The sequence below is a fragment of the Neoarius graeffei genome, chromosome 2, assembly GCF_027579695.1.
Source record: "Neoarius graeffei isolate fNeoGra1 chromosome 2, fNeoGra1.pri, whole genome shotgun sequence".
Taxonomy (NCBI): Eukaryota; Metazoa; Chordata; class Actinopteri; order Siluriformes; family Ariidae; genus Neoarius; species Neoarius graeffei.
The window spans coordinates 15,995,976-16,284,333 of NC_083570.1; the positions used below are offsets into that span (position 1 = coordinate 15,995,976).

The 288,358-nt window shown below is 43.1% G+C and overlaps 6 protein-coding genes across 8 annotated transcripts; 4 read left to right on the forward strand and 2 right to left on the reverse strand.

Moving 5' to 3' along the window:
• Positions 1 to 81,180: 81,180 nt before the first annotated feature.
• On the forward strand, positions 81,181 to 115,588 carry LOC132872157 (uncharacterized). The gene is made up of 5 exons (XM_060906778.1): positions 81,181 to 81,543; positions 113,382 to 113,699; positions 114,472 to 114,537; positions 114,831 to 114,938; positions 115,037 to 115,588. The coding sequence occupies exons 1-5, from the start codon at positions 81,240 to 81,242 to the stop codon at positions 115,090 to 115,092; spliced, it is 852 nt and encodes a 283-aa protein (XP_060762761.1). The 5' UTR covers positions 81,181 to 81,239; the 3' UTR covers positions 115,093 to 115,588.
• Positions 115,589 to 126,129: 10,541 nt separating this feature from the next.
• LOC132869066 (uncharacterized) lies at positions 126,130 to 144,849 on the forward strand. The gene is made up of 8 exons (XM_060902423.1): positions 126,130 to 126,203; positions 140,492 to 140,809; positions 141,950 to 142,015; positions 144,013 to 144,102; positions 144,195 to 144,259; positions 144,370 to 144,435; positions 144,550 to 144,615; positions 144,715 to 144,849. Exons 1-8 carry the CDS (start codon positions 126,158 to 126,160, stop codon positions 144,820 to 144,822), a joined length of 825 nt encoding a protein of 274 aa, XP_060758406.1. The 5' UTR covers positions 126,130 to 126,157; the 3' UTR covers positions 144,823 to 144,849.
• Positions 144,850 to 167,461: 22,612 nt separating this feature from the next.
• On the forward strand, positions 167,462 to 175,984 carry LOC132881449 (cell adhesion molecule DSCAM-like). The gene is made up of 6 exons (XM_060913914.1): positions 167,462 to 167,537; positions 173,778 to 174,095; positions 174,204 to 174,512; positions 174,864 to 174,929; positions 175,223 to 175,330; positions 175,429 to 175,984. Exons 1-6 carry the CDS (start codon positions 167,492 to 167,494, stop codon positions 175,482 to 175,484), a joined length of 903 nt encoding a protein of 300 aa, XP_060769897.1. The 5' UTR covers positions 167,462 to 167,491; the 3' UTR covers positions 175,485 to 175,984.
• A 10,807-nt stretch (positions 175,985 to 186,791) lies between these two features.
• Positions 186,792 to 204,088, forward strand: LOC132872165 (uncharacterized). The gene is made up of 9 exons (XM_060906789.1): positions 186,792 to 186,899; positions 199,852 to 200,169; positions 200,278 to 200,589; positions 200,935 to 200,976; positions 203,106 to 203,195; positions 203,288 to 203,355; positions 203,466 to 203,531; positions 203,635 to 203,700; positions 203,808 to 204,088. The coding sequence occupies exons 1-9, from the start codon at positions 186,860 to 186,862 to the stop codon at positions 203,913 to 203,915; spliced, it is 1,110 nt and encodes a 369-aa protein (XP_060762772.1). The 5' UTR covers positions 186,792 to 186,859; the 3' UTR covers positions 203,916 to 204,088.
• A 2,733-nt stretch (positions 204,089 to 206,821) lies between these two features.
• LOC132872175 (uncharacterized) lies at positions 206,822 to 232,549 on the reverse strand. 3 transcript variants are annotated; one of them, XR_009651392.1, is made up of 6 exons: positions 232,373 to 232,549; positions 231,126 to 231,422; positions 230,401 to 230,493; positions 230,213 to 230,307; positions 207,559 to 207,655; positions 206,822 to 207,449 (listed from the first exon to the last, which is right to left on the reverse strand). XR_009651392.1 is itself a non-coding variant. In XM_060906813.1 (6 exons), exons 1-5 carry the CDS (start codon positions 232,416 to 232,418, stop codon positions 229,678 to 229,680), a joined length of 567 nt encoding a protein of 188 aa, XP_060762796.1. In that variant the 5' UTR covers positions 232,419 to 232,549; the 3' UTR covers positions 225,406 to 227,654. The 3 variants fall into 3 exon arrangements, 2 of the variants coding, with proteins under 2 accessions (XP_060762796.1, XP_060762783.1); XM_060906813.1 differs by lacking the exons at positions 206,822 to 207,449; positions 207,559 to 207,655 and adding exons at positions 225,406 to 227,654; positions 229,678 to 229,713; XM_060906800.1 differs by lacking the exons at positions 206,822 to 207,449; positions 207,559 to 207,655 and adding an exon at positions 225,406 to 227,654.
• On the reverse strand, positions 220,256 to 225,123 carry LOC132881450 (uncharacterized). Its single transcript, XM_060913915.1, has 4 exons — positions 224,392 to 225,123; positions 223,168 to 224,006; positions 222,792 to 222,973; positions 220,256 to 221,484 (listed from the first exon to the last, which is right to left on the reverse strand). Exons 1-4 carry the CDS (start codon positions 224,578 to 224,580, stop codon positions 221,036 to 221,038), a joined length of 1,659 nt encoding a protein of 552 aa, XP_060769898.1. The 5' UTR covers positions 224,581 to 225,123; the 3' UTR covers positions 220,256 to 221,035.
• Positions 232,550 to 288,358: the final 55,809 nt, after the last annotated feature.

Sequence of the window (288,358 nt, forward strand, 5' to 3'; positions counted from 1 at the left end):
TTGAAGGTCTCAGTCTTGGACACTGACCCTCAGGATTTTATTTCAAGACCGGTCAAGACCATAACTTTGGGGATTTTGCTAAATTGCCCGTATATTGTCTGATTTATTTGTTAACATCATTACTGTGATTGGATGTAAAACTTCTTGTTTCAAATGCAACCAGTAACATGACTCATTGCTATTTCGAAATTTTTGTTACTGTTACTGGGCGTCACCCCTCCTCCACCCCTTCACACCACTGGTCTGGTCCTGGTCTTGACTCAGTCTTGCCTTGCCTTGGTCTTGGTCTTGACTTGATCCCAATCCCTCAATGTCTTGGTCTTGTCTTGGTCTCAATACACTTTGGTCTCAGTTTAGGTGGTCTTGATGACAACACTAGTGGTCAGTAGCTGGTAAATTGATTAGGTGTGATGGTCCGTAGCTGGTAAGTTATTCAGGTGTCTAAGTCAGTAGATGGTCTGCCTATTTAGTGTGTGGGTACATTGCTGGTGAATTGATCAGGTGTGCAGGTCTGTAATTAATGAGTTAATCAGAGGTGCCCATCAGTAGCTTGCCAGATGATCAGCTGTATAGGTAGCTGGTCAGTTGATCAGATGTGTAGGCCACTATATAGCCAGAATCAGGTGACTAGGTCAGGGCAGCACGGTGGTGTAGTAGTTAGCACTGTTGTCTCACAGCAAGAAGGTCCTGGGTTCAAGCCCAGTGGTTGGCGAGGGCCTTTCTGTGTGGAGTTTGTGTGGGTTTCCTCTGGGTGCTCCAGTTTCCCACACAGTCCAAAGACATGCAGGTTAAGTTAATTGGTGGCTCTATATTGACCGTGAATGTGAGTGTGAATGGTTGTTTGTCTCTGTGTCAGCCCTGCGATAACCTGGCGACTTGTCCAGGGTGTACCCTGCCTCTAGCCCCTAGTCAGCTGGGATAGGCTCCAGCTTGCCTGTGACCCTGTAGAACAGGATAAGCAGCTACAGATACCGGATGGATGGAAGGTGTCTAGGTCATTAGCTGGTAAGTTGATCAGCTGTAAAAGTCAGTGCAGGTGTACGGGTCAGTAGCCGGTGAGTTAATCAGGTGTCCAGATCTGCTGATCAGGTGCACAGGTCATGAGCTAATAAGGGGTGCAGGAAGTTGATCAGGTGTGAAGGTTAGTAGCTGGTCTAATGAGCAGGAATGTAGGTCATTAGTGGGTGAGTTCTCCATGTATGAAGGAGAGAAGCTGGTGATTTCATGAAGTGTATAGGTCAGTAGCTGGTGAGTTGATCAGGTGTGTCAGTCAGTAGCTGGTGAGTTGATCATGCCTGTAGATCAATAGCTGGTGAGTTGATCAGGTGTGTAGCTCAGTAGCTGGTAAGTTGATCAGGTGTGTAGCTCAGTAGTTGGGCTGTTGATCAGGTGTGAAGTTCATTAGGGGGTATGTTAATCATATAAGAAGGTCAGTAGCTGGTAATTGGATCAGATGTGCAGGTCTCCATCCATCCATTATCTGTAGCTACTTATCCTGTACAGGGTCGCAGGCAAGCTGGAGCCTGTCCCAGCTGACTATGGGTGAAAGGCGGGGTACACCCTGGACAAGTCGCCAGGTTATCGCAGGGCTGACACATACGGACAACCAACCAATGTGCAGATCTCTTCTTCATGAATCTATATTAGTAGCTGTTCATGTTTGTAGATTTTCTTTACTGAAGACTCACTGTTTCATCTCCATCAGTACAGCGATAGTGCACTCTAGTAGGATCTGAAACAGAGGTGGTGAGACAAGAAAAAAAGAGCAAAACTGTTGAGAAAACAGGTGCTCATACAGGGAATAAAGTTACTTATAATAGCTTGATTGAGTTATTCTTACTTTTGTCTTTCTTTGTGACATAGAAAATGATGACAATGTGGAAAATGACTGCAGCAGTCATTTTCAGTTACATGAAGATAGTAACACATTTCAGCTCAGTTTTTCCAGGTAATGATTACCTTTAATTGTGAAACAAATGTATCTATACTGATTACGGTCAAGGAAACACATGTAATCTCCCTCAGCATCTTCAGTCAGATGGAATATAAGCAGTGAGAGATTTCCTGTATAGTGAGTGTTAAGCAGCTGAATTCTGTTCCCGTACCTCTCACTCAAACTGGATATCATGTCCCATATGATTTTGCCTGGATTATTTTTCTTCCACTTGAATGCTGGAGGTTTGGTGTGTATTTCAGTGCATGAGCAAGGCATGCAAACACTGAGTAAGCATATAAAGCAAGCACTGAGCTTCCTTTATATGCAGTGATGAAATCTGTCTTTGTGTTCTCTAGCAGAGTGCAGCCTGCAGATATTTTCAATCAGCATATTTTCAGATCAAATCAGATTTGTGAATGTCAGATTTATGCAATATAATTTACCGTCAGTTGGAGTGATGCTGCTGGTGGCAGACCGAGCTGAGTTATCATCATATTTGCTCTGGACTAAAAAGGGGAAAAAAAGTATTCAAATTGCGGCGGCACAGTGGTGTAGTGGTTAGCATAGTCACCTTCCAGTAAGAAGGTTCTGGGTTCGAACCCAGAGGCCAGCGAGGGCCTTTCGGTGTGGAGTTTGCATGTTCTCCCTGTGTCTGCGTGGGTTTCCTCCAGGTGTTCTGGTTTCCCCCACAGTTCAAAGACATGCAGTTAGGTTAATGTGGGGTGGCCTTGGGCTGAAGTGCCCTTGAGCAAGGTACAACCCCGATTCCAAAAAAAGTTGGGACAAAGTACAAATTGTAAATAAAAACGGAATGCAATAATTTACAAATCTCAAAAACTGATATTGTATTCACAATAGAACATAGACAACATATCAAATGTCGAAAGTGAGACATTTTGAAATTTCATGCCAAATATTGGCTCATTTGAAATTTCATGACAGCAACACATCTCAAAAAAGTTGGGACAGGGGCAATAAGAGGCTGGAAAAGTTAAAGGTACAAAAAAGGAACAGCTGGAGGACCAAACTGCAACTCATTAGGTCGATTGGCAATAGGTCATTAACATGACTGGGTATAAAAAGAGCATTTTGGAGTGGCAGCAGCTCTCAGAAGTAAAGATGGGAAGAGGATCACCAATCCCCCTAATTCTGCGCCGACAAATAGTGGAGCAATATCAGAAAGGAGTTTGACAGTGTAAAATTGCAAAGAGTTTGAACATATCATTATCTACAGTGCATAATATCATCAAAAGATTCAGAGAATCTGGAGGAATCTCTGTGCTTAAGGGTCAAGGCCAGAAAACCATACTGGGTGCCCGTGATCTTCGGGCCCTTAGATGGCACTGCATCACGTACAGGCATGCTTCTGTATTGGAAATCACAAAGTGGGCTCAGGAATATTTCCAGAGAACATTATCTGTGAACACAATTCACCATGCCATCCACCGTTGCCAGCTAAAACTCTATAGTTCAAAGATGAAGCCGTATCTAAACATGATTCAGCAGCGCAGACGTCTTCTCTGGGCCAAGGCTCATTTAAAACGGACTATGCCAAAGTGGAAAACTGTTCTATGGTCAGACAAATCAAAATTTGAAGTTCTTTATAGAAATCAGGGACACCGTGTCATTCAGACTAAAGAGGAGAAGGACGACCCAAGTTGTTATCAGCGCTCAGTTCAGAAGCCTGCATCTCTGATGGTATGGGGTTGCATTAGTGTGTGTGGCATGGGCAGCTTACACATCTGGAAAGACACCATCAATGCTGAAAGGTATATCCAGGTTCTAGAGCAACATATGCTCCCATCCAGATGACGTCTCTTTCAGGGAAGACCTTGCATTTTCCAACATGACGATGCCAAACCACATACTGCATCAATTACAGCATCATGGCTGTGTAGAAGAAGGGTCCGGGTACTGAACTGGCCAGCCTGCAGTCCAGATCTTTCACCCATAGAAAACATTTGGCGCATCATAAAACGGAAGATACGACAAAGACCTAAGACAGTTGAGCAACTAGAATCCTACATTAGACAAGAATGGGTTAACATTCCTATCCCTAAACTTGAGCAACTTGTCTCCTCAGTCCCCAGATGTTTACAGACTGTTGTAAAGAGAAAAGGGGATGTCTCACAGTGGTAAACATGGCCTTGTCCCAACTTTTTTGAGATGTGTTGTTGTCATGAAATTTAAAATCACCTAATTTTTCTCTTTAAATGATGCATTTTCTCAGTTTAAACATTTGATATGTCATCTATGTTCTATTCTGAATAAAATATGGAATTTTGAAACTTCCACATCATTGCATTCCGTTTTTATTTACAATTTGTACTTTGTCCCAACTTTTTTGGAATCTGCTCCCCGGAGACTGCAGATGACTGTTATTACATCATGTACAAGCTCATGTGCAAAATGTAAGACACAATAAAATGCATGTTTTCCAAGAAAAAATGCAAAAATTTGCTTTTGTTTAGTTTGAAGCATGAAAATGAAGAATAGTTAATATTTTATTGGTGTTGGATGATTTATTCAGAACATAGACTCAGTTCTGCTGTGCAACAGATATGAGAGACTTTCTCACCTCTATGTGGTCAGTGGCAAACTGCGAAGTTTGTACTTCCTGTCTTAACTGTGAAGGTCTGCATGTGTTTTTTCCTGTATGTTCATTCTGATGAGACACGGTGTAGCAGTGGGTCAGTGTGTGTTTCGCTCCAGTTGTCTCTTTTGAGTAATGTGTGTTTGGGTCCTCAGTAAGAATGCAGGTGTGTTTTCTTCTCCTCCTGATACAGCTTCATATCACTGAAGGTGAGTCTCCTCTTTTCTCTCTCTCTTTCTCTCACTCTTTCTCTCATTGAATAATATGTCAGGTAATACTACATGTAAGATTTTACGACTTAAAGCCTTTAAAGCATAAAGTCATGCAGTAATCTTACTCGTGATGTGGAAATGTAAAGTGCACACTGAACAACTGAAATTATTTCTGAGTTTTTTTCTGTTTGCCGTCAAACTAAATATAAATATGAGAAAATGATCATCATGTGACTTTCATCAAAGCTGCTTCACACTTATTAAAGAAGAACTTTCTGCCAGAGTTTTATTAATCCCCGTCTCTATCCTGGGTTCATATAGAACGCTGAGTCTCCATCATGATTGAGGTTCTGGTTGTTTCTGCCTCGTCACCCTACAGTTTCCTCTTGCTCTCTCATTGGCTGTTACTCATCGAGATTCTCATAGCGTCATCCATGTGGGTAAAGAGGCTTGAAACACTGTGTTGTGTCCACTGTTCACAGAATGTGTGGATGATGTCAGTAAACTGCTTACCCGTGTAGTGTGATCACACGTCACTTCCTCCACCAGCAGTTGGTCTCTTTGGTGGCGTGTCATTAATATGGAAGGAAGTTTAGCTGTTCAGATTAAAATACATTCAGAGTTTCAGGGCCTCAGTGAAACACAAAATAAAACAGACTTGGTGTGTTGCAGGTTTTAAATCTGATATATCACTAAAATGAGATGCACTTGCAACTGAAACATATATTGTACTGTAATGGAATGAAATTGCATGAAGAGGTGAAAGAGATGGTGGGGGGGGGTGAAGTGGTGATAAGACCTGGGTGTTGTCCTGGTTATGAACCCGAATGGCCTGAAAGATGAAGCTCCTCCTTATTCTCTCCATGTTGGCCTTAAGGGAGCAAAAATGTAATGTTTTCCCTGACCTCAACAGACAGAAGGGTCCATAGGTCAAGTCAAGTCAAGTTAGTTTTTTGTTTCTTTTTTATCAGACATCTAGTTTTTGGGTTTGTTTACCTGACATGTTTCGACGTACGACTGTCGTCTTCCTCAGAGTGTCACCGGATGTTATTGGTGACGCATCTTTTATCAGCTGATGATTCCGAAGGCGTGGCCTTCCTGTCTGGATTGACAGGTCGGTCACGCCTTCTACTGTCAGTTCGTCCCCTGCAAGATGGCACTCCGGGTATGGGAGAGCATGTATGCTCCCTCATCTCGGTTGATGGTCCTCGGGCTTCGCTTACGGATCTCTATGGCCTCCCTGATCCAGCGCTGATGTTTATTATCTTCTGTGCGGATGACTCTGGCATTCCCCCAGTCCATAATATGATTTTCCCTTTTGCAATGATCTGTTATGGCTGACTTATAATTTTCCTGTTGTGCCTTTTCTTTTATTGTTCGGGTTTGTCTTATAGCTGTCTCCTTTTCGCACTCTTTCTTATGTTCATTTTTTCTTGTGTTGAAACTCCTTCCTGTCTCCCCAATGTAAGTTTTATTGCATAATTGACATGGAATCTCATATATGGTGTTGCATCTGTTGCCCGGATGTATTCTGTCTTTGGGATGAACCAGGATCTGACGGAGTGTTGTGTGTGGTTAATGTTGTGTTTCCTCATTGCTCTTTGAATGCGTTCAGTTATTCCCCTAATGTATGGTAATGTAACTACTCCCCTGTGTTCTTGTTTGTTAGTTTGTTTTTTCTCTTTCTTCTGTGTTTTGTTGTTCTTAACCTGTTCCGCCCCTTTGGATATTGCCCATTGTGGATATTGACATGCCTTCAGTGCGTGTTGTATATGTTGTTCCTCCTGTTCTTTGTCCTGTGGATCTGTAATTATTGCTGTGCGTTCATGTAATGTTCTGACTACTGATATTTTGTGCATTATGGGGTGTTCGGAAGTCCAGTTTAAATATTGGTCGGTGTGTGTGGGTTTTCTGTGTACTTTTATTTTGATGTCCCCATCTTCTGTGTGATGTATTTTTAAATCCAAAAATGCTATTGACTGCTCCGTTTCTTCTTCATGTGTGAATTTTATATTACCGGTATTATCTATGGTGTTGAGATGGTCGGTGAGTTGTTGAGTGTGTCCCCTCTTTACTTTTTCTAATATGTCATCCACGTAACGTTTCCAGAGTGTTGGCCTGTATTCTGCTGGTATTGTAGTGAGTGCTTTCTGTTCCAGATCTTCCATGAAAAAGCCGCACATGATGGCTGATAGTGGGTCTCCCATGGCAAAACCTTCCTTTTGTCTGTAAATTGTATTCCTGAACTGAAAGTATGTGGATGTGGCGATGAATTGAAGGAGCTGAGTGATGTCTTGTACAGTGAGGTTTGTGCGTTTCTTGAGCGTCCTGTCTGTTTTTAATTTTTCTTGTACTATCTGTATGGTGGCTTCCGTGGGTGTTCTGGTGAAAAGAGATATGACGTCGTGTGATATGAAAACTTCGTCTTGCTGCATTTTGATGTTTTTTAGTTCTTCTGCCAGTTGTTTTGAGTTTTTGCAGTGTTGGTCTGTGAGTCCTAGTAATGGCTTAATTATTTCGGTGAGTGCTTTTGATAAGTTGTATGTGACTGAACCAATGCTATCTACTATGGGGCGTAATGGTGTTCCTGGTTTGTGTATTTTTGGTGTGCCGTAAATCCTGGTGATGACGTTGGCTGTGGGTACTAAATGATTGTATGCCTGCTTATCTATTTTATTTTCATCGAGTAGTGGTTTGAGTAGTGCTTTAAGTTTCTTTTTCTTGTCTTCTGTTGGGTCTTTTTTTAATATTTCAAATGCGTTGTCACTGAGTAATTCAATCATTTTTCATTCATATTCATCAGTGTCCATAATAACTGTTGTCCTGCCTTTATCTGCTGGGAGGATTGTGATATTTTTATTTTTTGCTAATGTTCTCATGGCTTTGGCTTCCTGTTTGGTGATGTTACTGGGTGGTGGTTTGGCCGTTTTCAATATACCAGCTATTGCGTTTCTTAGTGCTGCTTTTTGTCCCTGATCCTGTATCTTCTCACATGCTAATTCAGTTGCCAGAATGAATTCATCGTGAGGTATATTGTTCGGTGTGACAGCGTAGTTGAGTCCTTTTGCTAATATACTGCGTTCTGCTTGTGAGAGTTTGTACCTTGATATGTTATGAATCCATTTTTCGTTGATGTGTGCGTGCTCCAGTTCTGCCTTCTTTTTCTGTGCGATGAGTTTGTCCAGTTTTTGTATTTGTCGGGTTTTTGTCATGGTGAATTCCTGCTCGTGTATGTCTGCCAAGTGTCCGTGTAATGCTAATTCCATTTCCTTGTTCTGGGGAAACCGGCGTTTGAAAGTTTCCATCTCCCTATGTCGTTCGCTGTTGATATTATTTAGTTTGTCAGTTGTGCACCGTATCCGTTCTTTTACCAGAGTCATCCGCACTTTCCTGATCATCTTTTCCGCGTTTCTGGTTGGAATCGGGTTCTTGATGTTCAGGCTGGCCGGTACGACTTCCTCATCCCGGCAGCGCAGATTGAATCTCAGGTGGTTCCTGTAGCGTGCCCGTTTTCGTGTCAATCTCTCTATGCGGCGAAACTCCTTGATGCTTTCGTCTCCGTAACTTATTCTTAATCTTTCGATTACGTTCATTATGTCTTATATTAAATATAGTTAGTTTTTTGTTTCTTTTTTATCAGACATCTAGTTTTTGGGTTTGTTTACCTGACATGTTTCGACGTACGACTGTCGTCTTCCTCAGAGTGTCACCGGATGTTATTGGTGACGCATCTTTTATCAGCTGATGATTCCGAAGGCGTGGCCTTCCTGTCTGGATTGACAGGTCGGTCACGCCTTCTACTGTCAGTTCGTCCCCTGCAAGATGGCACTCCAGGTATGGGGCAAGTCAAGTCAAGTTTATTGGTGTAGCGCTTTTAACAATATTTTAAAAATTCATGAAATCGTTGCTACTACATACTGCAGGTGTGCATGTGTCTATAGTGGACTTATTCCTAGTTAATTTTGCTACAGAAATAAATAGGAATCTAGGATTATTTTTGTTATCTTCTATTAGGGAGGAGAGATACAGTGCCTTGAAAAAGTATTCATACCCCTTGAACTTTTTCACATTTTTCCACCTTACAACCACAAACTTAAAAGTTTTTGATTGAGATTTTATGTGATAGACCAACACAGAGTAGCACATACCATATTGGTCTGAATAGAAGAGCGCCCCCCCCCCCCCCCCCATTTACGAAAAAATTCCCGCACGATTTTGTAATTTCCCCCAGAGATTTTCCCCGTAGACTATACTTTATCAATTCTTTGTGAACAATTCCATGGAAAAAAAACCTACTTATTTTTTATGCTCACATTTTCATTCATTAACAAACTCGAACACGTGCATGTATTAAAATATTACACTAGTAGCGATACATCAACTTGTAACAAAACATAAAATGGCACTTCAAATGAAAACAAATGTAAACATAATAAGCGTGTGGTGTACCCTGAAACAACATATCTATTGACACTTTGGATAACACCCACATATGAAGACTAGCGTAGCACAATACAGAATATCAAACGGCACTCTGGACAATAATGTAAAATATTAAAATGGCACTTTGGATGAGCTCAATATTATCACAAAATAAGAATACAGTATTCTCTACCCGCAACAAAATATCAACTGACATATGCATGCAAGACTAGTTGAACTATTTCAAACTACAACATTTTTAATATGGAAACATCAATTGTTTACTACCGTACAGGAACTACATGTACCAAGCAACCAAACACTATCAAACTTATCTACGGGTACATCTAGAATTGTGTGCTTAGGGTCGTTGTCTTGCTGCATGACCCACCTTCTCTTGAGATTCAGTTCATGGACAGATATCCTGACATTTTCTTTTAGAATTCGCTGGTATAATTCAGAATTCATTGTTCCATCAATGATGGCAAGCCGTCCTGGCTGCACTCGAACCAGAAATGGTCAACAACAGTGTAGATTGTCAGGTTGAATCGTTCACCTCAACAATTTTGTCAGTTTAATAACATCTCCAGGCACACCAGTCAATGTATACCGCGCAGGAATTTCGAGTCCGACACCTGTATTCCGCCGTTTACCGATGACGGCAACTGTAATCACCCCACCCTGGGCAATGAAATACTGTACCAGCACACTTTCGAGTGTCCTTTGGGGACGTAGCCTACAGTTTTATCCTGGTGAACAACAGTGACAGAGTTTTTATCAAATGTATTTTCTTCTATTCGACACTGCAATGTTTCACCTATTTCTGGTTTCCACACGTGTTGGTAAACATGAAAACCTCGCACACACACATCCAACTCAAACTCAGCAGCCATGGATCTTCTTCATGCGCATACGTGGTCGTTGCTTCTAGGGCTGAACGATATGGACAAAATTTCATATCTTGATATCAATATGATACGATATGACTACGGGTTCGGTGAAAACCAAGCATTTTTCAGAAAAATAAAAACATCATAATACAAAAAAATGTGGAAAGTGCAGTTTTATTTTTAAGAACTCACTGCCAGTCATCAACATTAACATAAATTATGAATAAATAAATTACAAATCAAACACTTTACTGCAGCTCTGCTTTAACAATAAATAACAAATGCAGCAGCTGGTGGAACATTGAAAGTGCATTGAAGTGCAGCATCTTATAGTCTTCAAAAGATCGCATAACTGTATGCAGAAAATGCACTTGCTACTAACAGAACAGAGGTAGTTACAGGCAGCACAACTTCTACAGATTCTTTGCCAGGAACATTAGCTTGTTAACCATGTCTGGCTTCAGACAGGTCCGTGGTTGTGGCGAAATGATCAATTTCACGGAGCTCGGATTCAACATTCATTTTACACTCATTATAGAGTTTCATAATGGCCACTTGATTAAAATGTGTTCGGGATGGTGTTTTATAACGCTTGTCCAGTGTCTGAACCATTTTTTAAAGCCCTCTTTCGAGACTGTACACAGGTACCATGTCTTTTGCAATGTGGTATGTTATAGCGTCTGTAATTTCTTTATGTTTGGTGGACGTCGACTCGTACGGTGTAACGCTACTGAACGCATCAGCAATCAAACTTTGCTTTGGCTTATTTTGGGATGACTGAGAAGTCCCTGGTGTTTCTCTCATTGTCATACACTCTTCGTGCAGCACGCAATGGTGTTGTTTCAGGTGGTGAAACATGTTTGTTGTGCTACCTTGCTTCGTCGCAATTTTTGCTAAGCACGACCTGCACAACACCTCACTCTGGTTAACATCGTCCTTTTTGAATCCAAAATACCTCCAAATAATGGAGGATGATTTATGTTTTGGCACCAAGTCAGATTCTGCACCGCCACCGGCCGCATTATCTTCCGCACTCATATTCTTTCCTTCTTTTTAATTTCCCCGCTGTGTCTGTAGTGTGTGCGCGCATCGGTCTCCATCTCCCTCACTCCTGCCCTCATATGTTTGTCACTGGTTGGCTTTAGCTGTCGATCCACAGCAAGCATGAAATAAGGTTTGTGGTTGGCTGGCCTTAGCGGTGCATTCAAGGGCAATTGTAAAAATGATGTTTGTTTTGACTGCCAGAGCTGTACATACAGGGCGAGCGTGGGGAGGGGAAATCTATATCGTTGCTTTTTCGATATTAATATTTTGAATGTTCATATCTAGATATAGATACGATAATGATATATCGTTCAGCCCTGGTTGCTTCCTATTGGGTGGTGATAAAATTCGGAAACTGTCAAAACCGCTTCAAGCTGATCATAACGTTTTGGAAACGAAAACATGCACATCGACCGATATTCGTTCGGAACCAAGGCGTTTGGTACATAATAGACGCGCATGCAAATGGTCTTGCATTCACGCATTGCGCGTCTATTAGGACCAATACGGTAATTGTGAAGTGAAACGAAAATGATAAATGGTCTTCAAAATTTTAAACAAATAAAAATCTGAAAAATGTGATGTGCATTAGTATTCAGCCCCCCCCGCGTCAATACTTTGTAGAGCCACCTTTTGCTGCAGTTACAGCTGCAAGTCTTTTGTGTCTCTACCAGCTTTGCACATCTAAACACTGAAATTTTTGCCCATTCTTCTTTGCAAAATAGCTCAAGCTCAGCCAGATCGGATGGAGAGCGTCTGTGAACAGCAATTTTCAAGTCTTGCCACAGATGCTCAATGGGATTTAGGTCTGGACTTTGACTGGGCCATTCTAACACATGAATATTCTTTGATCTAAACCATTCCATTGTAGCTCTGGCTGTACGTTTAGGGTCATTGTCTTGCTGGAAGGTGAATCTCCTTCCCAGTCTCAAGTCTTTTGCAGCCTCCAACAGGTTTTCTTCCAGGATTGCCCTGTATTTAGCTCCATCCATCTTCCCATCAACTCTGACCAGCTTCCCTGTCCCTGCTGAAGAAAAGCATCCCCATAGCATGATGCTGCCACCACCATGTTTCACAGTGGGGATGGTGTGTGCAGGGTGATGAGCAGTGTTAGTTTTCCAACACACGTAGCGCTTTGCATTTAAGCCAAAAAGTTCAACTTTGGTCTCATCTGACCAAAGCACCTTCTTCCACATGTTTGCTGTGTCCCCTACATGGCTTCTGGCAAAGTACAAACGGGACTTCTTATGCCTGTCTTTCAACAATGGCTTTCTTCTTGCCACTCTTCCAAAAAGGCCAGATTTGTGGAGTGTACGACTTATAGTTGTCCTGTGCACAGATTCTCCCACCTGAGCTGTGGATTTCTGCAGCTCCTCCAGAGTGATCATGGGCCTCTTGGCTGCTTCTCTGACCAGTGCTCTCCTTGCTTGCTTTGTCAGTTTAGGTGGACAGCCATGTCTTGGTAGATTTGCAGTTGTGCCATACTTTTTCCATTTTTGAATGATGGATTGAACAGTGCTTCTTGAGATGTTCAGAGCTTGGGATTTTTTTTTATAACCTAACCCTGCTTTAAACTTCTCCAGAACTTTATCCCTGACCTATCTGGTGTGTTCTTTGGTCTTCATGATGCTGTTTGTTCTTCAGTGTTCTCTAACAAACCACTGAGGCCTTCACAGAACAAGTGTATTTATGCTGAGAGTAAATTACACACAGTAGGACTCTATTAACTAATTAGATGACTTCTGAAGGCAATTGATTGCACTGGATTGTATTTAGAGGTATCAGGGTACAGGGGGCTGAATACTAATGCACACCACATTTTTCAGATTTTTATTTGTTTAAAATTTTGAAGACCATTTATCATTTTTGTTTCACTTCACAATTATGTGCTACTCTGTGTTGGTCTATCACATAAAATCTCAGTAAAAAACTTTTAAGTTCGTGGTTGTAAAGTGGAAAAATGTGAAAAAGTTCAAGGGGTATGAATACTTTCTCAAGGCACTGTATGTTGATCTAGCAGCACTAAGAGCTTTTTTATTCTTCAGGAAGCTCTCCTTCCATGCTAATTTGAACATTACCTATTCTGTTTGACGCCATTTACGTTCCAACTTTCGAGTGGTCTGTTTTAAAGTGCGGGATGGCTGAGGTCCTTCATTATCTTCCTGGCTTTGGCCCGGCACCGCTTAGTGTAGATAGATTGCAGGTCAGGCAGCTCAATGCAGATGATGCGCTGGACTGATTGCACCACTCCCAAGAGAGCCTGTCTGTCCTGCTCAGTGCTGACAGCTCTTGTGTGATGTAAACACCCAGGTACCCAAAACTATCCACTCTCTCCACTGTGGTCCCACTGATGGAGAAGGGTTTAGTTCTTCACCTGCTTTGTGCAGAAGTCCACAATCAGCTCCTTTGTCTTGCTGATGTTTAGGAGGAGGCAGTATCAGTAATCCTGAAAATAATAAAAGTTTGATTAAAAAAAAAAAAAAAACCACATTTTTGTTTGTCTGTTAGATGAAAATTCCATGTAGACTATTGCGGATACGGCAAAATTGGCCACGTCCTTATTAAAAATGACTAAAAAGTGTATGCTATTCTTTTAGAATATCATTATTTCATATCATATAACAGGCGGCACGGTGGTGTAGTGGTTAGCGCTGTCGCCTCACAGCAAGAAGGTCCTGGGTTCGAGCCCCGGGGCCGGCGAGGGCCTTTCTGTGCGGAGTTTGCATGTTCTCCCCGTGTCCGCGTGGGTTTCCTCCGGGTGCTCCGGTTTCCCCCACAGTCCAAAGACATGCAGGTTAGGTTAACTGGTGACTCTAAATTGAGCGTAGGTGTGAATGTGAGTGTGAATGGTTGTCTGTGTCTATGTGTCAGCCCTGTGATGACCTGGCGACTTGTCCAGGGTGTACCCCGCCTCTCGCCCGTAGTCAGCTGGGATAGGCTCCAGCTTGCCTGCGACCCTGTAGAAGGATAAAGCGGCTAGAGATAATGAATGAATGAATGAATATCATATAACAAGAAGACAGAGTCCTCTATATCCCCCGCCCTATATACCAACTATATACCAAGTTTCAAGATATTATTTGCCACATTTTTAAAGCTCTGCTGCAGGAAACCAACCCTACCTCTTTACACTGACCTCAGCAGCCCATGGCATAACCCCACCGGACCTTTGGTCAAGGTGAGCTAAAACTTAAAATTTCTCACATTTCGGGAGCACTTAGATGTGTGACTGCCCGGTCGGGGGTCACGTGATGCTGTTGGAGTGAGCGGTCGCCCTCAATCGACCTCCCGTTTATCAGTCGACTATTAAGATTTTTTAACGTATCAAACCATTTCTTTTGAAGACATTTCTAAACCAAAGCATGTCCGGACCAGACACTTCGACTTCTCAACACAAAACAACAAGGAGCCGTCGTGTTGAACATAAAACTACGACGGCTAACTCAGGTATGGGTGAAGACGACCATGAGGACGCCATGGCTAACGCTATTGCCCAAAATGTGACTGCGAAGATTAGCGCCCTTATGGACATTAAATTCACTGAACTCCATGCTACTCTGAATACCCTGACAAGCCGAATAGATGACAACAGTAAGAGACTGAGTGAGGCTGAGAACCGTGTCTCAGACAATGAAGATAGGACGTACTCGCTAGAGACCAAGATTTCCCTGCTAGAGAAAAAGGTGGAGGAACTGACTGCCCGTGCTGATGACAGTGAAAATAGAAATCGCAGGGAAAATATTCGATTAATTGGGCTGAAGGAGGGCTCAGAAGGAAAACAAGCTGTTGCATTTTTTGAAAGCTGGCTCCCTGATATACTGGGAATTCAGACCAAACGTGGCATTATTAAAATCGATAGGGCGCACAGAGCTCTTATGGAACGCAAGCCAAATTACAACAGGCCAGTAATCATTAAACTCCACAACGCCAGCGACAAGCGCAGAATCCTCACAGCCGCGAGAGAAAAGGGCGAGGTCATCTACGAGGGCAAGAAGATCCTAATTCGGCAAGATTTTTCTCAGTCGGTAAGGGAAGCAAGACGCGAGTTTAACAATATCTGTGAGGGGCTGCTGGAGAAGAAGATACGATTTCGGATGCTCTACCCTGCCACGCTCACCATCACAGTGCGTGGGAAAGAACACAAATTTGACACACCCACGAAGGCTGAAAAGTTTATAAGCAGGTGTAACTTCACGGTGGATCCATCTGAAGAAACTGCCTGATGTCTGTGTTGATGAGGTATACGTGTTACTGTCTTCTTTCAAGGACATACTACTGTCAAAGGTGATATTTGAATGTCTACAATCGTTTAAGCTTCACTGTCTACTTCACTGACTACGCGCACGCGCGCACACACACATAGTTTGCTGAGAAGTGGTTTGTTTTTGTGAATTTAAATGACTGTCTGAACGGGAGGGATGTGAATGGGTTTTTTTTTTTTTTTTTTTCTTTCTGCTCATGGGTGGACGGTACAGTTGGGATATGCTCCCTGATGTTGGTCACGTCTTACTTTGGATTGGGGGCTTACCGTTTTGCCTCACTTGTCCCATTTTCTCTGAAGTGCTTTTTTGTTATGGGTGGGGTTTGTTCTTCAGGGCATGGCTCAGCGTTTGGGGCTGGTGCCATTATGACAGCTTGAACTACTGTGTTTTTTCTTGTAGGTGCATTACCTTTTCTCCTCTGTTTTACGTTATTTGTCTTAGTGTGATATCATTGTTTCACAGCAATTATCTACCATTATACAGAGCCATTGATCATCTTCCATGTGATATTTCAGCGTTTTCATGTGATATTTAGTTATGAGTGATGTTAAAATAATTACACTCAATGTCAAAGGTATAAATAATGTTGTTAAGCGTCAGAAGTTACTTTCCTTTTTTAAAAAAGAAAAATGCCAATTAGCCTTTATCCAGGAAACCCATCTTTCAGATTTAGAGCATTTAAAATTACGAAGGAGCTGGGTAGGTCAGGTATTTTATTCGTCATACAATTCCAAAAGTAGGGGGGTTGCAGTTTTAATTCACCGCTCTTTACCCTTCACTTTAGTTAAAAGCATATCTGACAAAGAAGGACGGTATGTGTTTGTGTCTGGCTACCTTTATGGTGAACTTGTTGTTATAGGATGTGTTTATGCTCCTAATAACTACGAAGCCACCTTTTTCCCACAACTTCTTGCGGATCTGGCGTCATTCTCCTCCCCATGTATGCTCATTGGTGGTGACTTAAATTGTGTGCTCAACTCAGAGATGGACACATCTTCATCTCGCCTTACCTCTATTTCAAAAACTAATGGCCTGCGAGAGTTTCTAAAAGATTTAGATTTATATGATGTTTGGAGGATTCTTCATCCACTTGATAGGGATTACACATTTTTCTCATTTCCTCATCAGGTTCATTCCAGAATTGATTATTTCTTTTCCTCTAGAGAACTTCTGGGCAGAACAACGGATTGCAAGATTATTAGCCAGTCTTTATCAGACCACTCACCTGTAGTTATAGTTATTTCGCCACCTTATAGAGACCCTGCGTGTTTCCATTGGCGACTATCCCCAGTACTACTTAACAGTAAGCGCTTTGTTGATTTCATTACTGCACAATGCCAGTTCTTTTTTGCTGAAAATAAATCCCCTGATGTCAGCCCCTCAACTTTATGGGAAGCTGCAAAAGCTACCATACCCGGAGCCATTATGTCTTATAGCACTGCACAGAAAAAAGGGGCTTTAAAGCGGCAATTAGAACTAGAAGAGGCTGTCAGAGATATTGAAACTCAATTCAAGCGCTCACCGACTAACTACCTATCTAAAAAATTAGAAGCAGCTCGCTCTTCACTTAATCAACTGTTAACTCAAAAGGCTGAAACCCAAGTGTTTTTTGCTAAACATAGACTGTTTGAATCCGGGAACAAGCCAGGTCGCTTACTTGCCCGTTTGGCTCGTGGAAGGGTGGAATCTAACATTATTTCCTCTCTTCTTGACAAACATGGAAATAGGCATTTTAAGTCAACTGAAGTGAACAAACTAATGAAAACATTTTATGAGGAGCTTTATAGCTCAGATGGCACTACCTCATTGGAAAACAGGAGGAAATTTTTGGATAAGATTACTTTCCCATCTCTATCAGAGGATCAAAGAAATCAGTTATGTAGGCCTATTACGGAGGAGGAGGTATCAGACACTATCAAAACACTCCAAAGTGGAAAGTCACCTGGCCCGGATGGCTTTGGTCCAGATTTCTATAAGATATTTAGGAAAGTATTAGTAGGCCCTCTTACAGACATGTATGTTGACAGTTTTGAGAGGGGTTGTCTTCCTCCTACTCTAAATCTTGCACATATGTCTGTCCTTCTTAAAAAGGACAAACCCCCTGATGCATGTGGTTCGTACAGACCCATTAGCCTTATATCAGTAGACAGCAAACTACTTTCTAAACTCTTGGCAAAACGCCTTGAGAACCTGCTTCCACTTCTTATAAATCCAGACCAAACAGGCTTTATACATGGACGTTACTCTTCTAGTAATGTTAGAAAACTTTTAAATATTATTCATTTCTCATTTCAGAATAAACAGAAAACATTAGCTATATCACTAGATGCCGACAAGGCGTATGACAGAGTAGAATGGCCTTATTTGTTTGACATTATGGAGAGATTTGGTCTGGGTGGGAATTTTTTAAAATGGATCCAAGTTATATATCAAGCACCTAGATCTAGGTCGTCATAACTAATGGTCGCTGCTCTGATCCTTTTCCAGTGGCTAGGGGTGTGCGACAAGGATGTCCTCTTAGTCCTCTTCTTTTTGCCTTAGCCCTGGAACCGCTAGCAGAGGTGATACGTTTGCATACTGAAATAAAAGGAGTGTATTTGGGAGACAAGGAATACAAAATTGCCCTATATGCAGATGACATTCTTTTGTTTGTTTCATCCCCAAAAATATCTGTTCCTGCAATTATGGATACTTTTGATGAGTTTAGTTTAGTTTCAGGTTATAAAATTAACTTCAATAAGTCCATAGCAATGCCACTTGGCTGCTTAGGTAAATTTGATGTCCCAAACAATTTTCCCTTTACATGGTCAAGCTCGGGGTTTACATATCTAGGAGTTAGAGTCTCACCGACTCTGTTAGATCTCTGGAAGCTTAATTTTTTACCGATACTTGTGGCAGTTAAGAAAGACCTTGAACGTTGGCATAATCTTCCCATATCATTGTTTGGCCGAATTAGTCTCATAAAAATGAATGTACTTCCCCGCCTACTCTATCCTTTGCAGATGCTCCCTCTATACTTAACAAAGAGAAGCAATAGAGATTTGGAGAAGGCGGTGTCTAAGTTTATCTGGCAAGGGAAAAAACCCAGGTTACGGCTTACAGTACTTCAACAACCTATAGACATGGGTGGGCGTGCCTTGCCTAACTTGATCTTTTATAACTGGGCTTGCCATGCCCGACACCTCTGGTCATGGTTACATGCCTTTATAGATGGTGAGTCTTGTATTGATTCCTGGGCCTGCGAACCATTCACTCCTTGGAGTCTTGTCATGTGCAAGGCAAGTAATATTAATCTTGATGTCAAGAACAATCCTTTAATTTATAATAGTATCAGAGTTTGGCGTGATATTGCGAAATATTGTGGGATACATGGGAATTCCTTATTGGCACCTATCACTCAGAACCCTGATTTTCCTCCAGGTAACATCTCATCTGTCTTCACTACTTGGCGTGATAAGCGAATCATTCTCCTTGGCCAGTTGTTCAAGGACAATACACTTATGTCCTTTCAGGAATTGCAGGAGACATTTGATATTCCCAGGTCCAATTTCTTTGGCTACTTACAAATAAGACATTTTATTTTTTCTTTGTCATACTCTCCACCTCCGACCCCTCTCTCTCATACTCCAGAAACTTTCTTTCTTAACCGAAAAAAAATCAAAGAGTTTATTTCAGGCTTTTATTCGCTACTCTTTTCATGTGGCACATATGAACTACACAATATTTCCAGAAAATGGGAGGGAGACCTAGGATCTGAATTTATTGAGGATGATTGGTTGGAGGCCATTAGTGTCATCAGGTCAACATCCACTTGTAATAGGCTAAGGGAAACTCAGTATAAAATATTGCATAGATTACACATCACTCCGGTCATATTACATAAAATGGATCGCTCAATTTCTCCTCTCTGCACTAAGTGCAACTCTGAAAGAGGGACCTATTTCCATTATTTTTGGGACTGTAAATTCATAGCAAGATTCTGGACTCTGGTGGCCAAAATAATTAGTGAAGTCATTGAGGTTGAAGTGAAAAAAGACCCAAGTGTCTTTCTGGTTGGGTTACCATCTAAGGTGCTACAACTCCCAGCACCAAGATACATTTTACTTGAGAAGCTGCTCCTCTCTGCGCGAAAATGCATATTACTGAACTGGATTAAAGAGCGCCCACCATCCATTACACAGTGGTATAAGGAGATTTTCTGTACACTGCCACATGAAAGATTGATGGCTCTGGCCAAGGGGAAAGAAGATATGTTTCACAAAATTTGGTCCCCCTTCATAAATTATCTTCCAGAAGATTTGAGTTCTCTTCTCCTGAGAGGGGAGCTGAGTGAGTTTTGGTCACAAACCAGGCCTAGATCTCCCTCATAATCCCAAATGACGCGAAATGTTTATTTTTATTTTAGTGATAACTTAGAGCTGTTATTTTCTTGCTGTGAACATATTGTGTGGTTTTTTTTTTTTTGTAATTCTGTTATTGTTTTATTATTATTTGAATTTATTTTAAATTATGTATTGAATGACAAGTCATTTTGTATTAGTATTGGTTATTCAGTTATGTTACTTGTATTTTCTGTTTGCACCCTGATAGCTGTCGTATGGGCGGGGTGGGTGGGTAGGGGTTGTTCTGTATGTTGTCTGTATATTTTGTGAAAAAACAATAAAAAGTAGGAAAAAAAAAAATTCTCACATTTCTTAGTATCAAAAGGCACATATACATATACCAACTTTCAAGACCATACCACTCATAGTTTTCAAGTTCTGCTCCAGAAACAAAACCTACCCCTTAGGCTAAAATGAAAATGTCTCAAACAACTTAGTATGAAAAGACACATCTACCATACATCACCTTGTCCATTGCCATGCATGGTCTGGTACCGCTAGGCTCAGCCATGTCTCAGTAAAGCAGAGAAGGTTGCAGTCCCAAATGTCCCTCTGGAACTTGACTCTGGCCCTGAGGCCAGATGGATTGTAGTCCCAAATGTCCCTCTGGAACTTGACTCTGGCCCTGAGGCCAGATGGATTGTTCTTGATGGATTGTACATTGGTTAGCAGGACACTGGTCATGGGTGCACAATGTGCATAAGCCCACAGCCTGTTCGTGATGTTGGGTAATTTCCCCTGGGGTCATTGTTTTGGGTCACATCCTTTGTTCTCCTTCAAGAGCTTCCTCTGCCAGGCTGAGTCTGGAGTTAAAAACATCAATTTGTAAGTAGATTGTAGACCAATAGAAATAAGGGTATTTCTATCATATCTAATCATTGTTGCCATCCTGAATAACTAAAAGTAACCAGGTGAATAGTTTAAAAAAGAAAGAAAGAAAGAAATTATGGCCAGAGCAGTTATCACAGCAGCCTCCTCACCGGCACCAGCTTAGGCAAATATCCACCTGCAGCTTGGAAAAATAAAGTGAATAAACAACACCAGCATCTCAAATCCATGCATTATACTTGGGGGAAACCATGGCCTAGCAGCTTTGGACCAAAATATCGCCAGTTCGATTCCCTAGATCAGAAGGAATGTCTGAAGTGCCCTGGAGCAAGGTACCTAACCTCCAAGTGCTCAGAGTATGTTGTACGTCACTCTGGATAAGCGCGTCTGCTAAATGCCAGTAATGTAATGAGATATCCTGTCGATGTCTTGATTTCATATAAAGTGATTTGTCTGCAGTCGCATGCTTTAGCTTTCGTTATGTTTCACTCTTCTGCCTTCTCAGTGACATCCTGATAATTTTGCTCTTCCCGTGTTAGCACTTCCTGTAAGGGTGTAAACGTGCTCAAATACTAAACTTGCAGTGTGGGCTCTATAGAGTGTGTTCATTATGATGAGACACGGTGCAGAAATTAATCAGTGTGTGTGTTTAGGTCTAATTCTCTCTTTGGATTAGTGTGTGTGTTTGGGCCCTCAGTAAGAATGCAGGTGTGTTTTCTTCTCCTGATACAGCTTCATATCACTGAAGGTGATTTAATACTAACATGGGTCACATACAGTAGATGGATGGATGGATAGAGAGAGAGAGAGAGAGAGAGAGAGAGTTGCATGTGCTGCATCATGTGGTGAAACACATGAAAGAGGAAGTAGCAACTGAAAAAAGTTGTGGAAAGTATTACTTTATTCCATGTAATGGGTTTGTGGTTGTGTGTGGTTGTATATGTGGGGAGGGTGTCACTGAAGAACGAAAATTTCTGCATTTCAGCACATTGTGTCTCTGCTTATGGACATTTAGTAAGTTGTGGACACACGTTATTAAAATGCTCTTGTGTTTTTATCTTCTCCTTCTTCTCCACATCACTGAAGGTGAGTCTGCTTCTCTCTCTCTCTCTCTCTCTCACCTACAGTATTTAATAATCTTTCATTAAAAATATGTCAGTATTTACTCTTAAAGCCTTTAAATCTTCAAATCATGGAGTAATCTTACTTATGACATGGAAATGTAAAGCACACACTGAATAACTGAACTTATTTGGGTCAGTTTTTTGGTTTCCTAGTCATTACTTGTGGTGCAACATGATGACACTATCTGTATCTGTTTAGTGCTCACAATATCCAGGAATATCCAGGTGCAGAAATAGCATCAGTTTGCAGTAAAATAAGAGAAAATGTAATGTGTAGTGGGATATCTAATGCTTTAGACAGGAGCTAGAATGATCAAGAGTCTCTTTATGTCTCGTCTCGTCTCTCGTCTCGTCTTCTTCCGCTTATCCAGGACCGGGTCGCGGAGGCAGCAGTCTAAGCATGGAAGCCCAAACTTCCCTTTCCCCAGACACCTCGGCCAGCTCCTCGGGAAGAACACCGAGGCGTTCCCAGGCCAGCCGAGAGACATAGTCCCTCCAGCGTGTCCTGGGTCTTCCCCGGGGCCTCCTCCCGGGGGGACATGCCTGGAACACCTCCCCAGGGAGGCGTCCAGGAGGCATCCGAAAAAGATGCCCGAGCCACCTCAGCTGGTTCCTCTCGATGTGGAGGAGCAGCGGCTCTACTCCGAGCTCCTCCCGAGTGACTGTGCTTCTCACCCTATCTCTAAGGGAGCGCCCAGCCACCCTGCAAAGGAAACTCATTTCAGCCGCTTGTATCCGCGATCTTGTTCTTTCTGTCATTACCCAAAGCTCATGACCATAGGTGAGAGTCGGAACGTAGATCGACCGGTAAATTGAGAGCTTCGCCTTTTGGCTCAGCTCCTTCTTCACCACGACGGACCGGTAAAGCGACCGCATCACTGCGGAGGCTGCACCGATCCGCCTGTCGATCTCACGCTCCATCCTTCCCTCACTCGTGAACAAGATCCCGAGATACTTAAACTCCTCCACTTGAGGCAGGACTTCTCCACCAACCTGGAGAGGGCAAGCCACCCTTTTCCGGTCGAGAACCATGGCCTCGGACTTGGAGGTGCTGATTCTCATCCCAGCCGCTTCACACTCGACTGCAAACCACCCCAGTGCATGCTGAAGGTCCTGGTTTGAAGAAGCCAACAGGACAACATCATCCGCAAAAAGCAGAGATGAAATCCTGTGGTTCCCAAACAGGATTCCTTCCGGCCCCTGGCTGCGCCTAGAAATTCTGTCCATAAAAATTATGAACAGAACCGGTGACAAAGGGCAGCCCTGACGGAGTCCAACATGCACTGGGAACAGGTCTGACTTACTGCCGGCAATGCGAACCAGACTCCTGCTCCGTTCGTACAGGGACCGGACAGCCCTTAGCAAAGAGCCCCGAACCCCATACTCCCGAAGCACCCCCCACAGAATACCACGGGGGACACAGTCGAATGCCTTCTCCAGATCCACAAAGCACATGTGGACTGGTTGGGCAAACTCCCATGAACCCTCGAGCACCCTATGAAGGGTATAGAGCTGGTCCAGTGTTCCGCGACCAGGACGAAAACCGCATTGTTCCTCCTGGATCCGAGGTTCGACCATTGGTCGAATTCTCCTCTCCAGTACCCTGGAGTAAACTTTCCCTGGGAGGCTGAGAAGTGTGATTCCCCTATAATTGGAGCACACTCTCCGGTCCCCTTTCTTAAAAAGAGGGACCACCACCCCAGTCTGCCACTCCAGAGGCACTGTCCCCGACCGCCACGCGATGTTGTAGAGGCGTGTCAACCAAGACAGCCCCACAACATCCAGAGACTTGAGATACTCAGGGCGGATCTCATCCACCCCCGGTGCCTTGCCACCGAGGAGCTTGCAAACCACCTCAGTGACTTCGGCTTGGGTAATGGACGAGTCCACCTCTGAGTCATCAGCCTCAGTCTCCTCAGTGGAAGACATGACGGTGGGATTGAGGAGATCCTCAAAGTATTCCTTCCACCGCCCGACAATGTCCCCAGTCGAGGTCAACAGCTCCCCACCCGCACTGTAAACAGTGTTGGCAGAGTACTGCTTCCCCCTCCTGAGGCGCCGGACGGTTTGCCAGAATTTCTTCGAGGCCGACCGATAGTCCTTCTCCATGGCCTCCCCGAACTCCTCCCAGTTCCGAGTTTTTGCCTCCGCAACTGCCCGAGCTGCAGCACGCCTGGCCTGCCGATACCCGTCGGCTGCCTCAGGAGTCCCGGAGGTCAACATGGCCCGATAGGACTCCTTCTTCAGCTTGACGGCATCCCTTACTTCCGGTGTCCACCACCGGGTTCGGGGATTGCCGCCACGACAGGCACCGGAGACCTTGCGGCCACAGCTCCGAACAGCTGCATCCACAATGGAGGTAGAGAACATGGTCCACTCAGACTCAATGTCCCCCGCCTCCCTCGGAAGCTGGGAAAAGCTCTCCCGGAGGTGGGAGTTAAAGACCTCCCCAACAGAGTGCTCGGCCAGACGTTCCCAGCAGACCCTCACCATACGTTTGGGCCTGCCAGGTCTGTCCAGCTTCCTCCTCCGCCAGTGGATCCAACTCACCACCAGGTGGTGATCAGTTGACAACTCAGCCCCTCTCTTCACCCGAGTGTCCAAGACATAGGGTCGGAGATCAGATGACACGACTACAAAGTCGATCATTGACCTCCGACCTAAGGTGTCCTGGTGCCACGTGCACTTATGGACACCCCTATGCTCGAACATGGTGTTCGTTATGGACAAACTGTGACTAGCACAGAAGTCCAATAACAAAACACCACTCGGGTTCAGATCGGGGAGGCCGTTCCTCCCAACCACGCCCCTCCAGGTGTCACTGTCATCGCCCACGTGAGCATTGAAGTCCCCCAGTAGCACAATGGAGTCCCCAGTCTGAGCACCTCTCAGTACCTCTCCCAGGGACTCCAAGAAGGCCGGATACTCTATACTGCTATTTGGCCCGTAGGCACAAACAACAGCAAGAGCCCTCTCCCCAATCCGAAGGCGCAGAGAGGCGACCCTCTCGTTCACTGGGGTAAACTCCAACACATGGCGGCTGAGCTGGGGAGCTATAAGGAAGCCCACACCAGCCCGCCGCCGCTCACCACGGGCGACTCCAGAGAAGTGGAAAGTCCAGCCCCTCTCGAGGAGCTGGGTTCCAGAGCCCAAGCTGTGCGTGGAGGTGAGCCAGACTATCTCTAGCCGGTACCTCTCAACCTCCCGCACAAGCTCAGGCTCCTTCCCCCCCCAGCGAAGTGACATTCCATGTCCCAACAGCCAGCCGCTGTGTCCGGGGATCAGGTCGTCGAGGCCCCTGCCTTCGACTGCCACCCAATCCACACTGCACCAAACCCCTACTGCTACCTCTGTGGGTGGTGAACCCACAGGAGGTCGGGCCCACGTCACCTCTTCGGGCTGAGCCCGGCCGGGCCCCATGGGCAAAGGCCCGGCCACCAAGCGCTTGCATACGAGCCCCAACCCCGGGCCTGGCTCCAGGGTGGGGCCCCGGCTGCGTCCTACCGGGCGACGTCACGGTCCTGGATTTTTTCTCCATAGGGGTTTTTTGGTGAACTGCTCTTGGTCTGGCCTGTCACCTAGGACCTGTCTGCCTTGGGAAACCCTAACAGGGGCATAATGCCCCCGACAACATAGCTCCTAGGATCATTCAAGCACACAAACCCCTCCACCACAATAAGGTGGCAGTTCTAGGAGGGGGTCTCTTTATGTAACATTTTAAAATAACAGTTTCTGTGCCCTTTATTATTGTGAGCATATAAGATGAACACAAACCCATAGACATGTAAGTTTATATGCTTTGCTTTTGTCATGTAAGTGGTGGAGGCGGATGTAAGTGCAGAAAAGGGCTTATTGTGAATATAACAATATACAGGTATATAATCCAAGTCAGCAGGCAAAATCAGCAATGGTGGACAGGCAAAGGTCGAGCGAGGCAGAAACAGACAATCTGAGGCACAGACAAAAGGCAAAGTCCAAAATACAGAATCTGAGTCGAGAACCAGAATAACAACAAACATACGGCTCAGTAAGGGTCACTGGGAACGCCATAGTCCGCAATGTTGTTGAGTTAACAGTGTCCTTTTATGCATGCGCTATTCTGGGACACGTGTATGTAATTAGTCTTTAAGGTGTGTGCTGCTCAGAGTGCGTATGTGTGTGATGGGATTTTCAAAGCGTGCCAGGCGTTAACATACATGGATGCATGCAAATGTGATACCCCCCCCCCAAAAAAAAAAAAAAATCTCCCTCCAGAGCTAAAACCCCTCTTGAATGTCCCTGGGGATGAGGACCTGGTGCTGGGTGCAGTGCTATTGGTGCTCTGCTCTGGCTTGAGAGGGACATGGCACCAGAACATGGACGTGGGTGGAAGTTTGGGTTCTGGTTGGACCTTAAATGGTGGTGAGGACACTGGTGGAGTTTTAGGCGTGGGCTTAGATCAGGGGTGGGCAATTATTTTTTACATGGGGCCACATGAGAAATAAAAAATTTTGTGGAGGGCCGGACCAAAAGGCTGAACTAAATTCTGCATAATATTAATTGTATTTCTTTATATAAAGCAGTAAATAACATTGTTTTTACAAGCTGCTAAGACTGGTAAGATTATGGAAAAAACGAGGTTGCCTTACAAAAAATGTCATTTATTCAATCAAATTTCCCAAAACAATGGTTAACAAAATGTGAACGTTTGTACCATTTTTTTTCAGTCACATTCACCCCAAAAGACAATGAAGACATCACAATATTGTCTTTCTACTCCAAATATCAAGCAAGATACATCATATTATAATAATGATGCCCACGTTTGTAGTCTAATCACCTCATTTGGTGTTTTTCGCCAGAGATTGGCTCGGGCTCCGGCACCTGCTGGTGACGTCATGCTATGTGATTGGCTGGACCGTTTGGAGGATGATGTACAAGTTTGTGGTTGGTCTGGAGAAATTACGGAAGTAGTTATTGCGGGATTAAGTTTCGTGGGATTTCATGTCATGTTCATGTCGCGCGCACTGCGTTTTAGTTGAACACAATTTCAAAATAAAAGCAATGCACATTCAGTCCATGCATGGGGTAAAATTAGAAAATATGTTTATTTTGTAATTTCTAATTAACCTTACACGGGCCGGTCAGAATGAACCAAAGGGCCGGATGCGGCCCATGGGCCGTAAAATGACCAGGTCTGGCTTAGATGTAAACATGGATCTGGACCTGGGTTCGGGCATGGGTTCATGCATGGGTATGGATTCAGGTCTCGGCTCCACAGGAGGTCTGGACTTAGCTTCTGTGACAGTCTCGTCCTTGGTGAAGCCTGGCAGTGGAGTGATGACGTCCTCAAAGCCTGATGGTGGAGTAAAGAGCTCATTCATTCTGAAGCCAGGCAACAGAGTGACAAACTTCTCGAAACCAGGTGGTGGGGCGACGACGTCCTTGAAGCCCAGTGGGGAAGTGAATAGCTTGTCTAAGCTGAAACCTGGCAGTGGAGTGACGAACTCCTTGCAACCAGGAGGTGATATGATATATTTATAGCCAGGCAGCATGGCAAAGAGATTGTTCCCACTGAAAGCTGGAGCAGAGACTGCCCTGTCAGCCCCTGGCACTGGCTCTGGAGTGGGGGCCACTGCTCCAGCATCTGGAGGGAGCTCTGGAGTGAAGGCCTCTTCCTCCTCTGCATCAGCTTCTGGAGTCTCAGCCCCCCCCAAAAAAAAAAAAAAATTGGTGGGCCTCCTTCCTGGAAGTCTGGGACCAGGAGTTAAGTTCCTCGGTGAAAGACTGGGAGCCCCGGTGTCCTAGGTGCTGCATCTTCACTAGGTGTTCAACCCAGTGTGCCGGTGAGCCAGTAGATCATGCAGCTGACCCATAAGCGCACTGGAGATTTGGGTTCCAATTGGGGCGGAGCTATGGGGTGGCCACCCCAGGGCACGCCTTGGCCCCGCCCTGGCCACCCCAGGGCTGGACAATACAATTTATAAAACTGATATGTCCCACGAAATGTTAGTTCCGCCCGCTGGATTTTTGTTCCGCCTATTTGGTTTCTGCGGGGATGCATATTAGCGTAGCACATAAACATTTCACGTGTTCAAGCAGCAGATGGTATCAAATAGTCATGCTCTAGTCCGACAACACAACAACCTATGAACTACATGAACGTGCGATTAATTTGGGATGTAAGTTATTCATCTCTTATACTCTCTTCAAGTTCTCACTTTGTAGACATACAGTTACAATTCTGTCCTCAGTCAATTCAGAGTTTCCAGAAATCTCCAGAGTTTCCAGAAATCTCCACTTTGCCCAGGGTTTTCGAAAATATCCGTTTTCAGTGTCTGAAACCTTCATTTACATGTAAATGAAACCATATAGATAAATATGCGTCTTTATAGATATCCCGCTACAGTGGGATTTGTGCTGTGTGCACACATAGATAGATACTAGATTGATAGAAAGCAAAACGTCGGTGGTTTTCGATTGTATGACTCAAAAGAGAAAATTACGTCGGCAAGTTAGCTGTCTGTGAGTCACTTTGCTCACTCAAACAGCAGAATACAACTTTTAAAATTAATGTTTGCCTGTTACATGAAAATATAGAGATGTTGTGTGTTACTGGTGGGAGTACACATTGATTAATAATTGTCACACTCATACATCCACAACACTCATGCATTCTCTCAACACACACTCTCCCCTTACCCCTCTCATGCACCACATTTCTATATTTACATGTAACACACTCAGTCATACACAACACTTATGCACTCTCTTAATACACTGTCTATCTCACTCTCACACACAATTTGTGCACTACATTTCTATATTTGCATGTAACATTCATACACTCTCAACCAGTGGCGGCTGGTAGTCTTTGAAACAGGGGAGGCTGGTCGGTTACGATATTTCCAGATTTTAAAAGAAAAAAGAAAAAAAACATCAATTTTGCCCATACTCTTGCCTCTGATCTGGTTGATTGTTGGCAGGGTCACAAACTGTGAAATAACAGGTTCTTTTGGCCCATTAGCCTACTGTCCAATATACATGATGGTGGTGTTGGGGGGGGGTATATTTTAACATTTTATATTTTAAAATTGTGGCATGTTTAAAAATGGATCATTATTGAAAGCAGCTCTTTGTCAGGAACCTCAGCAATAACAGCAGAGTGTTCTGGAATAGGCACAAGCACTGACCTTGGGGAGCCAAACATAGAGCTAGGTGCCACACATTTCATTCAATGACACTTTCCCTATATTTTACTTATTTTGACTGAGGCCCACTTTACACGGGGACGGTATAAAACAAAAACGCAAAAGTCCGTTTTCGTTCTCACTTTTTTCCGCGTCTATACGACTGTTTTCAAGGAGGAAATCTGCGTCTATACGGTGACGCATAAATGTCTCCGCTATGTCTGCACGCATGCGCAACGTCTTCTGTCTTGTCTGATCTGCACATCTGCGCTGCTGTTCTGTCAAGTTATCCTACCAAGCCTACTACGCATGCGCGAAATCCAGGAGGGTAGGAAAATTCAACAGTAGTTTTGTCCCACTGATCAGCTGGGCTGATAGAAAATCGGTGAGAATTTCACACATTTGCCGATTTTTATGTTTTGTGCGTATTGGTCGAGTCTTTGGCCGAGTCAAATAATTTGTAATGACTTGTTTTGAATAATAAAACGGTCTGTATGAGAACTTGCTAGGATAACTTTACAGAACACCGGTCCGGCTGAGGTACTGTAGTGCTCGAGGGAGGAGCAGGAGCAAACCGAAACTCTTTTAATCTGCCTTTATTAAGTAACACTCACTCTTGTTTCGGTGAAGAAGAGAAAAGGCAGTGTCCATCTCAGCAAAATAAACCCGTTCGGGTGCTAGTTTTGTTTTCAGTCTCGGGTTTATTTTTATTTTTTATTTTTTTTGTTTATTTAGTAAACCAATGTATATACATGATATAATAAATACAATATGGAAAATATACACTAGTTGTACATGGATAACGCAAGAAAGTTTAAAACTTATTTCCATTGCGGTCCATATGAATGATGACATGATGGCGGGTAAATACTAATTATACATTAATCACATATAATTATCACATACATATTAAATTAATTAATAATGAGTATGTATGAAAATTTATTTTTAAAAAAATGGTTTCACGAGCGGCTTGAATAGGCGGCACGCGCGTGCACGCACACGCGTGTGCGCGCGTGCGTGTGTGTGTGTAACTTGGCGACACCAAACTGAGGGGAGCTCCAGCCGGGCGGGTGAGCAGGAAAACACATCTACTGCATTAAAACACAGAGCAGCTTGAAGGTCCGTTGGATCGATGTAATCAGACATGCTCTTACTTTTTTACTTACTTTCTTACTTCCCGGGCTGGCATGTGCAGTATATGACATATGTATGACGTAAACGCGTACCCGACATGAGCAGATCCGAGCGGAGTTTTGCGTATTGGGTAGTTTAGACGGATATGCAACGGGGGCCGTTTTTAACTTATCCACTCTGGAAGGCGTTTTCAATTTTATCCGTTTTTCAGCCTCGGAAACGCCGTCCCCGTGTAAACGAAAGGCACTTCTGATAAAATATTTAGTCGTTTTTACCCGACAGCGTCCTCGTGTAAACGGGCCCTGAGAAATGTTTTATTGACAATTTTGATAACCCTTCACTTTTAATCCAGGTCTGTAGTATGAAATGTTCTTGGCTGTGTTTTTGTTTAAAAATGTTTTCCAAATTGTAGCTGTGTTTAATTCATAGCCAGAGGAATATATATTCCAATATAATATACTCAGCATAAACATTTTAAATAGATTCTATATTTTTGGCCCATCCATGACATATTACTAAAGTAGCCTATTTACTGTTGTTGATGTGGGTCACTTGCTGTTAGCCAATTCACTTTCTCGTACCAGGAGAGCTGAAAGGAACGAGTATTATTCCCTACCTTTTTCACCAAGTCAATTTGAGGCGTTGGTCTACCCTGCTCTTTAATTTTAATTTTTTCCTCGAAAGGAAGACTGGCAAATGGCTTCGCCAAAATTAAATCAGCAATGCTTGGCATCCGTGCGCAGCTTTCTTGCTAGCTGACTAGCCCCCTCAAGTTCAAGTTCAGTCACTCAAATAAACGAAATTTCTGGAACTAAGATAGCAAACTTGACAACACTATATTTACACTTTATTTACAATGAAAATATATACAAACTAAAAAAGCTGGTAGAAACCGTATGTAATGAATGAAATCGAAATGTAAGCTGATCTCTTACAATACACCACAGCACTTGCGAATCCGCATGGGACTGAACTGAAATTCACTGCTGCCTGTCTATAGTTGAAACGAGCTGTCAATCAAAGAAAATATCTGGCCGCTTTCACCAATCACCAGTCTCCTCGCGGAAACTGCTATGTCCCTCCCACTGTGAGGCTGGGAGTCCATGGGGCAGGCATTTTCGCAGTATTTGTCCAATAACCGTCTTGCATTTTGATATTGAAAAGCGCATAGCTCCCAAATGCCACTGAAGTCCACTGAGGCTGGGCTGCATCGCGCTGTCACGAGGGGGAAAAACTCACGCACACATTAGGTGAATTGGGGAAAGTTATAACGGAATGATTTCGCACTGTAGTTGGGTTGAGCACATATATTTCTATGATTCTGGATCTGAAATAGCAATGTTATAAGGTCGGCTATAACATAAGCCTAGCGCAATTCATCCTACACGATGTTCGTCATTTTTAGAGGAGGCTGAGCCTCCCTCGTTGTCTTAGAGCAATCGCCCGTGCTCTCAGCACAGACACACAACCCATGCACGACATTTTTATATTTAAATGTAACACTCATGCACTGTCTTAACACTCTCTCTCACTCATATATGAACACATACTTCACTCTCTTAACACACACTATGTCTTTCTCTCACTCACTATAAGGTACAACTCATGCACTCTCAACACACACCCTCTCTTACACACACACACACACACACACACACACCACTCATGCATGATGCACTCCATTTCTATATTTACATGTAACACACTCACTGATGTACACACCACTCATGCACTCTGAACACACACACACTCACCCACACACCACCCATGCAGTACATTTCTATATTCACATATAACACACACAACACTCGTGCACTCTGAACATACACTCTCTCGCTCACACACAACTTATGCACTTCATTTTTGTATTTACAGTACATGTAACTATCTTCACACACACACAAAATTCGTATACTACAGCTCATCTATATCTACATGCAGTGCACATACTTTCCCCCCTCTCTCTCTCTCTCTCTCTCTCTCACACACACACACCACTCATGCACTACACCTCATCTATGTCATGTGTTACATCAGTGTAACACTTTCATTCACTCACACACACACACACACACACACACACACACACACACACACACACACATTTTGTAACTCAACACATTTAGTTTGTACAGTACGTATAATGGACAATATCACAACATGTTGTAAGTGTTTACATATGTTGTATGCATGAGTTAAGTATACAAGTATTTTCCTTTTCCTGAGCAAAGCACTCTTTATTCAAGCCTGACTAATATCCTTCCTACTTCCCAGGTGCCTGGGACAGGTGATCTTTTAGTTTTTACTTTTGCATTTTAGTAGTGATCGTTAAAATCCTGATGCTTAACTAGAGTAAACAAGTTTCATGGTTTCTTTGTTTTGCAGATGCTTTGTTCCATAAATTAATACATTAATTTCTGACCTCTTGGCTCACATGGGTTTTGTTCATGAGTTAGGCACCAGATATGCCACCAGATACATCAGAATACAGGAAATCAAATCTAGCTAATTCAGAATTTCCCGGGGGAGGACCCCCGGAACCCCCCCCCCTTATTTAGTCACAGCATGGCCACCCCTTGTATATCCTTGGCCCCCCTTTGGCCACCCCATGTAAAAAATCCTGGCTACGCCACTGGCTCCAATAAGTCCTAGTCGAAAAAGCTGCACTGTGGCAAAAATCCATTTGGATTTGGTGCTGGTATTTTTAGCCCCAGCCATTGACGAAAAATCACAGATCCTGGGTTCAGCAACCTGACCTCAGCATGGAACAGTAGCCTTTTCTCCTCCATGACATGCGTGCATTAGGTTAAATATTCTGTCATGTAAGTGTCGGAGGCAGATGTAAGTTAAGAAGAGTGTTTATTGTGAAAATAATAATACGCGGGCATCTAATCCAAGTCAGCAGGCAAAATCAGCAATGGTGGACAGGCAAAGGTCGAGCAAGGCACAAACGGAAAATTGGAGGCACAGACAAAAGCCAAAGTCCAAATACAGAATCAGAGTCGAGACCCAGAATAACAACATAAACATACAGCTCAGTAAGGGTCACTGGGAACGCAGTACTTCATAATGCTGTAGAGTGAACAGTGTCCTTTTGCAACCCCAATTCCAAAAAAGTTGTGACAAAGTACAAATTGTAAATGAAAACGGAATGCAATAATTTACAAATCTCAAAAACTGATATTGTATTCACAATAGAACATAGACAACATATCAAATGCCGAAAGTGAGACATTTTGAAATTTCATGCCAAATATTGGCTCATTTGAAATTTCATGACAGCAAGACATCTCAAAAAAGTTGGGACAGGGGCAATAAGAGGCTGGAAAAGTTAAAGGTACAAAAAAGGGACAGCTGGAGGACCAAATTGCAACTCATTAGGTCAATTGGCAATAGGTCATTAACATGACTGGGTATAAAAAGTATGACTGGCTCTCAGAAGTAAAGATGGGAAGAGGATCACCAATCCCCCAATTCTGCACTGACAAATAGTGCAGCAATATCAGAAAGGAGTTCGACAGTGTAAAATTGCAAAGAGTTTGAACATATCATCATCTACAGTGCATAATATCATCAAAAGATTCAGAGAATCTGGAAGAATCTCTGTGCATAGGGGTCAAGGCCGGAAAACCATACTGGGTGCCCGTGATCTTCGGGCCCTTAGACGGCACTGCATCACATACAGGCATGCGTCTGTATTGGAAATCACAAGATGGGCTCAGGAATATTTCCAGAGAACATTATCTGTGAACACAATTCACCGTGCCATCCGCCGTTGCCAGCTAAAACTCTATAGTTCAAAGAAGAAGCCGTATCTAAACATGATCCAGAAGCGCAGACGTCTTCTCTGGGCCAAGGCTCATTTAAAATGGACTGTGGCAAAGTGGAAAACTGGTCTGTGGTCAGACGAATCAAAATTTGAAGTTCTTTATGGAAATCAGGGACGCCGTGTCATTCGGACTAAAGAGGAGAAGGACGACCCAAGTTGTTCTCAGCGCTCAGTTCAGAAGCCTGCATCTCTGATGGTATGGGGTTGCATTAGTGCGTGTGGCATGGGCAGCTTACACATCTGGAAAGACACCATCAATTCTGAAAGGTATATCCAGGTTCTAGAGCAACATATGCTCCCATCCAGACGACGTCTCTTTCAGGGAAGACCTTGCATTTTCCAACATGACGATGCCAAACCACATACTGCATCAATTACAGCATCATGGCTGTGTAGAAGAAGGGTCCGGGTACTGAACTGGCCAGCCTGCAGTCCAGATCTTTCACCCATAAAAAACATTTGGCGCATCATAAAACGAAAGATACGACAAAAAAGACCTAAGACAGTTGAGCAACTAGAATCCTACATTAGACAAGAATGGGTTAACATTCCTATCCCTAAACTTGAGCAACTTGTCTCCTCAGTCCCCAGACGTTTACAGACTGTTGTAAAGAGAAAAGGGGATGTCTCACAGTGGTAAACATGGCCTTGTCCCAACTTTTGAGATGTGTTGTTGTCATGAAATTTAAAATCACCTAATTTTTCTCTTTAAATGATACATTTTCTCAGTTTAAACATTTGATATGTCATCTATGTTCTATTCTGAATAAAATATGGAATTTTGAAACTTCCATATCATTGCATTCCGTTTTTATTTACAATTTTACTTTGTCCCAACTTTTTTGGAATCGGGGTTGTATGCATGCGCTAATTATGCTCTAATCTTGGACAGGCGTGTGTAATTAGTCTTTGAGGTGTTCGCTGCTCAGAGTGTGAATACATGCGTGTGGAAGTTCGATGTGCCCCGGCACGATCGTGCGTGGATCTGACAGCTTTTTTTTTTTTGTAAGCTTGATGCTTTGGTTAAGTAAAGCACTGGAGTTTAAGTCTCAGTTAATTTATTGGTAAATGTGGTTAAATCAGTGTAAGCTAGAAGAAAGAAGTGGTGCATCAGTGGTTAAAGATTTGAGCATACAAAGGTTATGAGTTCAAATCCCAGCACTATGAAGCTGCTCTGGTGCCGGGAGTAACCTTCACCTGCTCAGGTGTGTCCTGCTCCAGTTTTATAAGATGCTTTGGATAAAAGCATCAGCCAAATGGAGTGGATTAGATTTTATTTTCAAATTTACAGTAGATTAGAAAAAGCATACAGCACAGTGACATATTGTTCATAAAATTACTTGTAAATAGTGTTTTATAATTATTTGTGAACTATCTGTGACTCTTTCAGGCAAGCTTTCAAAACAAGAGTAAATGAATATTGCACTTCAGATACTGACTTTATCTGTATTTGTATCCATTTAAATCTGTTTATACAGTTTATCTGTTCATGTTTTCATATTCAGTTACATCCCGACTGTGGACTTCAGTGAGTGGTAGATGTGAGTGAGTTGTAGAGTTCCAGGTTGTCTGTAGTTCTGTAGAGTTGCTGCAGATGGTGAACTGCTCATTAACACATCATTACCTGCTGTGTTCCTACAGGCTGCAGGCTGGAAGGAAATGAAGGCTTAATAGAAATCACTGCATACACAGGAGACTCAGTACTGCTGCCCTGCTCCTGCACTGACCTCCAAACCACACCTGAGACATTCACATGGCAGAAATACATAAGAAATGAAAATGATTGGGTAAAGATATCTCCTGAGAGTGAGCAGTACAAAGAGAGATTTCAGCTGGTTAATGATCGCTCTTCAGGAAATCTCTCTCTGCTCATATCACACCTGACTGAAGAGGATGGAGAAGATTACAGGTGTAGTGTTAATAGCAGTCAATACACAGACATCAGACTCACTGTTAAAGGTAAAGGACTCATTTTTATTCACAATGCTACTTCAGTGATAATCTCATGACAGATTAATCTGATGTTGTCACAGCGATGCAGTATGTTGATGTTTGTTCATTCTCCAGGTTGCACACTGAATCTACAGACAGTGACTGTGACTGGATACATGGGACAGTCTGTCCTTCTGCCCTGCTCCTGCTCTGAACTACAAGCCAAACCACAAGCTTTCACATGGATGTTTTTAAATGGTTCTGATTCCAAAGAAATCTTCCCAAAGGACCAGACAAATCTCTACACAGACAGAGTTCAGCTCTTTAATGATCATCTTCCAGGAAATCTCTCTCTACTCATATCACACCTGACTGTAGAGGATGGAGGAGATTACAGGTGTAAGATCGGAGACAACATCGACAGAGATGTCTGTCTCACAGTAAGAGGTAAAATTACCTTCTGTATATAAACCATGTGTGAAGTTGACTACAGTATGTAGCTAAAGTAAAGAAATGTAAAGAAATGGAGGAAAAATGCAACATAAAATCAGAAATAAAATGTAAGAATCCGATGTGAAAAGTTTCTGTTGCATGTTCTGCTCCTCGTCTGGGTTTGTGTTGACGATGATGATGAGGGATTATCTGAGTTTGTGTTCTGACCCACTTTCACTTCTCACTACGATTCCTGGATTGTCTTTAATAAAGAACATACTGAGTTTACACACTTGTGTCCTGCCTTCACTCACTGCATCTCACACTCTTTATTTCTAACTTGTTAAAAACCTTTCTCTCCTTGCAGACGCACCGACAAAACCTTCAACAGCCGCACCAGTGACCACAACAACTTCACCTCATTCCAAACCAGATACCACACACCACTGATACACACTGGAATGAAAAGGGTTTATTAGTGTGTTAGTACATCAGCTCTCAGCAAGAATCACACACTCACTTTATCTGATCTCAATGACAAAGCATCTGCACCCTCTGAAACATCTAAAAGAGGTCCTGATCAGTACTCTACATGAACTTCTTTTCAATTCAGATGCACTTAGTGTGTTCTCCTGGGCTGCTAACATCTTTAAGGAAAGAACAGTCTTGTGATAATCTTCAGTGTAAATTATATAACCTCAAATAAAAAAATAAATGTTCTTACAGATATTGAAGTCTCTCCAGAGCATCTTCCCTACATCCCCTTTGGCGTAGTGACTGTGTTCTTTCTGCACATTATCGTGGCTGTGGTCTATTACACCACCAGAAAGAAAGGTACAAACACTTTCCGTCTCTTTGTGGAAATTTATCATCCATGTCCCCAGCATTTTAGCTGCATGAACTGAGCTTTCCTTGTGTATTTTACTCTCCAGGTCCTGTTACAGTTCATTACAGCAGGGCTGATGGAGATGGAACAGTGAGTCTGTCGTTGGGAAGAACATCAACAGAAGATACACACGTTTGACAGCAGCAACAATTCTACACACGATTAAAAGACCATATAGTCACCAACACACCTGCATACACATTCACTGCCATTGCTCTAAACCACATTTTTTTAAGCAAAATAGTTCACATGTCAACTTTTTAGCATGCTCATAAAGAATTAAATCATTCTCACATGATGTCAGTGGTTGAGTTTATTGCCATGGGGTTTATTGCTCTATTTTGCCCCCTAGTGGAATAACAGAGCCATGTTTTCCTCATCTTTCAATTCAATTCAAGTTGACAAGATGATTTTAATTCAGAACACTGATTATCAATACATTCATTTGACCAGATTTTACACTTATCCAGGACCGGTCTCAGGATTGATTTTATATGTATGATAGCTAATCTTTCCGGATTGTATCTTTGTATTTCATTCACAAATTATTCTTTTCCACACTTTTACATTTTCAGGATTCTACAGTGTCTTGCAAAAGTATTCATCCCCCTTAGTGTTTGTCCTGTTTTGTCGCATTACAAGCTGGAATTAAAATGGATTTTTGGAGGGTTAGCACCATTTGCTTTACACACCATGTCTACCACTTTAAAGGTGAAAATTGTTGTTTTATTGTAACACAAACAATAGTTAAGATGAAGGAACAGAAATCTGGAGTATGATTGGTATTCCTCCCCCCCCAAAAAAAAAAGTTTATACTTTGTAGAGCCACCTTTAGCTGCAAGTACAGCTGCAAGTCTCTTGGGGTATGTCTCTATTAGCTTAGCACATCTCGCCATTGGGGTTTTTGCCCATTCCTCAAGGCAAAACTCTTCCAACTCCTTCAAGTTAGATGGGTTGCGTTGGTGTACAGCAATCTTCAAGTGATGCCACAGATTCTCAACTGGATTGAGGTCTGGGCTTTGACTCGGCCATTCCAAGACATTTGAATGTTTCCCTTTAAACCACTCCAGTGTAGCTTTAGCAGTACGTTTAGGGTCATTGTCCTGCTGGACCATGAACCTTCATCCCAGTCTCAAACTTCTGGCTGACTCAAACAGGTTTTCCTCCAGAACTGCTCTGGATTTAGTGCCATCCATCTTTCCTTCAGTCCTGACCAGCTTTCCTGTCCCTGCAGATGAAAAACATTCCTACAGCATGATGCTGCCACCACCATGCTTCACTGTAGGAATGGTGCTCTCAGGGTGTTGGGTGTCTCAGGGCATTTCCCATGATGGCCAAAAAGATCAATTTTAATCTCATTTGACCAGAGAATCTTCTTCCATGTGTTTGGGGAGTCTGCCACATACTGTTGGGCAAACTCCAAACGTGTTCTCTTAAGCAATTACTTTTTTCTGGCCACTCTTCCATAAAGCCCCACTCTGTGGAGCGTATGGCTGAAAGTGGTCCTATGGACAGATACTCCCGTCTCTGCTGTGGATCTTTGCAGCTCCTTCAGTGTTATCTTTGGTGTCTTTGTTGCATCTTGATTAATGCCCTCCTTGCCCGGTCTGTGTTTTGGTGGGCGGGGCCTTCTCTTGTCAGGTTTGTAGTGGTGCCATATTATTTCTATTTTGCTATAGTGGATTTAATAGATCTCCCTGGGATATTCAACGTTTGGGATCTTTTTTATGACCCATCCCTGATCTATACTTCTCCACAACTTTGCCTCTGACCTGTTTGGAGGCTCCTTTATTTTCATGCTGCTTGCTTAGTTGCGTCGCAGAGTCAGGGTCCTTCCAGAACAGGTTGATTTATACAGACATCATGTGACAGATCATGTGACACTTTGATTGCACACAGGTGGATTTTAATCAATTAATTATGTGACTTATGAATTGTATTGGTTGGACCACCTCATATTTAGAGGTTTCATACGAAAGGGGGTGAAAACATATGAACACACCAGATTTCTGTTTTTTTCATCTGAATTATTGTTTGTGTCACAACAGCATAACAATTTTCACCTTTAAAGTGGTTGGCATGTTGTGTAAATCAAATGGTGCTCACCCTCCAAAAATCCATTTTATTTCCAGCTTATAATGCAACACAACAGGACAAATACAAAGGGGGTGAATACTTTTGCAAGACACTGTATTTCATACTGAATTGTACAACATGTTAACAGTCATGCAAAATCTACTGGATATGATTAGATTTAAAAGTTTATATTTTATAGTTTGAATGCCATTTCGTTTTTTAAATGCAATTTTATTTCTGATATTCACCCATTTTTAGGCCTGTTTCAGATTCACAATATTTATATTATTCTTATTGACTAGATAGACTTTTTAAAATTAATTTCTGTGTATTTTGAGTCTTGCTTTTTTTCCCCTTAAAATACATTTTTCTGTATTTTTGTTTGTAATCTTTTGTCTTCAAGATAAAATGAAACATATCGCAATTATTTATTATTCTTCAATAAAAACATGTTTAAAATGTGATTATTATTTGCCTGAAGTTTTGTGGAGTGGAAAATTTGCTGACTCACAATTTCAGGGTCCCATCTGGTGAGTGTGACCCCTGCTGGCAAGAAGGAGAAATGTCTTGAGTTCTCCATCCATCCTTTATCTGTAGCCGCTTATCCTGTTCTACAGGGTCACAGGCAAGCTGTAGCCTATCCCAGCTGACTATGGGCGAAAGGCGGCGTACACCCTGGACAAGTCGCCAGATCATTATAGGGCTGATACAGAGACAAACAACCATTCACACTCACACCTTTGGTCAATTTAGAGCCACCAATTAACCTAACCTGCATGTCTTTGGACTGTGGGGGAAACCAGAGCAACCGGAGGAAACCCATGCAGACACGGGGAAAACATGCAAAGTCCACACAGAAAGGCTCTGGGCTCGAACCTAGGACCTTCTTGCTGTGAGGCGACAGTGCTAACCACTACACCACCATGTCACCCTGTCCTGAGTTCTCATTCCAGGAATTTACTGTGGAATGCCGATTGGACCATAATGTCAAGTTCAGCGTCCACATTAACACATCAAATTTATATGTCTTAAGACATTTGAACCATTATGGCTTCCATACTATCGGTTGGCGTCAACATACACACCCCTTTTGGATGTCCGGGCTGCGTTGGGCTGTATGTATGCCCACATTGTGGTCATGTGGGCTTTTCCTAGTGACTATGTTTGGGCTATGTACTTATAACATGTCCTATATGCAGCTGTGATGTAATATTTGGGACAGTCCATTTGTGTGGATAGTTTTAAACTCTTGTGGCCGAAGAGAGCACAAAATGGCCTCCATAAACTTTTTGAACAACTGCGTTTGTACATGTTCAGTATGTACCCTTGTTTTATCATTGAATGACCAACAGCTGGATTCAGGCAGGGAGCGATATTTGTTTCCTAGGATGGCAAAGGCATGACCTTTGGGCTGACTCTGCCTCTGGTTGGCTTTCTCTGATATTTGAACCTGAAGCCCAACCCTATCTCATTTTTTTAACATAATAATCCCTATGTAAAATATAACCCACAATACTATGACATTAAACATAGCTCTTGGCTGCACTAAAAATGTTGCCATTAATCGGAAAGGATCTCAATCTCTTTACAACAAAATCAATGGCCTTCAGGACACCAAATTCTTTCCTTCCTCCAGATGAACTCAAAACTCAAAAGGATTCTAATTTTGTGCTCAAATAGACCCATCTAGTGGCCATTTATGCAAACACACCACATTTAATAAGTATGGTCCTGTACACAACCTACATTTTTTTTTTCTTAATAAGTAACCAGGAGCCTGCAAAAATGCAGGTATTGATAATGCCACTGTAAATCAATATAATTTCTTAACCTCAAGGTAAATTGAGTGGGAAATTGATTTCTCTCTTGCAGTGATTGTAGGTTGGGTTTTCTTTCAGAAACTGATGAAGTTGGAGCAACCAGTTTTAAAAGCCTGAAGGCATTCAAATCAGATGTGTAAACCACGGCTGGATTAACCGTATATAGGATCGGGTGAGTGCCCTGGGGCACCAACCAATGCAGTGGCACCAAATGATGAAAACAAAGTTGAAAATATTTTAATATTTGCAATATTTTGACATTATTTGGAAGAGTTTTGCCATGAGGAATGAACAAAAACCCCAATGGCGAGATGTGCTAAGCTAATAGAGATCAAAGACCATGAGCCCTCAATGATGCAGTGCTGCGGGCACGAAATGGATCGTTTGAATAGCTTCAAAATGGACAGCCATCAGTTAAGTGGATTTGCAAAAAGGAAAATTAAGAAAGAAAAAGAATTGCGGCACATAGCCACCGTGAAAAATGTGCCAGCAATCGAAAGTTTTTTTGTTCACAAAGAAAACTTATTTGGATCCTGCACAATGATTGCTCGAGTCTCTGCATTTGTTTGTGGCATTCTCAGTTTGAAAAGGCATCTCAGGATACGAAGGGCGTTGCACACATCTATCGCCACGAGACACAACGGGTGAAGAAAAGAAAAAGTTTCGCTGATGAGTCCATGGAGAATGATGCCGTGTTAAATGGGAGTGAACGGTTCAAGGTGGAAACCTCCTACGTGATCATTGGCAAGTTGCTGTCTTGTCTTTCTAAACGAATTGATGCATACAGGGACTTGAATGGACTATTTGGTGTTTTGTTTGATACCGACGCAGACTGTGATAGTGTACGCATACATGCTGCTGCGCTCTCCTCTACATATCCAGATGACCTGGACAAAGATTTTGGGGATGAACTTCTTCAGTTCAAGAATTTTGTGCAGGAAGAGAAAAGCCGTTCACCTGAGGAGATGCTGCAAATTATATGAAAAAATGGCTAGCAGACTACTTTCCAGAGTTTGTTTGTGGCCCTCGGACTGTTGTTAACCCTGCCAGTTACAAACAGCGAGGGCGAGAGATCCTTTTCTCAACTTAAAAAAGTGAAGAATTAACTCAGGGTGAGAGTGAGACAGAAGCGGCTGTCTGCACTCTCCCTGCTGGCCATTGAATCTGAATTGGTCAACGACATGGACTTTGAGGATTTAATTCACGACTTTGCTTCCACAAAGTTAAGAAAGATGTTGTTCTGATAAAGCTAAGGCTTTTTCACAAATATTGCTGGGCAAATATGTGACTGGGATCAATATGATATTTGTGTATGTTCCCTTTTATCTGGTCGCTCAGTTCGCGATGCTTGTAAAGGGCCAGTAGCCTGTTTTCCTCCCATGTTTTTGTTGCATCACAGCTTGTGGCAGTGACTGTGTGTGGCACTGAAATGTCTGTCTGCAGTAGTAGTTATTGGGTGTACAGGCTTTATCTGCAATGATTTGCATACAACTTTATGGTTTTGTAGTCATCATATAGGCAATTTAGGATTTAAATGATGTTTAGGATGACTTGTATTGCGTTGCATTGACGTGTTGCCTGCGTTCCAACTTCAGGTTGTGGGTGGGGCACTTGAAGTGTCGTCACCCTAGGGCACCGTGTTGTGTTAATCTGGCCCTGGATGTTAACAATGTATTTTCTGTCATCTTACGACATCCAAACACCTTAAAAGGATAGTTCGGGATTTTTGACATGAATCTGTATGGCATCCTCATCAATAGTGTCGTGCAAACACACTGACTTACCCCTGACAGCATCCTGTGAGTCCAGTTCTTGTCCAGTTTTGGTCCAGACGAAAGTAGTCCGGCAAGTTTGTTGGGGTCACGAAAGTAAAACGTTTTTCGTCTCAAAACAGTATGTGTTCAAAAGAGTGATATATTTGCATCATAAAACCGTTGCCAAATAAAAAGTCAGACCTCGAAATCGCTTGGCACTATTTTCTCTCCCTTCTTATCACTGCGCGCTGCCGCCAGGTGACAGCCACGGCTGTTTCATTCATTGTTTTAGTGATGGGAATTTCGGCTCTTTTTCGGGAGCCGGCTCTTTTGACTCTTCTTACTATAAGGAGCCGACTCTTTCGGCTCCCAACCGGCTCCTGAGATTTTATTTTTGATTTAATTGCTGCAATTAACTCGTTAATTAATTACATTATTATTTATATTTTATCAATAGGATGTTTTCCATTTTATTTTTTAGTTTTTGTAGCCATTGTAAAGCTTTGTAAAGTATAGCAGTGTAACAATGTTCTAGCTATAGAAATAAAACTTACTTACCAATTAATAAATTATTTTCTCACAAACATAATGCAAAACTGTGTTATATTACCAATATAAAATACACAGAAGACATCAACTGTTTATCCTTTATGGCTTTATTTCACACTCGACCTTGAACAAAATGCCACAAAATAAATTATGAAGTATAAATCAGGCCTAAGAAACTATGAAGCAAAGTTGGAAATTATTTTAACAAACACAGAACAATGTGCAACAAAATATGTGGCACCTTGAGCGCATGTAAAAAGAGAAAAAAGTGCCGCACTCTGCTCCACCAGTAATGAGAAGCCGCTGGAACAGCAAATATGCTCCTGTTATAATGACTGCTGTCTCGTTGTATACCGCAGATTAATCTGGCCATGCCAAGGCGGTTGCCGACTGAACCTGTCAATTTATGAGCGACAATTTATATCATGAGCTTTAGGAATTCACGGCAACAAAACAATGATCATGGTTGTCAAATAGACAATCATCCTTCAGCTGAGCTGAACTCTGTCTCTCTCTCTCTCTCTCTCTGAGGCACCTAAGGACAAAAAACTGATTCGGTTCCCCAACTCGGCTCCCACCGAAGAGCCGGCTCCCGTCGTTCACTTCAAAGAGCCGGCTCTTTGAACCGGATCGTTCGCGACCGACACATCACTACATTGTTTACTGCTAGCAAAGTTAGCAACAACATGTCTGACTATGACGTAAAATGTGTGCGGAGATTCAGCCACATCTTTGTTGCTACAGCCTGGATAGTTGCAAGTGCGCACCATTTTCACAAATATATTATTGTATAGGTTATAGAAGGTGATAAATTTGTCGCTGTTCTTGCTCTCAAATTAGCTTGTTAGTGCCGCTGATCTGAACTCCTAATCACTGCCAAACAATGGGAAAGGTGTTGATTCCTGCGCAGATGTCAGCATGACAGCGCCCAGTGATACCGAGGGAGAGAAAATAGTGCCAAGCGATTTCGAGGTCTGACTTTTTATTTGGCAACGGTTTTGTGATGCAAATATATCACTCTTTTGAACACATACTGTTTTGAGACGAAAAACGTTTTACTTTCATGACCCCAACAAACTTGCCGGACTACTTTCGTCTGGACCAAAACTGGACAAGAACTGGACTCTCAGGATGCTGTCAGGGGTAAGTCAGTGTGTTTGCACGACACTATTGATGGGGATGCCATACAGATTCATGTCAAAAATCCCGAACTATCCCTTTAAGATGGACAAAATTGACGTGTTAATGTGAACGCTGAACTAGACGTTATGGTCCAATTGGCATTCCATAAATTTTAACCCTCATTTCCAATTTAAATTTTATTTGTCACATCCACAACCATACATATATATATACACACGAGAGAGAGAGAGAGAGAGAGAGAGAGAGAGAGAGCACTAAAATGAGATGCATTTGCCTGTGAAATTAGATATTTTACTGTAATGAAATGAAATTGCACAATGTGGTGAAAGAGAATACTGGGATACTGAAATGTACGGAATACTGCCATGTATGGAATATTGAAGTTTACGGAATACTGGAGTGTATGTTCTCCCACAGTGTACTGAATACTGAAGTGTTCTGAATGGTGCTGTATATCAGTGGCGGCTCCTGAATTTTTTTTCAGGGGGGGGCAATTTTCCCCCGTTATGTCTACACGGACCGTAAATGTCCACAGGACTGAAGTAAATTGACCTAGGTAGCAAGTCAATTGGCCGAACTTGTTTTTGCCTGGTAAATTCAGATATCAATATAGACAATATCTCTTCTCTCCACTAGGTGGAAACACTAAACAAGTTAAAGGTGGCAAACTAAGGTAGCCTAGTAAACTAGACCCACCCGCCTAGCGGCCAAAAATATTTTTGCCTACGAGTGGCAAATATTCACATTTAGTCTGGCTTGCCAGGCTAAAACTAAGGAAGATTCATTGTGAAGCCTTCAAAGCAAAACATTTGGCATCACAATCAATTAATATTACATTACTCATTTATTTTCTCATATTATTCCAGTATTCTATAATAAGTAGACACAAATTCTTAATTATAAACATATTCTAATTTCTTCAATTCTAAAGAATGCAATTAAAGTGGCAGGATATAAATCCAAAACAAGTGTTTAAGTTTTGAAAAAGATGAAGAAAAGCATAACCATCAAACAAACATGTGCAGCTTAATTATGTGGTTTTTTTTAAATGTGGAATTGCACAATTTTAACAACAAATAATTCTAAATAAATTCTGCAGTTTTTTTTCCCAAGAATTCCTCCAGAAAGCCATGCCTTAAAAGGAAATTTAAAGTATTACAAGTTGTCAATGAACACAAAAGGCTTTAGTTATTTAGCTAAATACACACAAGGTTACACAAGGTTTTGTAGTCAGTGCAACTTGGCTTAACAAGTTGGAAAAAAGGTAAGGTGCTGCTGGCTCCAATGAACACATATACTGAACAATATATAAAAACTGAAAATATGCTTAATTTACACCAAGTCAGAGAGAACTTGAGGCTACTGAAATATTCCAAGCATGGCAATGTTAAACTGCCATTGGTAAAACAACTGCCATTGGTAAAACACCACACACACACAAAAACAACTTTTGCCTAGTAAATTCAAATATCAGATATCACTGTACCGTCTGCTGTGCTACTTCCAGGGTGGAAGAGAACGCAAGGGTAGCAAAAAAGAGCATTGACTACATCACAGCCAGCTAGCCAAGTTTTCCGGTGGTACCAGTTCTTGTTAAAACCTCTTGAGCAGGTCTTCTCCCCCTTCATAGACACTTGCTTGATGTTTAAATACGGTCTAGGAGGTCTTAGCTGTTTGATTGCCGTTTTCTCCGCATTGGTACGATGACTAAAGGGAACTTCTTTCAGAGACGCTATCGTATTGTTGCACTCAACACTCGCCGCCATCTTCATAGAATGTTCACACATTTCCCGCGCAAGTTGCGTTTTCCAGCCCAAAATTATGTTCAAAACCCGCCAAAATGCACTTAAAACCGCCCAATCTGGCAACACTTGCGCGGCGCAACAGGCGTATGACGTAAGCACGCTGCTTGTGCGAGCACATAAAACCTAATAGAAAATGCATTGGGAGCATGATTTTCGAAAAAAACATACGTACCATTACTGTCAATGGGAGATTTCGGGGCAAATCTGAACCTGACAGAAATTGCCCCAAAAGGGCATGGCTACACCAGGTGCGACCTTAGCCTGATTGGACAATGACATTACTGTTGGTAGTAGGAGTAGATAAAAAAAAAAAAATCTCCCTCCCTGTTTGGGAGTGCGTCTCCCAAATCGCCCCTATTAACGAGCCACCAGTGCTGTATATAGAATACTGGAGTGTACAGATTACTGAAATGTATGGAGTACTGAAGTACATGAAATACTTCAGTTGAGATATTGCAGTGTAGAGAATCATGAAGCGTACTGAATACTGAAGCATACTGAATAGAGAAATGTCCGGACTAGTGCTCTACTACTTTACTTCAGTTTTGTCCAGTTCTTTGTAATGGACACTCTCTGCATTTAATCAGACACTGTTTTAAGGTGTAACATTAAAATAACATTTGTAAATTTGTAATTTATTGAAAGTGAAATGTTCATGAGGAAATGATCTCATCTCGTCTCATTATCTCTAGCCGCTTTATCCTGTTCTACAGGGTCGCAGGCAAGCTGGAGCCTATCCCAGCTGACTACGGGCGAAAGACGGGGTACACCCTGGACAAGTCGTCAGGTCATCACAGGGCTGACACATAGACACAGATAACCATTCACACTCACATTCACACCTACGGTCAATTTAGAGTCACCAGTTAACCTAACCTGCATGTCTTTGGACTGTGGGGGAAACCGGAGCACTCGGAGGAAACCCAGGCGGACACGGGGAGAACATGCAAACTCCACACAGAAAGGCCCTCGCTGGCCACAGGGCTCGAACCCAGACCTTCTTGCTGTGAGGCGACAGCGCTAACCACTACACCACTGTGCCGCCCGTGAGGAAATGATTTTTAAATTAAATTAAAAGTCAAATTAAAAAAAGACAAATATAAAATGGAGATTTATTGTAGTGCAGTAACCCTGAAAGGCCAGTAGACGGCGGTCAGATCAGTAATGCAGGAGACTGCAGATGACTGTCATTCCGTCATGTACAAACTCATGTGCAAAATGTAAGTCACAATAAAATACATGTTTTCCAAGACCAAGAAGAAATGAAGAATGCAAAAAAAAGCTTTTGTTTAGTTTGAAGCATGAAAATGAAGAATAGTTAATATTTTATTGGTGTTGGATGATTTATTCAGAACATAGACTCAGTTCTGCTGTGCAACAGATATGAGAGACTTTCTCACCTCTATGTGGTCAGTGGCAAACTGCTAAGTTTGTACTTCCTGTCTTAACTGTGAAGGTCTGCATGTGGCTTTTACTGTGTGTTCATTCTGATGAGACACGGTGTATGAGTAGGTCAGTGTGTGTTTCACTCCAATTCTCTCTTTGGATGAATGTGTGTGTTTGGGTCCTCAGTAAGAATGCAGGTGTGTTTTCTTCTCCTCCTGCTACAGCTTCACATCACTGAAGGTGAGTCTCCTCTTCTCTTTTCTCTCTCTCTTTCTCTCACTCTTTCTGTCTCTCATTGAATGTCAGGTAATACTACATGTAAGATTTTACGATTTAAAGCCTTTAAAGCAGGGGTGCCCAAATTGATCCATAAAGGGCCATGTGGCTGCAGGTTTTCATTCCAGCCATGCAGCAGCACACCTGATTTGGCTCATTCAATCAACTGAACTGTCTTCACACAGTCAAATACTTGCAGCCACACCCACCCTTGATTAAAGGGTGGGTGTGTCAGTTGATTGAATAAGCCAAATCAGGGTGCTGCTGCATGGCTGGAATGAAAACCTGCAGCCACATGGCCCTTTATGGATCAATTTGGGCACCCCTGCTTTAAAGCATAAAGTCATGCAGTAATCTTAATCGTGATGTGGAAATGTAAAGTGCACACTGAACAACTGAAATTATTTCTGTTTGCCGTCAAACTAAATATAAATATGAGAAAATGATCATCATGTGACTTTCATCAGAGCTGTAAACACTTATTAAAGAAGAACTTTCTGCCAGAGTTTTATTAATCGCCGTCTCTATCCTGGGTTCATGTGGAACACTGAGCCTCCGCCATCATGATTGAGGTTCTGGTTGTTTCTGCCTCGTCACCCTACAGTTTCCTCTTGCTCTCTCATTGGCTGTTACTCATCGAGGTTCTCACAGCGTCATCCATGTGGCCAAAGAGGCTTGAAACACTGTGTTGTGTCCACTGTTCACAGAATGTGTGGATGATGTCAGTAAACTGCTTACCCGTGTAGTGTGATCACACGTCACTTCCTCCACCAGCAGTTGGTCTCTTTGGTGGCGTCACTCATACAGAAGGAAGTTTAGCTGTTCAGATTAAAATACAGTCAGAGTTTCAGGGCCTCAGTGTAACACAAAATACAACAGAGTTGGTGTGTTGCAGGTTTTAAATCTGATATATAGATCACTAAAATGAGATGCACTTGCAACTGAAATATATATTGTACTGTAATGGAATGAAATTGCATGAAGAGGTGAAAGAGATGGGGGGGGGGGGGGGGGTGAAGTGGTGATAAGGTCTTGCCCTGGTTCTGAACCCGAATGGCCTGAGAGATAATTGGACAGCTGACAGGGATCAAGGTCAGGTTTTTTTAATCAGGGGTTTGATAAATGCTAGTTTAAAGGATTTGGGTACATAGACAATCGTAAGAGAAGATTTTTAGAAGCGGTTCAATTACTTCAGGTATTATCTGTTTGAATAGACGTGCAGGTAAGGGATCTAGTACACAAGTTGAGGCTTTTGATGCCGAGATTAATGAAAGTAATTCAGTTTCTCTAAGGGGAGTAAAACATTCTAATTGCTGATCTGATACAGTTATATTGTTAACTCCAGGGTCACTTACATTGTCTGACCTTAAATTAGTAGTTTGAATTTTTTGTCGGATATTCTCAATTTTGTCATTTAAAAAATTCATGAAGTCATTGCTACTACATACTGCAGGTGTGCATGTGTCTATAGTGGTCTTATTCCTGGTTAATTTTGCTACAGAATTAAATAGGAATCTAGGATTATTTTTGTTATCTTCTATTAGGGAGGAGAGATATGTTGATCTAGCAGCACTAAGAGCTTTTCTATACTTCAGGAAGCTCTCCTTCCATGCTAATTTGAACACTACCTATTTTGTTTGACGCCATTTACGTTCCAACTTTCCAGTGGTCTGTTTTAAAGTGTGGGATGGCTGAGGTCCTTCATTATCTTCCTGGCATCTATGGGTGGCAGATCATTTAGTGTTGCTGCTCCTAAACTTTGGAACTTCGTGACTGTTCCACTCTCTCTTCCTTCAAAGCTAACTTGAAAACTTTTCTCTTTACCTCATGCTATTCTTCCTAGTTTTTTTTTTTTTGGTGGTAACTCTTATGTAAAGCGTCCTTGGGTTTGTGAAAGGCGCTATATAAATTGAACATCTCATCTCATTATCTCTAGCTGCTTTATCCTGTTCTACAGGGTCGCAGGCAAGCTGGAGCCTATCCCAGCTGACTATGGGCGAAAGGCGGGGTACACCCTGGACAAGTCGCCAGGTCATCACAGGGCTGACACATAGACACAGACAACCATTCACACTCACATTCACACCTACGGTCAATTTAGAGTCACCAGTTAACCTAACCTGCATGTCTTTGGACTGTGGGGGAAACCAGAGCACGCGGAGGAAACCCACGCTGACACGGGGAGAACATGCAAACTCCGCACAGAAAGGCCCTCGCCGACCACAGGGCTCGAACCCGGACCTTCTTGCTGTGAGGCGACAGCGCTAACCACTACACCACCGTGCCACCCCCTAAATTGAACTTATTATTATTTATTATTATTATTTGGTCCGGCACCACTTAGTGTAGCTAGATTGCAGGTCAGGCAGCTCAATGCAGATGATGCACTGGACTGATTGCACCACTCCCATGAGAGCCTGTCTGTCCTGCTCAGTACTGACAGCTCTTGTGTGATGTAAACACCCAGGTACCCAAAACTATCCACTCTCTCCACTGTGGTCCCACTGATGGAGAAGGGCTTAGTTCTTCACCTGCTTTGTGCAGAAGTCCACAATCAGCTCCTTTGTCTTGCTGATGTTTAGGAGGAGGCAGCAGTTCTCCAGGTTTCCGACCTCCTCCATGTAGGCCTTCTTACTGTTATCGGAAATCAGGCCTACCACAACACTGGCTGTCAGCAAACTTGACAATGGTGATGGAGTCTGATGAGGCGATGCAGTCATATGTGTACAGAGAGTACAGCAGGTGGCTCAGAATACAGCCCCGGGGGGCTCCAGTGCTGAGGGTGATTGGAGGGAAACATATTTCGACTGCTTGTGGTCTATCTGAAAGGAAGCTGAAGATCCATTGACACAGTAATGGGATGAGTCCCAGATCCTTCAGCTTCATGAAGAGCTTTGAGAGAAGTATTGTGTTGAACGCTGAATTATAGTCGGGTCATTCTGTGAAACGGTTGCCTTTTCCACTTTGCAATTTTCAAAATTTTCATCAAGGGTATATAATCCTTTTCATTAAGACCTGGGAGTCATTTTTTTACCACCTCATAATGGACAAGATACACACCATTTGAAATGTAATACATAAAATAATTTTTAAAAATGTAGTGTTTTCCTACAAATAAAATGCCATTTTTTGATACTAAAATAATTAAACGTGTTAATTAATTAGAAGTTTTTTTATTTTAGATTTTTAACTTTGAAATATGATTTTCACGTCATCGGCCTCATTATTTCAACAATAAATGCTATTTTAATTAACATTGTCAAATTAAAAGTTACATGTATTGGAATAGTCCACTAAATAAGAACATTATTCCACATTCATTTGTGGGGCATTTTATTCCCTTTCCATCATTTAAGAAAAAAAAAAAAAAGACGACACTGTATCTGGTGGTAACTCGTGTGATGGGGTGGCAAATCATGTGACTCTGGTGGTAAATCATTTGAATTTGACTGTCTCTATAATTTCTTGGTTTTTGCCTTAATTTAACATTAACTTTATTCATTCTGGATATAAATGTGGACATGACATGAATTAATGATGCAAGATCCGATGTATATATCAATGTATTCATTAATACAACCGCATGAACAAGTGCAAATATGCTGGAATTAAATTAGGAAACACTGGCCGTTCAAAATGTTCCAAATCTTTTCGCTCATTTTCTCTCCTTTTCTAGCAATTTCGTTAGTTTCTCAACTTCTTTCTGTGGTCTCTCTCTGTTCCTCCTGGACATACGCTTTGCCTAAAACACAGCAAAAAAACATTTATAACTTCGGGGGTCGGTCATCATATAACATCAACAGTAGGCTGGCTTCTTATTCTCAACTAGGCCACTGTCCATTTATTTTCAGTCCTTAATGGATACTACCCTGACCTTGAAGGTCCTGCCTGCTGCACTGGCTGTTGGACATCATCTGGACTCCGAGGAGGGGTGTCAAGAGCCTTCATCCTAGCCTTCGACTCCTTTCTCCTTTTGTTCTGTTCACTCCACTTTTTTCGGAGCTGACGTTTGCCTCTCTCACTAAGATCATTCATCAACTTCTTCCTCCCTTCTTCTACATCATGTCTCCATCTCTGCTGCTCACTCTCTAAGTGCTTTTGCCTCCTCTCGGGATCAGCGTCTCGGCGGGCACGGTATCGCTGTTGTCTTTCGGCAGCACTTAGTGAAGCCATGATCTGCCGATTATGAAATGTGTCATTATTCTTGATTTACTGACTGAGTGAGTATGGGACAGAGTGAGAGAGTGAAAGAGACAGTGAGTGAGTGACTGACTGAGTAAATGATTCAGTGAGTGAATTGGTGGACGAGAGAGATAGTGAGTGAATGACTCACTGCCTGACAGACCAAGTAAATGATTCAGTGAGTGAATGGGTGGATGAGAGAGATTGGGAGTGAGTGAGTGAATGAGTGACAGAGTAAATTATTTTGGGTGAGTGGGTGGGTGGATTAGAGAGATAATATGAGTGTGACTGAGTGGGTGACTGAATGAAAAGCACAGAGAGTGGGTGGATGGGTGACTGAATGAGTGAGAAGGATAGAAAGTGGGTAGGTGAAAGAGAGAAACATAAGTGAGTGACATAGTTAGTGGGTGGATGAGAGGATGGAGAGCGCGTGAGAGGTACAAAGTGGTGAGAGGGTGAGTGAGTGAGGGAATGAGTGAGTGAAAGAGAGTGCACGCATGAGGATGAGTGAGAGACGAACCGAGGGTAAACAGAAAACAAAGTGATTATCCTACATCAAAAACATTAATAACACATGTCCTTGACCTTTCCTACTCCAGGCAGACATTATACCTTCTACATTTAGCCTCCAGTTTCATCAATTTTCAAATTTAAATGGCAACAAGAACCCCCCTATCACACCCATTACCACCCTGTCACAATACAAAGTGTTACGGGATGGTAAATTTTACCTTAAAATTGCTACAGCTCACCATGTGGTCAACTAGCTGAGCTAGTATATCGCCTATTCAGTCAAAAGTATATATATTTTTTTTAATTAAAAGTTAAAAAAGAATTAAATTAAAACAGTTTCCGTGTCTATTATGCATGACGGGGTGGTAAGGTGAAGCTTGACAGACCCTGTCTAACATACAATAACAACAAATAAATAGTGTGGGAAATTGTCTGCTTTTGAATTTGGCTCCTGTGAGGGTTCAGATGATGTCACTTCCTCTTTTTGATGTCATTTAAAGCAACAGTGCATTTTTATAGGCAGAAAATGTAAACATGATGGGGTGGTAAGTCAAACTGAGGGACACACACAAATCATACATTTTTGTCCAAAAGTTATGTGTTTATTTTGAATAAATATAGTTTATAGTACAAGGGACATAACGTTAATCCTAAAAATAATAAAAGTTTGATTTAAAAAAAACCCCACATTTTTATGTTTGTCTGTTAGATGAAAATTCCATGTAGACTATTGCAGACATGGCAAAATTGGCCAAGTCCTTATTAAAAATGACTAAAAAGTGTATGCTATTCTTTTAGAATATCATTATCTCATATCATATAACAAGAAGACAGAGTCCTCTATATCCCCTGCCCTATATACCAACTATATACCAAGTTTCAAGATATTATTTGTCACATTTTTCAAGTGCTGCTGCAGGAAACCAACCCTACCTCTTTACACTGACCACAGCAGCCCATGGCATAAACCCACCGGACCTTTGGTCAAGGTGAGCTAAAAATTAAAATTTCTCACATTTCTTAGTATCAAAAGGTACATATACATTACTTAATCAACACATATACCAACTTTCAAGACCATACCACTCATAGTTTTCAAGTTCTGCTCCAAAAACAAAACCTACCCCTAAGACTAAAATGAAAATTTCTCAAACTTCTTAGTATGAAAAGACACATCTACATCACCATGTCCATTGCCATGCGTGGTCTGGTACCGCCAGGCTCAGCCATGTCTCAGTGAAGCAGAGAAGGTTGCAGTCCCAAATGTCCCTCTGGAACTTGACTCTGGCCCTGAGGAAATCAAACTTGTTCTTGATTGATTGCACATTGGTTATCAGGACACTGGGCATGGGTGCACAATGAGCCTGCAGCCTGGTCGTGACGTTGGATAATTTCCCCTGGGCTCATTGTTTTGGGTCACATCCTTTGTTGTCCTTCAAGATCTTTCTCTGCCACGCTGAGTCTGGAGTTAAAAGCATCAATATGTAAGTAGATTGTAGACCAATAGAAATAAAGGTATTTCTATCATATCTTATCATTGTTGCCATCCTGAATAACTAAAAGTAACCAGCTGAATAATTTAAAATAGCAAGAAAGAAAGTGTGGCCAGAGCAGTTATCACAGCAGCCTCCTCACTGGCGCCATCTTAGGCAACTATCCACCTGCAGTTTGGAAGAATAAAGTGAATAAACAACACCAGCCTCTCAAATCCATGCATTATGCATGGGGGAAACCATGGCCTAGCAGCTTTGGGACCAAAATGTCGCCAGTTCGATTCCCTAGATCAGAAGGAATGTCTGAAGTGCCCTGGAGCAAGTTACCTAACCTCCAAGTGCTCCAATTATGTTGTACATCACTCTGGATAAGAGCGTCTGCTAAATGCCAGTAATGTAATGAGATATCCTGTCGATGTCTTGATTTCATATGAAGTGAGTTTGTCTGCAGTAGCGTGCTTTGGCTTTTGTTATGTTTCACTCTTCTGCCTTCTCAGTGACATCCTGATAATTTTACTCTTCCTGTGTTAGCACTTCCTGTAAGGGTGTAAATGTGCTCAAGTGCTAAACGTGCAGTGTGGGATCTATAGAGTGTGTTCATTATGATGAGACACGGTGCAGAAATTAATCAGTGTGTGTGTTTAGCTCTAATTCTCTCTTTGGATTAGTGTGTGTGTGTTTGGGCCCTCAGTAAGAATGCAGGTGTGTTTTCTTCTCTTGATACAGCTTCATATCACTGAAGGTGATTAATACTAACATGGGTCACATACATAGATAGATAGATAGATAGATAGATAGATAGATAGATAGAGTTGCATGTGCTGCATCATGTGGTGAAACACATGAAAGAGGAAGTAGCAACTGAAAAAAGTTGTGGAAAGTATTACTTCATTACATGTAATGTGTGTGTTGTTGTGTGTAGTTGTATATGTGGGGAGGGTGTCACTGAAGAGCGAACATTTCTGCATTTCAGCACATTGTGTCTCTGCTTATGGACATTTAGTAAGTTGTGGACATACGTTATTAAAATGCTCTTGTGTTTTTATCTTCTCCTTCTTCTCCACATCACTGAAGGTGAGTCTGCTTCTTTCTCTCTCTCTCACCTATTTAATAATGTCATTAAAAATATGTCAGCATTTACTCTTAAAGCCTTTAAATCTTCTCATCATGGAGTAATCTTACTTATGGCATGGAAATGTAAAGCACACACTGAATAACTGAACTTATTTGGGTCAGTTTTTTGGTTTTCTACAGTCATTACTTGTGGTGCAACATGATGACACTATCTGTATCTGTTTAGTGCTCGCAATATCCAGGAATATCCAGGATACAGAAATAGCATCAGTTTGCAGTAAAATAAGAGAAAATGTAATGTATAGTGGGATATCTAATGCTTTAGACAGGAGCTAGAATGATCAAGAGTCTCTTTATGTAACATTTTAAAATAACAGTTTCTGTGCCCTTTATTATTGTGAGCATATAAGATGAATACAAACCCATAGACATGTAAGTTTATATGCTTTGCTTTTGTCATGTAAGTGGTGGATATAAAAATGGGTGTCCGGTGATGGACAGGGTAAAGGACTGTATAAGAGGGACACTGGATCAGGTATACAGCAAGCTACACAGGCTGTCCGGTTAGAACAGGAATTAATGGATGTCCACTCATGAGCAACAGTGTAAACCGTGGTTTTAATTCAAGGACGCACGGAATGCACACACGGCACGAATGATGGACGTTGGATCCTGACACGTCCGCGATAGAAAGCAAGAAAGAAATGAAACAGAGAGAGAAAGAGAGAAACGGATCCAAATATTCACTGATGAGAAGCAGGTGTTGCATGGAGTCCCCGTCTGATGTGTGCTGTGTTTTCTTCGATGTTTGTGCGCATCTTATATAGTCCACGCAGCACAGTGTGATGGACAGTGGCGCCAGGGTGTCTGAAGTTGGCGTGTGATGGACAGTGGCGCCAGGGTGTCTGAAGTTGGCGTGTTGTAACATGCCCTGACAACTAACGAGTTGGGAGCCACTATGTCTGACAAGGGTGCCTGTTTACTACTTTTAAAGGTCAAAATAATTAAGACCTGGCACCGCAATTCTGAACAGCCGCCCCCAACTTTGTGGAACAAAGTTGTGTCCATGATGTCAGGCAGAGGGGCCCTGAGGGAGTGAAGGGAGTCTCACCAGGCGTGAGACTGGGCGTGTGTAGGTCCGGTCCTTGACCTGCACCTGTGCAGTACGTACCCTGCCATCTGCTCCAGGGGTGACAGCAGTGACCTTGCCCACAGGGCACGTGGGAGCTGAGGGTCGACAATCATCACGATGCTGTCAACGATGAGGTCCTCCCGGTCTCGTTGCCACTTGGAGCGGGTTTGAAGAGAGGGCATGTAGTTCCTGATGAACTTAGCCCAGAATTGGTCCGCAAGGGCCTGGCACTGTCTCCACCTGCGCCTGCTCAGGATGTCGGAGTCGGTCTAGACCACTTGTGGTATGGAGGGGTCGTGCCGCCCCATCAGCAGCATGTTTGGAGTGATGGGATCTGGATCTGCGATGTCTGACGAGGTGTAACCCAAGGGCTTGGAGTTGATGATGCCTTCCACCTCGATCAGCACTGTCCTCAACACCTCCTCAGTGACTGTCTGTGCATCGAGTGTAGTGTGTAGGGCAGCTTTGATGGAACGGATCTCCCGTTCCCAGGAACCACCGAAGTGCGGAGCATGTGGAGGATTGAACTTGAAGTCAATCTGTTGACTGGCTAAGCGGGACTGTAGCTCTGGGCTGAGGGCTTTGAACGTCTCCTGCAGTTCAGACTGACCCCCTCTGAAATTGGTGCCTTGGTCGGAGAGCAGCTCATGTGGCTTCCCTCGGCGTGCGATGAAGCGCCGCAGGGCCATCAAGAAAGCATCAGTGTCCATGCTGGTGAGGAGGTCTAGATGCACTGCATGGGTTGTCAGGCACTTGAAAACGATGCCCCACCGTTTCTCAGTGCGTCGGCCGATCTTGATGAGGTACGGCCCGAAACAATCCATTCCAGTGGAATAGAAGGCTGGCTTGTGCAAGCGCAAACTTGATGGTGGCAAGTCAGCCATTCTGGGGATCACTGGTGCGCCTCGCCACTTCTGACACTCTGGACAGCTGTGCTGATGTTTCTTGACAGCCGCTCTCCCACGCACGATCCAGTACTGCCGGCGCAGCTCAGCAAACACTCGCTCTGGTCCTGGGTGCGCCAGGTGGCTGTCGAAGTCTCGGATGATGAGCTGGGTGATGGGGTGCTGAGGGTCAAGCAGGATGGGGTGCAGAGTCTCCTCCTCAACCGTGTCACACCTGCGCAGACGACCTCCGACCCGGATCAGCTGTGTCTCAGCGTCGTACTCCGGGGACAATGTGAGGATCCTGCTGTCAGTGGAGACTGGCTTCCCCGCTGAGAGCAGGGTGAGGTCTTCGGGGAAGGAGTCACTCTGTGCCTTCCTGAGGAGTGCCAGTTCCGCTTGCCTGTAGTCCTCAGCTGTGATGGCGGATGTGGCCGCCCCGTGACACGCTCTGACTGTGGCCTCCAGCAGCTCTGGATATTGACTGAAGTTCCCTGCATCAGGCAACGCAGGGTCAGAGGTCACGGTGATGTGGCCGCAGAACTGGGACTTCCGCAGCTCGGTGGCGTCCTGCAGCAGCTCCACTGATGGTGACGGTGCACTGATGAACAGGCACGCTGGGGTGGAAGACCGCTGCTTGACAGCCTTGGCGGGGCCTTGAAGTGTCCACCCAAGGCGTGTCTTCAGGGCAATGGGTCCACCTGGTGGGCCTATGTGCACAGGCTCGATGGGGATGAGGAGGTCTGGGTAGTCAGACCCAATGAGGAGCAGCGGACGGGCCTGAGTAAAGGAGTGAAGAGGCAGCCCTCTGAGGTGGCGGTAGGTCCTTTGGAGAGCCTCGACTGGGTGTGAATGAGGGGACAGTCCCAGTTCGGGTGATGTGAAGGCCCGCTGTATCTTGTACTGCTGCTGCGGTTGACTGAGGGATGACACAGAGAAGGACACTGACCTCCCCGGCACCGTTCTGATGTCATGACGGATGGTGCGGAGGGCCAGATTCTCACTCTGTCCTTTGAGGCCAAGCTGCTGCGCTGCTTGGGGGAGGAGCATGGTGCGCTCTGACCCGTCATCGAGGATGGCGTAGGTCTCCATCTTCTTGCCCCCGTGATGAAGGAGCACCTTCACCATCTTCAGCAGCACACAACTACCTTTCCGTGCTGGGTCGAGGTAGTAGGTGGATGGCTGGCTGGGTGAAGACAGTGTCGCAGTCTCCGGCCTGCTTTGTGCATTCACCTCATGCAGTACCTCGAGGTGCAGGCGATTGCACTTCGGGCACCGTGCCTTGAGGTAGCACTGAGCTGCTTGATGGTCGCGTCCACACCTCCAGCACTTCTTCCTGGTCTTGATCCACTGGAGCCTCGGTTCCAGTGACATACTCTTGAACGCAGTGCACTGGTTGAAGTAGTGCTCCGTGCTGTTGCAGAAGGGGCAGTACTTCTTTGGAGGCTCCACCTTGGCGGGTGTGCGTGGAGCTGACTTTGATGGCTGCTGAGCTGACTTGGTTGGGGGGTCTACCAGCAGGACCGTGGTGGAGCGTGTGGCTGCCGGCTGCTTGCCTCTGGTGCTCCGCTGCCGCTCTGCCTGGCTCGCTGTTGCCTTTGGCAGGTCGTTGGTCTCGTCCAGCTGCACACCAACCTCGTGCTGTAACCATGCGGCGAAGTCCAGGAGTGTGGGGACAGGCACACGGTCTGGGTCGATGTACCGCCTGAAGGCAGTACGCAGCTCGTGAGGCAGCTTGGGCAGCAACCGAGACACATGCGAACCACACCGTAGCTCAAGCTGTTCCTGGGTCCCCATCTTATCCAGCATCCCCACCAAGGACTGCACCTTCAGGGCGAAGTTCCTGAAGCCTCTCTGGTCACCGCTCCTGACAGGGGGCTCAGCCAAGACCTGGTTGATCTGCCTGAGTGCCAGTTTGCGGGGCTGCCCAAAGAGCTTCGTGAGGGCTGCCATCGTATCACTGTAGGGATAGCTGCTGTGGCAGTAAGCATCCGCTACCAGGACAGCATCCTCTAGCTTCAGGTGGTCCAGCAGGATCTGATATTTGAAGCGCTCTGTCGCGTCGGGTGGTAGGATGTTGTCGAGCGCCAGCTGCATCCTGTTGAACTGCCGTGGGTCGTCCTCGGTGAACGCTGGGATTCTCATCTTGGGCCCGCGGTAGGTCAGCTCCTGAGGGGGAAGAGATGTCAGTCGCTGTGGGACAGGTGACAGCCTGTGATAATCTGGTGCCACTGCCCTCTGACCGGCCGACACCGGTGATGACGTCCGCTGTCTCTGAGCAGACGAAGGGCGCCGTGGGCTGAATGGCGCTGAGTACTGTGGGGTGGCAGGAAAGGGTGAGGATGACGTGAATGAGTGACCCCGTGGCAGATTCATGCTCCTCAGGTGCTCTGTCAGCTCTGCCATCAGTGGTGTTGGCAGATGGGGAGCTCCTCCGTGTGGCGGTGTGGACGTCGCTGCCTCAGCTCCTGCGATGTATGGCCGAGGTAGAGGTGACGACTGCTCTGCCACCGGGGCGCGGTGATGTCCACTGGTTGAGTCAGCAGGGCTGTATGTTCTGTCATGCTGCAGTGGTGATGATAGGACTGCTGGGGGGGTTCCAGGCGTGACGGCTGGAACCTGGATGTCCCTCGCTGGAGTGCGTGGAGGTGATGCATAGTGCTGTTGCAACAGGTACTGCACATCCCGCTGCAGCTGCCGATTGTCCTCCTGCATCTGCCGATTATCCCGCTGCAGTTGCTGATAGTCCTCCCGTATCTGCTGAAGGGCGAGGAGGATAGCTGCTGACGTGTCCAGGGGAGTCTGCTCAGCAGGGGGAGTGTGTGATGGCTCCCGGGGCCTGCTGTCTCCCACGTGGGAAGAATCATCCTGGGTGTGTGCGCCGTCCTGTGGCAGCCGTCGCTGAGCCTGGGTCACCACGTAGTCATCCAGGTGCCTGGGGTGGTGGGGCTCACGGCGAGGACGGCCACTGCCATCATGAGTGGACATCCTGACTGTGTAGAATGCTGTATCCGGCTCGAAGGACCATATAAAAATGGGTGTCCGGTGATGGACAGGGTAAAGGACTGTATAAGAGGGACACTGGATCAGGTATACAGCAAGCTACACAGGCTGTCCGGTTAGAACAGGAATTAATGGATGTCCACTCATGAGCAACAGTGTAAACCGTGGTTTTAATTCAAGGACGCACGGAATGCACACACGGCACGAATGATGGACGTTGGATCCTGACACGTCCGCGATAGAAAGAAAGATAGAAAGCAAGAAAGAAATGAAACAGAGAGAGAAAGAGAGAAACGGATCCAAATATTCACTGATGAGAAGCAGGTGTTGCATGGAGTCCCCGTCTGATGTGTGCTGTGTTTTCTTCGATGTTTGTGCGCATCTTATATAGTCCACGTAGCACAGTGTGATGGACAGTGGCGCCAGGGTGTCTGAAGTTGGCGTGTGATGGACAGTGGCGCCAGGGTGTCTGAAGTTGGCGTGTGATGGACAGTGGCGCCAGGGTGTCTGAAGTTGGCGTGTTGTAACATGCCCTGACAACTAACGAGTTGGGAGCCACTATGTCTGACAAGGGTGCCTGTTTACTACTTTTAAAGGTCAAAATAATTAAGACCTGGCACTGCAATTCTGAACAGTGGAGGTGGATGTAAGTGCAGAAAAGTGCTTATTGTGAATGTAACAATACAGGTATATAATCCAAGTCAGCAGGCAAAATCAGCAAGGGTGGACAGGCAAAGGTCGAGCGAGGCAGAAACAGACAATCTGAGGCACAGACAAAAGGCAAAGTCCAAAATACAGAATCTGAGTCAAGAATCAGAATAACAACAAACATACGGCTCAGTAAGGGTCACTGGGAATGCCATAGTCCGCAATGTTGTTGAGTTAACAATGTCCTTTTATGCATGTGCTATTCTGGGACACGTGTGTGTAATTAGTCTTTAAGGTGTGTGCTGCTCAGAGTGTGAATGTGTGTGATGGGACTTTCAAAGCATGCTAGGCATTAACATACATGGATGCATGCAAATGTGACAGACCCCCCACAACAAAAAAAAAAATCTCCCTCCAGAGCTAAAACCCCTCTTGAATGTCCCTGGGGATGAGGACCTGGTGCTGGGTGCAGTGCCATTGGTGCTCTGCTCTGGCTTGAGAGGGACATGGCACCAGAACATGGATGTGGGTGGAAGTTTGGGTTCTGGTTGGACCTTAAATGGTGGTGAGGACACTGGTGGAGTTTTAGGCGTGGGCTTAGATCAGGGGTGGGCAATTATTTTTTCCATGGGGCCACATGAGAAACAGAAATTTTTGTGGAGGGCCGGACCAAAAGGCTGAACTAAATTCTGCATAATATTAATTGTATTTCTTTATATAAAGCAGTAAATAACATTGTTTTTACAAGCTGCTAAGACTGGTAAGAGTATGGAAAAAACGAGGTTGCCTTACAAAAAATGTCATTTATTCAATCAAATTTCCCAAAACAATGGTTAACAAAATGTGAACGTTTGTGCCATTTTTTTTCAGTCACATTCACCCCAAAAGACAATAAAGACATCACAATATTGTCTTTCTACTCCAAATATCAAGCAAGATACATCATATTATAATAATGATGCCCACATTTGTAGTCTAATCACCTCATTTGGTGTTTTTCGCCAGAGATTGGCTCGGGCTCCGGCGCCTGCTGCTGACGTCACACTATGTGATTGGCTGGACCGTTTGAAGGATGACGTACAAGTTTGTGGTTGGTCTGGACAAATTACAGAAGTAGTTATCACGGGATTAGGTTTCGTGGGATTTCATGTCATGTTCATGTCGCGCGCATTGCGTTTTTGTTGAACACAATTTCAAAATAAAAGCAATGCACATTCAGTCCATGCATGAGGTAAAATTAGAAAATACGTTTATTTTGTAATTTCTAATTAACCTTACGCGGGCCGGTCAGAATGAACCAAATGGCCGGATGCGGCCCGTGGGCCGTAAAATGCCCAGGTCTGGCTTACATGTAAACATGGATCTAGACCCGGACCTGGGTTCGGGCATGGGTTCAGGCATGGGTATGGATTCAGGTCTCGGCTCCACAGGAGGTCTGGACTTAGCTTCTGTGACAGTCTCGTCTTTGGTGAAGCCTGGCAGTGGAGTGATGACGTCCTCAAAGCCTGATGGTGGAGTAAAGAGCTCATTCATTCTGAAGCCAGGCAACAGAGTGACAAACTTCTCGAAACCAGGTGGTGGGGCGATGACGTCCTTGAAGCCCAGTGGGGAAGTGAATAGCTCGTCTAAGCTGAAACCTGGCAGTGGAGTGACGAACTCCTTGAGACCAGGAGGTGAGATGATATATTTATAGCCAGGCAGCATGGCAAAGAGATTGTTCCCACTGAAAGCTGGAGCAGAGGCTGCCCTGTCGGCCCCTGGCACTGGCTCTGAAGTGGGGGCCACTGCTCCAGCATCTGGAGGGAGCTCTGGAGTGAAGGCCTCTTCCTCCTCTGCATCAGCTTCTGGAGTATCAGCCCCCCCCCAAAAAAAAATTTGATGGGCCTCCTTCCTGGAAGTCTGGGACCAGGAGTTGAGTTCCTCGGTGAAAGACTGGGAGCCCCGGTGTCCTAGGTGCTGCATCTTCACTAGGTGTTCAACCCAGTGTGCCGGTGAGCCAGTAGATCATGCAGCTGACCCATAAGCACTCTGGAGATTTGGGCTCCAATCAGGGGCGGAGCTAAGAGGTGGCCGGGGGGGGCGTGGCCACCCCAGGGCACGCCTTGGCCCCGCCCTGGCCACCCCAGGGCCGGACAATAAAATTTATAAAACCGATATGTCCCACAAAATGTTAGTTCCGCCCACTGGATTTTTGTTCCGCCTATTTGGTTTCTGCGGGGATGCATATTACCATAGCACATAAACATTTCACGTGTTCAAGCAGCAGGTGGTATCAGATAGTCATGCTCTACTCTCAGAGGTGGAAAGTAACGAATTACATTACTCGCGTTACTGTACTTGAGTAGCTTTTTTGTGTACTTATACTTTTTCAAGTAATTTTTCAAGAGTGTACTTTTACTTTTACTTAAGTATGTTTTTTTTAAGTAGTGTATTTCGGTACATTTTACATCACAACCGTTACTGAGTAAAAAAAATAAATAAAAAAAAGGCTAAAACGGAGAAGGGGAAATGCGTTCTGGAAATGAATCACGGGAAGGACAGTTGTCGCGCGCGCGAGTCTCACACAGACGATGGCGGACATGCACCGGCGCTTTGGGGGGGGGGCTTTGGGGGGCTCAAGCCCCTGGGCCACAGCCAATCAGGGGCCTTGTAATATTAATAAAATAATAAACTGTCGGAATCATGGGCCTACATTAATGTATGGATAGAAATAAGGTTAGAAATAAATGAGCGCACAGTAGCCTGCTGTAAGAGACATGGTGGATGTGGTTCACGAAACGAACACCCACAACTGTACCAGAATAAAATGGAACAAAATGTAACGTCATGCACGAAAGCGCGCCAAAGACTGCAGACTACAGAGACACAAATTTAGAGGCTTTGAAAGATGAAGCGTTCACATGTTAGCGGGGCGCATAAAAGGAAAAAAGAGAGAGATGCAGGTAATGATAGAATCGTTGCCTAAAGTCACAGACTTTTTTAAGGTAAGGATCACCAATTTGTTCAGAATATCAGCTACTTATCAGTTATCAGCCTACCAGCCATACCTGTCAACTTTGAGGTTTGAAAAAAATGGATATTTCCCAGATTTTTAACTCAAAATAAGGGAAAATTTCGGAAAGTCATACCCTTCACCAAAAGTGGGTGTGTAGTTGAATGGGGGGCAATTTTCTATCTAGTATTTGTGATTTCCTGTACTCTGGTGCATGTTGGTGATAGCCAAGACCCAAACTCAATATGCTTATGGTTTATAGAGTGCATTTGTGAATAAACTATACATTTATTTTTATTTGCTTTTAGTGGTACCAGTTATTTCCCAAATTAAGGGCTAAAATACGTATCTTATGTTAAAATAAGAAAGATCATTATATAACCAGTCAATAAATTCAATTCCATTGCAATTTATTATGGTTTTACCATAGTCATGGCCTCGGAACACTAGATAGATAGATAGATAGATAGATAGATAGATAGATAGATAGATAGAGTAATAAAGAGATAAAGAGTAATATAAGATATTAAACCACGAGTGATTTAAAATGGGTAAGTTTCAGATAGAAAATAAAATAGACAATGAGTGGATAAAACAGTTAATACACCAATTAGTTTACACTAGGCTATTTATGAGGTCTTAGCCAGGACATACTTAATGTAAACATGTGTAGCTTACCTTTGATTATTTGGGACGCTTTCATTTTCCCCATGGAAAATTTCTTTGCGATGGAAGAGTCTGGGAACATTCCAGCCACGCACTTGTTGAAATCATCAAAGAAAGAGAGGCTAATGTTTTTCTTAGCTATTAGCATCGCCATCTTCACCTCAGACCTAATCAGTGTTGCCAGATACTGCTGACGTTTTCCAGCCCAAAATATGTTCAAAACCCGCCAAAATGCACTTGAAACCGCCCAACTTGGGTGGGAAACCGCCCAATCTGGCAACACTGGACCTAATCACTTGTTCAGCCTCGCCTCCGGACGTAGGTATGCAATTACTGATGCCTGAGAGGGCGGGGACGTGAATTCATGGCCCGACTTCCTGCTGTAAACTCCTGTCAGAGGCGCGTCATGAATTCTGGACCTACCGACTTTTTTATATTGTGAAAATACGGGACTTTTATATAATGTGAAAATACGGGATATTTTCGGGAAAATAAAAAAACGGGAAGACAGCGGGAAATAAGTCAAAATAAGGGATTTCCCGGGAAAAACGGGAGGGTTGACAGGTATGCTACCAGCAGCTAGGCTATGTGCAGCTAGGCTAGATATGCTATGATCTATCCAACAGTAAAATAAATCAGTTGTGATTTGAATACGTGTCGTGTGATTTGAGTTATAATCCTGTTAGTATAATAGCATATTTCCATGGGGATAATAAAATGTCTAAAATGGCACCTACTGAAGAAATTGATGAAAAGATTGTAGGCTATAATTTTCACAGTTCGGGCAGCAGACAGACTAAGCATACTGAGGGGAATAGCAATACAAAGCTAGCGCAGATCCACATTTCTCGCTAGCTGTGTTGGGTGTGTTGTTAACCCGTGTGGATTTAAGTGAAATACTTGAAGTTCTGTGGTCAAGACAACGTTTTAAGGTAAGGACGCTTGATTATTAATGTTTGCCCACCGTGGCTTGTTGTTGACGAAAGGCCCACATGATTTTGCCTTATGCAGCTACTGCTAGCGTCATGCTTTGAACTAGGTTAAGCTCATTTGCGCTAAAGGATGGGTTTATTGAAGGACTTTGATGTAGCTAGTTTCTTTTAAAAAAATCGTATGCTCAAAACAGTATGCCCGTGTTCATCATGTTTAACTTTTTTCTTGATGGAGTGCGTGAAATATTGTTGCAAGTGGTATTTCGATGCAGTCATGTCAAAAAGGCAGTTGAATGCACGGTCTTATTCAAGGAGAAGGAAGACTTGCATGATGCTTGAACATAGATCGGTAAAATAGACCCTAGTAGGACTTGGTTTCGTGTATTTCGGTCTGTAGAGTTATGAGTTTGGCCGCTGTCCATGGTGTTTACGTTTCATGTGGCCGCCGAGCTAAGTACCTTCATCATCATCATGTTCCCCTGTCAAAAGTTAAACTCTCTAGGGGTGCTTCTGCTGTAGCAGTTGCAGCAGTTGCTCAAAGTTTGATTTGTCCATCATCATACATCTTATCTGTTGGGTGCCTATGCCCAGCAGATTTTCCCATTTCGTCCATTTGTAACCATTTTTGTCAAACAGGAGCTGCTTTTGCACTTGGTTATTGCCCATCCGGCAAACGTAAGCAATATATTTTAGTTGTTGTACGTAGCAGGATAGTTTTATATCCTGGGTTCCTGTCAGTTTCCGGAGGTCAGCATTGGACATCTTGTAGCTCCAGTCTATATCTTCATTTGTAGTGTTCTTTTGGTCAGGGGCATTCTTTCGTTTATATCCACCTTTAATCATTTTCCTTAGGAAGCCGTGCCACACTACCTCAATTTTGTGAATTTCACTGGATGATAGTTGCCATGCCTGTGTGCTGTACAGGAGACGAGATCGAACGCATGCCACTAGGAACTTTATACGGGTTTTTAGTAGTATTCGGTGGTCGGTTAGAACGTGTTTCAGTTCATTCCATTTCATGAATGCAGCACTTATTCTAGCATGCAGGAAATGTGAGGATTCATCACAGTTGCTGACATTATAACCAAGATATTTAAAGGTGCGGACGTTTTTAATATTAGTGCCGCCAAGGGAAATGATACTTGGTTTACATTTGATATCCTCATTGACGTTAAAAGCCATTGTTTCTGTTTTGACATATGATATTTGTAAACCAAAGCGGGTGTAGGTCTTATCATACAACTGAAGAATATTCTGAAGCTCCTCGATGGATCCAGCGAGTATGGCCTGATCATCTGCGTATAGAATCTCTGTTATGCAACCCTCTCCTGATGCTCGTGCTTTCGTACGCATTTCTCTTGTGGATACCTCATTTGGAATGCAATATCTGAACTTGAAGCCTGTATCTGGGTACAGTTTTGATATCTCATGCTGTGCAATCCTGACAACAAAGTCCATATAGATATTAAAAACTGATGGCGATTCTAGGGCACCTTGTCTTGCAGTGAATGTTTGTTTTCATGCCGCCGAGCTATTTTTATGTATTTTATTTTTTAAAAGGACTTGTCTGTAGGTGTGTGTGTTTTATGTTTACAACACATAGGTCTACATTAGCGCATGCGCGCTTGTGTGGTTATCTCTGGCCACGCCCCTGCGTGAAAGTTACGCAGTATCACTGTCCTGTCTGTGGTAATAATCAGAACCGGCTCTGTAATGATAATGCGCGTGTTCTTCTCTCCCTCTGTGGTCGGATGTGTTGAGCGATGTGAGCGTGGGCCTTGCGCAGCTACGCTGAGCCAAACGTAACCTATCATAGGCTTCTAGGCTAATTACGCGCTTACACTGTAAATGCTTGACACGTATTGCAAATAAAATAAGAGTGTTTTCCTGGCCAACGGTAAGGGTAGGGTTGACAGGTAGCCGATGAGGGGCCTAGCCCCTGGGCCACGGGTGTTGATAAAGCACCCCTGCGGACATGGAGGAGACCGAGGAACCTGTGGTGGACGACCCTGCAGAAAACGCAATTTCTTCCAGTAATGAAGTGCACCCCTGGCCCTACATACGTGATCACTTCAGCTTCGTAGAGAAAAGGGGTGACAGTTTCATTATGCAATGCAGATTATGTGTGCCCAAGAAGACAACCATTGCGGCATACAAAAATTCGACGTCTAATCTGCGCAAGCATGTTGAGGTAAGTATTGTCATTGGCATCATAATCACGGGCGCAGATAGAGGGTGGGACGGGTAGGATTCGTCCCACCCAGATTTAAATTCACCTCGTTCGGTCCCCCCCACTTATAGGGAGGAAAAAACGTCTATGCTGTCTTTCTTTGCATAAGGCAAACCTCACGGAAAAATCAAAAGACTAATTACCATTCGGTTTATTGAGGTGCACAGCAGTGTATACATAGTTGCAACAACTCACATAAAACAAAACAAAGACTGATATTCGGTTGGTTGAGCTGCTCAGACTGCACAGGTTGCGTGCTCGAGCTTGGTTGCTATGGTTACCCACAACAAGTTTGACAGGCATATCGGGGTTGGGGTTGGTTTGCTGGCAGCTTTGTTCCCCCCAGTTTTTTGTCCCCCCCAGTTCAAAAAACGTATCTGCGCCCCTGATCATAATGTTTCCTTTCCATAGTAAAACCGACAATAGGCTGGTTATATTCCAAAAATAGTGGATGGCATTGCTGATGTTGAAGTAGCAACCTGTTGGTACTGTAACATAATGGTAACTAGTCTGTTATTCGGTTGGCTAATCATGCAAGCAAGTTAGCTCGCCAACCTGACGTGATCAGTCCTCCTACCATTCTACATCCAACAGGCCAGAAAGGAATACTAAGCAAAATAAATAATGTTTGAATTGAATTGTTCAATAACACACAGTGCACACAGGCAAGCTACGAGATTTCGGTGCAACATTTCACTTTCATATTTCGTGTACAATGCTTTGTGTGTGGTCAGGGCGATGTAAACGACATGACTGTGTGTATTGACCTTTTTTGTTTGTCTCAGTTTTAATGCAGCATTATCCTAAGTATTCAATTTGATACACTTCCTTTAAATAAAACATCTGGGTTGAGATGTACATATATCCTTGTTTCCTCTTCTTTTTCATTTTTGCACAACACAATGGAGGCAGAAAACACCCATTGTTAAAAGTAACGTTTTACTTTTACTCAAAGTACATTTTAAATGATCTACTTTTTACTTTTACTTGAGTAGATTTTTTGTCTGGTAACTTTACTTGTACTTAAGTAAAATTTCATCAGAGTAACAGTACTTGTACTTGAGTATAATATTTTAGTACTCTTTCCACCTCTGTCTACTCTGACAACACAACAACCTACGAACTACGTGAACGTGCGATTAATTTGGGATGTAAGTTATTCATCTCTTATACTCTCCAAGTTTTCTCACTTTGTAGACATACAGTTACAATTCTGTCCTCAGACAATTCAGTTTTTCCAGAAATCTCCAGAGTTTCCAGAAATCTCCACTTTGCCCGGGGTTTTCGAAAATATCCGTTTTCAGTGACTGAAACCTTCGTTTACATGTAAATGCAACCGTATAGATACATATGTGTCTTTATAGATATCCGGCTACAGTGGGATTTGTGCTGTGTGCACACATAGATAGATACTAGATAGATAGAAAACAGAACGTCGGTGGTTTTCGATTGTACGACTCAAAAGCGAAAATTACGTCGGCAAGTTAGCTGTCTGTGAATCACTTTGCTCACTCCAACCGCAGAATACAACTTTTAAAGTTAATGTTTGTCTGTTACATGAAAATATAGAGATGTTGTGTGTTACTGGTGGGAGTACACAGTGATTAATAATAGTCACACTCATACATACACAACACTCCTGCATTCTCTCAACACACACTCTCCCCCTACCCCTCTCTCTCTCACACACACACTCTCCCCCTACCCCTCTCTCTCTCACACACACACTCTCCCCCTACCCCTCTCTCTCTCACACACTCTCCCCCTACCCCTCTCTCTCTCACACACACACTCTCCCCCTACCCCTCTCTCTCTCACACACACACACTCTCCCCCTACCCCTCTCTCTCTCTCACACACACTCTCCCCCTACCCCTCTCTCTCTCTCACACACACACTCTCCCTACCCCTCTCTCTCTCACACACACACACTCTCCCCCTACCCCTCTCTCTCTCTCACACACACTCTCCCCCTACCCCTCTCTCTCTCTCACACACACTCTCCCCCTACCCCTCTCTCTCTCTCACACACACTCTCCCCCTACCCCTCTCTCTCTCACACACACACACTCTCCCCCTACCCCTCTCTCTCTCACACACACACTCTCCCCCTACCCCTCTCTCTCTCTCACACACACTCTCCCCCTACCCCTCTCTCTCTCACACACACACTCTCCCCCTACCCCTCTCTCTCTCACACACACACTCTCCCCCTACCCCTCTCTCTCTCTCACACACACTCTCCCCCTACCCCTCTCTCTCTCTCACACACACTCTCCCCCTACCCCTCTCTCTCTCACACACACACACTCTCCCCCTACCCCTCTCTCTCTCACACACACACTCTCCCCCTACCCCTCTCTCTCTCTCACACACACTCTCCCCCTACCCCTCTCTCTCTCACACACACACTCTCCCCCTACCCCTCTCTCTCTCACACACACACTCTCCCCCTACCCCTCTCTCTCTCACACACACACACTCTCCCCCACCCCTCTCTCTCTCACACACACACTCTCCCCCTACCCCTCTCTCTCTCACACACACACACTCTCCCCCACCCCTCTCTCTCTCACACACACACTCTCCTCCTACCCCTCTCTCTCTCTCACACACACTCTCCCCCTACCCCTCTCTCTCTCACACACACACTCTCCCCCTACCCCTCTCTCTCTCTCACACACACTCTCCCCCTACCCCTCTCTCTCTCACACACACACTCTCCCCCTACCCCTCTCTCTCTCACACACACACTCTCCCCTACCCCTCTCTCTCTCACACACACACTCTCCCCCTACCCCTCTCTCTCTCACACACACACGCTCTCCCCCTACCCCTCTCTCTCTCACACACACACTCTCCCCCTACCCCTCTCTCTCTCACACACACACTCTCCCCCTACCCCTCTCTCTCTCACACACACACTCTCCCCCTACCCCTCTTATGCACCACATTTCTATATTTACATGTAACACACTCACTCATACACAACACTTACGCACTCTCTCAACACACTGTCTATCTCACTCTCACACACAATTTGTGCACTACATTTCTATATTTACATGTAACATTCATACACTCTCAACACAGACACACAACTCATGCACGACATTTTTATATTTAAATGTAACACTCATGCACTGTCTTAACACTCTCTCTCTCTCACTCACTCATATATGAACACACTTCACTCTCTTAACACACACTGTCTTTCTCTCACTCACTATAAGATACAACTCATGCACTCTCAACACACACACACACACACACACACACACACACACACACACACCACTCATGCATGATGCACTACATTTCTATATTTACCGTACATGTAACACACTCACTGGTATACACAACACTCATGCACTCTGAACACACACACACTCACCCACACACCACCCATGCACTACATTTCTATATTCACATATCACACACACAACACTCATGCACTCTGAACATACACTCTGTCTCTCACACACACAACTTATGCACTTCATTTTTGTATTTACATGTAACATATCTTCACACACACACACACACACACACACACACACACACACACACACACACACAATTCGTATACTACAGCTCATCTATATCTACATGCAGTGCGCGTACTTTCCCCCCTCCCTCTCTCTCTCTCTCTCTCACACCCCACTCATGCACTACACCTCATCTATGTCGTGTTACATAACTCACTCACTCACTCACTCACTCACTCACTCACTCACTCACATACACACACGCACACATTTTGTAACTTAACACATTTAGTTTGTACAGTACTTGCAATGGACAATATCACAACATGTTGTAAGTGTTTACATATGTTGTATGTATGAGTTAAGTATACAAGCATTTTCCTTTTCCTGAGCAAAGCACTCTTTATTCAAGCCTGACTAATATCCTTACTACTTCCCAGGTGCCTGGGACAGGTGATCTCATAGTTTTTACTTTTGCATTTTAGTAGTCTCATCTCATTATCTCTAGCCGCTTTATCCTTCTGCAGGGTCGCAGGCAAGCTGGAGCCTATCCCAGCTGACTACGGGCGAAAGGCGGGGTACACCCTGGACAAGTTGCCAGGTCATCACAGGGCTGACACATAGACACAGACAACCATTCACACTCACATTCACACCTACGGTCAATTTAGAGTCACCAGTTAACCTAACCTGCATGTCTTTGGACTGTGGGGGAAACCGGAGCACCCGGAGGAAACCCACGCGGACACGGGGAGAACATGCAAACTCCACACAGAAAGGCCCTCGCCGGCCCCGGGGCTCGAACCCAGGACCTTCTTGCTGTGAGGCGACAGCGCTAACCACTACACCACCGTGCCGCCCGCATTTTAGTAGTGATCGTTAAAATCCTGATGCTTAACTAGAGTAAACAAGTTGGATGGTTTCTTTGTTTTGCAGATGCTTTATGTTACATGAATAAATTAATACATTAATTTCTGACCTCTTGGCTCACATGCATTTTGTTCATGAGTTAGGCACTAGATATGCCACAGATACATCAGAATACAGGAAATCAAATCTAGCTAATTCAAAATTCCCCAGGGGAGGACCCCCGGAACACCCCCCCCCCTTTATTTAGTCACAGCATGGCCACCCCTTGTATATCCTTGGCCCCCCTTTGGCCACCCCATGTAAAAAATCCTGGCTACGCCACTGGCTCCAATAAGTCCTAGTCAAAAAAGCTGCACTGTGGCAAAAATACATTTGGATTTGGTGCTGGTATTTTTAGCCCCAGCCATTGAAGAAAAATCACAGATCCTGGGTTCAGCAACCTGACCTCAGCATGGAACAGTACAGCCTTTTCTCCTCCATGACATGCGTGTATTAGGTTAAATATTCTGTCATGTAAATGTCGGAGGCAGATGTAAGTTAAGAAGAGTGTTTATTGTGAAAATAACAGTACGCGGGCATCTAATCCAAGTCAGCAGGCAAAATCAGCAGTGGTGGACAGGCAAAGGTCAAGCGAGGCACAAATGGAAAATTGGAGGCACAGACAAAAGCCAAAGTCCAAATACAGAATCAGAGCCGAGAACCAGAATAACAACATAAACATACAGCTCAGTAAGGGTCACTGGGAATGCAATACTTCATAATGTTGTAGAGTGAACAGCGTCCTTTTACAACCCCGATTCCAAAAAAGTTGGGACAAAGTACAAATTGTAAATAAAAACGGAATGCAATAATTTACAAATCTCAAAAACTGATATTGTATTCACAATAGAACATAGACAACATATCAAATGCCGAAAGTGAGACATTTTGAAATTTCATGACAGCAACACATCTCAAAAAAGTTGGGACAGGGCCAATAAGAGGCTGGAAAAGTTAAAGGTACAAGAAAGGAACAGCTGGAGGACCAAACTGCAACTCATTAGGTCAATTGGCAATAGGTCATTAACATGACTGGGTATAAAAAGAGCATCTTGGAGTGGCAGCGGCTCTCAGAAGTAAAGATGGGAAGAGGATCACCAATCCCCCTAATTCTGCGCCGACAAATAGTGGAGCAATATCAGAAAGGAGTTCGACAGTGTAAAATTGCAAAGAGTTTGAACATATCATCATTTACAGTGCATAATATCATCAAAAGATTCAGAGAATCTGGAAGAATCTCTGTGCGTAAGGGTCAAGGCCGGAAAACCATACTGGGTGCCCGTGATTTTCGGGCCCTTAGACAGCACTGCATCACATACAGGCATGCTTCTGTATTGGAAATCACAAAATGGGCTCAGGAATATTTCCAGAGAACATTATCTGTGAATACAATTCACCGTGCCATCCGCCGTTGCCAGCTAAAACTCTATAGTTCAAAGAAGAAGCCGTATCTAAACATGATCCAGAAGCGCAGACGTCTTCTCTGGGCCAAGGCTCATTTAAAATGGACTGTGGCAAAGTGGAAAACTGTTCTGTGGTCAGACGAATCAAAATTTGAAGTTCTTTATGGAAATCAGGGACGCCGTGTCATTCGGACTAAAGAGGAGAAGGACGACCCAAGTTGTTATCAGCGCTCAGTTCAGAAGCCTGCATCTCTGATGGTATGGGGTTGCATTAGTGCGTGTGGCATGGGCAGCTTACACATCTGGAAAGACACCATCATTGCTGAAAGGTATATCCAGGTTCTAGAGCAACATATGCTCCCATCCAGATGACGTCTCTTTCAGGGAAGACCTTGCATTTTCCAACATGATGATGCCAAACCACATACTGCATCAATTACAGCATCATGGCTGCGTAGAAGAAGGGTCCGGGTACTGAACTGGCCAGCCTGCAGTCCAGATCTTTCACCCATAGAAAACATTTGGCGCATCATAAAATGGAAGATATGACAAAAAAGACCCAAGACAGTTGAGCAACTGGAATCCAACATTAGACAAGAATGGGTTAACATTCCTATCCCTAAACTTGAGCAACTTGTCTCCTCAGTCCCCAGACGTTTACAGACTGTTGTAAAGAGAAAAGGGGATGTCTCACAGTGGCAAACATGGCCTTGTCCCAACTTTTTTGAGATGTGTTGTTGTCATGAAATTTAAAATCACCTAATTTTTCTCTTTACATGATGCATTTTCTCAGTTTAAACATTTGATATGTCATCTATGTTCTATTCTGAATAAAATATGGAATTTTGAAACTTCCACATCATTGCATTCCGTTTTTATTTACAATTTGTACTTTGTCCCAACTCCCCGGAGACTGCAGATGACTGTTATTACATCATGTACAAGCTCATGTGCAAAATGTAAGACACAATAAAACGCATGTTTTCCAAGAAAAAATGCAAAAAATTGCTTTTGTTTAGTTTGAAGCATGAAAATGAAGAATAGTTAATATTTCATTGGTGTTGGATGATTCATTCAGAACATAGACTCAGTTCTGCTGTGCAACAGATATGGGAGACTTTCTCACCTCTATGTGGTCAGTGGCAAACTGCGAAGTTTGTACTTCCTGTCTTAACTGTGAAGGTCTGCATGTGTTTTTTCCTGTGTGTTCATTCTGATGAGACACGGTGTAGCAGTGGGTCAGTGTGTGTTTCGCTCCAGTTGTCTCTTTGGATTAATGTGTGTTTGGGTCCTCAGTAAGAATGCAGGTGTGTTTTCTTCTCCTCCTGATACAGCTTCATATCACTGAAGGTGAGTCTCCTCTTTTCTCTCTCTCTTTCTCTCACTCTTTCTGTCTCTCATTGAATAATATGTCAGGTAATACTACATGTAAGATTTTACGATTTAAAGCCTTTAAAGCATAAAGTCATGCAGTAATCTTACTCGTGATGTGGAAATGTAAAGTGCACACTGAACAACTGAAATTATTTCTGAGTTTTTTTCTGTTTGCCGTCAAACTAAATATAAATATGAGAAAATGATCATCATGTGACTTTCATCAAAGCTGCTTCACACTTATTAAAGAAGAACTTTCTGCCAGAGTTTTATTAATCCCCGTCTCTATCCTGGGTTCATATAGAACGCTGAGTCTCCATCATGATTGAGGTTCTGGTTGTTTCTGCCTCGTCACCCTACAGTTTCCTCTTGCTCTCTCATTGGCTGTTACTCATCGAGATTCTCATAGCGTCATCCATGTGGGTAAAGAGGCTTTAAACACTGCGTTGTGTCCACTGTTCACAGAATGTGTGGATGATGTCAGTAAACTGCTTACCCGTGTAGTGTTATCACACGTCACTTCCTCCACCAGCAGTTGGTCTTTTTGGTGGCGTGTCATTAATATGGAAGGAAGTTTAGCTGTTCAGATTAAAATACATTCAGAGTTTCAGGGCCTCAGTGAAACACAAAATAAAACAGACTTGGTGTGTTGCAGGTTTTAAATCTGATATATAGATCACTAAAATGAGATGCACTTGCAACTGAAATATATATTGTACTGTAATGGAATGAAATTGCATGAAGAGGTGAAAGAGATGGTGGGGGGGGGGGTGAAGTGGTGATAAGACCTGGGTGTTGTCCTGGTTATGAACCCGAATGGCCTGAAAGATGAAGCTCCTCCTTATTCTCTCCATGTTGGCCTTAAGGGAGCAAAAATGTAGTGTTTTCCCTGACCTCAACAGAGAGAAGGGTCCATAGGTCAAGTCAAGTCAAGTTTATTTGTGTAGCGCTTTTAACAATATTTTAAAAATTCATGAAATCGTTGCTACTACATACTGCAGGTGTGCATGTGTCTATAGTGGACTTATTCCTGGTTAATTTTGCTACAGAAATAAATAGGAATCTAGGATTATTTTTGTTATCTTCTATTAGGGAGGAGAGATACAGTGCCTTGAAAAAGTATTCATACCCCTTGAACTTTTTCACATTTTTCCACCTTACAACCACAAACTTAAAAGTTTTTGATTGAGATTTTATGTGATAGACCAACACAGAGTAGCACATACCGTATTGGTCTGAATAGAAGAGCGCCCCCCCCCCCCCCCCCCCCCATTTACGAAAAAATTCCCGCGCGATTTTGTAATTTCCCCCAGAGATTTTCCCCGTAGACTATACTTTATCAATTCTTTGTGAACAATTCCATGGAAAAAAAAACTACTTATTTTTTATGCTCACATTTTCATTCATTAACAAACTCGAACACGTGCATGTATTAAAATATTACACTAGTAGCGATACATCAACTTGTAACAAAACATAAAATGGCACTTCAAATGAAAACAAATGTAAACATAATAAGCGTGTGGTGTACCCTGAAACAACATATCTATTGACACTTTGGATAACACCCACATATGAAGACTAGCGTAGCACAATACAGAATATCAAACGGCACTCTGGACAATAATGTAAAATATTAAAATGGCACTTTGGATGAACTCAATATTATCACAAAATAAGAATACAGTATTCTCTACCCGCAACAAAATATCAACTGACATATGCATGCAAGACTAGTTGAAGTATTTCAAACTACAACATTTTTAATATGGAAACATCAATTGTTTACTACCGTACAGGAACTACATGTACCAAGCAACCAAACACTATCAAACTTATCTACAGGTACATCTAGACTTGTGTGCTTAGGGTCGTTGTCTTGCTGCATGACCCACCTTCTCTTGAGATTCAGTTCATGGACAGATGTCCTGATATTTTCTTTTAGAATTCGCTGGTATAATTCAGAATTCATTATTCCATCAATGATGGCAAGCCGTCCCGGCTGCACTCGAACCAGAAATAGTCAACAACAGTGAAGATTGTCAGGTTGAATCGTTCACCTCAACAATTTTGTCAGTTTAATAACATCTCCAGGCACACCAGTCAATGTATACCGCGCAGGAATTTCGAGTCCGACACCTGTATTCCGCCGTTTACCGATGACGGCAACTGTAATCACCCCACCCTGGACAATGAAATACCGGCACACTTTCGAGTGTCTTTTGGGGACGTGGCCTACAGTTTTATCCTGGTGAACAACAGCGACAGCGTTTTTATCAAATGGATTTTCTTCTATTCGACACTCCAATGATTCACCTATTTCTGGTTTCCACACGTGTTGGTAAACATGAAAACCTCACACACACAAATCCAACTCAAACTCAGCAGCCATGGATCTTCTTCATGCGCATACGCGGTCGTTGCTTCTAGGGCTGAACGATATGGACAAAATTTCATATCTTGATATCAATATGATACAATATGACTACGGGTTCGGTGAAAACCAAGCATTTTTCAGAAAAATAAAAACATCATAATGCAAAAAAATGTGGAAAGTGCAGTTTTATTTTTAAGAACTCACTGCCAGTCATCAACATTAACATAAATTATGAATAAATAAATTACAAATCAAACACTTTACTGCAGCTCTGCTTTAACAATAAATAACAAATGCAGAAGCTGGTGGAACATTGAAAGTGCATTGAAGTGCAGCATCTTATATTCTTCAAAAGATCACTTAACTGTATGCAGAAAATGCATTTGCTACTAACAGAACAGAGGTAGTTACAGGCAGCACAACTTCTACAGATTCTTTGCCAGGAACATTAGCTTGTTAACCATGTCTGGCTTCAGACAGGTCCGTGGTTGTGGCGAAATGATCGATTTCACGGAGCTCGGATTCAACATTCATTTTACACTCATTATAGAGTTTCGGAATGGCCACTTGATTAAAATGTGTTCGGGATGGTGTTTTATAACGCTTGTCCAGCGTCCGAACCATTTTTTTAAAGCCCTCTTTTGAGACTGTGTACACAGGTACCATGTCTTTTGCAATGTGGTATGTTATAGCGTCTGTAATTTCTTTGTCTGGTGGACGTCGACTCATACAGTGTAACGCTACTGAATGCATCAGCAATCAAACTTTGCTTTGGCTTATTTTGGGATGACTGAGAAGTCCCTGGTGTTTCTCTCATTGTCATACACTCTTCGTGCAGCACACGATGGTGTTGTTTCAGGTGGTGAAACATGTTTGTTGTGCTACCTTGCTTCGTCGCAATTTTTGCTAAGCACGACCTGCACAACACCTCACTCTGGTTAACATCGTCCTTTCTGAATCAAAAATACCTCCAAATAATGGAGGATGATTTATGTTTTGGCACCAAGTCAGATTCTGCACCGCCACCGGCCGCATTATCTTCTGCACTAATTTTCTTTCCTTCTTTTTAATTTCCCCGCTATGTCTGTAGTGTGTGCGCGCATCGGTCTCCATCTCCCTCACTCCTGCCCTCATATGTTTGTCATTGGTTGGCTTCAGCTGTCGATCCACAGCAAGCATGAAATAAGGTTTGTGGTTGGCTGGCCTTAGCGGTGCATTCAAGGGCAATCGTAAAAATGATGTTTGTTTTGACTGCCAGAGCTGTACATACAGGGCAAGCGCGGGGAGGGGAAATCTATATCGTCGCTTTTTCAATATTAATATCTTGAATGTTCATATCTAGATATAGATACGATAATGATATATCATTCAGCCCTGGTTGCTTCCTATTGGGTGGTGATAAAATTCGGAAACTGTGAAAACCGCTTCAAGCTGATCATAACGTTTTGGAAACGAAAACATGCACATCGACCGATATTCGTTCGGAACCTAGGCGTTTGGTACATAATAGACGCGCATGCAAATGGTCTTGCATTCACGCATTGCGCGTCTATTAGGACCAATATGGTAATTGTGAAGTGAAACGAAAATGATAAATGGTCTTCAAAATTTTAAACACATAAAAATCTGAAAAAATGTGATGTGCATTAGTATTCAGCCCCCCCCCCCCCGCGTCAATACTTTGTAGAGCCACCTTTTGCTGCAGTTACAGCTGCAAGTCTTTTGTGTCTCTACCAGCTTTGCACATCTAGACACTGAAATGTTTGCCCATTCTTCTTTGCAAAATAGCTCAAGCTCAGCCAGATTGGATGGAGAGTGTCTGTGAACAGCAATTTTCAAGTCTTGCCACAGATGCTCAATGGGATTTAGATCTGGACTTTGACTGGGCCATTCTAACACATGAATATTCTTTGATCTAAACCATTCCATTGTAGCTCTGGCTGTATGTTTAGGGTCATTGTCTTGCTGGAAGGTGAATCTCCTTCCCAGTCTCAAGTCTTTTGCAGCCTCCAACAGGTTTTCTTCCAGGATTGCCCTGTATTTAGCTCCATCCATCTTCCCATCAACTCTGACCAGCTTCCCTGTCCCTGCTGAAGAAAAGCATCCCCATAGCATGATGCTGCCACCACCATGTTTCACAGTGGGGATGGTGTGTGCAGGGTGATGAGCAGTGTTAGTTTTCCGACACACATAGCGCTTTGCATTTAGGCCAAAAAGTTCAACTTTGGTCTCATCTGACCAAAGCACCTTCTTCCACATGTTTGCTGTGTCCCCTACATTTCTTATGCCTGTCTTTCAACAATGGCTTTCTTCTTGCCACTCTTCCAAAAAGGCCAGATTTGTGGAGTGTACGACTTATAGTTGTCCTGTGCACAGATTCTCCCACCTGATCTGTGGATTTCTGCAGCTCCTCCAGAGTGATCATGGGCCTCTCCTTGCTTGCTTTGTCAGTTTAGGTGGACAGCCATGTCTTGGTAGATTTGCAGTTGTGCCATACTTTTTCCATTTTTGAATGATGGACTGAACAGTGCTTCTTGAGATGTTCAGAGCTTGGGATTTTTTTTTAATAACCTAACCCTGCTTTAAACTTCTCCAGAACTTTATCCCTGACCTGTCTGGTGAGTTCTTTGGTCTTCATGATGCTGTTTGTTCTTCAGTGTTCTCTAACAAACCACTGAGGCCTTCACAGAACAAGTGTATTTATGCTGAGAGTAAATTACACACAGTAGGACTCTATTAACTAATTAGATGACTTCTGAAGTCAATTGATTGCACTGGATTGTATTTAGAGGTATCAGAGTACAGGGGGCTGAATACTAATGCACACCACATTTTTCAGATTTTTATTTGTTTAAAATTTTGAAGACCATTTATCATTTTTGTTTCACTTCACAATTATGTGCTACTCTGTGTTGGTCTATCACATAAAATCTCAGTAAAAAAACTTTTAAGTTCGTGGTTGTAAGGTGGAAAAATGTGAAAAAGTTCAAGGGGTAAGAATACTTTCTCAAGGCACTGTATGTTGATCTAGCAGCACTAAGAGCTTTTTTATACTTCAGGACAAGGGCGCAGATAGCACGGGGGATGGGGGGGACATGTCCCCCCCAGATTTATAGTGACCCCCATCTGTTCCCCCCACCCACCGTCCCTACGTAAGGTGCCACACATAGGTAGAAAAAGTGAGGATTAATGTTCCGTTAGTTAGACTAACTTACACTGCAGCACAAAGTTGAAATGGCAGCAGCAGCAGCAGCCTTGTCAGTGATCAATCCACATTTTCCCCTTCTTGAATCGGTGTAGGCTGGAGCAGATCCTTGCAGAGTTGGGAAAGCAAGGTGTTCATTTTCCACGTAATTCTTGGTTAATAACACTGCACAGCTCATCCATTTGATAGCAGCGGTGTTTCTGCTGCGACTAATGGTGCGTTCAGTTGTACTCGTAAGTTGGAAGTTTGAAGTCAGAAAAGCATTGAAATCCAGCATCTCCCAGCATAAACGTTGTGGTTTTTGTTTCATTTCATTAACTGGCCATTTTTTTCGAATTCCATGTTCCATGATGTCCCAGTTTTTAAACTGGGAAGCGCTCAGTTCTGAGGTTATGTTGCTCGGAGCTCCAAGTTCCGACTTCCAATGTAAATGTAACGCACCATCTCGACCCCGGGGCCCTAAGGGGAGCTGGGGACTTTGCCTGTCGCGGTAACCATAGTGATCATAAACAACTGTCTAATGACCGAGCTGGTGATCTTTCTGCCACATTAAGCCAGAGAAGAGGGGGGGAAAAATCACAGCGTTTGTTTCAAGAACCAAAAGATGTAAATATCCTATGCCTGTTGCCTTTCCCAGATGTGACAAATACTTGTTTTGTAATGTTGAGTAGCTAGTCTGATAATAAGAAGAAGGAATTTGGACTTACCTGAAGTAGGCTAAATGTAAAATCAAATCAAATCAAGTTTATTTGTATCGTGCTTTTAACAATAAACATTGTCGCAAAGCAGCTTTACAGAATTTGAACGACTTAAAACATGAGCTAATTTTATCCCTAATCTATCCCCAATGAGCAAGCCTGTGGCGACGGTGGCAAGGAAAAACTCCCTCAGACGACATGAGGAAGAAACCTCGAGAGGAACCAGACTCAAAAGGGAACCCATCCTCATTTGGGCAACAACAGACAGCCTGACTATAATATTAACAGTTTTAACAGGTATAAACCTCAACTGTCCTCATGGGGCCGTCCTTCACAGGAGCGGTGCGATAAAACTCCGACCAGACACAGGGCACCAGGATGGATCAAGCAGGTCCGAGGGGCAGAAGAGGCCAGCATCTCAATCCCAGGATGAACATGACAGCATTCTACGCTGTAGGTGAATATCTTTTAATGTTGTTATTTTTATGTATAATGTTATTTTAGTAAGCAGCAACTGTTAACTGAAATTATGAGATTCAAGATATTAACATTGTCCTCCTGGCCTGCAGGCAATCCCTGGTGGGGTCAACAATGAAAAAACAAAAAACAATTAGCTACAGCGTTTTTTCAAAAACCGAGCAATGTTGACCAGGTAGGCCTTTGTCTACCAATGTTCATTCAGTTAGAAAACTCACAATTTGAATGTATATTGAAGCTTCAGTACAAACACACATTATATCTCATCTCATCTCATTATCTCTAGCCGCTTTATCCTTCTACAGGGTCGCAGGCAAGCTGGAGCCTATCCCAGCTGACTACGGGCGAAAGGCGGGGTACACCCTGGACAAGTTGCCAGGTCATCACAGGGCTGACACATAGACACAGACAACCATTCACACTCACATTCACACCTACAGTCAATTTAGAGTCACCAGTTAACCTAACCTGCATGTCTTTGGACTGTGGGGGAAACCGGAGCACCCGGAGGAAACCCACACGGACACGGGGAGAACATGCAAACTCCGCACAGAAAGGCCCTCGCCGGCCCCGGGGCTCGAACCCAGGACCTTCTTGCTGTGAGGCGACAGCGCTAACCACTACACCACCGTGCCGCCTCCACACATTATATATATATATATATATATATATATATATATATATATATATATATATATGCATGCATTTACACAAAATGGAATCATTTGCTGACAGCTCAGTCCCCCCCAGTTCAAAAATCCTATCTGCGCCCCTGCTTCAGGAAGCTCTCCTTCCATGCTAACTTGAACATTACCTATTCTGTTTGATGCCATTTACGTTCCAACTTTCGAGTGGTCTGTTTTAAAGTGCGGGATGGCTGAGGTCCTTCATTATCTTCCTGGCTTTGGCCCGGCACCGCTTAGTGTAGATAGATTGCAGGTCAGGCAGCTCAATGCAGATGATGCGTTGGACTGATTGCACCACTCCCAAGAGAGCCTGTCTGTCCTGCTCAGTGCTGACAGCTCTTGTGTGATGTAAACACCCAGGTACCCAAAACTATCCACTCTCTCCACTGTGGTCCCACTGATGGAGAAGGGCTTAGTTCTTCACCTGCTTTGTGCAGAAGTCCACAATCAGCTCCTTTGTCTTGCTGATGTTTAGGAGGAGGCAGTATCAGTAATCCTGAAAATAATAAAAGTTTGATTAAAAAAAACCAAAACCACATTTTTGTTTGTCTGTTAGATGAAAATTCCATGTAGACTATTGCGGATACGGCAAAATTGGCCACATCCTTATTAAAAATGACTAAAAAGTGTATGCTATTCTTTTAGAATATCATTATTTCATATCATGTAACAAGAAGACAGAGTCCTCTATGTCCCCTGCCCTATATACCAACTACCGTATTGGCCCGAATATAAGACGACCCTGAATGTAAGACGACCCCCCCTTTTCCAAGTTCATCTTTGGGGAAAAAGTTTTTTGAAGACCAAATGTTCATTCATATAAAGCGTATTTATTTCAAAATTCTGTTTAAAATTAGAGGCTTTTGTTTTTCACATTTAAATAGAGGTCATTTCAGTCTCATTTCCGTGAACACTTTTCATAGAAGTAAAAAAAAGAGGCTAAACTGCAGGCTACTAGACAAGCCAAATTAAAACATTTAAATTGCATTAATTCAACAAATTTGTCAGGTTTAGATTGAAAGTTCATAAACTTCAGAATATCACTGCATAACTTCCAATAGCCTACGGGTATATGGAATAAATTTGCAGAACAGTGCAAATGCTTTTAAACAATGGATTAAACAATACATTAAGGTTTACAATAATAAACAACTGAAACAATGGAAAGGGTAGTTTGCTAAATTACAGCTACTCAGCACAGAGATCCTCAGCCTCACTTTGCTCACTCTCACTGTTCTCACTTTCACTTTCGTTTTTGGCGGCATTTTGTCTAGTCCGCGAATTTAAGACGACCCCCCCCTTTTTAAGAGCTATTTTTTACAACAAAAACACCGTCTTATATTCGAGCCAATACCAAGTTTCAAGATATTATTTGTCACATTTTTAAAGCTCTGCTGCAGGAAACCAACCCTACCTCTTTACACTGACCTCAGCAGCCCATGGCATAACCCCACCGGACCTTTGGTCAAGGTGAGCTAAAAATTAAAATTTCTCACATTTCTTAGTATCAAAAGGCACATATACATACCAACTTTCAAGACCATACCACTCATAGTTTTCAAGTTCTGCTCCAGAAACAAAACCTACCCCTAAGGCTAAAATGAAAATGTCTCAAACAACTTAGTATGAAAAGACACATCTACCGTACATCACCTTGTCCATTGCCATGCGTGGTCTGGTACCGCCAGGCTCAGCCATGTCTCAGTGAAGCAGAGAAGGTTGCAGTCCCAAATGTCCCTCTGGAATTTGACTCTGGCCCTGAGGCCAGATGGATTGTTCTTGATGGATTGTACATTGGTTAGCAGGACACTGGTCATGGGTGCACAATGTGCATAAGCCCGCAGCCTGTTTGTGACGTTGGATAATTTCCCCTGGGGTCATTGTTTTGGGTCGTATCCTTTGTTCTCCTTCAAGAGCTTCCTCTGCCAGGCTGAGTCTGGAGTTAAAAACATCAATTTGTAAGTAGATTGTAGACCAATAGAAATAAGGGTATTTCTATCATATCTAATCATTGTTGCCATCCTGAATAACTAAAAGTAACCAGGTGAATAGTTTAAAAAAGAAAGAAAGAAAGAAAGAAAGAAAGAAAGAAATTGTGGCCAGAGCAGTTATCACAGCAGCCTCCTCACCGGCGCCAGCTTAGGCAAATATCCACCTGCAACTTGGAAAAATAAAGTGAATAAACAACACCAGCATCTCAAATCCATGCATTATGCATGGGGGAAACCATGGCCTAGCAGCTTTGGACCAAAATATCGCCAGTTTGATTCCCTGGATCAGAAGGAATGTCTGAAGTGCCCTGGAGCAAGGTACCTAACCTCCAAGTGCTCCGAGTATGTTCTACGTCACTCTGGATAAGAGCGTCTGCTAAATGCCAGTAATGTAATGAGATATCCTGTCGATGTCTTGATTTCATATAAAGTGATTTGTCTGCAGTAGCATGCTTTAGCTTTCGTTATGTTTCACTCTTCTGCCTTCTCAGTGACATCCTGATAATTTTGCTCTTCCCGTGTTAGCACTTCCTGTAAGGGTGTAAATGTGCTCAAGTGCTAAACTTGCAGTGTGGGATCTATAGTGTGTGTTCATTATGATGAGACACGGTGCAGAAATTAATCAGTGTGTGTGTTTAGCTCTAATTCTCTCTTTGGATTAGTGTGTGTGTTTGGGCCCTCAGTAAGAATGCAGGTGTGTTTTCTTCTCCTGATACAGCTTCATATCACTGAAGGTCATTAATACTAACATGGGTCACATACAGTAGACAGATAGATAGATAGATAGATAGATAGATAGATAGATAGATAGATAGATAGATAGATAGATAGATAGATAGAGTTGCATGTGCTGCATCATGTGGTGAAACACATGAAAGAGGAAGTAGCAACTGAAAAAAGTTGTGGAAAGTATTACTTCATTACATGTAATGGGTTTGTGGTTGTGTGTAGTTGTATATGTGGGGAGGGTGTCACTGAAGAACGAACATTTCTGCATTTCAGCACATTGTGTCTCTGCTTATGGACATTTAGTAAGTTGTGGACACACGTTATTAAAATGCTCTTGTGTTTTTATCTTCTCCTTCTTCTCCACATCACTGAAGGTGAGTCTGCTTCTCTCTCTCTCTCACCTACAGTATTTAATAATCTTTCATTAAAAATATGTCAATATTTACTCTTAACGCCTATAAATCTTCAAATCATGGAGTAATCTTACTTATGACATGGAAATGTAAAGCACACACTGAATAACTTTGGGTCAGTTTTTTGGTTTTCTACATTCATAACTTGTGGTGCAACATGATGACACTATCTGTATCTGTTTAGTGCTCGTAATATCCAGAAATATCCAGGATACAGAAATAGCATCAGTTTGCAGTAAAATAAGAGAAAATGTAATGTATAGTGGGATATCTAATGCTTTAGACAGGAGCTAGGATGATCAAGAGTCTCTTTATGTAACATTTTTTTTTTTTTTGAAATTGTATCTTTATTTGGAATGGACAGAAGAATACATCCGCATGGCATCATTAATAGGAATACAAGCAAAAACCAATCCAGTTTTTTGTGTTTAAACCAGGAAGGGCGTAGCACTCGCCGACATGGTCAATAAGTCCACAGAATGAAAAGTCGTGAAGCCTGGGTCAGACTTCGTTTGTCTCTTGCATGACCCTTATTCCTTTAACCCAAGATTGGGCAAGATTTGAGTCACAGTTGCCTGTTGGGAACATGGTTAACTTCTTAAGGCCCAGTCTGACGAAGTGTGTGGGGCCAGTGGAGTACACACGTTCTCCTGGATAGCATCCTGGAACATCTCAGTTAACAGTAAACAGTTAGTACAGAACTATATACAGAAACAGTTGGTGGGGGGGTCCCCGCTGCTGCCGACATAAAAATAAACATTCCTTATCAAGCAGATCAAATGATTAGGGTACAACATAATATTGCCAGTGAGATCAGGTAAAGTCTGCTCTCGTGGGGGTAATGAAGGAAATCCATTTGTTTCAAATTTGGTAAAATTCGTTCTTTTGGATTCTTATTTGGTAGGTCAATTTTTCCATTCTAAATATCTCCAAAGTAATTCCAATCCAGTCGTCTAGGGTGGGCTGAGTCGGACTTAACCATCTCCTTGTAATTGTCTTTTTACTTGCCACCAAGAGTAATTGCAGCAGCTTTATCTCTCTCTTACTTTTCAAAAAAGGAACATAACCCAAGTACAGTGCAACAAAACTCAGGGGTATTTGAGTGTTAAAGACAGTGCTTAATGTAGACTGGACATCCCTCCAGAAAACTACTAACTTGGGACAGTCCCAGAAGATATGGTAGTGGTTGACAGCAAACGAGCCACAATTCCTCCAGCATGGCGTAGTTGCACCTTTGTACCTCTCCTGATGCGGTGTCTTGAAATATCTTATAATATTCTTCCAGCAATGCTCTCTCCAGACCATAGAGTTAGATGTTGACCATTGAAAGGACCAGATATTACTCCAGGCCTCCTCGGAAATCTTGATCCCTGATTCCTTTTCCCATTTATCTTTAATGTATAGGGTGTTATTATTGCTGGAGTAGGAAAGAGCTTTATACAGTTTTGAAATAGATTTAGAGGGGATCATGGTCAAGGCATTTTTCATAATGTGGGAGAATGCTAATTCAACATCTGAAAGGTCAGTTAGTTTACATTCATGATCGATATAAGAACGTAGTTGCAGGTATCTATGAAATTCGTTCCGTGCCAAGCCGTGTTCGTCTCTCAGGGTAGCAAAGCTGCACACAGTGTTTCTTTGCGTAAGTGATATGAATGCTGTGAGGCCATAAAATGTCCACAATTTGAACCCGGAGTCGTGTCTATTGGGAAGGAAATCTGAGTCATAAGCGAACCACCTAAATATCCTCAACATTTTATCTATCCCGCTGATATTGATCACCCTCTGCCAAACCTGTAATGTATGGGTCAACCAAGGGTTACCCAACTTAACCACCCTGTCTATTAAGCCCTTATCCGCTATTACTGCTTGAATTGGGAACTGTATCAGTAATTTGGACTCTAGCTCCTTCCATTTGGCTGTATATGTTGCATTACTCCATAATAGAAGGGGAGCAATTTGTGCAGCATAATAGTAATTCCTTAGGCAGGGGAGGCCCAGCCCTCCCCTCTCCTTGGGAAGTTGAAGAGTGGCAAATTTAATTCTTGGTTTCCGACCCAGCCAGATAAATCTGGAGATCCATTTATCCCACTCCCTGAATTGGTTTTCACTCACTTCAACAGGCAAATTCCTAAAAAGATAAAGTAGACGTGGTAACACATTCATTTTGATTGCACTAATTCTAGCACTAAGGCCCAGGAAAGGGATCAGGCTCCATCTATGTAAATCGTTCTTTACAATAGAGGATATTGGCTCATAGTTTGCCCGGAAGTCCCGAGAGGTCCCTGGTCAGAATTATCCCTAGATATTTGATTTTCTCGTTTTCCCAATTTAGCTTAAATTTGTCACTAAGAGCCGCAGGGGCTGTATAATTAAGTGTCATCACCTGGGTTTTTGAGATGTTGACTTTATAGCCCGAAAGCTTACCAAATTCACTCAGAGACGACATCAGTTCCCTGAAAGATCTCTCTGGATCCCCCAGGCACACCAGTACGTCATCAGCAAACATCGCTACCTTGTGTTCAACTCCTGAAAGAGCAATACCCTTGATATTTTTATTTTGTCTTATTAATTGACCTAGAGCTTCTATAAATAAGTTAAAGAGGAGAGGTGAGACTGGACAGCCCTGTCTGCAGCCACGCTGCAGGGTAAAGGCACTTGAAAGATCACCATTGATCTTGATACGGGCTGAGGGACTATCATATAAGGCCTGAATTGTTCTGATAAACTTGTCATGAAGTCCAAACTTCCCCATCACCTTGTACAGGAAAGCCCATCTGACTGAGTCGAAAGCCTTCTCAGCATCCAGGCTTCCGACAATTGCTTGAGTTTTGTCGTTTTGTATTTGTCCTAGGATATGTAGTATTCTTCTGATGTTATCTGTTGTTTGTCTGTGATGAATAAAACCACTCTGGTCTAAATTAATGAGGTTAGGCAGCAACTTCTCCAATCTGCGGGCAAGAATAGAAGTGAATAGTTTATAATCTAAATTTAAGACGCTAATTGGTTGATAATTCCCACATTCTTGTCTATCTTTCCCTTCTTTTAGGATAACTGAGATAGTAGCCTCCCTCCAGGAGGGTGGAACTACTCCGTTCAGTAGGATGTAATTGAATGTCTTAAGCAATATAGGGACTAGTTCCGTCCTTAGGATGCGAAACCATTGGGAATTGTACCCATCCGGTCCAACTGCCTTTCCTGATTTTAGTCTGGAGATAGCTGCGTTAATTTCCTGTGTTGAGATTGGCTTTATCAAATGCTCATTTTCAGATTCTGAAATTAAAGGTAAGTCTAGACTGCCGAGAAAGGAATCAATGCAATGCTCCTCAGAAGCATCAGATTGTGAATATAGATCCCTGTAGAAGACCTCAAAGCATTCCTGAATCCTCTCCAGTTTGGATTCTATTGCATTAGTTTTAGGGTTCTTAATTTTATAGATAGTGCTTTCCTCCTGTTGTTTCCGTAGTTTGTACGCCAAATACTTAGTTGATTTCCCTCCGATCTCATAATATTTCTGCCTTAGGAAAGTTAGATTCCTCTGAGCCTCCTGTGTGTATATATAATTGATTTCTCCTTGTAGTTTCCTGATTTCCTGCTTTACAGTGGGGTTAGGGTGGTTAATATCTTCCTGTTGTTTCGACTTTAGCCTTGCCAGTAAAATTGTTAGCTTTTGATCTTTGGTTTTTTTCAGGTGAGAAGTGATGGAAATTAATTTGCCTCTCATTACTGCTTTCAACGCGTCCCACAGAATGATTGCAGACACCTCTCCTGTGTCGTTAATTTCTAGAAATTCTTTAATGTCTTCTTTTATTTTAGAAACGATGGTAGGATCGTTGAGTATATTTGAGTTAAATTTCCACAGGGTATTTCGTTTTTTCCTAGCCATCCGCAGAGACATAGAAATAGGACTATGATCAGATAAATCCCTTGTTAATATTTCACAGTCTCTAATCTTGAATCTGTCCACATTAAACATAAAGAAGTAATCTAGCCTAGCATAGACTTTGAATGGACCAGAGTAGTGTGTGTAGTCTCGGCTAGATGGATAGAGCTCTCTCCACACATCCATGATTCCCATTTCTATCAGATAAGACTTAACTTTCCTAATGAGTGTATTAGCGTGCTTAGTCGGATTGGAGGAGTCTAGTGTGGGATCAAGTCTGAAGTTGAAATCCCCCCCACAGACGACTGTGCCCTGTGAGCCCACCATTAAATCAAAAATTTTCCTGTAAAAAGCCCAGTCGCTCCCAGGGGGGGCGTACACATTTAGAATAGTAATTTCAGATCCCTCTATACTTCCTGTTACCCTGACAAATCTGCCCTCCTCTTCACTTATTTCAGAAATGTGTTCATAGTTAAGGGTGCCAGAAATTAGTATCGCCACCCCCCTTTTGTGTTTTGATTTATCCGATGAGGAAAATACATGTTTAAAGCCCCTTCTCCTCAGCCTCAGATGATCTGCTTGGTTCATGTGGGTCTCCTGAAGTAAGGCAATTTGGGCTCTTTCTTTCTTTAATTTAGATAATATTTTGTTCATCTTAATTATATTCAGAACCCCATTTACATTGAAGGACATAATTTTCACTGGCTCAATTTGCATGTAAATATATTAGATACACAAACAACGTACCCCAACAGCAGCGGACAACCCATCCCCCCATGAAACAAACCAGAAACAAACAGATATGTGTGGTGTTTAACTGAAACACAAATGCGTCAAGCCAAACTTCCAGCAGTGAATCACTTCCACTGCTTCCCTTAGTCTTTGAAGGAAAACCCCTATTTACTCTCTGAGTTAGGGGGCCTTCCAATGTGATGGCGCCCTCTGAAAAGAGAATCCCACCCCATTTTGACTCGACCCTAGTTGTACATTACCCTGTCGTCCATGTCACAAGCACATTATAATATTAGTTCTCTTCCCGTCTGTATACTTGCAGCCTCTCCTTGTATCCTGCAGTTCCCCGGTTCTGCCGCGAGCGCCGTCCCCCGGCATCCCGCCACGCCGACCATCTCTGTATTTTCTCTCTAGGGGTTGTCGACGGTTTAATCACTTTCACCGGAAACCCCCGGCTCGCCAGGTCCGCCGTCGCTTCCTCCACCGTGTTGTAGACTCTTGCACCTTCCTCATAAAACACTTTAAGGCGGGCTGGGTAGAGGGTTCGGAATCGTAGGTTCTTGTCCTTCAGGACCCTCCGCGCCTCTGCGTACTCCTTCCTCATAGCCATGATCTCCGGGGGATAGTCGTGGTCGAGGTTTATCTTACTGTTGTTCCACATAAAGCCCTTCTTCTGCCATGCCAGCCTAAGCACTTCTTCTTTAGTAGTGAAACACAAAAACTTTACCAGGGTCGATCTAGGCTGGGAACCGCCGGGAGGGAGGGAGGGAGACGCTCTGTGTGCCCTCTGGATTTGGAGGGCTATTGACGAGGGGATGTTTAAATTCTCCCGAAGTAGCTTCTCCACAAAATTAACCATGGATTGTGATCCAACCTCCGCTCCCTCTGGGATCCCGTATATCCTGATGGTCTCCCTCCGCGAGTATGCCTCCAGTGATGTCAGCTTAGGCCCTGTCCACACGGCAACGGATTCAGGTGACTCCGATACAATTGCTTATCGTTTAGGCCTGGCGTCCACACGGCACCGGCGTTTTGGGTGCCCAAAACGCAATCTTTTTGAGAACGGGTTCCAGAGTGGAAAGATCTGGCAACGTTGCCGTTGTGAAGTCGTCTGGATGAGTAAAACGGATTTGTTTACGATGACGTCACAACCACATGACTGTGAGTGCTTCACGCCGGGTAGAAGTGTAACGAATATCACCAGGAAAAAGCCTTACAGAGCACTAGTGAGAGTGAAACACGAGCTTAGATATTATTATTATTATTATGTTCAGTGTTAGTTCACAGTAGTAATGCAAGAAGCAGAATAGTGACAGTAATAGTGAAGCAAAAACATGCAATTGTACAAACACTGCAGCTCTACAGCAAAATATTCATTTATGAAATGGTCTGATTCTTAACACCAGTAGTGCCAATGATCTTCTCATTGCGATGCGAGTTGTCAACAAATCCTATAACTTGGTTCATGAAACGCGCTTACAAAATATTTTCACTGTGAATATTTATTGTGTAATGGTGCAAAGTGAGAGAGAGAGAGTCAATCCCGCCAGCAAAAATAGAGAAAAAAAGAGCAATCTCACCTCTTCAGATGTGGGTTTAAGTCCTACAATACATTCCTCAAAAAGGGCGTAGAGGAGCAAATTAATCATTATTTAATTAGCATTCAATTTATTCCGGACCATTAAAGACACCGCCTTCCGCGTAGAATCATAGGTCATCCTCGCCGCCATTTTGGAGAGGTCAAAGCGGAGAATAAAGATTAGCTGCGTTTAACTTTACCAACAGGTTTGCCATCCAAACGAGATCACATGGGATTACCTTTCACAGGTGAGACTGGAAAAATACTTTTCATTGTATTTGGTCATTATAATGTAATTTTACAAACAGATTTTCCTGACTTTGTGGCTAATATGCATCCTTACTTCTTCTATTGTTCTGGTGTCTCCGAAGGGACCGTCTTACAGCGCCCCTAGAGGTGTGGCATGTGTATTGCATCGTTTTCAGCAAGCGTTGCATTGCCATATGGACCTGATATTTTACTGATTGTTGCCCATTTGGACGCGATATATTTTTAAATAACATCTCGTTGCCGTTGTCGTGTGGATGTAGCCTTAGGCCCTGTCCACACGGCAACGGATTCAGGTGACTCCGATACAATTGCTTATCGTTTAGGCCTGGCGTCCACACGGCACCGGCGTTTTGGGTGCCCAAAACGCAATCTTTTTGAGAACAGGTTCCAGAGTGGAAAGATCTGGCAACGTTGCCGTTGTGAAGTCGTCTGGATGAGTAGAACGGATTTGTTTACGATGACGTCACAACCACATGACTGTGAGTGCTTCACGCCGGGTAGAAGTGTAACGAATATCACCAGGAAAAAGCCTTACAGAGCACTAGTGAGAGTGAAACACGAGCTTGGATATTATTATTATTATTATTATTATTATGTTCAGTGTTAGTTCACAGTAGTAATGCAAGAAGCAGAATAGTGACAGTAATAGTGAAGCAAAAACATGCAATTGTACAAACACTGCAGCTCTACAGCAAAATATTCATTTATGAAATGGTCTGATTCTTAACACCAGTAGTGCCAATGATCTCATTGCGATGCGATGCGAGTTGTCAACAAATCCTATAACTTGGTTCATGAAACGCGCTTACAAAATATTTTCACTGTGAATATTTATTGTGTAATGGTGCAAAGTGAGAGAGAGAGAGAGAGACAATAGCCCTTAGGGCAGAGTCAATCCCACCAGCAAAACTAGGGGGAAAAAAGAGCGATCTCACCTCTTCAGATGATGGTTTAAGTCCTAGAATACATTCCTCAAAAAAGCAAATTAATCCATCAACGTGTATATCATTCAATTTATTCCGGACCATTAAAGACGCCGCCTTCCGCGTATGTCATCCTCGCCGCCATATTGGAAAGGTCAAAGTGGAGAATAAAGATTAGCTGCGTTTAACTATACCAACAGGTTTACCGTCCAAACGAGATCACATGGGATTACCTTTCACAGGTGAGAAACAACAAATTAATCCATCAACGTGTAGTATTCAATTTATTCCGGACCATTAAAGACGCCGCCTTCCGCGTACGTCATCCTCGCCGCCATATTGGAAAGGTCAAAGCGGAGAATAAAGATTAGCTGCGTTTAACTGTACCAACAGGTTTACCGTCCAAACGAGATCACATGGGATTACCTTACAGGTGAGACTGGAAAAATACTTTTCATTGTATTTGGTCATTATAATGTAATTTTCCGAACAGATTTTCCTGACTTTGTGGCTAATATGAAGTCTCGCGCATAATAGTTTATGCGCATGCGTCCTTACTTCTTCTATTCCCATACGAAAAAGAACAGTAAAAAACTTATAAGAGTTTACCACTGTCTTAGTAGTAAATCCTTATAAATATAAGGATAAATCCTTATAAGGATTTATAAATAAATATATATGCCATGTATGATTTACTCCTGAAAGTGGCCCATTTTGCATTTTCCTCATACTAGATTTTCATAAAAAATTTGTATGTATGAAGTGAACATTGTGCATGGTTTTTACAGATAATGTGTATGATGAATTACACCGTCTTTGTATGCTTCACGTAATGTTTGTAGTTTTAAATTATATTTTACAGTTTAAAATGTATATGCCTTTTATATGTGGATTTACATATAAAAGGCATATACATTTTAAACTGTAAAATATAATTTAAAACTACAAACATTACGTGCCCCTCCTAGAACTGCCACCTTATTGTGGTGGAGGGGTTTGTGTGCTTGAATGATCCTAGGAGCTATGTTGTCGGGGGCATTATGCCCCTGTTAGGGTTTCCCAAGGCAGACAGGTCCTAGGTGACAGGCCAGACCAAGAGCAGTTCACCAAAAAACCCCTATGGAGAAAAAATCCAGGACCGTGACGTCGCCCGGTAGGACGCAGCCGGGGCCCCACCCTGGAGCCAGGCCCGGGGTTGGGGCTCGTATGCAAGCGCTTGGTGGCCGGGCCTTTGCCCATGGGGCCCGGCCGGGCTCAGCCCGAAGAGGCGACGTGGGCCCGACCTCCTGTGGGTTCACCACCCACAGAGGTAGCAGTAGGGGTTTGGTGCAGTGTGGATTGGGTGGCAGTCGAAGGCAGGGGCCTCGACGACCTGATCCCCGGACACAGCGGCTGGCTGTTGGGACATGGAATGTCACTTCGCTGGGGGGGAAGGAGCCTGAGCTTGTGCGGGAGGTTGAGAGGTACCGGCTAGAGATAGTCGGGCTCACCTCCACGCACAGCTTGGGCTCTGGAACCCAGCTCCTCGAGAGGGGCTGGACTTTCCACTTCTCTGGAGTCGCCCGTGGTGAGCGGCGGCGGGCTGGTGTGGGCTTGCTTATAGCTCCCCAGCTCAGCCGTCATGTGTTGGAGTTTACCCCAGTGAACGAGAGGGTCGCCTCTCTGCGCCTTCGGATTGGGGAGAGGGCTCTTGCTGTTGTTTGTGCCTACGGGCCAAATAGCAGTATAGAGTATCCGGCCTTCTTGGAGTCCCTGGGGGAGGTACTGAGGGGTGCTCAGACTGGGGACTCCATTGTGCTACTGGGGGACTTCAATGCTCACGTGGGCGATGACAGTGACACCTGGAGGGGCGTGGTTGGGAGGAACGGCCTCCCCGATCTGAACCCGAGTGGTGTTTTGTTATTGGACTTCTGTGCTAGTCACAGTTTGTCCATAACGAACACCATGTTCGAGCATAGGGGTGTCCATAAGTGCACGTGGCACCAGGACACCTTAGGTCGGAGGTCGATGATCGACTTTGTAGTCGTGTCATCTGATCTCCGACCCTATGTCTTGGACACTCGGGTGAAGAGAGGGGCTGAGTTGTCAACTGATCACCACCTGGTGGTGAGTTGGATCCGCTGGCGGAGGAGGAAGCTGGACAGACCTGGCAGGCCCAAACGTATGGTGAGGGTCTGCTGGGAACATCTGGCCGAGCACTCTGTTGGGGAGGTCTTTAACTCCCACCTCCGGGAGAGCTTTTCCCAGCTTCCGAGGGAGGCGGGGGACATTGAGTCTGAGTGGACCATGTTCTCTACCTCCATTGTGGACACAGCTGTTCGGAGCTGTGGCCGCAAGGTCTCCGGTGCCTGTCGTGGCGGCAATCCCCGAACCCGGTGGTGGACACCGGAAGTAAGGGATGCCGTCAAGCTGAAGAAGGAGTCCTATCGGGCCATGTTGACCTCCGGGACTCCTGAGGCAGCCGACGGGTATCGGCAGGCCAGGCATGCTGCAGCTCGGGCAGTTGCAGAGGCAAAAACTCGGAACTGGGAGGAGTTCGGGGAGGCCATGGAGAAGGACTATCGGTCGGCCTCGACGAAATTCTGGCAAACCGTCCGGCGCCTCAGGAGGGGGAAGCAGTACTCTGCCAACACTGTTTACAGTGCGGGTGGGGAGCTGTTGACCTCGACTGGGGACATTGTCGGGCGGTGGAAGGAATACTTTGAGGATCTCCTCAATCCCACCGTCATGTCTTCCACTGAGGAGACTGAGGCTGATGACTCAGAGGTGGACTCGTCCATTACCCAAGCCGAAGTCACTGAGGTGGTTTGCAAGCTCCTCGGTGGCAAGGCACCGGGGGTGGATGAGATCCGCCCTGAGTATCTCAAGTCTCTGGATGTTGTGGGGCTGTCTTGGTTGACACGCCTTTGCAACATCGCGTGGCGGTCGGGGACAGTGCCTCTGGAGTGGCAGACTGGGGTGGTGGTCCCTCTTTTTAAGAAAGGGGATCAGAGAGTGTGCTCCAATTATAGGGGAATCACACTTCTCAGCCTCCCAGGGAAAGTTTACTCCAGGGTACTGGAGAGGAGAATTCGACCAATAGTCGAACCTCGGATCCAGGAGGAACAATGCGGTTTTCGTCCTGGTCGCGGAACACTGGACCAGCTCTATACCCTTCATAGGGTGCTCGAGGGTTCATGGGAGTTTGCCCAACCAGTCCACATGTGCTTTGTGGATCTGGAGAAGGCATTCGACCGTGTCCCCCGTGGTATTCTGTGGGGGGTGCTTCGGGAGTATGGGGTTCGGGGCTCTTTGCTAAGGGCTGTCCGGTCCCTGTACGAACGGAGCAGGAGTCTGGTTCGCATTGCCGGCAGTAAGTCAGACCTGTTCCCGGTGCATGTTGGACTCCGTCAGGGCTGCCCTTTGTCACCGGTTCTGTTCATAATTTTTATGGACAGAATTTCTAGGCGCAGCCAGGGGCCGAAAGGAATCCTGTTTGGGAACCACAGGATTTCATCTCTGCTTTTTGCGGATGATGTTGTCCTGTTGGCTTCTTCAAACCAGGACCTTCAGCATGCACTGGGGCGGTTTGCAGTCGAGTGTGAAGCGGCTGGGATGAGAATCAGCACCTCCAAGTCCGAGGCCATGGTTCTCGACCGGAAAAGGGTGGCTTGCCCTCTCCAGGTTGGTGGAGAAGTCCTGCCTCAAGTGGAGGAGTTTAAGTATCTCGGGATCTTGTTCACGAGTGAGGGAAGGATGGAGCGTGAGATCGACAGGCGGATCGGTGCAGCCTCCGCAGTGATGCGGTCGCTTTACCGGTCCGTCGTGGTGAAGAAGGAGCTGAGCCAAAAGGCGAAGCTCTCAATTTACCGGTCGATCTACGTTCCGACTCTCACCTATGGTCATGAGCTTTGGGTAATGACAGAAAGAACAAGATCGCGGATACAAGCGGCTGAAATGAGTTTCCTTCGCAGGGTGGCTGGGCGCTCCCTTAGAGATAGGGTGAGAAGCACAGTCACTCGGGAGGAGCTCGGAGTAGAGCCGCTGCTCCTCCACATCGAGAGGAACCAGCTGAGGTGGCTCGGGCATCTTTTTCGGATGCCTCCTGGACGCCTCCCTGGGGAGGTGTTCCAGGCATGTCCCCCCGGGAGGAGGCCCCGGGGAAGACCCAGGACACGCTGGAGGGACTATGTCTCTCGGCTGGCCTGGGAACGCCTCGGTGTTCTTCCCGAGGAGCTGGCCGAGGTGTCTGGGGAGAGGGAAGTTTGGGCTTCCATGCTTAGACTGCTGCCTCCACGACCCGGTCCTGGATAAGCGGAAGAAGACGAGACGAGACGAGAAACATTACGTGAAGCATACAAAGACGGTGTAATTCATCATACACATTATCTGTAAAAACCATGCACAATGTTCACTTCATACATACTAGATTTTCATAAAAAATTTGTATGAGGAAAATGCAAAATGGGCCACTTTCAGGAGTAAATCATACATGGCATATATATTTATTTATAAATCCTTATAAGGATTTACTACTAAGACAGTGGTAAACTCTTATAAGTTCTTTACTGTTATTTTTCGTATGGGTTGTTCTGGTGTCTCCGAAGGGACCGTCTTACAGCGCCCCTAGAGGTGTGGCATGTGTATTGCATCGTTTTCAGCAAGCGTTGCGTTGCCATATGGACCCGATATTTTACTGATTGTTGCCCATTTGGACGCGATATATTTTTAAATAACATCTCGTTGCCGTTGTCGTGTGGATGTAGCCTTAGGCCCTGTCCACACGGCAACGGATTCAGGTGACTCCGATACAATTGCTTATCGTTTAGGCCTGGCGTCCACACGGCGCCGGCGTTTTGGGTGCCCAAAACGCAATCTTTTTGAGAACAGGTTCCAGAGTGGAAAGATCTGGCAACGTTGCCGTTGTGAAGTCGTCTGGATGAGTAAAACGGATTTGTTTACGATGACGTCACAACCACATGACTGTGAATGCTTCACGCCGGGTAGAAGTGTAACGAATATCACCAGGAAAAAGCCTTACAGAGCACTAGTGAGAGTGAAACACGAGCTTGGATATTATATTATTATTATTATTATTATGTTCAGTGTTAGTTCACAGTAGTAATGCAAGAAGCAGAATAGTGACAGTAATAGTAAAGCAAAAACATGCAATTGTACAAACACTGCAGCTCTACAGCAAAATATTCATTTATAAAATGGTCTGATTCTTAACACCAGTAGTGCCAATGATCTCATTGCGATGCGATGCGAGTTGTCAAGAAATCCTATAACTTGGTTCATGAAACGCGCTTACAAAATATTTTCACTGTGAATATTTATTGTGTAATGCCTGGTGCAAAGTGAGAGAGAGAGAGAATAGCCCTTAGGGCAGAGTCAATCCCGCCAGCAAAAATAAGGGGAAAAAAGGAGCGATCTCACCTCTTCAGATGATGGTTTAAGTCCTACAATACATTCCTCAAAAAAGGGCGTAGAAAAGCAAATTAATCCATCAACGTGTATCATTCAATTTATTCCGGACAATTAAAGACGCCGCCTTCCGCGTACGTCATCCTCGTCGCCATTTTGGAAAGGTCAAAGCGGAGAATAAAGATTAGCTGCGTTTAACTGTACCAACAGGTTTACCGTCCAAAGGAGATCACATGGGATTACCTTTCACAGGTGAGAAACAGCAAATTAATCCATCAACGTGTAGTATTCAATTTATTCCGGACCATTAAAGACGCCGCCTTCCGCGTACGTCATCCTCGCTGCCATATTGGAAAGGTCAAAGCGGAGAATAAAGATTAGCTGCGTTTAACTGTACCAACAGGTTTACCGTCCAAACGAGATCACATGGGATTACCTTTCACAGGGAGACTGGAAAAATACTTTTCATTGTATTTGGTCATTATAATGTAATTTTACGAACAGATTTTCCTGACTTTGTGGCTAATATGAAGTCTCGCGCATAATAGTTTATGCGCATGCGTCCTTACTTCTATTCCCATACGAAAAAGAACAGTAAAGAACTTATAAGAGTTTACCACTGTCTTAGTAGTAAATCCTTATAAATATAAGGATAAATCCTTATAAGGATTTATAAATAAATATATATGCCATGTATGATTTACTCCTGAAAGTGGCCCATTTTGCATTTTCCTCATACAAATTTTTTATGAAAATCTAGTATGTATGAAGTGAACATTGTGCATGGTTTTTACAGATAATGTGTATGATGAATTACACTGTCTTTGTATGCTTCATGTAATGTTTGTAGTTTTAAATTATATTTTACAGTTTAAAATGTATATGCCTTTTATATGTAAATCCACATATGTTTGTGTTGGATTTACATATAAAAGGCATGTACATTTTAAACTGTAAAATATAATTTAAAACTACAAACATTACATGAAGCATACAAAGACAGTGTAATTCATCATACACATTATCTGTAAAAACCATGCACAATGTTCACTTCATACATACTAGATTTTCATAAAAAATTTGTATGAGGAAAATGCAAAATGGGCCACTTTCAGGAGTAAATCATACATGGAATATATATTTATTTATATTTATAAGGATTTACTACTAAGACAGTGGTAAACTCTTATAAGTTCTTTACTGTTCTTTTTCGTATGGGTTGTTCTGGTGTGTCCGAAGGGACCGTCTTACAGCGCCCCTAGAGGTGTGGCATGTGTATTGCATCGTTTTCAGCAAGCGTTGCGTTGCCATATGGACCTGATTTCTACTGATCGTTGCCCATTTGGAGGCGATATTTTTTTTAAATAACATCACGTTGCCGTTGTCGTGTGGATGTGGCCCTGTCCACACGGCAACGGATTCAGGTGACTCCGATACAATTGCTTATCGTTTAGGCCTGGCGTCCACACGGCACCGGCGTTTTGGGTGCCCAAAACGCAATCTTTTTGAGAACAGGTTCCAGAGTGGAAAGATCTGGCAACGTTGCCGTTGTGAAGTCGTCTGGATGAGTAGAACGGATTTGTTTACGATGACGTCACAACCACATGACTGTGAGTGCTTCACGCCGGGTAGAAGTGTAACGAATATCACCAGGAAAAAGCCTTACAGAGCACTAGTGAGAGTGAAACACGAGCTTGGATATTATTATTATTATTATTATTATTATTATTATTATTATTATTATGTTCAGTGTTAGTTCACAGTAGTAATGCAAGAAGCAGAATAGTGACAGTAATAGTGAAGCAAAAACATGCAATTGTACAAACACTGCAGCTCTACAGCAAAATATTCATTTATGAAATGGTCTGATTCTTAACACCAGTAGTGCCAATGATCTCATTGCGATGCGATGCGAGTTGTCAACAAATCCTATAACTTGGTTCATGAAACGCGCTTACAAAATATTTTCACTGTGAATATTTATTGTGTAATGGTGCAAAGTGAGAGAGAGAGAGAGAGAGAGAGAGAGAATAGCCCTTAGGGCAGAGTCAATCCCACCAGCAAAACTAGGGGGAAAAAAGAGCGATCTCACCTCTTCAGATGATGGTTTAAGTCCTAGAATACATTCCTCAAAAAAGCAAATTAATCCATCAACGTGTATATCATTCAATTTATTCCGGACCATTAAAGACGCCGCCTTCCGCGTACGTCATCCTCGCCGCCATATTGGAAAGGTCAAAGTGGAGAATAAAGATTAGCTGCGTTTAACTATACCAACAGGTTTACCGTCCAAACGAGATCACATGGGATTACCTTTCACAGGTGAGAAACAACAAATTAATCCATCAACGTGTAGTATTCAATTTATTCCGGACCATTAAAGACGCCGCCTTCCGCGTACGTCATCCTCGCCGCCATATTGGAAAGGTCAAAGCGGAGAATAAAGATTAGCTGCGTTTAACTGTACCAACAGGTTTACCGTCCAAACGAGATCACATGGGATTACCTTACAGGTGAGACTGGAAAAATACTTTTCATTGTATTTGGTCATTATAATGTAATTTTCCGAACAGATTTTCCTGACTTTGTGGCTAATATGAAGTCTCGCGCATAATAGTTTATGCGCATGCGTCCTTACTTCTTCTATTCCCATACGAAAAAGAACAGTAAAAAACTTATAAGAGTTTACCACTGTCTTAGTAGTAAATCCTTATAAATATAAGGATAAATCCTTATAAGGATTTATAAATAAATATATATGCCATGTATGATTTACTCCTGAAAGTGGCCCATTTTGCATTTTCCTCATACAAATTTTTTATGAAAATCTAGTATGTATGAAGTGAACATTGTGCATGGTTTTTACAGATAATGTGTATGATGAATTACACCGTCTTTGTATGCTTCACGTAATGTTTGTAGTTTTAAATTATATTTTACAGTTTAAAATGTATATGCCTTTTATATGTGGATTTACATATAAAAGGCATATACATTTTAAACTGTAAAATATAATTTAAAACTACAAACATTACGTGCCCCTCCTAGAACTGCCACCTTATTGTGGTGGAGGGGTTTGTGTGCTTGAATGATCCTAGGAGCTATGTTGTCGGGGGCATTATGCCCCTGTTAGGGTTTCCCAAGGCAGACAGGTCCTAGGTGACAGGCCAGACCAAGAGCAGTTCACCAAAAAACCCCTATGGAGAAAAAATCCAGGACCGTGACGTCGCCCGGTAGGACGCAGCCGGGGCCCCACCCTGGAGCCAGGCCCGGGGTTGGGGCTCGTATGTGAGCGCTTGGTGGCCGGGCCTTTGCCCATGGGGCCCGGCCGGGCTCAGCCCGAAGAGGCGACGTGGGCCCGACCTCCTGTGGGTTCACCACCCACAGAGGTAGCAGTAGGGGTTTGGTGCAGTGTGGATTGGGTGGCAGTCGAAGGCAGGGGCCTCGACGACCTGATCCCCGGACACAGCGGCTGGCTGTTGGGACATGGAATGTCACTTCGCTGGGGGGGAAGGAGCCTGAGCTTGTGCGGGAGGTTGAGAGGTACCGGCTAGAGATAGTCGGGCTCACCTCCACGCACAGCTTGGGCTCTGGAACCCAGCTCCTCGAGAGGGGCTGGACTTTCCACTTCTCTGGAGTCGCCCGTGGTGAGCGGCGGCGGGCTGGTGTGGGCTTGCTTATAGCTCCCCAGCTCAGCCGTCATGTGTTGGAGTTTACCCCAGTGAACGAGAGGGTCGCCTCTCTGCGCCTTCGGATTGGGGAGAGGGCTCTTGCTGTTGTTTGTGCCTACGGGCCAAATAGCAGTATAGAGTATCCGGCCTTCTTGGAGTCCCTGGGGGAGGTACTGAGGGGTGCTCAGACTGGGGACTCCATTGTGCTACTGGGGGACTTCAATGCTCACGTGGGCGATGACAGTGACACCTGGAGGGGCGTGGTTGGGAGGAACGGCCTCCCCGATCTGAACCCGAGTGGTGTTTTGTTATTGGACTTCTGTGCTAGTCACAGTTTGTCCATAACGAACACCATGTTTGAGCATAGGGGTGTCCATAAGTGCACGTGGCACCAGGACACCTTAGGTCAGAGGTCGATGATCGACTTTGTAGTCGTGTCATCTGATCTCCGACCCTATGTCTTGGACACTCGGGTGAAGAGAGGGGCTGAGTTGTCAACTGATCACCACCTGGTGGTGAGTTGGATCCGCTGGCGGAGGAGGAAGCTGGACAGACCTGGCAGGCCCAAACGTATGGTGAGGGTCTGCTGGGAACGTCTGGCCGAGCACTCTGTTGGGGAGGTCTTTAACTCCCACCTCCGGGAGAGCTTTTCCCAGCTTCCGAGGGAGGCGGGGGACATTGAGTCTGAGTGGACCATGTTCTCTACCTCCATTGTGGACACAGCTGTTCGGAGCTGTGGCCGCAAGGTCTCCGGTGCCTGTCGTGGCGGCAATCCCCGAACCCGGTGGTGGACACCGGAAGTAAGGGATGCCGTCAAGCTGAAGAAGGAGTCCTATCGGGCCATGTTGACCTCCGGGACTCCTGAGGCAGCCGACGGGTATCGGCAGGCCAGGCATGCTGCAGCTCGGGCAGTTGCAGAGGCAAAAACTCGGAACTGGGAGGAGTTCGGGGAGGCCATGGAGAAGGACTATCGGTCGGCCTCGAAGAAATTCTGGCAAACCGTCCGGCGCCTCAGGAGGGGGAAGCAGTACTCTGCCAACACTGTTTACAGTGCGGGTGGGGAGCTGTTGACCTCGACTGGGGACATTGTCGGGCGGTGGAAGGAATACTTTGAGGATCTCCTCAATCCCACCGTCATGTCTTCCACTGAGGAGACTGAGGCTGATGACTCAGAGGTGGACTCGTCCATTACCCAAGCCGAAGTCACTGAGGTGGTTTGCAAGCTCCTCGGTGGCAAGGCACCGGGGGTGGATGAGATCCGCCCTGAGTATCTCAAGTCTCTGGATGTTGTGGGGCTGTCTTGGTTGACACGCCTCTGCAACATCGCGTGGCGGTCGGGGACAGTGCCTCTGGAGTGGCAGACTGGGGTGGTGGTCCCTCTTTTTAAGAAAGGGGATCAGAGAGTGTGCTCCAATTATAGGGGAATCACACTTCTCAGCCTCCCAGGGAAAGTTTACTCCAGGGTACTGGAGAGGAGAATTCGACCAATAGTCGAACCTCGGATCCAGGAGGAACAATGCGGTTTTCGTCCTGGTCGCGGAACACTGGACCAGCTCTATACCCTTCATAGGGTGCTCGAGGGTTCATGGGAGTTTGCCCAACCAGTCCACATGTGCTTTGTGGATCTGGAGAAGGCATTCGACCGTGTCCCCCGTGGTATTCTGTGGGGGGTGCTTCGGGAGTATGGGGTTCGGGGCTCTTTGCTAAGGGCTGTCCGGTCCCTGTACGAACGGAGCAGGAGTCTGGTTCGCATTGCCGGCAGTAAGTCAGACCTGTTCCCGGTGCATGTTGGACTCCGTCAGGGCTGCCCTTTGTCACCGGTTCTGTTCATAATTTTTATGGACAGAATTTCTAGGCGCAGCCAGGGGCCGAAAGGAATCCTGTTTGGGAACCACAGGATTTCATCTCTGCTTTTTGCGGATGATGTTGTCCTGTTGGCTTCTTCAAACCAGGACCTTCAGCATGCACTGGGGCGGTTTGCAGTCGAGTGTGAAGCGGCTGGGATGAGAATCAGCACCTCCAAGTCCGAGGCCATGGTTCTCGACCGGAAAAGGGTGGCTTGCCCTCTCCAGGTTGGTGGAGAAGTCCTGCCTCAAGTGGAGGAGTTTAAGTATCTCGGGATCTTGTTCACGAGTGAGGGAAGGATGGAGCGTGAGATCGACAGGCGGATCGGTGCAGCCTCCGCAGTGATGCGGTCGCTTTACCGGTCCGTCGTGGTGAAGAAGGAGCTGAGCCAAAAGGCGAAGCTCTCAATTTACCGGTCGATCTACGTTCCGACTCTCACCTATGGTCATGAGCTTTGGGTAATGACAGAAAGAACAAGATCGCGGATACAAGCGGCTGAAATGAGTTTCCTTCGCAGGGTGGCTGGGCGCTCCCTTAGAGATAGGGTGAGAAGCACAGTCACTCGGGAGGAGCTCGGAGTAGAGCCGCTGCTCCTCCACATCGAGAGGAACCAGCTGAGGTGGCTCGGGCATCTTTTTCGGATGCCTCCTGGACGCCTCCCTGGGGAGGTGTTCCAGGCATGTCCCCCCGGGAGGAGGCCCCGGGGAAGACCCAGGACACGCTGGAGGGACTATGTCTCTCGGCTGGCCTGGGAACGCCTCGGTGTTCTTCCCGAGGAGCTGGCCGAGGTGTCTGGGGAGAGGGAAGTTTGGGCTTCCATGCTTAGACTGCTGCCTCCGCGACCCGGTCCTGGATAAGCAGAAGAAGACGAGACGAGACGAGAAACATTACGTGAAGCATACAAAGACGGTGTAATTCATCATACACATTATCTGTAAAAACCATGCACAATGTTCACTTCATACATACTAGATTTTCATAAAAAATTTGTATGAGGAAAATGCAAAATGGGCCACTTTCAGGAGTAAATCATACATGGCATATATATTTATTTATAAATCCTTATAAGGATTTACTACTAAGACAGTGGTAAACTCTTATAAGTTCTTTACTGTTATTTTTCGTATGGGTTGTTCTGGTGTCTCCGAAGGGACCGTCTTACAGCGCCCCTAGAGGTGTGGCATGTGTATTGCATCGTTTTCAGCAAGCGTTGCGTTGCCATATGGACCCGATATTTTACTGATTGTTGCCCATTTGGACGCGATATATTTTTAAATAACATCTCGTTGCCGTTGTCGTGTGGATGTAGCCTTAGACTGAAGTTTTTCCTGCATTATTAGCATTTCGGCTAATATCTCGTTTGTGCCTTGGATCTTATCTTCATGCTCGGCGACCCTGGATTCCACGTCGTTGATCCTCGCATTTGTTTTATCCAGCTCCCCTCTGATATCTTGTAATTGTGTTTTCGTGTCTTTTCAGAACTCTTTCACCTCTTTCCCGACGGCTCTTAACTCTTCCAGTATCAACATCAAGTTTACCGGCTCGTCCTCTTTCTCTGTCCCAGCGCCGTCATAGCTGGGGGCGGGGGAGGTGTCCCGGCTAGCCCCGGGAGAGCTAGCATTAGCTTCACCTGTTAGCTGCGTTTCGTCATCTTCGGCAGTAAACTTTTTACCCTTTTTGTTCCTCTTGGACGTCATCTGTGCCCCTTATCCTTTGTTTTCGTGCACTTCGTAAGGTAATAATTTCGCTTCGGGGCAGTTTTATTTAACTCTTGTCGAGAGCTCTCTCTCTAAGCCGCCATCCTCTCCGACCCCCACCGGAAATCGCACTACACTTATGTAACATTTTAAAATAAGTTTCTGTGCCCTTTATTATTGTGAGCATATAAGATGAACACAAACCCATAGACATGTAAGTTTATATGCTTTGCTTTTTTCATGTAAGTGGTGGAGGCGGATGTAAGTGCAGAAAAGTGCTTATTGTGAATATAACAATATACAGGTATATAATCCAAGTCAGCAGGCAAAATCAGCAATGTTGGACAGGCAAAGGTCGAGCGAGGCAGAAACAGACAATCTGAGGCACAGACAAAAGGCAAAGTCCAAAATACAGAATCTGAGTCGAGAACCAGAATAACAACAAACATATGGCTCAGTAAGGGTCACTGGGAACGCCATAGTCCGCAATGTTGTTGAGTTAACAGTGTCCTTTTATGCATGTGCTATTCTGGGACAGGTGTGTGTAATTATTCTTTAAGGTGTGTGCTGCTCAGAGTGCGTATGTGTGTGATGGGATTTTCAAAGCGTGCCAGGCGATAACATACATGGATGCATGCAAATGTGACACCACCCCCCCCCCCCCAAAAAAAAAAAAATCTCCCTCCAGAGCTAAAACCCCTCTTGAATGTCCCTGGGGATGAGGACCTGGTGCTGGGTGCAGTGCTATTGGTGCTCTGCTCTGGCTTGAGAGGGACATGGCACCAAAACATGGACATGGGTGGAAGTTTGGGTTCTGGTTGGACCTTAAATGGTGGTGAGGACACTGGTGGAGTTTTAGGCAGGGGCTTAGATCAGTGGTGGGCAATTATTTTTTACATGGGGCCACATGAGAAACAGAAAATTTTGTGGAGGACCGGACCAAAAGGCTGAACTAAATTCTGCATAATATTAATTGTATTTCTTTATATAAAGCAGTAAATAGCATTGTTTTTACAAGCTGCTAAGACTGGTAAGAGTATGGAAAAAAACAAGGTTGCCTTACAAAAAATGTCATTTATTCAATCAAATTTCCCAAAACAATGGTTAACAAAATGTGAACGTTTGTACCATTTTTTTTTCAGTCACATTCACCCCAAAACACAATGAAGACATCACAATATTGTCTTTCTACTCCAAATATCAAGCAAGATACATCATATTATAATAATGATGCCCACGTTTGTAGTCTAATCACCTCATTTGGTGTTTTTCGCCGGAGATCGGCTCGGGCTCCGGCGCCTGCTGGTGACGTCATGCTATGTGATTGGCTGGACCGTTTGGAGGATGACGTACAAGTTTGTGGTTGGTCTGGACAAATTACAGAAGTAGTTATCACGGGATTAGGTTTCGTGGGATTTCATGTCATGTTCATGTCGCGCGTGTTGCGTTTTTATTGAACACAATTTCAAAATAAAAGCAATGCACATTCAGTCCATGCATGAGGTAAAATTAGAAAATACATTTATTTTGTAATTTCTAATTAACCTTACGCGGGCCGGTCAGAATGAACCAAAGGGCCGGATGCGGCCCGTGGGGCATAAAATGCCCAGGTCTGGCTTAGATGTAAACATGGATCTAGACCTGGACCTGGGTTCGGGCATGGGTTCAGGTCTCGGCTTCACAGGAGGTCTGGACTTAGCTTCTGTGACAGTCTCGTCCTTGGTAAAGCCTGGCAGTGGAGTGATGATGTCCTCAAAGCCTGATAGTGGAGTAAAGAGCTCATTCATTCTGAAGACAGGCAACAGAGTGACAAACTCCTCGAAACCAGGTGGTGGGGCGACGACGTCCTTGAAGCCCAGTGGGGAAGTGAATAGCTCGTCTAAGCTGAAACCTGGCAGTGGAGTGACGAACTCCTTGAGACCAGGAGGTGAGATGATATATTTATAGCCAGGCAGCATGGCAAAGAGATTGTTCCCACTGAAAGCTGGAGCAGAGGCTGCCCTGTCGGCCCCTGGCACTGGCTCTGGAGTGGGGGCCACTGCTCCAGCATCTGGAGGGAGCTCTGGAGTGAAGGCCTCTTCCTCCTCTGCATCAGCTTCTGGAGTCTCAGCCCCCCCCAAAAAAAAAAAAACTGGTGGGCCTCCTTCCTGGAGGTCTGGGACCAGGAGTTGAGTTCCTCAGTGAAAGACTGGGAGCCCCGGTGTCCTAGGTGCTGCATCTTCACTAGGTGTTCAACCCAGTGTGCCAGTGAGCCAGTAGATCATGCAGCTGACCCATAAGCACTCTGGAGATTTGGGCTCCAATCAGGGGCGGAGCTAAGGGGTGACCAGGGGGGCCGTGGCCACCCCAGGGCACACCTTGGCCCCACCCTGGTCACCCCAGGGCCGGACAATAAAATTTATAAAACCGATATGTCCCACGAAATGTTAGTTCTGCCCACTGGATTTTTGTTTCGCCTATTTGGTTTCTGCGGGGATGCATATTACCGTAGCACATAAACATTTCGTGTGTTCAAGCAGCAGGTGGTATCAGATAGTCATGCTCTACTCTGACAACACAACAACCTACGAACTACGTGAACGTGTGATTAATTTGGGATGTAAGTTATTCATCTCTTAAACTCTCTTCAAGTTCTCACTTTGTAGACATACAGTTACAATTCTGTCGTCAGACAATTCAGAGTTTCCAGAAATCTCCACTTTGCCCGGGGTTTTCGAAAGTATCCGTTTTCAGTGACTGAAACCTTCGTTTACATGTAAATGCAACCGTATAGATAAATCTGCGTCTTTATAGATATCCGGCTACAGTGGGATTTGTGCTGTGTGCACACATAGATAGATACTAGATAGATAGAAAGCAAAACGTCGGTGGTTTTCAATTGTACGACTCAAAAGAGAAAATTACGTCGGCAAGTTAGCTGTCTGTAAATCACTTTGCTCACTCTAACCGCAGAATGCAACTTTTAAAGTTAATGTTTGCCTGTTACATGAAAATATAGAGATGTTGTGTGTTACTGGTGGGAGTACACATTGATTAATAATTGTCACACTCATACATCCACAACACTCCTGCATTCTCACACACACACACACTCTCCCCCTACCCCTCTCTCTCTCACACACACACTCTCCCCCTACCCCTCTCTCTCTCTCACACACACACTCTCCCCCGACCCCTCTCTCTCTCTCACACACACACTCTCCCCCTACCCCTCTCTCTCTCACACACACACACTCTCCCCCTACCCCTCTCTCTCTCACACACACACTCTCCCCCTACCCCTCTCTCTCTCACTCACACACTCTCCCCCTACCCCTCTCATGCACCACATTTCTATATTTACATGTAACACACTCACTCATACACAACACTTATGCACTCTCTTAACACACTGTCTATCTCACACACACACACACACACACACACACACACACACACACACACACACACACACACACACACAATTTGTGCACTACATTTCTATATTTACATGTAACATTCATACACTCTCAACACAGACACACAACTCATGCACGACTTTTTTATATTTAAATGTAACACTCATGCACTGTCTTAACACTCTGTCTCTCTCTCTCTCTCTCTCTCTCTCTCTCTCTCTCTCTCTCTCTCACTCACTCATATATGAACACATACTTCACTCTCTTAACACACACTGTCTTTCTCTCACTCACTATAAGATACAACTCATGCACTCTCAACACACACACACACACACACACACACACACACACACACACACACACACCACTCATGCATGATGCACTACATTTCTATATTTACATGTAACACACTCACTGGTATACACAACACTCATGCACTCTGAACACACACTCACCCACACACCACCCATGCACTACATGTCTATATTCACATATAACACACACACAACACTCATGCACTCTGAACATACACTCTGTCTCTCACACACACAACTTATGCACTTCATTTTTGTATTTACATGTAACATATCTTTACACACACACACACACACACACACACACACACACACACACACACTTCGTATACTACAGCTCATCTATATCTACATGCAGTGCACATACTTTCCCCCTCTCTCTTTCTCTCTCACACACCACTCATGCACTACACCTCATCTATGTCGTGTTACATCAGTGTAACACTTTCACTCACTCACTCACTCACACACACACACACACACACACACACACATTTTGTAACTTAACACATTTAGTTTGTACAGTACTTGCAATGGACAATATCACAACATGTTGTAAATGTTTAGATATGTTGTATGTATGAGTTAAGTATACAAGTATTTTCCTTTTCCTGAGCAAAGCACTCTTTATTCAAGCCTGACTAATATCCTTACTACTTCCCAGGTGCCTGGGACAGGTGATCTTTTAGTTTTTACTTTTGCATTTTAGTAGTGGGCGGCACGGTGGTGTAGTGGTTAGCGCTGTCGCCTCACAGCAAGAAGGTCCTGGGTTCGAGCCCCGGGGCCGGCGAGGGCCTTTCTGTGCGGAGTTTGCATGTTCTCCCCGTGTCTGCGTGGGTTTCCTCCGGGTGCTCCGGTTTCCCCCACAGTCCAAAGACATGCAGGTTAGGTTAACTGGTGACTCTAAATTGACCGTAGGTGTGAATGTGAGTGTGAATGGTTGTCTGTGTCTATGTGTCAGCCCTGTGATGACCTGGCGACTTGTCCAGGGTGTACCCCGCCTTTCGCCCGTAGTCAGCTGGGATAGGCTCCAGCTTGCCTGCGACCCTGTAGAAGGATAAAGCGGCTAGAGATAATGAGATGAGATGAGATTTTAGTAGTGATCGTTAAAATCCTGATGCTTAACTAGAGTAAACAAGTTGGATGGTTTCTTTGTTTTGCAGATGCTTTATGTTACATAAATTAATACATTAATTTCTGACCTCTTGGCTCACATGGGTTTTGTTCATGAGTTAGGCACTAGATATGCCACCAGATACATCAGAATACAGGAAATCAAATCTAGCTAATTCAAAATTCCCCAGGGGAGGACCCCCGGAACCCCCCCCCCACCCCTTTATTTAGTCACAGCATGGCCACCCCTTGTATATCCTTGGCCCCCCTTTGGCCACCCCATGTAAAAAAATCCTGGCTACGCCACTGGCTCCAATAAGTCCTAGGCGAAAAAGCTGCACTGTGGCAAAAATCCATTTGGATTTGGTGCTGGTATTTTTAGCCCCAGCCATTGAAGAAAAATCACAGATCCTGGGTTCAGCAACTTGACCTCAGCATGGAACAGTACAGCCTTTTCTCCTCCATGACATGCGTGTATTAGGTTAAATATTCTGTCATGTAAGTGTCGGAGGCAGATGTAAGTTAAGAAGAGTGTTTATTGTGAAAATAACAATACGCGGGCATCTAATCCAAGTCAGCAGGCAAAATCAGCAATGGTGGACAGGCAAAGGTCGAGCGAGGCACAAATGGAAAATTGGAGGCACAGACAAAAGCCAAAGTCCAAATACAGAATCAGAGTCGAGAACCAGAATAACAACATAAACATACAGCTCAGTAAGGGTCACTGGGAATGCAATACTTCATAATGCTGTAGAGTGAACAGCGTCCTTTTACAACCCTGATTCCAAAAAAGTTGGGACAAAGTACAAATTGTAAATAAAAACAGAATGCAATAATTTACAAATCTCAAAAACTGATATTGTATTCACAATAGAACATAGACAACATATCAAATGCCGAAAGTGAGACATTTTGAAATTTCATGCCAAATATTGGCTCATTTGAAATTTCATGACAGCAACACATCTCAAAAAAGTTGGGACAGGGGCAATAAGAGGTTGGAAAAGTTAAAGGTACAAGAAAGGAACAGCTGGAGGACCAAATTGCAACTCATTAGGTCAATTGGCAATAGGTCATTAACATGACTGGGTATAAAAAGAGCCTCTTGGAGTGGCAGCGGCTCTCAGAAGTAAAGATGGGAAGAGGATCACCAATCCCCCTAATTCTGCGCCGACAAATAGTGGAGCAATATCAGAAAGGAGTTCGACAGTGTAAAATTGCAAAGAGTTTGAACATATCATCATCTACAGTGCATAATATCATCAAAAGATTCAGAGAATCTGGAAGAATCTCTGTGCTTAAGGGTCAAGGCCGGAAAACCATACTGGGTGCCCGTGATTTTCGGGCCCTTAGATGGCACTGCATCACATCCAGGCATGCTTCTGTATTTGAAATCACAAAATGGGCTCAGGAATATTTCCAGAGAACATTATCTGTGAACACAATTCACCGTGCCAGCCGCCATTGCCAGCTAAAACTCTATAGTTCAAAGAAGAAGCCGTATCTAAACATGATCCAGAAGCGCAGACGTCTTCTCTGGGCCAAGGCTCATTTAAAATGGACTGTGGCAAAGTGGAAAACTGTTCTGTGGTCAGACAAATCAAAATTTGAAGTTCTTTATGGAAATCAGGGACGCCGTGTCATTCGGACTAAAGAGGAGAAGGACGACCCAAGTTGTTATCAGCGCTCAGTTCAGAAGTCTGCATCTCTGATTGTATGGGGTTGCATTAGTGCGTGTGGCATGGGCAGCTTACACATCTGGAAAGACACCATCAATTCTGAAAGGTATATCCAGGTTCTAGAGCAACATATGCTCCCATCCAGACGACGTCTCTTTCAGGGAAGACCTTGCATTTTCCAACATGACAATGCCAAACCACATACTGCATCAATTACAGCATCATGGCTGTATAGAAGAAGGGTCCGGGTACTGAACTGGCCAGCCTGCAGTCCAGATCTTTCACCCATAGAAAACATTTGGCGCATCATAAAACGGAAGATACGACAAAAAAGACCTAAGACAGTTGAGCAACTAGAATCCTACATTAGACAAGAATGGGTTAACATTCCTATCCCTAAACTTGAGCAACTTGTCTCCTCAGTCCCCAGACGTTTACAGACTGTTGTAAAGAGAAAAGGGGATGTCTCACAGTGGTAAACATGGCCTTGTCGCAACTTTTTTGAGATGTGTTGTTGTCATGAAATTTATAATCACCTAATTTTTCTCTTTAAATGATACATTTTCCAAGTTTAAACATTTGATATGTCATCTATGTTCTATTCTGAATGAAATATGGAATTTTGAAACTTCAACATCATTGCATTCCGTTATTATTTACAATTTGTACTTTGTCCCAACTTTTTTGGAATCGGGGTTGTATGCATGCGCTGATTATGCTCTAATCTTGGACAGGTGTGTGTAATTAGTCTTTGAGGTGTTCGCTGCTCAGAGCGTGAATACATGCGTGTGGAAGTTCGATGTGCCCCGGCACGATCGTGCGTGGATCTGACAGCTTTTTTTTTTTGTAAACTTGATACTTTTGTTAAGTAAAGCACTGGAGTTTAAGTCTCAGTTAATTTATTGGTAAATGTGGTTAAATCAGTGTAAGCTAGAAGAAAGAAGTGGTGCATCAGTGGTTAAAGATTTGAGCATACAAAGGTTATGAGTTCAAATCCCAGCACTATGAAGCTGCTCTGGTGCCGGGAGTAACCTTCACCTGCTCAGGTGTGTCCTGCTCCAGTTTTATAAGATGCTTTGGATAAAAGCATCAGCCAAATGGAGTGGATTAGATTTTATTTTCAAATTTACAGTAGATTAGAAAAAGCATACAGCACAGTGACATATTGTTCATAAAATTACTTGTAAATAGTGTTTTATAATTATTTGTGACCTATCTGTGACTCTTTCAGGCAATCTTTCGAAACAAGAGTAAATGAATATTGCACTTCAGATACTGACTTTATCTGTATTTGTATCCATTTAAATCTGTTTATACAATTTATCTGTTCATGTTTTCATATTCAGTTACATCCCGACTGTGGACTTCAGTGAGTGGTAGATGTTAGTGAGTTGTAGAGTTCCAGGTTGTCTGTAGTTCTGTAGAGTTGCTGCAGATGGTGAACTGCTCATTAACACATCATTACCTGCTGTGTTCCTACAGGCTGCAGGCTGGAAGGAAATGGAGGCTTAATAAGAATCACTGCTTACACAGGAGACTCAGTACTGCTGCCCTGCTCCTGCACTGACCTCCAAACCACACCTGAGACATTCAAATGGGAGAAACTCACAACAAATGAAATGAAATGGGTAAAGATATCTCCTGGGAGTGATCAGTACAAAGAGAGATTTCAGCTGGTTAATGATCGCTCTTCAGGAAATCTCTCTCTGCTCATATCAACCCTGACTGAAGAGGATGGAGGAGATTACTGGTGTATTGTTAAAGGGATTCAATACACAGATATCAGACTCACTGTTAAAGGTAAAGGACTCATTTTTATTCACAATGCTACTTCAGTGATAATCTCATGACAGATTAATCTGATGTTGTAACAGCGATGCAATATGTTGATGTTTGTTCATTCTCCGGGTTGCACACTGAATCAACCGACAGTGACTGTGACTGGATACGTGGGACAGTCTGTCCTTCTGCCCTGCTCCTGCTCTGAACTACAAGCCAAACCACACGCTTTCACATGGACGTTTTTAAATGGTTCTGATCACAAAGAAATCTTCCCAAAGGACCAGACAAATCTCTACACAGACAGAGTTCAGCTCTTTAATGATCATCTTCCAGGAAATCTCTCTCTACTCGTATCACACCTGACTGTAGGGGATGGAGGAGATTACAGGTGTAAGATCAGAGACAACATCGAAAGAGATGTCTGTCTCACAGTAAGAGGCAAAATGACCTTCTGTAAATAAACCATGTGTGAAGTTGACTACAGTATGTAGCTAAAGTAAAGAAATATAAAGAAATGAAGGAAAAATGCAACATAAAATCAGAAATAAAATGTAAGAATCCGATGTGAAAAGTTTCTGTTGCATGTTCTGCTCCTCATCTGGGTTTGTGTTGACGATGATGATGAGGGATTATCTGAGTTTGTGTTCTGACCCACTTTCACTTCTCACTACGATTCCTGGATTGTCTTTAATAAAGAACATACTGAGTTTACACACTTGTGTCCTGCCTTCACTCACTGCATCTCACACTCTTTATTTCTAACTTATTAAAAACCTTTCTCTCCTTGCAGACGCACCGACAAAACCTTCAACATCCGCACCAGTGACCACAACAACTTCACCTCATTCCAAACCAGGTACCACACACCACTGATACACACTGGAATGAAAAGGGTTTATTAGTGTGTTAGTACATCAGCTCTCAGCAAGAATCACACACTCACTTTATCTGATCTCAATGACAAAGCATCTGCACCCTCTGAAACATCTAAAAGAGGTCCTGATCAGTACTCTACATGAACTTCTTTTCATTTCAGATGCACTTAGTGTGTTCTCCTGGGCTGCTAACATCTTTAAGGAAAGAACAGTCTTGTGATAATCTTCAGTGTAAATTATATAACCTCAAATAAAAAAATAAATGTTCTTACAGATATTGAAGTCTCTCCAGAGCATCTTCCCTACATCCCCTTTGGCGTAGTGACTGTGTTCTTTCTGCACATTATCGTGGCTGTGGTCTATTACACCACCAGAAAGAAAGGTACAAACACTTTCCGGCTTTTTGTGGAAATTTATCATCCATGTCCCCAACATTTTAGCTGCATGAACTGAGCTTTCCTTGTGTATTTTACTCTCCAGGTCCTGTTACAGTTCATTACAGCAGAGCTGATGGAGATGGAACAGTGAGTCTGTAGTTGGGAACAACATCAACAGAAGATACACATGTTTGACAGCAGCAACAATTCTACACACGATTAAAAGACCATATAGTCACCAACACACCTGCATACACATTCACTGCCATTGCTCTAAACCACATTTTTTTAAGCAAAATAGTTCACATGCCAACTTTTTAGCATGCTCATAAAGAATTAAATCATGCTCACATGATGTCAGTGGTTGAGTTTATTGCCATGGGGTTTATTGCTCTATTTTGCCCCCTAGTGGAATAACAGCCATGTTTTCCTCATCTTTCAATTCAATTCGACAAGATGATTTTAATTCAGAACACTGATTATCAATTCATTCATTTGACCAGATTTTACATTTATCCAGGACCGGCCTTAGGATTTTATTGTATGTATTATAGCTAATCTTTCTTTTTTCATTCACAAATTATTCTTCCCCACACTTTTCCATGTTCAGGTTGATACATTGTCTTGCAAAAAAGTATTCATCCCCCTTAGTGTTTGTCCTGTTTTGTCACATTACAAGCTGGAATTAAAATGGAATTTTGGAGGGTGAGCACCATTTGCTTTACACACCATCGCTACCACTTTACAGGTGAAAATTGTTGTTTTACTGTGACACAAACAATAATTAAGATGAAAGAACAGAAATCTGGAGTGTGATTGGTATCCCCCCCAAAGTCAATACTTTGTCGAGCTACCTTTTGCTGCAATTACAGCTGCAAATCTCTTGGGGTATGTCTCTATTAGCTTAGTGCATCTAGCCACTGGGATTTTTGCCCATTCCTCAAGGCAAAACTCTTCCAACTCCTTCAAGTTAGATGGGTTGCGTTGGTGTACAGCAATCTTCAAGTTATGCCACAGATTCTCAACTGGATTGAGGTCTGGGCTTTGACTCGGCCATTCCAAGACGTTTGAATGTTTCCCTTTAAACCACTCCAGTGTAGCTTTAGCAGTATGTTTAGGGTCATTGTCCTGCTGGAACGTGAACCTTCACCCCAGTCTCAAACTTCTGGCTGACTCAAACAGGTTTTCCTCCAGAACTGCTCTGGATTTAGTGCCATCCATCTTTCCTTCAGTCCTGACCAGCTTTCCTGTCCCTGGAGATGAAAAACACTCCTACAGCATGATGCTGCCACCACCATGCTTCACTGTAGGAATGGTGTTCTCAGGGTGTTGGGTGTCTCAGGGCATTTCCCATGATGGCCAAAAAGATCAATTTTTTTTAGTCTCATTTGACCAGAGAATCTTTTTCCATGTGTTTGGGGAGTCTGCCACATACTGTTGGGCAAACTCGAAACGTGTTCTCTTAAGCAATGACTTTTTTCTGGCCACTCTTCCATAAAGCCCCAGTCTGTGGAGCATACGGCTGAAAGTGGTCCTATGGACAGATACTCCCGTCTCTGCTGTGGATCTTTGCAGCTCCTTCAGTGTTATCTTTGGTGTCTTTGTTTCATCTTGATTAATGCCCTCCTTGCCCGGTCTGTGTTTTGTTGGGCGGGGCCTTCTCTTGTCAGGTTTGTAGTGGTGCCATATTATTTCTATTTTGCTATAGTGGATTTAATAGATCTCCCTGGGATATTCAATGTTTGGGATCTTTTTTATGACCCAACCCTGATCTATACTTCTCCACAACTTTGTCTCTGACCTGTTTGGAGGCTCCTTTATTTTCATTGCTTAGTTGCGTCGCAGAGTCAGAGTCCTTCCAGAACAGATTGATTTATACAGACATCACGTGACAGATCATGTGACACTTTGATTGCACACAGGTGGATTTTAATCAATTAATTATGTGACTTATGAATTGTATTGGTTGGACCACCTCATATTTAGAGGTTTCATACGAAAGGGGGTGAAAACATATGAACACACCAGATTTCTGTTTTTTCATCTGAATTATTGTTTTTGTCCCAACAGCACAACAATTTTCACCTTTAAAGTGGGTGGCATGTTGTGTAAATCAAATGGTGCTCACCCTCCAAAAATCCATTTTATTTCCAGCTTGTAATGCGACAAAACAGGACAAATACAAAGGGGGTGAATACTTTTGCAAGACACTGTATTTCATACTGAATTGTACAGCATGTTAACAGTCATGCAGAATCTCCTGGATATGATTTGATTTAAAAGTTTATATTTTATAGTTTGAATGCCATTTCCTTTTTAAATGCAATTTTATTTCTGATATTCACCCATTTTTAGGCCTGTTTCAGATTCACAACATTTATATTATTCTTCTTGACTAGATGAACTTTTTAAAATTCATTTCTGTGTATTTTGAGTCTTGCTTTTTTCCCCTTAAAATACATTTTTCTGTAGTTTTGTTTGTAATCTTTTGTCTTCAAGATAAAATGAAAAATCTCACAATTATGTATTATTCTTCAATAAAAACATGTTTAAAATGTGATTATTATTTGCCTGAAGTTTTGTGGAGTGGAAGACTTGCTGACTCACAATTTCAGGGTCCCATCTGGTGAGTGTGACCCCTGCTGGCAAGAAGGAGAAATGTCTTGAGTTCTCCATCCATCCTTTATCTGTAGCCGCTTATCCTGTTCTACAGGGTCACAGGCAAGCTGTAGCCTATCCCAGCTGACTATGGGCGAAAGGCGGGGTACACCCTGGACAAGTCGCCAGGTCATCACAGGGCTGACACATAGACACAGACAACCATTCACACTCACATTCACACCTACGGTCAATTTAGAGCCACCAATTAACCTAACCTGCATGTCTTTGGACTGTGGGGGAAACCGGAGCACCCGGAGGAAACCCACGCAGACACGGAGAGAACATGCAAACTCCACACAGAACGCCCCTGGGCTCGAACCTAGGACCTTCTTGCTGTGAGGCGACAGTGCTAACCACTACACCACCATGTCACCCTGTCCTGAGTTCTCATTCCAGGAATTTACTGTGGAATGCCGATTGGACCATAATGTCAAGTTCAGCGTCCGCATTAACACATCAAATTTATATGTCTTAAGACATTTGAACCATTAAGGCTTCCATACTATCAGTTGGCATCAACATACACACCCCTTTTGGACGTCCGGGCTGCGTTGGGCTGTATGTATGCCCACATTGTGGTCATGTGGGCTTTTCCTAGTAACTATGTTTGGGCTATGTACTTATAACCTGTCCTATATGCGACTGTGATGTAATATTTGGGACAGTCCATTTGTGTGGATAGTTTTAAACTCTTGTGGCCGAAGAGAGCACAAAATGGCCTCCATAAACTTTTTGATCAACTGCGCTTGTACATGTTCAGGATGTACCCTTGTTTTATCATCGTATGACCAACAGCTGGATTCAGGCAGGGAGCGATATTTTTTTCCTCGGATGGCAAAGGCATGACCCGCCCTACTCTGCCTCTGATTGGCTTTCTCTGATATTCGAACCCGAAGCCCAACCCTATCTCATTTTTTGAACATAATAATCCCAATGTAAAATATAACCCACAACACCTTGACATTAAACATAGCTCTTGGCTGCACTAAAAATGTTGCCATTAATCAGAAAGGATCTCAATCTGTTTACAACAAAATCAATGGCCTTCAGGACACCAAATTCTTTCCTTCCTCCAGATGAACTCAAATCTCAAAAGGTTTCTAATTTTGTGCTCAAATAGACCCATCTAGTGGCCACTTATGCAAACACACCACATTTAATAAATATCAAGTATGGTCCTGTACACAACCTACATTTCATCTCATCTCATTATCTCTAGCCGCTTTATCCTTCTACAGGGTCGCAGGCAAGCTGGAGCCTATCCCAGCTGACTACGGGCGAAAGGCGGGGTACACCCTGGACAAGTCGCCAGGTCATCACAGGGCTGACACATAGACACAGACAACCATTCACACTCACACCTACGGTCAATTTAGAGTCACCAGTTAACCTAACCTGCATGTCTTTGGACTGTGGGGGAAACCGGAGCACCCGGAGGAAACCCACGCGGACACGGGGAGAACATGCAAACTCCACACAGAAAGGCCCTCGCTGGCCACGGGGCTCGAACCCAGACCTTCTTGCTGTGAGGCGACAGCGCTAACCACTACACCACCGTGCCGCCCGTGAGGAAATGATTATTAAATTAAATTAAAAGTTAAATAAAAAAAAGACAAATATAAAATGGAGTTTTATTGTGGTGCAGTAACCCTGAAAGGCCAGTAGACGGCGGTCAGATCAGTAATGCAGGAGACTGCAGATGACTGTCATTCCGTCATGTACAAACTCATGTGCAAAATGTAAGTCACAATAAAATGCATGTTTTCCAAGAAGAAATGAAGAATGCAAAAAAAAAAGCTTTTGTTTAGTTTGAAGCATGAAAATGAAGAATAGTTAATATTTTATTGGTGTTGGATGATTTATTCAGAACATAGACTCAGTTCTGCTGTGCAACAGATATGAGAGACTTTCTCACCTCTATGTGGTCAGTGGCAAACTGCTCAGTTTGTACTTCCTGTCTTAACTGTGAAGGTCTGCATGTGGCTTTTACTGTATGTTCATTCTGATGAGACACAGTGTACGAGTAGGTCAGTGTGTGTTTCACTCCAATTCTCTCTTTGGATGAATGTGTGTGTTTGGGTCCTCAGTAAGAATGCAGGTGTGTTTTCTTCTCCTCCTGATACAGCTTCATATCACTGAAGGTGAGTCTCCTCTTCTCTTTTCTCTCTCTCTTTCTCTCACTCTTTCTGTCTCTCATTGAATAATATGTCAGGTAATACTACATGTAAGATTTTACGATTTAAAGCCTTTAAAGCATAAAGTCATGCAGTAATCTTACTCGTGATGTGGAAATGTAAAGTGCACACTGAACAACTGAAATTATTTCTGAGTTTTTTTCTGTTTGCCGTCAAACTAAATATAAATATGAGAAAATGATCATCATCTGACTTTCATCAGAGCTGTAAACACATTAAAGAAGAACTTTCTGCCAGAGTTTTATTAATCGCCGTCTCTATCCTGGGTTCATGTGGAACACTGAGCCTCCGCCATCATGATTGAGGTTCTGGTTGTTTCTGCCTCGTCACCCTACAGTTTCCTCTTGCTCTCTCATTGGCTGTTACTCATCGAGGTTCTCACAGCGTCATCCATGTGGCCAAAGAGGCTTGAAACACTGTGTTGTGTCCACTGTTCACAGAATGTGTGGATGATGTCAGTAAACTGCTTACCCGTGTAGTGTGATCACACGTCACTTCCTCCACCAGCAGTTGGTCTCTTTGGTGGCGTGTCACTCATACAGAAGGAAGTTTAGCTATTCAGATTAAAATACATTCAGAGTTTCAGGGCCTCAGTGTAACACAAAATACAACAGACTTGGTGTGTTGCAGGTTTTAAATCTGATATATAGATCACTAAAATGAGATGCACTTGCAACTGAAATATATATTGTACTGTAATGGAATGAAATTGCATGAAGAGGTGAAAGAGATGGGGGGGTGAAGTGGTGATAAGGTCTTGTCCTGGTTCTGAACCCGAATGGCCTGAGATATAATTGGATAGCTGACAGGGATCAAGGTCAGGTTTTTTTAATCAGGGGTTTGATAACTGCTAGTTTAAAGGATTTGGGTACATAGACAATCGTAAGAGAAGATTTTTAGAAGCGGTTCAATTACTTCAGGTATTATCTGTTTGAATAGACGTGTAGGTAAGGGATCTAGTACACAAGTTGAGGCTTTTGATGCCGAGATTAATGAAAGTAATTCAGTTTCTCTAAGGGGAGTAAAACATTCTAATTGCTGATCTGATACAGTTATATTGTTAACTCCAGGGTCACTTACATTGTCTGACCTTAAATTAGTAGTTTGAATTTTTTGTCGGATATTCTCAATTTTGTCATTTAAAAAATTCATGAAGTCGTTGCTACTACATACTGCAGGTGTGCATGTGTCTATTGTGGTCTTATTCCTGGTTAATTTTGCTACAGAATTAAATAGGAATCTAGGATTATTTTTGTTATCTTCTATTAGGGAGGAGAGATATGTTGATCTAGCAGCACTAAGAGCTTTTCTATACTTCAGGAAGCTCTCCTTCCATGCTAATTTGAACACTACCTATTTTGTTTGACGCCATTTACGTTCCAACTTTCCAGTGGTCTGTTTTAAAGTGCGGGATGGCTGAGGTCTTTCATTATCTTCCTGGCTTTGGTCCGGCACCGCTTAGTGTAGATAGATTGCAGGTCAGGCAGCTCAATGCAGATGATGCACTGGACTGATTGCACCACTCCCAAGAGAGCCTGTCTGTCCTGCTCAGTACTGACAGCTCTTGTGTGATGTAAACACCCAGGTACCCAAAACTATCCACTCTCTCCACTGTGGTCCCACTGATGGAGAAGGGCTTAGTTCTTCACCTGGTTTGTGCAGAAGTCCACAATCAGCTCCTTTGTCTTGCTGATGTTTAGGAGGAGGCAGCAGTTCTCCAGGTTTCCTACCTCCTCCATGTAGGCCTTCTTATTGTTATCGGAAATCAGGCCGACCACAACACTGGCTGTTGTCAGCAAACTTGACAATGGTGATGGAGTCTGATGAGGCGATGCAGTCATATGTGTACAGAGAGTACAGCAGGTGGCTCAGAATACAGCCCTGGGGGGCTCCAGTGCTGAGGGTGATTGGAGGGAAAAACATATTTCGACTGCTTGTGGTCTATCTGAAAGGAAGCTGAAGATCCATTGACACAGTAATGGGATGAGTCCCAGATCCTTCAGCTTCATGAAGAGCTTTGAGAGAAGTATTGTGTTGAACGCTGAATTATAGTCGGGTCATTCTGTGAAACGGTTGCCTTTTCCACTTTGCAATTTTCAAAATTTTCATCAAGGGTATATTATCCTTTTCATTAAGACCTGGGAGTCATTTTTGTACCACCCCATAATGGACAAGATACACACCATTTGAAATGTAATACATAAAATAATTTTTAAAAATGTAGTGTTTTCCTACAAATAAAATGCCATTTTTTGATACTAAAATAATTAAACGTGTTAATTAATTAGAAGTTTTTTTATTTTAGATTTTTAACTTTGAAATATGATTTTCACATGTCATCGGCCTCATTATTTCAACAATAAATGCTATTTTACTTCACATTGTCAAATAAAAGTTACATATATTGGAATAGTCCACTAAATAAGAACATTATTCCACATTCATTTGTGGGGCATTTTATTCCCTTTCCATCATTTAAGAAAAAAAAAAAGACGACACCGTACCTGGTGGTAACTTGTGTGATGGGGTGGCAAATCATGTGACTCTGGTGGTAAATCATTTGAATTTGACTGTCTCTATAATTTCTTGGTTTTTGCCTTAATTTAACATTAACTTTATTCATTCTGGATATAAATGTGGACATGACATGAATTAATGATGCAAGATCCAATGTATATATCAATGTATTTATTAATACAACCGCATGAACAAGGGCAAATATGCTGGAATTAAATTAGGAAACACTGGCCGTTCAAAATGTTCCAAATTTTTTTCGTTCATTTTCTCTCCTTTTCTAGCAATTTTGTTAGTTTCTCAACTTCTTTCTGTGGTCTCTCTCTGTTCCTCCTGGACATACGCTTTGCCTAAAACACAGCAAAAAAAAACATTTATAACTTCGGGGGTCAGTCATCATATAACATCAACAACAGGCTGGCTTCTTATTCTCAACTAGGCCACTGTCCATTTATTTTCAGTCCTTAATGGATACTACCCTGACCTTGAAGGTCCTGCCTGCTGCACTGGCTGTTGGACATCATCTGGACTCCGAGGAGGGGTCTCAAGAGCCTTCATCCTAGCCTTCGACTCCTTTCTCCTTTTGTTCTGTTCACTCCACTTTTTTCGGAGCTGACGTTTGCCTCTCTCACTAAGATCATTCATCAACTTCTTCCTCCCTTCTTCTACATCATGTCTCCATCTCTGCTGCTCACTCTCTAAGTGCTTTTGCCTCCTCTCGGGATCAGCGTCTCGGCGGGCACGGTATCGCTGTTGTCTTTCGGCAGCACTTAGTGGAGCCATGATCTGCCGATTATGAAATGTGTCATTATTCTTGATTTACTGACTGAGTGAGTATGGGACAGAGTGAGAGAGTGAAAGAGACAGTGAGTGAGTGACTGACTGAGTAAATGATTCAGTGAGTGAATTGGTGGACGAGAGAGATAGTGAGTGAATGACTCACTGCCTGACAGACCAAGTAAATGATTCAGTGAGTGAATGGGTGGATGAGAGAGATTGGGAGTGAGTGAGTGAATGAGTGACAGAGTAAATTATTGTGGGTGAGTGGGTGGATTAGAGAGATAATATGAGCATGACTGAGTGGGTGACTGAATAAAAAGCACAGAGAGTGGGTGGGTGGGTGACTGAATGAGTGAGAAGGATAGAAAGTGGGTGGGTGAAAGAGAGAAACATAAGTGAGTGACAGTTAGTGGGTGGATGAGAGGATGGAGAGCACGTGAGAGGTACAAAGTGGTGAGAGGGTGAGTGAGTGAGGGAATGAGTGAGTGAAAGAGAGTGCATGCATGAGGATGAGTGAGAGACGAACCGAGGGTAAACAGAAAACAAAGTGATTATCCTACATCAAAAACATTAATAACACATGCCCTTGACCTTTCCTACTCCAGGCAGACATTATACCTTCTACATTTAGGCTCCAGTTTCATCAATTTTCAAATTTAAATGGCAACAAGAATCCCCCATCACAGCCATTACCACCCTGTCACAATACAAAGTGTTACAGGATGGTAAATTTTACCTTAAAATTGCTACAGCTCACCATGTGGTCAACTAGCTGAGCTAGTATATCGCCTATTCAGTCAAAAGTATATATTTTTTTTAATTAAAAGTTAAAAAAGAATTAAATTAAAACAGTTTCCGTGTCTATTATGCATGACGGGGTGGTAAGGTGAAGCTTGACAGACCCTGTCTAACATACAATAACAACAAATAAATAATGTGGGAAATTGTCTGCTTTTGAATTTGGCTCCTGTGAGGGTTCAGATGATGTCACTTCCTCTTTTTGATGTCATTTAAAGCAACAGTGCATTTTTATAGGCAGAAAATGTAAACATGATGGGGTGGTAAGTCAAACTGAGGGACACACACAAATCATACATTTTTGTCCAAAAGTTATGTGTTTATTTTGAATAAATATAGTTTATAGTACAAGGGACATAACGTTAATCCTAAAAATAATAAAAGTTTGATTTAAAAAACCCCCACATTTTTATGTTTGTCTGTTAGATGAAAATTCCACGTAGACTATTGCAGACATGGCAAAATTGGCCAAGTCCTTATTAAAAATGACTAAAAAGTGTATGCTATTCTTTTAGAATATCAATATCTCATATCATATAACAAGAAGACAGAGTCCTCTATATCCCCCGCCCTATATACCAACTTTATACCAAGTTTCAAGATATTATTTGTCACATTTTTCAAGTGCTGCTGCAGGAAACCAACCCTACCTCTTTACACTGACCACAGCAGCCCATGGCATAAACCCACTGGACCTTTGGTCAGGGTGAGTTAAAAATTAAAATTTCTCACATTTCTTAGTATCAAAAGGTACATATACATTACTTAATCAACACATATACCAACTTTCAAGACCATACCACTCAGAGGTTTCAAGTTCTGCTCCAAAAACAAAACCTACCCCTAAGACTAAAATGAAAATTTCTCAAACTTCTTAGTATGAAAAGACACATCTACATCACCATGTCCATTGCCATGCGTGGTCTGGTACCGCCAGGCTCAGCCATGTCTCAGTGAAGCAGAGCAGGTTGCAGTCCCAAATGTCCCTCTGGAACTTGACTCTGGCCCTGAGGAAATCAAACTTGTTCTTGATGGATTGCACATTGGTTATCAGGACACTGGGCATGGGTGCACAATGAGCCTGCAGCCTGGTCGTGACGTTGGATAATTTCCCCTGGGGTCATTGTTTTGGGTCACATCCTTTGTTGTCCTTCAAGATCTTTCTCTGCCAGGCTGAGTCTGGAGTTAAAAGCATCAATATGTAAGTAGATTGTAGACCAATAGAAATAAAGGTATTTCTATCATATCTAATCATTGTTGCCATCCTGAATAACTAAAAGTAACCAGCTGAATAATTTAAAATAGCAAGAAAGAAAGAAAGAAAGTGTGGCCAGAGCAGTTATCACAGCAGCCTCCTCACCGGCGCCATCTTAGGCAACTATCCACCTGCAGTTTGGAAGAATAAAGTGAATAAACAACACCAGCCTCTCAAATCCATGCATTATGCATGGGGGAAACCATGGCCTAGCAGCTTTGGGACCAAAATGTCGCCAGTTCGATTCCCTAGATCAGAAGGAATGTCTGAAGTGCCCTGGAGCAAGGTACCTAACCTCCAAGTGCTCCAATTATGTTGTACGTCACTCTGGATAAGAGCGTCTGCTAAATGCCAGTAATGTAATGAGATATCCTGTCGATGTCTTGATTTCATATGAAGTGAGTTTGTCTGCAGTCGCATGCTTTAGCTTTCGTTATGTTTCACTCTTCTGCCTTCTCAGTGACATCCTGATAATTTTGCTCTTCCCGTGTTAGCACTTCCTGTGAGGGTGTAAATGTGCTCAAGTGCTAAACGTGCAGTGTGGGATCTATAGAGTGTGTTCATTATGATGAGACACGGTGCAGAAATTAATCAGTGTGTGTGTTTAGCTCTAATTCTCTCTTTGGATTAGTGTGTGTGTGTGTTTGGGCCCTCAGTAAGAATGCAGGTGTGTTTTCTTCTCTTGAGACAGCTTCATATCACTGAAGGTGATTAATACTAACATGGGTCACATAGATAGATAGATAGATAGATAGATAGATAGATAGATAGATAGATAGATAGATAGATAGATAGATAGATAGAGTTGCATGTGCTGCATCATGTGGTGAAACACATGAAAGAGGAAGTAGCAACTGAAAAAAGTTGTGGAAAGTATTACTTCATTACATGTAATGTGTGTGTTGTTGTGTGTAGTTGTATATGTGGGGAGGGTGTCACTGAAGAACGAACATTTCTGCATTTCAGCACATTGTGTCTCTGCTTATGGACATTTAGTAAGTTGTGGACATACGTTATTAAAATGCTCTTGTGTTTTTATCTTCTCCTTCTTCACCACATCACTGAAGGTGAGTCTGCTTCTTTCTGTCTCTCTCACCTATTTAATAATGTCATTAAAAATATGTCAGCATTTACTCTTAAAGCCTTTAAATCTTCTCATCATGGAGTAATCTTACTTATGGCATGGAAATGTAAAGCACACACTGAATAACTGAACTTATTTGGGTCAGTTTTTTGGTTTTCTACAGTCATTACTTGTGGTGCAACATGATGACACTATCTGTATCTGTTTAGTGCTCGCAATATCCAGGAACATCCAGGATACAGAAATAGCATCAGATTGCAGTAAAATAAGAGAAAATGTAATGTATAGTGGGATATCTAATGCTTTAGACAGGAGCTAGAATGATCAAGAGTCTCTTTATGTAACATTTTAAAATAACAGTTTCTGTGCCCTTTATTATTGTGAGCATATAAGATGAATACAAACCCATAGACATGTAAGTTTATATGCTTTGCTTTTGTCATGTAAGTGGTGGAGGTGGATGTAAGTGCAGAAAAGTGCTTATTGTGAATGTAACAATACAGGTATATAATCCAAGTCAGCAGGCAAAATCAGCAAGGGTGGACAGGCAAAGGTCGAGCGAGGCAGAAACAGACAATCTGAGGCACAGACAAAAGGCAAAGTCCAAAATACAGAATCTGAGTCGAGAAACAGAATAACAACAAACATAAGGCTCAGTAAGGGTCACTGGGAATGCCATAGTCCGCAATGTTGTTAACAGTGTCCTTTTATGCATGCGCTATTCTGGGACACGTGTGTGTAATTAGTCTTTAAGGTGTGTGCTGCTCAGAGTGTGAATGTGTGCGATGGGACTTTCAAAGCATGCTAGGCGTTAACATACATGGATGCATGCAAATGTGACAGACCCTCTACAACAACAAAAAAATCTCCCTCCGGAGCTAAAACCCCTCTTGAATGTCCCTGGGGATGAGGACCTGGTGCTGGGTGCAGTGCCATTGGTGCTCTGCTCTGGCTTGAGAGGGACATGGCACCAGAACATGGATGTGGGTGGAAGTTTGGGTTCTGGTTGGACCTTAAATGGTGGTGAGGACACTGGTGGAGTTTTAGGCATGGGCTTAGATCAGGGGTGGGCAATTATTTTTTCCATGGGGCCACATGAGAAACAGAAATTTTTGTGGAGGGCCGGACCAAAAGGCTGAACTAAATTCTGCATAATATTAATTGTATTTCTTTATATAAAGCAGTAAATAACATTGTTTTTACAAGCTGCTAAGACTGGTAAGAGTATGGAAAAAATGAGGTTGCCTTACAAAAAATGTCATTTATTCAATCAAATTTCCCAAAACAATGGTTAACAAAATGTGAACGTTTGTGCCATTTTTTTTTCAGTCACATTAAACCCCAAAAGACAATAAAGACATCACAATATTGTCTTTCTACTCCAAATATCAAGCAAGATACATCATATTATAATAATGATGCCCACATTTGTAGTCTAATCACCTCATTTGGTGTTTTTCGCCAGAGATTGGCTCGGGCTCCGGCGCCTGCTGGTGACGTCACACTATGTGATTGGCTGGACCGTTTGAAGGATGACGTACAAGTTTGTGGTTGGTCTGGACAAATTACAAAAGTAGTTATCACGGAATTAGGTTTCGTGGGATTTCATGTCATGTTCATGTCGCGTGCATTGCGTTTTTGTTGAACACAATTTCAAAATAAAAGCAATGCACATTCAGTCCATGCATGAGGTAAAATTAGAAAATACATTTATTTTGTAATTTCTAATTAACCTTACGCGGGCCGGTCAGCATGAACCAAAGGGCCGGATGCGGCCCGTGGGCCGTAAAATGCCCAGGTCTGGCTTATATGTAAACATGGATCTAGACCTGGACCTGGGTTCGGGCATGGGTTTGGGCATGGGTTCAGGCATGGGTATGGATTCAGGTCTCGGCTCCACAGGAGGTCTGGACTTAGCTTCTGTGACAGTCTCGTCCTTGGTGAAGCCTGGCAGTGGAGTGATGTTGTCCTCAAAGCCTGATGGTGGAGTAAAGAGCTCATTCATTCTGAAGCCAGGCAACAGAGTGACAAACTTCTCGAAACCAGGTGGTGGGGTGACGACGTCCTTGAAGCCCAGTGGGGAAGTGAATAGCTCGTCTAAGCTGAAACCTGGCAGTGGAGTGACGAACTCCTTGAGACTAGGAGGTGAGATGATATATTTATAGCCAGGCAGCATGGCAAAGAGATTGTTCCCACTGAAAGCTGGAGCAGAGGCTGCCCTGTCGGCCCCTGGCACTGGCTCTGGAGTGGGGGCCACTGCTCCAGCATCTGGAGGGAGCTCTGGAGTGAAGGCCTCTTCCTCCTCTGCATCAGCTTCTGGAGTATCAGCCCCCCCCCCAAAAAAAAAAAATTTGATGGGCCTCCTTCCTGGAAGTCTGGGACCAGGAGTTGAGTTCCTCGGTGAAAGACTGGGAGCCCCGGTGTCCTAGGTGCTGCATCTTCACTAGGTGTTCAACCCAGTGTGCCGGTGAGCCAGTAGATCATGCAGCTGACCCATAAGCACAATGGAGATTTGGGCTCCAATCAGGGGCGGAGCTAAGAGGTGGCCAGGGGGGGCCATGGCCACCCCAGGGCACGCCTTGGCCCCGCCCTGGCCACCCCAGGGCCGGACAATAAAATTTATAAAACCGATATGTCCCACGAAATGTTAGTTCCGCCCACTGGATTTTTGTTCCGCCTATTTGGTTTCTGCGGGGATGCATATTACCATAGCACATAAACATTTCGCGTGTTCAAGCAGCAGGTGGTATCAGATAGTCATGCTCTACTCTCAGAGGTGGAAAGTAACGAATTACATTACTCGCGTTACTGTACTTGAGTAGCTTTTTTGTGTACTTATACTTTTTCAAGTAATTTTTAAAGAGTGTACTTTTACTTTTACTTAAGTATGTTTTCTTTTAAGTAGTGTACTTCGGTACATTTTACATCACAACCGTTACTGAGTAAAAAAATAAATAAATAAAAAATAAAAAAAGGCTAAAACGGAGAAGGGGAAATGCGTTCTGGAAATGAATCACGGGAAGGACAGTTGTCGCGTGCGCGAGTCTCACACAGACGATGGCGGACATGCACCGGCGCTTTAAGGGGGGGGGCTTCGGGGGGCTCAAGCCCCTGGGCCACAGCCAATCAGGGGCCTTGTAATATTAATAAAATAATAAACTGTCAGAATCGTGGGCCTACATTAATGTACGGATAGAAATAAGGTTAGAAATAAATGAGCACACAGTAGCCTGCTGTAAGAGACATGGTGGATGTGGTTCGCGAAACGAACACCCACAACTGTACCAGAATAAAATGGAACAAAATGTAACGTCACGCACGAAAGCGCGCCAAAGACTGCAGACTACTGAGACACAAATTTAGAGGCTTTGAAAGATGAAGCGTTCACATGTTAGCGGGGCGCATAAAAGGAAAAAAGAGAGAGATGCAGGTAATGATAGAATCGTTGCCTAAAGTCACAGACTTTTTTAAGGTAAGGATCACCAACCTGTTCAGAATATCAGCTACTTATCAGTTATCAGCCTACCAGCCATACCTGTCAACTTTGAGGTTTGAAAAAAAGGGATATTTCCCAGATTTTTAACTCAAAATAAGGGAAAATTTCGGAAAGTCATACCCTTCACCAAAAGTGGGTGTGTAGTTGAATGGGGGGCAATTTTCTATCTAGTATTTGTGATTTCCTGTACTCTGGTGCATGTTGGTGATAGCCAAGACCCAAACTCAATATGCTTATGGTTTATAGAGTGCATTTGTGAATAAACTATACATTTATTTTTATTTGCTTTTAGTGGTACCAGTTATTTCCCAAATTAAGGGCTAAAATACGTATCTTATGTTAAAATAAGAAAGATCATTATATAACCAGTCAATAAATTCAATTCCATTGCAATTTATTATGGTTTTACCATAGTCATGGCCTCGGAACGATAGATAGATAGATAGATAGATAGATAGATAGATAGATAGATAGATAGATAGATAGATAGATAGATAGATAGATAGAGTAATAAAGAGATAAAGAGTAATATAAGATATTAAACCACGAGTGATTTAAAATGGGTAAGTTTCAGATAGAAAATAAAATAGACAATGAGTGGATAAAACAGTTAATACACCAATTAGTTTACACTAGGCTATTTATGAGGTCTTAGCCAGGACATACTTAATGTAAACATGTGTAGCTTACCTTTGATTATTTGGGACGCTTTCGTTTTCCCCATGGAAAATTTCTTTGTGATGGAAGAGTCTGGGAACATTCCAGCCACGCACTTGTTGAAATCATCAAAGAAAGAGAGGCTAATGTTTTTCTTAGCTATTAGCATCGACATCTTCACCTCCGACCTAATCAGTGTTGCCAGATACTGCTGACGTTTTCCAGCCCAAAATATGTTCAAAACCCGCCAAAATGCACTTGAAACCGCCCAACTTGGGTGGGAAACCGCCCAATCTGGCAACACTGGACCTAATCACTTGTTCAGCCTCGCCTCCGGACGTAGTTATGCAATTACTGATGCCTGAGAGGGCGGGGACGTGAATTCATGGCCCGACTTCCTGCTGTAAACTCCTGTCAGAGGCACGTCATGAATTCTGGACCTACCGACTTTTTTATATTGTGAAAATACGGGACTTTTATATAATGTGAAAATACGGGATATTTTCGGGAAAATAAAAAAACAGGAAGACAGAGGGAAATAAGTCAAAATAAGGGATTTCCCGGGAAAAACGGGAGGGTTGACAGGTATGCTACCAGCAGCTAGGCTATGTGCAGCTAGGCTAGATATGCTATGATCTGTCCAACAGTAAAATAAATCAGTTGTGATTTGAATACGTGTCGTGTGATTTGAGTTATAATCCTGTTAGTATAATAGCATATTTCCATGGGGATAATAAAATGTCTAAAATGGCACCTACTGAAGAAATTGATGAAAAAGATTGTAGGCTATAATTTTCACAGTTCGGGCAGCAGACAGAGTAAGCATACTGAGGGGAATAGCAATACAAAGCTAGCGCAGATCCACATTTCTCACTAGCTGTGTTGGGTGTGTTGTTAACGCGTGTGGATTTAAGTGAAATACTTGAGAAGTTCTGTGGTCAAGACAACGTTTTAAGGTAAGGACGCTTGATTATTAATGTTTGCCCACCGTGGCTTGTTGTTGACGAAAGGCCCACATGATTTTGCCTTATGCAGCTACTGCTAGCGTCATGCTTTGAACTAGGTTAAGCTCATTTGCGCTAAAGGATGGGTTTATTGAAGGACTTTGATGTAGCTAGTTTCTTTTAAAAAAATCGTATGCTCAAAACAGTATGCCCATGTTCATCATGTTTAACTTTTTTCTTGATGGAGTGCGTGAAATATTGTTGCAAGTGGTATTTCGATGCAGTCATGTCAAAAAGGCAGTTGAATGCACGGTCTTATTCAAGGAGAAGGAAGACTTGCATGATGCTTGAACATAGATCAGTAAAATAGACCCTAGTAGGACTTGGTTTCGTGTATTTCGGTCTGTAGAGTTATGAGTTTGGCCGCTGTCCATGGTGTTTACGTTTCATGTGGCCGCCGAGCCAAGTCCCTTGATCATCATCATCATCATGTTCCCCTGTCAAAAGTTAAACTCTCTAGGGGTGCTTCTGCTTTAGAAGTTGCAGCAGTTGCTCAAAGTTTGATTTGTCCATCATCATACGTCTTATCTGTTGGATGCCTATGCCCAGCAGATTTTCCCATTTCGTCCATTTGTAACCATTTTTGTCAAACAGGAGCTGCTTTTGCACTTGGTTATTGCCCATCCGGCAAACGTGAGCAATATATTTTAGTTGTTGTACGTAGCAGGATAGTTTTATATCCTGGGTTCCTGTCAGTTTCCGGAGGTCAGCATTGGACATCTTGTAGCTCCAGTCTATATCTTCATTTGTAGTGTTCTTTTGGTCAGGGGCATTCTTTCGTTTATATCCACCTTTAATCATTTTCCTTAGGAAGCCGTGCCACACTACCTCAATTTTGTGAATTTCACTGGATGATAGTTGCCATGCCTGTGTGCTGTACAGGAGACGAGATCGAACGCATGCCACTAGGAACTTTATATGGGTTTTTAGTAGTATTCGGTGGTCGGTTAGAACGTGTTTCAGTTCATTCCATTTCATGAATGCAGCACTTATCCTAGCATGCAGGAAATGTGAGGATTCATCACAGTTGCTGACATTATAACCAAGATATTTAAAGGTGCGGACGTTTTTAATATTAGTGCCGCCAAGGGAAATGATACTTGGTTTACATTTGATATCCTCACTGACGTTAAAAGCCATTGTTTCTGTTTTGACATATGATATTTGTAAACCAAAGCGGGTGTAGGTCTTATCATACAACTGAAGAATATTCTGAAGCTGCTCGATGGATCCAGCGAGTATGGCCTGATCATCTGCGTATAGAATCTCTGTTATGCAACCCTCTCCTGATGCTCGTGCTTTCGTACGCATTTCTCTTGTGGATACCTTATTTGGAATGCAATATCTGAACTTGAAGCCTGTATCTGGGTACAGTTTTGATATCTCATGCTGTGCAATCCTGACAACAAAGTCCATATAGATATTAAAACTGATGGCGATTCTAGGGCACCTTGTCTTGCAGTGAATGTTTGTTTTCATGCCGCCGAGCTATTTTTATGTATTTTATTTTTTAAAAGGACTTGTCTGTAGGTGTGTGGGTTTTATGTTTACAACACTTAGGTCTACATTAGCGCATGCGCGCTTGTGTGGTTATCTCTGGCCACGCCCCTGCGTGAAAGTTACGCAGTATCACTGTCCTGTCCGTGGTAATAATCAGAACCGGCTCTGTAATGATAATGCGCGTGTTCTTCTCTCCCTCTGTGGTCGGATGTGTTGAGCGATGTGAGCGTGGGCCTTGCGCAGCTACGCTGAGCCAAACGTAACCTATCATAGGCTTCTAGGCTAATTACGTGCTTACACTGTAAATGCTTGACACGTATTGCAAATAAAATAAGAGTGTTTTCCTGGCCAACGGTAAGGGTAGGGTTGACAGGTAGCCTATGAGGGGCCTAGCCCCTGGGCCACGGGTGTTGATAAAGCACTCCTGCGGACATGGAGGAGACCGAGGAACCTGTGGTGGACGACCCTGCAGAAAATGCAATTTCTTCCAGTAATGAAGTGCACCCCTGGCCCTACATACGTGATCAGCTTCGTAGAGAAAAGGGGTGACAGTTTCATTATGCAATGCAGATTATGTGTGCCCAAGAAGACAACCATTGCGGCATACAAAAATTCGACGTCTAATCTGCGCAAGCATGTTGAGGTAAGTATTGTCATTGGCATCATAATCACGGGCGCAGATAGAGGGTGGGACGGGTGGGATTCGTCCCACCCAGATTTAAATTCACCTCGTTTGGTCCCCCCCACTTATAGGGAGGAAAAAACGTCTATGCTGTCTTTCTTTGCATAAGGCAAACCTCACGGAAAAATCAAAAGACTAATTACCATTCGGTTTATTGAGGTGCACAGAAGTGTATACATAGTTGCAACAACTCACATAAAACAAAACAAAGACTGATATTCGGTTGGTTGAGCTGCGCAGACTGCACAGGTTGCGTGCTCGAGCTTGGTTGCTATGGTTACCCACAACAAGTTTGACAGGCATATCGGGGTTGGGGTTGGTTTGCTGGCAGCTTTGTCCCCCCCAGTTCAAAAAACGTATCTGCGCCCCTGATCATGATGTTTCCTTTCCATAGTAAAACCGACAATAGGCTGGTTATATTCCAAAAATAGTGGATGGCATTGCTAATGTTGAAGTAGCAACCTGTTGGTACTGTAACATAACGGTAACTAGTCTGTTATTCGGTTGGCTAATCATGCAAGCAAGTTAGCTCGCCAACCTGACGTGATCAGTCCTCCTACCATTCTACATCCAACAGGCCAGAAAGGAATACTAAGCAAAATAAATAATGTTTGAATTGAATTGTTCAATAACACACAGTGCACACAGGCAAGCTACGAGATTTCGGTGCAACATTTCACTTTCATATTTCGTGTACAATGCTTTGTGTGTGGTCAGGGCGATGTAAACGACATGACTGTGTGTATTGACCTTTTTTGTTTGTCTCAGTTTTAATGCAGCATTATCCTAAGCATTCAATTTGATACACTTCCTTTAAATAAAACATCTGGGTTGAGATGTACATATATCCTTGTTTCCTCTTCTTTTTCATTTTTGCACAACACAATGGAGGCAGAAAACACCCATTGTTAAAAGTAACGTTTTACTTTTACTCAAAGTACATTTTAAATGATCTACTTTTTACTTTTACTTGAGTAGATTTTTTGTCTGGTAACTTTACTTGTACTTAAGTAAAATTTCATCAGAGTAACAGTACTTGTACTTGAGTATAATATTTTAGTACTCTTTCCACCTCTGTCTACTCTGACAACACAACAACCTACGAACTACGTGAACGTGCGATTAATTTGGGATGTAAGTTATTCATCTCTTATACTCTCTTCAAGTTTTCTCACTTTGTAGACATACAGTTACAATTCTGTCCTCAGACAATTCAGTTTTTCCAGAAATCTCCAGAGTTTCCAGAAATCTCCACTTTGCCCGGGGTTTTCGAAAATATCCGTTTTCAGTGACTGAAACCTTCGTTTACATGTAAATGCAACCGTATAGATACATATGTGTCTTTATAGATCTCCGGCTACAGTGGCATTTGTGCTGTGTGCACACATAGATAGATACTAGATAGATAGAAAACAGAACGTCGGTGGTTTTTGATTGTACGACTCAAAAGCGAAAATTACGTCGGCAAGTTAGCTGTCTGTGAATCACTTTGCTCACTCCAACCGCAGAATACAACTTTTAAAGTTAATGTTTGTCTGTTACATGAAAATATAGAGATGTTGTGTGTTACTGGTGGGAGTACACAGTGATTAATAATTGTCACACTCATACATACACAACACTCCTGCATTCTCTCAACACACACACACTCTCCCCCTACCCCTCTCTCTCTCACACACACACTTTCCCCCTACCCCTCTCTCTCTCTCACACACACACTCTCCCCCTACCCCTCTCTCTCTCACACACACACTCTCCCCCTACCCCTCTCTCTCTCACACACACACTCTCCCCTACCCCTCTCTCTCTCACACACACACTCTCCCCCTACCCCTCTCTCTCTCACACACACACTCTCCCCCTACCCCTCTCTCTCTCACACACACACTCTCCCCCTACCCCTCTCTCTCTCACACACACACTCTCCCCCTACCCCTCTCTCTCTCACACACACACTCTCCCCCTACCCCTCTCTCTCTCACACACACACTCTCCCCCTACCCCTCTCTCTCTCACACACACACTCTCCCCTACCCCTCTCTCTCTCACACACACACTCTCCCCCTACCCCTCTCTCTCTCACACACACACTCTCCCCCTACCCCTCTCTCTCTCACACACACACTCTCCCCCTACCCCTCTCTCTCTCACACACACACTCTCCCCCTACCCCTCTCTCTCTCACACACACACTCTCCCCCTACCCCTCTCTCTCTCACACACACACTCTCCCCCTACCCCTCTCTCTCTCACACACACACTCTCCCCCTACCCCTCTCTCTCTCACACACACACTCTCCCCCTACCCCTCTCATGCACCACATTTCTATATTTACATGTAACACACTCACTCATACACAACACTTACGCACTCTCTCAACACACTGTCTATCTCACTCTCACACAATTTGTGCACTACATTTCTATATTTACATGTAACATTCATACACTCTCAACACAGACACACAACTCATGCACGACATTTTTATATTTAAATGTAACACTCATGCACTGTCTTAACACTCTCTCTCTCTCACTCACTCATATATGAACACACTTCACTCTCTTAACACACACTGTCTTTCTCTCACTCACTATAAGATACAACTCATGCACTCTCAACACACACACACACACACACACACACACACACACACACACACACACACACACACCACTCATGCATGATGCACTACATTTCTATATTTACATGTAACACACTCACTGGTGGGTGGCACGGTGGTGTAGTGGTTAGCGCTGTCGCCTCACAGCAAGAAGGTCCTGGGTTCGAGCCCCGGGGCTGGCGAGGGCCTTTCTGTGTGGAGTTTGCATGTTCTCCCCGTGTCCGCGTGGGTTTCCTCCGGGTGCTCCGGTTTCCCCCACAGTCCAAAGACATGCAGGTTAGGTTAACTGGTGACTCTAAATTGACCGTAGGTGTGAATGTGAGTGTGAATGGTTGTCTGTGTCTATGTGTCAGCCCTGTGATGACCTGGCGACTTGTCCAGGGTGTACCCCGCCTTTCGCCCGTAGTCAGCTGGGATAGGCTCCAGCCTGCCTGCGACCCTGTGGAAGGATAAAGCGGCTAGAGATAATGAGATGAGATGAGACACTCACTGGTATACACAACACTCATGCACTCTGAACACACACACTCACCCACACACCACCCATGCACTACATTTCTATATTCACATATAACACACACAACACTCATGCACTCTGAACATACACTCTGTCTCTCACACACACAACTTATGCACTTCATTTTTGTATTTACATGTAACATATCTTCACACACACACACACACACACACACACACACACACACACACACACACACAATTCGTATACTACAGCTCATATATATCTACATGCAGTGCGCATACTCTCTCTCTCTCTCTCTCTCTCTCTCTCTCACACACACCACTCATGCACTACACCTCATCTATGTCGTGTTACATCAGTGTAACTCACTCACTCACTCACTCACTCACTCACTCACTCACTCACTCACTCACACACACGCATACACACGCACACATTTTGTAACTTAACACATTTAGTTTGTACAGTACTTGCAATGGACAATATCACAACATGTTGTAAGTGTTTACATATGTTGTATGTATGAGTTAAGTATACAAGCATTTTCCTTTTCCTGAGCAAAGCACTCTTTATTCAAGCCTGACTAATATCCTTCCTACTTCCCAGGTGCCTGGGACAGGTGATCTTTTAGTTTTTACTTTTGCATTTTAGTAGTGATTGTTAAAATCCTGATGCTTAACTAGAGTAAACAAGTTGGATGGTTTCTTTGTTTTGCAGATGCTTTATGTTACATGAATAAATTAATACATTAATTTCTGACCTCTTGGCTCACATGCATTTTGTTCATGAGTTAGGCACTAGATATGCCACCAGATACATCAGAATACAGGAAATCAAATCTAGCTAATTCAAAATTCCCCAGGGGAGGACCCCCAGAACACCCCCCCCCCCCTTTATTTAGTCACAGCATGGCCACCCCTTGTATATCCTTGGCCCCCCTTTGGCCACCCCATGTAAAAAATCCTGGCTACGCCACTGGCTCCAATAAGTCCTAGTCGAAAAAGCTGCACTGTGGCAAAAATCCATTTGGATTTGGTGCTGGTATTTTTAGCCCCAGCCATTGAAAAAAAATCACAGATCCTGGGTTCAGCAACCTGACCTCAGCATGGAACAGTACAGCCTTTTCTCCTCCATGACATGCGTGTATTAGGTTAAATATTCTGTCATGTAAGTGTCGGAGGCAGATGTAAGTTAAGAAGAGTGTTTATTGTGAAAATAACAGTACGCGGGCATCTAATCCAAGTCAGCAGGCAAAATCAGCAATGGTGGACAGGCAAAGGTCAAGCGAGGCACAAATGGAAAATTGGAGGCACAGACAAAAGCCAAAGTCCAAATACAGAATCAGAGCCGAGAACCAGAATAACAACATAAACATACAGCTCAGTAAGGGTCACTGGGAATGCAATACTTCATAATGTTGTAGAGTGAACAGCGTCCTTTTACAACCCCGATTCCAAAAAAGTTGGGACAAAGTACAAATTGTAAATAAAAACGGAATGCAATAATTTACAAATCTCAAAAACTGATATTGTATTCACAATAGAACATAGACAACATATCAAATGCTGAAAGTGAGACATTTTGAAATTTCATGCCAAATATTGGCTCATTTGAAATTTCATGACAGCAACACATCTCAAAAAAGTTGGGACAGGGGCCATAAGAGGCTGGAAAAGTTAAAGGTACAAGAAAGGAACAGCTGGAGGACCAAATTGCAACTCATTAGGTCAATTGGCAATAGGTCATTAACATGACTGGGTATAAAAAGAGCATCTTGGAGTGGCAGCGGCTCTCAGAAGTAAAGATGGGAAGAGGATCACCAATCCCCCTAATTCTGCGCCGACAAATAGTGGAGCAATATCAGAAAGGAGTTCGACAGTGTAAAATTGCAAAGAGTTTGAACATATCATCATCTACAGTGCATAATATCATCAAAAGATTCAGAGAATCTGGAGGAATCTCCGTGCGTAAGGGTCAAGGCCGGAAAACCATACTGGGTGCCCGTGACTTTCGAGCCCTTAGATGGCACTGCATCACATCCAGGCATGCTTCTGAATTGGAAATCACAAAATGGGCTCAGGAATATTTCCAGAGAACATTATCTGTGAACACAATTCACCGTACCATCCGCTGTTGCCAGCTAAAACTCTATAGTTCAAAGAAGAAGCCGTATCTAAACATGATCCAGAAGCGCAGACGTCTTCTCTGGGCCAAGGCTCATTTAAAATGGACTGTGGCAAAGTGGAAAACTGTTCTGTGGTCAGACGAATCAAAATTTGAAGTTCTTTATGGAAATCAGGGACCCTGTGTCATTCGGACTAAAGAGGAGAAGGACGACCCAAGTTGTTATCAGCGCTCAGTTCAGAAGCCTGCATCTCTGATGGTATGGGGTTGCATTAGTGTGTGTGGCATGGGCAGCTTACACATCTGGAAAGACACCATCAATGCTGAAAGGTATATCCAGGTTTTAGAGCAACATATGCTCCCATCCAGACGACGTCTCTTTCAGGGAAGACCTTGCATTTTCCAACATGATGATGCCAAACCACATACTGCATCAATTACAGCATCATGGCTGTGTAGAAGAAGGGTCCGGGTACTGAACTGGCCAGCCTGCAGTCCAGATCTTTCACCCATAGAAAACATTTGGCGCATCATAAAACGAAAGATGCGACAAAAAGACCTAAGACAGTTGAGCAACTAGAATCCTACATTAGACAAGAATGGGTTAACATTCCTATCCCTAAACTTGAGCAACTTGTCTCCTCAGTCCCCAGATGTTTACAGACTGTTGTAAAGAGAAAAGGGGATGTCTCACAGTGGTAAACATGGCCTTGTCCCAACTTTTTTGAGATGTGGTGTTGTCATGAAATTTAAAATCACCTAATTTTTCTCTTTAAATGATACATTTTCTCAGTTTAAACATTTGATATGTCATCTATGTTCTATTCTGAATAAAATATGGATTTTTGAAACTTCCACATCATTGCATTCCATTTTTATTTACAATTTTACTTTGTCCCAACTTTTTTGGAATCGGGGTTGTATGCATGCGCTGATTATGCTCTAATCTTGGACAGGTGTGTGTAATTAGTCTTTGAGGTGTTCGCTGCTCAGAGCATGAATACATGCGTGTGGAAGTTCGATGTGCCCCGGCACGATCGTGCGTGGATCTGACAGCCTTTTTTTTTGTAAACTTGATACTTTGGTTAAGTAAAGCACTGGAGTTTAAGTCTCAGTTAATTTATTGGTAAATGTGGTTAAATCAGTGTAAGCTAGAAGAAAGAAGTGGTGCATCAGTGATTAAAGATTTGAGCATACAAAGGTTATGAGTTCAAATCCCAGCACTATGAAGCTGCTCTGGTGCCGGGAGTAACCTTCACCTACTCAGGTGTGTCCTGCTCCAGTTTTATAAGATGCTTTGGGTAAAAGCATCAGCCAAATGGAGTGGATTAGATTTTATTTTCAAATTTACAGTAGATTAGAAAAAGCATACAGCACAGTGACATATTGTTCATAAAATTACTTGTAAATAATGTTTTATAATTATTTGTGACCTATCTGTGACTCTTTCAGGCAAGCTTTCGAAACAAGAGTAAATGAATATTGCACTTCAGATACTGACTTTATCTGTATTTGTATCCATTTAAATCTGTTTATACAGTTTATCTGTTCATGTTTTCATATTCAGTTACATCCCGACTGTGGACTTCAGTGAGTGGTAGATGTGAGTGAGTTGTAGAGTTCCAGGTTGTCTGTAGTTCTGTAGAGTTGCTGCAGATGGTGAACTGCTCATTAACACATCATTACCTGCTGTGTTCCTACAGGCTGCTGGCTGGAAGGAAATGGAGGCTTAATAAAAATCACTGCTTACACAGGAGACTCAGTACTGCTGCCCTGCTCCTGCACTGACCTCCAAACCACACCTGAGACATTCAAATGGGAGAAACTCACAACAAATGAAAAGAATTGGGTAAAGATATCTCCTGAGAGTGATCAGTACAAAGAGAGATTTCAGCTGGTTAATGATCGCTCTTCAGGAAATCTCTCTCTGCTCATATCAACCCTGACTGAAGAGGATGGAGGAGATTACAGGTGTAGTGTTAAAGGGAGTCAATACAGAGACATCAGACTCACTGTTAAAGGTAAAGGACTAATTTTTATTCACAATGCTACTTCAGTGATAATCTCATCTCATCTCATCTCATTATCTCTAGCCGCTTTATCCTTCTACAGGGTCGCAGGCAAGCTGGAGCCTATCCCAGCTGACTACGGGCGGAAGGCGGGGTACACCCTGGACAAGTCGCCAGGTCATCACAGGGCTGACACATAGACAACCATTCACATTCACACCTACGGTCAATTTAGAGTCACCAGTTAACCTAACCTGCATGTCTTTGGACTGTGGGGGAAACCGGAGCACCCGGAGGAAACCCACGCGGACACGGGGAGAACATGTAAACTCCACACAGAAAGGCCCTCGCCGGCCCCGGGGCTCGAACCCAGGACCTTCTTGCTGTGAGGCGACAGCGCTAACCACTACACCACCGTGCCGCCCAGTGATAATCTCATGACAGATTAATCTGATGTTGTAACAGCGATGCAATATGTTGATGTTTGTTCATTCTCCGGGTTGCACACTGAATCAACCGACAGTGACTCTGACTGGATACGTGGGACAGTCTGTCCTTCTGCCCTGCTCCTGCTCTGAACTACAAGCCAAACCACACACTGTCACATGGACGTTTTTAAATGGTTCTGATTTCAAAGAAATCTTCCCAAGTGACCAGACAAATCTCTACACAGACAGAGTTCAGCTCTTTAATGATCATCTTCCAGGAAATCTCTCTCTACTCATATCACACCTGACTGTAGAGGATGGAGGATATTACAGGTGTGAGATCAGAGACAACATCGAAAGAGATGTCTGTCTCACAGTAAGAGGCAAAATGACCTTCTGTAAATAAACCATGTGTGAAGTTGACTACAGGATGTAGCTAAAGTAAGAAAATATAAAGAAATAGAGGAAAAGTGCAAGATAAAATCAGAAATAAAATGTAACAATCAGATGTGAAAAGTTTCTGTTCTGTGTTCTGCCCCTCGTCTGTGTTTGTGTTGGTGATGGATTATCTGAGTTTGTGTTCTGACCCACTTTCACTTCTCACTACGATTCCTGGATTGTCTTTAATAAAGAACACGTTGAGTTTACACACTTGTGTCCTGCCTTCACTCACTGCATCTCACACTCTTTATTTCTAACTTATTAAACCTTTATCTCCTTGCAGACGCACCGACAAAACCATCAACATCCGCACCAGTGACCAGAACAACTTCACCTCATTCCAAACCAGGTACCACACACCACTGATACACACTGGAATGAAAAGGGTTTGTTAGTGTGTTAGTACATCAGCTCACAGCAAGAATCACACACTCACTTTATCTGGTACACTTTATCCTGTACATGTCACAACAGCAACAAAATTAACCCCAGTGGTTAATGACAAAACATATGCACCCTTTGAAACAGGTACTGATCAATACACTACATTAACTTCTGTTCATTTCAGATGAAGTTTCATGATGTTCTCCTGTTCTCGCAACATCTCCAGGAACAGAATTCTCTCTTAAAACTACTCTTTATAAATACAGAACTTTTATAAGCTCTAAAACTGATCCAGATGGTTAGTTAGTGACGCAGATAAATCTTAAAATTAGTCTTAGATTATCTGAAGTGTCCACCAGACTACAATCTGTGAATGAGCCATTGCTATATGTAGGTACAATAATGTATTAGAACGAGCGCATTGATATAAACCTGTGATATTCAGCTGCAGATTTGTTAGTACAGCAAAACCAATTCTTGTGATCAATGATAAAGTGAATCCACAATCATCTGAACCATCCAAAAAATGTAACGATGAATTGACTGCATTAACTTCATTTACAGTTTTTGTGCTTCATGCTTGTTTGACATTTACGGGAACGCAAAGATTTTTTTTTTCTGTGAAAGGACCAAAGTACTCATTTCTAATCATACATACATACTCTAAAAGTAGATTAAAATGTTTAATGAGTACAATTAGGGGCGGCACGGTGGTGTCGTGGTTAGCACTGTCGCCTCACAGCAAGAAGGTCCGGGTTCGAGCCCCGTGGCCGGCGAGGGTCTTTCTGTGTGGAGTTTGCATATTCTCCCTGTGTCCGCGTGGGTTTTCTCCGGGTGCTCCGGTTTCCCCCACAGTCCAAAGACATGCAGGTTAGGTTAACTGGTGACTCTAAATTGACCGTAAGTGTGAATGTGAGTGTGAATGGTTGTCTGTGTCTATGTGTCAGCCCTGTGATGACCTGGCGACTTGTCCAGGGTGTACCCCGCCTTTCGTCCGTAGTCAGCTGGGATAGGCTCCAGCTTGCCTGCGACCCTGTAGAACAGGATAAAGCGGCTAGAGATAATGAGATGAGATGTTATATTTAATTTCCTTCATTCCTTAATTTCTTTCATAATTTCATGATAATTATTCTCTTCTAATTCTGCCTCATTTTCTGTAAAATTTGCTTCACAAATGAAAGGGTTACTGTCCTGAAAACATGAAAATCGAGTTATCCAATGAGATTTGTTTGTTTGTTGTCTCTAGGCTGAGAAGAGTTTCGAGCTGGCTCACTTATTGGTTAGGACTTCATTGCCAGGACAGAAGGCCATGGCAGTGTGTGTTTATGCAGGAAATGACAAATGACTAATTAACCAATCAGATTTTGATTTATAGTGGGAGGGACCAAAAATTTATCACCCTAGGCCTTCTCGAAGGCCAACACGGGCTTAACCGTGAGTCGGCACCGTCTGCACAGTAGTGAAGTCACCTTCCAGTCAGTGTAGCGTTCATCAGTCATGTTAACGGATGCTAATAAAGCAGTCAAGCCAGTGCTATCAAGAGCTACAGGCTAACGACTGAGAAACTAAGATTTCTGTCTCCAGACTCTTCTTCCACGCTGCACGCTTGCCACAGTATTTTTCACTCAGACTTAAAGATTCATTTCCCTGTATCCCTGTACTTAGTTACTTTTAAAATCAGCATTGACAGCTACATACGACGGAGCTACCTGCAGCCTGCCGCTGATCCCTTACAAAATCCTTTGCCCTGTTGCCTTTTTGATATCTGACTAAGTTTTGGCTGAGCTCAAGTCCCAACTCTAATAGGAACGGTTCTCCACTGGTGGTGTGCACTACTGAACATTTAAACCTGTAATTTGCAGCAGCGCGATAATCTGAGCAGCTCTTATAGAATATTAATCAACTCCGTTTGACCAATCAGAATGTTTTTATTGCTTTTCACTGTGAACTCTTCAAACACAGATCCTCAACACATCTACATCAGTGTTGGTGTTGTGATGGCTCTGTTGCTGCTGCTGATCTTCGGAGGAGTCATGTACTGGAAACACATTGGTACACACACCCACATATGCGTATGCGCACACACGCATGCATGCACATTGAGTGATTTTTACAGTCTCACTCTGTCTTGTTTCATTCTGTAGAACAGAGACGTAGACAGACTGAGATCAGTGATGGACAAACAGGACAGCAGACACAGCAGAAGAAGGTGAATGCACACATCCACGTTGTTTCACTAGTGGGATGTTCTTTAGTAACAAGTCTTACATTCGGTGTGTGTGTGTGTGTGTGTGTGTGTGTGTACACCCGGGTGTGTAGAACTTTACCGAACCTATGAACTTGATCGCAACATCAGAACCCACTTATGAATCAGTACACACACAGGTGAGTGTGTTTAAGTGTTCAGGACAATCTGTGTTACTGATTTGTTGCTGATTTGTGCATTTGGTTCTGCGTGCATGTGTGTGTGATGTTCTAATATAACTTGTTTTTCTCCAGAATGATTCTGTTGTGCCGTACACAGCTATAAACCCACAATCTCAACGCAACAATGTGGAAGAAAAGGTGTGTATTGTTCTAGAAATGTGTATCTCGTGTGTGTGTGTGTGTGTGTGCACGCACGCATATGTTTAATCACATGTTATTGATCTTCTATCTCATCAGGATGATGTGACGTACTCGACTGTAGTCCACGGCAACACTGTGAGAGCAGCACACACTCAACAAGCATCAGGAGATACGACAGTATATGCCAGCATCAAAACTAATTAAGTAACACACACACACACGAGTATATCTGTGAGGCATTTCCATTGACTTGTTCGTTGTTGTAGCAAAATGATTCAACACTTACACAATTTTTTTATTTTATGTTTTTATGAAATATTGTTTAAAATAATTATTTTGAACTAATATTAATTTATTGTGATTAACAACAACAATAATACAACGTTTTTATGTACATATGCTTCTTAAAATGTATACTCTCATTTTTTTGTATTTTATGCTTTTGCATATTAAGGTTTAAGATCTTTTTGTAATATTTTGCATTATACTTACATCTTTAAAGCAGCACTTTGTCATTGTTAAAACCCTCTTTGAGCTCTTGTTTGCTATCAAAAACACGCTTTCCATGAATGTATAAACCGCACATTTTTGTGTATCTGTGTCCTTTTTTTTTTTTTTTGTCTTAGCTGTTTATAAATATATAATTATTGTCCAAGAGCAGTTTTCAGTTCCTTTCAGCATGTGGATTCTCATTTGCCCAAATTTCTGTTACTTAGAGATCGGCTGAGCTGAGAGTTACAGGAAATGCACTCTTTCTTCCTGGAATGTCCAGTATCAAAGAATAAAGTACTCAGAGCTTGTTGAGGGCCGCCATGACCTAATGATAAGAGAAGCAACCTTGGGATCAAAAGGTCACTGGTTCGATGCCCTGGACCAGCTGAAATGGCTGAAGTGCCCTTGAGCAAGGCACCTAACCCCCAACTGCTCCCCAGGCTGCTCTGGGTACACTGTATGCTGCTCTGGATAAGAGTGTCTGCTAAATGCCTGGAATGTAATGCAACTACATTTCCCAGAATGCACTGCAGCCGAGAAGTATGTTTCTGAGGTTTTATTTCTCATAGATTTGTGACTTTTTATTGTCAGAAAATCTGAGTTTTATTCTCAGAATATTACCCCCTCTCTCAGCTTTTTTTTAAACCTACGATGGCCTTATTAAGCCGTCGTAAAATCTGGACCCAAGTCCTCTAAGACAAGCTTTTGAACTGCATGCTGGCTCTCTACAATGTGTCAAAGCTTGTTTTACTTTCTATCACTGGCAGTTTTGCAATCCCGAGCAATAACTCGTCATAACTGGTGTGAAATAACCATTTAATGACATTTATTTCTTCAAATTTATAGCACATAATGTGATACAATATGGAACTGAAAAGCCCATAAATTAGCACAATGAATATATACTTTTAATATAATCAAAGCAATTCAACACACATTGTTAGTTTATTCTCTTTCCCTTACCCCCTCCCCTCCCCCACCTTTTATCTTCATTTCAAATACTTCTACAGAAAGCAGAACTACGGTACATAATTTCATGTTAACTGCAAGCCTGGAAGTTGCATCATCGATGACGTTCTTTGTTGCTTAGCAACATAAAAAAGAAAAACTCTGAAACCTAAATCTCACATGACGCAATGCTGTAAAATAACAATGCAAATTAAGAGTGGGATACGTGTCCATTTTTGTGTCCTTATTGTCACAAATATAATCAATAGGCACATTTGTATTTTTCTGAATTTCTGCATGAATTCCAGGAGTTGATCTGTTGACCAAGGGTGTTGCCAGATAATGTAATAGAGTTGTGTAAGCTCTGTGTTGAACAGGCATGTACGGTAGGTGTACAGATTTACACCACATATATAGGGTGGTAACTACCGTAGCCTGCTGAGTAAGTGTGCCAGTTAGGAGCTGCTCTGCTGATCAAGTGTTTAGATCAGAAGATGGTGAGTTGATTGTGTGTCAGTCAGTTGCTGGTAAATTGATTAGGTGTGTAGATCAGTAGCTTTGGAGTTGATTCGGTGTGGTGGTCAACAGTGTTGTGGTGCTCGAGCCCAGTCTCAAGATCACTTTTTGAAGGTCTCAGTCTTGGACACTGACCCTCAGGATTTTATTTCAAGACCGGTCAAGACCACAACTTTGGGGATTTTGCTAAATTGCCCGTATATTGTCTGATTTATTTGTTAACATCATTACTGTGATTGGATGTAAAACTTCTTGTTTCAAATGCAGCCAGTAACGTGACTCATTGCTATTTCAAAATTTTTGTTACTGTTACTGGGCGTCACCCCTCCTCCACCCTTTCACACCACTGGTCTGGTCCTGGTCTTGACTCAGTCTTGCCTTGCCTTGGTCTTGGTCTTGACTTGATCCCAATCCCTCAATGTCTTGGTCTTGTCTTGGTCTCAATACACTTTGGTCTCAGTTTAGGTGGTCTTGATGACAAAACTAGTGGTCAGTAGCTGGTAAATTGATTAGGTGTGATGGTCCGTAGCTGGTAAGTTATTCAGGTGTCTAAGGCCCAATCCCAATTCTAATTTCTACCCCTACCCCTCCGCCTTCCCCTCCGCCTTCCCCTTGGCCCTTCCCCTTGAAACTGAGCTACAAGGGATAGGGCTTGAAATTCAACCCTTACGTATTGGGATAGCCCTTCAACGATCGCATACGTCATCGCGTACCTCCGTCAGCGTTTACGTTAGCAAAACGCGACGCATCATTGGCTGCGACCAGCCGCTACAGTCAGAGCCAGAGGCAGAAATCTCTGCTGGCAGGGTGTGATTTGTTAACTAACACCACTGAATGGGATCTCTTTGGCGCTTCGTGCACCACATCCGACAGAATGAGGTGTCAGAACACTCATGTAAACAATAAAAGCGAGAATAATAGAACAAAACGTACGCAGTCAAGCAACCGAAAACAATACTCACTCCCAAAGCTTTTTAGCAGCAGCTTGGATTTCAGAAATCGCTGCTCATTCTCAGCTCGAAAGCGAATCAAGCGGCGTGTTTCCTCTGGATAACAACTTAAAACACGTAAATAATGGAGAAAATACATTTATGACAATCTTTCGCCGCGGGAAGCGCCATCTTTCTGAAATCCGCATGAAATCTCGCTGAAATCCGCATGGCATTGTGGGAAATCACTCAAACCCCTTCGTTCGGAGTCTGCTCCAGGAAAATCTCCATTTGGAGGGGTACAGAAGCCCTACCCCTTCCCCTCCCCCTCCGCGTTAACTGGGATTGGGATACCCCTACCCCTTCACGTGAACGCGCAAAATGGAGGGGAAGGGCCAAGGGGTTGGTCCAAGGGGTGAAATGGGATTCGGCCTAAGTCAGTAGATGGTCTGCCTATTTAGTGTGTGGGTCCATTGCTGGTGAATTGATCAGGTGTGTAAATCATTAGTTGGTGAGATGATCAAGTGTGCAGGTCTGTAATTAATGAGTTAATCAGAGGTGCCCATCAGTAGCTTGCCAGATGATCAGCTGCATAGGTAGCTGGTCAGTTGATCAGATGTGTAGGCCACTATATAGCCAGAATCAGGTGACTAGGTCAGGGCAGCACGGTGGTGTAGTAGTTAGCACTGTTGCCTCACAGCAAGAAGGTCCTGGGTTCAAGCCCAGTGGTTGGCGAGGGCCTTTCTGTGTGGAGTTTGTGTGGGTTTCCTCTGGGTGCTCCAGTTTCCCACACAGTCCAAAGACATGCAGGTTAAGTTAATTGGTGGCTCTAAATTGACCGTGAATGTGAGTGTGAATGGTTGTTTGTCTCTGTGTCAGCTCTGCGATAACCTGGCGACTTGTCCAGGGTGTACCCTGCCTCTTGCCCCTAGTCAGCTGGGATAGGCTCCAGCTTGCCTGTGACCCTGTAGAACAGGATAAGCGGCTACAGATAACGGATGGATGGAAGGTGTCTAGGTCATTAGCTGGTAAGTTGATCAGCTGTAAAAGTCAGTGCAGGTGTACGGGTCAGTAGCCGGTGAATTAATCAGGTGTCCAGATCTGCTGATCAGGTGCATAGGTCATGAGCTAATAAGGGGTGCAGGAAGTTGATCAGGTGTGAAGGTTAGTAGCTGGTCTAATGAGCAGGAATGTAGGTCATTAGTGGGTGAGTTCTCCATGTGTGAAGGAGAGAAGCTGGTGATTTCATGAAGTGTATAGGTCAGTAGCTGGTGAGTTGATCAGGTGTGTCAGTCAGTAGCTGGTGAGTTGATCATGCCTGTAGATCAATAGCTGGTGAGTTGATCAGGTGTGTAGCTCAGTAGCTGGTAAGTTGATCAGGTGTGTAGCTCAGTAGTTGGGCTGTTGATCAGGTGTGAAGTTCATTAGGGGGTATGTTAATCATGTAAGAAGGTCAGTAGCTGGTAATTGGATCAGATGTGCAGGTCTCCATCCATCCATTATCTGTAGCCACTTATCCTGTACAGGGTCGCAGGCAAGCTGGAGCCTGTCCCAGCTGACTATGGGTGAAAGGCGGGGTACACCCTGGACAAGTCGCCAGGTTATCGCAGGGCTGACACATACGGACAACCAACCAATGTGCAGATCTCTTCTTCATGAATCTATATTAGTAGCTGTTCTGTTCATGTTTGTAGATTTTCTTTACTGAAGACTCACTGTTTCATCTCCATCAGTACAGCGATAGTGCACTCTAGTAGGATCTGAAACAGAGGTGGGGAGACAAGAAAAAAAGAGCAAAACTGTTGATACAGGGAATAAAGTTACTTATAATAGCTTGATTGAGTTATTCTTACTTTTGTCTTTCTTTGTGACATAGAAAATGATGACAATGTGGAAAATGACTGCAGCAGTCATTTTCAGTTACATGAAGATAGTAACACATTTCAGCTCAGTTTTTCCAGGTAATGATTACCTTTAATTGTGAACCAAATGTATCTATACTGATTACGGTCAAGGAAGCACATGTAATCTCCCTCAACATCTTCAGTCAGATGGAATATAAGCAGTGAGAGATTTCCTGTATAGTGAGTGTTAAGCAGCTGAATTCTGTTCCCGTACCTCTCACTCAAACTGGATATCATGTCCCATATGATTTTGCCTGGATTATTTTTCTTCCACTTGAATGCTGGAGGTTTGGTGTGTATTTCAGTGCATGAGCAAGGCATGCAAGCACTGAGTAAGCATATAAAGCAAGCACTGAGCTTCCTTTATATGCAGTGATGAAATCTGTCTTTGTGTTCTCTAGCAGATTGCAGCCTGCAGACATTTTCAATCAGCATATTTTCAGATCAAATCAGATTTGTGAATGTCAGATTTATGCAATATAATTTACCGTCAGTTGGAGTGTTGCTGCTGGTGCCAGACCGAGCTGAGTTATCATCATATTTGCTCTGGACTAAAAAGGGGAAAAAAAAGTATTCAAATTGCGGTGGCACAGTGGTGTAGTGGTTAGCATAGTCACCTTCCAGTAAGAAGGTTCTGGGTTCAAACCCAGAGGCCAGCGAGGGCCTTTCGGTGTGGAGTTTGCATGTTCTCCCTGTGTCTGCGTGGGTTTACTCCAGGTGTTCTGGTTTCCCCCACAGTTCAAAGACATGCAGTTAGGTTAATGTGGGGTGGCCTTGGGCTGAAGTGCCCTTGAGCAAGGTACAACCCCGATTCCAAAAAAAAGTTAGGACAAAGTACAAATTGTAAATAAAAACGGAATGCAATAATTTACAAATCTCAAAAACTGATATTGTATTCACAATAGAACATAGACAACATATCAAATGTCGAAAGTGAGACATTTTGAAATTTCATGCCAAATATTGGCTCATTTGAAATTTCATGACAGCAACACATCTCAAAAAAGTTGGGACAGGGGCAATAAGAGGCTGGAAAAGTTAAAGGTACAAAAAAGGAACAGCTGGAGGACCAAACTGCAACTCATTAGGTCAATTGGCAATAGGTCATTAACATGACTGGGTATAAAAAGAGCGTCTTGGAGTGGCAGCAGCTCTCAGAAGTAAAGATGGGAAGAGGATCACCAATCCCCCTAATTCTGCGCCGACAAATAGTGGAGCAATATCAGAAAGGAGTTTGACAGTGTAAAATTGCAAAGAGTTTGAACATATCATCATCTACAGTGCATAATATCATCAAAAGATTCAGAGAATCTGGAGGAATCTCTGTGCGTAAGGGTCAAGGCCGGAAAACCATACTGGGTGCCCGTGATCTTCGGGCCCTTAGACGGCACTGCATCACATACAGGCATGCTTCTGTATTGGAAATCACAAAATGGGCTCAGGAATATTTCCAGAGAACATTATCTGTGAACACAATTCACCGTGCCATCCGCCATTGCCAGCTAAAACTCTATAGTTCAAAGAAGAAGCCATATCTAAACATGATTCAGCAGCGCAGATGTCTTCTCTGGGCCAAGGCTCATTTAAAACGGACTATGGCAAAGTGGAAAACTGTTCTGTGGTCAGACAAATCAAAATTTGAAGATCTTTATGGAAATCAGGGACGCCGTGTCATTCGGACTAAAGAGGAGAAGGACGACCCAAGTTGTTATCAGCGCTCAGTTCAGAAGCCTGCATCTCTGATGGTATGGGGTTGCATTAGTGCGTGTGGCATGGGCACCTTACACATCTGGAAAGACACCATCAATGCTGAAAGGTATATCCAGGTTCTAGAGCAACATATGCTCCCATCCAGATGACGTCTCTTTCAGGGAAGATCTTGCATTTTCCAACAAGACAATGCCAAACCACATACTGCATCAATTACAGCATCATGGCTGCATAGAAGAAGAGTCCGGGTACTGAACTGGCCAGCCTGCAGTCCAGATCTTTCACCCATAGAAAACATTTGAAGCATCATAAAACGGAAGATACGACAAAAAAGACCCAAGACAGTTGAGCAACTAGAATCCTACATTAGACAAGAATGGGTTAACATTCCTATCCCTAAACTTGAGCAACTTGTCTCCTCAGTCCCCAGACGTTTACAGACTGTTGTAAAGAGAAAAGGGGATGTCTCACAGTGGTAAACATGGCCTTGTCCCAACTTTTTTGAGATGTGTTGTTGTCATGAAATTTAAAATCACCTATTTTTTCTCTTTAAATGATGCATTTTCTCAGTTTAAACATTTGATATGTCATCTATGTTCTATTCTGAATAAAATATGGAATTTTGAAACTTCCACATCATTGCATTCCGTTTTTATTTACAATTTGTACTTTGTCCCAACGGCGGCACGGTGGTGTAGTGGTTAGCGCTGTCGCCTCACAGCAAGAAGGTCCTGGGTTCGAGCCCCATGGCCGGCGAGGGCCTTTCTGTGCGGAGTTTGCATGTTCTCCCCGTGTCCACGTGGGTTTCCTCCGGGTGCTCCGGTTTCCCCCACAGTCCAAAGACATGCAGGTTAGGTTAACTGGTGACTCTAAATTGACTGTAGGTGTGAATGTGAGTGTGAATGGTTGTCTGTGTCTATGTGTCAGCCCTGTGATGACCTGGCGACTTGTCCAGGGTGTACCCCGCCTTTCGCCCGTAGTCAGCTGGGATAGGCTCCAGCTTGCCTGCGACCCTGTAGAAGGATAAAGCGGCTAGAGATAATGAGATGAGATGAGACTTTGTCCCAACTTTTTTGGAATCTGCTCCCCGGAGACTGCAGATGACTGTTATTACATCATGTACAAGCTCATGTGCAAAATGTAAGACACAATAAAATGCATGTTTTCCAAGAAAAAATGCAAAAATTTGCTTTTGTTTAGTTTGAAGCATGAAAATGAAGAATAGTTAATATTTTATTGGTGTTGGATGATTCATTCAGAACATAGACTCAGTTCTGCTGTGCAACAGATATGAGAGACTTTCTCACCTCTATGTGGTCAGTGGCAAACTGCGAAGTTTGTACTTCCTGTCTTAACTGTGAAGGTCTGCATGTGGCTTTTCCTGTGTGTTCATTCTGATGAGACACGGTGTAGCAGTGGGTCAGTGTGTGTTTCGTTCCAGTTGTCTCTTTGGATGAATGTGTGTGTTTGGGTCCTCAGTAAGAATGCAGGTGTGTTTTCTTCTCCTCCTGATACAGCTTCATAACACTGAAGGTGAGTCTCCTCTTCTCTTTTCTCTCACTCTTTCTGTCTCTCATTGAATAATATGTCAGGTAATACTACATGTAAGATTTTACGACTTAAAGCCTTTAAAGCATAAAGTCATGCAGTAATCTTACTCGTGATGTGGAAATGTAAAGTGCACACTGAACAACTGAAATTATTTCTGAGTTTTTTTCTGTTTGCCGTCAAACTAAATATAAATATGAGAATATGATCATCATGTGACTTTCATCAAAGCTGCTTCACACTTATTAAAGAAGAACTTTCTGCCAGAGTTTTATTAATCCCCGTCTCTATCCTGGGTTCATGTAGAACGCTGAGTCTCCATCATGATTGAGGTTCTGGTTGTTTCTGCCTCGTCACCCTACAGTTTCCTCTTGCTCTCTCATTGGCTGTTACTCATCGAGATTCTCATAGCGTCATCCATGTGGGTAAAGAGGCTTGAAACACTGTGTTGTGTCCACTGTTCACAGAATGTGTGGATGATGTCAGTAAACTGCTTACCCGTGTAGTGTGATCACACGTCACTTCCTCCACCAGCAGTTGGTCTTTTTGGTGGCGTGTCATTAATATGGAAGGAAGTTTAGCTGTTCAGATTAAAATACATTCAGAGTTTCAGGGCCTCGGTGAAACACAAAATAAAACAGACTTGGTGTGTTGCAGTTTTAAATCTGATATATCACTAAAATGAGATGCACTTGCAACTGAAACATATATTGTACTGTAATGGAATGAAATTGCATGAAGAGGTGAAAGAGATGGTGGGGGGGGTGAAGTGGTGATAAGACCTGGGTGTTGTCCTGGTTATGAACCCGAATGGCCTGAAAGATGAAGCTCCTCCTTATTCTCTCCATGTTGGCCTTAAGGGAGCAAAAATGTAGTGTTTTCCCTGACCTCAACAGACAGAAGGGTCCATAGGTCAAGTCAAGTCAAGTTAGTTTTTTGTTTCTTTTTTATCAGACATCTAGTTTTTGGGTTTGTTTACCTGACATGTTTCGACGTCCGACTGTCGTCTTCCTCAGAGTGTCACCGGATGTTATTGGTGACGCATCTTTTATCAGCTGATGATTCCGAAGGCGTGGCCTTCCTGTCTGGATTGACAGGTCGGTCACGCCTTCTACTGTCAGTTCGTCCCCTGCAAGATGGCACTCCGGGTATGGGAGAGCATGTATGCTCCCTCATCTCGGTTGATGGTCCTCGGGCTTCGCTTACGGATCTCTATGGCCTCCCTGATCCAGCGCTGATGTTTGTTATCTTCTGTGCGGATGACTCTGGCATTCCCCCAGTCCATAATATGATTTTCCCTTTTGCAATGATCTGTTATGGCTGACTTATAATTTTCCTGTTGTGCCTTTTCTTTTATTGTTCGGGTTTGTCTTATAGCTGTCTCCTTTTCGCACTCTTTCTTATGTTCATTTTTTCTTGTGTTGAAACTCCTTCCTGTCTCCCCAATGTAAGTTTTATTGCATAATTGACATGGAATCTCATATATGGTGTTGCATCTGTTGTCCGGATGTATTCTGTCTTTGGGATGAACCAGGATCTGACGGAGTGTTGTGTGTGGTTAATGTTGTGTTTCCTCATTACTCTTTGAATGCGTTCAGTTATTCCCCTAATGTATGGTAATGTAACTACTCCCCTGTGTTCTTGTTTGTTAGTTTGTTAGTTTGTTTTTTCTCTTTCTTCTGTGTTTTGTTGTTCTTAACCTGTTCCGCCCCTTTGGATATTGCCCATTGTGGATATTGACATGCCTTCAGTGCGTGTTGTATATGTTGTTCCTCCTGTTCTTTGTCCTGTGGATCTGTAATTATTGCTGTGCGTTCATGTAATGTTCTGACTACTGATATTTTGTGCATTATGGGGTGTTCGGAAGTCCAGTTTAAATATTGGTCGGTGTGTGTGGGTTTTCTGTGTACTTTTATTTTGATGTCCCCATCTTCTGTGTGATGTATTTTTAAATCCAAAAATGCTATTGACTGCTCCGTTTCTTCTTCATGTGTGAATTTTATATTACCGGTATTATCTATGGTGTTGAGATGGTCGGTGAGTTGTTGAGTGTGTCCCCTCTTTACTTTTTCTAATATGTCATCCACGTAACGTTTCCAGAGTGTTGGCCTGTATTCTGCTGGTATTGTAGTGAGTGCTTTCTGTTCCAGATCTTCCATGAAAAAGCCGCACATGATGGCTGATAGTGGGTCTCCCATGGCAAAACCTTCCTTTTGTCTGTAAATTGTATTCCTGAACTGAAAGTATGTGGATGTGGCGATGAATTGAAGGAGCTGAGTGATGTCTTGTACAGTGAGGTTTGTGCGTTTCTTGAGCGTCCTGTCTGTTTTTAATTTTTCTTGTACTATCTGTATGGTGGCTTCCGTGGGTGTTCTGGTGAAAAAAGATATGACGTCGTGTGATATGAAAACTTCGTCTTGCTGCATTTTGATGTTTTTTAGTTCTTCTGCCAGTTGTTTTGAGTTTTTGCAGTGTTGGTCTGTGAGTCCTAGTAATGGCTTAATTATTTCGGTGAGTGCTTTTGATAAGTTGTATGTGACTGAACCAATGCTATCTACTATGGGGCGTAATGGTGTTCCTGGTTTGTGTATTTTTGGTGTGCCGTAAATCCTGGTGATGACGTTGGCTGTGGGTACTAAATGATTGTATGCCTGCTTATCTATTTTATTTTCATCGAGTAGTGGTTTGAGTAGTGCTTTAAGTTTCTTTTTCTTGTCTTCTGTTGGGTCTTTTTTTAATATTTCAAATGCGTTGTCACTGAGTAATTCCATCATTTTTCGTTCATATTCATCAGTGTCCATAATAACTGTTGTCCTGCCTTTATCTGCTGGGAGGATTGTGATATCTTTATTTTTAGCTAATGTTCTCATGGCTTTGGCTTCCTGTTTGGTGACGTTACTGGGTGGTGGTTTGGCCGTTTTCAATATACCAGCTATTGCGTTTCTTAGTGCTGCTTTTTGTCCCTGATCCTGTATCTTCTCACATGCTAATTCAGTTGCCAGAATGAATTCATCGTGAGGTATATTGTTCGGTGTGACAGCGTAGTTGAGTCCTTTTGCTAATATACTGCGTTCTGCTTGTGAGAGTTTGTACCTTGATATGTTATGAATCCATTTTTCGTTGATGTGTGCGTGCTCCGGTTCTGCCTTCTTTTTCTGTGCGATGAGTTTGTCCAGTTTTCGTATTTGTCGGGTTTTTGTCATGGTGAATTCCTGCTCGTGTATGTCTGCCAAGTGTCCGTGTAATGCTAATTCCATTTCCTTGTTCTGGGGAAACCGGCGTTTGAAAGTTTCCATCTCCCTATGTAGTTCGCTGTTGATATTAATTAGTTTGTCAGTTGTGCACCGTATCCGTTCTTTTACCAGAGTCATCCGCACTTTCCTGATCATCTTTTCCGCGTTTCTGGTTGGAATCGGGTTCTTGATGTTCAGGCTGGCCGGTACGACTTCCTCATCCCGGCAGCGCAGATTGAATCTCAGGTGGTTCCTGTAGCGTGCCCGTTTTCGTGTCGATCTCTCTATGCGGCGAAACTCCTTGATGCTTTCGTCTCCGTAACTTATTCTTAATCTTTCGATTACGTTCATTATGTCTTATATTAAATATAGTTAGTTTTTTGTTTCTTTTTTATCAGACATCTAGTTTTTGGGTTTGTTTACCTGACATGTTTCGACGTACGACTGTCGTCTTCCTCAGAGTGTCACCGGATGTTATTGGTGACGCATCTTTTATCAGCTGATGATTCCGAAGGCGTGGCCTTCCTGTCTGGATTGACAGGTCGGTCACGCCTTCTACTGTCAGTTCGTCCCCTGCAAGATGGCACTCCAGGTATGGCGCAAGTCAAGTCAAGTTTATTTGTGTAGCGCTTTTAACAATATTTTAAAAATTCATGAAATCGTTGCTACTACATACTGCAGGTGTGCATGTGTCTATAGTGGACTTATTCCTAGTTAATTTTGCTACAGAAATAAATAGGAATCTAGGATTATTTTTGTTATCTTCTATTAGGGAGGAGAGATACAGTGCCTTGAAAAAGTATTCATACCCCTTGAACATTTTCACATTTTTCCACCTTACAACCACAAACTTAAAAGTTTTTGATTGAGATTTTATGTGATAGACCAACACAGAGTAGCACATACCGTATTGGTCTGAATAGAAGAGCGCCCCCCCCCCCCCCCCATTTACGAAAAAATTCCCGCGCGATTTTGGAATTTCCCCCAGAGATTTTCCCCGTAGACTATACTTTATCAATTCTTTGTGAACAATTCCATGGAAAAAAAAACTACTTACTTTTTATGCTCACATTTTCATTCATTAACAAACTCGAACACGTGCATGTATTAAAATATTACACTAGTAGCGATACATCAACTTGTAACAAAACATAAAATGGCACTTCAAATGAAAACAAATGTAAACATAATAAGCGTGTGGTGTACCCTGAAACAACATATCTATTGACACTTTGGATAACACCCACATATGAAGACTAGCGTAGCACAATACAGAATATCAAACGGCACTCTGGACAATAATGTAAAATATTAAAATGGCACTTTGGATGAGCTCAATATTATCACAAAATAAGAATACAGTATTCTCTACCCGCAACAAAATATCAACTGACATATGCATGCAAGACTAGTTGAAGTATTTCAAACTACAACATTTTTAATATGGAAACATCAATTGTTTACTACCGTACAGGAACTACATGTACCAAGCAACCAAACACTATCAAACTTATCTACGGGTACATCTAGACTTGTGTGCTTAGGGTCGTTGTCTTGCTGCATGACCCACCTTCTCTTGAGATTCAGTTCATGGACAGATGTCCTGACATTTTCTTTTAGAATTCGCTGGTATAATTCAGAATTCATTGTTCCATCAATGATGGCAAGCCGTCCCGGCTGCACTCGAACCAGAAATAGTCAACAACAGTGTAGATTGTCAGATTGAATCGTTCACCTCAACAAGTTTGTCAGTTTAATAACATCTCCAGGCACACCAGTCAATGTATACCGCGCAGGAATTTCGAGTCCGACACCTGTATTCCGCCGTTTACCGATGACGGCAACTGTAATCACCCCACCCTGGGCAATGAAATACTGTACCAGCACACTTTCGAGTGTCTTTTGGGGACGTGGCCTACAGTTTTATCCTGGTGAACAACAGTGACAGAGTTTTTATCAAATGCATTTTCTTCTATTCGACACTGCAATGTTTCACCTATTTCTGGTTTCCACACGTGTTGGTAAACATGAAAACCTCGCACACACAAATCCAACTCAAACTCAGCAGCCATGGATCTTCTTCATGCGCATACGTGGTCGTTGCTTCTAGGGCTGAATGATATGGACAAAATTTCAAATCTCGATATCGATACAATACGATATGACTACGGGTTCGGTGAAAACCAAGCATTTTTCAGAAAAATAAAAACATCATAATACAAAAAAATGTGGAAAGTGCAGTTTTATTTTTAAGAACTCACTGCCAGTCATCAACATTAACATAAATTATGAATAAATAAATTACAAATCAAACACTTTACTGCAGCTCTGCTTTAACAATAAATAACAAATGCAGCAGCTGGTGGAACATTGAAAGTGCATTGAAGTGCAGCATCTTATATTCTTCAAAAGTTCGCATAACTGTATGCAGAAAATGCACTTGCTACTAACAGAACAGAGGTAGTTACAGGCAGCACAACTTCTACAGATTCTTTGCCAGGAACATTAGCTTGTTAACCATGTCTGGCTTCAGACAGGTCCGTGGTTGTGGCGAAATGATCGATTTCATGGAGCTCGGATTCAACATTCATTTTACACTCATTATAGAGTTTCATAATGGCCACTTGATTAAAATGTGTTCGGGATGGTGTTTTATAACGCTTGTCCAGTGTCTGAACCATTTTTTAAAGCCCTCTTTCGAGACTGTCCACAGGTACCATGTCTTTTGCAATGTGGTATGTTATAGCGTCTGTAATTTCTTTATGTTTGGTGGACGTCGACTCGTACGGTGTAACGCTACTGAACGCATCAGCAATCAAACTTTGCTTTGGCTTATTTTGGGATGACTGAGAAGTCCCTGGTGTTTCTCTCATTGTCATACACTCTTCGTGCAGCACGCGATGGTGTTGTTTCAGGTGGTGAAACATGTTTGTTGTGCTACCTTGCTTCGTCGCAATTTTTGCTAAGCACGACCTGCACAACACCTCACTCTGGTTAACATCGTCCTTTTTGAATCCAAAATACCTCCAAATAATGGAGGATGATTTATGTTTTGGCACCAAGTCAGATTCTGCACCGCCACCGGCCGCATTATCTTCCGCACTCATTTTCTTTCCTTCTTTTTAATTTCCCCGCTGTGTCTGTAGTGTGTGCGCGCATCGGTCTCCATCTCCCTCACTCCTGCCCTCATATGTTTGTCACTGGTTGGCTTTAGCTGTCGATCCACAGCAAGCATGAAATAAGGTTTGTGGTTGGCTGGCCTTAGCGGTGCATTCAAGGGCAATCGTAAAAATGATGTTTGTTTTGACTGCCAGAGCTGTACATACAGGGCGAGCGTGGGGAGGGGAAATCTATATCGTTGCTTTTTCGATATTAATATTTTGAATGTTCATATCTAGATATAGATACGATAATGATATATCGTTCAGCCCTGGTTGCTTCCTATTGGGTGGTGATAAAATTCGGAAACTGTCAAAACCGCTTCAAGCTGATCATAACGTTTTGGAAACGAAAACATGCACATCGACCGATATTCGTTCGGAACCAAGGCGTTTGGTGCATAATAGACGCGCATGCAAATGGTCTTGCATTCACGCATTGCGCGTCTATTAGGACTAATACGGTAATTGTGAAGTGAAACGAAAATGATAAATGGTCTTCAAAATTTTAAACAAATAAAAATCTGAAAAATGTGATGTGCATTAGTATTCAGCCCCCCCCCGCGTCAATACTTTGTAGAGCCACCTTTTGCTGTAGTTACAGCTGCAAGTCTTTTGTGTCTCTACCAGCTTTGCACATCTAGACAGTGACATTTTTGCCCATTCTTCTTTGCAAAATAGCTCAAGCTCAGCCAGATTGGATAGAGAGCGTCTGTGAACAGCAATTTTCAAGTCTTGCCACAGATGCTCAATGAGATTTAGGTCTGGACTTTGACTGGGCCATTCTAACACATGAATATTCTTTGATCTAAACCATTCCATTGTAGCTCTGGCTGTATGTTTAGGGTCATTGTCTTGCTGGAAGGTGAATCTCCTTCCCAGTCTCAAGTCTTTTGCAGCCTCCAACAGGTTTTCTTCCAGGATTGCCCTGTATTTAGCTCCATCCATTTTCCCATCAACTCTGACCAGCTTCCCTGTCCCTGCTGAAGAAAAGCATCCCCATAGCATGATGCTGCCACCACCATGTTTCACAGTGGGGATGGTGTGTGCAGGGTGATGAGCAGTGTTAGTTTTCCGACACACATAGCGCTTTGCATTTAAGCCAAAAAGTTCAACTTTGGTCTCATCTGACCAAAGCACTTTCTTCCACATGTTTGCTGTGTCCCCTTCATGGCTTCTGGCAAACTGCAAACGGGACTTCTTATGCCTGTCTTTCAACAATGGCTTTCTTCTTGCCACTCTTCCAAAAAGGCCAGATTTGTGGAGTGTACGACTTATAGTTGTCCTGTGCACAGATTCTCCCACCTGAGCTGTGGATTTCTGCAGCTCCTCTAGAGTGATCATGGGGCTCTTGGCTGCTTCTCTGACCAGTGCTCTCCTTGCTTGCTTTGTCAGTTTAGGTGGACGGCCATGTCTTGGTAGGTTTGCAGTTGTGCCATACTTTTTCCATTTTTGAATGATTGATTGAACAGTGCTTCTTGGGATATTTTTTTTATAACCTAACCCTGGTTTAAACTTCTCCAGAACTTTATCCCTGACCTGTCTGGTGAGTTCTTTGGTCTTCATGATGCTGTTTGTTCTTCAGTGTTCTCTAACAAACCACTGAGGCCTTCACAGAACAAGTGTATTTATGCTGAGAGTAAATTACACACAGTAGGACTCTATTAACTAATTAGATGACTTCTGAAGTCAATTGATTGCACTGGATTGTATTTAGAGGTATCAGAGTACAGGGGGCTGAATACTAATGCACACCACATTTTTCAGATTTTTATTTGTTTAAAATTTTGAAGACCATTTTTGTTTCACTTCACAATTATGTGCTACTCTGTGTTGGTCTATCCCATAAAATCTCAGTAAAAAACTTTTAAGTTCGTGGTTGTAAAGTGGAAAAATGTGAAAAAGTTCAAGGGGTATGAATACTTTTTCAAGGCACTGTATGTTGATCTAGCAGCACTAAGAGCTTTTTTATACTTCAGGAAGCTCTCCTTCCATGCTAATTTGAACATTACCTATTCTGTTTGACGCCATTTACGTTCCAACTTTCGAGTGGTCTGTTTTAAAGTGCGGGATGGCTGAGGTCCTTCATTATCTTCCTGGCTTTGGTCCAGCACCGCTTAGTGTAGATAGATTGCAGGTCAGGCAGCTCAATGCAGATCATGCGCTGGACTGATTGCACCACTCCCAAGAGAGCCTGTCTGTCCTGCTCAGTGCTGACAGCTCTTGTGTGATGTAAACACCCAGGTACCCAAAACTATCCACTCTCTCCACTGTGGTCCCACTGATGGAGAAGGGCTTAGTTCTTCACCTGCTTTGTGCAGAAGTCCACAATCAGCTCCTTTGTCTTGCTGATGTTTAGGAGGAGGCAGCAGTTCTCCAGGTTTCCGACCTCCTCCATGTAGGCCTTCTTGTTGTTATCGGAGATCAGGCCTACCACAACACTGGCTGTTGTCAGCAAACTTGACAATGGTGATGGAGTCTGATGAAGCGATGCAGTCATATGTAACAGAGAGTACAGCAGGTGTCTCAGAATACAGCCCTGGGGGGCTCCAGTGCTGAGGGTGATTGGAGGGAAAAACATATTTCGACTGTTTGTGGTCTATCTGAAAGGAAGTTGAGGATCCATTGACACAGTAATGGGATGAGTCCCAGATCCTTCAGCTTCATGAAGAGCTTTGAGAGAAGTATTGTGTTGAACGCTGAATTATAGTCGGGTCATTCTGTGAAACGGTTGCCTTTTCCACTTTGCAGTTTTCAAAATTTTCATCAAGGGTATATTATGCTTTTCATTAAGACCTGGGAGTCATTTTTGTACCACCCCATAATGGACAAGATGCACACCATTTGAAATGTAATGCATAAAATAATTTTTCAAAAAATGTAGTATTTTCCTACAAATAGAATGTCCTTTTTTGATACTAAAATTAAACATGTTAATTAATTAGAGGGTTTTTTTTATTTTAGATTTTTAACTTTGAAATATGATTTTCACATGTCAACATCCTCATTATTTCAACAGTAAATGCTATTTTACTTCACATTGTCAAAAGTTACATGTATTGGAATAGTCCACTAAATAAGAACATTATTCCACATTCATTTGTGGGGCATTTTATTCCCTTTCCATCATTTAAGAAAAAAAAAGACGACACTGTACCTGGTGGTAACTCGTGTGATGGGGTGGCAAATCATGTGACTCTGGTGGTAAATCATTTGAATTTGACTGTCTCTATAATTTCTTGGTTTTTGCCTTAATTTAACATTAACTTTATTCATTCTGGATATAAATGTGGACATGACATGAATTAATGATGCAAGATCCAATGTATATATCAATGTATTTATTAATGCAACAGCATGAAAAAGGGCAAATAAGCTGGAATTAAATTAGGAAACACTGGCCGTTCAAAATGTTCCAAATCTTTTGGCTTGTTTTCTCTCCTTTTCTAGCAATTTTGTTAGTTTCTCAACTTCTTTCTGTGGTCTCTCTCTGTTCCTCCTGGACATACGCTTTCCTGCTTCATGTTGCCTAAAACACAGCAAAAAAACATTTATAACTTCGGGGGTCAGTCATCATATAACATCAACAACAGGCTGGCTTCTTATTCTCAACTAGGCCACTGTCCATTTATTTTCAGTCCTTACTGGATACTACCCCGACCTTGAAGGTCCTGCCTGCTGCACTGGCTGTTGGACATTATCTGGACTCTGAGGAGGGGTGTCAAGAGCCTTCATCCTAGCCTTCGACTCCTTTCTCCTTTTGCTCTGTTCACTCCACTTTTTTCGTAGCTAACGTTTGCCTCTCTCACTAAGATCATTCATCAACTTCTTCCTCCCTTCTTCTACATCATGTCTCCATCTCTGCTGCTCACTCTCTAAGTGCTTTTGCCTCCTCTCGGGATCAGCGTCCCGGTGGGCACGGTATCACTGTTGTCTTTCGGCAGCACTTAGTGGAGCCATGATCTGCCGATTATGAAATGTGTCATTATTCTTGATTTACTGACTGAGTGAGTATGGGACAAAGTGAGAGAGTGAAAGAGACAGTGAGTGTGTGAATGAGTGAGTGAGTGACTGACTGAGTAAATGATTCAGTGAGTGAATGGGTGGATGAGAGAGATAGGGAGTGAGTGAGTCACTGCCTGACAGACTAAGTAAATGATTCAGTGAGTGAATGGGTGGACGAGAGAGATAGGGAGTGAGTGAGTCACTGCCTGACAGACTTAGTTAATGATTCAGTGAGCGAATGGGTGGATGAGAGAGATAAGGAGTGAGTGAGTCACTGCCTGACAGACCAAGTAAATGATTCAGTGAGTGAATGGGTGGACGAGAGAGATAGGGAGTGAGTGAGTGAGTGGATGAGTGACAGAGTAAATTATTGTGAATGAGTGGCTGGATTAGAGAGATAATATGAGAGTGACTGAGTGGGTGACTGAATGAAAAGCACAGAGAGTGGGTGGGTGACTGAATGAGTGAGTGAGAAAGATAGAAAGTGGGTGGGTGGCTGAGAGAGAGAGAGAGAGAGAGAGACATAAGTGAGTGACAGTTCATGGGTGGATGAGAAGATGGAGAGCGCATGAGAGGTAGGAAGTGGTGAGAGGGTGAGCGAGTGAGTGAGGGAATGAGTGAGTGAAAGAGAGTGCATGCATGAGGATGAGTGAGAGACGAACCGAGGGTAAACAGAAAATAAAGTGATTATCCTACATCAAAAACATTAATAACACATGCCCTTGACCTTTCCTACTCCAGGCAGACATTATACCTTCTACATTTAGGCTCCAGTTTAAACAATTTTCAAATTTACATGGCAACAAGAACCCCCCTATCACAGCCATTACCACCCTGTCACAATACAAAGTGTTACGGGATGGTAAATTTTACCTTAAAATTGCTCCAGCTCACCATGTGGTCAACTAGCTGAGCTAGTATATCGCCTATTCAGTCAAAAAAATCTTTTTTTTTCATTAAAAGTTAAAAAAAGAATGAAATTAAAACAGTTTCCGTGTCTATTATACATAATGGGGTGGTAAGGTGAAGCTTGACAGACCCTGTCTAACATACAATAACAGCAAATAAATAATGTGGGAAATTGTCTGCTTTTGAATTTGGCTCCTATGAGGGTTCAGATGATGTCACTTCCTCTTTGTGATGTCATTTAAAGCAACAGTGCATTTTTTATAGGCAGAAAATGTAAACATGATGGGGTGGTAAGGCAAACTGAGGGACACACACAAATCATAACTTTTGGACAAAAATGTATGTGACCCCCTTGTGCAGCAATAACTGCACCTAAACGTTTCTGGTAACTGTTGATCAGTCCTGCACACCGGGTTGGAGGAATTTTAGCCCATTCCCCCGTACAGAACAGCTTCAGCTCTGGGATGTTGGTGGGTTTCCTCACATGAACTGCTCGCTTCAGGTCCTTCCACAACATTTCAATTGGATTAAGCTCAGGACTTTGACTTGGCCATTCCAAAACATTCACTTTATTCATCTTTAACCATTCTTTGGTAGAATGACTTGTGTGCTTAGGGTCGTTGTCTTACTGCATGACCCACCTTCTCTTGAGATTCAGTTCATGGACAGATGTCCTGACATTTTCCTTTAGAATTCGCTGGTATAATTCAGAATTCATTGTTCCATCAATGATGGTAAGCCGTCCTGGCCCAGATGCAGCAAAACAGGCCCAAACCATGATATTACCACCACCATGTTTCACAGATGGGATAAGGTTCTTATGCTGCAATTCAGTGTTTTTCTTTCTCCAAACATAACGCTTCTCATTTAAACCAAAAAGTTCTATTTTGGTCTCATCCGTCCACAAAATATTTTTCCAATAGCCTTCTGGCTTGTCCACATGATCTTTAGTAAACTGCAGATGAGCAGCAATGTTCTTTTTGGACACCAGTGGCTTTCTTCTTGTGACCCTGCCATGCACACCATTGTTGTTCAGTGTTCTCCTGATGGTGGACTCATGAACATTAACATTAGCCAATATGAGAGAGGCCTTCAGTTGTTTAGAAGTTACCCTGGGGTTCTTTGTGACCTCGCCAACTATTACACGCCTTGCTCTTGGAGTGATCTTTGTTGGTCGGCCACTCCTGGGGAGGGTAACAATGGTCTTGAATTTCCTCCATTTGTACAGAATCTGTCTGACTGTGGATTGGTGGAGTCCAAACTCTTTAGAGATGGTTTTGTAACCTTTTCCAGCCTGATGAGCATCAACAACGCTTTTTCTGAGGTCCTCAGAAATCTCCTTTGTTCGTACCATGATACACTTCCACAAACATGTTGTGAAGATCTGACTTTGATAGATCCCTGTTCTTTAAATAAAACAGGGTGCCCACTCACAACCTGATTGTCATCCCATTGATTGAAAACACCTGACTCTAATTTCACCTTCAAATTAACTGCTAATCCTAGAGGTTCACATACTTTTGCCACTCACAGATATGTAATATTGGATCATTTTCCTCAATAAATAAATGACCAAGTATAATATTTTTGTCTCATTTGTTTAACTGGGTTCTCTTTATCTACTTTTAGGACTTGTGTGAAAATCTGATGATGTTTTAGGTCATATTTATGCAGAAATATAGACAATTCTAAAGGGTTCACAAACTTTCAAGCACCACTGTAACAAGAAGACAGAGTCCTCTATGTCCCCTGCCCTATATACCAACTATATACCAAGTTTCAAGATATTATTTGTCACATTTTTCAAGCTCTGCTGCAGGAAACCAACCCTACCTCTTTACACTGACCACAGCAGCCCATGGCATAAACCCACCGGACCTTTGGTCAAGGTGAGCTAAAAATTAAAATTTCTCACATTTCTTAGTATCACAAGGCACATATACATATACCAACTTTCAAGACCATACCACTCATAGTTTTCAAGTTCTGCTCCAGAAACAAAACCTACCCCTAAGGCTAAAATGAAAATTTCTCAAACAACTTAGTATGAAAAGACACATCTACCGTACATCACCTTGTCCATTGCCATGTGTGGTCTGGTACCGCCAGGCTCAGCCATGTCTCAGTGAAGCAGAGAAGGTTGCAGTCCCAAATGTCCCTCTGGAACTTGACTCTGGCCCTGAGGCCAGATGGATTGTAGTCCCAAATGTCCCTCTGGAACTTGACTCTGGCCCTGAGGCCAGATAGATTGTTCTTGATGGATTGTACATTGGTTAGCAGGACACTGGTCATGGGTGCACAATGTGCATAAGCCCGCAGCCTATTCGTGACATTGGATAATTTCCCCTGGGGTCATTGTTTTGGGTCGTATCCTTTGTTCTCCTTCAAGAGCTTCCTCTGCTAGGCTGAGTCTGGAGTTAAAAACATCAATTTGTAAGTAGATTGTAGACCAATAGAAATAAGGGTATTTCTATCATATCTAATCATTGTTGCCATCCTGAATAACTAAAAGTAACCAGGTGAATAGTTTAAAAAAGAAAGAAAGAAAGAAAGAAAGAAAGAAAGAAAGTGTGGCCAGAGCAGTTATCACAGCAGCCTCCTCACCGGCGCCAGCTTAGGCAAATATCCACCTGCAGCTTGGAAAAATAAAGTGAATAAACAACACCAGCATCTCAAATCCATGCATTATGCATGGGGGAAACTATGGCCTAGCAGCTTTGGACCAAAATATTGCCAGTTCGATTCCCTAGATCAGAAGGAATGTCTGAAGTGCCCTGGCGCAAGGTACCTAACCTCCAAGTGCTCAGAGTATGTTGTACGTCACTCTGAATAAGAGCGTCTGCTAAATGCCAGTAATGTAATGAGATATCCTGTCGATGTCTTGATTTCATATAAAGTGAGTTTGTCTGCAGTAGCGTGCTTTAGCTTTCGTTATGTTTCACTCTTCTGCCTTCTCAGTGACATCCTGATAATTTTGCTCTTCCCGTGTTAGCACTTCCTGTAAGGGTGTAAATGTGCTCAAGTGCTAAACTTGCAGTGTGGGATCTATAGAGTGTGTTCATTATGATGAGACACGGTGCAGAAATTAATCAGTGTGTGTGTTTAGCTCTAATTCTCTCTTTGGATTAGTGTGTGTGTTTGGGTCCTCAGTAAGAATGCAGGTGTTTTTTCTACTCCTGATACAGCTTCATATCACTGAAGGTGATTTAATACTAACATGGGTCACATACAGTAGATAGATAGATAGATAGATAGATAGATAGATAGATAGATAGATAGATAGATAGATAGATAGATAGATAGAGTTGCATGTGCTGCATCATGTGGTGAAACACATGAAAGAGGAAGTAGCAACTGAAAAAAGTTGTGGAAAGTATTACTTTATTCCATGTAATGGGTTTGTGGTTGTGTGTAGTTGTATATGTGGGTAGGTTGTCACTGAAGAGCGAAAATTTCTGCATTTCAGCACATTGTGTCTCTGCTTATGGACATTTAGTAAGTTGTGGACATGCGTTATTAAAATGCTCTTGTGTTTTTATCTTCTCCTTCTTCTCCACATCACTGAAGGTGAGTCTGCTTCTTTCTCTCTCTCTCACCTACAGTATTTATAATCTTTCATTAAAAATATGTCAGTATTTACTCTTAAAGCCTTTAAATCTTCAAATCATGGAGTAATCTTACTTATGACATGGAAATGTATCTGTATCTGTTTAGTGCTCACAATATCCAGGAACATCCAGGATACAGAAATAGCATCAGTTTGCAGTAAAATAAGAGAAAATGTAATGTATAGTGGGATATCTAATGCTTTAGACAGGAGCTAGGATGATCAAGAGTCTCTTTATGTAACGTTTTAAAATAACAGTTTCTGTGCCCTTTATTATTGTGAGCATATAAGATGAACACAAACCCATAGACATGTAAGTTTATATGCTTTGCTTTTGTCATGTAAGTGGTGGAGGTAGATGTAAGTGCAGAAAAGTGCTTATTGTGAATATAACAATACAGGTATATAATCCAAGTCAGCAGGCAAAATCAGCAATGGTGGACAGGCAAAGGTCGAGCGAGGCAGAAACAGACAATCTGAGGCACAGACAAAAGGCAAAGTCCAAAATACAGAATCTGAGTCGAGAACCAGAATAACAACAAACATACGGCTCAGTAAGGGTCACTGGGAACGCCATAGTCCGCAATGTTGTTGAGTTAACAGTGTCCTTTTATGCATGCGCTATTCTGGGACACGTGTGTGTAATTAGTCTTTAAGGTGTGTGCTGCTCAGAGTGCGTATGTGTGTGATGGGACTTTCAAAGCGTGCCAGGCGTTAACATACATGGATGCATGCAAATGTGACACCCCCCCCCCCCCCCCCAAAAAAAAAAAAAAAAATCTCCCTCCAGAGCTAAAACTTCTCTTGAATGTCCCTGGGGATGAGGACCTGTTGCTGGGTGCAGTGCCATTGGTGCTCTGCTCTGGCTTGAGAGGGACATGGCACCAGAACATGGACGTGGGTGGAAGTTTGGGTTCAGGTTGGACCTTAAATGGTGGTGAGGACACTGGTGGAGTTTTAGGCATGGGCTTATTTTTTATAATATTTTTTCCATGGGGCCACATGAGAAACAGAAAATTTTGTGGAGGACCGGACCAAAAGGCTGAACTAAATTCTGCATAATATTAATTGTATTTCTTTATATAAAGCAGTAAATAACATTGTTTTAACAAGCTGCTAAGACTGGTAAGAGTATGGAAAAAAACAAGGTTGCCTTACAAAAAATGTCATTTATTCAATCAAATTTCCCAAAACAATGGCTAACAAGATGTGAACGTTTGTGCCATTTTTTTTTCAGTCGCATTCACCCCAAAACACAATGAAGACATCACAATATTGTCTTTCTACTCCAAATATCAAGCAAGATACATCATATTATAATAATGATGCCCACATTTGTAGTCTAATCACCTCATTTGGCGTTTTTCGCCGGAGATCGGCTTGGGCTCCGGCGCCTGCTGGTGACGTCACACTATGTGATTGGCTGGACCGTTTGAAGGATGACGTACAAGTTTGTGGTTGGTCTGGACAAATTACAGAAGTAGTTATCGCGGGATTAGGTTTCGTGGGATTTCATGTCATGTTCATGTCGCGCGTGTTGCGTTTTTGTTGAACACAATTTCAAAATAAAAGCAATGCACATTCAGTCCATGCATGAGGAAAAATTAGAAAATACGTTTATTTTGTAATTTCTAATTAACCTTACGCGGGCCGGTCAGAATGAACCAAAGGGCCGGATGCGGCCCGTGGGCCGTAAAATGCCCAGGTCTGGCTTAGATGTAAACATGGATCTAGACCTGGACCTGGGTTCGGGCATGGGTTCATGCATGGGTATGGATTCAGGTCTCGGCTCCACAGGAGGTCTGGACTTAGCTTCTGTGACAGTCTCGTCCTTGCTGAAGCCTAGCAGTGGAGTGATGACGTCCTCAAAGCCTGATGGTGGAGTAAAGAGCTCATTCATTCTGAAGCCAGGCAACAGAGTGACAAACTCCTCGAAACCAGGTGGTGGGGCGATGACGTCCTTGAAGCCCAGTGGGGAAGTGAATAGCTCGTCTAAGCTGAAACCTGGCAGTGGAGTGACGAACTCCTCGAAACCAGGAGGTGGGATGATATATTTATAGCCAGGCAGCATGGCAAAGAGATTGTTCCCACTGAAAGCTGGAGCAGAGGCTGCCCTGTCGGACCCTGGCACTGGCTCTGGAGTGGGGGCCACTGCTCCAGCATCTGGAGGGAGCTCTGGAGTGAAGGCCTCTTCCTCCTCTGCATCAGCTTCTGGAGTCTCAGCCCCCCCCCCCAAAAAAAAAAAAAAAAAATTGGTGGGCCTCCTTCCTGGAGGTCTGGGACCAGGAGTTGCGTTCCTCGGTGAAAGACTGGGAGCCCCGGTGTCCTAGGTGCTGCATCTTCACTAGGTGTTCAACCCAGTGTGCCGGTGAGCCAGTAGATCATGCAGCTGACCCATAAGCACTCTGGAGATTTGGGCTCCAATCAGAGGCGGAGCTAAGGGGTGGCCAGAGGGGGCCGTGGCCACCCCAGGTCATGCCTTGGCCCAGCCCTGGTCAGCCCAGGGCTGGTCAATAAAATTTATAAAACCGATATGTCCCACGAAATGTTAGTTTCGCTCGCTGGATTTTTGTTTTGCCTATTTGGTTTCTGCGGGGATGCATATTACCGTAGCACATAAACATTTCGCGTGTTCAAGCAGCAGGTGGTATCAGATAGTCATGCTCTACTCTGACAACACAACAACCTACGAACTACGTGAACGTGCGATTAATTTGGGATGCAAGTTATTCATCTCTTATACTCTCTTCAAGTTTTCTCACTTTGTAGACATACAGTTACAATTCTGTCCTCAGACAATTCAGAGTTTCCAGAAATCTCCACTTTGCCCGGGGTTTTCGAAAGTATCCGTTTTCAGTGACTGAATCCTTTGTTTACATGTAAATGCAACCGTATAGATAAATATGCGTCTTTATAGATATCCGGCTACAGTGCGATTTGTGCTGTGTGCACACACAGAGAGATACTAGATAGAAAGCAAAACGTCGGTGGTTTTCGATTGTACAACTCAAAAGAGAAAATTACGTCGGCAAGTTAGCTGTCTGTGAATCACTTTGCTCACTCTAACCGCAAAATACAACTTTTAAAGTTAATGTTTGTCTGTTACATGAAAATATAGAAATGTTGTGTGTTACTGGTGAGAGTACACATTGATTAATAATTGTCACACTCATACATACACAACACTCCTGCATTCTCTCAACACACACTCTCCCCCTACCCCTCTCTCTCTCACACACACACTCTCCCCCTACCCCTCTCTCTCTCACACACACACTCTCCCCCTACCCCTCTCTCTCTCACACACACACACACACATTTTGTAACTCAACACATTTAGTTTGTACAGTACTTATAATGGACAATATCACAACATGTTGTAAGTGTTTACATATGTTGTATGTATGAGTTAAGTATACAAGTATTTTCCTTTTCCTGAGCAAAGCACTCTTTATTCAAGCCTGACTAATATCCTTCCTACTTCCCAGGTGCCTGGGACAGGTGATCTTTTAGTTTTTACTTTTGCATTTTAGTAGTGATCGTTAAAATCCTGATGCTTAACTAGAGTAAACAAGTTGGATGGTTTCTTTGTTTTGCAGATGCTTTGTTACATAAATTAATACATTAATTTCTGACCTCTTGGCTCACATGGGTTTTGTTCATGAGTTAGGCACCAGATATGCCACCAGATACATCAGAATACAGGAAATCAAATCTAGCTAATTCAGATTTTCCCGGGGGAGGACCCCCGGAACACCCCCCCCCCCCCCCCCCCAATTTAGTCACAGCATGGCCACCCCTTGTACAACCCCGATTCCAAAAAAGTTGGGACAAAGTACAAATTGTAAATAAAAACGGAATGCAATAATTTACAAATCTCAAAAACTGATATTGTATTCATAATAGAACATAGAGAACATATCAAATGTCGAAAGTGAGACATTTTGAAATTTCATGCCAAATATTGGCTCATTTGAAATTTCATGACAGCAACACATCTCAAAAAAGTTGGGACAGGGCCAATAAGAGGCTGGAAAAGTTAAAGGTACAAAAAAGGAACAGCTGGAGGACCAAATTGCAACTCATTAGGTCAATTGGCAATAGGTCATTAACATGACTGGGTATAAAAAGAGCATCTTGGAGTGGCAGCGGCTCTCAGAAGTAAAGATGGGAAGAGGATCACCAATCCCCCTAATTCTGCGCCGACAAATAGTGGAGCAATATCAGAAAGGAGTTTGACAGTGTAAAATTGCAAAGAGTTTGAACATATCATCATCATCTACAGTGCATAATATCATCAAAAGATTCAGAGAATCTGGAAGAATCTCTGTGTGTAAGGGTCAAGGCCGGAAAACCATACTGGGTGCCCGTGATCTTCGGGCCCTTAGACGGCACTGCATCCCATACAGGCATGCTTCTGTATTGGAAATCACAAAATGGGCTCAGGAATATTTCAAGAGAGCATTATCTGTGAACACAATTCACCGTGCCATCCGCCGTTGCCATCTAAATCTCTATAGTTCAAAGAAGAAGCTGTATCTAAACATGATCCAGAAGCGCAGACGTCTTCTCTGGGCCAAGGCTCATTTAAAATGGACTGTGGCAAAGTGGAAAACTGTTCTGTGGTCAGACGAATCAAAATTTGAAGTTCTTTATGAAAATCAGGGACGCCGTGTCATTTGGACTAAAGAGGAGAAGGACGACCCGAGTTGTTATGAGCGCTCAGTTCAGAAGCCTGCATCTCTGATGGTATGGGGTTTCATTCGTGCGTGTGGAATGGGCAGCTTACACATCTGGAAAGACACCATCAATGCTGAAAGGTATATCCAGGTTCTAGAGCAACATATGCTCCCATCCAGACGACGTCTCTTTCAGGGAAGACCTTGCATTTTCCAACATGACAATGCCAAACCACATACTGCATCAATTACAGCATCATGGCTGTGTAGAAGAAGGGTCCGGGTACTGAACTGGCCAGCCTGCAGTCCAGATCTTTCACCCATAGAAAACATTTGGCGCATCATAAAACGGAAGATACGACAAAAAAGACCTAAGACAGTTGAGCAACTAGAATCCTACATTAGACAAGAATGGGTTAACATTCCTATCCCTAAACTTGAGCAACTTGTCTCCTCAGTCCCCAGACGTTTACAGACTGTTGTAAAGAGAAAAGGGGATGTCTCACAGTGGGAAACATGGCCTTGTCCCAACTTTTTTGAGATGTGTTGTCATGAAATTTAAAATCACCTAATTTTTCTCTTTAAATGATACATTTTCTCAGTTTAAACATTTGATATGTCATCTATGTTCTATTCTGAATAAAATATGGAATTTTGAAACTTCCACATCATTGCATTCCGTTTTTATTTACAATTTGTACTTTGTCCCAACTTTTTTGGAATCGGGGTTGTATGCATGCGCTGATTATGCTCTGATCTTGGACAGGTGTGTGTAATTAGTCTTTGAGGTGTGCGCTGCTCAGAGCGTGAATACTGTACATGCGTGTGGAAGTTCGATGTGCCCCGGCACGATCGTGCGTGGATCTGACAGTTTTTCTTTTTTTTGTAAGCTTGATACTTTGGTTAAGTAAAGCACTGGAGTTTAAGTCTCAGTTAATTTAATGGTAAATGTGGTTAAATCAGTGTAAGCTAGAAGAAAGAAGTGGTGCATCAGTGGTTAAAGATTTGAGCATACAAAGGTTATGAGTTCAAATCCCAGCACTATGAAGCTGCTCTGGTGCCGGGAGTAACCTTCACCTGCTCAGGTGTGTCCTGCTCCAGTTTTATAAGATGCTTTGGGTAAAAGCATCAGCCAAATGGAGTGGATTAGATTTTATTTTCAAATTTACAGTAGATTAGAAAAAGCATACAGCACAGTGACATATTGTTCATAAAATTACTTGTAAATAATGTTTTATAATTATTTGTGACCTATCTGTGACTCTTTCAGGCAAGCTTTCGAAACAAGAGTAAATGAATATTGCACTTCAGATACTGACTTTATCTGTATTTGTATCCATTTAAATCTGTTTATACAGTTTATCTGTTCATGTTTTCATATTCAGTTACATCCCAACTGTGGACTTCAGTGAGTGGTAGATGTTAGTGAGTTGTAGAGTTCCAGGTTGTCTGTAGTTCTGTAGAGTTGCTGCAGATGGTGAACTGCTCATTAACACATCATTACCTGCTGTGTTCCTACAGGCTGCAGGCTGGAAGGAAATGAAGTCTTAATAGAAATCACTGCATCCACAGGAGACTCAGTACTGCTGCCCTGCTCCTGCACTGACCTCCAAACCACACCTGAGACATTCACATGGCAGAAATACATAAGAAATGAAAAGTATTGGGTAAAGATATCTCCTGAGAGTGAGCAGGACAAAGAGAGATTTCAGCTGGTTAATGATCGCTCTTCAGGAAATCTTTCTCTGCTCATATCACACCTGACTGAAGAGGATGGAGGAGATTACATGTGTAGTGTTAAAGGGAGTCAATACAGAGACATCAAACTCACTGTTAAAGGTAAACGACTCATTTTTATTCACAATGCTACTTCATTGATAATCTCATGACAGATTAATCTGATGTTGTAACAGCGATGCAATTTGTTGATGTTTGTTCATTCTCCAGGTTGCACACTGAATCTACAGAGAGTGTATATGACTGGATACGTGGGACAGTCTGTCCTTCTGCCCTGCTCCTGCTCTGAACTACAAGCCAAACCACAAGCTTTCACATGGATGTTTTTAAATGGTTCTGATTCCAAAGAAATCTTCCCAAAGGACCAGACAAGTCTCTACACAGACAGAGTTCAGCTCTTTAATGATCATCTTCCAGGAAATCTCTCTCTGCTCATATCACACCTGACTGTAGAGGATGGAGGATGGTACAGGTGTTGGATCAGGAACAGAATCTCATTCGTCTATCTCACAGTAAGAGGTAAAATGACCTTCTGTATATAAACCATGTGTGAGGTTGACTACAGTATGTAGCTAATGTAAAGAAATGGAGGAAAAATGCAACATAAAATCAGAAATAAAATGTAAGAATCAGATGTGAAAAGTTTCTGTTGCATGTTCTGCTCCTCGTCTGTGTTTGTGTTGATGATGATGATGATGATGATGATGGATTATCTGAGTTTGTGTTCTGACCCATTTTCACTTCTCACTACGATTCCTGGATTGTCTTTAATAAAGAACATACTGAGTTTACACACTTGTGTCCTGCCTTCACTCACTGCATCTCACACTCTTTATTTCTAACTTATTAAAAACCTTTCTCTCCTTGCAGACGCACCGACAAAACCTTCAACATCCGCACCAGTGACCACAACAACTTCACCTCATTCCAAACCAGGTACCACACACCACTGATACACACTGGAATGAAAAGGGTTTATTAGTGTGTTAGTACATCAGCTCACAGCAAGAATCACACACTAACTTTATCTGATCTCAATGACAAAGCATCTGCACCCTCTGAAACATCTGAAAGAGGTCCTGATCAGTACTCTACATGAACTTCTTTTCATTTCAGATGCACTTAGTGTGTTCTCCTGGGCTGCTAACATCTTTAAGGAAAGAACAGTCTTGTGATAATCTTCAGTGTAAATTATATAACCTCAAATAAAAAAATAAATGTTCTTACAGATATTGAAGTCTCTCCAGAGCATCTTCCCTACATCCCCTTTGGCGTAGTGACTGTGTTCTTTCTGCACATTATCGTGGCTGTGGTCTATTACATCACCAGAAAGAAAGGTACAAACACTTTCCAGCTCTTTGTGGAAATTTATCATCCATGTCCCCAACATTTTAGCTGCATGAACTGAGCTTTCCTTGTGTATTTTACTTTCCAGGTCCTGTTACAGTTCATTACAGCAGGGCTGATGGAGATGGAACAGTGAGTCTGTAGTTGGGAAGAACATCAACAGAAGATACACGTTTAACAGCAGCAACAATCCAACACACGATTAAAAGACCATATAGTTACCAACACACCTGCATACACATTCACTGCCATTGCTCTAAACCACATTTTTTTAAGCAAAATAGTTCACATGTCAACTTTTTAGCATGCTCATAAAGAATTAAATCATGCTCACATGATGTCAGTGGTTGAGTTGATTGCCATGGGGTTTATTGCTCTATTTTGCCCCCTAGTGGAATAACAGCCATGTTTTCCTCATCTTTCAATTCAATTCGACAAGATGATTTTAATTCAGAACACTGATTATCAATTCATTCATTTGACCAGATTTTACACTTATCCAGGACCGGCCTTAGGATTTTATTGTATGTATTATAGCTAATCTTTCGTTTTTCATTCACAAATTATTCTTCCCCACACTTTTCCATGTTCAGGTTGATACATTGTCTTGCAAAAAAGTATTCATCCCCCTTAGTGTTTGTCCTGTTTTGTCGCATTACAAGCTGGAATTAAAATGGAATTTTGGAGGGTGAGCACCATTTGCTTTACACACCATGCCTACCACTTTACAGGTGAAAATTGTTGTTTTACTGTGACACAAACAATAATTAAGATGAAAGAACAGAAATCTGGAGTGTGATTGGTATCCCCCCCCCCAGTCAATACTTTGTCGAGCTACCTTTTGCTGCAATTACAGCTGCAAATCTCTTGGGGTATGTCTCTATTAGCTTAGTGCATCTAGCCACTGGGATTTTTGCCCATTCCTCAAGGCAAAACTCTTCCAACTCCTTCAAGTTAGATGGGTTGCGTTGGTGTACAGCAATCTTCAAGTTATGCCACAGATTCTCAACTGGATTGAGGTCTGAGCTTTGACTTGGCCATTCCAAGACGTTTGAATGTTTCCCTTTAAACCACTCCAGTGTAGCTTTAGCAGTATGTTTAGGGTCATTGTCCTGCTGGAACGTGAACCTTCACCCCAGTCTCAAACTTCTGGCTGACTCAAACAGGTTTTCTTCCAGAACTGCTCTGGATTTCGTGCCATCCATCTTTCCTTCAGTCCTGACCAGCTTTCCTGTCCCTGGAGATGAAAAACACTCCTACAGCATGATGCTGCCACCACCATGCTTCACTGTAGGAATGGTGTTCTCAGGGTGCTGGGTGTCTCAGGGCATTTCCCATGATGGCCAAAAAGATCAATTTTTTTTAGTCTCATTTGACCAGAGAATCTTTTTCCATGTGTTTGGGGAGTCTGCCACATACTGTTGGGCAAACTCGAAACGTGTTCGCTTAAGCAATTACTTTTTTCTGGCCACTCTTCCATAAAGCCCCAGTCTGTGGAGCATATGGCTGAAAGTGGTCCTATGGACAGATACTCTCATCTCTGCTGTGGATCTTTGCAGCTCCTTCAGTGTTATCTTTGGTGTCTTTGTTGCATCTTGATTAATGCCCTCCTTGCCCGGTCTGTGTTTTGTTGGGCAGGGCCTTCTCTTGTCAGGTTTGTAGTGGTGCCATATTATTTCTATTTTGCTATAGTGGATTTAATAGATCTCCCTGGGATAGTCAATGTTTGGGATCTTTTTTATGACCCAACCCTGATCTATACTTCTCCACAACTTTGTCTCTGACCTGTTTGGAGGCTCCTTTATTTTCATGCTGCTTGCTTAGTTGCGTCGCAGAGTCAGAGTCCTTCCAGAACAGATTGATTTATACAGACATCATGTGACAGATCATGTGACACTTTGATTGCACACAGGTGGATTTTAATCAATTAATTATGTGACTTATGAATTATATTGGTTGGACCACCTCATATTTAGAGGTTTCATATGAAAGGGGGTGAGAACATATGAACACACCAGATTTCTGTTTTTTCATCTGAATTATTGTTTTTGTCACAACAGCACAACAATTTTCACCTTTAAAGTGGGTGGCATGTTGTGTAAATCAAATGGTGCTCACCCTCCAAAAATCCATTTTATTTCCAGCTTGTAATGCGACAAAACAGGACAAATACAAAGGGGGTGAATACTTTTGCAAGACACTGTATTTCATACTGAATTGTACAGCATGTTAACAGTCATGCAGAATCTCCTGGATATTATTTGATTTAAAAGTTTATATTTTATAGTTTGAATGCCATTTCCTTTTTAAATGCAATTTTATTTCTGATATTCACCCATTTTTAGGCCTGTTTCAGATTCACAACATTTATATTATTCTTATTGACTAGATGGACTTTTTAAAATTCATTTCTGTGTATTTTGAGTCTTGCTTTTTTCCCCTTAAAATACATTTTTCTGTAGTTTTGTTTGTAATCTTTTGTCTTCAAGATAAAATGAAACATCTCACAATTATGTATTATTCTTCAATAAAAACATGTTTAAAATGTGATTATTATTTGCCTGAAGTTTTGTGGCGTGGATGACTTGCTGACTCACAATTTCAGGGTCCCATCTGGTGAGTGTGACCCCTGCTGGCAAGAAGGAGAAATGTCTTGAGTTCTCCATCCATCCTTTATCTGTCGCCGCTTATCCTGTTCTACAGGGTCACAGGCAAGCTGTAGCCTATCCCAGCTGACTATGGGCGAAAGGCGGGGTACACCCTGGACAAGTCGCCAGGTCATCACAGGGCTGACACATAGACACAGACAACCATTCACACTCACATTCACACCTACGGTCAATTTAGAGCCACCAGTTAACCTAACCTGCATGTCTTTGGACTGTGGGGGAAACCGGAGCACCCGGAGGAAACCCACGCAGACACGGAGAGAACATGCAAACTCCACACAGAACGCCCCTGGGCTCGAACCTAGGACCTTCTTGCTGTGAGGCGACAGTGCTAACCACTACACCACCATGTCACCCTGTCCTGAGTTCTCATTCCAGGAATTTACTGTGGAATGCCGATTATAATGTCAAGTTCAGCGTCCGCATTAACACATCAAATTTATATGTCTTAAGACATTTGAACCGTTAAGGCTTCCATACTATCGGTTGGCATCAACATACACACCCCTTTTGGACGGCCGGGCTGCGTTGGGCTGTATGTATGCCCACATTGTGGTCATGTGGGCTTTTCCTCGTAACTATGTTTGGGCTATGTACTTATAACCGGTCCTATATGCGACTGTGATGTAATATTTGGGACGGTCCATTTGTGTGGATAGTTTTAAACTCTTGTGGCCGAAGAGAGCACAAAATGGCCTCCATAAACTTTTTGATCAACTGCGCTTGTACATGTTCAGGATGTACCCTTGTTTTATCATCGTATGACCAACAGCTGGATTCAGGCAGGGAGCGATATTTGTTTCCTAGGATGGCAAAGGCATGACCCGCCCTACTCTGCCTCTGATTGGCTTTCTCTGATATTCGAACCCGAAGCCCAACCCTATCTCATTTTTTGAACATAATAATCCCAATGTAAAATATAACCCACAACACCTTGACATTAAACATAGCTCTTGGCTGCACTAAAAATGTTGCCATTAATCAGAAAGGATCTCAATCTGTTTACAACAAAATCAATGGCCTTCAGGACACCAAATTCTTTCCTTCCTCCAGATGAACTCAAATCTCAAAAGGTTTCTAATTTTGTGCTCAAATAGACCCATCTAGTGGCCATTTATGCAAACACGCCACATTTAATAAATATCAAGTATGGTCCTGTACACAACCTACATTTTTTTTTCTGAATAAGTAACCAGGAGCCTGCAAAAATGCAGGTGTTAATAATGTCACTGTGAATCAATATTATTTCTTAACCTTAAGGTAAATTGAGTGGGAAATTGATTTCTCTCTTGCAGTGATTGTAGGTTGGGTTTTCTTTCAGAAACTGATGCAGTTGGAGCAACCAGTTTTAAGGGCCTGAAGGCGTTCAAATCGGATGTGTAAACCACATCTGGATTAACCGTATACAGGATCGAGTGAGTGCCCTGGGGCACCAACCAATGCGGTGGCACCAAATGATGAAAACAAAGTTGAAAATATTTTAATATTTGTAATATTTTTGACATTATTGACTATAAGACACACAAAAAAGGTACATAATTAACAGTTATATAGAACATAAATATATAAAATGTATAAAAATAATAGTGATTTGGGTGCCCCTCCCCCCCAATCAAAGACCATGAGCCCTCAATGATGCAGTGCTGCGGGCACAAAATGGATCATTTGAACAGCTTCAAAATGGACAGCCATCAGTTAAGTGGATTTGCAAAAAGGAAAATTAAGAAAGAAAAAGAATTGCGGCACATAGCCACCGTGAAAAATGTGCCAGCAATCGAAAGTTTTTTTGTTCACAAAGAAAACTTATTTGGATCCTGCACAACGATTGCTCGAGTCTCTGCATTTGTTTGTGGCATTCTCAGTTTGAAAAGGCATCTCAGGATACGAAGGGCGTTGCACACATCTATCGCCACGAGACACAACGGGTGAAGAAAAGAAAAAGTTTCGCTGATGAGTCCATGGAGAATGACACTGTGTTAAATGGGAGTGAACGGTTCAAGGTGGAAACCTACTACGTGATCATTGACAAGTTGCTGTCTTGTCTTTCTGAACAAATTGATGCATACAGGGACCTGAATGGACTATTTGGTGTTTTGTTTGATACCGACACAGACTGTGATGGTGTACGCATACATGCTGCTGCGCTCTCCTCTACATATCCAGATGACCTGGACAAAGATTTTGGGGTGAACTTCTTCAGTTCAAGAATTTTGTGCAGGAAGAGAAAAGCCGTTCACCTGAGGAGATGCTGCAAATTGTATGAAAAAATGGCTAGCAGACTACTTTCCAGAGTTTGTTTGTGGCCCTCGGACTGTTGTTAACCCTGCCAGTTACAAACAGCGAGGGCGAGAGATCCCTTTCTCAACTTAAAAAAGTGAAGAATGAACTCAGGGTGAGAGTGAGACAGAAGCGGCTGTCTGCACTCTCCCTGCTGGCCATTGAATCTGAATTGGTCAACGACATGGACTTTGAGGATTTAATTCACGACTTTGCTTCCACAAAGTTAAGAAAGAAGATGTTCTGATAAAGCTAAGGCTTTTTCACAAATATTGCTGGGCAAATATGTGACACTGGGATCAATATGATATTTGTGTATGTTCCCTTTTATCTGGTCGCTCAGTTCGCGATGCTTGTAAAGGGCCAGTAGCCTGTTTTCCTCCCATGAAAAGAAAAGAAAACTTTTCTCTTTACCTCACACTATTCTTCCTAGTTTTTTTTTTTTGGTGGTAACTCTTGTGTAAAGCGTCCTTGGGTTTGTGAAAGGCGCTATATAAATTGAACTTCTCATCTCATCTCATTATCTCTAGCCGCTTTATCCTGTTCTACAGGGTCGCAGGCAAGCTGGAGCCTATCCCAGCTGACTACGGGCGAAAGGCGGGGTACACCCTGGACAAGTCGCCAGGTCATCACAGGGCTGACACATAGACACAGACAACCATTCACACTCACATTCACACCTATGGTCAATTTCGAGTCACCAGTTAACCTAAACTGCATGTCTTTGGACTGTGGGGAAAACCGGAGCACCCAGAGGAAACCCACGCGGACACGGGGAGAACATGTAAACTCCGCACAGAAAGGCCCTCGCTGGCCACAGGGCTCGAACCCGGACCTTCTTGCTGTGAGGCGACAGCGCTAACCACTACACCACCGTGCCACCCCCTAAATTGAACTTATTATTATTTATTATTATTATTTGGTCCGGCACCGCTTAGTGTAGATAGATTGCAGGTCAGGCAGCTCAATGCAGATGATGTGCTGGACTGATTGCACCACTCTCAAGAGAGCCTGTCTGTCCTGCTCAGTGCTGACAGCTCTTGTGTGATGTAAACACCCAGGTACCCAAAACTATCCACTCTCTCCACTGTGGTCCCACTGATGTAGAAGGGCTTAGTTCTTCACCTGCTTGGTGCAGAAGTCCACAATCAGCTCCTTTGTCTTGCTGATGTTTAGGAGGAGGCAGCAGTTCTCCAGGTTTCCGACCTCCTCCATGTAGGCCTTCTTGTTGTTATCGGAGATCAGGCCTACCACAACACTGGCTGTTGTCAGCAAACTTGACAATGGTGATGGAGTCTGATGAGGCGATGCAGTCATATGTGTACAGAGAGTACAGCAGTTGTCTCAGAATACAGCCCTGGGGGGCCCCAGTGCTGAGGGTGATTGGGGGGAAACATATTTCGACTGCTTGTGGTCTATCTGAAAGGAAGTTGAGGATCCATTGACACAGTAATGGGATGAGTCCCAGATCCTTCAGCTTCATGAAGAGCTTTGAGAGAAGTATTGTGCTGAACTATAGTCGGGTCATTCTGTGAAACGGTTGCCTTTTCCACTTTGCAATTTTCAAAATTTTCATCAAGGGTATATTATCCTTTTCATTAAGACCTGGGAGTCATTTTTGTACCACCTCATAATGGACAAGATACACACCATTTGAAATGTAATACATAAAATAATTTTAAAAAATGTAGTGTTTTCCTACAAATAAAATGTCCATTTTTGATACTAAAATTAAACGTGTTAATTAATTAGAGGGTGTTTTTTTTTATTTTAGATTTTTAACTTCGAAATATGATTTTCACATGTCAACGGCCTCATTATTTCAACAATAAATGCTATTTTACTTCACATTGTCAAATAAAAGTTACATGTATTGGAATAGTCCAATAAATAAGAACTTTATTCCACATTCATTTGTGGGGCATTTTATTCCCTTTCCATCATTTAAGAAAAAAAAAAGACGACACTGTACCTGGTGGTAACTCGTGTGATGGGGTGGCAAATCATGTGACTCTGGTGGTAAATCATTTGAATTTGACTGTCTCTATAATTTCTTGGTTTTTGCCTTAATTTAACATTAACTTTATTCATTCTGGATATAAATGTGGACATGACATGAATTAATGATGCAAGATCCAATGTATATATCAATGTATTTATTAATGCAACAGCATGAACAATGGCAAAAAGCAAAGGGGGGGTCCCATATATGTTTTCGTACATTGGGGGAGTGCCTGTTAGAGAGCGCACTTGTCCTGGGCCATCGGCATAGTGAGGTAGGGTGGCCAGTTCCTTTCCTCGCCACCTTTAACTTCCCCAGTGTTTCCACCAGGTCCCCATTCACTGCTGGGTGGACAGGGAGCGAGCCCCAGATCCCCGTCGAGCCGAGGCTCGAACCAGGGACCGTTCACTTAGCGGTCAAGCGCTCTAACCACTTGGCCACCTGCGCTCCGAACAACGGCAAATATGCTGGAATTAAATTAGGAAACACTGGCCGTTCAAAAGGTTCCAAATTTTTTGGCTCGTTTTCTCTCCTTTTCTAGCAATTTTGTTAGTTTCTCAACTTCTTTCTGTGGTCTCTCTCTGTTCCTCCTGGACATACACTTTCCTGCTTCATGTTGCCTAAAACACAGCAAAAAAACATTTATAACTTCGGGGGTCAGTCATCATATAACATCAACAATAGGCTGGCTTCTTATTCTCAACTAGGCCACTGTCCATTTATTTTCAGTCCTTACTGGATACTACCCTGACCTTGAAGGTCCTGCCTGCTGCACTAGCTGTTGGACATTATCTGGACTCCGAGGAGGGGTGTCAAGAGCCTTCATCCTAGCCTTCGACTCCTTTAGGCCAATTTATGCTGACAACCCAGTCCTCGCAGACGGCGTCGCAGATAGCGTCTGCGTAGCCCCCCCCCTTCGCAGACGCTCTGTGCGCACCTCCCAAAAATTGCGACCACCGCAGAAGCCTCGCAGACAGCGTCGCAGACAAGAGAGCTCTGATTGGTCCACTCTACATCCGCTGTACATGCACTTCCGCTTCCCTACTTTCCCGGTTTGGTTTGTTTTCACGACCGCCATTTTTAAAAACACGAGCGAAGATGGAGCAGCACGAAGAGCGGTTGATCGAGGAAGTGAGGAAGTACGTACATCTATACGACTCCAGTTCTAGTCATTATAAGTAAGCGGAGGATAAACACTCCACTAACCACACCCACCAACTACTCCTAGCGATTTCGCGACATCGCGCCCCCTTGCGTTGTGGCGGTGAATAACATCACGCACGCCTATTACTCCCCGCTCAACGATAAATTACAACTGTCTGCGAAAAGCTGTCTGCGAAAGCCTTGTCGCAAGAGCATGCAGAGGCCTTTTCTCCTTTTGTTCTGTTCGCTCCACTTTTTTCGTAGCTGACGTTTGCCTCTCTCACGAAGATCATTCATCAACTTCTTCCTCCCTTCTTCTACATCATGTCTCCATCTCTGCCTCTCACTCTCTAAGTACTTTTGCCTCCTCTCGGGATCAGCGTCCCAGCGGGCACGGTATCGCTGTTGTCTTTCGGCAGCACTTAGTGTAGCCATGATCTGCCGATTATGAAATGTGTCATTATTCTTGATTTACTGACTGAGTGAGTATGGGACAAAGTGAGAGAGTGAAAGATACAGTGAGTGTGTGAATGAGTGAGTGAGTGACTGACTGAGTAAATGATTCAGTGAGTGAATGGGTGGATGAGAGGGATAGTGAGTGAGTGAGTAAGTGAGTGAGTGAGCGAGTGAGTGAGTGACAGAGTAAATTATTGTGAGTGAGGGTGGATTAGAGAGATAATATGAGAGTGATTGAGTGGGTGACTGAATGAAAAGCACAGAGAGTGGGTGGGTGGGTGACTGAATGAGTGAGAAGGATAGAAAGTGGGTGTGTGAGAGAGAGACAGACATAAGTGAGTGACATAGTTAGTGGGTGGATGAGAGGATGGAGAGCACGTGAGAGGTAGGAAGTGGTGAGAGGGTGAGCGAGCGAGTGAGGGAATGAGTGAGTGAAAGAGAGTGCATGCATTAGGATGAGCAAGAGACGAACCGAGGGTAAACAGAAAACAAAGTGATTATCCTACATCAAAAACATTAATAACACATGCCCTTGACCTTTCCTACTCCAGGCAGACATTATACCTTCTACATTTAGGCTCCAGTTTAATCAATTTTCAAATTTAAATGGCAACAAGAACCCCCCCCCCCCCATCACACCCATTACCACCCTGTCACAATACAAAGTGTTACGGGATGGTAAATTTTACCTTAAAATTGCTACAGCTCACCATGTGGTCAACTAGCTGAGCTAGTATATCGCCTATTCAGTCAAAAATATCTTTTTTTCATTAAAAGTTAAAAAAGAATGAAATTAAAACAGTTTCCGTGTCTATTATGCATGATGGGGTGGTAAGGTGAAGCTTGACAGACCCTGTCTAACATACAATAACAACAAATAAATAATGTGGGAAATTGTCTGCTTTTGAATTTGGCTCCTGTGAGGGTTCAGATGATGTCACTTCCTCTTTTTGATGTCATTTAAAGCAACAGTGCATTTTTATAGGCAGAAAATATAAACATAATGGGGTGGTAAGTCAAACTGAGGGACACACACAAATCATACATTTTTGTCCAAAAGTTATGTGTTTATTTTGAATAAATATAGTTTATAGTACAAGGGACATAACGTTAATCCTAAAAATAATAAAAGTTTGATTTAAAAAAACCCCACATTTTTATGTTTGTCTGTTAAATGAAAATTCCATGTAGACTATTGCAGACATGGCAAAATTGGCCAAGTCCTTATTAAAAATGACTAAAAAAGTGTATGCTATTCTTTTAGAATATCATTATCTCATATCATATAACAAGAAGACAGAGTCCTCTATATCCCCCGCCCTATATACCAACTATCTACCAAGTTTCAAGATATTATTTGTCACATTTTTCAAGTGCTGCTGCAGGAAACCAACCCTACCTCTTTACACTGACCACAGCAGCCCATGGCATAAACCCACCGGACCTTTGGTCAAGGTGAGCTAAAAATTAAAATTTATCACATTTCTTAGTATCAAAAGGTACATATACATTACTTAATCAACACATATACCAACTTTCAAGACCATACCACTCAGAGTTTTCAAGTTCTGCTCCAAAAACAAAACCTACCCCTAAGACTAAAATGAAAATTTCTCAATCTTCTTAGTATGAAAAGACACATCTACATCACCATGTCCATTGCCATGCGTGGTCTGGTACCGCCAGGCTCAGCCATGTCTCAGTGAAGCAGAGAAGGTTGCAGTCCCAAATGTCCCTCTGGAACTTGACTCTGGCCCTGAGGAAATCAAACTTGTTCTTGATGGATTGCACATTGGTTATCAGGACACTGGGCATGGGTGCACAATGTGCATGAGCCTGCAGCCTGGTCGTGACGTTGGATAATTTCCCCTGGGGTCATTGTTTTGGGTCACATCCTTTGTTGTCCTTCAAGATCTTTCTCTGCCAGGCTGAGTCTGGAGTTAAAAGCATCAATATGTAAGTAGATTGTAGACCAATAGAAATAAAGGTATTTCTATCATATCTAATCATTGTTGCCATCCTGAATAACTAAAAGTAACCAGCTGAATAATTTAAAATAGCAAGAAAGAAAGAAAGTGTGGCCAGAGCAGTTATCACAGCAGCCTCCTCACCGGCGCCATCTTAGGCAACTATCCACCTGCAGTTTGGAAGAATAAAGTGAATAAACAACACCAGCCTCTCAAATCCATGCATTATGCATGGGGGAAACCATGGCCTAGCAGCTTTGGGACCAAAATGTCGCCAGTTCGATTCCCTAGATCAGAAGGAATGTCTGAAGTGTCCTGGAGCAAGGTACCTAACCTCCAAGTGCTCCAATTATGTTGTACGTCACTCTGGATAAGAGCGTCTGCTAAATGCCAGTAATGTAATGAGATATCCTGTCGATGTCTTGATTTCATATAAAGTGAGTTTGTCTGCGTTAGCGTGCTTTGGCTTTCGTTATGTTTCACTCTTCTGCCTTCTCAGTGACATCCTGATAATTTTGCTCTTCCTGTGTTAGCACTTCCTGTAAGGGTGTAAATGTGTTCAAGTGCTAAACGTGCAGTGTGGGATCTATAGAGTGTGTTCATTATGATGAGACACGGTGCAGAAATTAATCAGTGTGTGTGTTTAGCTCTAATTCTCTCTTTGGATTAGCTTCATATCACTGAAGGTGATTAATACTAACATGGGCCACATACAGTAGATAGATAGATAGATAGATAGATAGATAGATAGATAGATAGATAGATAGATAGATAGATAGATAGATAGATAGTTGCATGTGCTGCATCATGTGGTGAAACACGAAAGAGGAAGTAGCAACTGAAAAAAGTTGTGGAAAGTATTACTTCATTGCATGTAATGGGTTTGTGGTTGTGTGTAGTTGTATATGTGGGGAGGCTGTCACTGAAGAGCGAATGTTTCTGCATTTCAGCACATTGTGTCTCTGCTTATGGACATTTAGTAAGTTGTGGACATACGTTATTAAAATGCTCTTGTGTTTTTATCTTCTTCTCCACATCACTGAAGGTGAGTCTGCTTCTCTCTCTCTCACCTACAGTATTTAATAATCTTTCATTAAAAATATGTCAGTATTTACTCTTAAAGCCTTTAAATCTTCAAATCATGGAGTAATCTTACTTATGACATGGAAATGTAAAGCACACACTGAATAACTGAACTTATTTGGGTCAGTTTTTTGGTTTTCTACAGTCATTACTTGTGGTGCAACATGATGACACTATCTGTATCTGTTTAGTGCTCGCAATATCCAGGATACAGAAATAGCATCAGTTTGCAGTAAAATAAGAGAAAATGTAATGTATAGTGGGATATCTAATGTTTTAGACAGGAGCTAGAATGATCAAGAGTCTCTTTATGTAACATTTTAAAATAAGTTTCTGTGCCCTTTATTATTGTGAGTATATAAGATGAACACAAACCCATAGACATGTAAGTTGCTTTGCTTTTGTCATGTAAGTGGTGGAGGTGGATGTAAGTGCAGAAAAGTGCTTATTGTGAATATAACAATATACAGGTATATAATCCAAGTCAGCAGGCAAAATCAGCAAGGGTGGACAGGCAAAGGTCGAGCGAGGCAGAAACAGACAATCTGAGGCACAGACAAAAGGCAAAGTCCAAAATACAGAATCTGAGTCGAGAACCAGAATAACAACAAACATACGGCTCAGTAAGGGTCACTGGGAACGCCATAGTCCGCAATGTTCTTAACAGTGTCCTTTTATGCATGCGCTATTCTGGGACACGTGTGTGTAATTAGTCTTTAAGGTGTGTGCTGCTCAGAGTGTGAATGTGTGCAATGGGACTTTCAAAGCATGCTAGGTGTTAACATACATGGATGCATGCAAATGTGACAGACCCCCCACAACAACAAAAAAATCTCCCTCCAGAGCTAAAACCCCTCTTGAATGTCCCTGGGGATGAGGACCTGGTGCTGGGTGCAGTGCCATTGGTGCTCTGCTCTGGCTTGAGAGGGACATGGCACCAGAACATGGATGTGGGTGGAAGTTTGGGTTCTGGTTGGACCTTAAATGGTGGTGAGGACACTGGTGGAGTTTTAGGCATGGGCTTAGATCAGGGGTGGGCAATTATTTTTTCCATGGGGCCACATGAGAAACAGAAATTTTTGTGGAGGGCCGGACCAAAAGGCTGAACTAAATTCTGCATAATATTAATTGTATTTCTTTATATAAAGCAGTAAATAACATTGTTTTTACAAGCTGCTAAGACTGGTAAGAGTATGGAAAAAACGAGGTTGCCTTACAAAAAATGTCATTTATTCAATCAAATTTCCCAAAACAATGGTTAACAAAATGTGAACGTTTGTGCCATTTTTTTTTCAGTCACATTCACCCCAAAACACAATGAAGACATCACAATATTGTCTTTCTACTCCAAATATCAAGCAAGATACATCATGTTATAATAATGATGCCCACGTTTGTAGTCGAATCACCTCATTTGGTGTTTTTCGCCGGAGATCGGCTCGGGCTCCAGCGCCTGCTGGTGACGTCATGCTATGTGATTGGCTGGACCGTTTGGAGGATGACATACAAGTTTGTGGTTGGTCTGGACAAATTACAGAAGTAGTTATCGCGGGATTAGGTTTCGTGGGATTTCATGTCATGTTCATGTCGTGCGTGTTGCGTTTTTGTTGAACACAATTTCAAAATAAAAGCAATGCACATTCAGTCCATGCATGAGGTAAAATTAGAAAATAAATTTATTTTGTAATTTCTAATTAACCTTACGCGGGCCGGTCAGAATGAACCAAAGGGCCGGATGCGGCCCGTGGGGCATAAAATGTCCAGGTCTGGCTTAGATGTAAACATGGATCTAGACCTGGACCTGGGTTCATGCATGGGTTCAGGTCTCGGCTTCACAGGAGGTCTGGACTTAGCTTCTGTGACAGTCTCGTCCTTGGTGAAGCCTGGCAGTGGAGTGATGATGTCCTCAAAGCCTGATGGTGGAGTAAAGAGCTCATTCATTCTGAAGCCAGGCAACAGAGTGACAAACTCCTCGAAACCAGGTGGTGGGGCGACGACGTCCTTGAAGCCCAGTGGGGAAGTGAATAGCTCGTCTAAGCTGAAACCTGACAGTGGAGTGACAAACTCCTCGAAACTAGGAGGTGAGATTATATATTTATAGCCAGGCAGCATGGCAAAGAGATTGTTCCCACTGAAAGCTGGAGCAGAGGCTGCCCTGTCGGCCCCTGGCACTGGCTCTGGAGTGGGGGCCACTGCTCCAGCATCTGGAGGGAGCTCTGGAGTGAAGGCCTCTTCCTCCTCTGCATCAGCTTCTGGAGTCTCAGCCCCCCCCCAAAAAAAAAAAAATTGGTGGGCCTCCTTCCTGGAGGTCTGGGACCAGGAGTTGAGTTCCTCGGTGAAAGACTGGGAGCCCCAGTGTCCTAGGTGCTGCATCTTCACTAGGTGTTCAACCCAGTGTGCCAGTGAGCCAGTAGATCATGCAGCTGACCCATAAGCACTCTGGAGATATGGGCTCCAATCAGGGGCGGAGCTAAGGGGTGGCCAGAGGGGGCCGTGGCCACCCCAGGGCACACCTTTGCCCCGCCCTGGTCACCCCAGGGCCGAACAATAAAATTTATAAAACCGATATGTCCCACGAAATGTTAGTTCCGCCCGCTGGATTTTTGTTTCGCCTATTTGGTTTCTGCGGGGATGCATTTTACCGTAGCACACAAACATTTCGTGTGTTCAAGCAGCAGGTGGTATCAGATAGTCATGCTCTACTCTGACAACACAACAACCTACGAACTACGTGAACGTGCGATTAATTTGGGATGTAAGTTATTCATCTCTTATACTCTCTTCAAGTTCTCACTTTGTAGACATACAGTTACAATTCTGTCGTCAGACAATTCAGAGTTTCCAGAAATCTCCAGAGTTTCCAGAAATCTCCACTTTGCCCGGAGTTTTCGAAAGTATCCGTTTTCAGTGACTGAAACCTTCATTTACATGTAAATGCAACCGTATAGATAAATGTGCGTCTTTATAGATATCCGGCTACAGTGCGATTTGTGCTGTGTGCACACACAGATAGATACTAGATAGATAGAAAGCAAAACATCGGTGGTTTTCAATTGTATGACTCAAAAGAGAAAATTACGTCGGCAAGTTAGCTGTCTGTGAATCACTTTGCTCACTCTAACCGCAGAATGCAACTTTTAAAGTTAATGTTTGAGGGCCATTCCATGTCAATTCACACACCCTCCCCAGTGACACCTCTTCAATTTGCCTGATATTTATTTTATTAGTGCCTTATGATGTCAAAAGAAAGAATCCAAAATTTTAGCTTCCTAGCTGGAACGGTTTTTGAATTTTGGCCCTTCAAAGTTTGGGTGCCACGCCCACTTTTGGGGTCTGGGAATTGTACACTTAATTTGCAAGCATTTTTGGAGGCCCATATCTTTTGTTCTAAGGGGAATATAGACCTGTAAATTGCTATATCCTATGTATTCTGGCCCTGTCTATCTGATTCTGCACCTAAAAATAGCACAAGTTTACTAACATTAGAGATATTAACCCCTTAAAAGTGGATTTTTTTAATGACAATTTTTTTTGACATTTCAGGGGTCCATATCTTGGAAAGTTTTTGTGTTGATAGGGTTTAAACTGATTTATCATCATATTTGGGAACTCTACTGTGTACTTAGAGAGTTTCAGGGCACTCAGAGGTTTGGTGGGGGTACAGGAGGGCCCCAAATATGGCTTCGGGACAAAATTACCGTTTGGTGCGTCCTACTTCAGGCCATTAGTTGGCCATGTGGGCACATGATGACTGGAATGAGCCTTTAACCCTATCAGCAGACACCTTTTATCAAACTTTTAAGCCAATAAAAACTTTGATTATCCAACTCCTTCAATATAAAATAAGCATTTGTATATGGTACTATTTTTGCATATTTTCTGAAAAATCCTAAGTCGGGAAAGTAGGTCAACTGTTGTTTTGACTGCCTGTTCATGTTTAAGGTAGTAAAAGCACACCCATATAGTGATTTTAATCTATGGGAAGATTATTTATACCCAATACCCCATTAGTTATATTGACAATTACAAGGGATAAACCCTTTCCCGGCTGTTTCACGATGCCGTTTTTTTTTTTTTTTTTACATTTGACACCTTTCCCTGTATCCAACCAAACTCTGACCACTATACACTTAATAGTTAAATGCATCTTTCAAACAGGAAAGGGAAAGATGCAAACAAGGGGATGATCCCAAGAAAAACATCCTGGTTGCTTTACTACATTTGTTCTGACATCCGATCTGGAAGTTAAACCTAGACTCATCAGGTTTTTTTTTTTTTTCAAGAAAAGGGGAAGGGGCCCCTAGCCACTCATGTGGGGAACATTAGCATATCAATTAGTATTCCCCCTTTTTATTAATTGATATGCTAATTTTCCCCACATGAGTGGCTAGGGGCCCCTTCCCCTTTTCTTGAAAAAAAAAAAAAACCCTGATGAGTCTAGGTTTAACTTCCAGATCGGATGTCAGAACAAATGTAGTAAAGCAACCAGGATGTTTTTCTTGGGATGATCCCCTTGTTTGCATCTTTCCCTTTCCTGTTTGAAAGATGCATTTAACTATTAAGTGTATAGTGGTCAGAGTTTGGTTGGATACAGGGAAAGGTGTCAAATGTAAAAAAAAAAAAAAACCGGCATCGTGAAACAGCCGGGAAAGGGTTTATCCCTTGTAATTGTCAATATAACTAATGGGGTATTGGGTATAAATAATCTTCCCATAGATTAAAATCACTATATGGGTGTGCTTTTACTACCTTAAGCATGAACAGGCAGTCAAAACAACAGTTGACCTACTTTCCGGATTTAAGATTTTTCAGAAAATATGCAAAAATAGTACCATATACAAATGCTTATTTTATATTGAAGGAGTTGGATAATCAAAGTTTTTATTGGCTTAAAAGTTTGATAAAAGGTGTCTGTTGATAGGGTTAAAGGCTCATTCCAGTCATCATGTGCCCACATGGCCAACTAATGGCCTGACGTAGGACGTACCAAATGGTAATTTTGTCCCGAAGCCATATTTGTGGCCCTCCTGTACCCCCACCAAACCTCTGAGTGCCCTGAAACTCTCTAAGTACACAGTAGAGTTCCCAAATATGATGATAAATCAGTTTAAACCCTATCAACACAAAAACTTTCCAAGATATGGACCCCTGAAATGTCAAAAAAAAATTGTCATTAAAAAAAATCCACTTTTAAGGGGTTAATATCTCTAAAGTTAGTAAACTTGTGCTATTTTTAGGTGCAGAATCAGATAGACAGGGCCAGAATACATAGATATAGCAATTTACAGGTCTATATTCCCCTTAGAACAAAAGATATGGGCCTCCAAAAATGCTTGCAAATTAAGTGTACAATTCCCGGACCCCAAAAGTGGGCGCGGCACCCAAACTTTGAAGGGCCATAACTCAAAAAACGTTCGAGCTAGGAAGCTAAAATTTTGGATTCTTTCATTTGACATCATAAGGCACTAAGAAAATTAAAATAAGGCAAATTGAAGAGGTGTCACTGGGGAGGTTTTGGGCATTTGTGTGAATTGACATGGAATGACCCTTGTCTGTTAAATGAAAATATAGAGATGTTGTGTGTTACTGGTGAGAGTACACATTGATTAATAATTGTCACACTCATACATCCACAACACTCCTGCATTCTCTCAACACACACTCTCCCCTTACCCCTCTCTCTCTCACACACACACTCTCCCCCTACCCCTCTCTCTCTCACACACACACTCTCCCCCTACCCCTCTCTCTCTCACACACACACTCTCCCCCTACCCCTCTCTCTCTCACACACACACTCTCCCCCTACCCCTCTCTCTCTCACACACACACTCTCCCCCTACCCCTCTCTCTCTCACACACACACTCTCCCCCTACCCCTCTCTCTCTCACACACACTCTCCCCCTACCCCTCTCTCTCTCACACACACACTCTCCCCCTACCCCTCTCTCTCTCACACACACACTCTCCCCCTACCCCTCTCTCTCTCACACACACACTCTCCCCCTACCCCTCTCTCTCTCTCTCACACACACTCTCCCCCTACCCCTCTCTCTCTCACACACACACTCTCCCCCTACCCCTCTCTCTCTCTCACACACACACTCTCCCCTTACCCCTCTCTCTCTCACACACACACTCTCCCCCCTACCCCTCTCTCTCTCACACACACTCTCCCCCTACCCCTCTCTCTCTCACACACACACTCTCCCCCTACCCCTCTCTCTCTCACACACACACTCTCCCCCTACCCCTCTCTCTCTCACACACACACTCTCCCCCTACCCCTCTCTCTCTCTCACACACACACTCTCCCCCTACCCCTCTCTCTCTCACACACACACACTCTCCCCTTACCCCTCTCTCTCTCACACACACACTCTCCCCCTACCCCTCTCTCTCTCACACACACTCTCCCCCTACCCCTCTCTCTCTCTCACACACACTCTCCCCCTACCCCTCTCTCTCTCACACACACACTCTCCCCCTACCCCTCTCTCTCTCACACACACACTCTCCCCCTACCCCTCTCTCTCTCTCACACACACTCTCCCCCTACCCCTCTCTCTCACACACACACACTCTCCCCCTACCCCTCTCTCTCTCTCACACACACTCTCCCCCTACCCCTCTCTCTCACACACACACACACTCTCCCCCTACCCCCTCTCTCTCACACACACACACTCTCCCCCTACCCCTCTCTCTCTCACACACACACTCTCCCCCTACCCCTCTCTCTCTCACACACACTCTCCCCCTACCCCTCTCTCTCTCACACACACACTCTCCCCTACCCCTCTCTCTCTCTCACACACTCTCCCCCTACCCCTCTCTCTCTCACACACACACTCTCCCCCTACCCCTCTCTCTCTCACACACACACTCTCCCCCTACCCCTCTCTCTCTCACACACACACTCTCCCCCTACCCCTCTCTCTCTCACACACACACTCTCCCCCTACCCCTCTCTCTCTCACACACACTCTCCCCCTACCCCTCTCTCTCTCACACACACACTCTCCCCCTACCCCTCTCTCTCTCACACACACACTCTCCCCCTACCCCTCTCTCTCTCACACACACACACTCTCCCCCTACCCCTCTCTCTCTCTCACACACACACTCTCCCCCTACCCCTCTCTCTCTCACACACACACACTCTCCCCTTACCCCTCTCTCTCTCACACACACACTCTCCCCTACCCCTCTCTCTCTCACACACACACTCTCCCCCTACCCCTCTCTCTCTCACACACACACTCTCCCCCTACCCCTCTCTCTCTCACACACACACACTCTCCCCCTACCCCTCTCTCTCTCACACACACACTCTCCCCCTTACCCCTCTCTCTCTCACACACACACTCTCCCCCTACCCCTCTCTCTCTCACACACACTCTCCCCCTACCCCTCTCTCTCTCTCACACACACTCTCCCCCTACCCCTCTCTCTCTCACACACACACTCTCCCTCTACCCCTCTCTCTCTCACACACACACACTCTCCCCCTACCCCTCTCTCTCTCACACACACACACTCTCCCCCTACCCCTCTCTCTCTCACACACACACACTCTCCCCCTACCCCTCTCTCTCTCACACACACTCTCCCCCTACCCCTCTCTCTCACACACACACACACTCTCCCCCTACCCCTCTCTCTCTCACACACACACTCTCCCCCTACCCCTCTCTCTCTCACACACACTCTCCCCCTACCCCTCTCTCTCTCACACACACACTCTCCCCCTACCCCTCTCTCTCACACACACTCTCCCCCTACCCCTCTCTCTCTCACACACACACACTCTCCCCCTACCCCTCTCTCTCTCTCACACACACACTCTCCCCCTACCCCTCTCTCTCTCACACACACACACACTCTCCCCTTACCCCTCTCTCTCTCACACACACACTCTCCCCCTACCCCTCTCTCTCTCACACACACACTCTCCCCCTACCCCTCTCTCTCTCTCACACACACTCTCCCCCTACCCCTCTCTCTCACACACACACACTCTCCCCCTACCCCTCTCTCTCTCTCACACACACTCTCCCCCTACCCCTCTCTCTCTCACACACACACACTCTCCCCCTACCCCTCTCTCTCTCACACACACACTCTCCCCTTACCCCTCTCTCTCTCACACACACACTCTCCCCCTACCCCTCTCTCTCTCACACACACACACTCTCCCCCTACCCCTCTCTCTCTCTCTCACACACTCTCCCCCTACCCCTCTCTCTCTCACACACACACTCTCCCCCTACCCCTCTCTCTCACACACACACTCTCCCCCTACCCCTCTCTCTCTCTCACACACACACTCTCCCCCTACCCCTCTCATGCACCACATTTCTATATTTACATGTAACACACTCACTCATACACAACACTTATGCACTCTCTTAACACACTATCTATCTCTCTCTCTCTCACACACACACACACACACACACACACACAATTTGTGCACTACATTTCTATATTTACATGTAACATTCATACACTCTCAACACAGACACACAACTCATGCACGACTTTTTTATATTTAAATGTAACACTCATGCACTGTCAACTCTCTCTCTCTCTCTCATATATGAACACATACTTCACTCTCAACACACACTATGTCTTTCTCTCACTCACTATAAGATACAACTCATGCACTCTCAACACACACACACACACACACACACACACACACACACACACACACACACACACACCACTCATGCATGATGCACTACATTTCTATATTTACATGTAATACACTCACTGGTATACACAACACTCATGCACTCTGAACACACACACACTCACCCACACACCACCCATGCACTACATTTCTATATTCACATATAACACACACAACACTCATGCACTCTGAACATACACTCTGTCTCTCACACACACAACTTATTGCACTTCATTTTTGTATTTACATGTAATATATCTACACACACACACACACACACACACACACACAATTCGTATACTACAGCTCATCTATATCTACATGCAGTGCACATACTTTCTCTCTCTCTCTCTCTGTCTCTCTCACACACCACTCATGCACTACACCTCATCTATGTCATGTTACATCAGTGTAACACTTTCACTCACTCACTCACTCACTCACACACGTGCATACACACGCACACATTTTGTAACTTAACACATTTAGTTTGTACAGTACTTGCAATGGACAATATCACAACATGTTGTAAGTGTTTACATATGTTGTATGTATGAGTTAAGTATACAAGTATTTTCCTTTTCCTGAGCAAAGCACTCTTTATTCAAGCCTGACTAATATCTTTCCTACTTCCCAGGTGCCTGGGACAGGTGATCTCTTAGTTTTTACTTTTGCATTTTAGTAGTGATCGTTAAAATCCTGATGCTTAACTAGAGTAAACAAGTTGGATGGTTTCTTTGTTTTGCAGATGCTTTATATTACATAAATAAATTAATACATTAATTTCTGACCTCTTGGCTCACATGCGTTTTGTTCATGAGTTAGGCACCAGATATGCCACCAGATACATCAGAATACAGGAAATCAAATCTAGCTAATTCAGAATTTCCCAGGGGAGGACCCCCGGAACCCCCCCCCCTTTATTTAGTCACAGCATGGCCACCCCTTGTATATCCTTGGCCCCCATTTGGCCACCCCATGTAAAAAATCCTGGCTACGCCACTGGCTCCAATAAGTCCTAGTCGAAAAAGCTGCACTGTGGCAAAAATCCATTTGGATTTGGTGCTGGTATTTTTAGCCCCAGCCATTGAAAAAAAATCACAGATCCTGGGTTCAGCAACCTGACCTCAGCATGGAACAGTACAGCCTTTTCTCCTCCATGACATGCGTGTATTAGGTTAAATATTCTGTCATGTAAGTGTCAGAGGCCGATGTAAGTTAAGAAGAGTGTTTATTGTGAAAATAACAATACGCGGGCATCTAATCCAAGTCAGCAGGCAAAATCAGCAATGGTGGACAGGCAAAGGTCGAGCGAGGCACAAATGGAAAATTGGAGGCACAGACAAAGGCCAAAGTCCAAATACAGAATCAGAGTCCAGAACCAGAATAACAACATAAACATACGGCTCAGTAAGGGTCACTGGGAATGCAATACTTCATAATGTTGTAGAGTGAACAGCGTCCTTTTACAATGCTGATTCCAAAACAGTTGTGACAAAGTATAAATTGTAAATAAAAATGGAATGCAATAATTTACAAATCTCAAAAACTGATATTGTATTCACAAAAGAACATAGACAACATATCAAATGCCGAAAGTGAGACATTTTGAAATTTCATGACAGCAACACATCTCAAAAACGTTGGGACAGGGGCAATAAGAGGCTGGAAAAGTTAAAGGTACAAGAAAGGAACAGATGGAGGACCAAATTGCAACTCATTAGGTCAATTGGCAATAGGTCATTAACATGACTGGGTATAAAAAGAGCATCTTGGAGTGGCAGCGGCTCTCAGAAGTAAAGATGGGAAGAGGATCACCAATCCCCCTAATTCTGCGCCGACAAATAGTGGAGCAATATCAGAAAGGAGTTCGACAGTGTAAAATTGCAAAGAGTTTGAACATATCATCATCGACAGTGCATAATATCATCAAAAGATTCAGAGAATCTGGAAGAATCTCTGTGCGTAAGGGTCAAGGCCGGAAAACCATACTGGGTGCCCATGATTTTCGGGCCCTTAGACGGCACTGCATCACATACAGGCATGCTTCTGTATTGGTCACAAAATGGGCTCAGGAATATTTCCAGAGAACATTATCTGTGAACACAATTCACCGTGCCATCCGCCATTGCCAGATAAAACTCTAGTTGAAAGAAGAAGCCATATCTAAACATGATCCAGAAGCGCAGACGTCTTCTCTGGGCCAAGGCTCATTTAAAATGGACTGTGGCAAAGTGGAAAACTGTTCTGTGGTCAGACGAATCAAAATTTGAAGTTCTTTATGGAAATCAGGGACGCCGTGTCATTCGGACTAAAGAGGAGAAGGACGACCCAAGTTGTTATCAGCGCTCAGTTCAGAAGTCTGCATCTCTGATGGTATGGGGTTACATTAGTGCGTGTGGCATGGGCAGCTTACACATCTGGAAAGACACCATCAATTCTGAAAGGTATATCCAGGTTCTAGAGCAACATATGCTCCCATCCAGACGACGTCTCTTTCAGGGAAGACCTTGCATTTTCCAACATGACGATGCCAAACCACATACTGCATCAATTACAGCATCATGGCTGCGTAGAAGAAGGGTCCGGGTACTGAACTGGCCAGCCTGCAGTCCAGATCTTTCACCCATAGAAAACATTTGGCGCATGATAAAACGAAAGATACGACAAAAAAGACCTAAGAAAGTTGAGCAACTGGAATCCTACATTAGACAAGAATGGGTTAACATTCCTATCCCTAAACTTGAGCAACTTGTCTCCTCAGTCCCCAGACGTTTACAGACTGTTGTAAAGAGTAAAGGGGATGTCTCACAGTGGGAAACATGGCCTTGTCCCAACTTTTTTGAGATGTGTTGTTGTCATGAAATTTAAAATCACCTAATTTTTCTCTTTAAATGATACATTTTCTCAGTTTAAACATTTGATATGTCATCTATGAGGGGCGGCACGGTGGTGTAGTGGTTTGCGCTGTCGCCTCACAGCAAGAAGGTCCTGGGTTCGAGCCCCGGGGCCGGCGAGGGCCTTTCTGTGTGGAGTTTGCATGTTCTCCCCGTGTCCGCGTGGGTTTCCTCCGGGTGCTCCGGTTTCCCCCACAGTCCAAAGACATGCAGGTTAGGTTAACTGGTGACTCTAAAAATTGACCGTAGGTATGAATGTGAGTGTGAATGGTTGTCTGTGTCTATGTGTCAGCCCTGTGATGACCTGGCGACTTGTCCAGGGTGTACCCCGCCTTTCGCCCGTAGTCAGCTGGGATAGGCTCCAGCTTGCCTGCGACCCTGTAGAAGGATAAAGCGGCTAGAGATAATGAGATGAGATGTCATCTATGTTCTATTCTGAATAAAATATGGATTTTTGAAACTTCCACATCATTGCATTCCGTTTTTATTTACAATTTTACTTTGTCCCAACTTTTTTGGAATCGGGGTTGTATGCATGCGCTGATTATGCTCTAATCTTGGACAGGCATGTGTAATTAGTCTTTGAGGTGTGCGCTGCTCAGAGCGTGAATACATGCGTGTGGAAGTTCGATGTGCCCCGGCACGATCGTGCGTGGATCTGACAGCTTTTTTTTTTTTGGTAAGCTTGATACTTTGGTTAAGTAAAGCACTGGAGTTTAAGTCTCAGTTAATTTATTGGTAAATGTGGTTAAATCAGTGTAAGCTAGAAGAAAGAAGTGGTGCATCAGTGATTAAAGATTTGAGCATACAAAGGTTATGAGTTCAAATCCCAGCACTATGAAGCTGCTCTGGTGCCGGGAGTAACCTTCACCTGCTCAGGTGTGTCCTGCTCCAGTTTTATAAGATGCTTTGGGTAAAAGCATCAGCCAAATGGAGTGGATTAGATTTTATCTTCAAATTTACAGTAGATTAGAAAAAGCATACAGCACAGTGACATATTGTTCATAAAATTACTTGTAAATAATGTTTTATAATTATTTGTGACCTATCTGTGACTCTTTCAGGCAAGCTTTCGAAACAAGAGTAAATGAATATTGCACTTCAGATACTGACTTTATTTGTATTTGTATCCATTTCAATCTGTTTATACAGTTTATCTGTTTATGTTTTCATATTCAGTTACATCCCGACTGTGGACTTCAGTGAGTGGTAGATGTTAGTGAGTTGTAGAGTTCCAGGTTGTCTGTAGTTGTGTAGAGTTGCTGCAGATGGTGAACTGCTCATTAACACATCATTACCTGCTGTGTTCCTACAGGCTGCTGGCTGGAAGGAAATGAAGGCTTAATAAGAATCACTGCATACACAGGAGACTCAGTACTGCTGCCCTGCTCCTGCACTGACCTCCAAACCACACCTGAGACATTCACATGGGAGAGATACACAACATATGCATATAAATGGGTAAAGATATCTCCTGAGAGTGAGCAGTACAAAGAGAGATTTCAGCTGGTTAATGATCGCTCTTCAGGAAATCTCTCTCTGCTCATATCACACCTGACTGAAGAGGATGGAGGAGATTACAGGTGTAGTGTTAAAGGGAGTCAATACAGAGACATCAAACTCACTGTTAAAGGTAAAGGACTCATTTTTATTCACAATGCTACTTCAGTGATAATCTCATGACAGATTAATCTGATGTTGTAACAGCGATGCAATTTGTTGATGTTTGTTCATTCTCCAGGTTGCACACTGAATCAACCGACAGAGACTGTGACTGGATACGTGGGACAGTCTGTCCTTCTGCCCTGCTCCTGCTCTGAACTACAAGCCAAACCACAAGCTTTCACATGGAGATTTTCTAAAGAATCTGGTTACAAAGAAATCTTCCCAAAGGACCAGACAAATCTCTACACAGACAGAGTTCAGCTCTTTAATGATCATCTTCCAGGAAATCTCTCTCTACTGGTATCACACCTGACTGTAGAGGATGGAGGAGATTACAGGTGTAGGATCAGGTACAGAATCTACAGAGACATCCGTCTCACAGTAAGAGGTAAAATGACCTTCTGTAAATAAACCATGTGTGAAGTTGACTACAGTATGTAGCTAAAGTAAAGAAATATAAAGAAATAGAGGAAAAGTGCAACATAAAATCAGAAATAAAATGTAAGAATCAGATGTGAAAAGTTTCTGTTCTGTGTTCTGCCCCTCGTCTGTGTTTGTGTTGATGATGATGATGGATTATCTGAGTTTGTGTTCTGACCCGCTTTCACTTCTCACTACGATTCCTGGATTGTCTTTAATAAAGAACATACTGAGTTTACACACTTGTGTCTTGCCTTCACTCACTGCATCTCACACTCCATTTCTAACTTATTAAACCTTTCTCTCCTTGCAGATGCACCAGTGACCAGAACAACTTCACCTCATTCCAAACCAGGTACCACACACCACTGATACACACTGGAATGAAAAGGGTTTATTAGTGTGTTAGTACATCAGCTCACAGCAAGAATCACACACTAACTTTATCTGGTACACTTTATCCTGTACATGTCACAATAACAACAAAATCAACCCCAGTGGTTAATGACAAAACATCTGCACCCTCTGAAACATCTGAAACAGGTACTGATCAATACACTCCATTAATTTCTGTTCATTTCAGATGAAGTTTCATGATGTTCTCGTAACATCTCCAGGAACATAATTATCTCTTAAAACTACTCTTTATAAATACAGAACTTTTATAAGCTCTAAAAATGATCCAGATGGTTAGTTAGTGAAGCAAATAAATCTTAAAATTAGTCTTAGATTATCTGAAGTGTCCACCAGACTACAATCTGTGAATGAGCCATTGCTATACGTAGGTACAATAATGTATTAGAACGAGCGCATTGATATAAACCTGTGACATTCAGCTGCAGATTTGTTAGTACAGCAAAACCAATTCTTGTGATCAATGATAAAGTGAATCCACAATCATCTGAACCATCTGAAAAATGTAACGATGAATTGACTGCATTAACTTCATTTACAGTTTTTGTGCTTCATGCTTGTTTGACATTTACAGGAATGCAAAGATTTATTTTCTCTGGGAAAGGACCAAAGTACTCATTTCTAATCATATATACATGCTCTAAAAGTAGATTAAAATGTTTAATGATTACAATTGGGGCGGCACGGTGGTGTTGTGGTTAGCGCTGTCACCTCACAGCAAGAAGGTCCGGGTTCGAGCCCCGTGGCCGGCGAGGGCCTTTCTGTGCGGAGTTTGCATGTTCTCCCCGTGTCCGCGTGGGTTTCCTCCGGGTGCTCCGGTTTCCCCCACAGTCCAAAGACATGCAGGTTAGGTTAACTGGTGACTCTAAATTGACCGTAGGTGTGAATGTGAGTGTGAATGGTTGTCTGTGTCTATGTGTCAGCCCTGTGATGACCTGGCGACTTGTCCAGAGTGTACCCCACCTTTTGCCCGTAGTCGGCTGGGATAGTCTCCGGCTTGCCTGCGACCCTGTAGAACAGGATAAAGAGGCTAGAGATAATGAGATGAGATGATTTTCCACCAGTTGAATACACAATGATATCATTTGCTCATAAGGAATTAAACATGACGTGGTGTGCAGAGGGTAACCATCAGGGCCTTCTAGACCTCCAGAGAAGGCTCAAACATATTAGCATTTCAAAGGTTATATTTAATTTCCTTCATTCTTTAATTTCTTTCATAATTTCATGATAATTATTCTTTTCTAATTCTGCCTCATTTTCTGTCAAATTTGCTTCACAAATGAAAGGGTTACTGTCCTGAAAACATTAAAATCCAGTTATCCAATGAGATTTGTTTGTTTGTTGTCTCTAGGCTGAGAAGAGTTTCGAGCTGGCTCACTCATTGGTTAGGACTTCCTTGCCAGGACAGAAGGCCATGGCAGTGTGTGTTTATGCAGGAAATGACAAATGACTGATTGGTTAATCAGATTTTGATTTATAGTGGGAGGGAACAAAAATTTATCACCCTAGGCCTTCTCAAAGGCCAACACGGGCTTAACCGCGAGTCGGCACCGTCTGCGCAGTAGTGAAGTCACCTTCCAGTCAGTGTAGCGTTCATTAGTCATGTTAACGGATGCTAATAAAGTGGTCAAGCCAGTGTTATCGAGAGCTACAGGCTAACGACTGAGAAACTAAGATTTCTGTCTCCAGACTCTTCTTCCACGCTGCACGCTTGCCACGGTATTTTTCACTCAGACTTAAAGATTCATTTCCCTGTATCCCTGTACTTAGTTACTTTTAAAATCAGCATTGACAGCTACATACGACGGAGCTACCTGCAGCCTGCCGCTGATCCCTTACAAAATCCTTTGCCCTGTTGCCTTTTTGATATCTGAGTAAGTTTTGGCTGAGCTCAAGTCCCAACTCTAATAGGAACGGTTCTCCACTGGTGGTGTGCATTACTGAACATTTAAACCTGTAATTTGCAGCAGCGCGATAATCTGAGCAGCTCTTATAGAATATTAATCAACTCCGTTTGACCAATCAGAATGTTTTTATTGCTTTTCACTGTGAACTCTTCAAACACAGATCCTCAACACATCTACATCAGCGTTGGTGTTGTGATGGCTCTGTTGCTGCTGCTGATCTTCGGAGGAGTCATGTACTGGAAACACATTGGTACACACACCCACATATGCGTATGCGCACACACGCACGCATGCACAGTGAGTGATTTTTACAGTCTCACTCTGTCTTGTTTCATTCTGTAGAACAGAGACGTAGACAGACTGAGATCAGTGATGGACAAACAGGACAGCAGACACAGCAGAAGAAGAAGGTGAATGCACACATCCATGTTGTTTCACTAGTGGGATGTTCTTTAGTAACAAGTCTTACATTCGATGTGTGTGTGTGTGTGTGTGTGTGTGTGTGCACCCGGGTGTGTAGAACTTTACCGAACCTATGAACTTGATCACAACATCAGAACCCACTTATGAATCAGTACACACACAGGTGAGTGTGTTTAAGTGCTCAGGACAATCTGTGTTGCTGATTTGTGCATTTGTTTCTGCGTGCATGTGTGTGGGATGTTCTAATATAACTTGTTTTTCTACAGAATGATTCTGTTGTGCCGTACACAGCTATAAACCCACAATCTCAACGCAACAATGTGGAAGAAAAGGTGTGTATTGTTCTAGAAATGTGTATCTCGTGTGTGTGTGTGTGTGTGTGTGTGTGTGTGTGCACGCATGTGTGTAATCACATGTTATTGATCTTCTATCTCATCAGGATGATGTGACGTACTTGACTGTAGTCCACGGCAACACTGTGAGAGCAGCACACACTCAACAGGCATCAGGAGATACGACAGTATATGCCAGCATCAAAACTAATTAAGTAACACACACACACACACACGAGTATATCTGTGAGGCATTTCCATTGACTTGTTCGTTGTTGTAGCAAAATGATTCAACACTTACACAATTTTTTTATTTTATGTTTTTATGAAATATTGTTTAAAATTATTTTGAACTAATATTAATTTATTGTGATTAACAACAACAATAATACAGCGTTTATGTACATATGCTTCTTAAAATGTATACTCATTTTTTTGTATTTTATGCTTTTGCATATTAAGGTTTAAGATCTTTTTGTAATATTTTGCATTATACTTACATCTTTAAAGCAGCACTTTGTCATTGTTAAAACCCTCTTTGAGCTCTTGTTTGCTATCAAAAAATTAACACGCTTTCAATGAATGTATAAACCGCACATTTTTGTGTATCTGTGTCCTTTTTTTTTTTTGTCTTAGCTGTTTATAAATATATAATTATTGTCCAAGAGCAGTTTTCAGTTCCTTTCAGCCTGTAGATTCTCGTTTGCCCAAATTTCTGTTACTTAGAAATCGGCTGAGCTGAGAGTTACAGGAAATGCACTCTTTCTTCCTGGAATGTCCAATATCAAAGAATAAAGTACTAAGAGCTTGTTGAGGGACGCCATGACCTAATGATAAGAGAAGCAACCTTGGGACCAAAAGGTCACTGGTTCAATGCCCTGGACCAGCTGAAATGGCTGAAGTGCCCTCGAGCAAGGCACCTAACCCCCAACTGCTCCCCAGGCTGCTCTGGGTACACTGTATGCTGCTCTGGATGAGTGTGTCTGCTAAATGTCTGGAATGTAATGCAACTACATTTCCCAGAATGCACTGCAGCCGAGAAGTATGTTTCTGAGGTTTTATTTCTCATAGATTTGTGACTTTTTATTGTCAGAAAATCTGAGTTTTATTCTCGGAATATTACCCCCTCTCTCAGCTTTTTTTTAAACCTATGATGGCCTTATTAAGCCGTCGTAAAATCTGGACCCAAGTCCTCTAAGACAAGCTTTTGAACTGCATGCTGGCTCTCTACAATGTGTCAAAGCTTGTTTTACTTTCTATCACTGGCAGTTTTGCAATCCCGAGCAATAACTCATCATATCTCATGTGAAATAACCATTTAATGACATTTATTTCTTCAAATTTATAGCACATGATGTGATACAATATGGAACTGAAAAGCCCATAAATTAGCACAATGAATATATACTTTTAATATAATCAAAGCAATTCAACACACATTGTTAGTTTATTCTCTTTCCCTTACCCCCTCCCCTCCCCCACCTTTTCTCTTCATTTCAAATACTTCTACAGAAAGCAGAACTACATACTTTCGTGTTAACTGCAAGCCTGGAAGTTGCATCATCGATGACATTCTTTGTTGCTTAACAACATAAAAAAACCCTCTGAAACCTAAGTCTCACATGACGCAACACTCTAAAATAACAATGCAAATTAAGAGTGGGATAAGTGTCCGTTTTTGTGTCCTTATTGTCACAAATATAATCAATAGGCACATTTGTATTTTTCTGAATTTCTGCATGAATTCCAGGAGTTGGTCTGTTGATCAAGGGTGTTGCCAGATAATGTAATAAAGTTGTGTAAGCTCTGTGTTGAACAGGCATGTAGGTGTACAGATTTACACCACATATATAGGTTGGTAACTAGCCTGCTGAGTAAGTGTGCCAGTTAGGAGCTGCTCTGCTGATCAAGTGTTTAGATCAGAAGATGGTGAGTTGATTGTGTGTCAGTCAGTCGCTGGTAAATTGATTAGGTGTGTAGATCAGTAGCTTTGGGGTTGATTCGGTGTGGTGGTCAACAGTGTTGTGGTGCTTGAGCTCAGTCTCAAGATCACTTTTTGAAGGTCTTGGTCTCAGACACTGACCCTCAGGATTTTATTTCAAGACCGGTCAAGACCACAACTTTGGGGATTTTGCTAAATTGCCCGTATATTGTCTGATTTATTTGTTAACATCATTACTGTGATTGGATGTAAAACTTCTTGTTTCAAATGCAACCAGTAACGTGACTCATTGCTAATTCGAAATTTTTGTTACTGTTACTGGGCATCACCCCTCCTCCACCCCTTCACACCACTGGTCTGGTCCTGGTCTTGACTCAGTCTTGCCTTGTCTTGGTCTTGACTTGATCCCAATCCCTCAATGTCTTGGTCTTGTCTTGGTCTCAATACACTTTGGTCTCAGTTTAGGTGGTCTTGATGACAACACTAGTGGTCAGTAGCTGGTAAATTGATTAGGTGTGATGGTCCGTAGCTGGTAAGTTATTCAGGTGTCTAAGTCAGTAGATGGTCTGCCTATTTAGTGTGTGGGTCCATTGCTGGTGAATTGATCAGGTGTGTAAATCATTAGTTGGTGAGATGATCAAGTGTGCAGGTCTGTAATTAATGAGGTAATCAGAGGTACCCATCAGTAGCTGGCCAGATGATCAGCTGCATAGGTAGCTGGTCAGTTGATCAGATGTGTAGGCCACTATATAGCCAGAATCAGGTGACTAGGTCAGGGCAGCACGGTGGTGTAGTGGTTAGCACTGTTGCCTCACAGCAAGAAGGTCCTGGGTTCAAGCCCAGTGGTTGGCGAGGGCCTTTCTGTGTGGAGTTTGTGTGGGTTTCCCCTGAGTGCTCCAGTTTCCCACACAGTCCAAAGACATGCAGGTTAGGTTAATTGGTGGCTCTAAAGTGAATGTGAGTGTGAATGGTTGTTTGTCTCTGTGTCAGCCCTGTGATAACCTGGCGACTTGTCCAGGGTGTACCCTGCCTCTTGCCCCTAGTCAGCTGGGATAGGCTCCAGCTTGCCTGTGACCCTGTAGAACAGGATAAGCGGCTACAGATAACAGATGGATGGAAGGTGTCTAGGTCATTAGCTGGTAAGTTGATCAGCTGTAAAAGTTAGTTCAGGTGTACGGGTCAGTAGCTGGTGAATTAATCAGGTGTCCAGATCTGCTGATCAGGTGCATAAGTCATGAGCTAATAAGGGGTGCAGGAAGTTGATCAGGTGTGAAGGTTAGTCGCTGGTCTAATGAGCAGGAGTGTAGGTCATTAGTGGATGAGTTCTCCATGTGTGAAGGAGAGAAGCTGGTGATTTCATGAAGTGTATAGGTCAGTAGCTGGTGAGTTGATCATGTCTGTAGATCAGTAGCTGGTAAGTTAATTAGGTGTGTAGCTCAGTAGCTGGGCTGTTGATCAGGTGTGAAGTTCATTAGGGGGTATGTTAATCATGTGAGAAGGTCAGTAGCTGGTAATTTGATCAGATGTGCAGGTCTCCATCCATCCATTATCTGTAGCCACCTATCCTGTACAGGGTCGCAGGCAAGCTGGAGCCTATCCCAACTGACTATGGGTGAAAGGCGGGGTACACCCTGGACAAGTCGCCAGGTCATCGCAGGGCTGACACATACGGACAACCAACCAATGTGCAGGCTTCTTCTTCATGAATCTATATTAGTAGCTGTTCTGTTCCTGTTTGTAGATTTTCTTTACTGAAGACTCACCGTTTCATCTCCATCAGTACAGCGATAGTGCACTATAGTAGGATCTGAAACAGAGGTGGGGAGACAAGAAAAAAAGAGCAAAACTGTTGAGAAAACAGGTGCTCATACAGGGATTAAAGTTACTTATAATAGCTTGATTTGAGTTCTTCTTACTTTTGTCTTTCTTTGTGACATAGAAAATGATGACTGTGGAAAATGACTGCAGCTAATGTGGCAATGGGGAAGTACACCATGCTCTTTCTGGGCACTGCTGCAAAAAACCACCAGATTACAAAAGCAATGAGTTACATGAAGACAGTAGCATATTTCAGCTCAGTTTTTCCAGGTAATGATTACCTTTAATTGTGAGCCAAATGTCTCTATACTGATTACGGTCAAGGAAACACATGTAATCTCCCTCATCATCTTCAGTGAGATGGAAGCAGTAAGAGATTTCCTGTATAGTGCGCGTTAAGCAGCTGAATTCTCTTCCCGTACCTCTCACTCAAACTGGATATCATGTCCCATATGATTTTGCCTGGATTATTTTTCTTCCACTTGAATGCTGGAGGTTTAGTGTGTGTTTCAGTGCATGAGCAAGGCATGCAAGCACTGAGTAAGCATATAAAGCAAGCACTGAGCTTCCTTTATATGCAGTGATGAAATCTGTCTTTGTGTTCTCTAGCAGAGTGCAGCCTGCAGACACTTTCAATCAGCATATTTTCAGATCAAATCAGATTTGTGAATGTCAGATTTATGCAATATAATTTAGCATCAGTTGGAGTGATGCTGCTGGTGGCAGACCGAGCTGAGTTATTATCATATTTGCTCTGGAGTAAAAAGGGGGGGAAAAAAAAAAGTGTTCAAATTGCGGCGGCACGGTGGTGTAATGGTGTAGTGGTTTGCATGGTCGCCTTACAGCAAGAAGATTCTGGGTTCGAACCCAGTGGCTAGCGAGGGCCTTTCGGTGCGGAGTTTGCATGTTCTCCCTGTGTCTGTGTGGGTTTCCTCCAGGTGCTCTGGTTTCCCCCACAGTCCAAAGACATGCAGTTAGGTTAATGTGGGGTGGCCTTGGGCTGAAGTGCCCTTGAGCAAGGTACTCAACCCCTGCCTGCTCCCCGGGCGGTCTAGTGTGGCTGCCCACTGCTCTGGGGTTGTGCATATGTTCACTGCTTCAGATGGGTTAAAGGCAGAGGATGAATTTCACTGTGCTTGAAGTGTTCATGTGACAAATAAATGTTTTTTCTTCTTAAATTGAGGTTTTCATTGAGGGTGCAAGTGCAGTCAGATCAGCCACTACATAGCAGAGCTCCCAGTTTTTGCTTTTGCATACTGTAAGTATTTCTGTATTAAAGCTATAATTACAGTAAAGAAGACTAGTACAACAATATAAATAAGGCTTACCCACAGGAAGGTACAACAGAAGAAAAAGAAGAAATTGTTTGAGAAGAAAACAAATGTTCATCTTTGCCATGTCTGATACACTCCTATATGAGTTGAGTGACATACTAAAATGCTGTTTGTTCTGCACTGGACTGGAAAGCACCACGTTCACTATCCCTGCCCACTTCACTGAGCTAAGGAAGAACTCAAGTTTTTCCCTTCTCCATACTAAATAGAAACCATGTCTGCTTCACACAAATGCTTTGTGATCTACATCATTTTAAAATGAGCTGTGCAGATTAACACTCGACTTCCGGAGAGCGATGGGAATTTTTGTACAACACCAAAGGGGGTGCCCCTCCTCTTTCTACACAAACAAGCTCACCCTTCCCTTTTTAGCGCAATAGCTGGGTTGCAGCCGACATCACATCTACCTCATTAGACATGCAAGATATGAAGTGGTGGCCAGCTGAGCTCACTGTTCACAAAGAGTTACAATCGCTGCGGCGCCTTGATAGTTGTTAAAAATGCCCTATGCTTGTGTTGTTTTGGGCTGTTCGAATCAAACAAAATGTGAAACTGATAAAAGTTTCTTCCGAGTTCCCTGTAAAGTGATAAAGCATGAAAGGGCAAATGATTTTACCACAAGACAGGGAGAAAAGGTGGCTCTTGACCCTTCCACTGTGATGGAGTCAAAGAATGCTCGAGTTTGCAGTGATCACTTCGTGAAAGTTTTGTAAATTCCTCCAATTTATTTCATTTGGATTTGCAAATCACCGACTTTTCTCACCATTTTCCATTATTTCGTGATGTTTTGAAGTTCAGGAGACACTTCAGTCCTCAGATGCGTTTTCTTTACTGTTTGATCGTGATCACCATATTGTAAACTATGTGATATCACGAGAGGTTGACTGGCTCTCAGCGGGACCCTTCAATTAGTGCAAGGACACAAAGGTTAAAATAAATCAAGATTTTTAATGTTATGCCAGGAGATTAAACAGAAAAAGGTATCTCAAAGTCCAATGTTCAAACAAGGATGGATTCCCAAAAGTCAAACTCAAACAATGTCTCTGGCTTTAGAATAACAAAATTATAGGCAGGTTTCCTTCAGTCCAATATCCTTTTCACAGAACAAACAAAGTCTTCTGCCTTACTTTGAGTCCAGTCAACAATCCCTGTAGTCTTCAGCCCAGTAGCAGGCATTCATAACACAGGTAAGTGCTTCAGTGCAAAATCCTTCAGGTAAGACTTCCAGATAAGCATTTCCATGAAGACTCCGCCCAGCAGGATCCACTCAGCAGAAAGAGTCCATGAACCTCTCTCCTCCACATTCACACAGAGTTTTGAGCTCTCACAAAGCCCTCTTGCTCATTAGCCCCTCATTGGCCACAGGTGTGTTGCCGTGTTGTGTGATGAGGGGTGAAGTTCCCAACCCCACCACCAGAGGGGGTTATAGCTGCTTGTTGTTGGAGCCATCTACGTGGAACATAGCGCCCCTCCAAGACGCAGCCTCTCGGGATGTCACAAGTAACACATATGTTTTCACTTTATTTATCAGGATGTCATAGCAGTCTTTCTAAGGATGATGATGTAGATTGGGCTCCTACACTGAATAGAGAGATAAGATAATCGATATGATCTATGTAAACACAAAAGCAGAGCTCATGAGTTAACAGCACAAAACTGCTGCCTTGGCCATGCAGTTACAATAAGTCATGATAACTTCTCCATCCTGTTTCATCAATACCCAGGTGTTTAAAGGGCTTTCTGTGGATCTTTGTGAATGATTTTCCTGGAGAGAAGAGCAGGGAGGATTGGGAATCGAGTGGCTGTGGTTTGTTTACACCCGATACTAAAACTTGTAGTGTCCTAGCAACCACCACAAAGACGTGTCCAAAAAGCCCAAAAATTCCTCCTTACCTGGGCATAAATGACACAGGATGTCTTGTAGTGTCTTGATCCCCAGAGCTATAACCCAGCCACATATCAAATGTTGTATGCCATGCTCTTCCAGGTTTTCATCTGTTTGTCCAAGTAGAATGACTTCTGCAGCACCAGGTAGTTTGAGATATCGGGGAACTCAATGGATGGATCATTTTCCAACTCATAGGAAAAATCCTTCTTTGTTAATGTGTAAGGATCCATCCCATCGCAAAGACCAACTTTCTGAAGGTATCTTGACTGTGTGTTGGCCTCTAAACTGCGAAAATATTCAGAGACGGTTTCACTAACTCTTTACATAACGGCAGCCAAATTGGTTTGCCTGACCACCACTTTATTCACCGGAAGTAAACTTGAAAGCAAAACTCACGTGAGTGTTCAATGGTAATGAAAAACAAATGCTAATTTGTATAGATTGAAAAATATGTTAATGTTACATTCATGAAAGAATCAATTTTGCAACTAATGAATGTGAGCGTCATTCACTCTGGTGAGAGGGAACGATGCTCAATAGAAGCAGGGATAATAGGCAAAAATGTAACATTACACATTCTGGACTAATGCATATATTGCACTTATGTCAAGCATGCCCACACACACGTGGGTTTTTCTCTTTGTCAGGTGCTGCTTTGCTCAAACTGATTCACACAACATTTGCACAACAATGTAAAGTTGCATACTTGAGAATTGCACTGAAAATGGAGGGGTGAGCTTGTGTGGTGAGAAAGAGTCAGGGTACACTTTTGGTTTGGGATGAATTCTAGTGTTAACCACAGACACAAAGACACGTGCTACACCATACCACTTCCTCTATGATAAATCTCCTAGATTTTTAAAAATATTTTGTTTCTGGAGTCCATTATGCATACTTGCACATATTTTCTCATATGACTTCATGAGGCTGGTTGTGCAATGTCAGCTACTCACGGTCTGGTTAAATCTCAAATTCAGCCTACAAACAATTGACAGTTTTGCTGCTTGGCTTGGCTGAACTCAGTTCAGCGAAAAAAAGCAGTGACATAAGGTCTGTGGTTAACAATACATGTGTACACAATCATTCATTACCTGCTTGTTTTCACTGTGATTTCAAATATACCAGCTAATCTTTTGTGGCCCTTGTTGTACTAGTAATAACAGTTTTCTTATGCTTGTAAGCATTTTCACTCTTATACACCAATACACCACAAGCTGGCCTAGTGGTTGTGTGTCCACATCTTGACCAGGAGTTCTACTCATGGTTTTGAGAGAATTTTGTCTCAAGGTTTGGTTTAGAGCTCAGAAAGTGTTGGGATTCCCATAGACTTTCTGTCTCTGGAGGCACCAAAAGGTGTGAAGATCTCTGTCTCTAGCACAGTTATCTGTTTGATCCAAGGGCGGGTGGTGCATAAGGGCAATTGGGCGACGCACTGCCAAAACGAAAAAAAAAGGGTTTTTTTAAACAAACTTTCACCAGTGCTGCTCTAGGCTGTTTTAATCTGTCTCTGGGTATCATTATCCAATCAGGGTGGTCTTGCTTCTAGAGTACCGCCCCTTTTGGGGCGATTTCGGTTATGTTGAAAATCGCCCAAGAGTTCACTGATAGAGTCCCATGTTAATATATTTTTTTTCTCCTAACTGACACTTCAATGCAATCTCTATGGGTTCCAGGGGGGCTTGCCCTAACGTGCTTTCGTCACTGCGAAGCGCGGCAAAGTTGCATTCGATCCGCTCAGTTTCTGAGGTGAGATGGATGTGGAAAGCAATTCAGTGCGGTCCTTAAAAGAGGTTCCATTTAGTCAGCGATCAAATCGAGCTAAATTGGCAACAAAACAAGCTGGACCCCCTCGACCAAATCTAAACATAAAACAAATTTTGACAAAGGGGGGGAAATCATATACTCGAGGTTTTACTTCAACATGGTATCAGCGCAAATCCTGGCGAGCTGGCTGCGAGGACACCTCAGTGGTTTTCTGCTACCCCTGCTTACTTTTCCACCCTGGAGGTGGCTCCACGGACAACACTGCTTGGACGGTCACTGGAGTTTCAGACATGCATCATTTGTCGGAGAAAATAAAACAAAACATGAGTCATCAAAGATTCACATGGGCAGCTGCCTGAAATTTTCGGCTTTTGGGAGAGTGAACATCGCTACACAACTGGATGAGGGCTACAGGCTAGCAGTTCGCTGCCACAACGATGAGGTGAGCAAGAACAGGCACATATTAAACAGGCTCATCCAATGCGTGAAATTTTGTGGAGTGTTCGAGTTAGCTCTACGAGGCAAAGACGAAACTGAGGGCTCCAGTCACCATGGTGTTTTTCTGGGTTTGCTTGACTTTGTGACTCTCACACGCACACAGTCACAGAATCCGTTCACTTTTGATGTTTTCAATGTGCATTTTTATATTTGCCACACTTTGCTCTGAGAGTTAGAACTTTGGTAATATCCTTGGTAAATACCAGTAATTGCAAGATCTAAAGAGCCACTCATCTATTTATTCAACTGTTATTGTTATGTTAGCCAACTATTTACAATGTTTTGTTACAGTAATGGCCCTTTTCCACTACCCTTTTTCAGCTCGCTTCAGCTCACTTCAGCCCGACACGGCTCGCGTTTCGACTACCAAAAACCGGCACGACTCAGCTCGTTTCAGCCCTGCTTAGCCCCTAAAACTCGCACCGTTTTGGAGTGGGGCTGAAGCGAGCCAAGCCGTGCCGAGTGAGGTTGGGGGCGTGAGCGGACACTCCCCTGTGCACTGATTGGTGAGGAGGAGTGTCCTCACATGCCCACACACGCCCCGCGAGCGCGCTGGGATCTGTAAACACCGCAAACCCGGAAGGAGAAGAATTACGAATTACGAGAATTTCTGAAGCCTTATGCGCCTCGCCTCATCTATACGCTCTTGCTAGTATCTGTTGGCGTTGTCGGTGACAACAAGCCACAGCACCAAGACCAGCAACACTAACGACTCCATGTCCTCCATGTTTATTGTTTACTATTCGGGTCGTGAGACTACCGCTTAAAAGCTCACTGAATCAGTGACATACAGAGCATCGTGGACAAGTTCGCGGAGCGCAAGGCTCGTCGTATGCCCTTCAAATAATGCGCGCAGTAGGCTATTGATGTTTTATTATGAGCCATGTACAGTATGTCACCTAATGTTTTTTTGTTTCTGAGTTACATGTTCGTTTGAAGGACTTAATGTACAAAATAACATAGTTGCACCCCGTAGTGTTGAAATTGGTAAACACAGTGCATTCAGTGAGGTTTGCACCGCCCTCCTTTTATTTCTGACTCTTCCTGTCACCGTTGCAGCCTCTGAGCGCTCATTCGTATGCCCTTCAAATAATGTGCGCAGTATAGGCTATTGATGTTTTATTATGAGCCATGTACAGTATCCTAATGTTTTTTGTTTCTGAGTTACATGTTCGTTTGAAGGACTTGATGTACTAAATAACATAGTTGCACCCGGTAGTGTTGAAATTGGTAAACACCGCAGTTGCGGACATTTTGTAGCCTAAAATGATGTTATGATAAGCTTTAATAAAGTGCCCGGTCATTTGCCCCGCCCCCGGCCCGGCTCTGACTTGTTCCGCCACTGTCACTGATGTCACTGTTTGCGCTGCTTAACGACATCACGTGACGTCCACCCACTTTCGCTAACTCCACCCAATGTGTCCACCCACTTCCAGCCAGCACGGTTCAGCGCGGTTGTAGTCGAAATGCAACTCCAACAGCCCCGCTCAGCTCGACTCAGCTCGACTCGGCACGGCACGGCTCAGCCGCGTTTGTAGTGGAAAAGCGGCATAAGTGCACTTTCCTGTTGTCCTTAAGTTGCAGTCTGTAAAATTCTTGCTGGTCATGGAGTTTGAAGTACAAAATCTATTTACAGAACATTCTGTAGAACAGTACTTTCAAGATTGGCAAATAAATATGTATTATTTTTTAAAAATATGGTTTCCTTTCTTATTTAGTTGTTGGACATATCTTTTATAAAGATATCATTCACATCATACAATATTGAAATAATGTGAATAGGGCGTAATTAGAATTGGTCATTGTGGAGCCAAACTATTCTTTGATTGTGAATGTTTTTTGCAACTTTACACCACAGCCTATAGCTTAGGTAGCTACAGGGAAAAGATTTCTGTAATATGCTGCCATCTAGTGGACAGAAGTGGCATGGAACTGTGATATGCAGAGAGAAAACAAAAAAAAGAGTCAATAATGTCTGGCTACCTATAATGTACCTGTTGAATGTCACCTTATGACATTATTGGATAATTTGCCCCTCCTGAGAAAATTTTCAGGACCCGCCACTGGTTTGATCCATTGTTGACTAGATTAGAAAGACTGTTCTCCCGTTTCAATATTTTATGGGCCTCACACCTCCAGTCACACACTGAACATGAACACACGGTTTTAGCTTGCTATAATTAATTTTTGAGAGCATGGTGAAATTGTATTATTTAGTATGAATTTATGATTGATATACATGGGAGGTATTTTAACATTAAGCTCCATTTTCGTGCTATTTTTCAAAAGAAATGTTTGAGCCAATCAGAAGTCTGTGTTTCAAACAAAGTCAGTCTTTTCACAATGATTTTAAAATGAGTCACCATTTTGGTTGGGACAGTCCAGGGACGGTCCTAGGGCGGGTCTCCCAAAAAGGGACTGGACTTGAAACCAAATGGAAAAATTCAAACTTCAGTGTTCTCCTGGGATTTCAATTATGGTTGTATTGGTTCTGTACAATAAAAAGCATTTAAGGCAACTTCTTTTGTGTAAGTATATTTTTTGGCTACTTTTGAGTTACAGACTTACACAACACAATCGGGCCATACCAAAAACCATCATAAAAATGGTACCTTCTGGCGAGGTATGCCACAATACAGATTTGAGTAGGGAGTCAAACTCTTGTGGTTACCAGAGGACTAGCGCCCCACTATAACCCCAGCTATGTAATAGGTGAGAGCCCGAGGGCTATAGAAATGGAAATTGGCACCACTCAATCTAACTTGGTTAGTACAAGGATGAGAGACTGCCTAGGAAGACCAGGCCCTATCAGGGGAGTGACTTTGACTAATCCTGTAGGGGAGAGCGGGGTAAGATGAGCCAGAGGGTAAGATGAGCCACCCCCTGTTTCTAAGAAACAGTAAACAAATGTGATCATGTGACCACATTCAAAGGGGGGCGGGACCATTTACTTACACTTGTGGAGAGGAGCACCACATGTCAAACTAGGTGAGGGAGATATTTATAAAAATGTGTTTTTGTGCTTTCTAAGTCAATTCCATGTTTGTCCACAGTGAAGATGATTTAGAGAAGACAAAAGTAGAATAATATTTAGACACATTAGGGTTAAGTTAGTGGCTTTCTAAGTTATGATATGAATGCTAATAAAAATAATTTTGATTAGCCTAATCCCCTTTATTAGCATTTTTCTACAAAATGGTGGCCACGGGGTAAGACGAGCCATTAGATGTGGGGCAAGTTGAGCCACTGGCTCAACTTACCCCATTGGTGGCTGAGCTTACCCAATATGGATGACACTTAAGTTTTCACATTTACTGGTCATATATGACAACAACATATATATATATATATATATGACATCAGATGAGGAAGACCAGTTGTTAGATGTGGGGGATTATGTTGTGGCAAAATTCACGGGGAAGAAGAAAGTGCATTTCTTCATTGGCCAGATAATCAAATTGGATGTCTTCGAAATAGAGGCAAGATTTGTCAAAAGAAGCCGGTCATGCCATGGCTCTGCAAGAAAGCCGACCTTTGTCTTCAAAGAGAAAGATAAGGCTGTCCTGTCAAGACAGGATATTGTGAAAAAATTGCCCCACCCCTTTACTGTTGGGGGGACAGCACGGCAGGAGAGGCAAATGGTGTTCCCTTGCAATTTGAACGCTTGGAACATTGAATAATGATGAAATGATTGATGGAATGATTGCTGCATGTTTTAGCAATGTTTTAACCTACTGAAAGAAATAAGATTTTTTGGCACTGTTCTACTGTTTTAGTAATTTCTATAATATAGTATATCTCTCATTCCCTCTCTAACCATCCCTCTTTCTATCTATCTATGCATATCTCTCTCTCTCTATCCATCTATCTATCCCTCCCTATCCCATCTCGTTCTATCACCTCTCTCTTCATCTCCCCTTCTCTATGCAACGGCCCTATCCCCCACTTGATTGACTTGACTTGATTCACTGATTGCATTTCTAATAATAAAAGTTGTTTACTTTGTTAACCTAACATGTTTTGTGTTGGCTCAATTTACCCCACACAGTGGCTCATCTTACCCCGTGCATGGGGTAAGTTGAGCCACTTGACATTTTTTTTCAAGAGGTAATATCACTCTAACCATAAGAGCTTATCAATTATTTTTTGCTCAGATAGTAACAGTACACTTTGAAATTTGGTATGGTGTGTAGACTGGAAGCAAAAATGGCTTTAACATGTAGTTATGATGAAAAATGTAAAAAGTGGCTCATCTTACCCCGCTCTCCCCTATACTATGAATAAACAATGTCCTTTTGTCAGTGTTTTTTTTTTTTTTGCTGAATCTGTAACAGTGGCTCAAATATGAGAAGTGAAACCATGAGAATTAACACTACAGTCATGCGCCTCATTTCTCTCCTGATGTCAGAATATCCACATGGCTTAGAATCTAAAAATATCATTTTTATTCTGTGGTTAACTCAGATGATATGTACACATGAATGCTGAAGCAGTATTGTGTATGTGTTTACCTAATTTCCTCCCACCTTAACTTTACTATAAATGTATGTAATGCTAATGTTCAATGTAATTCATGACATACACCTACCTTTATTACATTACATTCATTTTTATTACTTTGATATAGTGCATAACAGGAACATAGTATGATAGTATGTACACATGCTAGCCAAGCTGAGGAAAAATAAAGCTGGAGCATACAGTGGATATAAAAAAAAAAGTGTACACACCCCATTAAAATGATAGGTTTTTCTGATGTAAAAAAAATGAGACCACGATAAATAACTTCAAACCTTTTCCCACCTTTAATGTGACCTATAGCCTGTACAATTCAAGTGAAAAACAAACAAATATGTTAGGAGGAAAAACATAAAAAATGTAAAATAAGCTGGTTGCATAAGTGTGCACACCCTTAAAGGTCTGATGACACAAGCATGACTATGCAATTTCTTAAATAAACTATACAACATGGCAAACATGTTATATTTCTGTTATAATTACGTGAAAGGAAGCTGTTGTTACGCGAATATCCAACTTTTAATTGCACAGCACAAGAAAACTGGGTCCGTGGCTCGCGGCCATGCTGTGACGTCAGCAGAAGAACACGCTGCGGTTCACTGGCTGTTCTACTCAATGGAAATGGCGCATGAAAACGCCGGTCTACTTGGCAGCTGGCATCACAGTTCTGAACAAAAGAACAACCAAATACTGGTACTTTAAGCAGTGATCATGATGGCATGATTTTATCTGATTTTAAATAAATTAGATTGATAATGTGAATGTTCACAACTAGTACATACAAACTCTGCAGCTTCTGATTCAGCAGCTGCGTCATACTCCACAAAAACATCAGCAAGAACCTACAATATAAATGGAAATGCAATACACTAAGCTCAAATGACTTTTGGAAAGTATAATTTCTACATATTCTTGAAGTCGGTCATCGGGGTACTTGCTACCGTTCCCCAACAACGCATGGCAAAGGGTAAAGTGTAGTGTTGCTACGAGTACTTGCTAAAGCCTCCGGTGGAAGATCCTCGATGTGCTGATAAGACATACAGTTCTATATAACACACAAGTGTCACGATAATCACAAAACAGATGCAAATTGTTAAAATACCTAATTTTTAAGCAATCATGTGTTGATCTCTTCCGAATAGAATCTATGATAGCCTACCCTCTTTACCCTTTGCCTCTCATTGCTAGGCGGCAGTTACATGAAAGCCGCAAGCTTTCACAAGCAAATACATGACTGATATCACGCCGACTTTATGATTACATTTATGATTATCATGAATGTGTACTCTATGATGTGTACTCTATGAGCGCTCTGGAGCGAGTGGCTTCCAAGATGGCCGCGCAGACCGCAGTGTTACTATTTTTAGCATCATGTCGTAGCACTCTATAGCTCTACGTACCTTTATCTTATGTCGTTTCTCAACACATGTTCTGACAGGACTGTCTTTGGAGGAGTCGCCTTGTCCCAGGCGAGTGCTGGATCCGGCATAGTTACTAGTAGACCCCCTCCGGAATACTGTAGGCACTGCTGATGGTAGTAACACATGTTTGTGCTGAACTGCACACCCAAGAGATTCTTTTAAGCTGGGAAGGGTGTCAAAACAATCCAAATTGAAGTGTTCAGAGCACAGGACGGATGTTGGTGAGGGCTCCCACTTGTCACGAGTGCGCCTGACTTGCTTCACCCACTTCGCATGCAGCTTGGGATCTCTGGGAAACTTGAATAAACTTACCCCATCCTTGTGGGTTGGCAACACAACGCGAAGGAATAATAACTATATATATAATGTATAATAATACTAATAATGCAGGGATTAAAGCAAAAAAAAAAGTCATCTGACTGAACTTTTTACCGATTAGACATCCGATCGAGTATCCCGCCTGTACCCCTTCGAAAACCAATGGCTCTGCCCTCAATACGGAACATACATTGGTTCTATGCAAGGAATGGAGGGATAATGGAGATACTTGATCAGATGCCTCACCGGACTGTACGATTCTATGGCCTAACACCGACAGCTGGCCCTTTGAAGGCTTTTACTCTTTATATTAATATTTAATAACATTGCCTCGTTAAGTCTGAATTATATTACCTTCGTTGTTCACTTGGTTTGTTTCTTTAGGCTACAGCCTCAGCCTCAACCCAAATAATAATGGGCAGATCTTGAATTTTTGAGTATGGATCAGAATCTGACAGAGATAGGACTTTTGAGAGGTGTAGGTGTAATTACAAGGAGGAAGCACAAGAGGGTTAATGCACATCACTTTTAAAACAGTTGTATTGAATTGAACAATGTTCAAACAATACTGTTTAAATACAACAGTGTAACATAACAATAACATAACAATAGACTTTTAATTTTAAAAGTCTACTTCTTTGGCCTTTTAGTGGTGAATCCAAAGTCATCCAACTTCAGGACACCTGCTGTACGTTTCTGAGTGCTTTTGGACTTGGACTTTCCTGTAGAGGAGGTGGAGGAGGAATTTCCTGTAGAGGAGGTAGAGGTGGAGGGAGTTGTTGCATGTGTGCTTTTGGAGGAGCATTTTCCTGTAGAGGAGGTGGAGGGAGTTGTGCTTTTGGAGGAGGATTTCCCTGCAGAGGAGGCAGAGGTAGAGGGAGTTGTTGTGCTTTTGTTGGAGGATTTTCCTGCAGAGGAGGTGGAGGAGGTTGTTGCAGGTGTGCTTTTGGAGGAGGATTTTCCTGTGGAAGGAGTTGTGCTTTTGGAGGAGCATTTTCCTGTGGAGGAGGCAGAGGTGGAAGGAGTTGTGCTTTTGGAGGAGGATTTTCCTGTGGAGGAGGCAGAGGTGGAGGGAGTTGTGTTTTTGGAGGAGGATTTTCCTGTGGAGGAGGTGGAGGGAGTTGTTGCATGTGTGCTTTTGGAGGAGGATTTTCCTGCAGATAAGAAGGAGGTGGAAGTGGAGGGAGTCCCTGCTGCAGAACTTTTGTAGGAGGATTTTCCTGTAGAGGATGTGGTAGATGAGGAGGTAGAGGTGGAGAGAGTTTTTTCAGGAGTGCTTTTAGAGGAGGTTGTGGATTGTCTGGAAGCAGAGATGGATGGATGAGATGTGATGGCTTATTTCACCTTCTTCACCCTAACTGCTGAAAGGACCTTCACAGCTTCCTTGATTTTTCGTTCTGTCATTTTTTTTTCTTGTCCTCAAGATGAACTTTATAGCGTTCAAACGATGACAGACAAGACCTCCGCAAATCAGCACTGATTTTCATTGTGGAAGGTGCTTGCTCAACTGCCTTCAGGTGACCTTTAATGATGGCAAAGCCTTCATATGTTTCTGTGTTTAGCCGCACCCTGTCCTTTTCAATGATGTCATCCATGACATTGAAAGATCCCTCCACAAGGGGGCCAGTAAACACAGAAAGCAGTGCCTTCACCAATTTGCCCAAGACTGGAAATTTAATGGAGCCTTCTGGTGTCTTCAGTAAGAAGATATGACTCCACCAGTCAGCATCAATATGTGCAGCACCATCATCAAAACCTTTGGCCTCGTGTGCCAGGTCAGGGTCTGTCTGGTAAGCCCTTACCTCTTCATCCAGCTGGCCCAGCTCATCAGTGGTTATGACATTTGGCAAGGCCTTGGCCAAAGTGCTAAATGCACTGAGAACATGTTGATCCTGGACCAATGAAGGAGAGAGAGTGCAGATAAAGAGGAAATGACTTTGTTCTTCAACGGCAGGTTTTTCATCAAGAACACAGCTGCCTTGGTGTAGCCTTCTCTTAGTGCCTTGTAGAGCTCCTGCACCCACGGTTTCTTGTCCAGCCTCGCCTTGTTGACTGCAAAATGGCTGAATTTGCCAACAGACAAGAGCTTGTCTGGATATTGCAGGTCTCTGTTGTGTAAATCCAGGTTCAACAAGCTATCCACATCCAAGGGGATGGTATCAGGCTTCATGAATTTTGAGAGAACATCCCTCACCAGCAGCACCATTTCCACGTGCAGAATGTGAAGCATGGGCTTTTCATGCTGTAGCTTCTTCAGGAAGACCTGAAAAGAAGGAAGGATACCTACAAAGCATATTAAAAACTGATTAGAATTCTATACATTCTAGAATCTTTTTGGACATACACAGCCTGGCCAAAAAAAAAGTCGCGACCAATAAAAAGGTCGCACACACATCTTTGATGTTGTTATTAAACAACCATGCCAAAAGGCACATCCTGTGGTCATGTCAAAGATGTGTGTGCAACATACGTTGCACAACATATGTTGTTGAACCACCTTTAGCTTTGATTACAGTGCACATTTGGTGTTGCAATGTTTCAATAAACTTCTGCAATGTGTGGATTTATTTCCCTCTAGCATTGCACTAAGTTTTCACCAAGATCTTGTATTGATGATGGTAGAGTTTGAATGCTGTGCAAAGCCTTCTCCAGCACATCTCAAAAATTCTCAATGAGGTTAAAGTCTGGACTCTGTGGTGGCCAATCCATTTGTAAAAATTATGTCTTGTGGTCCCTGAACCACTTTGGTGCAATGACTTGCTTCTCATTTATTAAACAACCATGCCAAAAGGCACATCCTGTGGTCATGTCAAAGATGTTAAGTCTGTTTGAGAAGGGTCAAATCATGGGCATCAGCAATCACTGAAACGTTTGGTGTCAGGTCAAGGTTCATCTACTACAATATGTGCTCAAAGAATGAGCACACCTGACCTCCTGAATATAGTGAATGAACAAATAATTCCATCAATGTTTTTTTCTTTCCTGATGGCACTGGCATATTCCAAGATGACAATACCAGGACTTATCGGGCTCAAATTTTGAAAGCATGGTTCAGGGAGCATGAGACATCCTTTTTTACACATGGATTGGTCACCACAGAGTCCAGACCTCAACCTCAGTGAGAATCTTTGGGATATGTTGGAGAAGGCTTTACACAGCGTTCAGACTGTACCATCATCAATACAAAATCTTGGTGAAAACCTAATGCAACACTGCAAGGAAATAAATCCAGACATTGCAGAAGTTTATTGAAACAATACAACACCAAATGTGCTGTATAATCAAAGCTAAAGGCAGTCCAACAACATATTAGTGTGTGTGACCTTTTTTGGGTGGCGACTTTTTTTTTGGCCATGCTGTGTATATTGCAACTTAACAGCAATTTAAAGAAATAGGCCTAATGTTTTCAGTTAGTTATAAGTACTCAAGCTCCTTAAATTCATATTTTATTGATCAATTAGAAAATACGCATAAGGCATACAAACTGTGTGATGCTGTTACTGTTCAGTTATGTTTTCTGCAAAAATATGAATGAATGAATGAATGAATGAATGAATGAATGAATGATAAAATAATAATGACCACCATACCTCTGTACATGTCAATTGTGGTTGTGAGCTTGTTGAACTTGGTGAAAAGCACACAGATCCTTTTCTTGTGGTCATTATTTGCATCAGTTTGGCCTTTCACAAGCTGTTGCTGTAGTACAACCATCCTAGCCTTTTCATCTGACGTCACTCCATGTTTTTGCTGCACCTGGTTGAGTAGCCATCTGTAAAATAAATACATGAATAAATTCATACATAGGCCAACATACATACATACATACATACATGCAGTGTAAAGAAATAAAAATGAATACATGCATAAGTAAATACATAGGTAGATTTTTTTACCTTTTACTTAGTTCATAAAAAACAGTAACAGGAAATATTGAAAGGAAAGACTATAGTACTACCATCTCACCTGTATTTGTGCTGATCATTGGGTGAAAGGAAGCTGTAGTAGTGTGCAATCAGTGGATCCACAAGCTCCCTTACCCTGTTGCACACATCTAGCATCTGCAGAAACCTGCTGCTGATGGGGCGGATCAGGCTCTTTTTCTTCATATGTAGAAGGGATTGCAACTCTCCAAACAGTTCCTTCTGCTTAGGGAACTTTTCAATGTCATAATAGACATCCATGCAAAATTCCTCCACATAATTCTGAAAAGACCCCAAAAGGGCCTTGTCAGCATTTGACACCATGTGAACTGTGTCTCCACTGATATCAAGTAGAGATGGATTGAGCTGCCTAATTTGGGTCTCCACTCCAGACCGCTTGCCTCTCATGATGCTGCAGTTGTCCAGCAAAACCGATGTGACTTGATCCCAGGTCAAGTTATATGACTGGAGGATATCGTGCAGTGCATTGGTGAGGCTGGAAGCATCTGCGATGTTTACTATCCTGGACCCAAAGTGCTGTGTGACCACCTTCCTCATTTCCTCATCAAAAAAGCGAACAAGCACATTTAACATTTTATCCATGTTAGCATTAGTTGCCTCATCTGCGTTCAGGGAAAACATTTTTGTTTGCAGCTTCACTGATGATACATTTTTGAAATGCGGTGCAATGCCATGAGTGCTCAAGTAAGAGGCGTGTGCATTTGACAAGGACAGCCTGGATAGCGCGCTCCTGTCTTCCGAAACTGCTCGCATCAGGTTGACCAGAGGCTGGGATATGGTCAATGGCAGATCATGTTGTGCTATAAAGGAACAGATGTGTATTTTCTGGGCGCAGACACGATCAGCCATGGATGGGTTGACCTCATCTCATCTCATTATCTCTAGCCGCTTTATCCTTCTACAGGGTCGCAGGCAAGCTGGAGCCTATCCCAGCTGACTACGGGCGAAAGGCGGGGTACACCCTGGACAAGTCGCCAGGTCATCACAGGGCTGACACATAGACACAGACAACCATTCACACTCACATTCACACCTACGGTCAATTTAGAGTCACCAGTTAACCTAACCTGCATGTCTTTGGACTGTGGGGGAAACCGGAGCACCCGGAGGAAACCCATGCGGACACGGGGAGAACATGCAAACTCCACACAGAAAGGCCCTCGCCGGCCCCGGGACTCGAACCCAGGACCTTCTTGCTTTGAGGCGACAGCGCTAACCACTACACCACCGTGCCGCCTGGGTTGACCTCACTGCTGTTAATAGTTGCACCAGGCAAAGCAGATGTGTGTTTCAGACTTCTTACAGACGTCTTGTGGCTAGCTTCTAGCTGATGGCGTGAAAGCACCTTCTTACCGTACCATTGCTCCCATATATAATCTTCTTGTGGCAAACCACACAAAAACAAACGCCAGGGATCTTTAATTTTCTGCACCATGAACTGAATGGCTTGCCATTATCCCCCGTTTCGTTCAGCCAGGCCCACCTCCACTTATTTTTCACTCCTTTATCGATTTCAGACACATCGGTGCCTTCCTTCAGTAGAAGGGCGTCCATGCTGCCGAAACCGAAAGTAAATGCGACCTGCTATTGTGATGCTCGGCTCGAATTTTATAACCTACAAACAGTTGTTTGGATAATCTTTTAAATTTAAATAAAATGCAATGGTCTTCGTGTTCAAATACAACTTCAAGATTTTATTAAGACATTAGCGTATGTTTCCTGAAACACTGCGTGAAAAGTTGACCGTTATTGCACTCGCACTCCTTAATCATTTCACACACTGGCTCAATACGTTCTGCTGAACGACATGTGTTTTAAGGGCTATTTAATGTAGTACCCTGTGGTTATTATTAACCTACTATTGTTAGGCCTGTTAATCTGCGAGACATGTGTTTGATCATTGATTAGGGATGGCGAAAACTAAAAAAAAAATCTTGACCGACCACCGAGCCTCATTAGCCGGTTAAAGTCAGTTAACCTACGAGTTTAAACAGGGATGCAAACGGCGCGCCTTTTTCACTGCTCGTGCAGATCCGATTTTTTTTTTGGGGGGGGGGGGGGGGGGGGCGTTGGAGTGTCTGAATAATTTCATCAGAGTAAATTCTGTATTAAAATTACTACATAAGCAAATGCCGTTACAGTCCATGAAAAAGCCGTGAAAAAGTCGGCATCTGTGCCTTTAGTTTGTGTGGAGAGATATGATCTGCAATAACATGCAGTGTTGGCTACAGACCGAAACATACTTTCAGAATGCACTGGCCAAGGCAGGACTAAACTCAATGTGCCTTCTAATAATAATTTAAAAAAAACAGAATAGTAATTTGTAAGCTAAAAAGCCTGTGTCTACACTTTTCTTTCACAGAGTGGCAGCGGGAGGGCGGGACATGACTGAATGGGTGTTTCTGATTTGTCAGCTGTCTTTAACTGGGGCGGGAGGGCGGGACATGACTGATTGGGTGTTTCTGATTTGTCAGCTGTCGTCCTTACACCGCATGGCACGCCCCAAGCATTTACAAACACAGAATTCCAGGTTCTCCGCTCCAAAATCGGCAGCTTCAAAACGATTGATTTTTTTTTAACCGACAACCAAAAAAAAAATTAACCGGTTGACGTTGATTCGGTCAACCACCGGTCAAACGGTCATCAGTTACCATCCCTAGTCACAACCCGCCCTCCCCCTTCTCTGATAAGCACCGATCTCCCATTTGAGTTCAATTGACGGAAAATAAGTTGACATAAATTATCCAGACAGTTCAGGTGACAGAAATCCGTCACAGCGACGGAAAATTTTAATCCATGATAATGACAAACTGAACACCTGTCGCATCAACAACAAACTGGTAAGTGAGGAGGAAGATTCTTTCACTGATGTCATATAGCCCCTCCTCCTCATTCGTCTCCTGGGTGCTGCAGCCCCGTCAAATTTGCCCAAATAGCCGCGCTTTTTATCATAACTTGTAAAATAGGCACCTTCGTGAATTAATATATGGATCATCGGGAATTACTTTTTATGTGATAAAACATCGCCAAAGATGTCAAAAACGTGTCATCAGACCTTTAAACTAATACTTTGTTGAAGCACCTTTTGATTTAATTACAGCATTCAGTCTTTTTGGGTTCACACCTGCCATCAACTAAAAGGACTCTGATTAACCCCAAATAAAGTTCAGACATTTACTCAGTTGCCTCCTCCAGCAAAAGCCAGGGTTCACAGAGAGCTTACAAAGCATCAAAGGGATCTCATTGTTGAAAGGTATCAGTCAGGAGAAGGGTACAAAAATATTTCCATGCCATTAGATATACCATGGAGCACAGTGAAGACGGTCATCAGGAAGTGGAGAAAATATGGGACAACAGTGACATTACTGAGAACTGAACGTCCCTCCAAAATTGATGAAAAAACAAGACAAAAACTGGTCAGGGAGGCTGCCGAGAGGCCTACAGCACCACTGAAGGAGCTGCAGGAATTTCTGGCAAGTACTGGTTGTGTACTACATGTGACAACAATCTCCCGTATTCTCTTTATGTCTGGACTGTTTGGAAGGGTCAAAGAAAAACATCCAGGCCCGACTATATTTTGCAAAAAAAACCAAAAACCATCAACTCTCCCAAAAGCATGTGGGGAAAATGTGTTATGGTTTGATGAAACCAAGGTTGAACGTTTTGGCTACAATTCCAAAATGGTATGTTTGGCGCAAAAACAACACTGCACATCACCAAAAGAACACCATACCCACGGTGAAGCATGGTGGTGGCAGCATCATGTTTTGGGGTTGTTTTTCCTTCAGCTGGAACAGGGGCTTTAGTCAAGGTGGAGGGAATTATGAACAGTTCTAAATATCAGTCAATTTTGGCCCAAAACCTTCAGGTGTCTGCTAGAAAGCTGAAGAGGAATTTCATCTTTCAGCATGACAATGACCCCAAAAATGTTTTGGAATGGCCCAGCCAGAGCCCAGACCTAAATCCAATTGAAAATCTGTGGGGTGACTTGAAGATGGTTGTGCACAAGAGACGCCTTCGCAATCTGACAGATTTGGAGCGCTTTTGCAAGGAAGAGTGGGCAAATATTGCCAAGTCTAGATGTGGCAGGCTGATAGACTCCGACCCAAAAGACTGAATGCAGTAATTAAATCAAAAGGTGCTTCAACAAAGTATTAGTTTAAGGGTGTGCACAATTATGCAACCAGCTTAGTGTACATTTTTTAAAAAAATTTTCCCCAAAACAGATTTGTTTTTCAATTGAATTGTACAGGTTATAGGTCACATTAAAGGTGGGAAAAGTTTTGAAATTATTTATTGTGGTCTTAGGTTTTTCTGATGTAAAAAAAATCATTTTAATGGGGTGTGTACACTTTATATCCACTGTATCTTATTTCAAAGTTTAAGACATTTTTTACATGAGTATTAATGTAATTTGATGATGGCGTATTCTGTCCTTTCCTCAGTGTTGTGCACTCTGGGGCTCGGGGTTGTGTTAGTATGGACCACAGTAGTGTACACAATGCCATCCTGCAAAGAGAACGAACACACACAAATTTTCTTTTATTCTAGACACAAAATGGATTTAATGTTGACTTGACCATTTAAAATCTTTATAAAATGAAGAGTTTTTCAGCTTTAAGATATTTTCCGACACGTACACTACTGAGATGATACTTGTCCAAGTTGTTATGCAGTGAAAAATGTTCAGCAAGGCTTAATTTGATGCAAATGAGTCTTTCTGATGCATTGCATTTAGCCAGTTGGGTGAGGGTGGATGTTCACCTGGTCCGAGTGAGAAGGCTTTGAGTTCATGTCTGAATATCAGACATCAGTGTTCACCATTTTCTTTGAACTATTTATTTTTTTTCAAAATGTTAAAGGTGCTGACTGCAAAATCATCTGAAATTTAGATTTTTTTATTTTAGATTTTTCATGTCTCGCAAGAACAATATCATGCGGAAGAGATGTGATCATTTTGATGTGCTGAGGGTCTCTTTTTCCATTTTAGGACTGTTTTCCTCCCTCTTGAGGTAAACAGTACAGCCCTACAGAAACAGGAAACAGCCGAATGCGAGGAGCTTTAACTAATTAGCATAATTATGGAACTGCATCACACAAAGATGGCAACATGCAGAAAACATCATGACTCTGAATCAACCTCAGCGTTTTGAGTCACAGGGATGTAATTTGTGGTTGACATTCGTGAATACCGTAGATCTGTGAAACAAAAGACGAATAGATCTTTTTCTCTGTTACTGCTTTTGTGTTATCATTTCTTTCTCTGTAAGATCAAAACTTTAGATGTACAACTCCATACTCGGAGTCACCAATCCAAGACAAGCGCTGCAAATTCTTCGTCAGATGTTGCACCTGTTTCATTCTTCAGTCAATTCTAGCAGTCAATCTGTCTCTTCATGAAAATCCTTACAGACAACATTTTGGTTTTCATCACGTTTCTGGTGCTAGAAAGCTGATTCGCTTTCATATTTTCATTTTCTGGCGGCACGGTGGTGTAGTGGTTAGCGCTGTCGCCTCACAGCAAGAAGGTCCTGGGTTCGAGCCCCGTGGCCGGCGAGGGCCTTTCTGTGCGGAGTTTGCATGTTCTCCCCGTGTCCGCGTGGGTTTCCTCCGGGTGCTCCGGTTTCCCCCACAGTCCAAAGACATGCAGGTTAGGTTAACTGGTGACTCTAAATTGACCGTAGGTGTGAATGGTTGTCTGTGTCTGTGTCAGCCCTGTGATGACCTGGCGACTTGTCCAGGGTGTACCCCGCCTTTTGCCCGTAGTCAGCTGCGATAGGCTCCAGCTTGCCTGCGACCCTGTAGAAGGATAAAGAGGCTAGAGATAATGAGATGAGATTTTCATTTTCTTTTCCGCTGGCGGGAAAGCGGAGTCCACCGTGTTTGCCCATTCCGACTTGTTTTGGTTAAAAGTAGTTCAAACACAGCCCACGGTGGTCATGTGATGATATTGCTCACTTGCTTCGGCGCTCTCTGGAATCATAAAACGTGGGACGCTTTTTATCTCAGCAAAACAGGATATATGGTATGTGTGTGTGTGTGTGTGGAGCAGCGAAACATCTCCAAACAGCAGCAGAAATAATTCCCCCCCCCCCAGAATTCAACTTTACAGTCAGAACCTTTAAACTAACAAACAAGACTCAGACCTCACGCAAATGCTGGGACTGCCAAGACTTCGCATTGTGTGCTTGCCAACATATATATGAGAGAGAGAGAGAGAGAGAGAGAGAGAGAGATGCCTTTTTGATTTCTTGATCATGAATTCAGCGCATTAAGGATGCAGCAATTGTTAAAATGCTCTCAGAGGAATCAAGTTGAAAGGAGAGAGAATGCTTTTAAATGTGAGGATACACACCTCAAAAAAACCTCAACAAAATACAATAAATTATACGATAATACTAGTAAGAATGAAAATGCTGAAAATATTACAATTAAAATGATAAATAAATACAAATAAAATTAATTAATCACACATGCATACTCAATACACTGGTCCATGACGTGCTCTCTGAGTGCTAGGAAGGAGTCTCACCTAGCTCCTGAAGAACCCGACTTGGAAGGACTTGTCCTACCAAGGAAGCATCCGTGACTTTGAGAAAGGGGGATTGTCTCTGCTAGATTAATATACACTCAAACCAGGAAGTGACCTGAAATTAGAGAGCTAGACCTATGCTAATATTCAGGTGATGGTGACCTCTGTTGGTAGGGAGGGCTAATATCCTGGGTTGGTGTCATTTTCAAAATATTGCTTAAAGCCATGATTATCATAGTTTTTTGTACAAAATCCAAAGCACAAAGCCATGAAAAACTTGTCAGAGAATGCAACAGCCAAAGCAAAGCTTAGTATAGGCTAGAGAACTCGCCGATTTTACTGGGATCATAACATTTTGACATTTTTAAGGATTTTCAGTCACGTCTACATATTTACAAAGCTCAAAAATTTCAAAATGTGACAAGAACAAGTAGCTTTTCAAGCTCTGTGTTATTGAAAATAAATTTGGAAATTGTGGCTGTTGTGTCCAAATACTCTTTCAAAATGATTGATATGAGTAGAGGTGTGTATTCACCTGGGTTTCCTGCTCTTTCCTCAGTGCTTTCTCATTGCTCTTGTTCATCTGTCCTGTCGCTCCTTTACTGCTCAGGGTCTGCTTTTGTTTCTTTGCTATAGAAAAAAAAGACAGAGACACAGAGTGACCCACCCGCCCACCCACACAGGGAGTGCAGAAATCTCACAAAACACTATATGTCTATGCACCTCTATATCTCCAAAAGATGACTCCCATGAGTCCCAGCAACACCAGCACAACTGGAATGAAGGCGAGGATAGATGGCTCCATAATGTTCTTTCCTAGGAATATAGAGGACAAGAACTGAAATACAGTGTGCTAAAGGGTGCTGAAACACTTTGGAGTAGATGCGTTCACAACAGCACTGTTGAATTCTCACTTCTGATTGGTCAGAAGGTGTCACTTTCTATCACAGCAGCTCTTATAACTTAAATTAAATTATGTTATGAATTAGCAACTTATAAACCATGTACTACTACTACTACTACTAATAATAATAATAATGGGGCAGCACGGTGGTGTAGTGCTTAGCACTATCGCCTCACAGCAAGAAGATTTTGGGTTCAAGCCCAGTGGCTAACAGGGGCCTTTCTGTGTGGAGTTTCTGCATGGGTTTCCTCTGGGTGCTCCAGTTTCCCCACAGTCCAAAGACATGCAGGTTAGGCTAACTGGTGAGACTAAATTGAGCATAGGTGTGAATGTGAATGGATGTTTGTCTCTATGTGTCAGCCCTGCGATGATTTAGTGACTTGTCCAGGGTGTACCCCGCCTCTCGCCCATAGTCAGCTGGGATAGGCTCCAGCTTGCCCACGACCCTGCACAGGATAAGCAGTTATGGATAATGGATGGATGGATGATGATAATAATAATAATAATAATAATAATAATAATAATAATAATAATAAAAGTTTACCTCTAACCATGAGCTTGATATCCGTGTATTCATCCTGTCCAATCTCACACCTGTACAGTCCCTCATCCTTGAGAGTCAGGTCTGCTATGAGTAGAGAGAAATTCCCTGGAGACTGATTACTGAGGTGAAATCTGTTTTGGTTAGGTGGTACAGAATTCCAGGCTTGGCCATTATGTTTTCTCCACTTTCGCTTCTCAGGTTTGCACTGAAGGTCACAGCAAGAGCAGGGCAGCAGTGCTTTGTTTCCGACGTGTGCAATAATGTTTGATACATTTTTGTTGTTTCTTAGACTGCATCCTGTAGAAACACACAATCATACAGTACATTTAACTGATATTCTCTTTATATGATGACACTTAAAATATGCAAATTCATGTAAAAGCTTACGGGGACTGATGCACATATACTGGACATATATTAGGATATAATGACACTGTTTCCTTCCTCTGACATCACTAGACATCTATTATTGTGGTGGTGGTGGGTGGGGGCTATGGATAAAAATTAACCTCAGAATGTTTCTTTGTCGTTAATTTTAGAGTAAAATGCATACGGTCCTACAGGAGACGTAATCATAATTTCGATTTCACAACAAGTGCAAAAATCAAGTATAAGTAGTACTGAACTTCTACACAAGAAAGTTCTGGTGCCAACTGAACAAGTGATCAAATAACACTCAGTGTAATATTATGTTGAAGGAACAACACTGAGTATTTACCAGATTTGAGCAACAGATAATCACAAAGTATTCTAATCATGAAAACAATCGGCAAAACATAGAGACTGCTCTAGAAGTATTCTGTAGCTCCTGTAGCTAATGATGAATGCACTCAACTGCTCAATTATTACATATGTAATTAACTGGACATTAAATCAAGAAATAGACAACACGTCAGTGTCTCAAAGTAAGTTTCTCCCTTTTCACTTTGAAGCACACCAAATGCTTGAATTCAATTGTGGTTGAGTTGAGATACATAAGAATGAGAAACAAATTTCAGTGAAGGAAAACATGTAGAAATGTATCATTAATTAGCCATGGCCTGATGGTTAGAAAAGCAGCACTGGGACCAAAAGTTTGCTGGTTCGATCCCCTGGACCAGCAGGAATGGCTGAAGAGCCCTTGAGCTAGGCACCTAACCCCTAGCTGCTCTGGGTATGTTATACGTCGCTCTGTATAAGAGTGTCTGCTAAATGCTAGTAATGTAATTAAAAGCCTCTATTAGCAACATTTTAAATTTAGGACTCACCTTGAGTGACATGAAGCACAATGAGGAGAAGGTAATACCCCAGCATCGTTCTCACTGGTGAACCAGTGCTGACTTCACAAAAATACACCTATACCTAGACACACACACGCAGCAGAGCTCACCAACATCAAACACGCTGTCCTGAGTGGAGTGAGAATAACTTTTCTGCATTTCAAGTTTTCAACAGAATCATGAGACACAAAAACTACCAGTAGTGGTACAGCATCATATGATCCCTGAGAATTGCAGCATTACTGCTTCCTCTTTCAATGTTGCACATTTCACATATCCACAATGATCTATGTTTAACCTACTGATGTTACAACCACTGCAAAAGCACACACTCAGTTCTTATGAATAGGGATGCAAGACGCTAGAGGTGGGAATAATGACTGGGATCCTTCAGGACGCAAGTGGGAGGTTTTTATATTCAAGTGGGAAGTGAGTGACTGGGCAGATTTATGGTTGAAATCTAAACATATACTGTATATGTGGAGCTCGAAACAGAGCTCAGATACAGATACGGATAGTTCCATTACATCATTGCATGACATCTTGAATGCTGAATCAGAGTCTCAAGATTTTCAAGTAGTCACAAATCTCATGAATATGAAGGTAATAAATGGTTAAATTTAGGCTGAGTGTCGATATTTGGTTAGAAAACAGCAAAGTAATGCAATATTCATCTTAACTAATAGAAATGTCAGTGATATTTATAAAAATTGAGGTCCCCAGAAATGTCCCTGATGTCAAGTTGACATAGAAATAAGAAATGAAGAACGTGATGGTTACTAAAATCATCATAAACTTGCTGGTGACTTTTATTTTTATGAAAAAGTGATTTTCATACTAGATTTCTTTCAAATTTATCCCAAACTGTACAGAAAAGCATAAGCTCTATTCTGCATTCTGCACTTTATTTTGTATTAAAATGTGTTTTGTCTCGCAACAAAATCCAACCACCTAGTGGATTTTTATGGTGCTCCCAAAATACAGGAAGTGACAAAACTAGGAAGTGCGGGAGAAAAAAAAAAAATACCATTCGCCTTGTGAATGCAACATGAAGACAACTGATCCAACATTATCGTTGTGCTGCGGAAAGCAATGTCTCTGAGATTATATTAATATTAATGATTTTAACATATAGTTTATAGTTTGCTAGTACTGAAAAAAAATCTACATGTTTCATGAAACGTTCAGTTTATTTCCATATTAAGGTTGAGCTAATCTAACAATATTCCTGCTGAGTAGGCTAATGTTAAATTATCTTCACTCTGTCTCAATGAAAATTAGTACAGGGTATCAGATGAAAGGTTATTTTATCGACTGCTGTCTTGAGTGACTTTGTTTTCCAGTCAGCTATATCTCAGCATTCCACCTCTCGACCAGGAGATTGTGAGTTTTACTCATGTTTGAGTACCAAAGACCATCATAAAAATGGTGCCTACTGCCTTCTCGTGAGACACACTGCAATACAAATGGATCAATTGAATCAAATTCTTGTGGTTACCAAAGGACCAGCCCCCCACTGTAACCCTAGCTATGTAATAGGTGAGAGGCTGAGGGCTTTAGAAATGGAGATTGGCACCACCCAATCCATCTTAAGGGCCGGGTTAGTGCTGGGACAGGAGACTTCCTGGGAAGACCAGGTCTTGGCCTGGGAGGGACTTTGACTTTGATATCTCAACATTTCTTCTAGTTTTGTGTAAAATCCTAAATGCTGTTTTTGTGTGTTTTGCCTCATAATTTCCCTTCTCATATCAAGATCAAATACATGGACTTTGGACTGTATGTCTGTTTCCATCCTCTTTCCATTGACAGTGGGTTTAGCTCATGGCCCCTTCACCTTTATAGCTTTTACTGTAGATACTTACAGTATGATAAGACACCCACAGTGACAAAACACACACTCAGATCCTCCATGGTGGTGGTGTTTCTAAAAATATTAAGTTGAAAAAAAAGTTAGAAATGGTTCAATTTCGGCTAAGTGTCAGCTGAAATTAATTGCTCCTGTCTGCACATCCATCCATCATCCTGTGCAGGGTCACGAGCAAGCTGGAGCCTATCCCAGCTGACAGTGGGTGAGAGGCCACCCTGGACAAGTCACCAGATCATCACAGGGTTGACACATAGAGACAAACAACCATTCACATCTACAGTCAATTTAGAGCCACCAATTAGCCTAACCTGCATGTCTTTGGATTGTGGGGGAAACTGGAGCACCTGGAGGAAACCCACGTAGACACAGGGAGAACATGCAAACTCCACACAGAAAGGCTCCATGTCGGCCACTGGGCTCGAACCCAGAACCTTCTTGCTGTGAGGCACCAGTGCTAACCACTACACCACCGTGCCACTAACTTCACAGGTTATGGGTAAATATGGCCAACAACCCCAACACATCGAGCTAAGGTGTGTGCAAATGACCTCTTATGAACATGGTGTAGTTTTTATCCACTTATAAAAACTTCCTGATTGTTACAAAGCACTGGATCTGGACACTAATTTCATAAATGCTAAATAATTACAGTATCTCCTTAATCAACAAGATGCACTTACATTACATGTTTTGTAATTAATTTATGTGGGTTTCTGCAACTGAAGACCATGTTTACATTGAATGAAAACATACAGTATTAAAAGAAGCAGTTTAATACAAATCTGTCAGTTGCAGCTCAAGTACTGTCAGAGCTGCTGTTATAGAAAATGAATCAATTTGTTCAGACCAACCAGAATTGAGGATGCTTCTCTTTATTTGATTTTAGAAGACAAAAATGTGAAATATCAATGGATATACAGTTCTGTTATTTGATTTCATAGGACAGAATATATTAATTATAATACCCATTTCTATGCATGCATGTATCCAATACACTTGATTAAAGAAAAAAAAAAGCAATATAGCTAAAAGTTTGTGTATCCCTCATCATCACCTCCATATGTACTTATTGAACATCCCAGTCCAGAGTTATTCCCTTTTCCACTTTTCATAATCTCCATCTCCTCCAGGTGAGGAGGCCTGGGGTGCAGTTGGCGTTCCACTTCATCCCAAAGGTTTTCAGTGGGGTTGAATTCAGTCAGGGATCTGTGCAGGACACTTGAATTCTTCCACTCTAAACTTGGCAAGTCATGTCTTCATGGAGCTTGCTTTGTGAACTGGGGCATTGACATACTGGAACAAGTTTTGGCCTCTTAGTTCCAGTCCAGGGAAATTGTCAAGCTATAGCAAACAAAGACATTCTATGCGGTTGTGTGCTTCCAAGTTTGTGGAAGAACCACATATGGGTTTGATGGTAAGGTGTGCACAAACTTTTGGTTATATAATGTATATACACAATGCATTGTGTCTATCTTCTTGTCCATCTTCCAAAAAAACAACAGGATTGTACTATTGCTGGAGATATTACTAATTTGCAGAGCTTACAAAGATGTTAACCATAAAAAAAGAATTATGGTTAAACCATTGTAACTAAATACCAGACCATATTAGCAAAGGTTACTGTGGCAGTGGGGGTGTGGTTAAGCGTCGGTCTGTGACAGAAGGGTGGAGTCAGGGAAGGTAAGTGGCAGAATCACTACACCTGATGTTAGTTAACCTGTGTTTGTGTGCCTTCCCCAGTGACTGCGCCCTATATAAGGAGAGAGAGAGAGCAGAGGAAGAGAGGTCTCTCCCCAACCAGATGACTTATGTGTGTGTATGCGTGTGGCTGGGAGAGTGTGTTTTTGCAACTCATCTCATCTCATTATCTCTAGCCGCTTTATCCTGTTCTACAGGGTCGCAGGCAAGCTGGAGCCTATCCCAGCTGACTATGGGCGAAAGGCGGGGTACACCCTGGACAAGTCGCCAGGTCATCACAGGGCTGACACATAGACACAGACAACCATTCACACTCACATTCACACCTATGGTCAATTTAGAGTCACCAGTTAACCTAACCTGCATGTCTTTGGACTGTGGGGGAAACCGGAGCACCCGGAGGAAACCCACGCAGACACGGGGAGAACATGCAAACTCCACACAGAAAGGCCCTCACTGGCCACGGGGCTCGAACCCGGACCTTCTTGCTGTGAGGCGACAGCGCTAACCACTACACCACTGTGCCGCCCCTGTTTTTGCAACAGAAAAGTGCAAATAAAAAGTGTTTTTGGAACTCATTTCTGGCCTGCCGTACTTCTGTGCTCCACCCACCCGCTCTGTTTTCTACAGTGGTGCCGGAACCCGGGATCTGAGCACAGAGGAGAACAGCCCCATGGAGTCCTCCCCCTTCGCAGACCTGATCCACGCCCTCACCACGGCCCAACAGAGCCAGCACCAGGCACTGCTCACCCTCCAAAAGGAGCAAGAACAACGGTTCGAGGCCCTGGTGCTGGCACAACAGGAAGATCGTCAGGCGTTCTGGCACCTCCTCGCGTCGGCGGGGTCCACCATCTCCACTGCTGCGGGCCCACTCCACCTCACCCTAACAAAGATGGGCCTGCACGACGACCCCGAGGCCTTCCTCATGCTATTTGAGCAAGCAGCAGAGGCCTCAGGGTGGCCAGTGGAACAGCGCGCGGCACACCTCCTCCCCCTGCTAACGGGCGAGGCACAGCCGGCTGGTCTATGCGGACCTGCGCCGGGCCGTCCTCCAGCATGTGGGGCGCACCCCCAAACAACATCGTCAGCGCTTCTGCGCTCTGCGCCTAGAGGAGGTCAGCTGCCCGTTCGCATTTGGCCAGCAACTCCAGGACGCCTGCAGGCGGTGGCTGAGGGCTGACAACCGCGACGCCGAGGGAGTCGTCGACCTGGTGGCACTGGAGCAGTTCATCGTGCAACTTCCCAAAGGAATGGCGGAGTGGGTCCAGTGCCATCGCCTGGCGTCGCTGGATCAAGCCATCAAGTTGGCGGAGGATCATTTGGAAGCTGTTCCCGTGGCAGGATCACAGATCCCCTCTTTGCTTCTCTCTCTCTCCCCCTCCCCTTCTGTGTCTCGTCCTTGCCCCGTTCCCCCACTGCGGAGGCGGGGGCCGGCTCCCTCACAGCCGGTCCGCCGCACCCGCGGTGCCCTCCCGTTTCCCGCTTCCGTGTCTGTCTCTCCCCCCCCTCAGGTGAGTGAGCCCCAGAGTACCGGTGCAGAGAGAAAGCCCGGGCCAGTTTGCTGGTGCTGCGGGGAGCCAGGGCACCTTCAGCATCAATGCTTGGCAAAGGAGGTGGGCACGGTGGTCCAGATCCCCAATGCGCCAGGAACCGCCCTCGATCGGGCCAGAGTGTATCGCATACCAGTGAGTATCCAAGGGGATACGTATCAGGCTTTGGTGGACTCTGGCTGTAATCAGACCTCAATCCACCAAAGCCTGGTGCAAGGTGAGGCATTGGGGGGAGCACAATTGGTGAAGGTGTTGTGTGTGCACGGGGATGTTCACAACTACCCTTTAGTGTCGGTCCACATTTTATTTCGAGGGGAGAAATTTACTGTAAAGGCGGCGGTTAATCCTCGCCTTACCCACTCGATAATTTTGGGGACTGATTGGCCTGGGATTTGGGGAGTTAATGAGTCATTTAGTAAAGAGTGGGTCCTGCCGTAGTTCAGCAGGGGGAGGTCCTGGTGTCGCATTGGCGGGAGCAGCTGTCACAGAGCCGTCTACGTCATCTCCGCGTCAGAGTGAGGAGCAGCAGACTCCTCCTCCCTCTCTCGGGGAATCCCTAGAGGACTTCCCATTAGAGCAGGTGCGAGACGAGACTCTGCTGTATGCATTTGACCAAGTGAGAGTAATCGATGGTCGATGGTCAAACGCTCCAGCCAAATGCCACCCCGTCCTTCCCCTATTTCTCTATTATGAAAGATAGATTATACCGAGTGACGCAGGACACTCAGACTAAAGAGCAGATCACACAGCTTTTGATTCCAAAGAGCCGCTGGGAATTAGTATTCCAGGCGGCTCACTGTAATCCCATGGCTGGACACTTGGGGCAGGATAAGACACTAGCCCGAATAATGGCCCGGTTCTATTGGCCAGGGATTCGCGGCGATGTCCGTAGGTGGTGTACGGCGTGCTGCGAATGCCAGTTAGTAAATCCAGCAGCCATTCCAAAAGTGCCTTTGCGCCCTCTACCATTAATCGAGACCCCGTTCGAAAGAATTGGGATGGATCTTGTCAGGCCATTAGATCGGTCAACACGAGGGTATCACTTTATTTTAGCCCTGGTGGACTATGCAACGCGATACCCGGAAGCAGTGCCTCTGCGCAATATCTCAGCACGCAGTATTGCGTAAGCGCTCTTCCACGTCATCTCCCGAGTTGGAATCCCCAAAGAGATTCTGACTGACCAAGGCACCTCGTTTATGTCACGCACACTGAGCGAATTGTATGGGTTATTGGGAATCAAGCCGATCCGCACCAGCGTTTATCACCCACAAACGGACGGTTTAGTCAAACGGTTTAATTGCACCCTCAAAAACATAATTAAAAAATTTGTAAGCAAGAACGCATGTAATTGGGATAAATGGCTCGAACCCCTGCTTTTCTCAGTGCGAGAGGTCCCACAAGCCTCCACGGGGTTCTCCCCGTTCGATTTATTATATGGGCATAAGCCGTGTGGCATCCTAGATGTGCTGCGGGAAAATTGGGAGGGACCTTCAACCAGCAAAAATACAATTCAATACGTTCTCGGCCTGCGTGCAAAACTCCACACCCTCAAACACCTAACCCAGGAGAATTTGCGGCAGGCCCAAGAACGGCAAATCCGCCTGTACGACAGGGGCACGCGCCTTAGGGAGTTCGCACAGGGAGATAAAGTGCTCATGCTGTTGCCCACGTCAAGCTCCAAATTGGTCACCAAGTGGCAAGGACCCTTTGAGATCACACGGCGAGTCAGGGACGTCGACTATGAGGTGAGGTGAACGGACAGGGGCGGGGCATTACAGACTTACCACCTCAATCTGTTAAAACTCTGGAACGAGGAGGTCCCCGTGGCGTTGGTGTCGCTGGTTCCAGAGAAGGCGGAGCTGGGGCCAGAGGTTCAAAAGGGAACATTGACTACCACTCCAGTCCCCTGTGGAGACCACCTCTCCTCGACCCAACTCTCGGAGGTTGCCCAGTTGCAAGCCAAATTTTCGGACATGTTTTCACCCCTGCCCGGCTGCACCCACCTCATAGAACACCACATTGAGATGCCCCCGGGGGTGATAGTGCGCAGCCGCCCTTACAGACTGCCCGAACACAAAAAAAAAGGTGGTTTGGGAAGAACTCGAGGCCATGCTCGACATGGGCATCGTCGAGGAGTCCCACAGTGACTGGAGCAGCCCAGTGGTCCTGGTTCCCAAGGCCGACGGGTCGGTCCGGTTCTGTGTGGACTATAGAAAAGTCAATGCGGTGTCTAAATTCGACGCGTACCCAATGCCTCGTATTGACGAGTTGCTTGATCGACTAGGCACGGCTCGTTTTTATTCGACACTGGATTCGACAAAGGGATATTGGCAGATCCCCTTGACTCCATTATCCTGAGAAAAAATGACCTTTTCCACACCGTTTGGCTTACACCAGTTTGTCACACTTCCTTTTGGGCTGTTTGGGGTGCCCACTATGTTCCAGCGGCTGATGGATAGGGTTCTCCGCCCCCACGCCACCTATGCGGCCACATACCTCGATTACATTATTATCTATAGTAATGACTGGCCGTGGCACCTATAACATCTGAGGGCCATCCTTAGGTCGCTGAGGCGAGCGGGTCTCACAGCCAATCCGAAGAAGTGTGCGATTGGGCAGGTGGAAGTATGGTATCTGGGCTTCCACTTGGGCAATTGGCAGGTGCGTCCCCAAATTAACAAGATGGCAGCGATTGCGGCCTGCCCGAGGCCTAAGACCAAAAAAGGGGGTGAGACAGTTCCTGGGGCTGGCTACTATCGTAGGTTTATATCTAATTATTCGGACGTCACCAGCCCGCTGACTGATCTCACTAAAAAGGGGGCACCAGATCCGGTCCAGTGGACGGAGCAATGCCAGCAGGCTTTTTCTGAGGTAAAGGCTGCACTGTGTGGGGGGCCACTGTTACACTCCCCTGACTTTTCTCTCCCTTTTATATTGCAGACGGACATGTTGGACAGAGGGCTGGGGGCTGTTTTGTCCCAGGAGGTGGAGGGGGAGGATCGCCCAGTGCTGTACATAAGCCGGAAGTTGTCAGTGCGTGAGGGGCGCTACAGCACCATAGAGAAGGAGTGCCTGGCCATCAAGTGGGCGGTCCTCGCCCTCTGTTACTACCTGCTGGGACGGCCTTTCACCCTCTGTTCGGACCACGTGCTCCTCCAGTGGCTCCACCGCATGAAGGATGCCAACGCACGGATCACCCGTTGGTATCTGGCACTCCAACTCTTTAACTTCAAGGTGGTCCACAGGTCGGGGGTGCAGATGGTTGTGGCGGACTTCCTCTCCCGTCGGGAGGGGGGGGGGGGGGGGGAGTCAGCTGCGGGCCGGACGGCTGCCTGGCCTGAGTAGGGCGGTGGGGGTATGTGGTAGTGGGGGCATGGTCAAGCGTTGGTCTGTGACAAGAGGGCGGGGTCAGGGAAGGTAAGTGGCAGAATCACTACACCTGATGTTAGTTAACCTGTGTTTGTGTGCCTTCCCCAGTGACTGCGCCCTATACTGTATAAGGAGAGAAAGAGCAGAGGAAGAGAGGTCTCTCCCCAACCAGATGACTTATGTGTGTGTATCGGTGTGGCTGGGAGAGTGTGTTTTTGCAACTGAAAAGTGCAAATAAAAAGAGTTTTTGGAACTCAGTTCTGGCCTGCCGTACTTCTGTGCTCCACCCACCTGCTCTGATTTCTACAGTTACTTTAATCTAGCATCTAATAATTTACTTTAATTGCTGAATATATTTTTCAAGTTCAATTAAAACATATATTTCACTGTGCAATGAATGCACAATGATTTAATTCGATTTTTCCCAATGCCCATGAAAGTTTATAGTGGTTTTTCACCCATATGATGTTTTCATTGCAGTTGAAAAAAAAATGTGGCTAGGGGTTTTAAGCTTGAGCTTAAATTTAGAGCTAAGGGTTCTAGATGAGATTTTGAAATTTTGATCCTGGGGTTCTGGACTTGGGTTGAAAATGGGAACTGGGATCCTGGGCTCCACTCAAAGGTAGAGGTTCCAAACATGACTCAAAATCTTGAACCAGGTGTTCTGGGCTTGATTCTAAATCAAGAGCTAAGGGTTCTGGTCTTGACTCAAATTCCACATCAACAGGTTCTTGATTTGACTCAAAATCCAGAGGTAGGGATTCTGGTTTGACCTGAAATATAGAGCTTAGGGGTTCTTGACTTCACTCCAAATCTTGAACTAGGTGTCTGGACTCAACTTGAAATCTTGGGGTAGGGGTCCTGGACTTGACACAATATCTAGAGCTTTGGTTTCAAGATTTGACTTCAAATCTAGAACTAATGATTCTGTTGTGACAACTTGTGTTCTCTCTCCCCTTCTCCATAAGTTATAATACCTTTTACCAGAAAAAGCACATGACATTATATATTCTGGGAAAATACAGGATAATGAACAGAAATGCAGAAATTTTGAGCTTGGGGTTCTGGACTCGACTTGAAATGTAGGGTTAGGGTTCTTGACTTGACTTGAAAAATGAGAGTTGGGATTCTGGGCTCCACTCAAAGGTAAGGGCTCTGAACATGACTCAAAATCTTGAACCAGGGGTTCTGAACTTGATTCTAACTCAAGAGCTAGGGGTTCTGATCTTGACCCAAATTCCACATCAACAGGTTCTTGACTCAAAATTCAGAGTTAGTGATTCCGGATTGACTTGAAATCTAGAGCTAGGGGGTTCTTGACTCTAAATCTTCAGCTAGGGGTCTGGACTCAACTTGAAATCCTGAGGTAGGGGTTCTGGACTTGACACAACATCTAGAGCTTGGGATTCAAGATTTGACTTGAAATCTAGAACTAATAGTTCTGTTGTGGCAAATTTGTACAATTGTGATCTCCCTCCCCTTCTCTATAAGTCAAAATACCTTTTACCAGAAAAAAGCCCATGACATCATATATTCTGGGGAAACACAGGATAAATAATGCAAATTTGTAAGTTGGTCCAGAAATTTTGAGCTTGGGGTTCTGGACTCGACTTCAAATATAGGGTTAGGGTTCTTGACTTGACTTGAAAAATGAGAGTTGGGATTCTGGGTTCCACTCAAAGGTAGGGGTTCTGAACATGACCCAAAATCTTGAACCAGGGGTTCTGGGCTTGATTCAAAATTAAGAGCTAAGGGTTCTGGTCTTGACCCAAATTCCACTTCAACAGGTTCTTGACTTGAGTCAAAATTCAGAGCTAGTGATTCTGGATTGACTTGAAATCTAGAGCTAGAGGGTTCTTGACTTGACTCCAGATATTCAGCTAGGGGTCTGGATTCAACTTGAAATCTTGAGGTAGGAAGGTAGGGGTTCTGGACTTGACACATCTAGAGCTTGGGATTCAAGATTTGACTTGAAATCTAGAACTAATAGTTCTGTTGTGATAACTTTGTACAACTGTGATCTCCCTCCCCTTCTCCATGAGTCAAAATATTGTTTACCAGAAAAAGCACATGACATTATATATTTTGGGATAACACAACAATAAACAATGCAGATTCGTTCAATGGGAACTTGACCTTGAACCTTCCTCTGTTAAGCTTCATTACTCCAGAGTCACACTTCCCTTTCCATCAGTTGTGCTGTAGTAAACTCTGGAAGAATCTGATAGAAGCAAGAGCAAAGTGGATAATCACTTCACACACACACACACACACACACACACACATTTAGTATGATCACAGCAGCTGGATAATATTGTGTGAATATTGTTTGTACCTTTCTTTCTGGGGCTGCAGTAGACCACAGCTACAATAATGTGAAGAAAGATCACAGTCACCACGGCAAAGGGGACAAATGGGAAGGAGCGAAGAGGCTCTGGAGACTCTACAACAACATTTTTTTTAAATTATTATTATTTTTTTATAATTTCACATGCATTTTTAAAAAAAAATCTGAATACATAATATTGTTAGTTTTGCTGTATAGGTTAACTCAGGGGTTTTCAAAGTGTGGGAGAGTCAGCCCCCCCTCACAGAGCAAATAAACAACAGCGCCCCCCCTTACAATTTTTGTTGTTGCTATACTCAATGTTCCATTCGTATTTAAAAAAAATGGTTGTTGTACGCATTTTTTTTTCTTTTACACATTTTAAACATCTGTGCTTTTTGGAAACATCTTTTTTACACATTTAAAACATCTGTGCTTTTTTAAAACATCTTTTTTTTACACATTTTAAACATCTGTGCTTTTTTTAAAACATCTTGTTTTACACATTTTAAACATCTGTGCTTTTTTAAAACATCTTGTTTTACACATTTTAAACATCTGTGCTTTTTTAAAACCTCTTTTTTACACATTTAAAACATCTGTGCTTTTTAAAACCTCTTTTGTACACATTTAAACATCTGTGCTTTTTTAAAACCTCTTTTACACATTTTAAACATCTGTGCTTTTTAAAACCTCTTTTCTACACATTTTAAACATCTGTGCTTTTTTTAAAAAACATCTTGTTTTACACATTTTAAACATCTCATAGCATCGTTAGCTAGCACCTCTTGGCAGACAACACACTGTGGCAGTGGAGCATCTTCAGATCCAGTCCATGAAAATCCAAACTTTAAATAATCGTGGTCATACTTCCTTCTTTTTTTGCTTGGCCCAGACTCTGTCTCCTCATTCACTGTAGCTTTAGGTACTAAAAATCGATCCATTTTGTCTCTGGCAAAGGCTAGCTGAAGTTCGCTAAATGTCCGCAATAGTAACTTATTTTGGTTTATTTTTCCTAACATTGCGCCACCCCTGAAGAACTCTGGCGCCCCCTAGGGGAGGCGCCCCCACACTTTGAAAAGCCCTGGGTTAACTTTTTAAAATAAGTTATGATGAATGATCAATGATATCATAGGGTGGTGTGATGAACCAGAGTTACTGTTACTACCCTGAAGTTGATTATTTTCCTGTAATAGCACATCTCCAGGTGTTTCATTCCACTTATACTGCAACAATTTGTCAAACATTGCAATTAAAGAATGATAAATAATACATTTGATCTGATTATAGTGACATTTAATATTGTGGGATTTTCATGAAACAAGTTATTTTCCCATTCCTCAACAGTCCTTCTGCAGCCTCTAATTTTTTTTAGACAAACATGAAGCGTCACAGGAAAATTGTAAAGTTGTCCATCTTGAATACTTTCCTATAGCAGAAAGTTTAAAATGTATAGCTTGAATCTGCCTGTTTCAAAGCCCTGACACTGAAGACTCCTTTCAAAATGCTACATCCCCTTACAGAAAACTATTACATGATTTTTTTTTTCAATGTATGGTATAGGACAGTGTATGTGGAGCATCTGGTACACAAGTCCCTGCATAAGTTGTTACTATGGAAATAACGTATTAGAACAAGCACATTAATATAAACCTGTAATTTTCAGCTGCACTACTGTCAGAGCCACTGTTATAGGAAATTATAAAATCAACACCTCTTGACCAATCAGAATCCAGAATTCATCAGCATTATTCAACAGTGTATAACAAATTAGAGGCTGTCAGTTTCTCATACAGTGTGTGTTGCTTACCTTCAACAACAAGCTTTATGTCTGTGTATATACTTCTTCCCAGGTCACACCTGTAAACTCCTTCATCGTCTTTAGTCAGGTGTGTTATGAGTAGAGAAAGATTTCCTGTAGAGTTATCATTAACCAGCTGAAATCTGTGTCCATCACTGGACAGCTCATCCCATGTCATTTTTGACATACTGTATTTCCTCCACTTGAATTGTGTAGGATTGGTGTTTAGGTCAGTGGAGTGGCATGGCAGTAGTATTGAACCTCCTAGGGGTGCACGGAGAGATAAATCATCATCATGGATGATTTCAGTGCTTCCTGTACAAACATATTTGAAGGAACATTATTTATTTATTTATTTGTATTGTGACACTAATTTTAGCCTTGTTTGTTTTTAAATGGTAAAATAATAATAATAATAATAATAATAATAATTTAAAAAACCCTCCCCAAAACAACTCTGTCTCACAGAGCATTCTAGATATATAGAACATGGAATACTCCATACAGACAATAATCTGAGCTCAGGATCAACTCCTGGAGATGAAAAATATACATGCAGAAGAGAGGAAAGAAAAGGCTGATTAAAAAAAAGAATTAAAACTAGAAGGGCACTTGGTAGAGTGCATACCTCTGCCAAGCCACATATTAGAATATCCAGATGTTTACTATGTTTACATATATCTGGAGTTGCATCAAAATCTAAGAAATTGTTCCTTGGCCCATGATCCACCTTTCCTCCAAATTTCATCAAAATCTGTTCACTACTTTTTAAGTTACACTGGGAAAACTAAAAAAAAAACAATCCTGGATACACAAACATATCTGGATCCTAGATCCACATACATATCTGGATTTGCACCAGAATCTAATCAAATGTCCTTTGGCCCATGGCCCACCTTTCCTCCAAATTTCATCAAAATCTATTCACTACTTTTTGAGTTACGTTGGGAAAAAGCAAAAAGATCCTGGATCTGCAAACATATCTGCATCCTGGATTTGCATACATATCTGGATTTGCATCAGAATCTAATCAAATGTCCTTTGGCCCATGGCCTACCTTTCCTCCAAATTTCATCAAAATCTGTTTACCACTTTTTGAGTTATGTTGGGAAAAGGCAAAAAAAAAAAAAATCCTGGATCTGCAAACATATCTGGATTTGAATCAAAATCTAATCAATTGTTCCTTCACCCATGGCCTACCTTTTCTCAAAATTTCATCAAAATCCATTCACTACTTTTTGAGTTACATTAGGAACAGGCAAAAAAAAATCCTGGATCTGCACACATCTGGATTTGCATCAAAATTTAATCAGTTGTTCCTTGTCCCATGGCCCACCTTTCCTCCAAATTTCATCAAAATCTGTTCACTACTTTGAGTTATATTGGGAAGAGACAAACAAATAAGCAAACAGAGGCCAAAACATAGCCTCCTCCAACAAAGTTCTCGCAAGTCACAAAAAATACCCTTCATATTACCTTTAATGGTGAGATAGATGTCTGTGTAATTCCCAGCTCTAATCTCACATCTATAAAGTCCTTTATCTTCTACAGTCAGGTTGGAAATGAGTAAAGAGAGATTCCCTGGAGAACCAGCATTAACCAGCTGTACCCTTTTCCCATTAATACCGTCCCACATGTTTTTGGGCTTGTTTATTTTTCTCCACCAGAATCTCTCAGTTGTTCTCTTTCCGTCAGTGCAGTAGCAAGGCAGCAGTACAGTGTCAGATACGTTTGCTTTGATTTTCAATGCATGTCCATGGTTTACTAGAGTACAGCCTGCAGAAAGACACATTGATGAGTTTTCATCAGTAGGGAGTAAAACAATTGGTGGCATACTGTTATTGTTAAAGAATGACAGGGTTATGTGATGACTTCTGCAGCTTGTCAAAGTACCAAGAAACCATAAAGTGAAAACTTCTCTGTCCGACAAACAGGCCTGTAGTACTGGAGTCCGACTCGTGCCCTAATTTTAAGGACTCGTGACTTGACTTTGACTTGAGCACTGATGACTTGGACTTGTGCATTAACTGCATTTGGACTCGTAAACTGGAGACGAGGAATCAGATTTTTTTTCTTTATTTTTTTGTAACATGCCATAATAATTTGGCATAAAATATTTATATCTACATTATATTTTTAATTTCCATATCCGGTTGAGAGTACGCTGTGTGCATTCTGGCTGCCACTTCTCACTGGAGCTTTTTATTTTTATTTTATTTTCTCTTTTGTTTTTCTTTTTTGTGTCTGTGTCGTTTGATGTTTGTTTTTTATTTGAGTGTTTTGTCCACCGGTTGTGGTGTAGCTCTGGACCCAGTTTTGGGCTTCGGTTCCCTCCAGGCCTTGGTTCACTGTTGGTGATGCCTGTGCTCCTTTCTATGGACTGCAGTGAGCTCATTGCTCTTTTAACATCGGGGTTGTCCAGTGCTCTGTGCAGTGGTGCTTTTGTGCTTGGCAAGGTGTTCCGAGCGATGTTGCTTGGTGGCATCGTGGTGGCTGTGCAGGTGGTTTGGTACATACCAGCGCTCTGCATGGCAGTGCTTCTGTACTCGCTTTGTGGATCCATGGCACGGTGTTCCAAGCGATGTTGGCCAGCAGCTGTATGGGCAGTGTGAGACTTATTTTCATATGCCTTTTCGTGGGACTGTGGTAGCTACACAATTGGAATTACATCCTGACCTTCTTTTGGTGAACTTTTTCCCCCCTTAATTGTAAAGTGACCTTGGGTATGAGAAAGGCGCTATATAAATTCAACTAGCGTGCAGCACGGTGGTGTAGTGGTTAGCACTGTCGCCTCACAGCAAGAAGGTCCTGGGTTCGAGGCCGGTGAGGGCCTTTCTGTGTGGAGTTTGCATGCTCTCCCCATGTACACGTGGGTTTCCTTCAGGTGCTCCAGTTTCCCCCACAGTCCAAAGGCATGCAGGGTAGGCTAATTGGTGGCTCTAAATTGACTGTAGGTGTGAATGTGAGCGTGAACGGTTGTCTGTGTTTATGTGTTAGCCCTGCAATGACCTGGTGACTTGTCCAGGGTGTACCCCACCTCTCGCCCATAGTCAGCTGGAATAGGCTCCAGCTTGCCTGCGATCTTGTAGGACAGGATAAGTGGCTACAGATAATGGATGGATAAATTCAACTATTATTATTATTTTACTAATTTCGTGCAAGAGAATGCACATTCAGCTGTTCATATGTCATGTTCAGGAGCAAACTAACGTTAATGGCACTAAAACGCCTGGAGAGAACGACCCTAGGATTATCCGCTTTCCTTATACAGACTTCTTGTGCAGTGGGGAAAAATACACCACTATGTGTTCCATATGTAGAAGAACTATCGAGGAGACGACGGGGACAACCTCAAACTTCAATCATCATTTGGAAAGACTCCACCTCGAGAAGTAAGTGACATGCTGTGTTCATTGCTCTGTTGATAGCAGAGCTTGCTTGCTGAGCAATGAACTAGCTAGTGTTAACCCTCTCTCATGTTATTTACCCTGTTGATAGTGGGTGGGGCTTGCTGAGTGATGAACAAGCTTTTTATCTGTAGCCTATTAACTAAAATGGGGCAGTCGAGCAGTAACATTAGTCCAACACAGTAGCAGAGATTGTTTCACATAAAGGCAGCAACAGCCAGAGTCAAATGGTGCGGTTGGATTCTTTTTCTCGGACTCAACTCAGATCAGTAGTGGACTCAACTCAAAATTTTCTTTAATGACTTAGACTTGAACACTGGGGATTCGAGACAGGACTTGGACTTGAGGTTAATGACTCGACTACAACACTGCCGACCCATGTGCAAAACATAAATCTAAAAAGTTACAGGTTTACCTCTGATTGTTACAAAGCTCTGACACTGGAAACTCCTTCCAAAATGATAAATAAACATCTCCTTACATATCTACAGTACTACAAAATACTTTTATTTTGTTTGCTTGGTTTTTTTTTTTTATGTGAAGCATCCGCTGTACAAGTTCCCTATAGAAACGATCACATGTTGAAAAGGGTGCGTTAACATATGCTTGTGATTCGCAGATGCACTACTGTCAGAGCTGCTGTTCTAGAACATGATTCACCACCTTTGAGAATTCAACAGCACTGTGGTATTAATATAAGCTTCTTATTGGGCCTTATACTGTAGTAAAGTGACCCCCCAAGAAGACAGTATATCCTTGTTGTAATATTGATGGATTTAAGTTTTGGGTATGCTGGGGTGGCCCATGTGGTATCAAATTCTTCTCATCATTAATCACTCTTAACTAGAACCATTACACATGCCATGTTTGAGTGTAAGACTGGACATTACTGTCGTCTTTACCCTAATTTCAACTCATTAGTAAGAAAAAGTTAACACTTACCTTCAGCCACATGAAGTACCACAAAGAGAAGATACACACTCCACAACATTTCCATTGAAGAAACAAAGAAGGAAATGATACACCCAACACTTTTAAAGCACGGATTCACTAAAACCAACCAACAGGAAGGAAACGTGTCCAGAGTGGCATAGCCTTCTCTGAGTCAGTTGTCTGCTTCCTCTTTCTTTGTCTTTTTTTATATACATGGCTTCTGTAGTAGACCCTCTGTGTGGAAATCACCAAGCTCTATATGAAATCTGGAGAGCTCATAGCCTATGCCCTGCTGTAGAGACGAGTGAAGCCATCTGGCTGCCATATTACCACTCCCATTGTGTGTATTTGGCTAACGTGTTAAACTGTGGTATCCGATCAAAAGTATCTCCTGACTTTTTTTCCCCTTTCATTACCTCCTCTTATTTTCTCAACTTTACCCCCCCCCCCCCCATTCCTTACATATCTTTATTGCGCTCCTCTTCACTGTTATTGCTTATTTTTCCTTTTTCAGTTCAGTTTCTGATCATTTTTTTAATGGCTCTTTTTTTACTCCTATAATTATTTTTATGGAGATTATTTCAGTTTTTCTCTGATATAGTGTACCTTTCTCTTTCATATATTTCTTCTTCCTTATATATTTAATTGATTGATTGATTGATTAATATTTTGTTATATTATATATCTATCTCAATACTCACAGGTCAAATGCCCATCCACAACCTGTTCACTGCTGCACATGTAGGCATTTTTCTTCTAATTTTTCTCACCAACTACAGAAATAACTTGTCCAATTTTGTGTAGTCTAAATGACAGTTCCACTCCACGATGGGAGTGGTAAGATGGAGGCCAGCTGGCTTCACTCTGATGAGCCTATGAACTCTCCAGGTTCTATACAGAGCTCAGTGGTGGAAATAAAGAATATTTTTGATATAGTCCTTTCACAAATCACTCTGTGTGTATATACAGTGACTGGTAATTACTATAATACGGTGGCACAGTGGTGTAATGGTTAGCACTGTTGCCTTACAGCAAGAAGGTTCTGGGTTTGAGCCCAGCGGTCGGCGGGGGCCTTTCTTTGTGGAGTTTGCATGTTCTCCCTGTGTCAGCATGGTTTTCCTCTGGGCGCTCCGGTTTCTCCCACAGTTCAAAGACATGCAGTTAGGTTAATGTGGGGCAGCCTTGGGCTGAAGTGCCCTTGAGCAAGGTACTTAACCCCTGACTGCTCCCCAGGTGCTGTAGTGTGGCTGCCCACTGATCTGGGTGTGTGTGTGTGCATGCATGTGTTCACTGCTTCAGATGGGTTAAATGCAGAGGATGAATCTCACTGTGCTTGAAGTGTGCATGTGACAAATAAAGGTTTCTTCTTCTTCTAATATAGAGGCATAAAAAAGTCAAAGTCCCTCCCATACTAGACTCCCTTCCCAGGGAGTCTCCCATCCCAATGCAAACCAAGCCCTTAAGGTGCATTGGGTAACACCGATCTCCGTTTCTATAGCCCTTGGCCTCTCACCTATTACATAGCAAGGGTGACAATGGGGGGCCTGGTTCTTTGGTAATCACAAGAGTTTGACTCCCTACTCACATCAGTATTGCGATGAACATCACCAGACGGCAATAGGGACCATTTTTATGATGGTCTTTGGTACGACCCAACCACAAGTAGAACTCACAATCTCCCGGTCAAGAGGGGGACATGCTAACCACTAAGCCAACTCATGGCCAACACCACAAATAAGACTGACATAACAGACTTCCTGGATTTGTTGGATGAAAGTTTATTTTCCTGATTAAATAACAATAATTCACACAACCAGTGCATGAATAAGAAATAAACATAAATATTTGTGCATTTTGGTTTTGACTTTTTGGTTGACAGAAACATCTTTCCACAAGGAAAACTATAACCTCTATTTCAACAGAATATATACAGGGTTAGTCAAAATTATGTTAACACCAATAGACTATTTTTCTCCTGCAGATAGATGTACACCGTGGGCCATATCTCGACCACACCAGGTCGATGGAAAGGTCGCAGCGGGCCGTGGCCTCCACACTCCCCTGATTTGATGCCCTGTGATTACTGGTTATGGGGTATGGTGAAGTAGCGCGTGTATAGCAGGAAATTTCGTGACATCAATGACCTCAAGGACAGAATAAGGACTGTGGTATCATCTATTCCCTGCAAAATGTTTGTCCGGGCTTTAAATGGTACAGTTGTTTGCTGGCTTTTGTGTGTTGAACATGATGGCGAATAGGTTGAGACCATCCTGTAAATCATTGAGCACATATGATGTATATTTTGTGAATACATTGTTTCTACTATTTAAGTGTTAACATAATTTTGACTAACCCTTTATTTATTTATTTATTTATTTATTCATTCATTCTATTCACATTCACTGGATATGAGCAGTCGCACACTCTGATTGGCTACTCTACTACTAAGCTATCAGCTCATATACAACCCTGATTACAAAAAAGTTGGGACAAAGTACAAATTGTAAATAAAAATGGAATGGAATAATTTACAAATCTCAAAAACTGATATTGTATTCACAATGGAACGTAACATATCAAATGTTGAAAGTGAGACATTTTGAAATTTCATGCCAAATATTGGCTCATTTGAAATTTCATGACAGCAACACATCTCAAAAAAGTTGGGACAGGGGAAATAAGAGGCTGGAAAATTTAAAGGTACAAAAAAGGAACAGCTGGAGGACCAAATTGCAACTCATTAGGTCAATTGGCAATAGGTCATTAACATGACTGGGTATAAAAAGAGCATCTTGGAGTGGCAGTGGCTCTCAGAAGTAAAGATGGGAAGAGGATCACCAATCCCCCTAATTCTGCGCCAACAAATAGTGGAGCAATATCAGAAAGGAGTTTGACAGTGTAAAATTGCAAAGAGTTTGAACATATCATCATCTACAGTGCATAATATCATCAAAAGATTCAGAGAATCTGGAAGAATCTCTGTGCGTAAGGGCCAAGGCCAGAAAACCATACTGGGTGCCCGTGATCTTCAGGCCCTTAGACGGCACTGCATCACATACAGGCATGCTTCTGTATTGGAAATCACAAAATGGGCTCAGGAATATTTCCAGAGAACATTATCTGTGAACACAATTCACCGTGCCATCCGCCGTTGCCAGATAAAACTCTATAGTTCAAAGAAGAAGCCATATCTAAACATGATCCAGAAGCGCAGACGTCTTCTCTGGGCCAAGGCTCATTTAAAATGGACTGTGGCAAAGTGGAAAACTGTTCTGTGGTCAGACGATTCAAAATTTGAAGTTCTTTATGGAAATCAGGGACGCCGTGTCATTCGGACTAAAGAGGAGAAGGACGACCCAAGTTGTTATCAGCGCTCAGTTCAGAAGCCTGCATCTCTGATGGTATGGGGTTGCATTAGTGCATGTGGCATGGGCAGCTTACACATCTGGAAAGACACCATCAATGCTGAAAGGTATATCCAGGTTCTAGAGCAACATATGCTCCCATCCAGACGATGTCTCTTTCAGGGAATACCTTGCATTTTCCAACATGACGATGCCAAACCACATACTGCATCAATTACAGCATCATGGCTGCATAGAAGAAGGGTCCGGGTACTGAACTGGCCAGCCTGCAGTCCAGATCTTTCACCCATAGAAAACATTTGGCGCATCATAAAACGGAAGATATGACAAAAAAGACCTAAGACAGTTGAGCAGCTAGAATCCTATATTAGACAAGAATGGGTTAACATTCCTAGCCCTAAACTTGAGCAACTTGTCTCTTCAGTCCCCAGACGTTTACAGACTGTTGTATAGAGAAAAGGGGATGTCTCACAGTGGTAAACATGGCCTTGTCCCAACTTTTTTGAGATGTGTTGTTGTCATGAAATTTAAAATCACCTAAGTTTTCTCTTTAAATGATACATTTTCTCAGTTTAAATATTTGATATGTCATCTATGTTCTATTCTGAATAAAATATGGAATTTTTAAACTTCCACATCATTGCATTCCGTTTTTATTTACAATTTGTACTTTGTCCCAACTTTTTTGGAATCGGGGTTGTACTGTTAGTAGAGAAAAAACAACATGGCAGCTTTGTTATTTAGTATTTACAAGAAACAGAAATAGCTTGAAGAATATTGGTGTTTCCCCCCGAATATCTCCTGTTCCACACTCCAGCCGGGTGGTAGTAATGCACCTTTGTTTGGCAACTGGCAAAACACCCTAAAGAAGAAAAAGAACAAAATGGTGGCACGTGTTGTTGAACCAACCGAGGACAGAATAAATACTCGACTCAAAAACAAAACCCCAAAAAATGCAACAAAATATGAAATGAAGTATTTAGTGGAAAGAACACATTTTTTTTCAAGAATTATTATTATTATTGTAGCATTTTTCCACAAATTGCTACTGTCATTTTGCCAGTGGGCGGCACAGTGGTGCAGTGGTTAGCGCTGTCGCCTCACAGCAAGAAGGTCCTGGGTTCGAGCCCCGGGGACGGCGAGGGCCTTTCTGTGCGGAGTTTGCATGTTCTCCCCGTGTCCGCGTGGGTTTCCTCCGGGTGCTCCGATTTCCCCCACAGTCCAAAGACATGCAGGTTAGGTTAACTGGTGACTCTAAATTGACCGTAGGTGTGAATGTGAGTGTGAATGGTTGTCTGTGTCTATGTGTCAGCCCTGCGATGACCTGGTGACTTGTCCAGGGTGTACCCCGCCTTTCGCCCGTAGTCAGCTGGGATAGGCTCCAGCTTGCCTGCGACCCTGTAGAACAGGATAAAGCGGCTAGAGATAATGAGATGAGATTTTGCCAGTGTGTATGTGTGTGTGTACACTTGTACTTGCTACATATTGAGGACCGGGACATATTTTTAAACAGAGTTCGGACAGTTTTGCGAAGTGAGGACATTTTGGCTGGTCCTCACTTCTTCAAAGGGCTGTTTGAGAGTTCAGATTTAGTTTAAGGGTTCGGGTTAGAATGAGGTTTAGGTTAGGGTTAGGGTAAGGCATGGGGTTAGGAAGCTAGTTGTGATGGTTAAGTTTAGGGTAAGGAGCTAGGGAATGCATTATGTCAATGAGAGTCCCCACAGCAATAGAAGTGTGTGTGTGTGTGTGTGTGTGTGTGTGTGTGTGTGTGTGTGTGTGTGTGTGAGGTTGTCCTCGTATTATCTTTAGTCTCCAGAGATATGGCTGCTGGTCTTGTCACAGGATTTGCTTATGGTAGCGTATGTCACGTCGTCCTGCACACACACACACACACACACACACACACACACACACACACACAATTTTCATTCATTACAGTTTCTTCTGCAGTGATATTTTCTGATACAAAAATACTTTTACATAGTATTCCACAAATAGAAATATAATAACACGTGTAACATTACAGTTTTGTTTTGTTTTGTTTTTTGGTAGATTGGTAAATCAGATTATAAGAATCTCCTCTCATCTTGGCCATGCAACGTCCCAAGGAAATCACTTTAACTTCATTTTTTCTTGTTGATTTTGAGTCAGGGGCAGATGGTATAAATGATCTCGAATTTTTTCATTTCATTTCATTTTATTTGAAAGGGACCATGTGCAATTAAAAACATAAATGTTTCCATTTGATGCATTGCACCAGAGTTAGCCTTAGGCTAATTTACATCTGCAGTCCCTACTTAATGGCACAGATAAAAATCACTCAGCAAGTGTTGACATGAAGAATACAAATAAAAACAATACAGATAAAACATCAAATATCACTCAGCAAGTATTGACATAAAGAGTAAAAAAAAAACAGATAAAACATCACTCAGCAAGCGAAGACAATACAATAAGGAAGTACCCCTCACAGGTACACATACACGCACACACGCGCGCACACACACAGTTAGTGGGTACATTGTTGCGAGAGTTTTAGGTGTTTTTTTTTTATGTTTGCTTTAAAGTCACCAAGCATGTCACAGTTTTTTAAGTTGTCTGAAATGGCGTTCCATTGTGTGATAGCTTTAACAGAAAAGGCTGCCTGTCCAAATGCTGAGTAGCGAAAGGGTACAGTACAGCTATGTACAGAAGCTATTCTAGTGGACCTTACAAAGCCACGGTAACAGACAAACTTTTGCAAACAGGTGGGAGCCAAGCCATTAAGGATTTTGTAGACTGTACATATGTTTGAAAAAATTCTGAAATTATCAAAAGTTAGGAAATTGTGCGTATGTAGCATGTCACAGTGGTGGTATCTAAGTGTCTTCTTGTCAAATATTTTCAGTGCCTGTTTGTACAGTGATTCTAAGGGCCTGATTGTTGTTTGACTAGCCTGCCCCCAGCAGGTGATACAGTATGAGATGTGTGAGAAAATAAGAGCATGCAGAAATATTTTTGCAGCCTCTGTGGATAGAGAGGATCTGATCTGTCTGAAGTTAGCCAAGTTATATTTAATAGTTTTTGTCATCTTCCTGATGTTTTTTTTTTGAAACTCAGGTTTCGATCAAGTAGTACACCAAGATATTCAAATTCGCTGACAGTCTCAATCTGTTCACCTTTGATGCAGATGTTTACATCTGAGATGTTTAGGTTAGTTTTGGAGAAGAACATGCCTTTTGTTTTGCTTACATTCAGGGTAAGGCAGGATCGGTCGAGCCACTCAGCAACTCCAACCAGGGCATTGGTTAATTTAGTTGCAGCTTGCTGAGCTGATTTTGCATGTACATATAAGACAGTGTCATCAGCGTAGAGCTGCACTTCTACGTCATGACAGTACTGTGGGAGGTCATTAATGTATAAGCTGAAAAGTAGTGGGCCTAACACAGATCCTTGAGGTACACCCATTGTGCTCCTCAGGTAGCTGGAGCGTGCATCTTTAATTTTCACACACTGCCTTCTATCGGATAGGTATGATGATATCCATGCAAGTGTGTTGGAGGAAAGGTTAAAGTTGGAAAGTTTAGACATGAGGACATTATGATTAACTGTGTCGAAGGCTTTACTTAAATCTAAGAACACAGCTCCAACAACTCCACCTTTGTCCAAACCTTGTCTGATTTGCTCTGTTAAATGGAGGATGGCTGTTTCTGTAGAGTGATATTTTCTGAATCCAAATTGAGCTGAGTCTAGACCTGGGTTACAGCTGTTTATGTGGTCTATAAGTTGATTTATGACTACTTTCTCTGCAATTTAAGAGATTACTGGTAAGATGCTTATGGGTCTGTAATTACTAACTATATGGCGATCACCAGATTTGTAAATTGGAGTTACAATGGCCTGTTTCCAGTGTGAAGGAAAAAAACTGTGAGTGATTGAGAGATTTACCAAATGAGTAATAGAGGGGATTAGAGTGGTTGAGTGTTTTTTGATAAACACTGTGTCCTGATGGGAAGCATCTTTGCTTTTTGAATTTTTTAGGGAGCAAATCACTTTCTTTACTTCCTCTTCAGTGACTGTGGCTAGGTGGAAACCCTGTCCCACAGCATTCAGGTCTGTGAATTGTTCCCTAGGTTTAAAATTATTTCCTAGTTCCTGAACAGAGTCTATAAAAAAAGAATTAAAAATGGAGGCAATTTTTGCATTGTCATCTATCATCTGGCCCTGAACTGTGAGCTGGATATCCTCAATGTGGTGTTGAGCTTTCCCTAATAAACTGTTGATGCTTTTCCAAATTTCGCTGCTGTTGCCTTTAGCATCATTCATAAGTTGGAGAAAGAAGTGTGACTTGGCTAATCTTAGTTCGTTTATGACTTTGTTCCTTAGACCTTTGTAAACCAGAATATCTGTCTCTTTTGGTTTTAATGGCCTTTTTTTAAGGCGGTGTCTCTACTCTTCATCAGTTGCCAGAGATTTTCATTAAACCAAGGCAGGTTAACCTTGTTTTTATTTTTTCTCTTGATTTTAACAGTGTGTTTATCTCTGACAGTGTTGATTTTAGATGTAAATAATTGACAACTATGTTCCAGATTTTCAGAGGATAGAATGTCACTCCAGTCCAAGTTATTTCTCTCATTATCAAATGTTTCCTGTTTACTTTTAAGTATACAGTTAACAATTGTTTGGCGTGAAGCTAAAGTATAGCTCTTAAATCTTTTTTTAGTTAGTTTCCTTGCCACCAGGGTTAAATTGTGGTCAGACAAGCCAGTGATCAGATTATAAGTTTTAGTTATCCTTTCAGGTTTGTTAGAGAAAAAAAGATCAAGTTGTGTACTTGAACATTTTGTGATTCTGGTAGGGCCTTTTATCAGCTGTTCTAAATGGTATTTGTCTGTAATAACTTTTAGCTTTCTCCTCTTAGACTTATCCTCCCAATTAAGATTAAAATCCCCCATGATAATAATTTCTTTGTTATTGTCACATTCTTAAAGAATATCATTAAGTTCATCATAAAATGTGTCATTGGCAGTTGGGGGTCTATAGAAGCCTATAATGGTGAATGACATTTGCTGAGACAAAACAACTTTTAGTGCAACATACTCAGTAGAGATTTCCGGCTTGAAATATACACATTCACATTTGATAGTATCTTTCACATACACAAGTACCCCACCCCCTTTTCCCACAGTCCTGTCTCATCTGAAGCATTGGAACCCACTCATTGTAAATACATTAGTGGGAGTAGTGTGTTGAAGCCATGTTTCAGATATGCACAAAAAGTCCAAGTTTGAGTTCGCAAGTAAATGGGTCAACTGTTCAGTTTTTGAGGCGATACTTCTGATGTTTAAATGGCCACCAAGAAGACCTCTCGGTTTCCGCTTCGGGTCCCAAACAACCTTTGCATGATTGGCAGTTTGGAATGTTTTAAAAGAGACTTGTTTTTTAACAGCAGGATTAATTAACCTTACAGCATTTAGAGTAGATTGTTTAGTCTGATGTTCCTCCGTCAACGCCGCCATTGTGCTGGCTAAATCAAAGGCCTGAATATAATACTTCAGTTGCTATAATTTATTTATTTATTTATTCGTTCATTCATTCATTTAAAGCAATCTTGAATCTTCATTCATGATTGAATGAATCTTTCAATATTTAAACATGTTCCAAGACTGAATACCACTCAGTTTCTTTGCCTTCATATATATTTTTTTTTTTTGCTTAAATTGAATCAAATTCAATAAGAAGTTCAGGTTAAGACAAAATAATCAAAATAAAATTAGTATAAATAATGAAAAATATCAATTCAAAATCAAAGGAAATCACACCAGCAAGATTAGTTCTAATCAGCAAGAACAATCAAGACGTATTAAAGCTACAAATCGACGCATAAAAATTCAGTACCATGCAAACACAAACCTGTTCATTGTCAGATGTCACTTTGATACTGGTGTACAGCACATGTTCATCGTTCTGTAGAAACACAAACACAGTCATACAGCTGTATGAGTTGAAACATTTTTCACCACCAGGGGGCGGTCTATGAAAGGCAAAAACCAGAGCAAATTCTGACATTGTCTTTTTAATCTCCACTTGTCCACCACTGTTGAATCCATTCTGCCTACTGTTGTACACGTAAATAATTCACATGTCACATAAAGAGACAATAAATACATCAGACAATTTTGAATGGTGAACAGGTGATTGTGACTCACCGAATGTTCCTGAGGTGGTTCCCTTGGTAAAATTTTCTATAGATTTCTATAGATGAAAATACATGAAAATACAAAGAAAGACGTTTGTTTCACTTCTTCCAAATGCCATTGAGCTTGACTGAAAATTAATGTATAGCATATATCAGCGTTTATTTTGGAAGTACATTTATTAAATTATGTCTTAAACTGTAATTTACATTTGGATCAATTGAGTTGTTGATCAGAAGTGTTATTATGTGAGATAAAGTAAATGAAATAAAGAACATTTTTATTGGAGATAAGCACTAAAGTTGTTCTTTGGATGCAAGGCCTTTTGTCTCAGACTGGAATTTCTGTAGGGTCTTTAAAATCCACCAAGTTGTGTTTTTATGGAAATAACCATTATGAAATTTATAAAATTCTGTTGGCCCTAATAAAGTAGAGCTTCTATAGAACTCTGTATCAATTCTATAGAAATCATTTTCTATAGACTACTATTTATATAGAATTCTGTTGAGATTCTATAGAAGCTGTTTTCTATAGAGTACAACTTCTATAGAATTTATACTATTTCTATACAACTTCTATAGAAACTATTTTCTATAGAGTATTAGTTCTATAGCGTTCTATAGAGATTGTATAGAAAGAGGGGTTTCTATAGGATTTTCTATAGAGTTTCTATAGAATTCTAAAAAACATTTTGACAAGGGTTTCCTGGCAGGCTTCCATCCAACAGCTGAGTAAATCACTTCTTTACCATTCTGCATAATCACAAACAGACAGAGAAACTTTATTGAGTATAATGTCATTAGAACCTCATTCACACCGTTGTCCTTGATGCACAATTCTGAAATTCTGACACAAATACGTTTTTTCTGGCCCAGTCTGTTTACGTACACATGACCTGTATCTGATTCCACCCATATACATTAGGATAGGGGATGCAGAGCTCTACTGTGTATATCACCCATTCAACAAATGTGACCAATGATTTAAACAAATGTTATATTTGACAGATATTAGCTAATGCTCCTTTCTAGATGGTGCTGTGCTTACTGCCCCATTTAGCTCCATAGAGTTATGACTGGGCGGCACGGTGGTGTAGTGGTTAGCGCTGTCGCCTCACAGCAAGAAGGTCCGGGTTCGAGCCCCATGGCCGGCGAGGGCCTTTCTGTGCGGAGTTTGCATGTTCTCCCCGTGTCCGCATGGGTTTCCTCCGGGTGCTCCGATTTCCCCCACAGTCCAAAGACATGCAGGTTAAGTTAACTGGTGACTCTAAGGCTACATCCACACGACAACGGCAACGAGATGTTATTTAAAAATATATCGCGTCCAAATGAGCAACGATCAGTAAAATATCAGGTCCATATGGCAACGCAACGCTTGCTGAAAATGATGCAATACACATGCCACACCTCTAGGGGCGCTGTAAGACGGTCCCTTCGGAGACACCAGAACAATAGAAGAAGTAAGGACGCATGCGCATAAACTATTATGCGCGAGACTTCATATTAGCCAGATTAGCCATATTAGCCAAAGCCAAAGTCAGGAAAATCTGTTCGTAAAATTACATTATAATGACCAAATACAATGAAAAGTATTTTTCCAGTCTCACCTGTGAAAGGTAATCCCATGTGATCTCGTTTGGATGGCAAACCTGTTGGTACAGTTAAATGCAGCTAATCTTTATTCTCTGCTTTGACCTATCCAATATGGCGGCGAGGATGACGTATGATTCTACGCGGAAGGCGGCGCCTTCAATGGTCCGGAATAAATTGAATGCTACACGTTGATGGATTAATTTTTTGTTTCTCACCTGTGAAAGGTAATCCCATATGATCTCGTTTGGACGGTAAACCTGTTGGTACAGTTAAACGCAGCACATGAATCTTTATTCTCCGCTTTGACCTATCCAATATGGCGGCGAGGATGACGTATGATTCTACGTGGAAGGCGGCGTCTTTAATGGTCCGGAATAAATTGAATGCTACACGTTGATGGATTAATTTGCTCTTCTACGCCCTTTTTGAGGAATGTATTGTAGGACTTAAACCCACATCTGAAGAGGTGAGATCGCTCCTTTTTTTCCCTATTTTTGCTGGCGGGATTGACTCTGCCCTAAGGGCAGAGTCTCTCTCTCTCTCTCTCTCTCTCTCTCTCTCTCTCTCTCACTTTGCACCATTACACAATAAATATTCACAGTGAAAATATTTTGTAAGCGCGTTTCATGAACCAAGTTATAGGACTTGTTGACAACTCGCATCGAGTTCGTTACACTTCTACCTGGCGTGAAGCACTCACAGTCATGTGGTTGTGACGTCATCGTAAACAAATCCGTTCTACTCATCCAGACGACTTCACAACGGCAACGTTGCCAGATCTTTCCACTCTGGAACCCGTTCTCAAAAAGATTGCGTTTTGGGCACCCAAAACGCCGGTGCCGTGTGGACGCCAGGCCTAAACGATAAGCAATCGGAGTCACCTGAATCCGTTGCCATGTGGACAGGGCCTAAATTGACCGTAGGTGTGAATGTGAGTGTGAATGGTTGTCTGTGTCTACATGTCAGCCCTGTGATGACCTGGTGACTTGTCCAGGGTGTACCCCGCCTTTCGCCCTTAGTCAGCTGGGATAGGCTCCAGTTTGCCTGTGACCCTGTAGAACAGGATAAAGCGGCTAGAGATGATGAGATGAGATGAGATGAGATGAGATGAGATGAGATGAGATGAGATGAGATATGACTGCACCAGGTGGTCAAAACTGGTAACTGCAACAAGCACTTTCGAAGCCGTAGGTGCTAAAGAAGGCAACTGGACTTGCTTGAAATTCAAGATTGACCTCTCATCCAAAAAGCTTCTTCTGGTCTATCTGACTAGTGGGGAGTTCCAAGTATTTATCCTCTAATAGACCAAAAGCAAGCCTAAGGGGATTTGTTGAGGTCTCATGGGTCATTGACCCTCTCAGTGATCCTGTTGGTTGTTAGGGTCACTGGGAACTGGGTGTGAACGGTGTTAGCAGCCTAGAGGGTCATTAGGGTAACCTGTGGATTGTTGGCTCTCTCTGCCATCCTGTGAGGTGGGGTTTACATTAGACCGTATCAGCGGATCATCAGATTAACGTTTTTAAAATGATTAGTGTGCACACAGCAACGCCAATACACGATTCGCGTGCACACAGCAACGTCAGTACACGGATAGGCTCGGCTCTGCAGGCATCCTGCGCTCTAAATCACTCCGCCCTGAACAGCGAGTGCCCTCTGGAGGGTGCGCACTCCGGCCCTGCACAGCTCACAGAGCGCGCGAGTGGAGCGCATGAGCAGTGATTTGGGACTGAGCCGCTGTGTGTGTGATCTCAGTGCATGTCGGGCATGTGCGTCACTTACCACTTGCAAGTGGAAGGATGGCAAGCCTAAAGACAATCATAACTACACAATGGGCAGTATTTGCATCAGTATTTGCAGTATTTTCATACTTTTATACTCTTTAATGAAAGGTGATACAAGGCGGAAGTCCGCGCCGTTTTTCAGCAGTCGCGTCACATGACCAACGCCAGTGAATCAGGAAGGTGGATGTCACAGTGACGTTGTCCAATGACGATGCCAGCTAGAGCTCAGCACAGCGTATCCGCGTATCCGCGTATTCTCAATGTTTACACAGCACCGGACCAGACACGATCTGGATTGAATACGTGGACCCTGACGGATTCCCGTTTCCCGGCGTTTTAATGTAAATGGACAGTGCATCCACGAAGAAAACGAGACAGATACGGTCTAATGTAAACTTGGCCTAAGTCATTGAAGTCAGCTGAGTTTTGGTGTGGATGTGTATTCAGTTTTCTGGGAAGTGTGCCAAGGACTTTTTTTTGTGAACTTCCCCAAATCCCTGTATTGTAAAATTCTTTAATTTGTTTGGGTTTTGTTAATGGTTCCACTATTGTTTCTGATGAGGCGTTAATTAGTGTAACACACCTGTGGACATTATCATGCTTGGGAAGTCTGGAAAGGGGTAAACTGGCTTCATGAATCCTGCATGGACAATATTCATTAATACAGTAAATATTTTTTCCCCAAGATATATTTATTTTTTGATATAAGAATGTTTTGACACACATCTGCTCTTTGTATCGGAGCAAATATGTAAATTAGTGTCATAAAATTCCATGTGAAAAGTCGAGTGTTTATCTGAGTAGCCATTTGGCTGGGTGCTAACTGGTACATTATGCTGTCAAGTTTATTTTTGTAGTGCTTTTAACAATAGACATTGTCGCAAAGCAGCTTTACATAATTTTAATGACTTTAAACATGAGCTAATTTTATCCCTAGTCTATCCCCAATGAGCAAGCCTGTGGTGATGGTGGCAAAGAAAAACTCCCTCAGACAACATGAGTAAGAAACCTCAGGAGGAACCAGACTCAAAAGGGAACCCATCCTCATCCTCATCTGGGTGATAGCAGATACTGTGATTATAAATAACTCATTTCTGTAACAGTGTATGTTACAGTCAAGTCAAGTCAAAGTCCCTTCCATGCCAGGATCTGATCTTCCCAGGCAGTCTCCTGTCCCCGTACTAACCAGCTCTTTGAGATGCATGGGTGCGGCGCTGATCTCTGTTTCAATAGCCTTTGGCTGTCTCGCCTATACAGCTAGGCTTACAGTGGGGAGCGGGTCCTCTGGTAACTGCAAGAGTTTGCCTTCCCTACTCGCATCTGTATTGCAGTGTGCCTTGCCAGATGGCAGTAGGTACCATTTTTACGATGGTCTTTTGTATGACTCGACCACGAGTAGAACTCGCTGTCTCCTGGTCAAGAGATGGACATGCTAACCATTAGGCCAGCTCGAGGTGTATGTCACAGTAATCTCAGTTAACTCATTTGAGTTTCAGGTAGTAATATGACAAAATATGGAAAAGTTCAAGGGGGTGAATACTTATGCAAAGCACTGTACCAGACAGAACTGCTATGTTTAGTCAAGTAAGGAATTTGTACTTCGACACCACTGGTGAGTGAAATTTCACTTTTTAGATCAGTAATTTTCAGATTTTCATGCTCATCATTCTATTGTGTGTACCGGTAGGTCAGTGTTTTGCGAGTTTCTCACATTGTGACTACTGTAACACACCTGACAACAATTGATCCATCCATCCATTATCTGTAGCCGCTAATCCTGTCCTACAGGGTCACAGGCAAGCTGGAGCCTATCCCAGCTGACTATGGGCGAGAGGTGGGGTACACCCTGGACAAGTCACCAGGTCATCACAGGGCTGACACATAGACACAGACAACCATTCACACTCACATTCACACCTACGGTCAATTTAGAGTCACCAGTTAACCTAACCTGCATGTCTTTGGGGGAAACCAGAGGAAATCCACACGGACACAGGGAGAGCATGCAAACTCCACACAGAAAGGCCCTCACCGGCCACTGGGCTCAAACCCAGGACATTCTTGCTGTGAGGCGACAGTGCTAACCACTACACCACCTTGCCTCCCACCTGACAACTAAGAACAACAAAAACTCTCATTATATAGCTTTTATTTGTGAAGCAGTATCTGTTTCACCTCCTGAGTAAAATCTAGGTATACTTTCTACTTCAGCTCAGGAATCTTGTTTTGTTGTATCATGAATTCTGTAATAAACTCGCCTTTGTTGTTGTTTCCAGCTTAAAAAGTACTTCAATAACCAGGAAGACCCCCTACCCAAACCCATCTGTTTTGATGTTATGTGAATTCTGAGGGTAAAATCGATAATGAACGATGATCACGGTTCAGCAGCTCGAGCCAAGGAGCCTCAATCCATTTCTTCTGGAGCAGCTAGGAATTTATCAGGGCTTGAAAACAGACGCAATTAAAAGCTGAACTCATTAACTCTCTGGCGGTAGTTTCCCAAGGCAAGATAAAAAATCTTTAGTGCAGTCACTGACGTAGACCATAATGAGCCATAAGACTGATGGAATGGAGTGTGAAACAGGAAAACAGGAAGTGTGTGTGTGCACTTGTTCAGTTTGAAAACTACAAAGTTTTTGGGGGGTTTTAGTCAGAAGAAGAAACCTTTATTTATTCGTCACATGCACACTTCAAGCACAATGAAATTCATCCTCTGCATTTAACCCATCTGAAGCAGTGAGCACACGCACACACACCCAGAGCAGTGGGCAGCCCAGAGTGCCCGGGGAGCAGTCAGGGGTTCGGTACCTTGCTCAAGGGCACCTCAGCCCAAGGCCACCCCATGTCAACCTAACTGCATGTCTTTGGATTGTGGGGGAAACTGGAGCACCCGGAAGAAACCCACGCAGACATGGGGAGAACATGCAAACTCCACACAGAAAGGCCCTCGCCGGCCGCTGGGTTCAAACCCGGAACCTTCCTGCTGTGAGGCAACCGTGCTAACCACTACACCACCGTGCCACCCACAGAATCGGTGACTTAAGTCCACAAATTATGTCAGTAAGAACAGACACTCACCAACCACTTTATTAGGAATATCCCTACATCCACCTGCTGTTTTAGGCAGTTCTCTAGTCAGCCAATCACTTGACAGCAGCACAATGCATCAAATCATGTTCACTTCAAACATCAGAATGGGAAAACTTGTGATTGTAAAGTGTGAATTTCTTTCACTGTGGCATGGGTGTTGGTTTGAGCCAGATGGACAAGTTTGAGTATTTCAGAAACTGCTGATCTCCTGGGGTTTTCACACATACACACACTCAACAGTCTCTAGAGTTTACACAGAATGGTGCGAAAACCAAAAAAACATCGAGTGAGTAAGAGTCAGTTCTCTGAGTGGAAACAAATGCCTTGTTGATAAGAGAGGTCAGAGGAAAATGGCCAGATTGGTTTGAGCTTCTTTGCCCGAAAGGATATAGTAACTCATATAATCACTCTGTGCAACCGTGGTGAGCAGAAAAGCATCTCAGCATGCACCAGCAGAAGAACACACTGGGTTCCACTCCTGTAGCCAAGAACAGGAATCTTAGAATCAAGAACAAGTTCCTATTAAAGTATCTGGTGAGTGTATTTAGCTTAAGTTAGAGTTCAGAACCGTGTGTTCATGAGATGTCTCACTCAAACTTTTCACTCCAGCTCAGCCCCATGTGCATAACTTCCACATATCGCTTAATTACAAACTTACACCTGAGGTGTGAATACTTGTCTGGTCTCAATTTATTTCCTTCCTGTTTCTTCTTTTTTTTTTTGTCTTTGAATGCTTTAATGCTTATTGAACATTTTGTGTGTGTGTGTGTGTGTGTGTGTGTGTGTGTGTGTGTGTGTGTGCGCGTGCACGCACGCCAGCACATTGATGGCCTCCTGCAGGGTGCAGACGGAGCAGGTTTATTTTCATCCAACACACACCGTCACTCAACATTAATGTTATTCAGCACAGCAGCTATGGGTAGCTCGAACTTTCTTTCATCAACGGATTGCATTAAAGTACAAATTTGTCTTACAGTTTCCACTCCTCTTAAGTGCATATTATCTAATTCCAAGTCACTTTTATTTAAAAGACAACAAATGTCTGCCGAAGTGCTGCATGATAAAATCAATGAATGTCGAGCAGAAATTAAATAGACTGATGAATGTATAAAGAAGTTTACTTTATATAAAACAATCTGTGTTATGCTGTTATGGGAAAATAATCAACAACAGGGTGGTTTTATGATTACTGTTACCACCAAAGTTGATAATTTTCCTGTTTCATTTATGTTATGTGTTTTATTCCTTTAATATCACAGCAATTTGCAAACTATTACATTTTTGTAATTCAAGAACGACACATTGCACTCAAATAAATAAATAACTTTATATTTTTTGAATGGACCATTTATGTAACAAGTTACTTTCTGATATCACTTATGTTCTATCCGGTAATATCTATATTAAATTAAGCAAATTAAATCTAAGCGCTGGATAAAAACCCATCTTATGTAAATAAAGATACAAATTTCATGGTCCTGTGGTCAAGTCTTGATGAGATACATTGCCTTGCATGTATGATCAGATTCCCTGTGATGGTAAGCATTCGTCATGCGTATGTACCCACGCCATTCATACGGATGTCATACGATCACAAAAGCCATCAAAAATCAAGTCGATGCATTACCATCTCCACTTAAGCATGGAGCTTCACAATAAGCAGTTGTTCCCTCACCAGGCTAAGTAACAAGACAGAAAGAAAAACTGATTATCTTCTACCAAAGTCTTTAGATTGCTTGGATGTCTGATCCTGAGCCTATCACTGTCAACATTGCAATGGTAAAATGTTCACAGTAGATGTGCTGAGTGTTTCAAGTTACTTTTCTGCCCACCACTTTTGTAAAGAGTGATTATTTGAGTTTCCTGTCAGCTCGAACCCATGTGGCCATTCTCCTCTGACCTGTCTTCTGTGTAACCTTGAATACCAGGAGATGAAAAGTTTCTGAAGCACTTAAACTGGCACCAATAGCTATGCCACGGTCACTGAGATCACATATTCTCCCCATTCTGATGTTTGATGTGAACATTAACTGAAGGTCTTGGCCCGAATCTGTGTGAAGTCATGAATTACTTATTGCACTGCTGGAAAACCCCAAGCAACAGGTGTGTGTCCATGGACATCAGCTACACACTTCATTTTTCTCCATTATTTCCCCTCCTTTTATTATATCTTTTACCTTCATTCATGGCATTTAGCAGCCACTCTTATCCAGAGCGACGTACCGTACAACATACCCAGGACAGCTTGAGGAGCAGCTGGGGGTTAGGTGCCTTGCTCAAGGGCACTTTAGCCATTCCAGCTGGTCCAGGGAATCAAACCAGTAAAATTTTCATCCCAAAGTTGCTTCTCTAACCATAAGGCCATGGCTTCTCACACACAAACACTAATATGAACACGTTTCATCATTTTCCTGTCGGATCTCTTGTCTTATTGACTGACCTAAATACTGGATGTTCAGTACCTGGCTCAACATGCTGTCTCCTCTCAGCCCATTTTATTCACATCAAAACAAAAAATAGATTTCCAGTGCAGAGAAAAGAAGGGGTGGCACAGTGATGTAATGATTAGCACTGTTGCCTCACAGCAAGAAGGTTCTGGGTTTGAGCCCAGTGGCTGACAGGGGCCTTTGTATGGTGCAAATCTGGATATGTATGTGGATCCAAGATTCAGATATGTACATGGATCCAGGATTTGTTTGTCTGTTCCTAACGTAACTCAAAAAGGAGTGAATGGATTTTGATGAAATTTGGAGGAAAGGTGGATCATGGGCCAAGAAACAATTGATTCGATTTTGATACAAATCTGGATATATATGTGGATCCAGGATTTGTTTGTCTGTTCTCAACATAACTTGTAAAAGTAGTGAATGGATTTTAATGAAATTTGGAGGAAAGGTGGATCATGGGACAAGAAACAGTTGATTCAATTTCGATGCAAATCTGGATATGTACCGTAGATATGTAGATGTACATATCTGGATATCCAAGATCCAGATATGTACATAGAGCCAGGATTTGTTTGTCTGTTCCCAACGTAACTCAAAAAGTAGTGAACAAATTTTGATGAAATTTGGAATGAAACATGCACCAATTGAGAAGGAACAATTGATTAGATTTTGATGCAAATCCAAATACGTGGCATGGCAGGGGTATGCACTCTACTGAGTGTCCTTCTAGCTCAAAGCTGTTTTGAGAAACAATAATGATGTTAATAACCTCCCAACCAGCCTTATGTTAAATATACATACAAGTACCCTGATTTTATTACCTCATTAATATTCTTCTCCCATGGTGACGGTGACAGACACAGCATTTCTCTTCGTCTCTAATGTTCTAATCAAGTACAAACCATCAGACTGTAGCTTTTTGTGTTGAAATAAGCTGTTATATACCTAATGCCAGCCCTTAAATTGCTGTAGAATGAATTTAGAAAAGATGCAAATGATAATGATAACCCCACCCCTCACTCTAGCCTTTAACCTTCAGCACTTTTCATACAAGCCTTTTGTTACAAATATGCATCTTACTTCCCCCCTCTTCTTATGTGTCTTCTGGCCTTTCTTCTTGCTCTTTACATCTTCTAGGTCTCTCCATCTTGCTGTCTTTGTCTTTGAGACAGGTGTGTGTGCAGCAGGGTTCTGCAATACCGGGAAAGCCCCCACTAATACCCTGCCATGTAAACAGGTAGTAATCAGGAACAAAACAGCAGGTGTGTGTACTTCTTTGATGTCTGATTTCAGTCATGCTGACTGTCCTGCACACATCCTCTTTTAGGTTTAAAAATAAAATGCACCAGGAGCTAAAGAAAGAAAATCAGACCACAAGGAGTCAAGGACTGTCAGCTTAAGCAAAGCACTATGCTCACCAAGGTTTGAGGAAGCTGAAAATGTATGAAGCTTTGAAATTGGCAGTATATGACTGATATTTTTTCATCTCATCTCATTATCTCTAGCCACTTTATCCTTCTACCGGGTCGCAGGCAAGCTGGAGCCTATCCCAGCTGACTACGGGCAAAAGGCGGGGGACACCCTGGACAAGTTGCCAGGTCATCACAGGGCTGACACAGACAACCATTCTCACTCACATTCACACCTATGGTCAATTTAGAGTCACCAGTTAACCTAACCTGCATGTCTTTGGACTGTGGGGGAAACTGGAGCACCCGGAGGAAACCCACACGGACACGGGGAGAACATGCAAACTCCACACAGAAAGGCCCTTGCCAGCCACGGGGCTCGAACCCGGACCTTCTTGCTGTGAGGCGACAGCGCTAACCACTACACCACCGTGCCGCCCCTGATATTTTTTCATTTATTTATTTTTATTATGACTAGGTTCTTGCCCAAACTGATAATCACATTATGGCTAATTTCACATATTAAATCACATATTTGGCTAATCAGACACAAGGTATGCTACCACACTTGCTGGAACAGTTGGGGGTTAAGCCACACTCACAACCCGCCGTAAGTGTCTTGGACACACACGGGTCGCAGGGTTTTGTAGCTTGCAGCCATGCCGCAGGGTCGCAGTGAACCCGGGGGGAAAGTTTGGGGGCGGAGTACGGGCAAAGTACTCATCAAGTACAGGTAGCATGCCTGACTTCCTCAAGGCGTGAGAAAAATTGCACTGTCAGTGAGTGTGAAGTGCATGTGACTTGCATTTTACCAGTTTCCTGCGCTAGGAGTACGGGCTGCACTTGAAGCATGTGTGACGCACATGATTAGCACGTGACAATCACTCATGACTTGTGTGTGATGCAAGCCAGGAGTGGGTATAAAAGCGTGTCTGCAGCATTCTGCATCTATCTTTCGACTGAAGAACATTCAATATTTTGTGGGAAAAATTTGAAAATTTTCAGTGTAAAGTTTAAGAAAATGGGACCCAAGAAGAAGTGAGAAAAAGTGAAGTGTACTGCATCTCCAGAGAGGGAACAGCCTGAAGAGCAGCCTCAAGAAACCCAGCCTGAAACAGCAGAGGGGGAGGAGGAGGAAGAATTTGATGATGATGGTTGCAGCACCGGCAAGCCCTGTACGGACAGGGAGAAATATGCCTTCAAGTCGGCAGAAGAGAACATCCTTGTCGAGTGGTTCCAGGAGAGGAAAGAGTTTTATGACAAGTCAGATAGCAAGTTCTATGCCAAAGCCTCCAAGAGGCAGAAGCTGGAGTTATTGGCAAAGAGGATTGGCTGTGATGGTAAGATATTTTTTTTCCTTGTATTTTATTTGGTCAGACTTGTATTTTATTTGGTCACTGAGATTTATTTTGTTTGCACTTTCTTTTGGTGGTAATTGAAAAGTTTTGTTTAATGTTTTTTTCTTCTACAGTGGCCAAGATTGAGGGTTGGTTCCGAAATCAGCGAACGGCTGTTGGCCAGCTGATGAAGCGTACGAAGAGTGGATCAGCAGCCCAGAACAGGACACCCAGACAGGAGTGACAGCTGAAGTCGTTCACTTTTTTGCAGGATCACATCACACCCAGGACATACACCACAGAGTTAACAGAGGTAAGCATTTGCCTTGAACAGAATGATTTGAGAGTGTGATTATACATTTATTTCCGTGTGCTGCTCATAATTTTTTAACAGAACCTTTTTCATTGATAGGTTCAGTTTGCTGTTTCATAATTGTCTTCACTCTTCTAATTCAAACTGTTCTTTGCTAATGCTTATAGCGTGGGAAGGCCTCTTTATCACAGGATGTGCACAGCAAGTCCGAGAGTGGCAACGAACAGCATCCACAGTCCCCTGCCAGTTCAAGTGTGGCTCCAGGAGGCAGCAGGCCAGGCAACCAGGCAAAGACCAGCCACTTAGAGGATGTGATGCTGAAGTACTTTAAACAGCCATGGCCCAGTCAGGACATCTTCAAACAGGTATGCTTTTTTCACCTATCACTGAAAAAGGTTCTGTTAAAAAAAAAAAAATTATACCAACACGTGACCTATCAGTGTAACCGGCCAATATGCTGCAACACAAGTTGCAAATATTTTCTTTTTCTGATTATAGTTGCAGACTCTTTTCAGACCAGTGGATACCAGGGAGGCTTTCGGGCAGTACATGACCCAGTACATGCACAAGATCCCTGACAGCAGGTAGGACCAGTTCACCATGGATGCTCTGCAGATACTCCAGGCCTGAAGGGGACCAGCCACAGTCGCAGCAGTTGGTCCAGGATCCATCGCATTAGTGGGGCCAAGTCATGTCGCAGCAGTGGGGTCAGTGTTGATACACGCAGCAGCAGCAGCAGCAGCAGTGGCCCATGCAGCAGCAGCAGCAGTGGCCACTTCCAGCAGTATCACAGCAGATTTGGACACCAACTCAGGTGCAGTTCCATCAGCCAACAGTGATGGTGGCCTCGGGGCCACTTGTGCCGCCACCACCAAGGTTGCACAGCACCCCGCCAGAGGTATTTTCACAGGTAAATATTAATTAAACCTCTTGCACTATAATACACATGCTTTAAACATTCATTTCAGTATCTACATGCTTATGTAATTAATATTATATTATGCTGATTTTCATGTATGTTTCAGCTAACGACAGCCAGAAGTGAGGACATTGCAATCCCATCATCACTGTCAGGCCATTTTGCCATGCTCAGTGACAAGGACAAGGACATCTGGACACCCCCTCCCACCGCTCAGCAGGAATAGGAGCAGGACAGTAGCTTGGAGTCAGTCAAAGTGTGTTTCAGTGCTCAAACTGTTGGGCTATTTAGTTGGGATTTTTTTAGAATGTAATAAAATGCATTATTCCCTTATACTCATGTTTTATTATTTGACGTTTGCATGGTAAATTAACATATACTCAAATAAAAACAGCAAATGAGGTGGTCATGGTGTTAAAAGAAAATAAAGGGTCATTTCTCAGATGTCATGGGTCAAATAATTAACCTAATATTTCAAGATATCATGTTCCTACAAATGGTCAAAATATCAATGTCAATTAAATTTTTATTAGGCATTTGGCCTCCAAACTTCATACAAGATTTTAATATAAAGGATGGATGAACTTAAGTGCTCAGGGTCATGGAGTCAATACCAATGTCAAATATCAATCTTTAAATATCCATTATCCCACACATATTGCCCTATGGCAAGGAGAGGCATACCGTTTGCCATTTTGTTTTGTGTTATAATTGTTTATGGTTAATAAGACAAAGATAAATATTGTGTCACACACATGTAAAACATTTATTTACTTGCTTCAGACACATATCATGGTACACACATGCAATCGATGTATTTATTTATCATAAATACACTTAATTGCCAGTACATTCACTGCATATCAATGAGACACTCTTGCCAGGGCAGAGCACCAAGGGGGTTGTTATAATAGTCACACAAATAATTCCTCTGTATCTTGGCTTCACACAAAACTTGGGGTCCACAAACTGTCCTTGCATTAGTTAATTGAGTGCCCTCTCTCCAAGAACCAGGCACAACATTTCCATGTTCATCTTCTTGGTCTACATCAGCCACTAGGAGACCTGGCACCTGCATATGGAGGAAGTTGTGTAGGGTCAGGCATCCTTGGACCACCTTGGTGCACCTGTGCGATTTCAACTGCAGCATCATCAGGAGGCCTCTCCAATGGTGTGCCAGAATGCCAAATGCATTCTCAACAACACGGCACACATGGGATGTGTGGTAATTGAAAATACGCTGGGGTCTTGTCACCCCACGAACACTGTAGGGCTTCATCATCCAAGTTTGCAATGGGAAGGCATCATCTCCCACCAAGAAGTAGGGCATGTCCCTGTCATCCCCGGGCAGTGGTTCTGGAGGAGGCAGACCCAGCTTGTCATCTTCCAATGCAGTATGAAGGCTTGATCTGTTGAAGACCCCACAGTCCAAGCCCAAGCTATGGGCACCTACACTCACCCACAGGAACTTGTATTGGGCATCTGCAAGGCCCAAGAGTATTATAGAAAATAAGCCCTAGTAATTGTAGTACATGGACCCACTCTTCTTGGGCTTCTTAATAGCGATGTGCTTTCCATCAATGGCTCCTACACAATGGTGGTAGTTGCAGTGTGTGGAAAACTTGGCTGCCACCTCAAGCCATCTATTTGCGGTCTCAGGAATAACAAATAGTTCATCTCTGTATTCCTCATATATAGCACTGCACACCTCAGGCACAAACAGGACAATGGTGTTGGCTGCCACATGGAAGGAAAACTCGATGGACTTGTAACTATTCCCTGTAGCCAGGAATCGGATGGTAATAGCCAGTTTCAGTCCAGGCTCAAGTGGACAGTGGCTTCTTGGACCCTTGATAATGTGGGGTGTCACACACAACAAGAGCTGTGCAAACTGGTATGTATGACAGAAAGTCCCCTCATAACTCTCTCCAACTCTTGGAACAGGGTGTGATACTGTCCAAAGAGCCTCCACCGTTCAATCCATGGGCATACCCACCACCGCCTCTGCCACCTCATGTTCTGACATCGGTGTTCCTGTATTAGCAAAGCCAATATTGCTTCATGCTGCCCCTCAGCTTCTATCATCTGCCTATAAAGGTCCAACTCCCTCAGTCGTTGCGGCAGTATGACGACAGCCATCTTCTTCCCTTCTACAATGCTACACGCTACGTGATTAGTTCTTTGGTTCCTCCCCCAATATATATACCCAGAGTCTTGCCCCTAGTGTCGCATGCGGGTCATGTGCGCTGCGCGCACTCCACACATAGGGGTAGAAAGTGAGATGTACTTCTGTCTTGGGGGCTTCACAAATAGCAAGTGTGGAATACTTGTGTAGTACTTCTGAGACACGTCACTCATACAATCACCGTGCATCACTCATGCGTCTTACTGTCATCGCAAAAAGCCCCTACTAGCCGTGCTGCTGACTTGGTTCAGGCGTACGGGTCCCGTACATAGTATATGCATTCTTGATTTTTTGCAAGACCCGTAGAATTTGCATATGCAGGACCAAAAGTCTCCATGGCCAGTCTGCAACCTTCTACAGCACTGAACACATGCAAGTGTTGCGCAAGTCTCAAGCACCGTTTTGCCAATTTTTTTACTGTAGACCGCCCATAGTAGCATGTATGGCTGGTTGTGAGTGTGGTTTTAGGTGCCTTGCTCAAGGGCACTTGAGCCAATCCTGCTGGTTTAGGGAATCAAACCTTTTGGTCCCAAAACTGTTTCTCGAACCATTAGATCATGGCTTCCCCTAAAAGGTTCCCCACTAAGATTAGAGATTAATATAATTATTTTGTTTTTAGAACAATTGTGTGTGTGTGTGTGTGTGTGTGTGTGTGTGTGTGTGTGTGTGTGTGTGTGTGTTGGAGCAAATACATGCTTTGTTGTGCATTATCATTTGCAGAAATTGTGTTCCTTTTAATCGAGGGTGCCAAAACTTTTACATGCATTTGTAGTGCAACAGGTATCTATAATGATCAAAATACTAGAGCAAGTATACGGTAATACTGAACATTATCCCCACTTGTACAATCTGAAAGACAAAAAAAGGGAAAAAAATTATGTTTGTAATTCCATTTATGGAAGGTGTCTCAGGGTGGCATGGTGGTGTAGTGGTTAGCACTGTTGCCTCATAGCAAGAAGGTTCTGGGTTTGATCCCATTGGCTGATGGGGTTGGGCAACAGTTTGCATGTTCTCCCCATGTCTGTGTGGGTTTCCTCTGGGTGATCTGGTTTCCCCCACTGTCTGACATGCAGGTTAGGTTAATTGGTGGCTCTAAATTGACTGTAGGTGTGAATGGTTGTTTGTCTCTATGTGTCAGCCCTACGATGATCTGGTGACTTATCCAGGGTGTACCTTGCCTCTTGCCCAGAGTCAGCTGGGATAGGCTCCAGCTTGCCTGTAACCCTGCACAGGATAAGTAGTCGTGGATGAAAGGAGTTTCTAGTATCAGTGCTTTGTAACAGTCAGAGGTAAAGCTGTAACTTTAAGGTTTGAGACATAGGAAAGTCTTCAGGACTTAGAGAAAGAGAGAGAGAATAGCGGCGGATCCAGGAAAGTGTGTGTGTGTGTGGGGGGGGGGGGGGGTGCCAGAGGCTCCCAGAGATGCATTTTGAGCTGTCAGAGACATGTTGTAAATGAAATCTCTGAAAGAAAATTACCATATCAAAAATATGTTTTAAAAGGAGGAACTTTCAAAACCATTTTATTAGTCACTGAAAATGATCTTGTCAGAGTTGCAGGTATATGCATAGAACATAATTACAACTGATATGGTCATATTTACTGTATGTGAAAGTTGCATTGTCATAATGCATTACCACATGACACACTACAGTGTAGTATACTGACCACAAAACACCTTATATCAATAAATTATTCCTATTTTAGCAACTGCAATCTGAGCTCCTGCTCAGGACATTCAATGTACATATAAGACAGTGAATATACTCAGGCAAACTGAGGTAATATACAGTGGCATGCAAAAGTTTGGGCACCCTTGCTGAAAATGTCTGTTTCTGTGAATAGTTAAGTGAGCAGAAGATGAACTGATCACCAAAAGGCATAAAGGTAAAGACGAGACATTTCTTTTCAGATGTGTTCTTATGCAGATGTGTGTATTATTTTTGTTTTGTACAACTGGAGAGTGAAAAAAGAAAAGGAACACCATGCGAAAGTTTGGGCACCCAATACATTTGAGTTCTCAGGTAATTTTTACCAAGGTTCCAGACATTAATTAGTTTATTGAGCTGTGGCTTGTTCAAATTCTTTGTTAGGAAAGCTCAGGTGATGCAGATTTGAAAGCTGTATAAATTCTCTGACTCCTCAAACTTGTCCCTAAAATCAACAGCCATGGGCTCCTCTAAGCAATTCCCTCACATTCTGAAAAAATAAAATAATTGATGCTCACAAAGCAGGAGAAGGCTACAAGAACGTAGCAAAGTGTTTTCAGGTAGCTGTTTCCTCAGATTGTAATGTTATTAAGAAATGGCAGTTAACAGAAACAGTGGAGATCAAGGTGAGGTCTGGAAGATGAAGAAAACTTTCTGAAAGAACTGCTAATTGGATTGCTAGAAAGGCAAATAAAACCCCCTGTTTGACTGCAAAAGACCTTCAGAAAGATTTATGGTAGCAGACCTTGAAGTGGTGGTGCACTGTTCTACTATGCAGCAATACCTGAACAAATATGACTTTCATGGGAGAGTCATCAGAAGAAAACCTTTCCTGTGTCCTAGCCACAAAATTCAGCGTCTGAAGTTTGCAAATGAACATCTAAGCAAACCTGATGCATTTTGGAAACAAGTCCTGTGGACTGATGAAATCAAAATAGAACTTTTTGGCCACAATGTGTAAAGGTATGTTTGGAGAAAAAAGGGTGCCAAATTCCAGGAAAAGAACACCTCTCCAACTCTTAAGCATAGGTGTGGATCGATCATGCTTTGGGGTTGTGTTGCAGCCAGTGGCACAGGGCACATTTCATTGGTCAAGAGAAGCATGGACTCGAAAAAATACCAGCAAACTCTGGAAGCAAACATCACACCATCTGTAAAAAAGTTTAAGTTAAAAAGAGGATGGGCCCTACAATAAGATGATGATCCAAAACACACCTCAACATCCACAATGGAATACCTCAAGAGGCACAAGCTGAAGGTTTTGCCCTGGCTCTCACAGTCCCCTGACCTAAACATCATTGGCAATCTGTGGATAGATCTCAAAAGAGCAGTGCATGCAAGACAGCCCAAGAAACTTGTACCGGTAGAACGGAAGCCTTTTGCAAGGACGAATGTGCAAAAATCCCCCAGGTAAGAACTGAAAGATTATTAGCTGGCTACAAAAAGTGTTTACAAGCTGTGATACTTGCCAAAGGGGGTGTTACTAAGTAGTGACCATGTCAGGTGCCCAAACTTTTGCTTCAGGTCCTTTTCATTTTTTGGTATTTTGCGCCTGTAAATGATGGAAATAAAAATGTAATCTTGTGGAAAATATTAAAGAAATGTGTCATCTTTACCTTTATGCCTTTTGGTGATCAGTTCATCCTCTGCTCACTTAACTATTCACAGTAACAGACATTTTCAGCAAGGGTGCCCAAACTTTTGCATGCCACTGTACCTGTAAGTGGCCACTTAAGATAGAGCTTAATTCTGAGTTAACTATAAACAAAGACTGCAAGAGTTACATGTCTATAATACAAAGTCAGTAACTGCAATCTGAGCTCCTAAGTCTAATAGACTGAGTTAACTATACAATGCTCATGTGAGATGCATGTGAATAAGTCCTTGTAGTAATCCCCGATGTGGGTGGAGCACAGAAGCACGGCAGGCGAGAGTCCATGTTTACACAAAAGCACTTTTATTGAGCTTTTCAGCTTTCTTTCTTTCTTTCTTTCTTTCTTTCTTTCTTTCTTTCTTTCTTTCTTTCTTTCTTTCTTTCACTTGCTCACTCACACACTCATTCACACAAGTGCTGTGGTCAGGGGCTGCCTTCTCTCCTCTCCCCCTCCCTTTATACTCCATCCCTGCAACAAACACACACACACACACACACACACACACACAAATTGACATCAGGTGTAATGACCTAGCCACTTACCTTCCCTGACTCCGCCCTCCATTCACAGACTGCTGCTTGGCCACGCCCCCGCTGCCACATACCCCCACCGCCCGACTCAGGCCGGGGAGCCGTCCTGCCTGCAGCTGACACCCCCCACCCACCCCCCCCACGGGACAGGAAGTCCGCCACCACCATCTGTGCCCCCGGCCTGTGGATCACCTCGAACTTGAATGGCTGGAGAGCGAGATACCAATGGGTGATCCGTGCATTGGCATCCTTCATGTGGTGGAGCCACTGGAGGGGCACGTGGTCTGAACAGAGAGTGAAAGGGCGCCCCAGCAGGTAGTATCGGAGGGCGAGGACCGCCCACTTGATGGCAAGACACTCTTTTTCAATTGTGCTGTACTTGCTCTCACGCATCGACAGCTTTCAGCTGATGTACAGCACTGGGCGCTCCTCACCCTCCACCTCCTGGGACAAAACAGCCCCCAGCCCTCTGTCCAATGCATCAGTCTGCAAAATAAAGGGGAGAGAGAAGTCAGGGGAGTGTAAAAGTGGCCCCCCACACAGTGCAGCTTTTACCTCCGAGAAGGCCTGTTGGCATTGCTCCATCCACTGGACCGGATCTGGAGCCCCCTTTTTAGTGAGGTCGGTTAGCGGGCTGGTGACGTCCGAATAGTTAGGTATAAACCTACGATAATAGCCAGCCCCAAGAACCGCCTAACCTGCTTTTTGGTCTTGGGCCTCGGGCAGGCCGCAATCGCTGCAGTTTTGTTAATTTGGGGACACACCTGCCCATGACCCAAGTGGAACCCCAGATACCGTACTTCCACCCGCCCAATCGCACACTTCTTCGGGTTAGCTGTGAGGCCCGCTCAACTCAGCGACTTTAGAACAGCCCTCAGGTGTTCCAAGTGCCGCGGCCAATCATGACTGTAGATGATTATGTCATCTAGATAGGCGGCCGCGTAGGCAGCATGAGGGCGGAGGACCCTGTCCATAAGCCGCTGGAACGTAGCGGGTGCCCCAAACAACCCAAAGGGGAGCGTAACAAATTGGTGTAACCCAAACGGTGTGGAAAAGGCCATTTTCTCTCGGGATAGAGGAGTCAAGGGGATCTGCCAATATCCCTTGGTTAGATCCAGTGTCGAATAAAAGCGAGCAGCACCTAACCGATCAAGCAACTCATCAATGCGAGGCATGGGTACGCGTCAAATTTAGACACCGTGTTGACCTTTCTATAGTCCACACAGAACCGGACCAACCCATCAGTCTTGGGAACCAGGACCACTGGGCTGCTCCAGTCGCTGTGGGACTCCTCGATTATGCCCATTTCGAGCATGGCCTTGAGTTCATCCCGAACCACCTTTTTCTTGTGTTCGGGCAAGCGGTAAGGGTGGCTACGCACTACCACCCCCAGGGGCGTTTCGATGTGGTGTTCTATGAGGTGGGTATGGCCCGGAAGGGGCGAGAACACATCGGAAAATTCCTTCTGCAACCTGGCTACCTCCGTGAGTTGGGTCGGTGAGAGGTGGTCTCCACAAGGGACCGGAGTGGCCTGCAATGTTATCCTTTTTACCTCTGGCCCCAGCTCCACCTTCTCTGGGACTACCGACGCCAACGCCACGGGGACCCCCTCATTCCAGCGTTTTAAAAGGTTGAGGTGGTAGACTTGCAGTGCCCCGCCCCTATCCGTTCACTTTACCTCATAGTCAATGTCCCCGACTCGCCGTGTGACCTCAAAGGGCCCTTGCCACTTGGCGACTAATTTAGAACTTGACATGGGCAATAATACGAGTACTTTTTCTCCCGGCGTGAATTCTCTAAGGCGCGTGCCCCTGTCATACAGTCGGCTTTGACGTTCTTGTGCCTGTCGTAAATTCTCCTGGGTTAATTGCGTGAGGGTATGGAGTTTTGCGCGCAGGTCAAGAACGTACTGGATTTCATTTTTACTCTGTGAAGGTCCCTCCTCCCAATTTTCCCGCAGCACATCCAGAATGCCACGCGGCTTACGCCTATATAATAATTCGAAGGGAGAAAACCCTGTGGAGGCTTGTGGGACCTCTTGTACTGCGAACAACAGGGGTTCGAGCCATTTATCCCAATTATGTGCATCTTCACTAATGAATTTCCAGATTATGTTTCTGAGTGTCTGGTTGAATCGCTCTACTAATCCATCTGTTTGTGGGTGATATACACTGGTGCGGATGGACTTAATCCCCAGTAACCCATACAGCTCGTGCAGTGTGCGTGACATAAACGAGGTGCCTTGGTCTGTCAGGATTTCTTTCGGAATCCTAACCCGGGAGATAACGCGGAAGAGCGCTTCCGCAATACTGCGTGCTGAGATATTGCGGAGAGGCACTGCCTCCAGATATCGCATTGCATATTCCACCAGAACTAAAATAAAGCGATATCCCCGTGTTGACCGATCTAATGGCCCGACGAGATCCATCCCAATTCGCTCAAACGGGGTCTCGATTAGAGGAAGAGGGCACAATGGCGCTTTTGGAGTGGCTGCGGGATTTACTAATTGGCATTCACGGCACGCCACACACCACCGACGGACATCCCCACGAATCCCAGGCCAATAGAACCAAGCCATTATTCGGGCTAGTGTTTTGTCTTGCCCCAAGTGTCCCGCCATGGGATTAAAGTGAGCCGCATGGAATACGAGTTCCCTATGGCTCTTTGGGATTAACAACTGGGTTACTCGTTCCTTGGTTTGAGCGTCCTGCATCACTCGGTATAATCTATCTTTAATAATGGCAAAATAGGGGAAGGTTGGTGTCGCGCTTGGCTGAAGAGTTTGACCATCGATTACTCTCACTTGGTCAAACGCATGCCGCAGAGTCTCGTCTCACAACTGCTCTAATGGGAAATCCCCAAGAGAATCCCCGAGAGAGGGAGGAGGAGCGGGCTGCTCCTCACTCTGTCACGGTGTTGACGCGGACGGCTCTGCAACAGCTTCTCCAGCCAATGCCACACCAGGATCTTCTTGTGACCTACTAGGGCAGGACCCACTGCGTGTTAAATACTCCATTAATTCTTTAAATCCCAGCCAATCAGTACACAAGATCAACGAGTGGGTAAGACGAGGATTAACCGCCGCCTTCATCTTATGTGTTTGGCCCCGGAATAGAATGTGGATAGACACTAGAGGGTAATGGTGAACATCCCCATGCACACACAACACCTTCACCGCTTGTGCTCCCCCCAATGCCTCACCTTGCACCAGGCGTTGGTGAATTGAGGTCTGATTACAGCCGGAATCCACCAAAGCGTGATATGTACCCCCTTGAATACTCACCGGTACGCGATACGCTCCGGCCCGATCGGGGGCGGTTTCTGGTGCATCGGGGATCCGGATGACAGCCCCCACCTCCCTTGTGGGGCTCTGATTCGGGAGATGCTCCGATTCCCCGCCACGCCAGCACACCGGCCCAGGCTTTCCCTCTGCACTGGTGTTATGGGTGTCACTCACCTGAGGGAGAGACAACACAGACACAGAAGAGGGAGAGGGGAGGACACCATGGGTGTGACGGGCCGGCTGGGGAGGGGCCAGCTGCCGCCTTCGTGGCAGGGGAACAGGGTGGGGAGGGGGACCAGAGACAGGAGAGAGAGAGGGAGAGAGACAGGGAAGAGAAGCGAGGGGAGGTGCCTCGTCTGCCTGCCGTCAGAGCCGCCTCCAGATGGTCCTCCACCAGCTCGATGGCTCGTTCCAGCAACGCTGAGCGGTGACACTGGACCCATTCCGCCGTTCCTTCTGGAAGTTGAGAGATAAACTGCTCCAGTGCCACCAGATCGATGATCTCCTCGGGGTCGCGGTCTTCCGCCCTCAGCCACCGCCAGCAGGCGTCCCGGAGTTGCTGGCCGAATGCAAACGGCCGGCCGACCCCCTCCAGTGTCAGCGTCCAGAAGCGCTGATGGTGTTGCTCCGGGAAGCGGCTGAGCCGCTGCAGGATGGCTTTGCTCAGGTCCGCATAAACCAGCCGGCTGTCAGCAGGGAGCTGCTGCGCTGCGAGTTGCGCCTCGCCAGATAGGAGCGGGAGGAGGCGCGCCGTGCGCTGCTCCAGCGGCCACCCCCACGCCTTGGCTGTTTGCTCAAAGAGAGCGAGGAATGCTTCCGGATCGTCCTGCGGTCCCATCTTTGTGAGGGTGGCGGCAGCGGCAGCCAGCGGCCCTGCTGACGTGAGCCGGTGCCGGAACACCTGGCGATCTTCCTGCTGGGCCAGCATCAAGGTTTCGAAGCGCTGCTGCTGCTCCTTCCGGAGGGTGATCAGCTCTTGATGCTGGTTCCGCTGGGCGGTAGCGAGAGCAAGGATGAGCTCTTTGAACGGGGAGGACTCCATGGGGCAGTTTCCTTCTGTGCCCGCTCCCTGGTTTCAGCACCACTGTAGTAATCCCCGATGTGGGTGGAGCACAGAAGCACGGCAGGCGAGAGTTCGCGTTTACACAAAAGCACTTTTATTGAGCTTTTCAGCTTTCTTTCTTTCTTTCTTTCTTTCTTTCTTTCTTTCTTTCTTTCTTTCTTTCTTTCACTCGCTCGCTCACACACTCATTCACACAAGTGCTGTGGTCAGGGGCCACCTTCTCTCCTCTCCCCCTCCCTTTATACTCCATCCCTGCAACAAACACACACGCACACACACACACACACACACACAAATTGACATCAGGTGTAATGACCTAGCCACTTACCTTCCCTGACTCTGCCCTCCATTCATAGACTGATGCTTGGCCATGCCCCCGCTGCCTATAATACGTCTTAGTTCCCAAGACTCAGGGGATTTCAAGCAGATTTTCTTCGGAGCTGTTGCAAAAATCAACATCTCTCATAAATGTCGTAAAAATCAAAATGAGGCTCACCCCCAAAATGGCACGTGTCCAATGTACATACACCAGATATAGTGAGTACAGGGAGACCCTATTAGTGAATACGAGCAGTAGCCAAACAGCCGACACGTGTGTACACAGTAAGCTTGCTGCAGCATTTGGCTTGTGAGCATGTGTGTTAACGATACCATAAACATAAAAGGACGGTGCACACCCTTTACACATAGTCTACAGTGCAGTCTGGGAATACAGTATGTTATTATGTCAATGCACGAAGTTCCTGCACCCTGGTAAAATCCAATAGGACTCGCCTGGCTTGCTTTTTACTACATTCGTGTCATGAGTGAAAAAACCTAAGCTAGGACCCACTATTAAATATAAATTTATACCATGAACTCTTCAGCTCAATCCAACATAATGATTTATTTGGTTAGGGTTTTTTTTAAACATTATTAATTTTAAAAAAAATGCAGATGTACCTTGGTATCTGCAATACAATCAAGTCACAATTCCAAGTAGCCATGTACTAAATCTTTTTGTTTCTTTTTTTTTTTGGGGGGGGGGGGGGGGGGGGTGCATTAAATCTCCACCAGGAGAAGAAATAACAGGAACTAACTTGTTTCATGGACTTTCCACAACATGGATGGTAACTATAAATGGATAAAAACAATGACTTGTTTTTCTGTCATAAATACAATCGTGAGCGACACGGTGGTGTAGCGGTTAGTGCTGTCGCCTCACAGCAAGAAGGTCCGGGTTTGAGCCCCATGGCCGGCAAGGGCCTTTCTGTGCGGAGTTTGCATGTTCTCCCTGTGTCTGCATGGGTTTCCTCTGGGTGCTCCAGTTTCCCCCACAGTACAAAGACATGCAGGTTAGGTTAACTGGTGACTCCAAATTGACCGTAGGTGTGAATATGAGTGTGAATGGTTGTCTATGTGTCAGCCCTGTGATGACCTGGCAACTTGTCCAGGGTGTACCCTGCCTTTTGCCCATAGTCAGCTGGGATAGGCTCCAGCTTGCCTGCGACCCTGTAGAACAGGATAAAGTGGCTAGAGATAATGAGATGAGATGAAATAAAACCATAGGCGGTTTTAAACGGGGGCCAGAGGGGGCCAGTGCCCCTGTAAAATTGCTCCTGGCCCCTGTTGTGGCCCCTGTGCTGAACAGATAATAAGATTTATTAATTTTGATGTGCGCTGGCTCGAAGATCGGAACTGACATGACGGAGTGTTCTACACGGACTCCTTAAAGCGCTACACACACACTGTTACCTGCAGCAGAAAGACCAGCAGCAGCGCGAATTGTAAACTTCGGACGTGAGTGATAACAGCTGTCACGTCCGAAGGTTTTTGATTGAAAAGCCATCAGATACAGTAGCATTGACACGTTTCACTGAGCCATATAAAGAAGTATTTTTTGAGCTCTTTAGACTATGCAAAATAGCTGTGGCACTCCCAGTGAGATCTGCCTCTTGTGAGCGGAGTTTCTCCACTTTGAAACTGGTGAAGACCTACCTCCGATCCACCATTAGTGAGGAGCGTCTAAGCAATCTTGGTGTGCTCAGCATTGAATCCAGAAGGTCCAAGGCTTTGAACCTTGATGCATTTGTAGACCGTTTCTCAAGGAGTCACAATCGCAGAATCTTGTTGTTGTAGTGTTTCAGCCTGCTGTGAATGCTATAGGGTGATTCTGAGACCACTGTATGTGAATTTATTTTTTCTTTCTATTTTTCCCCCCTGCTGTACATAAAGAAAGAGTGAGATGATGACAGTGTGATTTAGATAAAGATAGTGATTGTACATTCAAGTCTCATGCTGTGAAAAAGAAAATTCATTCATGCTGTGAATTTAAAAAGTGTCATTGGACAGATAAAAGGTTCATTGTATGCAAAAATAGAAATCTTTTTTTACAAAAAAGAGAAACATGGTTTTAAGATTTATTGAGCACAATTTATGTTTAGGCTATTGAGACAGAATGTTTATCTCATTGTATTTATGCTCAATGTATTTTGTTTTGGTTTTAAATAAACTAAACAAAACATTTTGAACGCTTAAATATTGCCATGTTTTTTCCTTATGTGCCCCCCTGAAAAAACACTGGCCCCACCTCGGCCCCCCTAGTAATTTTGGTCTAGAACCGCCACTGAATAAAACCATTGTTAGCACTGGCACATGACTGGTGTAAGAGGAATAAAACCCTTCTGTGTGTGCTGTTATAGGAAAATAATTGACTTTGGGATGGTAACAGTAAATCCGTTTCATCCCACTATACCGATGTTGATTATTTTCTGATAACAGCATGCCACCAAGTGTTTTATTCTTTACTTATTAACAATTCAAGTTATAGAATGTGTGCGAAAAATAAAAACAATGCTCCAGTTTGTCTTTGCATCAAAATCTATTCAACTGTCCCTTGGCCCATGGCCCACCTTTCCCCAAAATTATCAAAATCCATTCACTATTTTTTGAATTACATTGGAAACAGACAAACAAACATAGGTGAAAACATAACCACTATCAACAAAGTTGGCGAAGGTAAAGACGGCTTGAGTGACAACTAATTAGAACATGGAGGTTAAAGTCTTTACTCCAACACAAATATTAACATGCAAGAGTGCTGTGAAATTTCTTCTTCTCCTTCTTTTTTCTCCATAACATACTGAAACTGTCTACAATATCTGCTTGCTCTCAGCATGTAGAAGTGACAGCGCCAAACATGCTCCATCTGCTCTTCCACACTCCGCTCTAATTGCTGCTACACGTCCAGTGGAAGATCAGACAGGAGATGACGATGTGCTGTCCAAACATGCCTCATGTCATCTTTTCCATGACACCCCCGAGCAGCGTGTGTAAGCAAGCGCGAATGTGCTGCAGTTTAACGGATTTTCTGAAAACGGAGAAGTGGCAGCTCAAATGGTCTTATCTCTCATCACTGCATCTCATTTCACTTGAACAGTGAGTGAATGAGTCATACATACATGTATACCACAGAGGTTCATGTAGTTACATAAGTTGCATCACTTGAATTGAAATGAGAGACTAGAAGACTACAGATGACTGCCAATGTTCCTGTAGCCCTATAGACCTGTGTTTCAGATTTAAAGGCAAGTTCATTTGAAAATATTTCATCAGCTAAGCCTAAACACCTTCTGAATTGAAACTACCATAAATGTTAAGTTTGTAATAACTGTTGCAAAAATAAGATTGTCCCTCACTGACTATTCATTATGCATTTAAGGGCTTTCCCCACCACTGGGTTCAGCAGAAGATTGGCATGGGGAAAAATATCAACAGCAAAAGAACAAATAAAATGCTTAAACAGTAAGCAAAATGTGCATGTGCTACAAGAAACATTAAAATGATTAAGTTTGAACAGTATTGAAACACAAAAAGCTGAACCTTGGCCATAGGTGGGAATGTGCACACAAAGTTGGGCTTAAAAAAATTTGGTCATACTTAAATAAGCTATATTGATATATTTCTTATTAATTTATTTCTTATCTATGTTTCTTATTAGTAATAGAGCATTCGTCAGGGCCTGTTATCTGACAAATATTCTCTACCTGTCTTGCCCGCTTTGAAACCCTGTCTCCTCAGTATATTGTTCTCTGTCTTTTTTTTTAATTATTCACAAGTTCAAATTCTTTGATATTACAGGTGACCATGCTTTATTTACTTTAACTGAGCAATTACATACATCATAAATAATTAAAAATAAACACCCTGTAAATAAACAATAGGTATGGTGGCTAATGGCTCTCCTTGCATTTGTAATATTATCTCTTACTTGCTTTATTTTACAACATTTCCAGTATGGCTTCAAATAAAGTCATAAAGTATGATAACATACAGTAAACAAACTAAAAATGCGCCTTAATAAACGTGTGCTAAGGAGGTGCTCTCCTGTGCTGCTTGTTGGGGAAGATAGAGGCTGTGGCACGGCAGTAGGCCTATAATGATTTAGCATGCCTAGTACACAGCTCTCGATATGCCATTAAATATGCTTACAACACTTATAGCCTAAAACGATTCAGAAACTTTATATAAGTTCATAATTACGCCAGTAACACCACACATTGGTGTGCATATGTATAAACCTGTCTGAGACACCCGTCTTCAACTCAGATACCTTCTTCTCTCTCCTCTTCCTCTAAATTGACGGTAGGCAATTATCCAACTTCCGGCGAGTGCAGCATCATTAGATGCGCCACCTACCATAGGGGAGTGTGTACAGAAGGGAACACCTCTCTGCCTGTTTAGCCGTGCGTAAGGCGTAATTGATCGATCGCAAGTGGTTGGCCCGACGCAATGGGTAGCCTAGATCAGATAGATAAACTAGATTTTTTTTCTAGCATGAGAAATCAGAGGTATGGTGTGTGAGAGTGTGAAGACAATCAAATGCGTGTGTCTCACGCTCATTGCATGAGAGTTGGCAGCCCAGTATCCACATTCACTGGATATGAGCAATCACACGCTCTGATTGGCTACTTTACTATTAGGCTATCAGCTCATATACCGTGAGTAGAGACAAACAAAATGGCAGAGCGTGTTGCTGAACCAACCAAGGATGAAATAAAAACTCTACTCGAAAATATCCCCCCCACACAAAAAAGGAATAAAAGTATTCGATGATAAGAATGAATCTTTTTTTAATTATTTTTCAAGAATTATTATTATTATTGCCGCATTTCTCACAAATTGCTACTGTCATTTCAGCAGTTTGTTTACATTCTTCATCTTTAAGCATTAAAATGTATTGAATTTTTTTAGACTGGTTCAAAAGCTCAAACAAATTTGAAAATTAAAGAACTGAAATGTCCAAGGAAGAATTAAATAAATGTCTAAAGCTATTCTATACCTCGGCATGACAGCAAGACAGCACTTTGTACAAAAAACAACACTAAAGTCAATTTGTGCAGTCATCGATAGATTAAGAAGTCTGCCTCAGCAGAAACGATTTTGTTGGATGTTTTGTATAAAGTTTTATTTAATAAATTTGCAAAAAAAATGCTCTGTTTCTCAAAATCCAGTGAATATGGATAGAATAAAAGAGTTATTCCACTCAATCTTGTCGTACATAGATTATAGCCAACTCGGCACTATGGACCTCATCGGCGATCAGCTCATGTACGACTCGATTTTGTGGAATAACTGTTAAATGTCATGATTGTCATGATGTGCAGACTGAAAATGAATCATCAAATAATAATCTAGAAGTCTAAGGTAGCATTATAGCAAGTTCACATAAGGTCGACAGCTCCTTTAAAGGTCGACTGCCTTTCAGATTTTTCAAGTGTAAGTCATAAAAATAATTTTCCCCGACACCCAATTATTTCCGTTTTGTGGACTGAAAGCTACTGAATTCAAATCACAGACTTCCAATTTTATTACTTTTTTTAAATAGAACAATTAATGAATTTTGGGCCATGTGGCCCTAAATTCTCTGCTATTTTTTCCTGTGTCATCATGACGCAATACAAGATACTACGTCATGCATCATGTGGTGGGCTTTCCCCGTTTGCACATGGCATTGTCTTGTCTCGTCTTGTCTTCATCTGCTTATCCGGGGCCGGGTCGCAGAGGCAGCAGTCTGAGCATGGAAGCCCAAACTTCCCTTTCCCCAGACACCTCAGCCAGCTCCTCGGGAAGAACACCGAGGCGTTCCCAGGCCAGCCGAGAGACATAGTCCCTCCAGCGCGTCCTGGGT

Coding starts and splice junctions, on each gene's coding strand:
- LOC132872157 (XM_060906778.1), top strand. CDS start 81,240: ATGAGCAAGCCTGTGGCGACGGTGGCAAGGAAAAACTCCCTCAGACGA. Junction 81,544..113,381: donor ACATGACAGCATTCTACGCT/GTAGGTGAATAT, acceptor GTGTTCCTACAG/GCTGCAGGCTGGAAGGAAAT. Junction 114,939..115,036: donor TTACACCACCAGAAAGAAAG/GTACAAACACTT, acceptor TTTACTCTCCAG/GTCCTGTTACAGTTCATTAC.
- LOC132869066 (XM_060902423.1), top strand. CDS start 126,158: ATGCTCTTGTGTTTTTATCTTCTCCTTCTTCACCACATCACTGAAG. Junction 126,204..140,491: donor TCTTCACCACATCACTGAAG/GTGAGTCTGCTT, acceptor GTGTTCCTACAG/GCTGCTGGCTGGAAGGAAAT. Junction 140,810..141,949: donor CATCAGACTCACTGTTAAAG/GTAAAGGACTAA, acceptor ATCTCCTTGCAG/ACGCACCGACAAAACCATCA.
- LOC132881449 (XM_060913914.1), top strand. CDS start 167,492: ATGCTCTTGTGTTTTTATCTTCTCCTTCTTCTCCACATCACTGAAG. Junction 174,513..174,863: donor CGTCTATCTCACAGTAAGAG/GTAAAATGACCT, acceptor CTCTCCTTGCAG/ACGCACCGACAAAACCTTCA. Junction 174,930..175,222: donor TTCACCTCATTCCAAACCAG/GTACCACACACC, acceptor ATGTTCTTACAG/ATATTGAAGTCTCTCCAGAG.
- LOC132872165 (XM_060906789.1), top strand. CDS start 186,860: ATGCTCTTGTGTTTTTATCTTCTTCTCCACATCACTGAAG. Junction 200,590..200,934: donor CATCCGTCTCACAGTAAGAG/GTAAAATGACCT, acceptor CTCTCCTTGCAG/ATGCACCAGTGACCAGAACA. Junction 203,356..203,465: donor AGACACAGCAGAAGAAGAAG/GTGAATGCACAC, acceptor CCGGGTGTGTAG/AACTTTACCGAACCTATGAA.
- LOC132881450 (XM_060913915.1), bottom strand. CDS start 224,580: ATGGTGCAGAAAATTAAAGATCCCTGGCGTTTGTTTTTGTGTGGTTTG. Junction 224,007..224,391: donor CAACTATTAACAGCAGTGAG/GTCAACCCAGGC, acceptor AGATGAGATGAG/GTCAACCCATCCATGGCTGA. Junction 221,485..222,791: donor CACAATTGACATGTACAGAG/GTATGGTGGTCA, acceptor TATGCTTTGTAG/GTATCCTTCCTTCTTTTCAG.
- LOC132872175 (XM_060906800.1), bottom strand. CDS start 232,418: ATGCTGGGGTATTACCTTCTCCTCATTGTGCTTCATGTCACTCAAG. Junction 231,423..232,372: donor TGTGCTTCATGTCACTCAAG/GTGAGTCCTAAA, acceptor GTGTTTCTACAG/GATGCAGTCTAAGAAACAAC. Junction 227,655..230,212: donor GGAAAGAGCAGGAAACCCAG/GTGAATACACAC, acceptor TTCTCTTTGCAG/GATGGCATTGTGTACACTAC.